This window comes from Schistocerca gregaria, chromosome 1 (genome assembly GCF_023897955.1).
Source record: "Schistocerca gregaria isolate iqSchGreg1 chromosome 1, iqSchGreg1.2, whole genome shotgun sequence".
In the NCBI taxonomy this organism is placed as follows: domain Eukaryota; kingdom Metazoa; phylum Arthropoda; class Insecta; order Orthoptera; family Acrididae; genus Schistocerca; species Schistocerca gregaria.
In genome coordinates, this window is record NC_064920.1 from 79,611,019 (window position 1) to 79,899,376 (window position 288,358).

Genomic DNA, 288,358 nt, shown 5'->3' on the forward strand with positions numbered 1-288,358 from the left:
GGATTAAGAAATCTCGAAAACCCCTAGGAGGAGAAACGATGACTCTTTTATGATACAAAACTAGTGAATTATAGTTTCTGGCAGACAAAAACTACACAAAAAAGTAGTAAACTGTGTGAGCAACTGGGAGGAAGAAGTATTGCACTATTAAGATAGCCACTTTTTCGTCACGAGAGGCATTGAATCAGAGAATACCAGTAACCTATGGAAAGAGTAACGATGAATCTCTTAAGATACACAACGAGTGACATATCGCTTCTGGCAGACTGGCCGCAGTAAGGAAAAGTGGCAGACTGGGTGAGCAATTGGGACGAGTAACTATGACTCTCTTAAGGTAGCCAATGCCTCGTTACTTGCGGTTTGCATTAAGAGGTCTCGAATAACCCCTAGGAGGAGAAACGATGACTCTTTTATGATACAAAACTAGTGAAATATAGTTTCTGGCAGACAAAAACTACACAAAAAAGTAGTAAACTGTGTGAGCAAATGGGAGGAAGAAGTATTGCACTATTAAGATAGCCACTTTTTCGTCACGAGAGGCATTGAATCAGAGAATACCAGTAACCTATGGAAAGAGTAACGATGAATCTCTTAAGATACACAACGAGTGACATATCGCTTCTGGCAGACTGGCCGCAGTAAGGAAAAGTGGCAGACTGGGTGAGCAATTGGGACGAGTAACTATGACTCTCTTAAGGTAGCCAATGCCTCGTTACTTGCGGTTTGGATTAAGAAATCTCGAAAACCCCTAGGAGGAGAAACGATGACTCTTTTATGATACAAAACTAGTGAATTATAGTTTCTGGCAGACAAAAACTACACAAAAAAGTAGTAAACTGTGTGAGCAACTGGGAGGAAGAAGTATTGCACTATTAAGATAGCCACTTTTTCGTCACGAGAGGCATTGAATCAGAGAATACCAGTAACCTATGGAAAGAGTAACGATGAATCTCTTAAGATACACAACGAGTGACATATCGCTTCTGGCAGACTGGCCGCAGTAAGGAAAAGTGGCAGACTGGGTGAGCAATTGGGACGAGTAACTATGACTCTCTTAAGGTAGCCAATGCCTCGTTACTTGCGGTTTGCATTAAGAGGTCTCGAATAACCCCTAGGAGGAGAAACGATGACTCTTTTATGATACAAAACTAGTGAATTATAGTTTCTGGCAGACAAAAACTACACAAAAAAGTAGTAAACTGTGTGAGCAAATGGGAGGAAGAAGTATTGCACTATTAAGATAGCCACTTTTTCGTCACGAGAGGCATTGAATCAGAGAATATCAGTAACCTATGGAAAGAGTAACGATGAATCTCTTAAGATACACAACGAGTGACATATCGCTTCTGGCAGACTGGCCGCAGTAAGGAAAAGTGGCAGACTGGGTGAGCAATTGGGACAAGTAACTATGACTCTCTTAAGGTAGCCAATGCCTCGTTACTTGCGGTTTGGATTAAGAAATCTCGAATAACCCCTAGGAGGAGAAGCGATGACCCTTTTATGATACACAACTAGTGACATATCGCTTCTGGCAGACTGGCAAGTACACAAAAAGTAGTAAACTGTGTGAGCAACTCGGAGGAAGAAGTATTGCACTATTAAGATAGCCACTTTTTCGTCAAGAGAGGTATTGACTCAGAGAATACCAGTAACCTATGGAAGGAGTAACGATGAATCTCTTAAGATACACAACGAGTGACATATCGCTTCTGGCAGACTGGCCACAGTTTATAAAAAGTGGCAGACTGGGTGAGCAATGGGGACGAGTAACTATGACTCTCTTAAGGTAGCCAATGCCTCGTTACTTGCGGTTTGGATTAAGAAATCTCGAAAACCCCTAGGAGGAGAAACGATGACTCTTTTATGATACACAGCTAGTGAATTATAGTTTCTGGCAGACAAAAACTACACAAAAAAGTAGTAAACTGTGTGAGCAACTGGGAGGAAGAAGTATTGCACTATTAAGATAGCCACTTTTTCGTCACGAGAGGCATTGAATCAGAGAATACCAGTAACCTATGGAAAGAGTAACGATGAATCTCTTAAGATACACAACGAGTGACATATCGCTTCTGGCAGACTGGCCGCAGTAAGGAAAAGTGGCAGACTGGGTGAGCAATTGGGACGAGTAACTATGACTCTCTTAAGGTAGCCAATGCCTCGTTACTTGCGGTTTGCATTAAGAGGTCTCGAATAACCCCTAGGAGGAGAAACGATGACTCTTTTATGATACAAAACTAGTGAATTATAGTTTCTGGCAGACAAAAACTACACAAAAAAGTAGTAAACTGTGTGAGCAACTGGGAGGAAGAAGTATTGCACTATTAAGATAGCCACTTTTTCGTCACGAGAGGCATTGAATCAGAGAATTTCAGTAACCTATGGAAAGAGTAACGATGAATCTCTTAAGATACACAACGAGTGACATATCGCTTCTGGCAGACTGGCCGCAGTAAGAAAAAGTGGCAGACTGGGTGAGCAATTGGGACGAGTAACTATGACTCTCTTAAGGTAGCCAATGCCTCGTTACTTGCGGTTTGGATTCAGAGGTCTCGAATAACCCCTAGGAGGAGAAACGATGACTCTTTTATGATACAAAACTAGTGAATTATAGTTTCTGGCAGACAAAAACTACACAAAAAAGTAGTAAACTGTGTGAGCAACTGGGAGGAAGAAGTATTGCACTATTAAGATAGCCACTTTTTCGTCACGAGAGGCATTGAATCAGAGAATACCAGTAACCTATGGAAAGAGTAACGATGAATCTCTTAAGATACACAACGAGTGACATATCGCTTCTGGCAGACTGGCCGCAGTAAGGAAAAGTGGCCGACTGGGTGAGCAATTGGGACGAGTAACTATGACTCTCTTAAGGTAGCCAATGCCTCGTTACTTGCGGTTTGCATTAAGAGGTCTCGAATAACCCCTAGGAGGAGAAACGATGACTCTTTTATGATACAAAACTAGTGAATTATAGTTTCTGGCAGACAAAAACTACACAAAAAAGTAGTAAACTGTGTGAGCAAATGGGAGGAAGAAGTATTGCACTATTAAGATAGCCACTTTTTCGTCACGAGAGGCATTGAATCAGAGAATATCAGTAACCTATGGAAAGAGTAACGATGAATCTCTTAAGATACACAACGAGTGACATATCGCTTCTGGCAGACTGGCCGCAGTAAGGAAAAGTGGCAGACTGGGTGAGCAATTGGGACGAGTAACTATGACTCTCTTAAGGTAGCCAATGCCTCGTTACTTGCGGTTTGGATTAAGAAATCTCGGAAACCCCTAGGAGGAGAAACGATGACTCTTTTATGTTACACAGCTAGTGAATTATAGTTTCTGGCAGACAAAAACTACACAAAAAAGTAGTAAACTGTGTGAGCAACTGGGAGGAAGAAGTATTGCACTATTAAGATAGCCACTTTTTCGTCACGAGAGGTATTGACTCAGAGAATACCAGTAACCTATGGAAGGAGTAACGATGAATCTCTTAAGATACACAACGAGTGACATATCGCTTCTGGCAGACTGGCCGCAGTAAGAAAAAGTGGCAGACTGGGTGAGCAATTGGGACGAGTAACTATGACTCTCTTAAGGTAGCCAATGCCTCGTTACTTGCGGTTTGGATTAAGAGGTCTCGAATAACCCCTAGGAGGAGAAACGATGACTCTTTTATGATACAAAACTAGTGAATTATAGTTTCTGGCAGACAAAAACTACACAAAAAAGTAGTAAACTGTGTGAGCAACTGGGAGGAAGAAGTATTGCACTATTAAGATAGCCACTTTTTCGTCACGAGAGGCATTGAATCAGAGAATACCAGTAACCTATGGAAAGAGTAACGATGAATCTCTTAAGATACACAACGAGTGACATATCGCTTCTGGCAGACTGGCCGCAGTAAGGAAAAGTGGCTTACTGGGTGAGCAATTGGGACGAGTAACTATGACTCTCTTAAGGTAGCCAATGCCTCGTTACTTGCGGTTTGCATTAAGAGGTCTCGAATAACCCCTAGGAGGAGAAACGATGACTCTTTTATGATACAAAACTAGTGAATTATAGTTTCTGGCAGACAAAAACTACACAAAAAAGTAGTAAACTGTGTGAGCAAATGGGAGGAAGAAGTATTGCACTATTAAGATAGCCACTTTTTCGTCACGAGAGGCATTGAATCAGAGAATATCAGTAACCTATGGAAAGAGTAACGATGAATCTCTTAAGATACACAACGAGTGACATATCGCTTCTGGCAGACTGGCCGCAGTAAGGAAAAGTGGCAGACTGGGTGAGCAATTGGGACGAGTAACTATGACTCTCTTAAGGTAGCCAATGCCTCGTTACTTGCGGTTTGGATTAAGAAATCTCGAATAACCCCTAGGAGGAGAAGCGATGACCCTTTTATGATACACAACTAGTGACATATCGCTTCTGGCAGACTGGCAAGTACACAAAAAGTAGTAAACTGTGTGAGCAACTCGGAGGAAGAAGTATTGCACTATTAAGATAGCCACTTTTTCGTCAAGAGAGGTATTGACTCAGAGAATACCAGTAACCTATGGAAGGAGTAACGATGAATCTCTTAAGATACACAACGAGTGACATATCGCTTCTGGCAGACTGGCCACAGTTTATAAAAAGTGGCAGACTTGGTGAGCAATTGGGACGAGTAACTATGACTCTCTTAAGGTAGCCAATGCCTCGTTACTTGCGGTTTGGATTAAGAAATCTCGAATAACCCCTAGGAGGAGAAGCGATGACCCTTTTATGATACACAACTAGTGACATATCGCTTCTGGCAGACTGGCAAGTACACAAAAAGTAGTAAACTGTGTGAGCAACTCGGAGGAAGAAGTATTGCACTATTAAGATAGCCACTTTTTCGTCAAGAGAGGTATTGACTCAGAGAATACCAGTAACCTATGGAAGGAGTAACGATGAATCTCTTAAGATACACAACGAGTGACATATCGCTTCTGGCAGACTGGCCGCAGTAAGGAAAAGTGGCCGACTGGGTGAGCAATTGGGACGAGTAACTATGACTCTCTTAAGGTAGCCAATGCCTCGTTACTTGCGGTTTGCATTAAGAGGTCTCGAATAACCCCTAGGAGGAGAAACGATGACTCTTTTATGATACAAAACTAGTGAATTATAGTTTCTGGCAGACAAAAACTACACAAAAAAGTAGTAAACTGTGTGAGCAACTGGGAGGAAGAAGTATTGCACTATTAAGATAGCCACTTTTTCGTCACGAGAGGCATTGAATCAGAGAATACCAGTAACCTACGGAAAGAGTAACGATGAATCTCTTAAGATACACCACGAGTGACATATCGCTTCTGGCAGACTGGCCGCAGTAAGAAAAAGTGGCAGACTGGGTGAGCAATTGGGACGAGTAACTATGACTCTCTTAAGGTAGCCAATGCCTCGTTACTTGCGGTTTGGATTCAGAGGTCTCGAATAACCCCTAGGAGGAGAAACGATGACTCTTTTATGATACAAAACTAGTGAATTATAGTTTCTGGCAGACAAAAACTACACAAAAAAGTAGTAAACTGTGTGAGCAACTGGGAGGAAGAAGTATTGCACTATTAAGATAGCCACTTTTTCGTCACGAGAGGCATTGAATCAGAGAATACCAGTAACCTATGGAAAGAGTAACGATGAATCTCTTAAGATACACAACGAGTGACATATCGCTTCTGGCAGACTGGCCGCAGTAAGGAAAAGTGGCTTACTGGGTGAGCAATTGGGACGAGTAACTATGACTCTCTTAAGGTAGCCAATGCCTCGTTACTTGCGGTTTGCATTAAGAGGTCTCGAATAACCCCTAGGAGGAGAAACGATGACTCTTTTATGATACAAAACTAGTGAATTATAGTTTCTGGCAGACAAAAACTACACAAAAAAGTAGTAAACTGTGTGAGCAAATGGGAGGAAGAAGTATTGCACTATTAAGATAGCCACTTTTTCGTCACGAGAGGCATTGAATCAGAGAATATCAGTAACCTATGGAAAGAGTAACGATGAATCTCTTAAGATACACAACGAGTGACATATCGCTTCTGGCAGACTGGCCGCAGTAAGGAAAAGTGGCAGACTGGGTGAGCAATTGGGACGAGTAACTATGACTCTCTTAAGGTAGCCAATGCCTCGTTACTTGCGGTTTGGATTAAGAAATCTCGAATAACCCCTAGGAGGAGAAGCGATGACCCTTTTATGATACACAACTAGTGACATATCGCTTCTGGCAGACTGGCAAGTACACAAAAAGTAGTAAACTGTGTGAGCAACTCGGAGGAAGAAGTATTGCACTATTAAGATAGCCAGTGTTTCGTCAAGAGAGGTATTGACTCAGAGAATACCAGTAACCTATGGAAGGAGTAACGATGAATCTCTTAAGATACACAACGAGTGACATATCGCTTCTGGCAGACTGGCCACAGTTTATAAAAAGTGGCAGACTGGGTGAGCAATGGGGACGAGTAACTATGACTCTCTTAAGGTAGCCAATGCCTCGTTACTTGCGGTTTGGATTAAGAAATCTCGAAAACCCCTAGGAGGAGAAACGATGACTCTTTTATGATACACAGCTAGTGAATTATAGTTTCTGGCAGACAAAAACTACACAAAAAAGTAGTAAACTGTGTGAGCAACTGGGAGGAAGAAGTATTGCACTATTAAGATAGCCACTTTTTCGTCACGAGAGGCATTGAATCAGAGAATACCAGTAACCTATGGAAAGAGTAACGATGAATCTCTTAAGATACACAACGAGTGACATATCGCTTCTGGCAGACTGGCCGCAGTAAGGAAAAGTGGCAGACTGGGTGAGCAATTGGGACGAGTAACTATGACTCTCTTAAGGTAGCCAATGCCTCGTTACTTGCGGTTTGGATTAAGAAATCTCGAAAACCCCTAGGAGGAGAAACGATGACTCTTTTATGATACAAAACTAGTGAATTATAGTTTCTGGCAGACAAAAACTACACAAAAAAGTAGTAAACTGTGTGAGCAACTGGGAGGAAGAAGTATTGCACTATTAAGATAGCCACTTTTTCGTCACGAGAGGCATTGAATCAGAGAATACCAGTAACCTATGGAAAGAGTAACGATGAATCTCTTAAGATACACAACGAGTGACATATCGCTTCTGGCAGACTGGCCGCAGTAAGGAAAAGTGGCAGACTGGGTGAGCAATTGGGACGAGTAACTATGACTCTCTTAAGGTAGCCAATGCCTCGTTACTTGCGGTTTGCATTAAGAGGTCTCGAATAACCCCTAGGAGGAGAAACGATGACTCTTTTATGATACAAAACTAGTGAATTATAGTTTCTGGCAGACAAAAACTACACAAAAAAGTAGTAAACTGTGTGAGCAAATGGGAGGAAGAAGTATTGCACTATTAAGATAGCCACTTTTTCGTCACGAGAGGCATTGAATCAGAGAATATCAGTAACCTATGGAAAGAGTAACGATGAATCTCTTAAGATACACAACGAGTGACATATCGCTTCTGGCAGACTGGCCGCAGTAAGGAAAAGTGGCAGACTGGGTGAGCAATTGGGACAAGTAACTATGACTCTCTTAAGGTAGCCAATGCCTCGTTACTTGCGGTTTGGATTAAGAAATCTCGAATAACCCCTAGGAGGAGAAGCGATGACCCTTTTATGATACACAACTAGTGACATATCGCTTCTGGCAGACTGGCAAGTACACAAAAAGTAGTAAACTGTGTGAGCAACTCGGAGGAAGAAGTATTGCACTATTAAGATAGCCACTTTTTCGTCAAGAGAGGTATTGACTCAGAGAATACCAGTAACCTATGGAAGGAGTAACGATGAATCTCTTAAGATACACAACGAGTGACATATCGCTTCTGGCAGACTGGCCACAGTTTATAAAAAGTGGCAGACTGGGTGAGCAATGGGGACGAGTAACTATGACTCTCTTAAGGTAGCCAATGCCTCGTTACTTGCGGTTTGGATTAAGAAATCTCGAAAACCCCTAGGAGGAGAAACGATGACTCTTTTATGATACACAGCTAGTGAATTATAGTTTCTGGCAGACAAAAACTACACAAAAAAGTAGTAAACTGTGTGAGCAACTGGGAGGAAGAAGTATTGCACTATTAAGATAGCCACTTTTTCGTCACGAGAGGCATTGAATCAGAGAATACCAGTAACCTATGGAAAGAGTAACGATGAATCTCTTAAGATACACAACGAGTGACATATCGCTTCTGGCAGACTGGCCGCAGTAAGGAAAAGTGGCAGACTGGGTGAGCAATTGGGACGAGTAACTATGACTCTCTTAAGGTAGCCAATGCCTCGTTACTTGCGGTTTGCATTAAGAGGTCTCGAATAACCCCTAGGAGGAGAAACGATGACTCTTTTATGATACAAAACTAGTGAATTATAGTTTCTTGCAGACAAAAACTACACAAAAAATAGTAAACTGTGTGAGCAACTGGGAGGAAGAAGTATTGCACTATTAAGATAGCCACTTTTTCGTCACGAGAGGCATTGAATCAGAGAATTTCAGTAACCTATGGAAAGAGTAACGATGAATCTCTTAAGATACACAACGAGTGACATATCGCTTCTGGCAGACTGGCCGCAGTAAGAAAAAGTGGCAGACTGGGTGAGCAATTGGGACGAGTAACTATGACTCTCTTAAGGTAGCCAATGCCTCGTTACTTGCGGTTTGGATTCAGAGGTCTCGAATAACCCCTAGGAGGAGAAACGATGACTCTTTTATGATACAAAACTAGTGAATTATAGTTTCTGGCAGACAAAAACTACACAAAAAAGTAGTAAACTGTGTGAGCAACTGGGAGGAAGAAGTATTGCACTATTAAGATAGCCACTTTTTCGTCACGAGAGGCATTGAATCAGAGAATACCAGTAACCTATGGAAAGAGTAACGATGAATCTCTTAAGATACACAACGAGTGACATATCGCTTCTGGCAGACTGGCCGCAGTAAGGAAAAGTGGCCGACTGGGTGAGCAATTGGGACGAGTAACTATGACTCTCTTAAGGTAGCCAATGCCTCGTTACTTGCGGTTTGCATTAAGAGGTCTCGAATAACCCCTAGGAGGAGAAACGATGACTCTTTTATGATACAAAACTAGTGAATTATAGTTTCTGGCAGACAAAAACTACACAAAAAAGTAGTAAACTGTGTGAGCAAATGGGAGGAAGAAGTATTGCACTATTAAGATAGCCACTTTTTCGTCACGAGAGGCATTGAATCAGAGAATATCAGTAACCTATGGAAAGAGTAACGATGAATCTCTTAAGATACACAACGAGTGACATATCGCTTCTGGCAGACTGGCCGCAGTAAGGAAAAGTGGCAGACTGGGTGAGCAATTGGGACGAGTAACTATGACTCTCTTAAGGTAGCCAATGCCTCGTTACTTGCGGTTTGGATTAAGAAATCTCGGAAACCCCTAGGAGGAGAAACGATGACTCTTTTATGTTACACAGCTAGTGAATTATAGTTTCTGGCAGACAAAAACTACACAAAAAAGTAGTAAACTGTGTGAGCAACTGGGAGGAAGAAGTATTGCACTATTAAGATAGCCACTTTTTCGTCACGAGAGGTATTGACTCAGACAATACCAGTAACCTATGGAAGGAGTAACGATGAATCTCTTAAGATACACAACGAGTGACATATCGCTTCTGGCAGACTGGCCGCAGTAAGAAAAAGTGGCAGACTGGGTGAGCAATTGGGACGAGTAACTATGACTCTCTTAAGGTAGCCAATGCCTCGTTACTTGCGGTTTGGATTAAGAGGTCTCGAATAACCCCTAGGAGGAGAAACGATGACTCTTTTATGATACAAAACTAGTGAATTATAGTTTCTGGCAGACAAAAACTACACAAAAAAGTAGTAAACTGTGTGAGCAACTGGGAGGAAGAAGTATTGCACTATTAAGATAGCCACTTTTTCGTCACGAGAGGCATTGAATCAGAGAATACCAGTAACCTACGGAAAGAGTAACGATGAATCTCTTAAGATACACCACGAGTGACATATCGCTTCTGGCAGACTGGCCGCAGTAAGAAAAAGTGGCAGACTGGGTGAGCAATTGGGACGAGTAACTATGACTCTCTTAAGGTAGCCAATGCCTCGTTACTTGCGGTTTGGATTCAGAGGTCTCGAATAACCCCTAGGAGGAGAAACGATGACTCTTTTATGATACAAAACTAGTGAATTATAGTTTCTGGCAGACAAAAACTACACAAAAAAGTAGTAAACTGTGTGAGCAACTGGGAGGAAGAAGTATTGCACTATTAAGATAGCCACTTTTTCGTCACGAGAGGCATTGAATCAGAGAATACCAGTAACCTATGGAAAGAGTAACGATGAATCTCTTAAGATACACAACGAGTGACATATCGCTTCTGGCAGACTGGCCGCAGTAAGGAAAAGTGGCTTACTGGGTGAGCAATTGGGACGAGTAACTATGACTCTCTTAAGGTAGCCAATGCCTCGTTACTTGCGGTTTGCATTAAGAGGTCTCGAATAACCCCTAGGAGGAGAAACGATGACTCTTTTATGATACAAAACTAGTGAATTATAGTTTCTGGCAGACAAAAACTACACAAAAAAGTAGTAAACTGTGTGAGCAAATGGGAGGAAGAAGTATTGCACTATTAAGATAGCCACTTTTTCGTCACGAGAGGCATTGAATCAGAGAATATCAGTAACCTATGGAAAGAGTAACGATGAATCTCTTAAGATACACAACGAGTGACATATCGCTTCTGGCAGACTGGCCGCAGTAAGGAAAAGTGGCAGACTGGGTGAGCAATTGGGACGAGTAACTATGACTCTCTTAAGGTAGCCAATGCCTCGTTACTTGCGGTTTGGATTAAGAAATCTCGAATAACCCCTAGGAGGAGAAGCGATGACCCTTTTATGATACACAACTAGTGACATATCGCTTCTGGCAGACTGGCAAGTACACAAAAAGTAGTAAACTGTGTGAGCAACTCGGAGGAAGAAGTATTGCACTATTAAGATAGCCAGTGTTTCGTCAAGAGAGGTATTGACTCAGAGAATACCAGTAACCTATGGAAGGAGTAACGATGAATCTCTTAAGATACACAACGAGTGACATATCGCTTCTGGCAGACTGGCCACAGTTTATAAAAAGTGGCAGACTGGGTGAGCAATGGGGACGAGTAACTATGACTCTCTTAAGGTAGCCAATGCCTCGTTACTTGCGGTTTGGATTAAGAAATCTCGAAAACCCCTAGGAGGAGAAACGATGACTCTTTTATGATACACAGCTAGTGAATTATAGTTTCTGGCAGACAAAAACTACACAAAAAAGTAGTAAACTGTGTGAGCAACTGGGAGGAAGAAGTATTGCACTATTAAGATAGCCACTTTTTCGTCACGAGAGGCATTGAATCAGAGAATACCAGTAACCTATGGAAAGAGTAACGATGAATCTCTTAAGATACACAACGAGTGACATATCGCTTCTGGCAGACTGGCCGCAGTAAGGAAAAGTGGCAGACTGGGTGAGCAATTGGGACGAGTAACTATGACTCTCTTAAGGTAGCCAATGCCTCGTTACTTGCGGTTTGCATTAAGAGCTCTCGAATAACCCCTAGGAGGAGAAACGATGACTCTTTTATGATACAAAACTAGTGAATTATAGTTTCTGGCAGACAAAAACTACACAAAAAAGTAGTAAACTGTGTGAGCAACTGGGAGGAAGAAGTATTGCACTATTAAGATAGCCACTTTTTCGTCACGAGAGGCATTGAATCAGAGAATTTCAGTAACCTATGGAAAGAGTAACGATGAATCTCTTAAGATACACAACGAGTGACATATCGCTTCTGGCAGACTGGCCGCAGTAAGGAAAAGTGGCAGACTGGGTGAGCAATTGGGAAGAGTAACTATGACTCTCTTAAGGTAGCCAATGCCTCGTTACTTGCGGTTTGGATTAAGAAATCTCGAAAACCCCTAGGAGGAGAAACGATGACTCTTTTATGATACACAGCTAGTGAATTATAGTTTCTGGCAGACAAAAACTACAAAAAAAAGTAGTAAACTGTGTGAGCAACTGGGAGGAAGAAGTATTGCACTATTAAGATAGCCACTTTTTCGTCACGAGAGGCATTGAATCAGAGAATTTCAGTAACCTATGGAAAGAGTAACGATGAATCTCTTAAGATACACAACGAGTGACATATCGCTTCTGGCAGACTGGCCGCAGTAAGGAAAAGTGGCAGACTGGGTGAGCAATTGGGACGAGTAACTATGACTCTCTTAAGGTAGCCAATGCCTCGTTACTTGCGGTTTGCATTAAGAGGTCTCGAATAACCCCTAGGAGGAGAAACGATGACTCTTTTATGATACAAAACTAGTGAATTATAGTTTCTGGCAGACAAAAACTACACAAAAAAGTAGTAAACTGTGTGAGCAACTGGGAGGAAGAAGTATTGCACTATTAAGATAGCCACTTTTTCGTCACGAGAGGCATTGAATCAGAGAATTTCAGTAACCTATGGAAAGAGTAACGATGAATCTCTTAAGATACACAACGAGTGACATATCGCTTCTGGCAGACTGGCCGCAGTAAGGAAAAGTGGCAGACTGGGTGAGCAATTGGGAAGAGTAACTATGACTCTCTTAAGGTAGCCAATGCCTCGTTACTTGCGGTTTGGATTAAGAAATCTCGAAAACCCCTAGGAGGAGAAACGATGACTCTTTTATGATACACAGCTAGTGAATTATAGTTTCTGGCAGACAAAAACTACACAAAAAGTTTTAAACTGTGTGAGCAACTGGGAGGAAGAAGTATTGCACTATTAAGATAGCCACTTTTTCGTCACGAGAGGTATTGACTCAGAGAATACCAGTAACCTATGGAAGGAGTAACGATGAATCTCTTAAGATACACAACGAGTGACATATCGCTTCTGGCAGACTGGCCGCAGTAAGAAAAAGTGGCAGACTGGGTGAGCTATTGGGACGAGTAACTATGACTCTCTTAAGGTAGCCAATGCCTCGTTACTTGCGGTTTGGATTAAGAGGTCTCGAATAACCCCTAGGAGGAGAAACGATGACTCTTTTATGATACAAAACTAGTGAATTATAGTTTCTGGCAGACAAAAACTACACAAAAAAGTAGTAAACTGTGTGAGCAACTGGGAGGAAGAAGTATTGCACTATTAAGATAGCCACTTTTTCGTCACGAGAGGCATTGAATCAGAGAATACCAGTAACCTATGGAAAGAGTAACGATGAATCTCTTAAGATACACAACGAGTGACATATCGCTTCTGGCAGACTGGCCGCAGTAAGGAAAAGTGGCCGACTGGGTGAGCAATTGGGACGAGTAACTATGACTCTCTTAAGGTAGCCAATGCCTCGTTACTTGCGGTTTGCATTAAGAGGTCTCGAATAACCCCTAGGAGGAGAAACGATGACTCTTTTATGATACAAAACTAGTGAATTATAGTTTCTGGCAGACAAAAACTACACAAAAAAGTAGTAAACTGTGTGAGCAACTGGGAGGAAGAAGTATTGCACTATTAAGATAGCCACTTTTTCGTCACGAGAGGCATTGAATCAGAGAATACCAGTAACCTATGGAAAGAGTAACGATGAATCTCTTAAGATACACAACGAGTGACATATCGCTTCTGGCAGACTGGCCGCAGTAAGGAAAAGTGGCCGACTGGGTGAGCAATTGGGACGAGTAACTATGACTCTCTTAAGGTAGCCAATGCCTCGTTACTTGCGGTTTGGATTAAGAAATCTCGAATAACCCCTAGGAGGAGAAGCGATGACCCTTTTATGATACACAACTAGTGACATATCGCTTCTGGCAGACTGGCAAGTACACAAAAAGTAGTAAACTGTGTGAGCAACTGGGAGGAAGAAGTATTGCACTATTAAGATAGCCAGTTTTTCGTCAAGAGAGGTATTGACTCAGAGAATACCAGTAACCTATGGAAGGAGTAACGATGAATCTCTTAAGATACACAACGAGTGACATATCGCTTCTGGCAGACTGGCCACAGTTTATAAAAAGTGGCAGACTGGGTGAGCAATGGGGACGAGTAACTATGACTCTCTTAAGGTAGCCAATGCCTCGGTACTTGCGGTTTGGATTAAGAAATCTCGAAAACCCCTAGGAGGAGAAACGATGACTCTTTTATGATACACAGCTAGTGAATTATAGTTTCTGGCAGACAAAAACTACACAAAAAAGTAGTAAACTGTGTGAGCAACTGGGAGGAAGAAGTATTGCACTATTAAGATAGCCACTTTTTCGTCACGAGAGGCATTGAATCAGAGAATACCAGTAACCTATGGAAAGAGTAACGATGAATCTCTTAAGATACACAACGAGTGACATATCGCTTCTGGCAGACTGGCCGCAGTAAGGAAAAGTGGCAGACTGGGTGAGCAATTGGGACGAGTAACTATGACTCTCTTAAGGTAGCCAATGCCTCGTTACTTACGGTTTGCATTAAGAGGTCTCGAATAACCCCTAGGAGGAGAAACGATGACTCTTTTATGATACAAAACTAGTGAATTATAGTTTCTGGCAGACAAAAACTACACAAAAAAGTAGTAAACTGTGTGAGCAACTGGGAGGAAGAAGTATTGCACTATTAAGATAGCCACTTTTTCGTCACGAGAGGCATTGAATCAGAGAATTTCAGTAACCTATGGAAAGAGTAACGATGAATCTCTTAAGATACACAACGAGTGACATATCGCTTCTGGCAGACTGGCCGCAGTAAGGAAAAGTGGCAGACTGGGTGAGCAATTGGGAAGAGTAACTATGACTCTCTTAAGGTAGCCAATGCCTCGTTACTTGCGGTTTGGATTAAGAAATCTCGAAAACCCCTAGGAGGAGAAACGATGACTCTTTTATGATACACAGCTAGTGAATTATAGTTTCTGGCAGACAAAAACTACACAAAAAGTTTTAAACTGTGTGAGCAACTGGGAGGAAGAAGTATTGCACTATTAAGATAGCCACTTTTTCGTCACGAGAGGTATTGACTCAGAGAATACCAGTAACCTATGGAAGGAGTAACGATGAATCTCTTAAGATACACAACGAGTGACATATCGCTTCTGGCAGACTGGCCGCAGTAAGAAAAAGTGGCAGACTGGGTGAGCAATTGGGACGAGTAACTATGACTCTCTTAAGGTAGCCAATGCCTCGTTACTTGCGGTTTGGATTAAGAGGTCTCGAATAACCCCTAGGAGGAGAAACGATGACTCTTTTATGATACAAAACTAGTGAATTATAGTTTCTGGCAGACAAAAACTACACAAAAAAGTAGTAAACTGTGTGAGCAACTGGGAGGAAGAAGTATTGCACTATTAAGATAGCCACTTTTTCGTCACGAGAGGCATTGAATCAGAGAATACCAGTAACCTATGGAAAGAGTAACGATGAATCTCTTAAGATACACAACGAGTGACATATCGCTTCTGGCAGACTGGCCGCAGTAAGGAAAAGTGGCCGACTGGGTGAGCAATTGGGACGAGTAACTATTACTCTCTTAAGGTAGCCAATGCCTCGTTACTTGCGGTTTGCATTAAGAGGTCTCGAATAACCCCTAGGAGGAGAAACGATGACTCTTTTATGATACAAAACTAGTGAATTATAGTTTCTGGCAGACAAAAACTACACAAAAAAGTAGTAAACTGTGTGAGCAAATGGGAGGAAGAAGTATTGCACTATTAAGATAGCCACTTTTTCGTCACGAGAGGCATTGAATCAGAGAATATCAGTAACCTATGGAAAGAGTAACGATGAATCTCTTAAGATACACAACGAGTGACATATCGCTTCTGGCAGACTGGCCGCAGTAAGGAAAAGTGGCAGACTGGGTGAGCAATTGGGACGAGTAACTATGACTCTCTTAAGGTAGCCAATGCCTCGTTACTTGCGGTTTGGATTAAGAAATCTCGAATAACCCCTAGGAGGAGAAGCGATGACCCTTTTATGATACACAACTAGTGACATATCGCTTCTGGCAGACTGGCAAGTACACAAAAAGTAGTAAACTGTGTGAGCAACTCGGAGGAAGAAGCATTGCACTATTAAGATAGCCACTTTTTCGTCAAGAGAGGTATTGACTCAGAGAATACCAGTAACCTATGGAAGGAGTAACGATGAATCTCTTAAGATACACAACGAGTGACATATCGCTTCTGGCAGACTGGCCACAGTTTATAAAAAGTGGCAGACTGGGTGAGCAATGGGGACGAGTAACTATGACTCTCTTAAGGTAGCCAATGCCTCGTTACTTGCGGTTTGGATTAAGAAATCTCGAAAACCCCTAGGAGGAGAAACGATGACTCTTTTATGATACACAGCTAGTGAATTATAGTTTCTGGCAGACAAAAACTACACAAAAAGTAGTAAACTGTGTGAGCAACTGGGAGGAAGAAGTATTGCACTATTAAGATAGCCACTTTTTCGTCACGAGAGGTATTGACTCAGAGAATACAAGTAACCTATGGAAGGAGTAACGATGAATCTCTTAAGATACACAACGAGTGACATATCGCTTCTGGCAGACTGGCCGCAGTAAGAAAAAGTGGCAGACTGGGTGAGCAATTGGGACGAGTAACTATGACTCTCTTAAGGTAGCCAATGCCTCGTTACTTGCGGTTTGGATTAAGAGGTCTCGAATAACCCCTAGGAGGAGAAACGATGACTCTTTTATGATACAAAACTAGTGAATTATAGCTTCTGGCAGACAAAAACTACACAAAAAAGTAGTAAACTGTGTGAGCAACTGGGAGGAAGAAGTATTGCACTATTAAGATAGCCACTTTTTCGTCACGAGAGGCATTGAATCAGAGAATACCAGTAACCTATGGAAAGAGTAACGATGAATCTCTTAAGATACACAACGAGTGACATATCGCTTCTGGCAGACTGGCCGCAGTAAGGAAAAGTGGCAGACTGGGTGAGCAATTGGGACGAGTAACTATGACTCTCTTAAGGTAGCCAATGCCTCGTTACTTGCGGTTTGCATTAAGAGGTCTCTAATAACCCCTAGGAGGAGAAACGATGACTCTTTTATGATACAAAAACTAGTGAATTATAGTTTCTGGCAGACAAAAACTACACAAAAAAGTAGTAAACTGTGTGAGCAACTGGGAGGAAGAAGTATTGCACTATTAAGATAGCCACTTTTTCGTCACGAGAGGCATTGAATCAGAGAATTTCAGTAACCTATGGAAAGAGTAACGATGAATCTCTTAAGATACACAACGAGTGACATATCGCTTCTGGCAGACTGGCCGCAGTAAGGAAAAGTGGCAGACTGGGTGAGCAATTGGGACGAGTAACTATGACTCTCTTAAGGTAGCCAATGCCTCGTTACTTGCGGTTTGGATTAAGAAATCTCGAAAACCCCTAGGAGGAGAAACGATGACTCTTTTATGATACACAGCTAGTGAATTATAGTTTCTGGCAGACAAAAACTACACAAAAAGTAGTAAACTGTGTGAGCAACTGGGAGGAAGAAGTATTGCACTATTAAGATAGCCACTTTTTCGTCACGAGAGGTATTGACTCAGAGAATACCAGTAACCTATGGAAGGAGTAACGATGAATCTCTTAAGATACACAACGAGTGACATATCGCTTCTGGCAGACTGGCCGCAGTAAGAAAAAGTGGCAGACTGCGTGAGCTATTGGGACGAGTAACTATGACTCTCTTAAGGTAGCCAATGCCTCGTTACTTGTGGTTTGGATTAAGAGGTCTCGAATAACCCCTAGGAGGAGAAACGATGACTCTTTTATGATACAAAACTAGTGAATTATAGCTTCTGGCAGACAAAAACTACACAAAAAAGTAGTAAACTGTGTGAGCAACTGGGAGGAAGAAGTATTGCACTATTAAGATAGCCACTTTTTCGTCACGAGAGGCATTGAATCAGAGAATACCAGTAACCTATGGAAAGAGTAACGATGAATCTCTTAAGATACACAACGAGTGACATATCGCTTCTGGCAGACTGGCCGCAGTAAGGAAAAGTGGCAGACTGGGTGAGCAATTGGGACGAGTAACTATGACTCTCTTAAGGTAGCCAATGCCTCGTTACTTGCGGTTTGCATTAAGAGGTCTCGAATAACCCCTAGGAGGAGAAACGATGACTCTTTTATGATACAAAACTAGTGAATTATAGTTTCTGGCAGACAAAAACTGCACAAAAAAGTAGTAAACTGTGTGAGCAACTGGGAGGAAGAAGTATTGCACTATTAAGATAGCCACTTTTTCGTCACGAGAGGCATTGAATCAGAGAATACCAGTAACCTACGGAAAGAGTAACGATGAATCTCTTAAGATACACAACGAGTGACATATCGCTTCTGGCAGACTGGCCGCAGTAAGGAAAAGTGGCAGACTGGGTGAGCAATTGGGACGAGTAACTATGACTCTCTTAAGGTAGCCAATGCCTCGTTACTTGCGGTTTGCATTAAGAGGTCTCGAATAACCCCTAGGAGGAGAAACGATGACTCTTTTATGATACAAAACTAGTGAATTATAGTTTCTGGCAGACAAAAACTACACAAAAAAGTAGTAAACTGTGTGAGCAACTGGGAGGAAGAAGTATTGCACTATTAAGATAGCCACTTTTTCGTCACGAGAGGCATTGAATCAGAGAATACCAGTAACCTATGGAAAGAGTAACGATGAATCTCTTAAGATACACAACGAGTGACATATCGCTTCTGGCAGACTGGCCGCAGTAAGGAAAAGTGGCCGACTGGGTGAGCAATTGGGACGAGTAACTATGACTCTCTTAAGGTAGCCAATGCCTCGATACTTGCGGTTTGCATTAAGAGGTCTCGAATAACCCCTAGGAGGAGAAACGATGACTCTTTTATGATACAAAACTAGTGAATTATAGTTTCTGGCAGACAAAAACTACACAAAAAAGTAGTAAACTGTGTGAGCAAATGGGAGGAAGAAGTATTGCACTATTAAGATAGCCACTTTTTCGTCACGAGAGGCATTTAATCAGAGAATACCAGTAACCTATGGAAAGAGTAACGATGAATCTCTTAAGATACACAACGAGTGACATATCGCTTCTGGCAGACTGGCCGCAGTAAGGAAAAGTGGCAGACTGGGTGAGCAATTGGGACGAGTAACTATGACTCTCTTAAGGTAGCCAATGCCTCGTTACTTGCGGTTTGCATTAAGAGGTCTCGAATAACCCCTAGGAGGAGAAACGATGACTCTTTTATGATACAAAACTAATGAATTATAGTTTCTGGCAGACAAAAACTGCACAAAAAAGTAGTAAACTGTGTGAGCAACTGGGAGGAAGAAGTATTGCACTATTAAGATAGCCACTTTTTCGTCACGAGAGGCATTGAATCAGAGAATACCAGTAACCTACGGAAAGAGTAACGATGAATCTCTTAAGATACACAACGAGTGACATATCGCTTCTGGCAGACTGGCCGCAGTAAGGAAAAGTGGCAGACTGGGTGAGCAATTGGGACGAGTAACTATGACTCTCTTAAGGTAGCCAATGCCTCGTTACTTGCGGTTTGCATTAAGAGGTCTCTAATAACCCCTAGGAGGAGAAACGATGACTCTTTTATGATACAAAAACTAGTGAATTATAGTTTCTGGCAGACAAAAACTACACAAAAAAGTAGTTAACTGTGTGAGCAACTGGGAGGAAGAAGTATTGCACTATTAAGATAGCCACTTTTTCGTCACGAGAGGCATTGAATCAGAGAATTTCAGTAACCTATGGAAAGAGTAACGATGAATCTCTTAAGATACACAACGAGTGACATATCGCTTCTGGCAGACTGGCCGCAGTAAGGAAAAGTGGCAGACTGGGTGAGCAATTGGGACGAGTAACTATGACTCTCTTAAGGTAGCCAATGCCTCGTTACTTGCGGTTTGGATTAAGAAATCTCGAAAACCCCTAGGAGGAGAAACGATGACTCTTTTATGATACACAGCTAGTGAATTATAGTTTCTGGCAGACAAAAACTACACAAAAAGTAGTAAACTGTGTGAGCAACTGGGAGGAAGAAGTATTGCACTATTAAGATAGCCACTTTTTCGTCACGAGAGGTATTGACTCAGTGAATACCAGTAACCTATGGAAAGAGTAACGATGAATCTCTTAAGATACACAACGAGTGACATATCGCTTCTGGCAGACTGGCCGCAGTAAGGAAAAGTGGCAGACTGGGTGAGCAATTGGGACGAGTAACTATGACTCTCTTAAGGTAGCCAATGCCTCGTTACTTGCGGTTTGCATTAAGAGGTCTCGAATAACCCCTAGGAGGAGAAACGATGACTCTTTTATGATACAAAACTAGTGAATTATAGTTTCTGGCAGACAAAAACTGCACAAAAAAGTAGTAAACTGTGTGAGCAACTGGGAGGAAGAAGTATTGCACTATTAAGATAGCCACTTTTTCGTCACGAGAGGAACTGAATCAGAGAATACCAGTAACCTATGGAAAGAGTAACGATGAATCTCTTAAGATACACAACGAGTGACATATCGCTTCTGGCAGACTGGCCGCAGTAAGGAAAAGTGGCAGACTGGGTGAGCAATTGGGACGAGTAACTATGACTCTCTTAAGGTAGCCAATGCCTCGTTACTTGCGGTTTGCATTAAGAGGTCTCGAATAACCCCTAGGAGGAGAAACGATGACTCTTTTATGATACAAAACTAGTGAATTATAGTTTCTGGCAGACAAAAACTACACAAAAAAGTAGTAAACTGTGTGAGCAACTGGGAGGAAGAAGTATTGCACTATTAAGATAGCCACTTTTTCGTCACGAGAGGCATTGAATCAGAGAATACCAGTAACCTATGGAAAGAGTAACGATGAATCTCTTAAGATACACAACGAGTGACATATCGCTTCTGGCAGACTGGCCGCAGTAAGGAAAAGTGGCCGACTGGGTGAGCAATTGGGACGAGTAACTATGACTCTCTTAAGGTAGCCAATGCCTCGTTACTTGCGGTTTGCATTAAGAGGTCTCGAATAACCCCTAGGAGGAGAAACGATGACTCTTTTATGATACAAAACTAGTGAATTATAGTTTCTGGCAGACAAAAACTACACAAAAAAGTAGTAAACTGTGTGAGCAAATGGGAGGAAGAAGTATTGCACTATTAAGATAGCCACTTTTTCGTCACGAGAGGCATTGAATCAGAGAATACCAGTAACCTATGGAAAGAGTAACGATGAATCTCTTAAGATACACAACGAGTGACATATCGCTTCTGGCAGACTGGCCGCAGTAAGGAAAAGTGGCAGACTGGGTGAGCAATTGGGACGAGTAACTATGACTCTCTTAAGGTAGCCAATGCCTCGTTACTTGCGGTTTGCATTAAGAGGTCTCGAATAACCCCTAGGAGGAGAAACGATGAATCTTTTATGATACACAGCTAGTTAATTATAGTTTCTGGCAGACAAAAACTACACAAAAAGTAGTAAACTGTGTGAGCAACTCGGAGGAAGAAGTATTGCACTATTAAGATAGCCACTTTTTCGTCACGAGAGGTATTGACTCAGAGAATACCAGTAACCTATGGAAGGAGTAACGATGAATCTCTTAAGATACACAACGAGTGACATATCGCTTCTGGCAGCCTGGCCGCAGTAAGAAAAAGTGGCAGACTGGGTGAGCAATTGGTGCGAGTAACTATGACTCTCTTAAGGTAGCCAATGCCTCGTTACTTGCGGTTTGCATTAAGAGGTCTCGAATAACCCCTAGCAGGAGAAACGATGACTCTTTTATGATACAAAACTAGTGAATTATCGTTTCTGGCAGACAAAAACTACACAAAAAAGTAGTAAACTGTGTGAGCAACTGGGAGGAAGAAGTATTGCACTATTAAGATAGCCACTTTTTCGTCACGAGAGGCATTGAATCAGAGAATACCAGTAACCTATGGAAAGAGTAACGATGAATCTCTTAAGATACACAACGAGTGACATATCGCTTCTGGCAGACTGGCCGCAGTAAGGAAAAGTGGCCGACTGGGTGAGCAATTGGGACGAGTAACTATGACTCTCTTAAGGTAGCCAATGCCTCGTTACTTGCGGTTTGCATTAAGAGGTCTCGAATAACCCCTAGGAGGAGAAACGATGACTCTTTTATGATACAAAACTAGTGAATTATAGTTTCTGGCAGACAAAAACTACACAAAAAATAGTAAACTGTGTGAGCAAATGGGAGGAAGAAGTATTGCACTATTAAGATAGCCACTTTTTCGTCACGAGAGGCATTGAATCAGAGAATATCAGTAACCTATGGAAAGAGTAACGATGAATCTCTTAAGATACACAACGAGTGACATATCGCTTCTGGCAGACTGGCCGCAGTAAGGAAAAGTGGCAGACTGGGTGAGCAATTGGGACGAGTAACTATGACTCTCCTAAGGTAGCCAATGCCTCGTTACTTGCGGTTCGGATTAAGAAATCTCGAATAACCCCTAGGAGGAGAAACGATGACCCTTTTATGATACACAACTAGTGACATATCGCTTCTGGCAGACTGGCAAGTACACAAAAAGTTGTAAACTGTGTGAGCAACTCGGAGGAAGAAGTATTGCACTATTAAGATAGCCACTTTTTCGTCAAGAGAGGTATTGACTCAGAGAATACCAGTAACCTATGGAAGGAGTAACGATGAATCTCTTAAGATACACAACGAGTGACATATCGCTTCTGGCAGACTGGCCACAGTAAGGAAAAGTGGCAGACTGGGTGAGCAATGGGGACGAGTAACTATGACTCTCTTAAGGTAGCCAATGCCTCGTTACTTGCGGTTTGGATTAAGAAATCTCGAAAACCCCTAGGAGGAGAAACGATGACTCTTTTATGATACACAGCTAGTGAATTATAGTTTCTGGCAGACAAAAACTACACAAAAAAGTAGTAAACTGTGTGAGCAACTGGGAGGAAGAAGTATTGCACTATTAAGATAGCCACTTTTTCGTCACGAGAGGTATTGACTCAGAGAATACCAGTAACCTATGGAAGGAGTAACGATGAATCTCTTATGATACACAACGAGTGACCTATCGCTTCTGGCAGACTGGCCGCAGTAAGAAAAAGTGGCAGACTGGGTGAGCAATTGGGACGAGTAACTATGACTCTCTTAAGGTAGCCAATGCCTCGTTACTTGCGGTTTGGATTAAGGGGTCTCGAATAACCCCTAGGAGGAGAAACGATGACTCTTTTATGATACAAAACTAGTGAATTATAGTTTCTGGCAGACAAAAACTACACAAAAAAGTAGTAAACTGTGTGAGCAACTGGGAGGAAGAAGTATTGCACTATTAAGATAGCCACTTTTTCGTCACGAGAGGCATTGAATCAGAGAATTTCAGTAACCTATGGAAAGAGTAACGATGAATCTCTTAAGATACACAACGAGTGACATATCGCTTCTGGCAGACTGGCCGCAGTAAGGAAAAGTGGCAGACTGGGTGAGCAATTGGGACGAGTAACTATGACTCTCTTAAGGTAGCCAATGCCTCGTTACTTGCGGTTTGGATTAAGAAATCTCGAAAACCCCTAGGAGGAGAAACGATGACTCTTTTATGATACACAGCTAGTGAATTATAGTTTCTGGCAGACAAAAACTACACAAAAAGTAGTAAACTGTGTGAACAACTGGGAGGAAGAAGTATTGCACTATTAAGATAGCCACTTTTTCGTCACGAGAGGTATTGACTCAGAGAATACCAGTAACCTATGGAAGGAGTAACGATGAATCTCTTAAGATACACAACGAGTGACATATCGCTTCTGGCAGACTGGCCGCAGTAAGAAAAATAGGCAGACTGGGTGAGCAATTGGGACGAGTAACTATGACTCTCTTAAGGTAGCCAATGCCTCGTTACTTGCGGTTTGGATTAAGAGGTCTCGAATAACCCCTAGGAGGAGAAACGATGACTCTTTTATGATACAAAACTAGTGAATTATAGTTTCTGGCAGACAAAAACTACACAAAAAAGTAGTAAACTGTGTGAGCAACTGGGAGGAAGAAGTATTGCACTATTAAGATAGCCACTTTTTCGTCACGAGAGGCATTGAATCAGAGAATACCAGTAACCTACGGAAAGAGTAACGATGAATCTCTTAAGATACACAACGAGTGACATATCGCTTCTGGCAGACTGGCCGCAGTAAGGAAAAGTGGCAGACTGGGTGAGCAATTGGGACGAGTAACTATGACTCTCTTAAGGTAGCCAATGCCTCGTTACTTGCGGTTTGCATTAAGAGGTCTCGAATAACCCCTAGGAGGAGAAACGATGACTCTTTTATGATACAAAACTAGTGAATTATAGTTTCTGGCAGACAAAAACTGCACAAAAAAGTAGTAAACTGTGTGAGCAACTGGGAGGAAGAAGTATTGCACTATTAAGATAGCCACTTTTTCGTCACGAGAGGAACTGAATCAGAGAATACCAGTAACCTATGGAAAGAGTAACGATGAATCTCTTAAGATACACAACGAGTGACATATCGCTTCTGGCCGACTGGCCGCAGTAAGGAAAAGTGGCAGACTGGGTGAGCAATTGGGACGAGTAACTATGACTCTCTTAAGGTAGCCAATGCCTCGTTACTTGCGGTTTGCATTAAGAGGTCTCGAATAACCCCTAGGAGGAGAAACGATGACTCTTTTATGATACAAAACTAGTGAATTATAGTTTCTGGCAGACAAAAACTACACAAAAAAGTAGTAAACTGTGTGAGCAAATGGGAGGAAGAAGTATTGCACTATTAAGATAGCCACTTTTTCGTCACGAGAGGCATTGAATCAGAGAATACCAGTAACCTATGGAAAGAGTAACGATGAATCTCTTAAGATACACAACGAGTGACATATCGCTTCTGGCAGACTGGCCGCAGTAAGGAAAAGTGGCAGACTGGGTGAGCAATTGGGACGAGTAACTATGACTCTCTTAAGGTAGCCAATGCCTCGTTACTTGCGGTTTGCATTAAGAGGTCTCGAATAACCCCTAGGAGGAGAAACGATGAATCTTTTATGATACACAGCTAGTTAATTATAGTTTCTGGCAGACAAAAACTACACAAAAAGTAGTAAACTGTGTGAGCAACTCGGAGGAAGAAGTATTGCACTATTAAGATAGCCACTTTTTCGTCACGAGAGGTATTGACTCAGAGAATACCAGTAACCTATGGAAGGAGTAACGATGAATCTCTTAAGATACACAACGAGTGACATATCGCTTCTGGCAGCCTGGCCGCAGTAAGAAAAAGTGGCAGACTGGGTGAGCAATTGGTGCGAGTAACTATGACTCTCTTAAGGTAGCCAATGCCTCGTTACTTGCGGTTTGCATTAAGAGGTCTCGAATAACCCCTAGCAGGAGAAACGATGACTCTTTTATGATACAAAACTAGTGAATTATAGTTTCTGGCAGACAAAAACTACACAAAAAAGTAGTAAACTGTGTGAGCAACTGGGAGGAAGAAGTATTGCACTATTAAGATAGCCACTTTTTCGTCACGAGAGGCATTGAATCAGAGAATACCAGTAACTTATGGAAAGAGTAACGATGAATCTCTTAAGATACACAACGAGTGACATATCGCTTCTGGCAGACTGGCCGCAGTAAGGAAAAGTGGCCGACTGGGTGAGCAATTGGGACGAGTAACTATGACTCTCTTAAGGTAGCCAATGCCTCGTTACTTGCGGTTTGCATTAAGAGGTCTCGAATAACCCCTAGGAGGAGAAACGATGACTCTTTTATGATACAAAACTAGTGAATTATAATTTCTGGCAGACAAAAACTACACAAAAAATAGTAAACTGTGTGAGCAAATGGGAGGAAGAAGTATTGCACTATTAAGATAGCCACTTTTTCGTCACGAGAGGCATTGAATCAGAGAATATCAGTAACCTATGGAAAGAGTAACGATGAATCTCTTAAGATACACAACGAGTGACATATCGCTTCTGGCAGACTGGCCGCAGTAAGGAAAAGTGGCAGACTGGGTGAGCAATTGGGACGAGTAACTATGACTCTCCTAAGGTAGCCAATGCCTCGTTACTTGCGGTTCGGATTAAGAAATCTCGAATAACCCCTAGGAGGAGAAACGATGACCCTTTTATGATACACAACTAGTGACATATCGCTTCTGGCAGACTGGCAAGTACACAAAAAGTTGTAAACTGTGTGAGCAACTCGGAGGAAGAAGTATTGCACTATTAAGATAGCCACTTTTTCGTCAAGAGAGGTATTGACTCAGAGAATACCAGTAACCTATGGAAGGAGTAACGATGAATCTCTTAAGATACACAACGAGTGACATATCGCTTCTGGCAGACTGGCCACAGTTTATAAAAAGTGGCAGACTGGGTGAGCAATGGGGACGAGTAACTATGACTCTCTTAAGGTAGCCAATGCCTCGTTACTTGCGGTTTGGATTAAGAAATCTCGAAAACCCCTAGGAGGAGAAACGATGACTCTTTTATGATACACAGCTAGTGAATTATAGTTTCTGGCAGACAAAAACTACACAAAAAAGTAGTAAACTGTGTGAGCAACTGGGAGGAAGAAGTATTGCACTATTAAGATAGCCACTTTTTCGTCACGAGAGGTATTGACTCAGAGAATACCAGTAACCTATGGAAGGAGTAACGATGAATCTCTTAAGATACACAACGAGTGACATATCGCTTCTGGCAGACTGGCCGCAGTAAGAAAAAGTGGCAGACTGGGTGAGCAATTGGGACGAGTAACTATGACTCTCTTAAGGTAGCCAATGCCTCGTTACTTGCGGTTTGGATTAAGGGGTCTCGAATAACCCCTAGGAGGAGAAACGATGACTCTTTTATGATACAAAACTAGTGAATTATAGCTTCTGGCAGACAAAAACTACACAAAAAAGTAGTAAACTGTGTGAGCAACTGGGAGGAAGAAGTATTGCACTATTAAGATAGCCACTTTTTCGTCACGAGAGGCATTGAATCAGAGAATACCAGTAACCTATGGAAAGAGTAACGATGAATCTCTTAAGATACACAACGAGTGACATATCGCTTCTGGCAGACTGGCCGCAGTAAGGAAAAGTGGCAGACTGGGTGAGCAATTGGGACGAGTAACTATGACTCTCTTAAGGTAGCCAATGCCTTGTTACTTGCGGTTTGCATTAAGAGGTCTCGAATAACCCCTAGGAGGAGAAACGATGACTCTTTTATGATACAAAACTAGTGAATTATAGTTTCTGGCAGACAAAAACTACACAAAAAAGTAGTAAACTGTGTGAGCAACTGGGAGGAAGAAGTACTGCACTATTAAGATAGCCACTTTTTCGTCACGAGAGGCATTGAATCAGAGAATTTCAGTAACCTATGGAAAGAGTAACGATGAATCTCTTAAGATACACAACGAGTGACATATCGCTTCTGGCAGACTGGCCGCAGTAAGGAAAAGTGGCAGACTGGGTGAGCAATTGGGACGAGTAACTATGACTCTCTTAAGGTAGCCAATGCCTCGTTACTTGCGGTTTGGATTAAGAAATCTCGAAAACCCCTAGGAGGAGAAACGATGACTCTTTTATGATACACAGCTAGTGAATTATAGTTTCTGGCAGACAAAAACTACACAAAAAGTAGTAAACTGTGTGAACAACTGGGAGGAAGAAGTATTGCACTATTAAGATAGCCACTTTTTCGTCACGAGAGGTATTGACTCAGAGAATACCAGTAACCTATGGAAGGAGTAACGATGAATCTCTTAAGATACACAACGAGTGACATATCGCTTCTGGCAGACTGGCCGCAGTAAGAAAAAGTGGCAGACTGGGTGAGCAATTGGGACGAGTAACTATGACTCTCTTAAGGTAGCCAATGCCTCGTTACTTGCGGTTTGGATTAAGAGGTCTCGAATAACCCCTAGGAGGAGAAACGATGACTCTTTTATGATACAAAACTAGTGAATTATAGTTTCTGGCAGACAAAAACTACACAAAAAAGTAGTAAACTGTGTGAGCAACTGGGAGGAAGAAGTATTGCACTATTAAGATAGCCACTTTTTCGTCACGAGAGGCATTGAATCAGAGAATACCAGTAACCTACGGAAAGAGTAACGATGAATCTCTTAAGATACACAACGAGTGACATATCGCTTCTGGCAGACTGGCCGCAGTAAGGAAAAGTGGCAGACTGGGTGAGCAATTGGGACGAGTAACTATGACTCTCTTAAGGTAGCCAATGCCTCGTTACTTGCGGTTTGCATTAAGAGGTCTCGAATAACCCCTAGGAGGAGAAACGATGACTCTTTTATGATACAAAACTAGTGAATTATAGTTTCTGGCAGACAAAAACTACACAAAAAAGTAGTAAACTGTGTGAGCAACTGGGAGGAAGAAGTATTGCACTATTAAGATAGCCACTTTTTCGTCAGGAGAGGCATTGAATCAGAGAATACCAGTAACCTATGGAAAGAGTAACGATGAATCTCTTAAGATACACAACGAGTGACATATCGCTTCTGGCAGACTGGCCGCAGTAAGGAAAAGTGGCAGACTGGGTGAGCAATTGGGACGAGTAACTATGACTCTCTTAAGGTAGCCAATGCCTCGTTACTTGCGGTTTGGATTAAGAAATCTCGAAAACCCCTAGGAGGAGAAACGATGACTCTTTTATGATACACAGCTAGTGAATTATAGTTTCTGGCAGACAAAAACTACACAAAAAGTAGTAAACTGTGTGAACAACTGGGAGGAAGAAGTATTGCACTATTAAGATAGCCACTTTTTCGTCACGAGAGGTATTGACTCAGAGAATACCAGTAACCTATGGAAGGAGTAACGATGAATCTCTTAAGATACACAACGAGTGACATATCGCTTCTGGCAGACTGGCCGCAGTAAGAAAAAGTGGCAGACTGGGTGAGCAATTGGGACGAGTAACTATGACTCTCTTAAGGTAGCCAATGCCTCGTTACTTGCGGTTTGGATTAAGAGGTCTCGAATAACCCCTAGGAGGAGAAACGATGACTCTTTTATGATACAAAACTAGTGAATTATAGTTTCTGGCAGACAAAAACTACACAAAAAAGTAGTAAACTGTGTGAGCAACTGGGAGGAAGAAGTATTGCACTATTAAGATAGCCACTTTTTCGTCACGAGAGGCTTTGAATCAGAGAATACCAGTAACCTACGGAAAGAGTAACGATGAATCTCTTAAGATACACAACGAGTGACATATCGCTTCTGGCAGACTGGCCGCAGTAAGGAAAAGTGGCAGACTGGGTGAGCAATTGGGACGACTAACTATGACTCTCTTAAGGTAGCCAATGCCTCGTTACTTGCGGTTTGCATTAAGAGGTCTCGAATAACCCCTAGGAGGAGAAACGATGACTCTTTTATGATACAAAACTAGTGAATTATAGTTTCTGGCAGACAAAAACTACACAAAAAAGTAGTAAACTGTGTGAGCAACTGGGAGGAAGAAGTATTGCACTATTAAGATAGCCACTTTTTCGTCAGGAGAGGCATTGAATCAGAGAATACCAGTAACCTATGGAAAGAGTAACGATGAATCTCTTAAGATACACAACGAGTGACATATCGCTTCTGGCAGACTGGCCGCAGTAAGGAAAAGTGGCAGACTGGGTGAGCAATTGGGACGAGTAACTATGACTCTCTTAAGGTAGCCAATGCCTCGTTACTTGCGGTTTGGATTAAGAAATCTCGAAAACCCCTAGGAGGAGAAACGATGACTCTTTTATGATACACAGCTAGTGAATTATAGTTTCTGGCAGACAAAAACTACACAAAAAGTAGTAAAGTGTGTGAGCAACTCGGAGGAAGAAGTATTGCACTATTAAGATAGCCAGTTTTTCGTCACGAGAGGTATTGACTCAGAGAATACCAGTAACCTATGGAAGGAGTAACGATGAATCTCTTAAGATACACAACGAGTGACATATCGCTTCTGGCAGACTGGCCGCAGTAAGGAAAAGTGGCAGACTGGGTGAGCAATTGGGACGAGTAACTATGACTCTCTTAAGGTAGCCAATGCCTCGTTACTTGCGGTTTGCATTAAGAGGTCTCGAATAACCCCTAGGAGGAGAAACGATGACTCTTTTATGATACAAAACTAGTGAATTATAGTTTCTGGCAGACAAAAACTACACAAAAAAGTAGTAAACTGTGTGAGCAACTGGGAGGAAGAAGTATTGCACTATTAAGATAGCCACTTTTTCGTCACGAGAGGCATTGAATCAGAGAATATCAGTAACCTATGGAAAGAGTAACGATGAATCTCTTAAGATACACAACGAGTGACATATCGCTTCTGGCAGACTGGCCGCAGTAAGGAAAAGTGGCAGACTGGGTGAGCAATTGGGACGAGTAACTATGACTCTCTTAAGGTAGCCAATGCCTCGTTACTTGCGGTTTGGATTAAGAAATCTCGAATAACCCCTAGGAGGAGAAACGATGACCCTTTTATGATACACAACTAGTGACATATCGCTTCTGGCAGACTGGCAAGTACACAAAAAGTAGTAAACTATGTGAGCAACTCGGAGGAAGAAGTATTGCACTATTAAGATAGCCACTTTTTCGTCAAGAGAGGTATTGACTCAGAGAATACCAGTAACCTATGGAAGGAGTAACGATGAATCTCTTAAGATACACAACGAGTGACATATCGCTTCTGGCAGACTGGCCACAGTAAGAAAAAGTGGCAGACTGGGTGAGCAATGGGGACGAGTAACTATGACTCTCTTAAGGTAGCCAATGCCTCGTTACTTGCGGTTTGGATTAAGAAATCTCGAAAACCCCTAGGAGGAGAAACGATGACTCTTTTATGATACACAGCTAGTGAATTATAGTTTCTGGCAGACAAAAACTACACAAAAAAGTAGTAAACTGTGTGAGCAACTGGGAGGAAGAAGTATTGCACTATTAAGATAGCCACTTTTTCGTCACGAGAGGTATTGACTCAGAGAATACCAGTAACCTATGGAAGGAGTAACGATGAATCTCTTAAGATACACAACGAGTGACATATCGCTTCTGGCAGACTGGCCACAGTAAGAAAAAGTGGCAGACTGGGTGAGCAATTGGGACGAGTAACTATGACTCTATTAAGGTAGCCAATGCCTCGTTACTTGTGGTTTGGATTAAGATATCTCGAATAACCCCTAGGAGGAGAAACGATGACTCTTTTATGATACACAACTAGTGAATTATAGTTTCTGGCAGACAAAAACTACACAAAAAAGTAGTAAACTGTGTGAGCAACTGGGAGGAAGAAGTATTGCACTATTAAGATAGCCACTTTTTCGTCACGAGAGGCATTGAATCAGAGAATACCAGTAACCTATGGAAAGAGTAACGATGAATCTCTTAAGATACACAACGAGTGACATATCGCTTCTGGCAGACTGGCCGCAGTAAGGAAAAGTGGCAGACTGGGTGAGCAATTGGGACGAGTAACTATGACTCTCTTAAGGTAGCCAATGCCTCGTTACTTGCGGTTTGCATTAAGAGGTCTCGAATAACCCCTAGGAGGAGAAACGATGACTCTTTTATGATACAAAACTCGTGAATTATAGTTTCTGGCAGACAAAAACTACACAAAAAAGTAGTAAACTGTGTGAGCAACTGGGAGGAAGAAGTATTGCACTATTAAGATAGCCACTTTTTCGTCACGAGAGGCATTGAATCAGAGAATTTCAGTAACCTATGGAAAGAGTAACGATGAATCTCTTAAGATACACAACGAGTGACATATCGCTTCTGGCAGACTGGCCGCAGTAAGGAAAAGTGGCAGACTGGGTGAGCAATTGGGACGAGTAACTATGACTCTCTTAAGGTAGCCAATGCCTCGTTACTTGCGGTTTGGATTAAGAAATCTCGAAAACCCCTAGGAGGAGAAACGATGACTCTTTTATGATACACAGCTAGTGAATTATAGTTTCTGGCAGACAAAAACTACACAAAAAGTAGTAAACTGTGTGAGCAACTGGGAGGAAGAAGTATTGCACTATTAAGATAGCCACTTTTTCGTCACGAGAGGTATTGACTCAGAGAATACCAGTAACCTATGGAAGGAGTAACGATGAATCTCTTAAGATACACAACGAGTGACATATCGCTTCTGGCAGACTGGCCGCAGTAAGAAAAAGTGGCAGACTGGGTGAGCAATTGGGACGAGTAACTATGACTCTCTTAAGGTAGCCAATGCCTCGTTACTTGCGGTTTGGATTAAGAGGTCTCGAATAACCCCTAGGAGGAGAAACGATGACTCTTTTATGATACAAAACTAGTGAATTATAGTTTCTGGCAGACAAAAACAACACAAAAAAGTAGTAAACTGTGTGAGCAACTGGGAGGAAGAAGTATTGCACTATTAAGATAGCCAGTTTTTCGTCACGAGAGGCATTGAATCAGAGAATACCAGTAACCTATGGAAAGAGTAACGATGAATCTCTTAAGATACACAACGAGTGACATATCGCTTCTGGCAGACTGGCCGCAGTAAGGAAAAGTGGCAGACTGGGTGAGCAATTGGGACGACTAACTATGACTCTCTTAAGGTAGCCAATGCCTCGTTACTTGCGGTTTGCATTAAGAGGTCTCGAATAACCCCTAGGAGGAGAAACGATGACTCTTTTATGATACAAAACTAGTGAATTATAGTTTCTGGCAGACAAAAACTACACAAAAAAGTAGTAAACTGTGTGAGCAACTGGGAGGAAGAAGTATTGCACTATTAAGATAGCCACTTTTTCGTCACGAGAGGCATTGAATCAGAGAATACCAGTAACCTATGGAAAGAGTAACGATGAATCTCTTAAGATACACAACGAGTGACATATCGCTTCTGGCAGACTGGCCGCAGTAAGGAAAAGTGGCAGACTGGGTGAGCAATTGGGACGAGTAACTATGACTCTCTTAAGGTAGCCAATGCCTCGTTACTTGCGGTTTGGATTAAGAAATCTCGAAAACCCCTAGGAGGAGAAACGATGACTCTTTTATGATACACAGCTAGTGAATTATAGTTTCTGGCAGACAAAAACTACACATAAAAGTAGTAAACTGTGTGAGCAACTGGGAGAAAGAAGTATTGCACTATTAAGATAGCCACTTTTTCGTCACGAGAGGCATTGAATCAGAGAATTTCAGTAACCTATGGAAAGAGTAACGATGAATCTCTTAAGATACACAACGAGTGACATATCGCTTCTGGCAGACTGGCCGCAGTAAGGAAAAGTGGCAGACTGGGTGAGCAATTGGGACGAGTAACTATGACTCTCTTAAGGTAGCCAATGCCTCGTTACTTGCGGTTTGGATTAAGAAATCTCGAAAATCCCTAGGAGGAGAAACGATGACTCTTTTATGATACACAGCTAGTGAATTATAGTTTCTGGCAGACAAAAACTACACAAAAAAGTAGTAAACTGTGTGAGCAACTGGGAGGAAGAAGTATTGCACTATTAAGATAGCCACTTTTTCGTCACGAGAGGTATTGACTCAGAGAATACCAGTAACCTATGGAAGGAGTAACGATGAATCTCTTAAGATACACAACGAGTGACATATCGCTTCTGGCAGACTGGCCGCAGTAAGAAAAAGTGGCAGACTGGGTGAGCAATTGGGACGAGTAACTATGACTCTCTTAAGGTAGCCAATGCCTCGTTACTTGCGGTTTGGATTAAGAGGTCTCGAATAACCCCTAGGAGGAGAAACGATGACACTTTTATGATACAAAACTAGTGAATTATAGTTTCTGGCAGACAAAAACAACACAAAAAAGTAGTAAACTGTGTGAGCAACTGGGAGGAAGAAGTATTGCACTATTAAGATAGCCACTTTTTCGTCACGAGAGGCATTGAATCAGAGAATACCAGTAACCTATGGAAAGAGTAACGATGAATCTCTTAAGATACACAACGAGTGACATATCGCTTCTGGCAGACTGGCCGCAGTAAGGAAAAGTGGCAGACTGGGTGAGCAATTGGAACGAGTAACTATGACTCTCTTAAGGTAGCCAATGCCTCGTTACTTGCGGTTTGCATTAAGAGGTCTCGAGTAACCCGTAGGAGGAGAAACGATGACTCTTTTATGATACAAAACTAGTGAATTATAGTTTCTGGCAGACAAAAACTGCACAAAAAAGTAGTAAACTGTGTGAGCAACTGGGAGGAAGAAGTATTGCACTATTAAGATAGCCACTTTTTCGTCACGAGAGGCATTGAATCAGAGAATACCAGTAACCTACGGAAAGAGTAACGATGAATCTCTTAAGATACACAACGAGTGACATATCGCTTCTGGCAGACTGGCCGCAGTAAGGAAAAGTGGCAGACTGGGTGAGCAATTGGGACGACTAACTATGACTCTCTTAAGGTAGCCAATGCCTCGTTACTTGCGGTTTGCATTAAGAGGTCTCGAATAACCCCTAGGAGGAGAAACGATGACCCTTTTATGATACAAAACTAGTGAATTATAGTTTCTGGCAGACAAAAACTACACAAAAAAGTAGTAAACTGTGTGAGCAACTGGGAGGAAGAAGTATTGCACTATTAAGATAGCCACTTTTTCGTCACGAGAGGTATTGACTCAGAGAATACCAGTAACCTATGGAAGGAGTAACGATGAATCTCTTAAGATACACAACGAGTGACATATCGCTTCTGGCAGACTGGCCGCAGTAAGAAAAAGTGGCAGACTGGGTGAGCAATTGGGACGAGTAACTATGACTCTCTTAAGGAAGCCAATGCCTCGTTACTTGCGGTTTGGATTAAGAGGTCTCGAATAACCCCTAGGAGGAGAAACGATGACTCTTTTATGATACAAAACTAGTGAATTATAGTTTCTGGCAGACAAAAACTACACAAAAAAGTAGTAAACTGTGTGAGCAACTGGGAGGAAGAAGTATTGCACTATTAAGATAGCCACTTTTTCGTCACGAGAGACATTGAGTCAGAGAATACCAGTAACCTATGGAAAGAGTAACGATGAATCTCTTAAGATACACAACGAGTGACATATCGCTTCTGGCAGACTGGCCGCAGTAAGGAAAAGTGGCAGACTGGGTGAGCAATTGGGACGAGTAACTATGACTCTCTTAAGGTAGCCAATGCCTCGTTACTTGCGGTTTGGATTAAGAAATCTCGAAAACCCCTAGGAGGAGAAACGATGACTCTTTTATGATACAAAACTAGTGAATTATAGTTTCTGGCAGACAAAAACTACACAAAAAAGTAGTAAACTGTGTTAGCAACTGGGAGGAAGAGGTATTGCACTATTAAGATAGCCACTTTTTCGTCACGAGAGGCATTGAATCAGAGAATACCAGTAACCTATGGAAAGAGTAACGATGAATCTCTTAAGATACACAACGAGTGACATATCGCTTCTGGCAGACTGGCCGCAGTAAGGAAAAGTGGCCGACTGGGTGAGCAATTGGGACGAGTAACTATGACTCTCTTAAGGTAGCCAATGCCTCGTTACTTGCGGTTTGCATTAAGAGGTCTCGAATAACCCCTAGGAGGAGAAACGATGACTCTTTTATGATACAAAACTAGTGAATTATAGTTTCTGGCAGACAAAAACTACACAAAAAAGTAGTAAACTGTGTGAGCAACTGGGATGAAGAAGTATTGCACTATTAAGATAGCCACTTTTTCGTCACGAGAGGCATTGAATCAGAGAATACCAGTAACCTATGGAAAGAGTAACGATGAATCTCTTAAGATACACAACGAGTGACATATCGCTTCTGGCAGACTGGCCGCAGTAAGGAAAAGTGGCAGACTGGGTGAGCAATTGGGACGAGTAACTATGACTCTCTTAAGGTAGCCAATGCCTCGTTACTTGCGGTTTGCATTAAGAGGTCTCGAATAACCCCTAGGAGGAGAAACGATGACTCTTTTATGATACAAAACTAGTGAATTATAGTTTCTGGCAGACAAAAACTACACAAAAAAGTAGTAAACTGTGTGAGCAACTGGGAGGAAGAAGTATTGCACTATTAAGATAGCCACTTTTTCGTCACGAGAGGCATTGAATCAGAGAATACCAGTAACCTATGGAAAGAGTAACGATGAATCTCTTAAGATACACAACGAGTGACATATCGCTTCTGGCAGACTGGCCGCAGTAAGGAAAAGTGGCAGACTGGGTGAGCAATTGGGACGAGTAACTATGACTCTCTTAAGGTAGCCAATGCCTCGTTACTTGCGGTTTGGATTAAGAAATCTCGAAAACCCCTAGGAGGAGAAACGATGACTCTTTTATGATACACAGCTAGTGAATTATAGTTTCTGGCAGACAAAAACTACACAAAAAGTAGTAAACTGTGTGAGCAACTCGGAGGAAGAAGTATTGCACTATTAAGATAGCCACTTTTTCGTCACGAGAGGTATTGACTCAGAGAATACCAGTAACCTATGGAAGGAGTAACGATGAATCTCTTAAGATACACAACGAGTGACATATCGCTTCTGACAGACTGGCCGCAGTAAGAAAAAGTGGCAGACTGGGTGAGCAATTGGGACGAGTAACTATGACTCTCTTAAGGTAGCCAATGCCTCGTTACTTGCGGTTTGGCTTAAGAGGTCTCGAATAACCCCTAGGAGGAGAAACGATGACTCTTTTATGATACAAAACTAGTGAATTATAGTTTCTGGCAGACAAAAACTACACAAAAAAGTAGTAAACTGTGTGAGCAACTGGGAGGAAGAAGTATTGCACTATTAAGATAGCCACTTTTTCGTCACGAGAGGCATTGAATCAGAGAATACCAGTAACCTATGGAAAGAGTAACGATGAATCTCTTCAGATACACAACGAGTGACATATCGCTTCTGGCAGACTGGCCGCAGTAAGGAAAAGTGGCAGACTGGGTGAGCAATTGGGACGAGTAACTATGACTCTCTTAAGGTAGCCAATGCCTCGTTACTTGCGGTTTGCATTAAGAGGTCTCGAATAACCCCTAGGAGGAGAAACGATGACACTTTTATGATACACAGCTAGTGAATTATAGTTTCTGGCAGACAAAAACTACACAAAAAAGTAGTAAACTGTGTGAGCAACTGGGAGGAAGAAGTATTGCACTATTAAGATAGCCACTTTTTCGTCACGAGAGGCATTGAATCAGAGAATACCAGTAACCTATGGAAAGAGTAACGATGAATCTCTTAAGATACACAACGAGTGACATATCGCTTCTGGCAGACTTACCGCAGTAAGGAAAAGTGGCAGACTGGGTGAGCAATTGGGACGAGTAACTATGACTCTCTTAAGGTAGCCAATGCCTCGTTACTTGCGGTTTGCATTAAGAGGTCTCGAATAACCCCTAGGAGGAGAAACGATGACTCTTTTATGATACAAAACTAGTGAATTATAGTTTCTGGCAGACAAAAACTACACAAAAAGTAGTAAACTGTGTGAGCAACTCGGAGGAAGAAGTATTGCTCTATTAAGATAGCCACTTTTTCGTCACGAGAGGTATTGACTCATAGAATACCAGTATCCTATGGAAGGAGTAACGATGAATCTCTTAAGATACACAACGAGTGACATATCGCTTCTGGCAGACTGGCCGCAGTAAGAAAAAGTTGCAGACTGGGTGAGCAATTGGGACGAGTAACTATGACTCTCTTAAGGTAGCCAATGCCTCGTTACTTGCGGTTTGCATTAAGAGGTCTCGAATAACCCCTAGGAGGAGAAACGATGACTCTTTTATGATACAAAACTAGTGAATTATAGTTTCTGGCAGACAAAAACTACACAAAAAGTAGTAAACTGTGTGAGCAACTGGGAGGAAGAAGTATTGCACTATTAAGATAGCCACTTTTTCGTCACGAGAGGCATTGAATCAGAGAGTACCAGTAACCTATGGAAAGAGTAACGATGAATCTCTTAAGATACACAACGAGTGACATATCGCTTCTGGCAGACTGGCCGCAGTAAGGAAAAGTGGCAGACTGGGTGAGCAATTGGGACGAGTAACTATGACTCTCTTAAGGTAGCCAATGCCCTTTACTTGCGGTTTGGATTAAGAAATCTCGAAAACCCCTAGGAGGAGAAACGATGACTCTTTTATGATACACAGCTAGTGAATTATAGTTTCTGGCAGACAAAAACTACACAAAAAAGTAGTAAACTGTGTGAGCAACTGGGAGGAAGAAGTATTGCACTATTAAGATAGCCACTTTTTCGTCACGAGAGGCATTGAATCAGAGAATACCAGTAACCTATGGAAAGAGTAACGATGAATCTCTTAAGATACACAACGAGTGACATATCGCTTCTGGCAGACTGGCCGCAGTAAGGAAAAGTGGCAGACTGGGTGAGCAATTGGGACGAGTAACTATGACTCTCTTAAGGTAGCCAATGCCTCGTTACTTGCGGTTTGGATTAAGAAATCTCGAAAACCCCTAGGAGGAGAAACGATGACTCTTTTATGATACACAGCTAGTGAATTATAGTTTCTGGCAGACAAAAACTACACAAAAAGTAGTAAACTGTGTGAGCAACTCGGAGGAAGAAGTATTGCACTATTAAGATAGCCACTTTTTCGTCACGAGAGGTATTGACTCAGAGAATACCAGTAACCTATGGAAGGAGTAACGATGAATCTCTTAAGATACACAACGAGTGACATATCGCTTCTGACAGACTGGCCGCAGTAAGAAAAAGTGGCAGACTGGGTGAGCAATTGGGACGAGTAACTATGACTCTCTTAAGGTAGCCAATGCCTCGTTACTTGCGGTTTGGATTAAGAGGTCTCGAATAACCCCTAGGAGGAGAAACGATGACTCTTTTATGATACAAAACTAGTGAATTATAGTTTCTGGCAGACAAAAACTACACAAAAAAGTAGTAAACTGTGTGAGCAACTGGGAGGAAGAAGTATTGCACTATTAAGATAGCCACTTTTTCGTCACGAGAGGCATTGAATCAGAGAATACCAGTAACCTATGGAAAGAGTAACGATGAATCTCTTCAGATACACAACGAGTGACATATCGCTTCTGGCAGACTGGCCGCAGTAAGGAAAAGTGGCAGACTGGGTGAGCAATTGGGACGAGTAACTATGACTCTCTTAAGGTAGCCAATGCCTCGTTACTTGCGGTTTGCATTAAGAGGTCTCGAATAACCCCTAGGAGGAGAAACGATGACACTTTTATGATACACAGCTAGTGAATTATAGTTTCTGGCAGACAAAAACTACACAAAAAAGTAGTAAACTGTGTGAGCAACTGGGAGGAAGAAGTATTGCACTATTAAGATAGCCACTTTTTCGTCACGAGAGGCATTGAATCAGAGAATACCAGTAACCTATGGAAAGAGTAACGATGAATCTCTTAAGATACACAACGAGTGACATATCGCTTCTGGCAGACTGGCCGCAGTAAGGAAAAGTGGCAGACTGGGTGAGCAATTGGGACGAGTAACTATGACTCTCTTAAGGTAGCCAATGCCTCGTTACTTGCGGTTTGGATTAAGAAATCTCGAAAACCCCTAGGAGGAGAAACGATGACTCTTTTATGATACACAGCTAGTGAATTATAGTTTCTGGCAGACAAAAACTACACAAAAAGTAGTAAACTGTGTGAGCAACTCGGAGGAAGAAGTATTGCACTATTAAGATAGCCACTTTTTCGTCACGAGAGGTATTGACTCAGAGAATACCAGTAACCTATGGAAGGAGTAACGATGAATCTCTTAAGATACACAACGAGTGACATATCGCTTCTGACAGACTGGCCGCAGTAAGAAAAAGTGGCAGACTGGGTGAGCAATTGGGACGAGTAACTATGACTCTCTTAAGGTAGCCAATGCCTCGTTACTTGCGGTTTGGATTAAGAGGTCTCGAATAACCCCTAGGAGGAGAAACGATGACTCTTTTATGATACAAAACTAGTGAATTATAGTTTCTGGCAGACAAAAACTACACAAAAAAGTAGTAAACTGTGTGAGCAACTGGGAGGAAGAAGTATTGCACTATTAAGATAGCCACTTTTTCGTCACGAGAGGCATTGAATCAGAGAATACCAGTAACCTATGGAAAGAGTAACGATGAATCTCTTCAGATACACAACGAGTGACATATCGCTTCTGGCAGACTGGCCGCAGTAAGGAAAAGTGGCAGACTGGGTGAGCAATTGGGACGAGTAACTATGACTCTCTTAAGGTAGCCAATGCCTCGTTACTTGCGGTTTGCATTAAGAGGTCTCGAATAACCCCTAGGAGGAGAAACGATGACACTTTTATGATACACAGCTAGTGAATTATAGTTTCTGGCAGACAAAAACTACACAAAAAAGTAGTAAACTGTGTGAGCAACTGGGAGGAAGAAGTATTGCACTATTAAGATAGCCACTTTTTCGTCACGAGAGGCATTGAATCAGAGAATACCAGTAACCTATGGAAAGAGTAACGATGAATCTCTTAAGATACACAACGAGTGACATATCGCTTCTGGCAGACTTACCGCAGTAAGGAAAAGTGGCAGACTGGGTGAGCAATTGGGACGAGTAACTATGACTCTCTTAAGGTAGCCAATGCCTCGATACTTGCGGTTTGCATTAAGAGGTCTCGAATAACCCCTAGGAGGAGAAACGATGACTCTTTTATGATACAAAACTAGTGAATTATAGTTTCTGGCAGACAAAAACTACACAAAAAGTAGTAAACTGTGTGAGCAACTCGGAGGAAGAAGTATTGCTCTATTAAGATAGCCACTTTTTCGTCACGAGAGGTATTGACTCATAGAATACCAGTATCCTATGGAAGGAGTAACGATGAATCTCTTAAGATACACAACGAGTGACATATCGCTTCTGGCAGACTGGCCGCAGTAAGAAAAAGTTGCAGACTGGGTGAGCAATTGGGACGAGTAACTATGACTCTCTTAAGGTAGCCAATGCCTCGTTACTTGCGGTTTGCATTAAGAGGTCTCGAATAACCCCTAGGAGGAGAAACGATGACTCTTTTATGATACAAAACTAGTGAATTATAGTTTCTGGCAGACAAAAACTACACAAAAAGTAGTAAACTGTGTGAGCAACTGGGAGGAAGAAGTATTGCACTATTAAGATAGCCACTTTTTCGTCACGAGAGGCATTGAATCAGAGAATACCAGTAACCTATGGAAAGAGTAACGATGAATCTCTTAAGATACACAACGAGTGACATATCGCTTCTGGCAGACTGGCCGCAGTAAGGAAAAGTGGCAGACTGGGTGAGCAATTGGGACGAGTAACTATGACTCTCTTAAGGTAGCCAATGCCCTTTACTTGCGGTTTGGATTAAGAAATCTCGAAAACCCCTAGGAGGAGAAACGATGACTCTTTTATGATACACAGCTAGTGAATTATAGTTTCTGGCAGACAAAAACTACACAAAAAGTAGTAAACTGTGTGTTCAACTCGGAGGAAGAAGTATTGCACTATTAAGATAGCCACTTTTTCGTCACGAGAGGTATTGACTCATAGAATACCAGTAACCTATGGAAGGAGTAACGATGAATCTCTTAAGATACACAACGAGTGACATATCGCTTCTGGCAGACTGGCCGCAGTAAGAAAAAGTGGCAGACTGGGTGAGCAATTGGGACGAGTAACTATGACTCTCTTAAGGTAGCCAATGCCTCGTTACTTGCGGTTTGGATTAAGAGGTCTCGAATAACCGCTAGGAGGAGAAACGATGACTCTTTTATGATACAAAACTAGTGAATTATAGTTTCTGGCAGACAAAAACTACACAAAAAAGTAGTAAACTGTGTGAGCAACTGGGAGGAAGAAGTATTGCACTATTAAGATAGCCACTTTTTCGTCACGAGAGGCATTGAATCAGAGAATACCAGTAACCTATGGAAAGAGTAACGATGAATCTCTTAAGATACACAACGAGTGACATATCGCTTCTGGCAGACTGGCCGCAGTAAGGAAAAGTGGCAGACTAGGTGAGCAATTGGGACGAGTAACTATGACTCTCTTAAGGTAGCCAATGCCTCGTTACTTGCGGTTTGCATTAAGAGGTCTCGAATAACCCCTAGGAGGAGAAACGATGACTCTTTTATGATACAAAACTAGTGAATTATAGTTTCTGGCAGACAAAAACTACACAAAAAAGTAGTAAACTGTGTGAGCAACTGGGATGAAGAAGTATTGCACTATTAAGATAGCCACTTTTTCGTCACGAGAGGCATTGAATCAGAGAATACCAGTAACCTATGGAAAGAGTAACGATGAATCTCTTAAGATACACAACGAGTGACATATCGCTTCTGGCAGACTGGCCGCAGTAAGGAAAAGTGGCAGACTGGGTGAGCAATTGGGACGAGTAACTATGACTCTCTTAAGGTAGCCAATGCCTCGTTACTTGCGGTTTGCATTAAGAGGTGTCGAATAACCCCTAGGAGGAGAAACGATGACTCTTTTATGATACAAAACTAGTGAATTATAGTTTCTGGCAGACAAAAACTACACAAAAAAGTAGTAAACTGTGTGAGCAACTGGGAGGAAGAAGTATTGCACTATTAAGATAGCCACTTTTTCGTCACGAGAGGCATTGAATCAGAGAATACCAGTAACCTATGGAAAGAGTAACGATGAATCTCTTAAGATACACAACGAGTGACATATCGCTTCTGGCAGACTGGCCGCAGTAAGGAAAAGTGGCAGACTGGGTGAGCAATTGGGACGAGTAACTATGACTCTCTTAAGGTAGCCAATGCCTCGTTACTTGCGGTTTGGATTAAGAAATCTCGAAAACCCCTAGGAGGAGAAACGATGACTCTTTTATGATACACAGCTAGTGAATTATAGTTTCTGGCAGACAAAAACTACACAAAAAGTAGTAAACTGTGTGAGCAACTCGGAGGAAGAACTATTGCACTATTAAGATAGCCACTTTTTCGTCACGAGAGGTATTGACTCAGAGAATACCAGTAACCTATGGAAGGAGTAACGATGAATCTCTTAAGATACACAACGAGTGACATATCGCTTCTGACAGACTGGCCGCAGTAAGAAAAAGTGGCAGACTGGGTGAGCAATTGGGACGAGTAACTATGACTCTCTTAAGGTAGCCAATGCCTCGTTACTTGCGGTTTGGATTAAGAGGTCTCGAATAACCCCTAGGAGGAGAAACGATGACTCTTTTATGATACAAAACTAGTGAATTATAGTTTCTGGCAGACAAAAACTACACAAAAAAGTAGTAAACTGTGTGAGCAACTCGGAGGAAGAAGTATTGCACTATTAAGATAGCCACTTTTTCGTCACGAGAGGTATTGACTCATAGAATACCAGTATCCTATGGAAGGAGTAACGATGAATCTCTTAAGATACACAACGAGTGACATATCGCTTCTGGCAGACTGGCCGCAGTAAGAAAAAGTGGCAGACTGGGTGAGCAATTGGGACGAGTAACTATGACCCTCTTAAGGTAGCCAATGCCTCGTTACTTGTGGTTTGCATTAAGAGGTCTCGAATAACCCCTAGGAGGAGAAACGATGACTCTTTTATGATACAAAACTAGTGAATTATAGTTTCTGGCAGACAAAAACTACACAAAAAAGTAGTAAACTGTGTGAGCAACTGGGATGAAGAAGTATTGCACTATTAAGATAGCCACTTTTTCGTCACGAGAGGCATTGAATCAGAGAATACCAGTAACCTATGGAAAGAGTAACGATGAATCTCTTCAGATACACAACGAGTGACATATCGCTTCTGGCAGACTGGCCGCAGTAAGGAAAAGTGGCAGACTGGGTGAGCAATTGGGACGAGTAACTATGACTCTCTTAAGGTAGCCAGTGCCTCGTTACTTGCGGTTTGCATTAAGAGGTCTCGAATAACACCTAGGAGGAGAAACGATGACACTTTTATGATACACAGCTAGTGAATTATAGTTTCTGGCAGACAAAAACTACACAAAAAAGTAGTAAACTGTGTGAGCAACTGGGAGGAAGAAGTATTGCACTATTAAGATAGCCACTTTTTCGTCACGAGAGGCATTGAATCAGAGAATACCAGTAACCTATGGAAAGAGTAACGATGAATCTCTTAAGATACACAACGAGTGACATATAGCTTCTGGCAGACTTACCGCAGTAAGGAAAAGTGGCAGACTGGGTGAGCAATTGGGACGAGTAACTATGACTCTCTTAAGGTAGCCAATGCCTCGTTACTTGCGGTTTGCATTAAGAGGTCTCGAATAACCCCTAGGAGGAGAAACGATGACTGTTTTATGATACAAAACTAGTGAATTATAGTTTCTGGCAGACAAAAACTACACAAAAAAGTAGTAAACTGTGTGAGCAACTGGGAGGAAGAAGTATTGCACTATCAAGATAGCCACTTTTTCGTCACGAGAGGCATTGAATCAGAGAATACCAGTAACCTATGGAAAGAGTAACGATGAATCTCTTAAGATACACAACGAGTGACATATCGCTTCTGGCAGACTGGCCGCAGTAAGGAAAAGTGGCAGACTGGGTGAGCAATTGGGACGAGTAACTATGACTCTCTTAAGGTAGCCAATGCCCTTTACTTGCGGTTTGGATTAAGAAATCTCGAAAACCCCTAGGAGGAGAAACGATGACTCTTTTATGATACACAGCTAGTGAATTATAGTTTCTGGCAGACAAAAACTACACAAAAAGTAGTAAACTGTGTGTTCAACTCGGAGGAAGAAGTATTGCACTATTAAGATAGCCACTTTTTCGTCACGAGAGGTATTGACTCATAGAATACCAGTAACCTATGGAAGGAGTAACGATGAAACTCTTAAGATACACAACGAGTGACATATCGCTTCTGGCAGACTGGCCGCAGTAAGAAAAAGTGGCAGACTGGGTGAGCAATTGGGACGAGTAACTATGACTCTCTTAAGGTAGCCAATGCCTCGTTACTTGCGGTTTGGATTAAGAGGTCTCGAATAACCGCTAGGAGGAGAAACGATGACTCTTTTATGATACAAAACTAGTGAATTATAGTTTCTGGCAGACAAAAACTACACAAAAAAGTAGTAAACTGTGTGAGCAACTGGGATGAAGAAGTATTGCACTATTAAGATAGCCACTTTTTCGTCACGAGAGGCATTGAATCAGAGAATACCAGTAACCTATGGAAAGAGTAACGATGAATCTCTTAAGATACACAACGAGTGACATATCGCTTCTGGCAGACTGGCCGCAGTAAGGAAAAGTGGCAGACTGGGTGAGCAATTGGGACGAGTAACTATGACTCTCTTAAGGTAGCCAATGCCTCGTTACTTGCGGTTTGCATTAAGAGGTCTCGAATAACCCCTAGGAGGAGAAACGATGACTCTTTTATGATACAAAACTAGTGAATTATAGTTTCTGGCAGACAAAAACTACACAAAAAAGTAGTAAACTGTGTGAGCAACTGGGAGGAAGAAGTATTGCACTATTAAGATAGCCACTTTTTCGTCACGAGAGGCATTGAATCAGAGAATACCAGTAACCTATGGAAAGAGTAACGATGAATCTCTTAAGATACACAACGAGTGACATATCGCTTCTGGCAGACTGGCCGCAGTAAGGAAAAGTGGCAGATTGGGTGAGCAATTGGGACGAGTAACTATGACTCTCTTAAGGTAGCCAATGCCTCGTTACTTGCGGTTTGCATTAAGAGGTGTCGAATAACCCCTAGGAGGAGAAACGATGACTCTTTTATGATACAAAACTAGTGAATTATAGTTTCTGGCAGACAAAAACTACACAAAAAAGTAGTAAACTGTGTGAGCAACTGGGAGGAAGAAGTATTGCACTATTAAGATAGCCACTTTTTCGTCACGAGAGGCATTGAATCAGAGAATACCAGTAACCTATGGAAAGAGTAACGATGAATCTCTTAAGATACACAACGAGTGACATATCGCTTCTGGCAGACTGGCCGCAGTAAGGAAAAGTGGCAGACTGGGTGAGCAATTGGGACGAGTAACTATGACTCTCTTAAGGTAGCCAATGCCTCGTTACTTGCGGTTTGGATTAAGAAATCTCGAAAACCCCTAGGAGGAGAAACGATGACTCTTTTATGATACACAGCTAGTGAATTATAGTTTCTGGCAGACAAAAACTACACAAAAAGTAGTAAACTGTGTGAGCAACTCGGAGGAAGAAGTATTGCACTATTAAGATAGCCACTTTTTCGTCACGAGAGGTATTGACTCAGAGAATACCAGTAACCTATGGAAGGAGTAACGATGAATCTCTTAAGATACACAACGAGTGACATATCGCTTCTGACAGACTGGGCGCAGTAAGAAAAAGTGGCAGACTGGGTGAGCAATTGGGACGAGTAACTATGACTCTCTTAAGGTAGCCAATGCCTCGTTACTTGCGGTTTGGATTAAGAGGTCTCGAATAACCCCTAGGAGGAGAAACGATGACTCTTTTATGATACAAAACTAGTGAATTATAGTTTCTGGCAGACAAAAACTACACAAAAAAGTAGTAAACTGTGTGAGCAACTCGGAGGAAGAAGTATTGCACTATTAAGATAGCCACTTTTTCGTCACGAGAGGTATTGACTCATAGAATACCAGTATCCTATGGAAGGAGTAACGATGAATCTCTTAAGATACACAACGAGTGACATATCGCTTCTGGCAGACTGGCCGCAGTAAGAAAAAGTTGCAGACTGGGTGAGCAATTGGGACGAGTAACTATGACTCTCTTAAGGTAGCCAATGCCTCGTTACTTGTGGTTTGCATTAAGAGGTCTCGAATAACCCCTAGGAGGAGAAACGATGACTCTTTTATGATACAAAACTAGTGAATTATAGTTTCTGGCAGACAAAAACTACACAAAAAAGTAGTAAACTGTGTGAGCAACTGGGATGAAGAAGTATTGCACTATTAAGATAGCCACTTTTTCGTCACGAGAGGCATTGAATCAGAGAATACCAGTAACCTATGGAAAGAGTAACGATGAATCTCTTCAGATACACAACGAGTGACATATCGCTTCTGGCAGACTGGCCGCAGTAAGGAAAAGTGGCAGACTGGGTGAGCAATTGGGACGAGTAACTATGACTCTCTTAAGGTAGCCAGTGCCTCGTTACTTGCGGTTTGCATTAAGAGGTCTCGAATAACCCCTAGGAGGAGAAACGATGACACTTTTATGATACACAGCTAGTGAATTATAGTTTCTGGCAGACAAAAACTACACAAAAAAGTAGTAAACTGTGTGAGCAACTGGGAGGAAGAAGTATTGCACTATTAAGATAGCCACTTTTTCGTCACGAGAGGCATTGAATCAGAGAATACCAGTAACCTATGGAAAGAGTAACGATGAATCTCTTAAGATACACAACGAGTGACATATAGCTTCTGGCAGACTTACCGCAGTAAGGAAAAGTGGCAGACTGGGTGAGCAATTGGGACGAGTAACTATGACTCTCTTAAGGTAGCCAATGCCTCGTTACTTGCGGTTTGCATTAAGAGGTCTCGAATAACCCCTAGGAGGAGAAACGATGACTCTTTTATGATACAAAACTAGTGAATTATAGTTTCTGGCAGACAAAAACTACACAAAAAAGTAGTAAACTGTGTGAGCAACTGGGAGGAAGAAGTATTGCACTATTAAGATAGCCACTTTTTCGTCACGAGAGGCATTGAATCAGAGAATACCAGTAACCTATGGAAAGAGTAACGATGAATCTCTTAAGATACACAACGAGTGACATATCGCTTCTGGCAGACTGGCCGCAGTAAGGAAAAGTGGCAGACTGGGTGAGCAATTGGGACGAGTAACTATGACTCTCTTAAGGTAGCCAATGCCTCGTTACTTGCGGTTTGGATTAAGAAATCTCGAAAACCCCTAGGAGGAAAAACGATGACACTTTTATGATACACAGCTAGTGAATTATAGTTTCTGGCAGACAAAAACTACACAAAAAGTAGTAAACTGTGTGAGCAACTCGGAGGAAGAAGTATTGCACTATTAAGATAGCCACTTTTTCGTCACGAGAGGTATTGACTCAGAGAATACCAGTAACCTATGGAAGGAGTAACGATGAATCTCTTAAGATACACAACGAGTGACATATCGCTTCTGGCAGACTGGCCGCAGTAAGAAAAAGTGGCAGACTGGGTGAGCAATTGGGACGAGTAACTATGACTCTCTTAAGGTAGCCAATGCCTCGTTACTTGCGGTTTGGATTAAGAAATCTCGAAAACCCCTAGGAGGAGAAAAGATGACTCTTTTATGATACACAGCTAGTGAATTATAGTTTCTGGCAGACAAAAACTACACAAAAAGTAGTAAACTGTGTGAGCAACTCGGAGGAAGAAGTATTGCACTATTAAGATAGCCACTTTTTCGTCACGAGAGGTATTGACTCAGAGAATACCAGTAACCTATGGAAGGAGTAACGATGAATCTCTTAAGATACACAACGAGTGACATATCGCTTCTGACAGACTGGCCGCAGTAAGAAAAAGTGGCAGACTGGGTGAGCAATTGGGACGAGTAACTATGACTCTCTTAAGGTAGCCAATGCCTCGTTACTTGCGGTTTGGATTAAGAGGTCTCGAATAACCCCTAGGAGGAGAAACGATGACTCTTTTATGATACAAAACTAGTGAATTATAGTTTCTGGCAGACAAAAACTACACAAAAAAGTAGTAAACTGTGTGAGCAACTCGGAGGAAGAAGTATTGCACTATTAAGATAGCCACTTTTTCGTCACGAGAGGTATTGACTCATAGAATACCAGTATCCTATGGAAGGAGTAACGATGAATCTCTTAAGATACACTACGAGTGACATATCGCTTCTGGCAGACTGGCCGCAGTAAGAAAAAGTGGCAGACTGGGTGAGCAATTGGGACGAGTAACTATGACTCTCTTAAGGTAGCCAATGCCTCGTTACTTGCGGTTTGCATTAAGAGGTCTCGAATAACCCCTAGGAGGAGAAACGATGACTCTTTTATGATACAAAACTAGTGAATTATAGTTTCTGGCAGACAAAAACTACACAAAAAAGTAGTAAACTGTGTGAGCAACTGGGATGAAGAAGTATTGCACTATTAAGATAGCCACTTTTTCGTCACGAGAGGCATTGAATCAGAGAATACCAGTAACCTATGGAAAGAGTAACGATGAATCTCTTCAGATACACAACGAGTGACATATCGCTTCTGGCAGACTGGCCGCAGTAAGGAAAAGTGGCAGACTGGGTGAGCAATTGGGACGAGTAACTATGACTCTCTTAAGGTAGCCAGTGCCTCGTTACTTGCGGTTTGCATTAAGAGGTCTCGAATAACCCCTAGGAGGAGAAACGATGACACTTTTATGATACACAGCTAGTGAATTATAGTTTCTGGCAGACAAAAACTACACAAAAAAGTAGTAAACTGTGTGAGCAACTGGGAGGAAGAAGTATTGCACTATTAAGATAGCCACTTTTTCGTCACGAGAGGCATTGAATCAGAGAATACCAGTAACCTATGGAAAGAGTAACGATGAATCTCTTAAGATACACAACGAGTGACATATCGCTTCTGGCAGACTTACCGCAGTAAGGAAAAGTGGCAGACTGGGTGAGCAATTGGGACGAGTAACTATGACTCTCTTAAGGTAGCCAATGCCTCGTTACTTGTGGTTTGCATTAAGAGGTCTCGAATAACCCCTAGGAGGAGAAACGATGACTCTTTTATGATACAAAACTAGTGAATTATAGTTTCTGGCAGACAAAAACTACACAAAAAAGTAGTAAACTGTGTGAGCAACTGGGAGGAAGAAGTATTGCACTATTAAGATAGCCACTTTTTCGTCACGAGAGGCATTGAATCAGAGAATACCAGTAACCTATGGAAAGAGTAACGATGAATCTCTTAAGATACACAACGAGTGACATATCGCTTCTGGCAGACTGGCCGCAGTAAGGAAAAGTGGCAGACTGGGTGAGCAATTGGGACGAGTAACTATGACTCTCTTAAGGTAGCCAATGCCTCGTTACTTGCGGTTTGGATTAAGAAATCTCGAAAACCCCTAGGAGGAGAAACGATGACACTTTTATGATACACAGCTAGTGAATTATAGTTTCTGGCAGACAAAAACTACACAAAAAGTAGTAAACTGTGTGAGCAACTCGGAGGAAGAAGTATTGCACTATTAAGATAGCCACTTTTTCGTCACGAGAGGTATTGACTCAGAGAATACCAGTAACCTATGGAAGGAGTAACGATGAATCTCTTAAGATACACAACGAGTGACATATCGCTTCTGGCAGACTGGCCGCAGTAAGAAAAAGTGGCAGACTGGGTGAGCAATTGGGACGAGTAACTATGACTCTCTTAAGGTAGCCAATGCCTCGTTACTTGCGGTTTGGATTAAGAAATCTCGAAAACCCCTAGGAGGAGAAAAGATGACTCTTTTATGATACAAAACTAGTGAATTATAGTTTCTGGCAGACAAAAACTACACAAAAAAGTAGTAAACTGTGTGAGCAACTGGGAGGAAGAGGTATTGCACTATTAAGATAGCCACTTTTTCGTCACGAGAGGCATTGAATCAGAGAATACCAGTAACCTATGGAAAGAGTAACGATGAATCTCTTAAGATACACAACGAGTGAAATATCGCTTCTGGCAGACTGGCCGCAGTAAGGAAAAGTTGCAGACTGGGTGAGCAATTGGGACGAGTAACTATGACTCTCTTAAGGTAGCCAATGCCTCGTTACTTGCGGTTTGCATTAAGAGGTCTCGAATAACCCCTAGGAGGAGAAACGATGACTCTTTTATGATACACAGCTAGTGAATTATAGTTTCTGGCAGACAAAAACTACACAAAAAAGTAGTAAACTGTGTGAGCAACTGGGAGGAAGAAGTATTGCACTATTAAGATAGCCACTTTTTCGTCACGAGAGGCATTGAATCAGAGAATACCAGTAACCTATGGAAAGAGTAACGATGAATCTCTTAAGATACACAACGAGTGACATATCGCTTCTGGCAGACTGGCCGCAGTAAGAAAAAGTTGCAGACTGGGTGAGCAATTGGGACGAGTAACTATGACTCTCTTAAGGTAGCCAATGCCTCGTTACTTGCGGATTGCATTAAGAGGTCTCGAATTACCCCTAGGAGGAGAAACGATGACTCTTTTATGATACAAAACTAGTGAATTATAGTTTCTGGCAGACAAAAACTACACAAAAAGTAGTAAACTGTGTGGGCAACTGGGAGGAAGAAGTATTGCACTATTAAGATAGCCACTTTTTCGTCACGAGAGGCATTGAATCAGAGAATACCAGTAACCTATGGAAAGAGTAACGATGAATCTCTTAAGATACACAACGAGTGACATATCGCTTCTGGCAGACTGGCCGCAGTAAGGAAAAGTGGCAGACTGGGTGAGCAATTGGGACGAGTAACTATGACTCTCTTAAGGTAGCCAATGCCTTGTTACTTGCGGTTTGCATTAAGAGGTCTCGAATAACCCCTAGGAGGAGAAACGATGACTCTTTTATGATACACAGCTAGTGAATTATAGTTTGCATTAAGAGGTCTCGAATAACCCCTAGGAGGAGAAACGATGACTCTTTTATGATACAAAACTAGTGAATTATAGTTTCTGGCAGACAAAAACTACACAAAAAGTAGTAAACTGTGTGAGCAACTCGGAGGAAGAAGTATTGCACTATTAAGATAGCCACTTTTTCGTCACGAGAGGTATTGACTCAGAGAATACCAGTAACCTATGGAAGGAGTAACGATGAATCTCTTAAGATACACAACGAGTGACATATCGCTTCTGACAGACTGGCCGCAGTAAGAAAAAGTGGCAGACTGGGTGAGCAATTGGGACGAGTAACTATGACTCTCTTAAGGTAGCCAATGCCTCGTTACTTGCGGTTTGGATTAAGAGGTCTCGAATAACCCCTAGGAGGAGAAACGATGACTCTTTTATGATACAAAACTAGTGAATTATAGTTTCTGGCAGACAAAAACTACACAAAAAAGTAGTAAACTGTGTGAGCAACTCGGAGGAAGAAGTATTGCACTATTAAGATAGCCACTTTTTCGTCACGAGAGGTATTGACTCATAGAATACCAGTAACCTATGGAAAGAGTAACGATGAATCTCTTAAGATACACAACGAGTGACATATCTCTTCTGGCAGACTGGCCGCAGTAAGGAAAAGTGGCAGACTGGGTGAGCAATTGGGACGAGTAACTATGACTCTCTTAAGATAGCCAATGCCTCGTTACTTGCGGTTTGGATTAAGAGGTCTCGAAAACCCGTAGGAGGAGAAACGATGACTCTTTTATGATACACAACTAGTGAATTATAGTTTCTGGCAGACAAAAACTACACAAAAAGTAGTAAACTGTGTGAGCAACTGGGAGGAAGAGGTATTGCACTATTAAGATAGCCACTTTTTCGTCACGAGAGGCATTGAATCAGAGAATACCAGTAACCTATGGAAAGAGTAACGATGAATCTCTTAAGATACACAACGAGTGACATATCGCTTCTGGCAGACTGGCCGCAGTAAGGAAAAGTGGCAGACTGGGTGAGCAATTGGGACGAGTAACTATGACTCTCTTAAGGTAGCCAATGCCTCGTTACTTGCGGTTTGCATTAAGAGGTCTCGAATAACCCCTAGGAGGAGAAACGATGACTCTTTTATGATACAAAACTAGTGAATTATAGTTTCATGCAGACAAAAACTACACAAAAAAGTAGTAAACTGTGTGAGCAACTGGGAGGAAGAAGTATTGCACTATTAAGATAGCCACTTTTTCGTCACGAGAGGCATTGAATCAGAGAATACCAGTAACCTATGGAAAGAGTAACGATGAATCTCTTAAGATACACAACGAGTGACATATCGCTTCTGGCAGACTGGCCGCAGTAAGGAAAAGTGGCAGACTGGGTGAGCAATTGGGACGAGTAACTATGACTCTCTTAAGGTAGCCAATGCCTCGTTACTTGCGGTTTGCATTAAGAGGTCTCGAATAACCCCTAGGAGGAGAAACGATGACTCTTTTATGATACAAAACTAGTGAATTGTAGTTTCTGGCAGACAAAAACTACACAAAAAAGTAGTAAACTGTGTGAGCAACTGGGAGGAAGAAGTATTGCACTATTAAGATAGCCACTTTTTCGTCACGAGAGGCATTGAATCAGAGAATACCAGTAACCTATGGAAAGAGTAACGATGAATCTCTTAAGATACACAACGAGTGACATATCGCTTCTGGCAGACTGGCCGCAGTAAGGAAAAGTGGCAGACTGGGTGAGCAATTGGGACGAGTAACTATGACTCTCTTAAGGTAGCCAATGCCTCGTTACTTGCGGTTTGGATTAAGAAATCTCGAAAACGCCTAGGAGGAGAAACGATGACTCTTTTATGATACAAAACTAGTGAATTATAGTTTCTGGCAGACAAAAACTACACAAAAAAGTAGTAAACTGTGTGAGCAACTGGGAGGAAGAAGTATTGCACTATTAAGATAGCCACTTTTTCGTCACGAGAGGCATTGAATCAGAGAATACCAGTAACCTATGGAAAGAGTAACGATGAATCTCTTAAGATACACAACGAGTGACATATCGCTTCTGGCAGACTGGCCGCAGTAAGGAAAAGTGGCAGACTGGGTGAGCAATTGGGACGAGTAACTATGACTCTCTTAAGGTAGCCAATGCCTTGTTACTTGCGGTTTGCATTAAGAGGTCTCGAATAACCCCTAGGAGGAGAAACGATGACTCTTTTATGATACACAGCTAGTGAATTATAGTTTCTGGCTGACAAAAACTACACATAAAAGTAGTAAACTGTGTGAGCAACTGGGAGGAAGAAGTATTGCACTATTAAAATAGCCACTTTTTCGTCACGAGAGGCATTGAATCAGAGAATACCAGTAACCTATGGAAAGAGTAACGATGAATCTCTTAAGATACACAACGAGTGACATATCGCTTCTGGCAGACTGGCCGCAGTAAGGAAAAGTGGCAGACTGGGTGAGCAATTGGGACGAGTAACTATGACTCTCTTAAGGTAGCCAATGCCTCGTTACTTGCGGTTTGCATTAAGAGGTCTCGAATAACCCCTAGGAGGAGAAACGATGACTCTTTTATGATACAAAACTAGTGAATTATAGTTTCTGGCAGACAAAAACTACACAAAAAAGTAGTAAACTGTGTGAGCAACTGGGAGGAAGAAGTATTGCACTATTAAGATAGCCACTTTTTCGTCACGAGAGGCATTGAATCAGAGAATACCAGTAACCTATGGAAAGAGTAACGATGAATCTCTTAAGATACACAACGAGTGACATATCGCTTCTGGCAGACTGGCCGCAGTAAGGAAAAGTGGCAGACTGGGTGAGCAATTGGGACGAGTAACTATGACTCTCTTAAGGTAGCCAATGCCTCGTTACTTGCGGTTTGGATTAAGAGGTCTCGAATAACCCCTAGGAGGAGAAACGATGACTCTTTTATGATACAAAACTAGTGAATTATAGTTTCTGGCAGACAAAAACTACACAAAAATTAGTAAACTGTGTGAGCAACTGGGAGGAAGAGGTATTGCACTATTAAGATAGCCACTTTTTCGTCACGAGAGGCATTGAATCAGAGAATACCAGTAACCTATGGAAAGAGTAACGATGAATCTCTTAAGATACACAACGAGTGACATATCGCTTCTGGCAGACTGGCCGCAGTAAGGAAAAGTGGCAGACTGGGTGAGCAATTGGGACGAGTAACTATGACTCTCTTAAGGTAGCCAATGCCTCGTTACTTGCGGTTTGCATTAAGAGGTCTCGAATAACCCCTAGGAGGAGAAACGATGACTCTTTTATGATACAAAACTAGTGAATTATAGTTTCTGGCAGACAAAAACTACACAAAAAAGTAGTAAACTGTGTGAGCAACTGGGAGGAAGAAGTATTGCACTATTAAGATAGCCACTTTTTCGTCACGAGAGGCATTGAATCAGAGAATACCAGTAACCTATGGAAAGAGTAACGATGAATCTCTTAAGATACACAACGAGTGACATATCGCTTCTGGCAGACTGGCCGCAGTAAGGAAAAGTGGCAGACTGGGTGAGCAATTGGGACGAGTAACTATGACTCTCTTAAGGTAGCCAATGCCTCGTTACTTGCGGTTTGCATTAAGAGGTCTCGAATAACCCCTAGGAGGAGAAACGATGACTCTTTTATGATACAAAACTAGTGAATTGTAGTTTCTGGCAGACAAAAACTACACAAAAAAGTAGTAAACTGTGTGAGCAACTGGGAGGAAGAAGTATTGCACTATTAAGATAGCCACTTTTTCGTCACGAGAGGCATTGAATCAGAGAATACCAGTAACCTATGGAAAGAGTAACGATGAATCTCTTAAGATACACAACGAGTGACATATCTCTTCTGGCAGACTGGCCGCAGTAAGGAAAAGTGGCAGACTGGGTGAGCAATTGGGACGAGTAACTATGACTCTCTTAAGGTAGCCAATGCCTCGTTACTTGCGGTTTGGATTAAGAGGTCTCGAAAACCCGTAGGAGGAGAAACGATGACTCTTTTATGATACACAACTAGTGAATTATAGTTTCTGGCAGACAAAAACTACACAAAAAGTAGTAAACTGTGTGAGCAACTGGGAGGAAGAGGTATTGCACTATTAAGATAGCCACTTTTTCGTCACGAGAGGCATTGAATCAGAGAATACCAGTAACCTATGGAAAGAGTAACGATGAATCTCTTAAGATACACAACGAGTGACATATCGCTTCTGGCAGACTGGCCGCAGTAAGGAAAAGTGGCAGACTGGGTGAGCAATTGGGACGAGTAACTATGACTCTCTTAAGGTAGCCAATGCCTCGTTACTTGCGGTTTGCATTAAGAGGTCTCGAATAACCCCTAGGAGGAGAAACGATGACTCTTTTATGATACAAAACTAGTGAATTATAGTTTCTGGCAGACAAAAACTACACAAAAAAGTAGTAAACTGTGTGAGCAACTGGGAGGAAGAAGTATTGCACTATTAAGATAGCCACTTTTTCGTCACGAGAGGCATTGAATCAGAGAATACCAGTAACCTATGGAAAGAGTAACGATGAATCTCTTAAGATACACAACGAGTGACATATCGCTTCTGGCAGACTGGCCGCAGTAAGGAAAAGTGGCAGACTGGGTGAGCAATTGGGACGAGTAACTATGACTCTCTTAAGGTAGCCAATGCCTTGTTACTTGCGGTTTGCATTAAGAGGTCTCGAATAACCCCTAGGAGGAGAAACGATGACTCTTTTATGATACACAGCTAGTGAATTATAGTTTCTGGCTGACAAAAACTACACAAAAAAGTAGTAAACTGTGTGAGCAACTGGGAGGAAGAAGTATTGCACTATTAAAATAGCCACTTTTTCGTCACGAGAGGCATTGAATCAGAGAATACCAGTAACCTATGGAAAGAGTAACGATGAATCTCTTAAGATACACAACGAGTGACATATCGCTTCTGGCAGACTGGCCGCAGTAAGGAAAAGTGGGAGACTGGGTGAGCAATTGGGACGAGTAACTATGACTCTCTTAAGGTAGCCAATGCCTCGTTACTTGCGGTTTGCATTAAGAGGTCTCGAATAACCCCTAGGAGGAGAAACGATGACTCTTTTATGATACAAAACTAGTGAATTATAGTTTCTGGCAGACAAAAACTACACAAAAAAGTAGTAAACTGTGTGAGCAACTGGGAGGAAGAAGTATTGCACTATTTAGATAGCCACTTTTTCGTCACGAGAGGCATTGAATCAGAGAATACCAGTAACCTATGGAAAGAGTAACGATGAATCTCTTAAGATACACAACGAGTGACATATCGCTTCTGGCAGACTGGCCGCAGTAAGGAAAAGTGGCAGACTGGGTGAGCAATTGGGACGAGTAACTATGACTCTCTTAAGGTAGCCAATGCCTCGTTACTTGCGGTTTGGATTAAGAGGTCTCGAATAACCCCTAGGAGGAGAAACGATGACTCTTTTATGATACAAAACTAGTGAATTATAGTTTCTGGCAGACAAAAACTACACAAAAATTAGTAAACTGTGTGAGCAACTGGGAGGAAGAGGTATTGCACTATTAAGATAGCCACTTTTTCGTCACGAGAGGCATTGAATCAGAGAATACCAGTAACCTATGGAAAGAGTAACGATCAATCTCTTAAGATACACAACGAGTGACATATCGCTTCTGGCAGACTGGCCGCAGTAAGGAAAAGTGGCAGAATGGGTGAGCAATTGGGACGAGTAACTATGACTCTCTTAAGGTAGCCAATGCCTCGTTACTTGCGGTTTGCATTAAGAGGTCTCGAATAACCCCTAGGAGGAGAAACGATGACTCTTTTATGATACAAAACTAGTGAATTATAGTTTCTGGCAGACAAAAACTACACAAAAAAGTAGTAAACTGTGTGAGCAACTGGGAGGAAGAAGTATTGCACTATTAAGATAGCCACTTTTTCGTCACGAGAGGCATTGAATCAGAGAATACCAGTAACCTATGGAAAGAGTAACGATGAATCTCTTAAGATACACAACGAGTGACATATCGCTTCTGGCAGACTGGCCGCAGTAAGGAAAAGTGGCAGACTGGGTGAGCAATTGGGACGAGTAACTATGACTCTCTTAAGGTAGCCAATGCCTCGTTACTTGCGGTTTGCATTAAGAGGTCTCGAATAACCCCTAGGAGGAGAAACGATGACTCTTTTATGATACAAAACTAGTGAATTGTAGTTTCTGGCAGACAAAAACTACACAAAAAAGTAGTAAACTGTGTGAGCAACTGGGAGGAAGAAGTATTGCACTATTAAGATAGCCACTTTTTCGTCACGAGAGGCATTGAATCAGAGAATACCAGTAACCTATGGAAAGAGTAACGATGAATCTCTTAAGATACACAACGAGTGACATATCGCTTCTGGCAGACTGGCCGCAGTAAGGAAAAGTGGCAGACTGGGTGAGCAATTGGGACGAGTAACTATGACTCTCTTAAGGTAGCCAATGCCTCGTTACTTGCGGTTTGGATTAAGAAATCTCGAAAACGCCTAGGAGGAGAAACGATGACTCTTTTATGATACACAGCTAGTGAATTATAGTTTCTGGCACACAAAAACTACACAAAAAGTAGTAAACTTAGTGAGCAACTCGGAGGAAGAAGTATTGCACTATTAAGATAGCCACTTTTTCGTCACGAGAGGTATTGACTCAGAGAATACCAGTTACCTATGGAAGGAGTAACGATGAATCTCTTAAGATACACAACGAGTGACATATCGCTTCTGGCAGACTGGTCGCAGTAAGAAAAAGTGGCAGACTGGGTGAGCAATTGGGACGAGTAACTATGACTCTCTTAAGGTAGCCAATGCCTCGTTACTTGCGGTTTGGATTAAGAGGTCTCGAATAACCCCTAGGAGGAGAAACGATGACTCTTTTATGATACAAAACTAGTGAATTATAGTTTCTGGCAGACAAAAACTACACAAAAAAGTAGTAAACTGTGTGAGCAACTGGGAGGAAGAAGTATTGCACTATTAAGATAGCCACTTTTTCGTCACGAGAGGCATTGAATCAGAGAATACCAGTAACCTATGGAAAGAGTAACGATGAATCTCTTAAGATACACAACGAGTGACATATCGCTTCTGGCAGACTGGCCGCAGTAAGGAAAAGTGGCAGACTGGGTGAGCAATTGGGACGAGTAACTATGACTCTCTTAAGGTAGCCAATGCCTCGTTACTTGCGGTTTGCATTAAGAGGTCTCGAATAACCCCTAGGAGGAGAAACGATGACTCTTCTATGATACAAAACTAGTGAATTATAGTTTCTGGCAGACAAAAACTACACAAAAAAGTAGTAAACTGTGTGAGCAACTGGGAGGAAGAAGTATTGCACTATTAAGATAGCCACTTTTTCGTCACGAGAGGCATTGAGTCAGAGAATACCAGTAACCTATGGAAAGAGTAACGATGAATCTCTTACGATACACAACGAGTGACATATCGCTTCTGGCAGACTGGCCGCAGTAAGGAAAAGTGGCAGACTTGGTGAGCAATTGGGACGAGTAACTATGACTCTCTTAAGGTAGCCAATGCCTCGTTACTTGCGGTTTGCATTAAGAGGTCTCGAATAACCCCTAGGAGGAGAAACGATGACTCTTTTATGATACAAAACTAGTGAATTATAGTTTCTGGCAGACAAAAACTACACAAAAAAGTAGTAAACTGTGTGAGCAACTGGGAGGAAGAAGTATTGCACTATTAAGATAGCCACTTTTTCGTCACGAGAGGCATTGAATCAGAGAATACCAGTAACCTATGGAAAGAGTAACGATGAATCTCTTAAGATACACAACGAGTAACATATCGCTTCTGGCAGACTGGCCGCAGTAAGGAAAAGTGGCAGACTGGGTGAGCAATTGGGACGAGTAACTATGACTCTCTTAAGGTAGCCAATGCCTTGTTACTTGCGGTTTGCATTAAGAGGTCTCGAATAACCCCTAGGAGGAGAAACGATGACTCTTTTATGATACACAGCTAGTGAATTATAGTTTCTGGCAGACAAAAACTACACAAAAAAGTAGTAAACTGTGTGAGCAACTGGGAGGAAGAAGTATTGCACTATTAAGATAGCCACTTTTTCGTCACGAGAGGCATTGAATCAGAGAATACCAGTAACCTATGGAAAGAGTAACGATGAATCTCTTAAGATACACAACGAGTGACATATCGCTTCTGGCAGACTGGCCGCAGTAAGGAAAAGTGGCAGACTGGGTGAGCAATTGGGACGAGTAACTATGACTCTCTTAAGGTAGCCAATGCCTCGTTACTTGCGGTTTGCATTAAGAGGTCTCGAATAACCCCTAGGAGGAGAAACGATGACTCTTTTATGATACAAAACTAGTGAATTATAGTTTCTGGCAGACAAAAACTACACAAAAAAGTAATAAACTGTGTGAGCAACTGGGAGGAAGAAGTATTGCACTATTAAGATAGCCACTTTTTCGTCACGAGAGGCATTGAATCAGAGAATACCAGTAACCTAAGGAAAGAGTAACGATGAATCTCTTAAGATACACAACGAGTGACATATCGCTTCTGGCAGACTGGCCGCAGTAAGGAAAAGTGGCAGACTGGGTGAGCAATTGGGACGAGTAACTATGACTCTCTTAAGGTAGCCAATGCCTCGTAACTTGCGGTTTGGATTAAGAGGTCTCGAATAACCCCTAGGAGGAGAAACGATGACTCTTTTATGATACAAAACTAGTGAATTATAGTTTCTGGCAGACAAAAACTACACAAAAAGTAGTAAACTGTGTGAGCAACTGGGAGGAAGAGGTATTGCACTATTAAGATAGCCACTTTTTCGTCACGAGAGGCATTGAATCAGAGAATACCAGTAACCAATGGAAAGAGTAACGATGAATCTCTTAAGATACACAACGAGTGACATATCGCTTCTGGCAGACTGGCCGCAGTAAGGAAAAGTGGCAGACTGGGTGAGCAATTGGGACGAGTAACTATGACTCTCTTAAGGTAGTTAATGCCTCGTTACTTGCGGTTTGCATTAAGAGGTCTCGAATAACCCCTAGGAGGAGAAACGATGACTCTTTTATGATACAAAACTATTGAATTATAGTTTCTGGCAGACAAAAACTACACAAAAAAGTAGTAAACTGTGTGAGCAACTGGGAGGAAGAAGTATTGCACTATTAAGATAGCCACTTTTTCGTCACGAGAGGCATTGAATCAGAGAATACCAGTAACCTATGGAAAGAGTAACGATGAATCTCATAAGATACACAACGAGTGACATATCGCTTCTGGCAGACTGGCCGCAGTAAGGAAAAGTGGCAGACTGGGTGAGCAATTGGGACGAGTAACTATGACTCTCTTAAGGTAGCCAATGCCTCGTTACTTGCGGTTTGCATTAAGAGGTCTCGAATAACCCCTAGGAGGAGAAACGATGACTCTTTTATGATACAAAACTAGTGAATTGTAGTTTCTGGCAGACAAAAACTACACAAAAAAGTAGTAAACTGTGTGAGCAACTGGGAGGAAGAAGTATTGCGCTATTAAGATAGCCACTTTTTCGTCACGAGAGGCATTGAATCAGAGAATACCAGTAACCTATGGAAAGAGTAACGATGAATCTCTTAAGATACACAACGAGTGACATATCGCTTCTGGCAGACTGGTCGCAGTAAGAAAAAGTGGCAGACTGGGTGAGCAATTGGGACGAGTAACTATGACTCTCTTAAGGTAGCCAATGCCTCGTTACTTGCGGTTTGGATTAAGAGGTCTCGAATAACCCCTAGGAGGAGAAACGATGACTCTTTTATGATACAAATCTAGTGAATTATAGTTTCTGGCAGACAAAAACTAGACAAAAAAGTAGTAAACTGTGTGAGCAACTGGGAGGAAGAAGTATTGCACTATTAAGATAGCCACTTTTTCGTCACGAGAGGCATTGAATCAGAGAATACCAGTAACCTATGGAAAGAGTAACGATGAATCTCTTAAGATACACAACGAGTGACATATCGCTTCTGGCAGACTGGCCGCAGTAAGGAAAAGTGGCAGACTGGGTGAGCAATTGGGACGAGTAACTATGACTCTCTTAAGGTAGCCAATGCCTCGTTACTTGCGGTTTGCATTAAGAGGTCTCGAATAACCCCTAGGAGGAGAAACGATGACTCTTTTATGATACAAAACTAGTGAATTATAGTTTCTGGCAGACAAAAACTACACAAAAAAGTAGTAAACTGTGTGAGCAACTGGGAGGAAGAAGTATTGCACTATTAAGATAGCCACTTTTTCGTCACGAGAGGCATTGAATCAGAGAATACCAGTAACCTATGGAAAGAGTAACGATGAATCTCTTAAGATACACAACGAGTGACATATCGCTTCTGGCAGACTGGCCGCAGTAAGGAAAAGTGGCAGACTTGGTGAGCAATTGGGACGAGTAACTATGACTCTCTTAAGGTAGCCAATGCCTCGTTACTTGCGGTTTGCATTAAGAGGTCTCGAATAACCCCTAGGAGGAGAAACGATGACTCTTTTATGATACAAAACTAGTGAATTATAGTTTCTGGCAGACAAAAACTACACAAAAAAGTAGGAAACTGTGTGAGCAACTGGGAGGAAGAAGTATTGCACTATTAAGATAGCCACTTTTTCGTCACGAGAGGCATTGAATCAGAGAATACCAGTAACCTATGGAAAGAGTAACGATGAATCTCTTAAGATACACAACGAGTAACATATCGCTTCTGGCAGACTGGCCGCAGTAAGGAAAAGTGGCAGACTGGGTGAGCAATTGGGACGAGTAACTATGACTCTCTTAAGGTAGCCAATGCCTTGTTACTTGCGGTTTGCATTAAGAGGTCTCGAATAACCCCTAGGAGGAGAAACGATGACTCTTTTATGATACACAGCTAGTGAATTATAGTTTCTGGCAGACAAAAACTACACAAAAAAGTAGTAAACTGTGTGAGCAACTGGGAGGAAGAAGTATTGCACTATTAAGATAGCCACTTTTTCGTCACGAGAGGCATTGAATCAGAGAATACCAGTAACCTATGGAAAGAGTAACGATGAATCTCTTAAGATACACAACGAGTGACATATCGCTTCTGGCAGACTGGCCGCAGTAAGGAAAAGTGGCAGACTGGGTGAGCAATTGGGACGAGTAACTATGACTCTCTTAAGGTAGCTAATGCCTCGTTACTTGCGGTTTGGATTAAGAGGTCTCGAATAACCCCTAGGAGGAGAAACGATGACTCTTTTATGATACAAAACTAGTGAATTATAGTTTCTGGCAGACAAATCCTACACAAAAAAGTAGTAAACTGTGTGAGCAACTGGGAGGAAGAAGTATTGCACTATTAAGATAGCCACTTTTTCGTCACGAGAGGCATTGAATCAGAGATTACCAGTAACCTATGGAAAGAGTAACGATGAATCTCTTAAGATACACAACGAGTGACATATCGCTTCTGGCAGACTGGCCGCAGTAAGGAAAAGTGGCAGACTGGGTGAGCAATTGGGACGAGTAACTATGACTCTCTTAAGGTAGCCAATGCCTCGTTACTTGCGGTTTGCATTAAGAGGTCTCGAATAACCCCTAGGAGGAGAAACGATGACTCTTTTACGATACAAAACTAGTGAATTATAGTTTCTGGCAGACAAAAACTACACAAAAAAGTAGTAAACTGTGTGAGCAACTGGGAGGAAGAAGTATTGCACTATTAAGATAGCCACTTTTTCGTCACGAGAGGCATTGAATCAGAGAATACCAGTAACCTATGGAAAGAGTAACGATGAATCTCTTAAGAAACACAACGAGTGACATATCGCTTCTGGCAGACTGGCCGCAGTGAGGAAAAGTGGCAGACTGGGTGAGCAATTGGGACGAGTAACTATGACTCTCTTAAGGTAGCCAATGCCTCGTTACTTGCGGTTTGCATTAAGAGGTCTCGAATAACCCCTAGGAGGAGAAACGATGACTCTTTTATGATACAAAACTAGTGAATTATAGTTTCTGGCAGACAAAAACTAAACAAAAAAGTAGTAAACTGTGTGAGCAACTGGGAGGAAGAAGTATTGCACTATTAAGATAGCCACTTTTTCGTCACGAGAGGCATTGAATCAGAGAATACCAGTAACCTATGGAAAGAGTAACGATGAATCTCTTAAGATACACAACGAGTGACATATCGCTTCTGGCAGACTGGCCGCAGTAAGGAAAAGTGGCAGACTGGGTGAGCAATTGGGACGAGTAACTATGACTCTCTTAAGGTAGCCAATGCCTTGTTACTTGCGGTTTGCATTAAGAGGTCTCGAATAACCCCTAGGAGGAGAAACGATGACTCTTTTATGATACACAGCTAGTGAATTATAGTTTCTGGCAGACAAAAACTACACAAAAAAGTAGTAAACTGTGTGAGCAACTGGGAGGAAGAAGTATTGCACTATTAAGATAGCCACTTTTTCGTCACGAGAGGCATTGAATCAGAGAATACCAGTAACCTATGGAAAGAGTAACGATGAATCTCTTAAGATACACAACGAGTGACATATCGCTTCTGGCAGACTGGCCGCAGTAAGGAAAAGTGGCAGACTGGGTGAGCAATTGGGACGAGTAACTATGACTCTCTTAAGGTAGCCAATGCCTCGTTACTTGCGGTTTGCATTAAGAGGTCTCGAATAACCCCTAGGAGGAGAAACGATGACTCTTTTACGATACAAAACTAGTGAATTATAGTTTCTGGCAGACAAAAACTACACAAAAAAGTAGTAAACTGTGTGAGCAACTGGGAGGAAGAAGTATTGCACTATTAAGATAGCCACTTTTTCGTCACGAGAGGCATTGAATCAGAGAATACCAGTAACCTATGGAAAGAGTAACGATGAATCTCTTAAGAAACACAACGAGTGACATATCGCTTCTGGCAGACTGGCCGCAGTGAGGAAAAGTGGCAGACTGGGTGAGCAATTGGGACGAGTAACTATGACTCTCTTAAGGTAGCCAATGCCTCGTTACTTGCGGTTTGCATTAAGAGGTCTCGAATAACCCCTAGGAGGAGAAACGATGACTCTTTTATGATACAAAACTAGTGAATTATAGTTTCTGGCAGACAAAAACTAAACAAAAAAGTAGTAAACTGTGTGAGCAACTGGGAGGAAGAAGTATTGCACTATTAAGATAGCCACTTTTTCGTCACGAGAGGCATTGAATCAGAGAATACCAGTAACCTATGGAAAGAGTAACGATGAATCTCTTAAGATACACAACGAGTGACATATCGCTTCTGGCAGACTGGCCGCAGTAAGGAAAAGTGGCAGACTGGGTGAGCAATTGGGACGAGTAACTATGACTCTCTTAAGGTAGCCAATGCCTTGTTACTTGCGGTTTGCATTAAGAGGTCTCGAATAACCCCTAGGAGGAGAAACGATGACTCTTTTATGATACACAGCTAGTGAATTATAGTTTCTGGCAGACAAAAACTACACAAAAAAGTAGTAAACTGTGTGAGCAACTGGGAGGAAGAAGTATTGCACTATTAAGATAGCCACTTTTTCGTCACGAGAGGCATTGAATCAGAGAATACCAGTAACCTATGGAAAGAGTAACGATGAATCTCTTAAGATACACAACGAGTGACATATCGCTTCTGGCAGACTGGCCGCAGTAAGGAAAAGTGGCAGACTGGGTGAGCAATTGGGACGAGTAACTATGACTCTCTTAAGGTAGCCAATGCCTCGTTACTTGCGGTTTGCATTAAGAGGTCTCGAATAACCCCTAGGAGGAGAAACGATGACTCTTTTATGATACAAAACTAGTGAATTATAGTTTCTGGCAGACAAAAACTACACAAAAAAGTAGTAAACTGTGTGAGCAACTGGGAGGAAGAAGTATTGCACTATTAAGATAGCCACTTTTTCGTCACGAGAGGCATTGAATCAGAGAATACCAGTAACCTATGGAAAGAGTAACGATGAATCTCTTAAGATACACAACGAGTGACATATCGCTTCTGGCAGACTGGCCGCAGTAAGGAAAAGTGGCAGACTGGGTGAGCAATTGGGACGAGTAACTATGACTCTCTTAAGGTAGCCAATGCCTCGTTACTTGCGGTTTGGATTAAGAGGTCTCGAATAACCCCTAGGAGGAGAAACGATGACTCTTTTATGATACAAAACTAGTGAATTATAGTTTCTGGCAGACAAATCCTACACAAAAAAGTAGTAAACTGTGTGAGCAACTGGGAGGAAGAAGTATTGCACTATTAAGATAGCCACTTTTTCGTCACGAGAGGCATTGAATCAGAGATTACCAGTAACCTATGGAAAGAGTAACGATGAATCTCTTAAGATACACAACGAGTGACATATCGCTTCTGGCAGACTGGCCGCAGTAAGGAAAAGTGGCAGACTGGGTGAGCAATTGGGACGAGTAACTATGACTCTCTTAAGGTAGCCAATGCCTCGTTACTTGCGGTTTGCATTAAGAGGTCTCGAATAACCCCTAGGAGGAGAAACGATGACTCTTTTACGATACAAAACTAGTGAATTATAGTTTCTGGCAGACAAAAACTACACAAAAAAGTAGTAAACTGTGTGAGCAACTGGGAGGAAGAAGTATTGCACTATTAAGATAGCCACTTTTTCGTCACGAGAGGCATTGAATCAGAGAATACCAGTAACCTATGGAAAGAGTAACGATGAATCTCTTAAGATACACAACGAGTGACATATCGCTTCTGGCAGACTGGCCGCAGTAAGGAAAAGTGGCAGACTGGGTGAGCAATTGGGACGAGTAACTATGACTCTCTTAAGGTAGCCAATGCCTCGTTACTTGCGGTTTGCATTAAGAGGTCTCGAATAACCCCTAGGAGGAGAAACGATGACTCTTTTATGATACAAAACTAGTGAATTATAGTTTCTGGCAGACAAAAACTAAACAAAAAAGTAGTAAACTGTGTGAGCAACTGGGAGGAAGAAGTATTGCACTATTAAGATAGCCACTTTTTCGTCACGAGAGGCATTGAATCAGAGAATACCAGTAACCTATGGAAAGAGTAACGATGAATCTCTTAAGATACACAACGAGTGACATATCGCTTCTGGCAGACTGGCCGCAGTAAGGAAAAGTGGCAGACTGGGTGAGCAATTGGGACGAGTAACTATGACTCTCTTAAGGTAGCCAATGCCTTGTTACTTGCGGTTTGCATTAAGAGGTCTCGAATAACCCCTAGGAGGAGAAACGATGACTCTTTTATGATACACAGCTAGTGAATTATAGTTTCTGGCAGACAAAAACTACACAAAAAAGTAGTAAACTGTGTGAGCAACTGGGAGGAAGAAGTATTGCACTATTAAGATAGCCACTTTTTCGTCACGAGAGGCATTGAATCAGAGAATACCAGTAACCTATGGAAAGAGTAACGATGAATCTCTTAAGATACACAACGAGTGACATATCGCTTCTGGCAGACTGGCCGCAGTAAGGAAAAGTGGCAGACTGGGTGAGCAATTGGGACGAGTAACTATGACTCTCTTAAGGTAGCCAATGCCTCGTTACTTGCGGTTTGCATTAAGAGGTCTCGAATAACCCCTAGGAGGAGAAACGATGACTCTTTTATGATACAAAACTAGTGAATTATAGTTTCTGGCAGACAAAAACTACACAAAAAAGTAGTAAACTGTGTGAGCAACTGGGAGGAAGAAGTATTGCACTATTAAGATAGCCACTTTTTCGTCACGAGAGGCATTGAATCAGAGAATACCAGTAACCTATGGAAAGAGTAACGATGAATCTCTTAAGATACACAACGAGTGACATATCGCTTCTGGCACACTGGCCGCAGTAAGGAAAAGTGGCAGACTGGGTGAGCAATTGGGACGAGTAACTATGACTCTCTTAAGGTAGCCAATGCCTTGTTACTTGCGGTTTGGATTAAGAGGTCTCGAATAACCCCTAGGAGGAGAAACGATGACTCTTTTATGATACAAAACTAGTGAATTATAGTTTCTGGCAGACAAAAACTACACAAAAAAGTAGTAAACTGTGTGAGCAACTGGGAGGAAGAAGTATTGCACTATTAAGATAGCCACTTTTTCGTCACGAGAGGCATTGAATCAGAGAATACCAGTAACCTATGGAAAGAGTAACGATGAATCTCTTAAGTTACACAACGAGTGACATATCGCTTCTGGCAGACTGGCCGCAGTAAGGAAAAGTGGCAGACTGGGTGAGCAATTGGGACGAGTAACTATGACTCTCTTAAGGTAGCCAATGCCTCGTTACTTGCGGTTTGCATTAAGAGGTCTCGAATAACCCCTAGGAGGAGAAACGATGACTCTTTTATGATACAAAACTAGTGAATTATAGTTTCTGGCAGACAAAAACTACACAAAAAAGTAGTAAACTGTGTGAGCAACTGGGAGGAAGAAGTATTGCACTATTAAGATAGCCACTTTTTCGTCACGAGAGGCATTGAATCAGAGAATACCAGTAACCTATGGAAAGAGTAACGATGAATCTCTTAAGATACACAACGAGTGACATATCGCTTCTGGCAGACTGGCCGCAGTAAGGAAAAGTGGCAGACTGGGTGAGCAATTGGGACGAGTAACTATGACTCTCTTAAGGTAGCCAATGCCTCGTTACTTGCGGTTTGCATTAAGAGGTCTCGAATAACCCCTAGGAGGAGAAACGATGACTCTTTTATGATACAAAACTAGTGAATTATAGTTTCTGGCAGACAAAAACTAGACAAAAAAGTAGTAAACTGTGTGAGCAACTGGGAGGAAGAAGTATTGCACTATTAAGATAGCCACTTTTTCGTCACGAGAGGCATTGAATCAGAGAATACCAGTAACCTATGGAAAGAGTAACGATGAATCTCTTAAGATACACAACGAGTGACATATCGCTTCTGGCAGACTGGCCGCAGTAAGGAAAAGTGGCAGACTGGGTGAGCAATTGGGACGAGTAACTATGACTCTCTTAAGGTAGCCAATGCCTCGTTACTTGCGGTTTGGATTAAGAAATCTCGAAAACGCCTAGGAGGAGAAACGATGACTCTTTTATGATACACAGCTAGTGAATTATAGTTTCTGGCACACAAAAACTACACAAAAAGTAGTAAACTTTGTGAGCAACTCGGAGGAAGAAGTATTGCACTATTAAGATAGCCACTTTTTCGTCACGAGAGGTATTGACTCAGAGAATACCAGTAACCTATGGAAGGAGTAACGATGAATCTCTTAAGATACACAACGAGTGACATATCGCTTCTGGCAGACTGGTCGCAGTAAGAAAAAGTGGCAGACTGGGTGAGCAATTGGGACGAGTAACTATGACTCTCTTAAGGTAGCCAATGCCTCGTTACTTGCGGTTTGGATTAAGAGGTCTCGAATAACCCCTAGGAGGAGAAACGATGACTCTTTTATGATACAAAACTAGTGAATTATAGTTTCTGGCAGACAAAAACTACACAAAAAAGTAGTAAACTGTGTGAGCAACTGGGAGGAAGAAGTATTGCACTATTAAGATAGCCACTTTTTCGTCACGAGAGGCATTGAATCAGAGAATACCAGTAACCTATGGAAAGAGTAACGATGAATCTCTTAAGATACACAACGAGTGACATATCGCTTCTGGCAGACTAGCCGCAGTAAGGAAAAGTGGCAGACTGGGTGAGCAATTGGGACGAGTAACTATGACTCTCTTAAGGTAGCCAATGCCTCGTTACTTGCGGTTTGCATTAAGAGGTCTCGAATAACCCCTAGGAGGGGAAACGATGACTCTTTTATGATACAAAACTAGTGAATTATAGTTTCTGGCAGACAAAAACTACACAAAAAAGTAGTAAACTGTGTGAGCAACTGGGAGGAAGAAGTATTGCACTATTAAGATAGCCACTTTTTCGTCACGAGAGGCATTGAATCAGAGAATACCAGTAACCTATGGAAAGAGTAACGATGAATCTCTTACGATACACAACGAGTGACATATCGCTTCTGGCAGACTGGTCGCAGTAAGGAAAAGTGGCAGACTGGGTGAGCAATTGGGACGAGTAACTATGACTCTCTTAAGGTAGCCAATGCCTCGTTACTTGCGGTTTGCATTAAGAGGTCTCGAATAATCCCTAGGAGGAGAAACGATGACTCTTTTATGATACACAACTAGTGAATTATAGTTTCTGGCAGACAAAAACTACACAAAAAAGTAGTAAACTGTGTGAGCAACTGGGAGGAAGAAGTATTGCACTATTAAGATAGCCACTTTTTCGTCACGAGAGGCATTGAATCAGAGAATACCAGTAACCTATGGAAAGAGTAACGATGAATCTCTTAAGATACACAACGAGTGACATATCGCTTCTGGCAGACTGGCCGCAGTAAGGAAAAGTGGCAGACTGGGTGAGCAATTGGGACGAGTAACTATGACTCTCTTAAGGTAGCCAATGCCTCGTTACTTGCGGTTTGCATTAAGAGGTCTCGAATAACCCCTAGGAGGAGAAACGATGACTCTTTTATGATACAAAACTAGTGAATTATAGTTTCTGGCAGACAAAAACTACACAAAAAAGTAGTAAACTGTGTGAGCAACTGGGAGGAAGAAGCATTGCACTATTAAGATAGCCACTTTTTCGTCACGAGAGGCATTGAATCAGAGAATACCAGTAACCTATGGAAAGAGTAACGATGAATCTCTTAAGATACACAACGAGTGACATATCGCTTCTGGCAGACTGGCCGCAGTAAGGAAAAGTGGCAGACTGGGTGAGCAATTGGGACGAGTAACTATGACTCTCTTAAGGTAGCCAATGCCTCGTTACTTGCGGTTTGGATTAAGAAATCTCGAAAACCCCTAGGACGAGAAACGATGACTCTTTTATGATACACAGCTAGTGAATTATAGTTTCTGGCAGACAAAAACTACACAAAAAGTAGTAAACTGTGTGAGCAACTCGGAGGAAGAAGTATTGCACTATTAAGATAGCCACTTTTTCGTCGCGAGAGGTATTGACTCAGAGAATACCAGTAACCTATGGAAGGAGTAACGATGAATCTCTTAAGATACACAACGAGTGACATATCGCTTCTGGCAGACTGGTCGCAGTAAGGAAAAGTGGCAGACTGGGTGAGCAATTGGGACGAGTAACTATGACTCTCTTAAGGTAGCCAATGCCTCGTTACTTGCGGTTTGCATTAAGAGGTCTCGAGTAACCCCTAGGAGGAGAAACGATGACTCTTTTATGATACAAAACTAGTGAATTATAGTTTCTGGCAGACAAAAACTACACAAAAAAGTAGTAAACTGTGTGAGCAACTGGGAGGAAGAAGTATTGCACTATTAAGATAGCCACTTTTTCGTCACGAGAGGCATTGAATCAGAGAATACCAGTAACCTATGGAAAGAATAACGATGAATCTCTTAAGATACACAACGAGTGACATATCGCTTCTGGCAGACTGGCCGCAGTAAGGAAAAGTGGCAGACTGGGTGAGCAATTGGGACGAGTAACTATGACTCTCTTAAGGTAGCCAATGCCTCGTTACTTGCGGTTTGCATTAAGAGGTCTCGAATAACCCCTAGGAGGGGAAACGATGACTCTTTTATGATACAAAACTAGTGAATTATAGTTTCTGGCAGACAAAAACTACACAAAAAAGTAGTAAACTGTGTGAGCAACTGGGAGGAAGAAGTATTGCACTATTAAGATAGCCACTTTTTCGTCACGAGAGGCATTGAATCAGAGAATACCAGTAACCTATGGAAAGAGTAACGATGAATCTCTTACGATACACAACGAGTGACATATCGCTTCTGGCAGACTGGCCGCAGTAAGGAAAAGTGGCAGACTGGGTGAGCAATTGGGACGAGTAACTATGACTCTCTTAAGGTAGCCAATGCCTCGTTACTTGCGGTTTGCATTAAGAGGTCTCGAATAACCCCTAGGAGGAGAAACGATGACTCTTTTATGATACAAAACTAGTGAATTATAGTTTCTGGCAGACAAAAACTACACAAAAAAGTAGTAAACTGTGTGAGCAACTGGGAGGAAGAAGTATTGCACTATTAAGATAGCCACTTTTTCGTCACGAGAGGCATTGAATCAGAGAATACCAGTAACCTATGGAAAGAGTAACGATGAATCTCTTAAGATACACAACGAGTGACATATCGCTTCTGGCAGACTGGCCGCAGTAAGGAAAAGTGGCAGACTGGGTGAGCAATTGGGACGAGTAACTATGACTCTCTTAAGGTAGCCAATGCCTCGTTACTTGCGGTTTGCATTAAGAGGTCTCGAATAACCCCTAGGAGGAGAAACGATGACTCTTTTATGATACAAAACTAGTGAATTATAGTTTCTGGCAGACAAAAACTACACAAAAAAGTAGTAAACTGTGTGAGCAACTGGGAGGAAGAAGTATTGCACTATTAAGATAGCCACTTTTTCGTCACGAGAGGCATTGAATCAGAGAATACCAGTAACCTATGGAAAGAGTAACGATGAATCTCTTAAGATACACAACGAGTGACATATCGCTTCTGGCAGACTGGCCGCAGTAAGGAAAAGTGGCAGACTGGGTGAGCAATTGGGACGAGTAACTATGACTCTCTTAAGGTAGCCAATGCCTCGTTACTTGCGGTTTGGATTAAGAAATCTCGAAAACCCCTAGGAGGAGAAACGATGACTCTTTTATGATACACAGCAAGTGAATTATAGTTTCTGGCAGACAAAAACTACACAAAAAGTAGTAAACTGTGTGAGCAACTCGGAGGAAGAAGTATTGCACTATTAAGATAGCCACTTTTTCGTCGCGAGAGGTATTGACTCAGAGAATACCAGTAACCTATGGAAGGAGTAACGATGAATCTCTTAAGATACACAACGAGTGACATATCGATTCTGGCAGACTGGCCGCAGTAAGAAAAAGTGGCAGACTGGGTGAGCAATTGGGACGAGTAACTATGACTCTCTTAAGGTAGCCAATGCCTCGTTACTTGCGGTTTGGATTAAGAGGTCTCGAATAACCCCTAGGAGGAGAAACGATGACTCTTTTATGATACAAAACTAGTGAATTATAGTTTCTGGCAGACAAAAACTACACAAAAAAGTAGTAAACTGTGTGAGCAACTGGGAGGAAGAAGTATTGCACTATTAAGATAGCCACTTTTTCGTCACGAGAGGCATTGAATCAGAGAATACCAGTAACCTATGGAAAGAGTAACGATGAATCTCTTAAGATACACAACGAGTGACATATCGCTTCTGGCAGACTGGCGCAGTAAGGAAAAGTGGCAGACTGGGTGAGCAATTGGGACGAGTAACTATGACTCTCTTAAGGTAGCCAATGCCTCGTTACTTGCGGTTTGCATTAAGAGGTCTCGAATAACCCCTAGGAGGAGAAACGATGACTCTTTTATGATACAAAACTAGTGAATTATAGTTTCTGGCAGACAAAAACTACACAAAAAAGTAGTAAACTGTGTGAGCAACTCGGAGGAAGAAGTATTGCACTATTAAGATAGCCACTTTTTCGTCACGAGAGGCATTGAATCAGAGAATACCAGTAACCTATGGAAAGAGTAACGATGAATCTCTTAAGATACACAACGAGTGACATATCGCTTCTGGCAGACTGGCCGCAGTAAGGAAAAGTGGCAGACTGGATGAGCAATTGGGACGAGTAACTATGACTCTCTTAAGGTAGCCAATGCCTCGTTACTTGCGGTTTGCATTAAGAGGTCTCGAATAACCCCTAGGAGGAGAAACGATGACTCTTTTACGATACAAAACTAGTGAATTATAGTTTCTGGCAGACAAAAACTACACAAAAAAGTAGTAAACTGTGTGAGCAACTGGGAGGAAGAAGTATTGCACTATTAAGATAGCCACTTTTTCGTCACGAGAGGCATTGAATCAGAGAATACCAGTAACCTATGGAAAGAGTAACGATGAATCTCTTACGATACACAACGAGTGACATATCGCTTCTGGCAGACTGGCCGCAGTAAGGAAAAGTGGCAGACTGGGTGAGCAATTGGGACGAGTAACTATGACTCTCTTAAGGTAGCCAATGCCTCGTTACTTGCGGTTTGCATTAAGAGGTCTCGAATAACCCCTAGGAGGAGAAACGATGACTCTTTTATGATACAAAACTAGTGAATTATAGTTTCTGGCAGACAAAAACTACACAAAAAAGTAGTAAACTGTGTGAGCAACTGGGAGGAAGAAGTATTGCACTATTAAGATAGCCACTTTTTCGTCACGAGAGGCATTGAATCAGAGAATACCAGTAACCTATGGAAAGAGTAACGATGAATCTCTTAAGATACACAACGAGTAACATATCGCTTCTGGCAGACTGGCCGCAGTAAGGAAAAGTGGCAGACTGGGTGAGCAATTGGGACGAGTAACTATGACTCTCTTAAGGTAGCCAATGCCTTGTTACTTGCGGTTTGCATTAAGAGGTCTCGAATAACCCCTAGGAGGAGAAACGATGACTCTTTTATGATACACAGCTAGTGAATTATAGTTTCTGGCAGACAAAAACTACACAAAAAAGTAGTAAACTGTGTGAGCAACTGGGAGGAAGAAGTATTGCACTATTAAGATAGCCACTTTTTCGTCACGAGAGGCATTGAATCAGAGAATACCAGTAACCTATGGAAAGAGTAACGATGAATCTCTTAAGATACACAACGAGTGACATATCGCTTCTGGCAGACTGGCCGCAGTAAGGAAAAGTGGCAGACTGGGTGAGCAATTGGGACGAGTAACTATGACTCTCTTAAGGTAGCCAATGCCTCGTTACTTGCGGTTTGCATTAAGAGGTCTCGAATAACCCCTAGGAGGAGAAACGATGACTCTTTTATGATACAAAACTAGTGAATTATAGTTTCTGGCAGACAAAAACTACACAAAAAAGTAGTAAACTGTGTGAGCAACTGGGAGGAAGAAGTATTGCACTATTAAGATAGCCACTTTTTCGTCACGAGAGGCATTGAATCAGAGAATACCAGTAACCTATGGAAAGAGTAACGATGAATCTCTTAAGATACACAACGAGTGACATATCGCTTCTGGCAGACTGGCCGCAGTAAGGAAAAGTGGCAGACTGGGTGAGCAATTGGGACGAGTAACTATGACTCTCTTAAGGTAGCCAATGCCTCGTTACTTGCGGTTTGCATTAAGAGGTCTCGAATAACCCCTAGGAGGGGAAACGATGACTCTTTTATGATACAAAACTAGTGAATTATAGTTTCTGGCAGACAAAAACTACACAAAAAAGTAGTAAACTGTGTGAGCAACTGGGAGGAAGAAGTATTGCACTATTAAGATAGCCACTTTTTCGTCACGAGAGGCATTGAATCAGAGAATACCAGTAACCTATGGAAAGAGTAACGATGAATCTCTTACGATACACAACGAGTGACATATCGCTTCTGGCAGACTGGCCGCAGTAAGGAAAAGTGGCAGACTGGGTGAGCAATTGGGACGAGTAACTATGACTCTCTTAAGGTAGCCAATGCCTCGTTACTTGCGGTTTGCATTAAGAGGTCTCGAATAACCCCTAGGAGGAGAAACGATGACTCTTTTATGATACAAAACTAGTGAATTATAGTTTCTGGCAGACAAAAACTACACAAAAAAGTAGTAAACTGTGTGAGCAACTGGGAGGAAGAAGTATTGCACTATTAAGATAGCCACTTTTTCGTCACGAGAGGCATTGAATCAGAGAATACCAGTAACCTATGGAAAGAGTAACGATGAATCTCTTAAGATACACAACGAGTGACATATCGCTTCTGGCAGACTGGCCGCAGTAAGGAAAAGTGGCAGACTGGGTGAGCAATTGGGACGAGTAACTATGACTCTCTTAAGGTAGCCAATGCCTCGTTACTTGCGGTTTGCATTAAGAGGTCTCGAATAACCCCTAGGAGGAGAAACGATGACTCTTTTATGATACAAAACTAGTGAATTATAGTTTCTGGCAGACAAAAACTACACAAAAAAGTAGTAAACTGTGTGAGCAACTGGGAGGAAGAAGTATTGCACTATTAAGATAGCCACTTTTTCGTCACGAGAGGCATTGAATAAGAGAATACCAGTAACCTATGGAAAGAGTAACGATGAATCTCTTAAGATACACAACGAGTGACATATCGCTTCTGGCAGACTGGCCGCAGTAAGGAAAAGTGGCAGACTGGGTGAGCAATTGGGACGAGTAACTATGACTCTCTTAAGGTAGCCAATGCCTCGTTACTTGCGGTTTGGATTAAGAAATCTCGAAAACCCCTAGGAGGAGAAACGATGACTCTTTTATGATACACAGCAAGTGAATTATAGTTTCTGGCAGACAAAAACTACACAAAAAGTAGTAAACTGTGTGAGCAACTCGGAGGAAGAAGTATTGCACTATTAAGATAGCCACTTTTTCGTCGCGAGAGGTATTGACTCAGAGAATACCAGTAACCTATGGAAGGAGTAACGATGAATCTCTTAAGATACACAACGAGTGACATATCGATTCTGGCAGACTGGCCGCAGTAAGAAAAAGTGGCAGACTGGGTGAGCAATTGGGACGAGTAACTATGACTCTCTTAAGGTAGCCAATGCCTCGTTACTTGCGGTTTGGATTAAGAGGTCTCGAATAACCCCTAGGAGGAGAAACGATGACTCTTTTATGATACAAAACTAGTGAATTATAGTTTCTGGCAGACAAAAACTACACAAAAAAGTAGTAAACTGTGTGAGCAACTGGGAGGAAGAAGTATTGCACTATTAAGATAGCCACTTTTTCGTCACGAGAGGCATTGAATCAGAGAATACCAGTAACCTATGGAAAGAGTAACGATGAATCTCTTAAGATACACAACGAGTGACATATCGCTTCTGGCAGACTGGCGCAGTAAGGAAAAGTGGCAGACTGGGTGAGCAATTGGGACGAGTAACTATGACTCTCTTAAGGTAGCCAATGCCTCGTTACTTGCGGTTTGCATTAAGAGGTCTCGAATAACCCCTAGGAGGAGAAACGATGACTCTTTTATGATACAAAACTAGTGAATTATAGTTTCTGGCAGACAAAAACTACACAAAAAAGTAGTAAACTGTGTGAGCAACTCGGAGGAAGAAGTATTGCACTATTAAGATAGCCACTTTTTCGTCACGAGAGGCATTGAATCAGAGAATACCAGTAACCTATGGAAAGAGTAACGATGAATCTCTTAAGATACACAACGAGTGACATATCGCTTCTGGCAGACTGGCCGCAGTAAGGAAAAGTGGCAGACTGGGTGAGCAATTGGGACGAGTAACTATGACTCTCTTAAGGTAGCCAATGCCTCGTTACTTGCGGTTTGCATTAAGAGGTCTCGAATAACCCCTAGGAGGAGAAACGATGACTCTTTTATGATACAAAACTAGTGAATTATAGTTTCTGGCAGACAAAAACTACACAAAAAAGTAGTAAACTGTGTGAGCAACTGGGAGGAAGAAGTATTGCACTATTAAGATAGCCACTTTTTCGTCACGAGAGGCATTGAATCAGAGAATACCAGTAACCTATGGAAAGAGTAACGATGAATCTCTTACGATACACAACGAGTGACATATCGCTTCTGGCAGACTGGCCGCAGTAAGGAAAAGTGGCAGACTGGGTGAGCAATTGGGACGAGTAACTATGACTCTCTTAAGGTAGCCAATGCCTCGTTACTTGCGGTTTGCATTAAGAGGTCTCGAATAACCCCTAGGAGGAGAAACGATGACTCTTTTATGATACAAAACTAGTGAATTATAGTTTCTGGCAGACAAAAACTACACAAAAAAGTAGTAAACTGTGTGAGCAACTGGGAGGAAGAAGTATTGCACTATTAAGATAGCCACTTTTTCGTCACGAGAGGCATTGAATCAGAGAATACCAGTAACCTATGGAAAGAGTAACGATGAATCTCTTAAGATACACAACGAGTAACATATCGCTTCTGGCAGACTGGCCGCAGTAAGGAAAAGTGGCAGACTGGGTGAGCAATTGGGACGAGTAACTATGACTCTCTTAAGGTAGCCAATGCCTTGTTACTTGCGGTTTGCATTAAGAGGTCTCGAATAACCCCTAGGAGGAGAAACGATGACTCTTTTATGATACACAGCTAGTGAATTATAGTTTCTGGCAGACAAAAACTACACAAAAAAGTAGTAAACTGTGTGAGCAACTGGGAGGAAGAAGTATTGCACTATTAAGATAGCCACTTTTTCGTCACGAGAGGCATTGAATCAGAGAATACCAGTAACCTATGGAAAGAGTAACGATGAATCTCTTAAGATACACAACGAGTGACATATCGCTTCTGGCAGACTGGCCGCAGTAAGGAAAAGTGGCAGACTGGGTGAGCAATTGGGACGAGTAACTATGACTCTCTTAAGGTAGCCAATGCCTCGTTACTTGCGGTTTGCATTAAGAGGTCTCGAATAACCCCTAGGAGGAGAAACGATGACTCTTTTATGATACAAAACTAGTGAATTATAGTTTCTGGCAGACAAAAACTACACAAAAAAGTAGTAAACTGTGTGAGCAACTGGGAGGAAGAAGTATTGCACTATTAAGATAGCCACTTTTTCGTCACGAGAGGCATTGAATCAGAGAATACCAGTAACCTATGGAAAGAGTAACGATGAATCTCTTAAGATACACAACGAGTGACATATCGCTTCTGGCAGACTGGCCGCAGTAAGGAAAAGTGGCAGACTGGGTGAGCAATTGGGACGAGTAACTATGACTCTCTTAAGGTAGCCAATGCCTCGTTACTTGCGGTTTGGATTAAGAGGTCTCGAATAACCCCTAGGAGGAGAAACGATGACTCTTTTATGATACAAAACTAGTGAATTATAGTTTCTGGCAGACAAATCCTACACAAAAAAGTAGTAAACTGTGTGAGCAACTGGGAGGAAGAAGTATTGCACTATTAAGATAGCCACTTTTTCGTCACGAGAGGCATTGAATCAGAGATTACCAGTAACCTATGGAAAGAGTAACGATGAATCTCTTAAGATACACAACGAGTGACATATCGCTTCTGGCAGACTGGCCGCAGTAAGGAAAAGTGGCAGACTGGGTGAGCAATTGGGACGAGTAACTATGACTCTCTTAAGGTAGCCAATGCCTCGTTACTTGCGGTTTGCATTAAGAGGTCTCGAATAACCCCTAGGAGGAGAAACGATGACTCTTTTACGATACAAAACTAGTGAATTATAGTTTCTGGCAGACAAAAACTACACAAAAAAGTAGTAAACTGTGTGAGCAACTGGGAGGAAGAAGTATTGCACTATTAAGATAGCCACTTTTTCGTCACGAGAGGCATTGAATCAGAGAATACCAGTAACCTATGGAAAGAGTAACGATGAATCTCTTAAGATACACAACGAGTGACATATCGCTTCTGGCAGACTGGCCGCAGTAAGGAAAAGTGGCAGACTGGGTGAGCAATTGGGACGAGTAACTATGACTCTCTTAAGGTAGCCAATGCCTCGTTACTTGCGGTTTGCATTAAGAGGTCTCGAATAACCCCTAGGAGGAGAAACGATGACTCTTTTATGATACAAAACTAGTGAATTATAGTTTCTGGCAGACAAAAACTAAACAAAAAAGTAGTAAACTGTGTGAGCAACTGGGAGGAAGAAGTATTGCACTATTAAGATAGCCACTTTTTCGTCACGAGAGGCATTGAATCAGAGAATACCAGTAACCTATGGAAAGAGTAACGATGAATCTCTTAAGATACACAACGAGTGACATATCGCTTCTGGCAGACTGGCCGCAGTAAGGAAAAGTGGCAGACTGGGTGAGCAATTGGGACGAGTAACTATGACTCTCTTAAGGTAGCCAATGCCTTGTTACTTGCGGTTTGCATTAAGAGGTCTCGAATAACCCCTAGGAGGAGAAACGATGACTCTTTTATGATACACAGCTAGTGAATTATAGTTTCTGGCAGACAAAAACTACACAAAAAAGTAGTAAACTGTGTGAGCAACTGGGAGGAAGAAGTATTGCACTATTAAGATAGCCACTTTTTCGTCACGAGAGGCATTGAATCAGAGAATACCAGTAACCTATGGAAAGAGTAACGATGAATCTCTTAAGATACACAACGAGTGACATATCGCTTCTGGCAGACTGGCCGCAGTAAGGAAAAGTGGCAGACTGGGTGAGCAATTGGGACGAGTAACTATGACTCTCTTAAGGTAGCCAATGCCTCGTTACTTGCGGTTTGCATTAAGAGGTCTCGAATAACCCCTAGGAGGAGAAACGATGACTCTTTTATGATACAAAACTAGTGAATTATAGTTTCTGGCAGACAAAAACTACACAAAAAAGTAGTAAACTGTGTGAGCAACTGGGAGGAAGAAGTATTGCACTATTAAGATAGCCACTTTTTCGTCACGAGAGGCATTGAATCAGAGAATACCAGTAACCTATGGAAAGAGTAACGATGAATCTCTTAAGATACACAACGAGTGACATATCGCTTCTGGCACACTGGCCGCAGTAAGGAAAAGTGGCAGACTGGGTGAGCAATTGGGACGAGTAACTATGACTCTCTTAAGGTAGCCAATGCCTTGTTACTTGCGGTTTGGATTAAGAGGTCTCGAATAACCCCTAGGAGGAGAAACGATGACTCTTTTATGATACAAAACTAGTGAATTATAGTTTCTGGCAGACAAAAACTACACAAAAAAGTAGTAAACTGTGTGAGCAACTGGGAGGAAGAAGTATTGCACTATTAAGATAGCCACTTTTTCGTCACGAGAGGCATTGAATCAGAGAATACCAGTAACCTATGGAAAGAGTAACGATGAATCTCTTAAGTTACACAACGAGTGACATATCGCTTCTGGCAGACTGGCCGCAGTAAGGAAAAGTGGCAGACTGGGTGAGCAATTGGGACGAGTAACTATGACTCTCTTAAGGTAGCCAATGCCTCGTTACTTGCGGTTTGCATTAAGAGGTCTCGAATAACCCCTAGGAGGAGAAACGATGACTCTTTTATGATACAAAACTAGTGAATTATAGTTTCTGGCAGACAAAACCTACACAAAAAAGTAGTAAACTGTGTGAGCAACTGGGAGGAAGAAGTATTGCACTATTAAGATAGCCACTTTTTCGTCACGAGAGGCATTGAATCAGAGAATACCAGTAACCTATGGAAAGAGTAACGATGAATCTCTTAAGATACACAACGAGTGACATATCGCTTCTGGCAGACTGGCCGCAGTAAGGAAAAGTGGCAGACTGGGTGAGCAATTGGGACGAGTAACTATGACTCTCTTAAGGTAGCCAATGCCTCGTTACTTGCGGTTTGCATTAAGAGGTCTCGAATAACCCCTAGGAGGAGAAACGATGACTCTTTTATGATACAAAACTAGTGAATTATAGTTTCTGGCAGACAAAAACTACACAAAAAAGTAGTAAACTGTGTGAGCAACTGGGAGGAAGAAGTATTGCACTATTAAGATAGCCACTTTTTCGTCACGAGAGGCATTGAATCAGAGAATACCAGTAACCTATGGAAAGAGTAACGATGAATCTCTTAAGATACACAACGAGTGACATATCGCTTCTGGCAGACTGGCCGCAGTAAGGAAAAGTGGCAGACTGGGTGAGCAATTGGGACGAGTAACTATGACTCTCTTAAGGTAGCCAATGCCTCGTTACTTGCGGTTTGCATTAAGAGGTCTCGAATAACCCCTAGGAGGAGAAACGATGACTCTTTTATGATACAAAACTAGTGAATTATAGTTTCTGGCAGACAAAAACTACACAAAAAAGTAGTAAACTGTGTGAGCAACTGGGAGGAAGAAGCATTGCACTATTAAGATAGCCACTTTTTCGTCACGAGAGGCATTGAATCAGAGAATACCAGTAACCTATGGAAAGAGTAACGATGAATCTCTTAAGATACACAACGAGTGACATATCGCTTCTGGCAGACTGGCCGCAGTAAGGAAAAGTGGCAGACTGGGTGAGCAATTGGGACGAGTAACTATGACTCTCTTAAGGTAGCCAATGCCTCGTTACTTGCGGTTTGGATTAAGAAATCTCGAAAACCCCTAGGACGAGAAACGATGACTCTTTTATGATACACAGCTAGTGAATTATAGTTTCTGGCAGACAAAAACTACACAAAAAGTAGTAAACTGTGTGAGCAACTCGGAGGAAGAAGTATTGCACTATTAAGATAGCCACTTTTTCGTCGCGAGAGGTATTGACTCAGAGAATACCAGTAACCTATGGAAGGAGTAACGATGAATCTCTTAAGATACACAACGAGTGACATATCGCTTCTGGCAGACTGGTCGCAGTAAGGAAAAGTGGCAGACTGGGTGAGCAATTGGGACGAGTAACTATGACTCTCTTAAGGTAGCCAATGCCTCGTTACTTGCGGTTTGCATTAAGAGGTCTCGAGTAACCCCTAGGAGGAGAAACGATGACTCTTTTATGATACAAAACTAGTGAATTATAGTTTCTGGCAGACAAAAACTACACAAAAAAGTAGTAAACTGTGTGAGCAACTGGGAGGAAGAAGTATTGCACTATTAAGATAGCCACTTTTTCGTCACGAGAGGCATTGAATCAGAGAATACCAGTAACCTATGGAAAGAATAACGATGAATCTCTTAAGATACACAACGAGTGACATATCGCTTCTGGCAGACTGGCCGCAGTAAGGAAAAGTGGCAGACTGGGTGAGCAATTGGGACGAGTAACTATGACTCTCTTAAGGTAGCCAATGCCTCGTTACTTGCGGTTTGCATTAAGAGGTCTCGAATAACCCCTAGGAGGGGAAACGATGACTCTTTTATGATACAAAACTAGTGAATTATAGTTTCTGGCAGACAAAAACTACACAAAAAAGTAGTAAACTGTGTGAGCAACTGGGAGGAAGAAGTATTGCACTATTAAGATAGCCACTTTTTCGTCACGAGAGGCATTGAATCAGAGAATACCAGTAACCTATGGAAAGAGTAACGATGAATCTCTTACGATACACAACGAGTGACATATCGCTTCTGGCAGACTGGCCGCAGTAAGGAAAAGTGGCAGACTGGGTGAGCAATTGGGACGAGTAACTATGACTCTCTTAAGGTAGCCAATGCCTCGTTACTTGCGGTTTGCATTAAGAGGTCTCGAATAACCCCTAGGAGGAGAAACGATGACTCTTTTATGATACAAAACTAGTGAATTATAGTTTCTGGCAGACAAAAACTACACAAAAAAGTAGTAAACTGTGTGAGCAACTGGGAGGAAGAAGTATTGCACTATTAAGATAGCCACTTTTTCGTCACGAGAGGCATTGAATCAGAGAATACCAGTAACCTATGGAAAGAGTAACGATGAATCTCTTAAGATACACAACGAGTGACATATCGCTTCTGGCAGACTGGCCGCAGTAAGGAAAAGTGGCAGACTGGGTGAGCAATTGGGACGAGTAACTATGACTCTCTTAAGGTAGCCAATGCCTCGTTACTTGCGGTTTGCATTAAGAGGTCTCGAATAACCCCTAGGAGGAGAAACGATGACTCTTTTATGATACAAAACTAGTGAATTATAGTTTCTGGCAGACAAAAACTACACAAAAAAGTAGTAAACTGTGTGAGCAACTGGGAGGAAGAAGTATTGCACTATTAAGATAGCCACTTTTTCGTCACGAGAGGCATTGAATCAGAGAATACCAGTAACCTATGGAAAGAGTAACGATGAATCTCTTAAGATACACAACGAGTGACATATCGCTTCTGGCAGACTGGCCGCAGTAAGGAAAAGTGGCAGACTGGGTGAGCAATTGGGACGAGTAACTATGACTCTCTTAAGGTAGCCAATGCCTCGTTACTTGCGGTTTGGATTAAGAAATCTCGAAAACCCCTAGGAGGAGAAACGATGACTCTTTTATGATACACAGCAAGTGAATTATAGTTTCTGGCAGACAAAAACTACACAAAAAGTAGTAAACTGTGTGAGCAACTCGGAGGAAGAAGTATTGCACTATTAAGATAGCCACTTTTTCGTCGCGAGAGGTATTGACTCAGAGAATACCAGTAACCTATGGAAGGAGTAACGATGAATCTCTTAAGATACACAACGAGTGACATATCGATTCTGGCAGACTGGCCGCAGTAAGAAAAAGTGGCAGACTGGGTGAGCAATTGGGACGAGTAACTATGACTCTCTTAAGGTAGCCAATGCCTCGTTACTTGCGGTTTGGATTAAGAGGTCTCGAATAACCCCTAGGAGGAGAAACGATGACTCTTTTATGATACAAAACTAGTGAATTATAGTTTCTGGCAGACAAAAACTACACAAAAAAGTAGTAAACTGTGTGAGCAACTGGGAGGAAGAAGTATTGCACTATTAAGATAGCCACTTTTTCGTCACGAGAGGCATTGAATCAGAGAATACCAGTAACCTATGGAAAGAGTAACGATGAATCTCTTAAGATACACAACGAGTGACATATCGCTTCTGGCAGACTGGCGCAGTAAGGAAAAGTGGCAGACTGGGTGAGCAATTGGGACGAGTAACTATGACTCTCTTAAGGTAGCCAATGCCTCGTTACTTGCGGTTTGCATTAAGAGGTCTCGAATAACCCCTAGGAGGAGAAACGATGACTCTTTTATGATACAAAACTAGTGAATTATAGTTTCTGGCAGACAAAAACTACACAAAAAAGTAGTAAACTGTGTGAGCAACTCGGAGGAAGAAGTATTGCACTATTAAGATAGCCACTTTTTCGTCACGAGAGGCATTGAATCAGAGAATACCAGTAACCTATGGAAAGAGTAACGATGAATCTCTTAAGATACACAACGAGTGACATATCGCTTCTGGCAGACTGGCCGCAGTAAGGAAAAGTGGCAGACTGGGTGAGCAATTGGGACGAGTAACTATGACTCTCTTAAGGTAGCCAATGCCTCGTTACTTGCGGTTTGCATTAAGAGGTCTCGAATAACCCCTAGGAGGAGAAACGATGACTCTTTTATGATACAAAACTAGTGAATTATAGTTTCTGGCAGACAAAAACTACACAAAAAAGTAGTAAACTGTGTGAGCAACTGGGAGGAAGAAGTATTGCACTATTAAGATAGCCACTTTTTCGTCACGAGAGGCATTGAATCAGAGAATACCAGTAACCTATGGAAAGAGTAACGATGAATCTCTTAAGATACACAACGAGTGACATATCGCTTCTGGCAGACTGGCCGCAGTAAGGAAAAGTGGCAGACTGGGTGAGCAATTGGGACGAGTAACTATGACTCTCTTAAGGTAGCCAATGCCTCGTTACTTGCGGTTTGCATTAAGAGGTCTCGAATAACCCCTAGGAGGGGAAACGATGACTCTTTTATGATACAAAACTAGTGAATTATAGTTTCTGGCAGACAAAAACTACACAAAAAAGTAGTAAACTGTGTGAGCAACTGGGAGGAAGAAGTATTGCACTATTAAGATAGCCACTTTTTCGTCACGAGAGGCATTGAATCAGAGAATACCAGTAACCTATGGAAAGAGTAACGATGAATCTCTTACGATACACAACGAGTGACATATCGCTTCTGGCAGACTGGCCGCAGTAAGGAAAAGTGGCAGACTGGGTGAGCAATTGGGACGAGTAACTATGACTCTCTTAAGGTAGCCAATGCCTCGTTACTTGCGGTTTGCATTAAGAGGTCTCGAATAACCCCTAGGAGGAGAAACGATGACTCTTTTATGATACAAAACTAGTGAATTATAGTTTCTGGCAGACAAAAACTACACAAAAAAGTAGTAAACTGTGTGAGCAACTGGGAGGAAGAAGTATTGCACTATTAAGATAGCCACTTTTTCGTCACGAGAGGCATTGAATCAGAGAATACCAGTAACCTATGGAAAGAGTAACGATGAATCTCTTAAGATACACAACGAGTGACATATCGCTTCTGGCAGACTGGCCGCAGTAAGGAAAAGTGGCAGACTGGGTGAGCAATTGGGACGAGTAACTATGACTCTCTTAAGGTAGCCAATGCCTCGTTACTTGCGGTTTGCATTAAGAGGTCTCGAATAACCCCTAGGAGGAGAAACGATGACTCTTTTATGATACAAAACTAGTGAATTATAGTTTCTGGCAGACAAAAACTACACAAAAAAGTAGTAAACTGTGTGAGCAACTCGGAGGAAGAAGTATTGCACTATTAAGATAGCCACTTTTTCGTCACGAGAGGCATTGAATCAGAGAATACCAGTAACCTATGGAAAGAGTAACGATGAATCTCTTAAGATACACAACGAGTGACATATCGCTTCTGGCAGACTGGCCGCAGTAAGGAAAAGTGGCAGACTGGGTGAGCAATTGGGACGAGTAACTATGACTCTCTTAAGGTAGCCAATGCCTCGTTACTTGCGGTTTGCATTAAGAGGTCTCGAATAACCCCTAGGAGGAGAAACGATGACTCTTTTATGATACAAAACTAGTGAATTATAGTTTCTGGCAGACAAAAACTACATAAAAAAGTAGTAAACTGTGTGAGCAACTGGGAGGAAGAAGTATTGCACTATTAAGATAGCCACTTTTTCGTCTCGAGAGGCATTGAATCAGAGAATACCAGTAACCTATGGAAAGAGTAACGATGAATCTCTTAAGATACAAAACGAGTGACATATCGCTTCTGGCAGACTGGCCGCAGTAAGGAAAAGTGGCAGACTGGGTGAGCAATTGGGACGAGTAACTATGACTCTCTTAAGGTAGCCAATGCCTCGTTACTTGCGGTTTGCATTAAGAGGTCTCGAATAACCCCTAGGAGGAGAAACGATGACTCTTTTATGATACAAAACTGGTGAATTATAGTTTCTGGCAGACAAAAACTACACAAAAAAGTAGTAAACTGTGTGAGCAACTGGGAGGAAGAAGTATTGCACTATTAAGATAGCCACTTTTTCGTCACGAGAGGCATTGAATCAGAGAATACCAGTAACCTATGGAAAGAGTAACGATGAATCTCTTAAGATACACAACGAGTGACATATCGGTTCTGGCAGACTGGCCGCAGTAAGGAAAAGTGGCAGACTGGGTGAGCAATTGGGACGAGTAACTATGACTCTCTTAAGGTAGCCACTGCCTCGTTACTTGCGGTTTGGATTAAGAAATCTCGAAAACCCCTAGGAGCAGAAACGATGACTCTTTATGATACACAGCTAGTGAATTATAGTTTCTGGCAGACAAAAACTACACAAAAAGTAGTAAACTGTGTGAGCAACTCGGAGGAAGAAGTATTGCACTATTAAGATAGCCACTTTTTCGTCACGAGAGGTATTGACTCATAGAATACCACTAACCTATGGAAGGAGTAACGATGAATCTCTTAAGATACACAACGAGTGACATATCGCTTCTGGCAGACTGGCCGCAGTAAGAAAAAGTGGCAGACTGGGTGAGCAATTGGGACGAGTAACTATGACTCTCTTAAGGTAGCCAATGCCTCGTTACTTGCGGTTTGGAGTAAGAGGTCTCGAATAACCCCTAGGAGGAGAAACGATGACTCTTTTATGATACAAAACTAGTGAATTATAGTTTCTGGCAGACAAAAACTACACAAAAAAGTAGTAAACTGTGTGAGCAACTAGGAGGAAGAAGTATTGCACTATTAAGATAGCCACTTTTTTGTCACGAGAGGCATTGAATCAGAGAATACCAGTAACCTATGGAAAGAGTAACGATGAATCTCTTAAGATACACAACGGGTGACATATCGCTTCTGGCAGACTGGCCGCAGTAAGGAAAAGTAGCAGACTGGGTGAGCAATTGGGACGAGTAACTATGACTCTCTTAAGGTAGCCAATGCCTCGTTACTTGCGGTTTGCATTAAGAGGTCTCGAATAACCCCTAGGAGGAGAAACGATGACTCTTTTATGATACACAGCTAGTGAATTATAGTTTCTGGCAGACAAAAACTACACAAAAAAAAAGTAGTAAACTGTGTGAGCATCTGGGAGGAAGAAGTATTGCACTATTAAGATAGCCACTTTTTCGTCACGAGAGGCATTGAATCAGAGAATACCAGTAACCTATGGAAAGAGTAACGATGAATCTCTTAAGATACACAACGAGTGACATATCGCTTCTCTCAGACTGGCCGCAGTAAGGAAAAGTGGCAGACTGGGTGAGCAATTGGGACGAGTAACTATGACTCTCTTAAGGTAGCCAATGCCTCGTTACTTGCGGTTTGGATTAAGAGGTCTCGAAAACCCCTAGGAGGAGAAACGATGACTCTTTTATGATACACTGCTAGTGAATTATAGTTTCTGGCAGACAAAAACTACACAAAAAGTAGTAAACTGTGTGAGCAACTCGGAGGAAGAAGTATTGCACTATTAAGATAGCCACTTTTTCGTCACGAGAGGTATTGACTCAGAGAATACCAGTAACCTATGGAAGGAGTAACGATGAATCTCTTAAGATACACAACGAGTGACATATCGCTTCTGGCAGACTGGCCGCAGTAAGGAAAAGTGGCAGACTGGGTGAGCAATTGGGACGAGTAACTATGACTCTCTTAAGGTAGCCAATGCCTCGTTACTTGCGGTTTGGATTAAGAGGTCTCGAATAACACCTAGGAGGAGAAACGATGACTCTTTTATGATACAAAACTAGTGAATTATAGTTTCTGGCAGACAAATCCTACACAAAAAAGTAGTAAACTGTGTGAGCAACTGGGAGGAAGAAGTATTGCACTATTAAGATAGCCACTTTTTCGTCACGAGAGGCATTGAATCAGAGATTACCAGTAACCTATGGAAAGAGTAACGATGAATCTCTTAAGATACACAACGAGTGACATATCGCTTCTGGCAGACTGGCCGCAGTAAGGAAAAGTGGCAGACTGGGTGAGCAATTGGGACGAGTAACTATGACTCTCTTAAGGTAGCCAATGCCTCGTTACTTGCGGTTTGCATTAAGAGGTCTCGAATAACCCCTAGGAGGAGAAACGATGACTCTTTTACGATACAAAACTAGTGAATTATAGTTTCTGGCAGACAAAAACTACACAAAAAAGTAGTAAACTGTGTGAGCAACTGGGAGGAAGAAGTATTGCACTATTAAGATAGCCACTTTTTCGTCACGAGAGGCATTGAATCAGAGAATACCAGTAACCTATGGAAAGAGTAACGATGAATCTCTTAAGATACACAACGAGTGACATATCGCTTCTGGCAGACTGGCCGCAGTAAGGAAAAGTGGCAGACTGGGTGAGCAATTGGGACGAGTAACTATGACTCTCTTAAGGTAGCCAATGCCTCGTTACTTGCGGTTTGCATTAAGAGGTCTCGAATAACCCCTAGGAGGAGAAACGATGACTCTTTTATGATACAAAACTAGTGAATTATAGTTTCTGGCAGACAAAAACTAAACAAAAAAGTAGTAAACTGTGTGAGCAACTGGGAGGAAGAAGTATTGCACTATTAAGATAGCCACTTTTTCGTCACGAGAGGCATTGAATCAGAGAATACCAGTAACCTATGGAAAGAGTAACGATGAATCTCTTAAGATACACAACGAGTGACATATCGCTTCTGGCAGACTGGCCGCAGTAAGGAAAAGTGGCAGACTGGGTGAGCAATTGGGACGAGTAACTATGACTCTCTTAAGGTAGCCAATGCCTTGTTACTTGCGGTTTGCATTAAGAGGTCTCGAATAACCCCTAGGAGGAGAAACGATGACTCTTTTATGATACACAGCTAGTGAATTATAGTTTCTGGCAGACAAAAACTACACAAAAAAGTAGTAAACTGTGTGAGCAACTGGGAGGAAGAAGTATTGCACTATTAAGATAGCCACTTTTTCGTCACGAGAGGCATTGAATCAGAGAATACCAGTAACCTATGGAAAGAGTAACGATGAATCTCTTAAGATACACAACGAGTGACATATCGCTTCTGGCAGACTGGCCGCAGTAAGGAAAAGTGGCAGACTGGGTGAGCAATTGGGACGAGTAACTATGACTCTCTTAAGGTAGCCAATGCCTCGTTACTTGCGGTTTGCATTAAGAGGTCTCGAATAACCCCTAGGAGGAGAAACGATGACTCTTTTATGATACAAAACTAGTGAATTATAGTTTCTGGCAGACAAAAACTACACAAAAAAGTAGTAAACTGTGTGAGCAACTGGGAGGAAGAAGTATTGCACTATTAAGATAGCCACTTTTTCGTCACGAGAGGCATTGAATCAGAGAATACCAGTAACCTATGGAAAGAGTAACGATGAATCTCTTAAGATACACAACGAGTGACATATCGCTTCTGGCACACTGGCCGCAGTAAGGAAAAGTGGCAGACTGGGTGAGCAATTGGGACGAGTAACTATGACTCTCTTAAGGTAGCCAATGCCTTGTTACTTGCGGTTTGGATTAAGAGGTCTCGAATAACCCCTAGGAGGAGAAACGATGACTCTTTTATGATACAAAACTAGTGAATTATAGTTTCTGGCAGACAAAAACTACACAAAAAAGTAGTAAACTGTGTGAGCAACTGGGAGGAAGAAGTATTGCACTATTAAGATAGCCACTTTTTCGTCACGAGAGGCATTGAATCAGAGAATACCAGTAACCTATGGAAAGAGTAACGATGAATCTCTTAAGTTACACAACGAGTGACATATCGCTTCTGGCAGACTGGCCGCAGTAAGGAAAAGTGGCAGACTGGGTGAGCAATTGGGACGAGTAACTATGACTCTCTTAAGGTAGCCAATGCCTCGTTACTTGCGGTTTGCATTAAGAGGTCTCGAATAACCCCTAGGAGGAGAAACGATGACTCTTTTATGATACAAAACTAGTGAATTATAGTTTCTGGCAGACAAAACCTACACAAAAAAGTAGTAAACTGTGTGAGCAACTGGGAGGAAGAAGTATTGCACTATTAAGATAGCCACTTTTTCGTCACGAGAGGCATTGAATCAGAGAATACCAGTAACCTATGGAAAGAGTAACGATGAATCTCTTAAGATACACAACGAGTGACATATCGCTTCTGGCAGACTGGCCGCAGTAAGGAAAAGTGGCAGACTGGGTGAGCAATTGGGACGAGTAACTATGACTCTCTTAAGGTAGCCAATGCCTCGTTACTTGCGGTTTGCATTAAGAGGTCTCGAATAACCCCTAGGAGGAGAAACGATGACTCTTTTATGATACAAAACTAGTGAATTATAGTTTCTGGCAGACAAAAACTAGACAAAAAAGTAGTAAACTGTGTGAGCAACTGGGAGGAAGAAGTATTGCACTATTAAGATAGCCACTTTTTCGTCACGAGAGGCATTGAATCAGAGAATACCAGTAACCTATGGAAAGAGTAACGATGAATCTCTTAAGATACACAACGAGTGACATATCGCTTCTGGCAGACTGGCCGCAGTAAGGAAAAGTGGCAGACTGGGTGAGCAATTGGGACGAGTAACTATGACTCTCTTAAGGTAGCCAATGCCTCGTTACTTGCGGTTTGCATTAAGAGGTCTCGAATAACCCCTAGGAGGAGAAACGATGACTCTTTTATGATACAAAACTAGTGAATTATAGTTTCTGGCAGACAAAAACTACACAAAAAAGTAGTAAACTGTGTGAGCAACTGGGAGGAAGAAGCATTGCACTATTAAGATAGCCACTTTTTCGTCACGAGAGGCATTGAATCAGAGAATACCAGTAACCTATGGAAAGAGTAACGATGAATCTCTTAAGATACACAACGAGTGACATATCGCTTCTGGCAGACTGGCCGCAGTAAGGAAAAGTGGCAGACTGGGTGAGCAATTGGGACGAGTAACTATGACTCTCTTAAGGTAGCCAATGCCTCGTTACTTGCGGTTTGGATTAAGAAATCTCGAAAACCCCTAGGACGAGAAACGATGACTCTTTTATGATACACAGCTAGTGAATTATAGTTTCTGGCAGACAAAAACTACACAAAAAGTAGTAAACTGTGTGAGCAACTCGGAGGAAGAAGTATTGCACTATTAAGATAGCCACTTTTTCGTCGCGAGAGGTATTGACTCAGAGAATACCAGTAACCTATGGAAGGAGTAACGATGAATCTCTTAAGATACACAACGAGTGACATATCGCTTCTGGCAGACTGGTCGCAGTAAGGAAAAGTGGCAGACTGGGTGAGCAATTGGGACGAGTAACTATGACTCTCTTAAGGTAGCCAATGCCTCGTTACTTGCGGTTTGCATTAAGAGGTCTCGAGTAACCCCTAGGAGGAGAAACGATGACTCTTTTATGATACAAAACTAGTGAATTATAGTTTCTGGCAGACAAAAACTACACAAAAAAGTAGTAAACTGTGTGAGCAACTGGGAGGAAGAAGTATTGCACTATTAAGATAGCCACTTTTTCGTCACGAGAGGCATTGAATCAGAGAATACCAGTAACCTATGGAAAGAATAACGATGAATCTCTTAAGATACACAACGAGTGACATATCGCTTCTGGCAGACTGGCCGCAGTAAGGAAAAGTGGCAGACTATGTGAGCAATTGGGACGAGTAACTATGACTCTCTTAAGGTAGCCAATGCCTCGTTACTTGCGGTTTGCATTAAGAGGTCTCGAATAACCCCTAGGAGGGGAAACGATGACTCTTTTATGATACAAAACTAGTGAATTATAGTTTCTGGCAGACAAAAACTACACAAAAAAGTAGTAAACTGTGTGAGCAACTGGGAGGAAGAAGTATTGCACTATTAAGATAGCCACTTTTTCGTCACGAGAGGCATTGAATCAGAGAATACCAGTAACCTATGGAAAGAGTAACGATGAATCTCTTACGATACACAACGAGTGACATATCGCTTCTGGCAGACTGGCCGCAGTAAGGAAAAGTGGCAGACTGGGTGAGCAATTGGGACGAGTAACTATGACTCTCTTAAGGTAGCCAATGCCTCGTTACTTGCGGTTTGCATTAAGAGGTCTCGAATAACCCCTAGGAGGAGAAACGATGACTCTTTTATGATACAAAACTAGTGAATTATAGTTTCTGGCAGACAAAAACTACACAAAAAAGTAGTAAACTGTGTGAGCAACTGGGAGGAAGAAGTATTGCACTATTAAGATAGCCACTTTTTCGTCACGAGAGGCATTGAATCAGAGAATACCAGTAACCTATGGAAAGAGTAACGATGAATCTCTTAAGATACACAACGAGTGACATATCGCTTCTGGCAGACTGGCCGCAGTAAGGAAAAGTGGCAGACTGGGTGAGCAATTGGGACGAGTAACTATGACTCTCTTAAGGTAGCCAATGCCTCGTTACTTGCGGTTTGCATTAAGAGGTCTCGAATAACCCCTAGGAGGAGAAACGATGACTCTTTTATGATACAAAACTAGTGAATTATAGTTTCTGGCAGACAAAAACTACACAAAAAAGTAGTAAACTGTGTGAGCAACTGGGAGGAAGAAGTATTGCACTATTAAGATAGCCACTTTTTCGTCACGAGAGGCATTGAATCAGAGAATACCAGTAACCTATGGAAAGAGTAACGATGAATCTCTTAAGATACACAACGAGTGACATATCGCTTCTGGCAGACTGGCCGCAGTAAGGAAAAGTGGCAGACTGGGTGAGCAATTGGGACGAGTAACTATGACTCTCTTAAGGTAGCCAATGCCTCGTTACTTGCGGTTTGGATTAAGAAATCTCGAAAACCCCTAGGAGGAGAAACGATGACTCTTTTATGATACACAGCAAGTGAATTATAGTTTCTGGCAGACAAAAACTACACAAAAAGTAGTAAACTGTGTGAGCAACTCGGAGGAAGAAGTATTGCACTATTAAGATAGCCACTTTTTCGTCGCGAGAGGTATTGACTCAGAGAATACCAGTAACCTATGGAAGGAGTAACGATGAATCTCTTAAGATACACAACGAGTGACATATCGATTCTGGCAGACTGGCCGCAGTAAGAAAAAGTGGCAGACTGGGTGAGCAATTGGGACGAGTAACTATGACTCTCTTAAGGTAGCCAATGCCTCGTTACTTGCGGTTTGGATTAAGAGGTCTCGAATAACCCCTAGGAGGAGAAACGATGACTCTTTTATGATACAAAACTAGTGAATTATAGTTTCTGGCAGACAAAAACTACACAAAAAAGTAGTAAACTGTGTGAGCAACTGGGAGGAAGAAGTATTGCACTATTAAGATAGCCACTTTTTCGTCACGAGAGGCATTGAATCAGAGAATACCAGTAACCTATGGAAAGAGTAACGATGAATCTCTTAAGATACACAACGAGTGACATATCGCTTCTGGCAGACTGGCGCAGTAAGGAAAAGTGGCAGACTGGGTGAGCAATTGGGACGAGTAACTATGACTCTCTTAAGGTAGCCAATGCCTCGTTACTTGCGGTTTGCATTAAGAGGTCTCGAATAACCCCTAGGAGGAGAAACGATGACTCTTTTATGATACAAAACTAGTGAATTATAGTTTCTGGCAGACAAAAACTACACAAAAAAGTAGTAAACTGTGTGAGCAACTCGGAGGAAGAAGTATTGCACTATTAAGATAGCCACTTTTTCGTCACGAGAGGCATTGAATCAGAGAATACCAGTAACCTATGGAAAGAGTAACGATGAATCTCTTAAGATACACAACGAGTGACATATCGCTTCTGGCACACTGGCCGCAGTAAGGAAAAGTGGCAGACTGGGTGAGCAATTGGGACGAGTAACTATGACTCTCTTAAGGTAGCCAATGCCTCGTTACTTGCGGTTTGCATTAAGAGGTCTCGAATAACCCCTAGGAGGAGAAACGATGACTCTTTTATGATACAAAACTAGTGAATTATAGTTTCTGGCAGACAAAAACTACACAAAAAAGTAGTAAACTGTGTGAGCAACTGGGAGGAAGAAGTATTGCACTATTAAGATAGCCACTTTTTCGTCACGAGAGGCATTGAATCAGAGAATACCAGTAACCTATGGAAAGAGTAACGATGAATCTCTTAAGATACACAACGAGTGACATATCGCTTCTGGCAGACTGGCCGCAGTAAGGAAAAGTGGCAGACTGGGTGAGCAATTGGGACGAGTAACTATGACTCTCTTAAGGTAGCCAATGCCTCGTTACTTGCGGTTTGCATTAAGAGGTCTCGAATAACCCCTAGGAGGGGAAACGATGACTCTTTTATGATACAAAACTAGTGAATTATAGTTTCTGGCAGACAAAAACTACACAAAAAAGTAGTAAACTGTGTGAGCAACTGGGAGGAAGAAGTATTGCACTATTAAGATAGCCACTTTTTCGTCACGAGAGGCATTGAATCAGAGAATACCAGTAACCTATGGAAAGAGTAACGATGAATCTCTTACGATACACAACGAGTGACATATCGCTTCTGGCAGACTGGCCGCAGTAAGGAAAAGTGGCAGACTGGGTGAGCAATTGGGACGAGTAACTATGACTCTCTTAAGGTAGCCAATGCCTCGTTACTTGCGGTTTGCATTAAGAGGTCTCGAATAACCCCTAGGAGGAGAAACGATGACTCTTTTATGATACAAAACTAGTGAATTATAGTTTCTGGCAGACAAAAACTACACAAAAAAGTAGTAAACTGTGTGAGCAACTGGGAGGAAGAAGTATTGCACTATTAAGATAGCCACTTTTTCGTCACGAGAGGCATTGAATCAGAGAATACCAGTAACCTATGGAAAGAGTAACGATGAATCTCTTAAGATACACAACGAGTGACATATCGCTTCTGGCAGACTGGCCGCAGTAAGGAAAAGTGGCAGACTGGGTGAGCAATTGGGACGAGTAACTATGACTCTCTTAAGGTAGCCAATGCCTCGTTACTTGCGGTTTGCATTAAGAGGTCTCGAATAACCCCTAGGAGGAGAAACGATGACTCTTTTATGATACAAAACTAGTGAATTATAGTTTCTGGCAGACAAAAACTACACAAAAAAGTAGTAAACTGTGTGAGCAACTCGGAGGAAGAAGTATTGCACTATTAAGATAGCCACTTTTTCGTCACGAGAGGCATTGAATCAGAGAATACCAGTAACCTATGGAAAGAGTAACGATGAATCTCTTAAGATACACAACGAGTGACATATCGCTTCTGGCAGACTGGCCGCAGTAAGGAAAAGTGGCAGACTGGGTGAGCAATTGGGACGAGTAACTATGACTCTCTTAAGGTAGCCAATGCCTCGTTACTTGCGGTTTGCATTAAGAGGTCTCGAATAACCCCTAGGAGGAGAAACGATGACTCTTTTATGATACAAAACTAGTGAATTATAGTTTCTGGCAGACAAAAACTACATAAAAAAGTAGTAAACTGTGTGAGCAACTGGGAGGAAGAAGTATTGCACTATTAAGATAGCCACTTTTTCGTCTCGAGAGGCATTGAATCAGAGAATACCAGTAACCTATGGAAAGAGTAACGATGAATCTCTTAAGATACAAAACGAGTGACATATCGCTTCTGGCAGACTGGCCGCAGTAAGGAAAAGTGGCAGACTGGGTGAGCAATTGGGACGAGTAACTATGACTCTCTTAAGGTAGCCAATGCCTCGTTACTTGCGGTTTGCATTAAGAGGTCTCGAATAACCCCTAGGAGGAGAAACGATGACTCTTTTATGATACAAAACTGGTGAATTATAGTTTCTGGCAGACAAAAACTACACAAAAAAGTAGTAAACTGTGTGAGCAACTGGGAGGAAGAAGTATTGCACTATTAAGATAGCCACTTTTTCGTCACGAGAGGCATTGAATCAGAGAATACCAGTAACCTATGGAAAGAGTAACGATGAATCTCTTAAGATACACAACGAGTGACATATCGGTTCTGGCAGACTGGCCGCAGTAAGGAAAAGTGGCAGACTGGGTGAGCAATTGGGACGAGTAACTATGACTCTCTTAAGGTAGCCACTGCCTCGTTACTTGCGGTTTGGATTAAGAAATCTCGAAAACCCCTAGGAGCAGAAACGATGACTCTTTATGATACACAGCTAGTGAATTATAGTTTCTGGCAGACAAAAACTACACAAAAAGTAGTAAACTGTGTGAGCAACTCGGAGGAAGAAGTATTGCACTATTAAGATAGCCACTTTTTCGTCACGAGAGGTATTGACTCATAGAATACCACTAACCTATGGAAGGAGTAACGATGAATCTCTTAAGATACACAACGAGTGACATATCGCTTCTGGCAGACTGGCCGCAGTAAGAAAAAGTGGCAGACTGGGTGAGCAATTGGGACGAGTAACTATGACTCTCTTAAGGTAGCCAATGCCTCGTTACTTGCGGTTTGGAGTAAGAGGTCTCGAATAACCCCTAGAAGGAGAAACGATGACTCTTTTATGATACAAAACTAGTGAATTATAGTTTCTGGCAGACAAAAACTACACAAAAAAGTAGTAAACTGTGTGAGCAACTAGGAGGAAGAAGTATTGCACTATTAAGATAGCCACTTTTTTGTCACGAGAGGCATTGAATCAGAGAATACCAGTAACCTATGGAAAGAGTAACGATGAATCTCTTAAGATACACAACGGGTGACATATCGCTTCTGGCAGACTGGCCGCAGTAAGGAAAAGTAGCAGACTGGGTGAGCAATTGGGACGAGTAACTATGACTCTCTTAAGGTAGCCAATGCCTCGTTACTTGCGGTTTGCATTAAGAGGTCTCGAATAACCCCTAGGAGGAGAAACGATGACTCTTTTATGATACACAGCTAGTGAATTATAGTTTCTGGCAGACAAAAACTACACAAAAAAAAAGTAGTAAACTGTGTGAGCATCTGGGAGGAAGAAGTATTGCACTATTAAGATAGCCACTTTTTCGTCACGAGAGGCATTGAATCAGAGAATACCAGTAACCTATGGAAAGAGTAACGATGAATCTCTTAAGATACACAACGAGTGACATATCGCTTCTCTCAGACTGGCCGCAGTAAGGAAAAGTGGCAGACTGGGTGAGCAATTGGGACGAGTAACTATGACTCTCTTAAGGTAGCCAATGCCTCGTTACTTGCGGTTTGGATTAAGAGGTCTCGAAAACCCCTAGGAGGAGAAACGATGACTCTTTTATGATACACTGCTAGTGAATTATAGTTTCTGGCAGACAAAAACTACACAAAAAGTAGTAAACTGTGTGAGCAACTCGGAGGAAGAAGTATTGCACTATTAAGATAGCCACTTTTTCGTCACGAGAGGTATTGACTCAGAGAATACCAGTAACCTATGGAAGGAGTAACGATGAATCTCTTAAGATACACAACGAGTGACATATCGCTTCTGGCAGACTGGCCGCAGTAAGAAAAAGTGGCAGGCTGGGTGAGCAATTGGGACGAGTAACTATGACTCTCTTAAGGTAGCCAATGCCTCGTTACTTGCGGTTTGCATTATGAGGTCTCGAATAACCCCTAGGAGGAGAAACGATGACTCTTTTATGATACAAAACTAGTGAATTATAGTTTCTGGGACACAAAAACTACACAAAAAAATAGTAAACTGTGTGAGCAACTGGGAGGAAGAAGTATTGCACTATTAAGATAGCCACTTTTTCGTCAAGAGAGGTATTGACTCATAGAATACCAGTAACCTATGGAAGGAGTAACGATGAATCTCTTAAGATACACAACGAGTGACATATCGCTTCTGGCAGACTGGCCGCAGTAAGAAAAATTGGCAGACTGGGTGAGCAATTGGGACGAGTAACTATGACTCTCTTAAGGTAACCAATGCCTCGTTACTTGCGGTTTGGATTAAGAGGTCTCGAATAACCCCTAGGAGGAGAAACGATGACTCTTTTATGATACAAAACTAGTGAATTATAGTTTCTGGCAGACAAAAACTACACAAAAAAGTAGTAAACTGTGTGAGCAACTGGGAGGAAGAAGTATTGCACTATTAAGATAGCCACTTTTTCGTCACGAGAGGCATTGAATCAGAGAATACCAGTAACCTATGGAAAGAGTAACGATGAATCTCTTAAGATACACAACGAGTGACATATCGCTTCTGGCAGACTGGCCGCAGTAAGGAAATGTGGCAGACTGGGTGAGCAATTGGGACGAGTAACTATGACTCTCTTAAGGTAGCCAATGCCTCGTTACTTGCGGTTTGCATTAAGAGGTCTCGAATAACCCCTAGGAGGAGAAACGATGACTCTTTTATGATACACAGCTAGTGAATTATAGTTTCTGGCAGACAAAAACTACACAAAAAAGTAGTAAACTGTGTGAGCAACTCGGAGGAAGAAGTATTGCACTATTAAGATAGCCACTTTTTCGTCACGAGAGGCATTGAATCAGAGAATACCAGTAACCTATGGAAAGAGTAACGATGAATCTCTTAAGATACACAACGAGTGACATATCGCTTCTGGCAGACTGGCCGCAGTAAGGAAAAGTGGCAGACTGGGTGAGCAATTGGGACGAGTAACTATGACTCTCTTAAGGTAGCCAATGCCTCGTTACTTGCGGTTTGCATTAAGAGGTCTCGAATAACCCCTAGGAGGAGAAACGATGACTCTTTTATGATACAAAACTAGTGAATTATAGTTTCTGGCAGACAAAAACTACACAAAAAAGTAGTAAACTGTGTGAGCAACTGGGAGGAAGAAGTATTGCACTATTAAGATAGCCACTTTTTCGTCACGAGAGGCATTGAATCAGAGAATACCAGTAACCTATGGAAAGAGTAACGATGAATCTCTTAAGATACACAACGAGTGACATATCGCTCCTGGCAGACTGGCCGCAGTAAGGAAAAGTGGCAGACTGGGTGAGCAATTGGGACGAGTAACTATGACTCTCTTAAGGTAGCCAATGCCTCGTTACTTGCGGTTTGGATTAAGAAATCTCGAAAACCCCTAGGAGGAGAAACGATGACTCTTTTATGATACACAGCTAGTGAATTATAGTTTCTGGCAGACAAAAACTACACAAAATGTAGTAAACTGTGTGAGCAACTCGGAGGAAGAAGTATTGCACTATTAAGATAGCCACTTTTTCGTCACGAGAGGTATTGACTCAGAGAATACCAGTAACCTATGGAAGGAGTAACGATGAATCTCTTAAGATACACAACGAGTGACATATCGCTTCTGGCAGACTGGCCGCAGTAAGAAAAAGTGGCAGACTGGGTGAGCAATTGGGACGAGTAACTATGACTCTCTTAAGGTAGCCAATGCCTCGTTACTTGCGGTTTGCATTAAGAGGTCTCGAATAACCCCTAGGAGGAGAAACGATGACTCTTTTATGATACAAAACTAGTGAATTATAGTTTCTGGCAGACAAAAACTACACAAAAAAGTAGTAAACTGTGTGAGCAACTGGGAGGAAGAAGTATTGCACTATTAAGATAGCCACTTTTTCGTCACGAGAGGCATTGAATCAGAGAATACCAGTAACCTATGGAAAGAGTAACGATGAATCTCTTAAGATACACAACGAGTGACATATCGCTTCTGGCAGACTGGCCGCAGTAAGGAAAAGTGGCAGACTGGGTGAGCAATTGGGACGAGTAACTATGACTCTCTTAAGGTAGCCAATGCCTCGTTACTTGCGGTTTGCATTAAGAGGTCTCGAATAACCCCTAGGAGGAGAAACGATGACTCTTTTATGATACAAAACTAGTGAATTATAGTTTCTGGCAGACAAAAACTACACAAAAAAGTAGTAAACTGTGTGAGCAAATGGGAGGAAGAAGTATTGCACTATTAAGATAGCCACTTTTTCGTCACGAGAGGCATTGAATCAGAGAATACCAGTAACCTATGGAAAGAGTAACGATGAATCTCTTAAGATACACAACGAGTGACATATCGCTTCTGGCAGACTGGCCGCAGTAAGGAAAAGTGGCAGACTGGGTGAGCAATTGGGACGAGTAACTATGACTCTCTTAAGGTAGCCAATGCCTCGTTACTTGCGGTTTGCATTAAGAGGTCTCGAATAACCCCTAGGAGGAGAAACGATGACTCTTTTATGATACACAGCTAGTGAATTATAGTTTCTGGCAGACAAAAACTACACAAAATGTAGTAAACTGTGTGAGCAACTGGGAGGAAGAAGTATTGCACAATTAAGATAGCCACTTTTTCGTCACGAGAGGTATTGACTCAGAGAATACCAGTAACCTATGGAAGGAGTAACGATGAATCTCTTAAGATACACAACGAGTGACATATCGCTTCTGGCAGACTGGCCGCAGTAAGGAAAAGTGGCAGACTGGGTGAGCAATTGGGACGAGTAACTATGACTCTCTTAAGGTAGCCAATGCCTCGTTACTTGCGGTTTGGATTAAGAAATCTCGAAAACCCCTAGGAGGAGAAACGATGACTCTTTTATGATACACAGCTAGTGAATTATAGTTTCTGGCAGACAAAAACTACACAAAATGTAGTAAACTGTGTGAGCAACTCGGAGGAAGAAGTATTGCACTATTAAGATAGCCACTTTTTCGTCACGAGAGGTATTGACTCAGAGAATACCAGTAACCTATGGAAGGAGTAACGATGAATCTCTTAAGATACACAACGAGTGACATATCGCTTCTGGCAGACTGGCCGCAGTAAGAAAAAGTGGCAGGCTGGGTGAGCAATTGGGACGAGTAACTATGACTCTCTTAAGGTAGCCAATGCCTCGTTACTTGCGGTTTGCATTAAGAGGTCTCGAATAACCCCTAGGAGGAGAAACGATGACTCTTTTATGATACAAAACTAGTGAATTATAGTTTCTGGCAGACAAACACTACACAAAAAAGTAGTAAACTGTGTGAGCAACTGGGAGGAAGAAGTATTGCACTATTAAGATAGCCACTTTTTCGTCACGAGAGGCATTGAATCAGAGAATACCAGTAACCTATGGAAAGAGTAACGATGAATCTCTTAAGATACACAACGAGTGACATATCGCTTCTGGCAGACTGGCCGCAGTAAGGAAAAGTGGCAGACTGGGTGAGCAATTGGGACGAGTAACTATGACTCTCTTAAGGTAGCCAATGCCTCGTTACTTGCGGTTTGCATTAAGAGGTCTCGAATAACCCCTAGGAGGAGAAACGATGACTCTTTTATGATACAAAACTAGTGAATTATAGTTTCTGGCAGACAAAAACTACTCAAAAAAGTAGTAAACTGTGTGAGCAAATGGGAGGAAGAAGTATTGCACTATTAAGATAGCCACTTTTTCGTCACGAGAGGCATTGAATCAGAGAATACCAGTAACCTATGGAAAGAGTAACGATGAATCTCTTAAGATACACAACGAGTGACATATCGCTTCTGGCAGACTGGCCGCAGAAAGGAAAAGTGGCAGACTGGTTGAGCAATTGGGACGAGTAACTATGACTCTCTTAAGGTAGCCAATGCCTCGTTACTTGCGGTTTGGATTAAGAAATCTCAAATAACCCCTAGGAGGAGAAACGATGACACTTTTATGATACACAACTAGTGACATATCGCTTCTGGCAGACTGGCAAGTACACAAAAAGTAGTAAACTGTGTGAGCAACTCGGAGGAAGAAGTATTGCACTATTAAGATAGCCACTTTTTCGTCAAGAGAGGTATTGACTCAGAGAATACCAGTAACCTATGGAAGGAGTAACGATGAATCTCTTAAGATACACAACGAGTGACATATCGCTTCTGGCAGACTGGCCGCAGTAAGGAAAAGTGGCAGACTGGGTGAGCAATTGGGACGAGTAACTATGACTCTCTTAAGGTAGCCAATGCCTCGTTACTTGCGGTTTGCATTAAGAGGTCTCGAATAACCCCTAGGAGGAGAAACGATGACTCTTTTATGATACACAGCTAGTGAATTATAGTTTCTGGCAGACAAAAACTACACAAAAAGTAGTAAACTGTGTGAGCAACTGGGAGGAAGAAGTATTGCACTATTAAGATAGCCACTTTTTCGTCACGAGAGGTATTGACTCAGAGAATACCAGTAACCTATGGAAGGAGTAACGATGAATCTCTTAAGATACACAACGAGTGACATATCGCTTCTGGCAGACTGGCCGCAGTAAGGAAAAGTGGCAGACTGGGTGAGCAATTGGGACGAGTAACTATGACTCTCTTAAGGTAGCCAATGCCTCGTTACTTGCGGTTTGGATTAAGAAATCTCGAAAACCCCTAGGAGGAGAAACGATGACTCTTTTATGATACACAGCTAGTGAATTATAGTTTCTGGCAGACAAAAACTACACAAAATGTAGTAAACTGTGTGAGCAACTCGGAGGAAGAAGTATTGCAGTATTAAGATAGCCACTTTTTCGTCACGAGAGGTATTGACTCAGAGAATACCAGTAACCTATGGAAGGAGTAACGATGAATCTCTTAAGATACACAACGAGTGACATATCGCTTCTGGCAGACTGGCCGCAGTAAGAAAAAGTGGCAGACTGGGTGAGCAATTGGGACGAGTAACTATGACTCTCTTAAGGTAGCCAATGCCTCGTTACTTGCGGTTTGCATTAAGAGGTCTCGAATAACCCCTAGGAGGAGAAACGATGACTCTTTTATGATACAAAACTAGTGAATTATAGTTTCTGGCAGACAAAAACTACACAAAAAAGTAGTAAACTGTGTGAGCAACTGGGAGGAAGAAGTATTGCACTATTAAGATAGCCACTTTTTCGTCACGAGAGGCATTGAATCAGAGAATACCAGTAACCTATGGAAAGAGTAACGATGAATCTCTTAAGATACACAACGAGTGACATATCGCTTCTGGCAGACTGGCCGCAGTAAGGAAAAGTGGCAGACTGGGTGAGCAATTGGGACGAGTAACTATGACTCTCTTAAGGTAGCCAATGCCTCGCTACTTGCGGTTTGCATTAAGAGGTCTCGAATAACCCCTAGGAGGAGAAACGATGACTCTTTTATGATACAAAACTAGTGAATTATAGTTTCTGGCAGACAAAAACTACTCAAAAAAGTAGTAAACTGTGTGAGCAAATGGGAGGAAGAAGTATTGCACTATTAAGATAGCCACTTTTTCGTCACGAGAGGCATTGAATCAGAGAATACCAGTAACCTATGGAAAGAGTAACGATGAATCTCTTAAGATACACAACGAGTGACATATCGCTTCTGGCAGACTGGCCGCAGTAAGAAAAAGTGGCAGACTGGGTGAGCAATTGGGACGAGTAACTATGACTCTCTTAAGGTAGCCAATGCCTCGTTACTTGCGGTTTGGATTAAGAAATCTCGAATAACCCCTAGGAGGAGAAACGATGATACTTTTATGATACACAACTAGTGACATATCGCTTCTGGCAGACTGGCAAGTACACAAAAAGTAGTAAACTGTGTGAGCAACTCGGAGGAAGAAGTATTGCACTATTAAGATAGCCACTTTTTCGTCAAGAGAGGTATTGACTCAGAGAATACCAGTAACCTATGGAAGGAGTAACGATGAATCTCTTAAGATACACAACGAGTGACATATCGCTTCTGGCAGACTGGCCACAGTAAGAAAAAGTGGCAGACTGGGTGAGCAATGGGGACGAGTAACTATGACTCTCTTAAGGTAGCCAATGCCTCGTTACTTGCGGTTTGGATTAAGAAATCTCGAAAACCCCTAGGAGGAGAAACGATGACTCTTTTATGATACACAGCTAGTGAATTATAGTTTCTGGCAGACAAAAACTACACAAAAAGTAGTAAACTGTGTGAGCAACTGGGAGGAAGAAGTATTGCACTATTAAGATAGCCACTTTTTCGTCACGAGAGGTATTGACTCAGAGAATACCAGTAACCTATGGAAGGAGTAACGATGAATCTCTTAAGATACACAACGAGTGACATATCGCTTCTGGCAGACTGGCCGTAGTAAGAAAAAGTGGCAGACTGGGTGAGCAATTGGGACGAGTAACTATGACTCTCTTAAGGTAGCCAATGCCTCGTTACTTGCTTTTTGCATTAAGAGGTCTCGAATAACCCCTAGGAGGAGAAACGATGAATCTTTTATGATACAAAACTAGTGAATTATAGTTTCTGGCAGACAAAAACTACACAAAAAAGTAGTAAACTGTGTGAGCAACTGGGAGGAAGAAGTATTGCACTATTAAGATAGCCACTTTTTCGTCACGAGAGGCATTGAATCAGAGAATACCAGTAACCTATGGAAAGAGTAACGATGTATCTCTTAAGATACACAACGAGTGACATATCGCTTCTGGCAGACTGGCCGCAGTAAGGAAAAGTGGCAGACTGGGTGAGCAATTGGGACGAGTAACTATGACTCTCTTAAGGTAGCCAATGCCTCGTTACTTGCGGTTTGGATTAAGAAATCTCGAAAACCCCTAGGAGGAGAAACGATGACTCTTTTATGATACACAGCTAGTGAATTATAGTTTCTGGCAGACAAAAACTACACAAAAAGAAGTAAACTGTGTGAGCAACTCGGAGGAAGAAGTATTGCACTATTAAGATAGCCACTTTTTCGTCACGAGAGGTATTGACTCAGAGAATACCAGTAACCTATGGAAGGAGTAACGATGAATCTCTTAAGATACACAACGAGTGACATATCGCTTCTGGCAGACTGGCCGCAGTAAGAAAAAGTGGCAGATTGGGTGAGCAATTGGGACGAGTAACTATGACTCTCTTAAGGTAGCCAATGCCTCGTTACTTGCGGTTTGGATTAAGAGGTCTCGAATAACCCCTAGGAGGAGAAACGATGACTCTTTTATGATACAAAACTAGTGAATTATAGTTTCTGGCAGACAAAAACTACACAAAAAAGTAGTAAACTGTGTGAGCAACTCGGAGGAAGAAGTATTGCACTATAAAGATAGCCACTTTTTCGTCACGAGAGGCATTGAATCAGAGAATACCAGTAACCTATGGAAAGAGTAACGATGAATCTCTTAAGATACACAACGAGTGACATATCGCTTCTGGCAGACTGGCTGCAGTAAGGAAAAGTGGCAGACTGGGTGAGCAATTGGGACGAGTAACTATGACTCTCTTAAGGTAGCCAATGCCTCGTTACTTGCGGTTTGCATTAAGAGGCCTCGAATAACCCCTAGGAGGAGAAACGATGACTCTTTTATGATACACAGCTAGTGAATTATAGTTTCTGGCAGACAAAAACTACACAAAAAAGTAGTAAACTGTGTGAGCATCTGGGAGGAAGAAGTATTGCACTATTAAGATAGCCACTTTTTCGTCACGAGAGGCATTGAATCAGAGAATACCAGTAACCTATGGAAAGAGTAACGATGAATCTCTTAAGATACACAACGAGTGACATATCGCTTCTGGCAGACTGGCCGCAGTAAGGAAAAGTGGCAGACTGGGTGAGCAATTGGGACGAGTAACTATGACTCTCTTAAGGTAGCCAATGCCTCGTTACTTGCGGTTTGCATTAAGAGGTCTCGAATAACCCCTAGGAGGAGAAACGATGACTCTTTTATGATACAAAACTAGTGAATTATAGTTTCTGGCAGACAAAAACGACACGAAAAAGTAGTAAACTGTGTGAGCAACTCGGAGGAAGAAGTATTGCACTATTAAGATAGCCACTTTTTCGTCACGAGAGGCATTGAATCAGAGAATACCAGTAACCTATGGAAAGAGTAACGATGAATCTCTTAAGATACACAACGAGTGACTTATCGCTTCTGGCAGACTGGCCGCAGTAAGGAAAAGTGGCAGACTGGGTGAGCAATTGGGACGAGTAACTATGACTCTCTTAAGGTAGCCAATGCCTCGTTACTTGCGGTTTGGATTAAGAGGTCTCGAAAACCCCTAGGAGGAGAAACGATGACTCTTTTATGATACACTGCTAGTGAATTATAGTTTCTGGCAGACAAAAACTACACAAAAAGTAGTAAACTGTGTGAGCAACTCGGAGGAAGAAGTATTGCACTATTAAGATAGCCACTTTTTCGTCACGAGACGTATTGACTCAGAGAATACCAGTAACCTATGGAAGGAGTAACGATGAATCTCTTAAGATACACAACGAGTGACATATCGCTTCTGGCAGACTGGCCGCAGTAAGAAAAAGTGGCAGGCTGGGTGAGCCATTGGGACGAGTAACTATGACTGTCTTAAGGTAGCCAATGCCTCGTTACTTGCGGTTTGCATTAAGAGGTCTCGAATAACCCCTAGGAGGAGAAACGATGACTCTTTTATGATACACAGCTAGTGAATTATAGTTTCTGGCAGACAAAAACTACACAAAAAAGTAGTAAACTGTGTGAGCAACTGGGAGGAAGAAGTATTGCACTATTAAGATAGCCACTTTTTCGTCACGAGAGGCATTGAATCAGAGAATACCAGTAACCTATGGAAAGAGTAACGATGAATCTCTTAATATACACAACGAGTGACATATCGCTTCTGGCAGACTGGCCGCAGTAAGGAAAAGTGGCAGACTGGGTGAGCAATTGGGACGAGTAACTATGACTCTCTTAAGGTAGCCACTGCCTCGTTACTTGCGGTTTGCATTAAGAGGACTCGAATAACCCCTAGGAGGAGAAACGATGACTCTTTTATGATACAAAACTAGTGAATTATAGTTTCTGGCAGACAAAAACTACACAAAAAAGTAGTAAACTGTGTGAGCAACTGGGAGGAAGAAGTATTGCACTATTAAGATAGCCACTTTTTCGTCACGAGAGGCATTGAATCAGAGAATACCAGTAACCTATGGAAAGAGTAACGATGAATCTCTTAAGATACACAACGAGTGACATATCGCTTCTGGCAGACTGGCCGCAGTAAGGAAAAGTGGCAGACTGGGTGAGCAATTGGGACGAGTAACTATGACTCTCTTAAGGTAGCCAATGCCTCGTTACTTGCGGTTTGGATTAAGAAATCTCGAAAACCCCTAGGAGGAGAAACGATGACTCTTTTATGATACACAGCTAGTGAATTATAGTTTCTGGCAGACAAAAACTACACAAAATGTAGTAAACTGTGTGAGCAACTCGGAGGAAGAAGTATTGCACTATTAAGATAGCCACTTTTTCGTCACGAGAGGTATTGACTCAGAGAATACCAGTAACCTATGGAAGGAGTAACGATGAATCTCTTAAGATACACAACGAGTGACATATCGCTTCTGGCAGACTGGCCGCAGTAAGGAAAAGTGGCAGACTGGGTGAGCAATTGGGACGAGTAACTATGACTCTCTTAAGGTAGCCAATGCCTCGTTACTTGCGGTTTGCATTAAGAGGTCTCGAATAACCCCTAGGAGGAGAAACGATGACTCTTTTATGATACAAAACTAGTGAATTATAGTTTCTGGCACACAAAAACTACACAAAAAATAGTAAACTGTGTGAGCAACTGGGAGGAAGAAGTATTGCACTATTAAGATAGCCACTTTTTCGTCACGAGAGGTATTGACTCATAGAATACCAGTAACCTATGGAAGGAGTAACGATGAATCTCTTAAGATACACAACGAGTGACATATCGCTTCTGGCAGACTGGCCGCAGTAAGAAAAATTGGCAGACTGGGTGAGCAATTGGGACGAGTAACTATGACTCTCTTAAGGTAACCAATGCCTCGTTACTTGCGGTTGGGATTAAGAGGTCTCGAATAACCCCTAGGAGGAGAAACGATGACTCTTTTATGATACAAAACTAGTGAATTATAGTTTCTGGCAGACAAAAACTACACAAAAAAGTAATAAACTGTGTGAGCAACTGGGAGGAAGAAGTATTGCACTATTAAGATAGCCACTTTTTCGTCACGAGAGGCATTGAATCAGAGAATACCAGTAACCTATGGAAAGAGTAACGATGAATCTCTTAAGATACACAACGAGTGACATATCGGTTCTGGCAGACTGGCCGCAGTAAGGAAAAGTGGCAGACTGGGTGAGCAATTGGGACGAGTAACTATGACTCTCTTAAGGTAGCCAATGCCTCGTTACTTGCGGTTTGGATTAAGAAATCTCGAATAACCCCTAGGAGGAGAAACGATGACCCTTTTATGATACACAACTAATGACATATCGCTTCTGGCAGACTGGCAAGTACACAAAAAGTAGTAAACTGTGTGAGCAACTCGGAGGAAGAAGTATTGCACTATTAAGATAGCCACTTTTTCGTCACGAGAGGTATTGACTCAGAGAATACCAGTAACCTATGGAAGGGGTAACGATGAATCTCTTAAGATACACAACGAGTGACATATCGCTTCTGGCAGACTGGCCGCAGTAAGAAAAAGTGGCAGACTGGTGAGCAATTGGGACGAGTAACTATGACTCTCTTAAGGTAGCCAATGCCTCGTTACTTGCGGTTTGGATTAAGAGGTCTCGAATAACCCCTAGGAGGAGAAACGATGACTCTTTTATGATACAAAACTAGTGAATTATAGTTTCTGGCAGACAAAAACTACACAAAAAAGTAGTAAACTGTGTGAGCAACTGGGAGGAAGAAGTATTGCACTATTAAGATAGCCACTTTTTCGTCACGAGAGGCATTGAATCAGAGAATACCAGTAACCTATGGAAAGAGTAACGATGAATCTCTTAAGATACACAACGAGTGACATATCGCTTCTGGCAGACTGGCCGCAGTAAGGAAAAGTGGCAGACTGGGTGAGCAATTGGGACGAGTAACTATGACTCTCTTAAGGTAGCCAATGCCTCGTTACTTGCGGTTTGCATTAAGAAATCTCGAAAACCCCTAGGAGGAGAAACGATGACTCTTTTATGATACACAGCTAGTGAATTATAGTTTCTGGCAGACAAAAACTACACAAAATGTAGTAAACTGTGTGAGCAACTCGGAGGAAGAAGTATTGCACTATTAAGATAGCCACTTTTTCGTCACGAGAGGATTTGACTCAGAGAATACCAGTAACCTATGGAAGGAGTAACGATGAATCTCTTAAGATACACAACGAGTGACATATCGCTTCTGGCAGACTGGCCGCAGTAAGAAAAAGTGGCAGGCTGGGTGAGCAATTGGGACGAGTAACTATGACTCTCTTAAGGTAGCCAATGCCTCGTTACTTGCGGTTTGCATTAAGAGGTCTCGAATAACCCCTAGGAGGAGAAACGATGACTCTTTTATGATACAAAACTAGTGAATTATAGTTTCTGGCAGACAAAAACTACACAAAAAAGTAGTAAACTGTGTGAGCAACTGGGAGGAAGAAGTATTGCACTATTAAGATAGCCACTTTTTCGTCACGAGAGGCATTGAATCAGAGAATACCAGTAACCTATGGAAAGAGTAATGATGAATCTCTTAAGATACACAACGAGTGACATATCGCTTCTGGCAGACTGGCCGCAGTAAGGAAAAGTGGCAGACTGGGTGAGCAATTGGGACGAGTAACTATGACTCTCTTAAGGTAGCCAATGCCTCGTTACTTGCGGTTTGCATTAAGAGGTCTCGAATAACCCCTAGGAGGAGAAACGATGACTCTTTTATGATACAAAACTAGTGAATTATAGTTTCTGGCAGACAAAAACTACACAAAAAAGTAGTAAACTGTGTGAGCAAATGGGAGGAAGAAGTATTGCACTATTAAGATAGCCACTTTTTCGTCACGAGAGGCATTGAATCAGAGAATACCAGTAACCTATGGAAAGAGTAACGATGAATCTCTTAAGATACACAACGAGTGACATATCGCTTCTGGCAGACTGGCCGCAGTAAGGAAAAGTGGCAGACTGGGTGAGCAATTGGGACGAGTAACTATGACTCTCTTAAGGTAGCCAATGCCTCGTTACTTGCGGTTTGCATTAAGAGGTCTCGAATAACCCCTAGGAGGAGAATCGATGACTCTTTTATGATACACAGCTAGTGAATTATAGTTTCTAGCAGACAAAAACTACACAAAAAGTAGTAAACTGTGTGAGCAACTAAGAGGAAGAAGTATTGCACTATTAAGATAGCCACTTTTTCGTCACGAGAGGTATTGACTCAGAGAATACCAGTAACCTATGGAAGGAGTAACGATGAATCTCTTAAGATACACAACGAGTGACATATCGCTTCTGGCAGACTGGCCGCAGTAAGGAAAAGTGGCAGACTGGGTGAGCAATTGGGACGAGTAACTATGACTCTCTTAAGGTAGCCAATGCCTCGTTACTTGCGGTTTGGATTAAGAAATCTCGAAAACCCCTAGGAGGAGAAACGATGACTCTTTTATGATACACAGCTAGTGAATTATAGTTTCTGGCAGACAAAAACTACACAAAAAGTAGTAAACTGTGTGAGCAACTCGGAGGAAGAAGTATTGCACTATTAAGATAGCCACTTTTTCGTCACGAGAGGCATTGAATCAGAGAATACCAGTAACCTATGGAAAGAGTAACGATGAATCTCTTAAGATACACAACGAGTGACATATCGCTTCTGGCAGACTGGCCGCAGTAAGGAAAAGTGGCAGACTGGGTGAGCAATTGGGATGAGTAACTATGACTCTCTTAAGGTAGCCAATGCCTCGTTACTTGCGGTTTGCATTAAGAGGTCTCGAATAACCCCTAGGAGGAGAAACGATGACTCTTTTATGATACACAGCTAGTGAATTATAGTTTCTGGCAGACAAAAACTACACAAAATGTAGTAAACCGTGTGAGCAACTCGGAGGAAGAAGTATTGCACTATTAAGATAGCCACTTTTTCGTCACGAGAGGTATTGACTCAGAGAATACCAGTAACCTATGGAAGGAGTAACGATGAATCTCTTAAGATACACAACGAGTGACATATCGCTTCTGGCAGACTGGCCGCAGTAAGGAAAAGTGGCAGACTGGGTGAGCAATTGGGACGAGTAACTATGACTCTCTTAAGGTAGCCAATGCCTCGTTACTTGCGGTTTCGATTAAGAAATCTCGAATAACCCCTAGGAGGAGAAACGATGACACTTTTATGATACACAACTAGTGACATATCGCTTCTGGCAGACTGGCAAGTACACAAAAAGTAGTAAACTGTGTGAGCAACTCGGAGGAAGAAGTATTGCACTATTAAGATAGCCACTTTTTCGTCAAGAGAGGTATTGACTCAGAGAATACCAGTAACCTATGGAAGGAGTAACGATGAATCTCTTAAGATACACAACGAGTGACATATCGCTTCTGGCAGACTGGCCACAGTAAGAAAAAGTGGCAGACTGGGTGAGCAATGGGGACGCGTAACTATGACTCTCTTAAGGTAGCCAATGCCTCGTTACTTGCGGTTTGGATTAAGAAATCTCGAAAACCCCTAGGAGGAGAAACGATGACTCTTTTATGATACACAGCTAGTGAATTATAGTTTCTGGCAGACAAAAACTACACAAAAAGTAGTAAACTGTGTGAGCAACTGGGAGGAAGAAGTATTGCACTATTAAGATAGCCACTTTTTCGTCACGAGAGGTATTGACTCAGAGAATACCAGTAACCTATGGAAGGAGTAACGATGAATCTCTTAAGATACACAACGAGTGACATATCGCTTCTGGCAGACTGGCCGCAGTAAGAAAAAGTGGCAGACTGGGTGAGCAATTGGGACGAGTAACTATGACTCTCTTAAGGTAGCCAATGCCTCGTTACTTGCTTTTTGCATTAAGAGGTCTCGAATAACCCCTAGGAGGAGAAACGATGAATCTTTTATGATACAAAACTAGTGAATTATAGTTTCTGGCAGACAAAAACTACACAAAAAAGTAGTAAACTGTGTGAGCAACTGGGAGGAAGAAGTATTGCACTATTAAGATAGCCACTTTTTCGTCACGAGAGGCATTGAATCAGAGAATACCAGTAACCTATGGAAAGAGTAACGATGAATCTCTTAAGATACACAACGAGTGACATATCGCTTCTGGCAGACTGGCCGCAGTAAGGAAAAGTGGCAGACTGGGTGAGCAATTGGGACGAGTAACTATGACTCTCTTAAGGTAGCCAATGCCTCGTTACTTGCGGTTTGGATTAAGAAATCTCGAAAACCCCTAGGAGGAGAAACGATGACTCTTTTATGATACACAGCTAGTGAATTATAGTTTCTGGCAGACAAAAACTACACAAAAAGAAGTAAACTGTGTGAGCAACTCGGAGGAAGAAGTATTGCACTATTAAGATAGCCACTTTTTCGTCACGAGAGGTATTGACTCAGAGAATACCAGTAACCTATGGAAGGAGTAACGATGAATCTCTTAAGATACACAACGAGTGACATATCGCTTCTGGCAGACTGGCCGCAGTAAGAAAAAGTGGCAGACTGGGTGAGCAATTGGGACGAGTAACTATGACTCTCTTAAGGTAGCCAATGCCTCGTTACTTGCGGTTTGGATTAAGAGGTCTCGAATAACCCCTAGGAGGAGAAACGATGACTCTTTTATGATACAAAACTAGTGAATTATAGTTTCTGGCAGACAAAAACTACACAAAAAAGTAGTAAACTGTGTGAGCAACTCGGAGGAAGAAGTATTGCACTATTAAGATAGCCACTTTTTCGTCACGAGAGGCATTGAATCAGAGAATACCAGTAACCTATGGAAAGAGTAACGATGAATCTCTTAAGATACACAACGAGTGACATATCGCTTCTGGCAGACTGGCTGCAGTAAGGAAAAGTGGCAGACTGGGTGAGCAATTGGGACGAGTAACTATGACTCTCTTAAGGTAGCCAATGCCTCGTTACTTGCGGTTTGCATTAAGAGGTCTCGAATAACCCCTAGGAGGAGAAACGATGACTCTTTTATGATACACAGCTAGTGAATTATAGTTTCTGGCAGACAAAAACTACACAAAAAAGTAGTAAACTGTGTGAGCAACTGGGAGGAAGAAGTATTGCACTATTAAGATAGGAACTTTTTCGTCACGAGAGGCATTGAATCAGAGAATACCAGTAACCTATGGAAAGAGTAACGATGAATCTCTTAAGATACACAACGAGTGACATATCGCTTCTGGCAGACTGGCCGCAGTAAGGAAAAGTGGCAGACTGGGTGAGCAATTGGGACGAGTAACTATGACTCTCTTAAGGTAGCCAATGCCTCGTTAATTGCGGTTTGCATTAAGAGGTCTCGAATAACCCCTAGGAGGAGAAACGATGACTCTTTTATGATACAAAACTAGTGAATTATAGTTTCTGGCAGACAAAAACTACACAAAAAAGTAGTAAACTGTGTGAGCAAATGGGAGGAAAAAGTATTGCACTATTAAGATAGCCACTTTTTCGTCACAAGAGGTATTGACTCAGAGAATACCAGTAACCTATTGAAGGAGTAACGATGAATCTCTTAAGATACACAACGAGTGACATATCGCTTCTGGCAGACTGGCCGCAGTAAGAAAAAGTGGCAGACTGGGTGACCAATTGGGACGAGTAACTATGACTCTCTTAAGGTAGCCAATGCCTCGTTACTTGCTGTTTGGATTAAGAAATCTCGAAAACCCCTAGGAGGAGAAACGATGACCCTTTTATGATACACAACTAGTGAATTATACTTTCTGGCAGACAAAAACTACACAAAAAGTAGTAAGCTGTGTGAGCAACTCGGAGGATGAAGTATTGCACTATTAAGATAGATACTTTTTCGTCACGAGAGGTATTGACTCAGAGAATACCAGTAACCTATGGAAGGAGTAACGATGAATCTCTTAAGATACACAACGAGTGACATATCGCTTCTGGCAGACTGGGCGCAGTAAGAAAAAGTGGCAGACTGGGTGAGCAATTGGGACGAGTAACTATGACTCTCTTAAGGTAGCCAATGCCTCGTTACTTGCGGTTTGGATTAAGAAGTCTCGAATAACCCCTAGGAGGAGAAACGATGACCCTTTTATGATACACAACTAGTGACATATCGCTTCTGGCAGACTGGCAAGTACACAAAAAGTAGTAAACTGTGTGAGCAACTCGGAGGAAGAAGTATTGCACTATTAAGATAGCCACTTTTTCGTCAAGAGAGGTATTGACTCAGAGAATACCAGTAACCTATGGAAGGAGTAACGATGAATCTCTTAAGATACACAACGAGTGACATATCGCTTCTGGCAGACTGGCCACAGTAAGGAAAAGTGGCAGACTGGGTGAGCAATTGGGACGAGTAACTATGACTCTCTTAAGGTAGCCAATGCCTCGTTACTTGCGGTTTGGATTAAGAAATCTCGAAAACCCCTAGGAGGAGAAACGATGACTCTTTTATGATACACAGCTAGTGAATTATAGTTTCTGGCAGACAAAAACTACACAAAAAGTAGTAAACTGTGTGAGCAACTCGGAGGAAGAAGTATTCCACTATTAAGATAGCCACTTTTTCGTCACGAGAGGTATTGACTCAGAGAATACCAGTAACCTATGGAAGGAGTAACGATGAATCTCTTAAGATACACAACGAGTGACATATCGCTTATGGCAGACTGGCCGCAGTAAGAAAAAGTGGCAGACTGGGTGAGCAATTGGGACGAGTAACTATGACTCTCTTAAGGTAGCCAATGCCTCGTTACTTGCGGTTTGGATTAAGAGGTCTCGAATAACCCCTAGGAGGAGAAACGATGACCCTTTTATGATACACAACTAGTGACATATCGCTTCTGGCAGACTGGCAAGTACACAAAAAGTAGTAAACTGTGTGAGCAACTCGGAGGAAGAAGTATTGCACTATTAAGATAGCCACTTTTTCGTCACGAGAGGTATTGACTCAGAGAATACCAGTAACCTATGGAAGGAGTAACGATGAATCTCTTAAGATACACAACGAGTGACATATCGCTTCTGGCAGACTGGCCACAGTAAGAAAAAGTGGCAGACTGGGTGAGCAATGGGGACGAGTAACTATGACTCTCTTAAGGTAGCCAATGCCTCGTTACTTGCGGTTTGGATTAAGAAATCTCGAAAACCCCTAGGAGGAGAAACGATGACTCTTTTATGATACACAGCTAGTGAATTATAGTTTCTGGCAGACAAAAACTACACAAAAAGTAGTAAACTGTGTGAGCAACTCGGAGGAAGAAGTATTGCACTATTAAGATAGCCACTTTTTCGTCACGAGAGGTATTGACTCAGAGAATACCAGTAACCTATGGAAGGAGTAACGATGAATCTCTTAAGATACACAACGAGTGACATATCGCTTCTGGCAGACTGGCCGCAGTAAGAAAAAGTGGCAGACTGGGTGAGCAATTGGGACGAGTAACTATGACTCTCTTAAGGTAGCCAATGCCTCGTTACTTGCGGTTTGGATTAAGAGGTCTCGAATAACCCCTAGGAGGAGAAACGATGACTCTTTTATGATACAAAACTAGTGAATTATAGTTTCTGGCAGACAAAAACTACACAAAAAAGTAGTAAACTGTGTGAGCAACTGGGAGGAAGAAGTATTGCACTATTAAGATAGCCACTTTTTCGTCACGAGAGGCATTGAATCAGAGAATACCAGTAACCTATGGAAAGAGTAACGATGAATCTCTTAAGATACACAACGAGTGACATATCGCTTCTGGCAGACTGGCCGCAGTAAGGAAAAGTGGCAGACTGGGTGAGCAATTGGGACGAGTAACTATGACTCTCTTAAGGTAGCCAATGCCTCGTTACTTGCGGTTTGCATTAAGAGGTCTCGAATAACCCCTAGGAGGAGAAACGATGAATCTTTTATGATACAAAACTAGTGAATTATAGTTTCTGGCAGACAAAAACTACACAAAAAAGTAGTAAACTGTGTGAGCAACTGGGAGGAAGAAGTATAGCACTATTAAGATAGCCACTTTTTCGTCACGAGAGGTATTGACTCAGAGAATACCAGTAACCTATGGAAGGGGTAACGATGAATCTCTTAAGATACACAACGAGTGACATATCGCTTCTGGCAGACTGGCCGCAGTAAGAAAAAGTGGCAGACTGGGTGAGCAATTGGGACGAGTAACTATGACTCTCTTAAGGTAGCCTATGCCTCGTTACTTGCGGTTTGGATTAAGAGGTCTCGAATAACCCCTAGGAGGAGAAACGATGACTCTTTTATGATACAAAACTAGTGAATTATAGTTTCTGGCAGACAAAAACTACACAAAAAAGTAGTAAACTGTGTGAGCAACTGGGAGGAAGAAGTATTGCACTATTAAGATAGCCACTTTTTCGTCACGAGAGGCATTGAATCAGAGAATACCAGTAACCTATTGAAAGAGTAACGATGAATCTCTTAAGATACACAACGAGTGACATATCGCTTCTGGCAGACTGGCCGCAGTAAGGAAAAGTGGCAGACTGGGTGAGCAATTGTTACGAGTAACTATGACTCTCTTAAGGTAGCCAATGCCTCGTTACTTGCGGTTTGGATTAAGAAATCTCGAAAACCCCTGGGAGGAGAAACGATGACTCTTTTATGATACACAGCTAGTGAATTATAGTTTCTGGCAGACAAAAACTACACAAAAAGTAGTAAACTGTGTGAACAACTGGGAGGAAGAAGTATTGCACTATTAAGATAGCCACTTTTTCGTCACGAGAGGTATTGACTCAGAGAATACCAGTAACCTATGGAAGGAGTAACGATGAATCTCTTAAGATACACAACGAGTGACATATCGCTTCTGGCAGACTGGCCGCAGTAAGAAAAAGTGGCAGACTGGGTGAGCAATTGGGACGAGTAACTATGACTCTCTTAAGGTAGCCAATGCCTCGTTACTTGCTTTTTGCATTAAGAGGTCTCGAATAACCCCTAGGAGGAGAAACGATGAATCTTTTATGATACAAAACTAGTGAATTATAGTTTCTGGCAGACAAAAACTACACAAAAAAGTAGTAAACTGTGTGAGCAACTGGGAGGAAGAAGTATTGCACTATTAAGATAGCCACTTTTTCGTCACGAGAGGCATTGAATCAGAGAATACCAGTAACCTATGGAAAGAGTAACGATGAATCTCTTAAGATACACAACGAGTGACATATCGCTTCTGGCAGACTGGCCGCAGTAAGGAAAAGTGGCAGACTGGGTGAGCAATTGGGACGAGTAACTATGACTCTCTTAAGGTAGCCAATGCCTCGTTACTTGCGGTTTGGATTAAGAAATCTCGAAAACCCCTAGGAGGAGAAACGATGACTCTTTTATGATACACAGCTAGTGAATTATAGTTTCTGGCAGACAAAAACTACACAAAAAGAAGTAAACTGTGTGAGCAACTCGGAGGAAGAAGTATTGCACTATTAAGATAGCCACTTTTTCGTCACGAGAGGTATTGACTCAGAGAATACCAGTAACCTATGGAAGGAGTAACGATGAATCTCTTAAGATACACAACGAGTGACATATCGCTTCTGGCAGACTGGCCGCAGTAAGAAAAAGTGGCAGACTGGGTGAGCAATTGGGACGAGTAACTATGACTCTCTTAAGGTAGCCAATGCCTCGTTACTTGCGGTTTGGATTAAGAGGTCTCGAATAACCCCTAGGAGGAGAAACGATGACTCTTTTATGATACAAAACTAGTGAATTATAGTTTCTGGCAGACAAAAACTACACAAAAAAGTAGTAAACTGTGTGAGCAACTCGGAGGAAGAAGTATTGCACTATTAAGATAGCCACTTTTTCGTCACGAGAGGCATTGAATCAGAGAATACCAGTAACCTATGGAAAGAGTAACGATGAATCTCTTAAGATACACAACGAGTGACATATCGCTTCTGGCAGACTGGCTGCAGTAAGGAAAAGTGGCAGACTGGGTGAGCAATTGGGACGAGTAACTATGACTCTCTTAAGGTAGCCAATGCCTCGTTACTTGCGGTTTGCATTAAGAGGTCTCGAATAACCCCTAGGAGGAGAAACGATGACTCTTTTATGATACACAGCTAGTGAATTATAGTTTCTGGCAGACAAAAACTACACAAAAAAGTAGTAAACTGTGTGAGCAACTGGGAGGAAGAAGTATTGCACTATTAAGATAGGAACTTTTTCGTCACGAGAGGCATTGAATCAGAGAATACCAGTAACCTATGGAAAGAGTAACGATGAATCTCTTAAGATACACAACGAGTGACATATCGCTTCTGGCAGACTGGCCGCAGTAAGGAAAAGTGGCAGACTGGGTGAGCAATTGGGACGAGTAACTATGACTCTCTTAAGGTAGCCAATGCCTCGTTACTTGCGGTTTGCATTAAGAGGTCTCGAATAACCCCTAGGAGGAGAAACGATGACTCTTTTATGATACAAAACTAGTGAATTATAGTTTCTGGCAGACAAAAACTACACAAAAAAGTAGTAAACTGTGTGAGCAAATGGGAGGAAAAAGTATTGCACTATTAAGATAGCCACTTTTTCGTCACAAGAGGTATTGACTCAGAGAATACCAGTAACCTATTGAAGGAGTAACGATGAATCTCTTAAGATACACAACGAGTGACATATCGCTTCTGGCAGACTGGCCGCAGTAAGAAAAAGTGGCAGACTGGGTGACCAATTGGGACGAGTAACTATGACTCTCTTAAGGTAGCCAATGCCTCGTTACTTGCTGTTTGGATTAAGAAATCTCGAAAACCCCTAGGAGGAGAAACGATGACCCTTTTATGATACACAACTAGTGAATTATACTTTCTGGCAGACAAAAACTACACAAAAAGTAGTAAGCTGTGTGAGCAACTCGGAGGATGAAGTATTGCACTATTAAGATAGATACTTTTTCGTCACGAGAGGTATTGACTCAGAGAATACCAGTAACCTATGGAAGGAGTAACGATGAATCTCTTAAGATACACAACGAGTGACATATCGCTTCTGGCAGACTGGGCGCAGTAAGAAAAAGTGGCAGACTGGGTGAGCAATTGGGACGAGTAACTATGACTCTCTTAAGGTAGCCAATGCCTCGTTACTTGCGGTTTGGATTAAGAAGTCTCGAATAACCCCTAGGAGGAGAAACGATGACCCTTTTATGATACACAACTAGTGACATATCGCTTCTGGCAGACTGGCAAGTACACAAAAAGTAGTAAACTGTGTGAGCAACTCGGAGGAAGAAGTATTGCACTATTAAGATAGCCACTTTTTCGTCAAGAGAGGTATTGACTCAGAGAATACCAGTAACCTATGGAAGGAGTAACGATGAATCTCTTAAGATACACAACGAGTGACATATCGCTTCTGGCAGACTGGCCACAGTAAGGAAAAGTGGCAGACTGGGTGAGCAATTGGGACGAGTAACTATGACTCTCTTAAGGTAGCCAATGCCTCGTTACTTGCGGTTTGGATTAAGAAATCTCGAAAACCCCTAGGAGGAGAAACGATGACTCTTTTATGATACACAGCTAGTGAATTATAGTTTCTGGCAGACAAAAACTACACAAAAAGTAGTAAACTGTGTGAGCAACTCGGAGGAAGAAGTATTCCACTATTAAGATAGCCACTTTTTCGTCACGAGAGGTATTGACTCAGAGAATACCAGTAACCTATGGAAGGAGTAACGATGAATCTCTTAAGATACACAACGAGTGACATATCGCTTATGGCAGACTGGCCGCAGTAAGAAAGAGTGGCAGACTGGGTGAGCAATTGGGACGAGTAACTATGACTCTCTTAAGGTAGCCAATGCCTCGTTACTTGCGGTTTGGATTAAGAGGTCTCGAATAACCCCTAGGAGGAGAAACGATGACCCTTTTATGATACACAACTAGTGACATATCGCTTCTGGCAGACTGGCAAGTACACAAAAAGTAGTAAACTGTGTGAGCAACTCGGAGGAAGAAGTATTGCACTATTAAGATAGCCACTTTTTCGTCACGAGAGGTATTGACTCAGAGAATACCAGTAACCTATGGAAGGAGTAACGATGAATCTCTTAAGATACACAACGAGTGACATATCGCTTCTGGCAGACTGGCCACAGTAAGAAAAAGTGGCAGACTGGGTGAGCAATGGGGACGAGTAACTATGACTCTCTTAAGGTAGCCAATGCCTCGTTACTTGCGGTTTGGATTAAGAAATCTCGAAAACCCCTAGGAGGAGAAACGATGACTCTTTTATGATACACAGCTAGTGAATTATAGTTTCTGGCAGACAAAAACTACACAAAAAGTAGTAAACTGTGTGAGCAACTCGGAGGAAGAAGTATTGCACTATTAAGATAGCCACTTTTTCGTCACGAGAGGTATTGACTCAGAGAATACCAGTAACCTATGGAAGGAGTAACGATGAATCTCTTAAGATACACAACGAGTGACATATCGCTTCTGGCAGACTGGCCGCAGTAAGAAAAAGTGGCAGACTGGGTGAGCAATTGGGACGAGTAACTATGACTCTCTTAAGGTAGCCAATGCCTCGTTACTTGCGGTTTGGATTAAGAGGTCTCGAATAACCCCTAGGAGGAGAAACGATGACTCTTTTATGATACAAAACTAGTGAATTATAGTTTCTGGCAGACAAAAACTACACAAAAAAGTAGTAAACTGTGTGAGCAACTGGGAGGAAGAAGTATTGCACTATTAAGATAGCCACTTTTTCGTCACGAGAGGCATTGAATCAGAGAATACCAGTAACCTATGGAAAGAGTAACGATGAATCTCTTAAGATACACAACGAGTGACATATCGCTTCTGGCAGACTGGCCGCAGTAAGGAAAAGTGGCAGACTGGGTGAGCAATTGGGACGAGTAACTATGACTCTCTTAAGGTAGCCAATGCCTCGTTACTTGCGGTTTGCATTAAGAGGTCTCGAATAACCCCTAGGAGGAGAAACGATGAATCTTTTATGATACAAAACTAGTGAATTATAGTTTCTGGCAGACAAAAACTACACAAAAAAGTAGTAAACTGTGTGAGCAACTGGGAGGAAGAAGTATAGCACTATTAAGATAGCCACTTTTTCGTCACGAGAGGTATTGACTCAGAGAATACCAGTAACCTATGGAAGGGGTAACGATGAATCTCTTAAGATACACAACGAGTGACATATCGCTTCTGGCAGACTGGCCGCAGTAAGAAAAAGTGGCAGACTGGGTGAGCAATTGGGACGAGTAACTATGACTCTCTTAAGGTAGCCTATGCCTCGTTACTTGCGGTTTGGATTAAGAGGTCTCGAATAACCCCTAGGAGGAGAAACGATGACTCTTTTATGATACAAAACTAGTGAATTATAGTTTCTGGCAGACAAAAACTACACAAAAAAGTAGTAAACTGTGTGAGCAACTGGGAGGAAGAAGTATTGCACTATTAAGATAGCCACTTTTTCGTCACGAGAGGCATTGAATCAGAGAATACCAGTAACCTATTGAAAGAGTAACGATGAATCTCTTAAGATACACAACGAGTGACATATCGCTTCTGGCAGACTGGCCGCAGTAAGGAAAAGTGGCAGACTGGGTGAGCAATTGTTACGAGTAACTATGACTCTCTTAAGGTAGCCAATGCCTCGTTACTTGCGGTTTGGATTAAGAAATCTCGAAAACCCCTGGGAGGAGAAACGATGACTCTTTTATGATACACAGCTAGTGAATTATAGTTTCTGGCAGACAAAAACTACACAAAAAGTAGTAAACTGTGTGAACAACTGGGAGGAAGAAGTATTGCACTATTAAGATAGCCACTTTTTCGTCACGAGAGGTATTGACTCAGAGAATACCAGTAACCTATGGAAGGAGTAACGATGAATCTCTTAAGATACACAACGAGTGACATATCGCTTCTGGCAGACTGGCCGCAGTAAGAAAAAGTGGCAGACTGGGTGAGCAATTGGGACGAGTAACTATGACTCTCTTAAGGTAGCCAATGCCTCGTTACTTGCGGTTTGGATTAAGAGGTCTCGAATAACCCCTAGGAGGAGAAACGATGACTCTTTTATAATACAAAACTAGTGAATTATAGTTTCTGGCAGACAAAAACTACACAAAAAAGTAGTAAACTGTGTGAGCAAATCGGAGGAAGAAGTATTGCACTATTAAGATAGCCACTTTTTCGTCACGAGAGGCATTGAATCAGAGAATACCAGTAACCTATGGAAAGAGTAACGATGAATCTCTTAAGATACACAACGAGTGACATATCGCTTCTGGCAGACTGGCCGCAGTAAGGAAAAGTGGCAGACTGGGTGAGCAATTGGGACGAGTAACTATGACTCTCTTAAGGTAGCCAATGCCTCGTTACTTGCGGTTTGCATTAAGAGGTCTCGAATAACCCCTAGGAGGAGAAACGATGACTCTTTTATGATACACAGCTAGTGAATTATAGTTTCTGGCAGACAAAAGCTACACAAAAAAGTAGTAAACTGTGTGAGCAAATGGGAGGAAGAAGTATTGCACTATTAAGATAGCCACTTTTTCGTCACGAGAGGCATTGAATCAGAGAATACCAGTAACCTATGGAAAGAGTAACGATGAATCTCTTAAGATACACAACGAGTGACATATCGCTTCTGGCAGACAGGCCGCAGTAAGGAAAAGTGGCAGACTGGGTGAGCAATTGTTACGAGTAACTATGACTCTCTTAAGGTAGCCAATGCCTCGTTACTTGCGGTTTGGATTAAGAAATCTCAAAAACCCCTAGGAGGAGAAACGATGACTCTTTTATGATACACAGCTAGTGAATTATAGTTTCTGGCAGACAAAAACTACACAAAAAGTAGTAAACTGTGTGAGCAACTTTGAGGAAGAAGTATTGCACTATTAAGATAGCCACTTTTTCGTCACGAGAGGTATTGACTCAGAGAATACCAGTAACCTATGGAAGGAGTAACGATGAATCTCTTAAGATACACAACGAGTGACATATCGCTTCTGGCAGACTGGCCGCAGTAAGAAAAAGTGGCAGACTGGGTGAGCAATTGGGACGAGTAACTATGACTCTCTTAAGGTAGCCAATGCCTCGTTACTTGCGGTTTGGATTAAGAGGTCTCGAATAACCCCTAGGAGGAGAAACGATGACTCTTTTATGATACAAAACTAGTGAATTATAGTTTCTGGCAGACAAAAACTACACAAAAAAGTAGTAAACTGTGTGAGCAACTGGGAGGAAGAAGTATTGCACTATTAAGATAGCCACTTTTTCGTCACGAGAGGCATTGAATCAGAGAATACCAGTAACCTATGGAAAGAGTAACGATGAATCTCTTAAGATACACAACGAGTGACATATCGCTTCTGGCAGACTGGCCGCAGTAAGGAAAAGTGGCAGACTGGGTGAGCAATTGGGACGAGTAACTATGACTCTCTTAAGGTAGCCAATGCCTCGTTACTTGCGGTTTGCATTAAGAGGTCTCGAATAACCCCTAGGAGGAGAAACGATGACCCTTTTATGATACACAACTAATGACATATCGCTTCTGGCAGACTGGCAAGTACACAAAAAGTAGTAAACTGTGTGAGCAACTCGGAGGAATAAGTATTGCACTATTAAGATAGCCTCTTTTTCGTCAAGAGAGGTATTGACTCAGAGAATACCAGTAACCTATGGAAAGAGTAACGATGAATCTCTTAAGATACACAACTAGTGACATATCGCTTCTGGCAGACTGGCCACAGTAAGAAAAAGTGGCAGACTGGGTGAGCAATTGGGACGAGTAACTATGACTCTCTTAAGGTAGCCAATGCCTCGTTACTTGCGGTTTGGATTAAGAAATCTCGAAAACCCCTAGGAGGAGAAACGATGACTCTTTTATGATACACAACTAGTGAATTATAGTTTCTGGCAGACAAAAACTACACAAAAAGTAGTAAACTGTGTGAGCAACTCGGAGGAAGAAGTATTGCACTATTAAGATAGCCACATTTTCGTCACGAGAGGTATTGACTCAGAGAATACCAGTAACCTATGGAAGGGGTAACGATGAATCTCTTAAGATACACAACGAGTGACATATCGCTTCTGGCAGACTGACCGCAGTAAGAAAAAGTGGCAGACTGGGTGAGCCATTGGGACGAGTAACTATGACTCTCTTAAGGTAGCCAATGCCTCGTTACTTGCGGTTTGGTTTAAGAGGTCTCGAATAACCCCTAGGAGGAGAAACGATGACTCTTTTATGATACAAAACTAGTGAATTATAGTTTCTGGCAGACAAAAACTACACAAAAAAGTAGTAAACTGTGTGAGCAACTGGGAGGAAGAAGTATTGCACTATTAAGATAGCCACTTTTTCGTCACGAGAGGCATTGAATCAGAGAATACCAGTAACCTATGGAAAGAGTAACGATGAATCTCTTAAGATACACAACGAGTGACATATCGCTTCTGGCAGACTGGCCGCAGTAAGGAAAAGTGGCAGACTGGGTGAGCAATTGGGACGAGTAACTATGACTCTCTTAAGGTAGCCAATGCCTCGTTACTTGCGGTTTGCATTAAGAGGTCTCGAATAACCCCTAGGAGGAGAAACGATGACTCTTTTATGATACACAGCTAGTGAATTATAGTTTCTGGCAGACAAAAGCTACACAAAAAAGTAGTAAACTGTGTGAGCAAATGGGAGGAAGAAGTATTGCACTATTAAGATAGCCACTTTTTCGTCACGAGAGGCATTGAATCAGAGAATACCAGTAACCTATGGAAAGAGTAACGATGAATCTCTTAAGATACACAACGAGTGACATATCGCTTCTGGCAGACTGGCCGCAGTAAGGAAAAGTGGCAGACTGGGTGAGCAATTGGGACGAGTAACTATGACTCTCTTAAGGTAGCCAATGCCTCGTTACTTGCGGTTTGGATTAAGAAATCTCGAATAACCCCTAGGAGGAGAAACGATGACCCTTTTATGATACACAACTAGTGACATATCGCTTCTGGCAGACTGGCAAGTACACAAAAAGTAGTAAACTGTGTGAGCAACTCGGAGGAAGAAGTATTGCACTATTAATATAGCCACTTTTTCGTGAAGAGAGGTATTGACTCAGAGAATACCAGTAACCTATGGAAGGAGTAACGATGAATCTCTTAAGATACACAACGAGTGACATATCGCTTCTGGCAGACTGGCCACAGTAAGAAAAAGTGGCAGACTGGGTGAGCAATGGGGACGAGTAACTTTGACTCTCTTAAGGTAGCCAATGCCTCGTTACTTGCGGTTTGGATTAAGAAATCTCAAAAACCCCTAGGAGGAGAAACGATGACTCTTTTATGATACACAGCTAGTGAATTATAGTTTCTGGCAGACAAAAACTACACAAAAAGTAGTAAACTGTGTGAGCAACTTTGAGGAAGAAGTATTGCACTATTAAGATAGCCACTTTTTCGTCACGAGAGGTATTGACTCAGAGAATACCAGTAACCTATGGAAGGAGTAACGATGAATCTCTTAAGATACACAACGAGTGACATATCGCTTCTGGCAGACTGGCCGCAGTAAGAAAAAGTGGCAGACTGGGTGAGCAATTGGGACGAGTAACTATGACTCTCTTAAGGTAGCCAATGCCTCGTTACTTGCGGTTTGGATTAAGAGGTCTCGAATAACCCCTAGGAGGAGAAACGATGACTCTTTTATGATACAAAACTAGTGAATTATAGTTTCTGGCAGACAAAAACTACACAAAAAAGTAGTAAACTGTGTGAGCAACTGGGAGGAAGAAGTATTGCACTATTAAGATAGCCACTTTTTCGTCACGAGAGGCATTGAATCAGAGAATACCAGTAACCTATGGAAAGAGTAACGATGAATCTCCTAAGATACACAACGAGTGACATATCGCTTCTGGCAGACTGGCCGCAGTAAGGAAAAGTGGCAGACTGGGTGAGCAATTGGGACGAGTAACTATGACTCTCTTAAGGTAGCCAATGCCTCGTTACTTGCGGTTTGCATTAAGAGGTCTCGAATGACCCCTAGGAGGAGAAACGATGAATCTTTTATGATACAAAACTAGTGAATTATAGTTTCTGGCAGACAAAAACTACACAAAAAAGTAGTAAACTGTGTGAGCAACTGGGAGGAAGAAGTATTGCATAATTAAGATAGCCACTTTTTCGTCACGAGAGGCATTGAATCAGAGAATACCAGTAACCTATGGAAAGAGTAACGATGAATCTCTTAAGATACACAACGAGTGACATATCGCTTCTGGCAGACTGGCCGCAGTAAGGAAAAGTGGCAGACTGGGTGAGCAATTGGGACGAGTAACTATGACTCTCTTAAGGTAGCCAATGCCTCGTTACTTGCGGTTTGGATTAAGAAATCTCGAAAACCCCTAGGAGGAGAAACGATGACTCTTTTATGATACACAGCTAGTGAATTATAGTTTCTGGCAGACAAAAACTACACAAAAAGTAGTAAACTGTGTGAGCAACTGGGAGGAAGAAGTATTGCACTATTAAGATAGCCACTTTTTCGTCACGAGAGGTATTGACTCAGAGAATACCAGTAACCTATGGAAGGAGTAACGATGAATCTCTTAAGATACACAACGAGTGACATATCGCTTCTGGCAGACTGGCCGCAGTAAGAAAAAGTGGCAGACTGGGTGAGCAATTGGGACGAGTAACTATGACTCTCTTAAGGTAGCCAATGCCTCGTTACTTGCGGTTTGGATTAAGAGGTCTCGAATAACCCCTAGGAGGAGAAACGATGACTATTTTATGATACAAAACTAGTGAATTATAGTTTCTGGCAGACAAAAACTACACAAAAAAGTAGTAAACTGTGTGAGCAACTGGGAGGAAGAAGTATTGCACTATTAAGATAGCCACTTTTTCGTCACGAGAGGCATTGAATCAGAGAATACCAGTAACCTATGGAAAGAGTAACGATGAATCTCTTAAGATACACAACGAGTGACATATCGCTTCTGGCAGACTGGCCGCAGTAAGGAAAAGTGGCAGACTGGGTGAGCAATTGGGACGAGTAACTATGACTCTCTTAAGGTAGCCAATGCCTCGTTACTTGCGGTTTGCATTAAGAGGTCTCGAATAACCCCTAGGAGGAGAAACGATGAATCTTTTATGATACAAAACTAGTGAATTATAGTTTCTGGCAGACAAAAACTACACAAAAAAGTAGTAAACTGTGTGAGCAACTGGGAGGAAGAAGTATTGCACTATGAAGATAGCCACTTTTTCGTCACGAGAGGCATTGAATCAGAGAATACCAGTAACCTATGGAAAGAGTAACGATGAATCTCTTAAGATACACAACGAGTGACATATCGCTTCTGGCAGACTGGCCGCAGTAAGGAAAAGTGGCAGACTGGGTGAGCAATTGGGACGAGTAACTATGACTCTCTTAAGGTAGCCAATGCCTCGTTACTTGCGGTTTGGATTAAGAAATCTCGAAAACCCCTAGGAGGAGAAACGATGACTCTTTTATGATACACAGCTAGTGAATTATAGTTTCTGGCAGACAAAAACTACACAAAAAGTAGTAAACTGTGTGAGCAACTCGGAGGAAGAAGTATTGCACTATTAAGATAGCCACTTTTTCGTCACGAGAGGTATTGCCTCAGAGAATACCAGTAACCTATGGAAGGAGTAACGATGAATCTCTTAAGATACACAACGAGTGACATATCGCTTCTGGCAGACTGGCCGCAGTAAGGAAAAGTGCAGACTGGGTGAGCAATTGGGACGAGTAACTATGACTCTCTTAAGGTAGCCAATGCCTCGTTACTTGCGGTTTGGATTAAGAAATCTCGAATAACCCCTAGGAGGAGAAACGATGACCCTTTTATGATACACAACTAATGACATATCGCTTCTGGCAGACTGGCAAGTACACAAAAAGTAGTAAACTGTGTGAGCAACTCGGAGGAATAAGTATTGCACTATTAAGATAGCCTCTTTTTCGTCAAGAGAGGTATTGACTCAGAGAATACCAGTAACCTATGGAAGGAGTAACGATGAATCTCTTAAGATACACAACTAGTGACATATCGCTTCTGGCAGACTGGCCACAGTAAGAAAAAGTGGCAGACTGGGTGAGCAATTGGGACGAGTAACTATGACTCTCTTAAGGTAGCCAATGCCTCGTTACTTGCGGTTTGGATTAAGAAATCTCGAAAACCCCTAGGAGGAGAAACGATGACTCTTTTATGATACACAACTAGTGAATTATAGTTTCTGGCAGACAAAAACTACACAAAAAGTAGTAAACTGTGTGAGCAACTCGGAGGAAGAAGTATTGCACTATTAAGATAGCCACATTTTCGTCACGAGAGGTATTGACTCAGAGAATACCAGTAACCTATGGAAGGGGTAACGATGAATCTCTTAAGATACACAACGAGTGACATATCGCTTCTGGCAGACTGACCGCAGTAAGAAAAAGTGGCAGACTGGGTGAGCCATTGGGACGAGTAACTATGACTCTCTTAAGGTAGCCAATGCCTCGTTACTTGCGGTTTGGTTTAAGAGGTCTCGAATAACCCCTAGGAGGAGAAACGATGACTCTTTTATGATACAAAACTAGTGAATTATAGTTTCTGGCAGACAAAAACTACACAAAAAAGTAGTAAACTGTGTGAGCAACTGGGAGGAAGAAGTATTGCACTATTAAGATAGCCACTTTTTCGTCACGAGAGGCATTGAATCAGAGAATACCAGTAACCTATGGAAAGAGTAACGATGAATTTCTTAAGATACGCAACGAGTGACATATCGCTTCTGGCAGACTGGCCGCAGTAAGGAAAAGTGGCAGACTGGGTGAGCAATTGGGACGAGTAACTATGACTCCCTTAAGGTAGCCAATGCCTCGTTACTTGCGGTTTGCATTAAGAGGTCTCGAATAACCCCTAGGAGGAGAAACGATGACTCTTTTATGACACAAAACTAGTGAATTATAGTTTCTGGCAGACAAAAACTACACAAAAAAGTAGTAAACTGTGTGAGCAACTGGGAGGAAGAAGTATTGCACTATTAAGATAGCCACTTTTTCGTCACGAGAGGCATTGAATCAGAGAATACCAGTAACCTATGGAAAGAGTAACGATGAATCTCTTAAGATACACAACGAGTGACATATCGCTTCTGGCAGACTGGCCGCAGTAAGGAAAAGTGGCAGACTGGGTGAGCAATTGGGACGAGTAACTATGACTTTCTTAAGGTAGCCAATGCCTCGTTACTTGCGGTTTGGATTAAGAAATCTAGAATAACCCCTAGGAGGAGAAACGATGACCCTTTTATGATACAGAACTAGTGACATATCGCTTCTGGCAGACTGGCAAGTACACAAAAAGTAGTAAACTGTGTGAGCAACTCGGAGGAAGAAGTATTGCACTATTAAGATAGCCACTTTTTCGTCAAGAGAGGTATTGACTCAGAGAATACCAGTAACCTATGGAAGGAGTAACGATGAATCTCTAAAGATACACAACGAGTGACATATCGCTTCTGGCAGACTGGCCGCAGTAAGGAAAAGTGGCAGACTGGGTGAGCAATTGGGACGAGTAACTATGACTCTCTTAAGGTAGCCAATGCCTCGTTACTTGCGGTTTGCATTAAGAAATCTCGAATAACCCCTAGGAGGAGAAACGATGACCCTTTTATGATACACATCTAATGACATATCGCTTCTGGCAGACTGGCAAGTACACAAAAAGTAGTAAACTGTGTGAGCAACTCGGAGGAAGAAGTATTGCACTATTAAGATAGCCACTTTTTCGTCAAGAGAGGTATTGACTCAGAGAATACCAGTAACCTATGGAAGGAGTAACGATGAATCTCTTAAGATACACAACGAGTGACATATCGCTTCTGGCAGACTGGCCACAGTAAGAAAAAGTGGCAGACTGGGTGAGCAATGGGGAGGAGTAACTATGACTCTCTTAAGGTAGCCAATGCCTCGTTACTTGCGGTTTGGATTAAGAAATCTCGAAAACCCCTAGGAGGAGAAACGATGACTCTTTTATGATACACAGCTAGTGAATTATAGTTTCTGGCAGACAAAAACTACACAAAAAGTAGTAAACTGTGTGAGCAACTGGGAGGAAGAAGTATTGCACTATTAAGATAGCCACTTTTTCGTCACGAGAGGCATTGAATCAGAGAATACCAGTAACCTATGGAAAGAGTAGCGATGAATCTCTTAAGATACACAACGAGTGACATATCGCTTCAGGCAGACTGGCCGCAGTAAGGAAAAGTGGCAGACTGGGTGAGCAATTGGGACGAGTAACTATGACTCTCTTAAGGTAGCCAATGCCTCGTTACTTGCGGTTTGCATTAAGAGGTCTCGAATAACCCCTAGGAGGAGAAACGATGACTCTTTTATGACACAAAACTAGTGAATTATAGTTTCTGGCAGACAAAAACTACACAAAAAAGTAGTAAACTGTGTGAGCAACTGGGAGGAAGAAGTATTGCACTATTAAGATAGCCACTTTTTCGTCACGAGAGGCATTGAATCAGAGAATACCAGTAACCTATGGAAAGAGTAACGATGAATCTCTTAAGATACACAACGAGTGACATATCGCTTCTGGCAGACTGGCCGCAGTAAGGAAAAGTGGCAGACTGGGTGAGCAATTGGGACGAGTAACTATGACTCTCTTAAGGTAGCCAATGCCTCGTTACTTGCGGTTTGGATTAAGAAATCTCGAATAACCCCTAGGAGGGGAAACGATGACCCTTTTATGATACACAACTAGTGACATATCGCTTCTGGCAGACTGGCAAGTACACAAAAAGTAGTAAACTGTGTGAGCAACTCGGAGGAAGAAGTATTGCACTATTAAGATAGCCACTTTTTCGTCAAGAGAGGTATTGACTCAGAGAATACCAGTAACCTATGGAAGGAGTAACGATGAATATCTTAAGATACACAACGAGTGACATATCGCTTCTGGCAGACTGGCCGCAGTAAGGAAAAGTGGCAGACTGGGTGAGCAATTGGGACGAGTAACTATGACTCTCTTAAGGTAGCCAATGCCTCGTTAATTGCGGTTTGGATTAAGAAATCTCGAATAACCAGTAGGAGGAGAAACGATGACCCTTTTATGATACACAACTAATGACACATCGCTTCTGGCAGACTGGCAAGTACACAAAAAGTAGTAAACTGAGTGAGCAACTCGGAGGAAGAAGTATTGCACTATTAAGATAGCCACTTTTTCGTCACGAGAGGCATTGAATCAGAGAATACCAGTAACCTATGGAAAGAGTAACGATGAATCTCTTAAGATACACAACGAGTGACATATCGCTTCTGGCAGACTGGCCGCAGTAAGGAAAAGTGGCAGACTGGGTGAGCAATTGGGACGAGTAACTATGACTCTCTTAAGGTAGCCAATGCCTCGTTACTTGCGGTTTGGATTAAGAAATCTCGAAAAACCCTAGGAGGAGAAACGATGACTCTTTTATGATACACAGCTAGTGAATTATAGTTTCTGGCAGACAAAAACTACACAAAAAAGTAGTAAACTGTGTGAGCAAATGGGAGGAAGAAGTATTGCACTATTAAGATAGCCACTTTTTCGTCACGAGAGGCATTGAATCAGAGAATACCAGTAACCTATGGAAAGAGTAACGATGAATCTCTTAAGATACACAACGAGTGAAATATCGCTTCTGGCAGACTGGCCGCAGTAAGGAAAAGTGGCAGACTGGGTGAGCAATTGGGACGAGTAACTATGACTCTCTTAAGGTAGCCAATGCCTCGTTACTTGCGATTTGGATTAAGAAATCTCGAAAAACCCTAGGAGGAGAAACGATGACTCTTTTATGATACACAGCTAGTGAATTATAGTTTCTGGCAGACAAAAACTACACAAAAAAGTAGTAAACTGTGTGAGCAAATGGGAGGAAGAAGTATTGCACTATTAAGATAGCCACTTTTTCGTCACGAGAGGCATTGAATCAGAGAATACCAGTAACCTATGGAAAGAGTAACGATGAATCTCTTAAGATACACAACGAGTGAAATATCGCTTCTGGCAGACTGGCCGCAGTAAGGAAAAGTGGCAGACTGGGTGAGCAATTGGGACGAGTAACTATGACTCTCTTAAGGTAGCCAATGCCTCGTTACTTGCGGTTTGGATTAAGAAATCTCGAATAACCCCTAGGAGGAGAAACGATGACCCTCTTATGATACACAACTAATGACATATCGCTTCTGGCAGACTGGCAAGTACACAAAAAGTAGTAAACTGTGCGAGCAACTCGGAGGAAGAAGTATTGCACTATTAAGATAGCCACTTTTTCGTCAAGAGAGGTATTGACTCAGAGAATACCAGTAACCTATGGAAGGAGTAACGATGAATCTCTTAAGATACACAACGAGTGACATATCGCTTCTGGCAGACTGGCCACAGTAAGAAAAAGTGGCAGACTGGGTGAGCAATGGGGAGGAGTAACTATGACTCTCTTAAGGTAGCCAATGCCTCGTTACTTGCGGTTTGGATTAAGAAATCTCGAATAACCCCTAGGAGGAGAAACGATGACCCTTTTATGATACAGAACTAGTGACATATCGCTTCTGGCAGACTGGCAAGTACACAAAAAGTAGTAAACTGTGTGAGCAACTCGGAGGAAGAAGTATTGCACTATTAAGATAGCCAGTTTTTCGTCAAGAGAGGTATTGACTCAGAGAATACCAGTAACCTATGGAAGGAGTAACGATGAATCTCTTAAGATACACAACGAGTGACATATCGCTTCTGGCAGACTGGCCACAGTAAGAAAAAGTGGCAGACTGGGTGAGCAATGGGGAGGAGTAACTATGACTCTCTTAAGGTAGCCAATGCCTCGTTACTTGCGGTTTGGATTAAGAAATCTCGAAAACCCCTAGGAGGAGAAACGATGACTCTTTTATGATACACAGCTAGTGACAAAAACTACACAAAAAGTAGTAAACTGTGTGAGCAACTGGGAGGAAGAAGTATTGCACTATTAAGATAGCCACTTTTTCGTCACGAGAGGCATTGAATCAGAGAATACCAGTAACCTATGGAAAGAGTAACGATGAATCTCTTAAGATACACAACGAGTGACATATCGCTTCAGGCAGACTGGCCGCAGTAAGGAAAAGTGGCAGACTGGGTGAGCAATTGGGACGAGTAACTATGACTCTCTTAAGGTAGCCAATGCCTCGTTACTTGCGGTTTGCATTAAGAGGTCTCGAATAACCCCTAGGAGGAGAAACGATGACTCTTTTATGACACAAAACTAGTGAATTATAGTTTCTGGCAGACAAAAACTACACAAAAAAGTAGTAAACTGTGTGAGCAACTGGGAGGAAGAAGTATTGCACTATTAAGATAGCCACTTTTTCGTCACGAGAGGCATTGAATCAGAGAATACCAGTAACCTATGGAAAGAGTAACGATGAATCTCTTAAGATACACAACGAGTGACATATCGCTTCTGGCAGACTGGCCGCAGTAAGGAAAAGTGGCAGACTGGGTGAGCAATTGGGACGAGTAACTATGACTCTCTTAAGGTAGCCAATGCCTCGTTACTTGCGGTTTGGATTAAGAAATCTCGAATAACCCCTAGGAGGGGAAACGATGACCCTTTTATGATACACAACTAGTGACATATCGCTTCTGGCAGACTGGCAAGTACACAAAAAGTAGTAAACTGTGTGAGCAACTCGGAGGAAGAAGTATTGCACTATTAAGATAGCCACTTTTTCGTCAAGAGAGGTATTGACTCAGAGAATACCAGTAACCTATGGAAGGAGTAACGATGAATATCTTAAGATACACAACGAGTGACATATCGCTTCTGGCAGACTGGCCGCAGTAAGGAAAAGTGGCAGACTGGGTGAGCAATTGGGACGAGTAACTATGACTCTCTTAAGGTAGCCAATGCCTCGTTACTTGCGGTTTGGATTAAGAAATCTCGAATAACCAGTAGGAGGAGAAACGATGACCCTTTTATGATACACAACTAATGACACATCGCTTCTGGCAGACTGGCAAGTACACAAAAAGTAGTAAACTGAGTGAGCAACTCGGAGGAAGAAGTATTGCACTATTAAGATAGCCACTTTTTCGTCACGAGAGGCATTGAATCAGAGAATACCAGTAACCTATGGAAAGAGTAACGATGAATCTCTTAAGATACACAACGAGTGACATATCGCTTCTGGCAGACTGGCCGCAGTAAGGAAAAGTGGCAGACTGGGTGAGCAATTGGGACGAGTAACTATGACTCTCTTAAGGTAGCCAATGCCTCGTTACTTGCGGTTTGGATTAAGAAATCTCGAAAAACCCTAGGAGGAGAAACGATGACTCTTTTATGATACACAGCTAGTGAATTATAGTTTCTGGCAGACAAAAACTACACAAAAAAGTAGTAAACTGTGTGAGCAAATGGGAGGAAGAAGTATTGCACTATTAAGATAGCCACTTTTTCGTCACGAGAGGCATTGAATCAGAGAATACCAGTAACCTATGGAAAGAGTAACGATGAATCTCTTAAGATACACAACGAGTGAAATATCGCTTCTGGCAGACTGGCCGCAGTAAGGAAAAGTGGCAGACTGGGTGAGCAATTGGGACGAGTAACTATGACTCTCTTAAGGTAGCCAATGCCTCGTTACTTGCGATTTGGATTAAGAAATCTCGAAAAACCCTAGGAGGAGAAACGATGACTCTTTTATGATACACAGCTAGTGAATTATAGTTTCTGGCAGACAAAAACTACACAAAAAAGTAGTAAACTGTGTGAGCAAATGGGAGGAAGAAGTATTGCACTATTAAGATAGCCACTTTTTCGTCACGAGAGGCATTGAATCAGAGAATACCAGTAACCTATGGAAAGAGTAACGATGAATCTCTTAAGATACACAACGAGTGAAATATCGCTTCTGGCAGACTGGCCGCAGTAAGGAAAAGTGGCAGACTGGGTGAGCAATTGGGACGAGTAACTATGACTCTCTTAAGGTAGCCAATGCCTCGTTACTTGCGGTTTGGATTAAGAAATCTCGAATAACCCCTAGGAGGAGAAACGATGACCCTCTTATGATACACAACTAATGACATATCGCTTCTGGCAGACTGGCAAGTACACAAAAAGTAGTAAACTGTGCGAGCAACTCGGAGGAAGAAGTATTGCACTATTAAGATAGCCACTTTTTCGTCAAGAGAGGTATTGACTCAGAGAATACCAGTAACCTATGGAAGGAGTAACGATGAATCTCTTAAGATACACAACGAGTGACATATCGCTTCTGGCAGACTGGCCACAGTAAGAAAAAGTGGCAGACTGGGTGAGCAATGGGGAGGAGTAACTATGACTCTCTTAAGGTAGCCAATGCCTCGTTACTTGCGGTTTGGATTAAGAAATCTCGAATAACCCCTAGGAGGAGAAACGATGACCCTTTTATGATACAGAACTAGTGACATATCGCTTCTGGCAGACTGGCAAGTACACAAAAAGTAGTAAACTGTGTGAGCAACTCGGAGGAAGAAGTATTGCACTATTAAGATAGCCACTTTTTCGTCAAGAGAGGTATTGACTCAGAGAATACCAGTAACCTATGGAAGGAGTAACGATGAATCTCTTAAGATACACAACGAGTGACATATCGCTTCTGGCAGACTGGCCGCAGTAGAAAAAAGTGGCAGACTGGGTGAGCAATTGGGACGAGTAACTATGACTCTCTTAAGGTAGCCAATGCCTCGTTACTTGCGGTTTGCATTAAGAAATCTCGAATAACCCCTAGGAGGAGAAACGATGACCCTTTTATGATACACATCTAATGACATATCGCTTCTGGCAGACTGGCAAGTACACAAAAAGTAGTAAACTGTGTGAGCAACTCGGAGGAAGAAGTATTGCACTATTAAGATAGCCACTTTTTCGTCAAGAGAGGTATTGACTCAGAGAATACCAGTAACCTATGGAAGGAGTAACGATGAATCTCTTAAGATACACAACGAGTGACATATCGCTTCTGGCAGACTGGCCACAGTAAGAAAAAGTGGCAGACTGGGTGAGCAATGGGGAGGAGTAACTATGACTCTCTTAAGGTAGCCAATGCCTCGTTACTTGCGGTTTGGATTAAGAAATCTCGAAAACCCCTAGGAGGAGAAACGATGACTCTTTTATGATACACAGCTAGTGAATTATAGTTTCTGGCAGACAAAAACTACACAAAAAGTAGTAAACTGTGTGAGCAACTGGGAGGAAGAAGTATTGCACTATTAAGATAGCCACTTTTTCGTCACGAGAGGCATTGAATCAGAGAATACCAGTAACCTATGGAAAGAGTAACGATGAATCTCTTAAGATACACAACGAGTGACATATCTCTTCTGGCAGACTGGCCGCAGTAAGGAAAAGTGGCAGACTGGGTGAGCAATTGGGACGAGTAACTATGACTCTCTTAAGGTAGCCAATGCCTCGTTACTTGCGGTTTGGATTAAGAGGTCTCGAAAACCCGTAGGAGGAGAAACGATGACTCTTTTATGATACACAACTAGTGAATTATAGTTTCTGGCAGACAAAAACTACACAAAAAGTAGTAAACTGTGTGAGCAACTGGGAGGAAGAGGTATTGCACTATTAAGATAGCCACTTTTTCGTCACGAGAGGCATTGAATCAGAGAATACCAGTAACCTATGGAAAGAGTAACGATGAATCTCTTAAGATACACAACGAGTGACATATCGCTTCTGGCAGACTGGCCGCAGTAAGGAAAAGTGGCAGACTGGGTGAGCAATTGGGACGAGTAACTATGACTCTCTTAAGGTAGCCAATGCCTCGTTACTTGCGGTTTGCATTAAGAGGTCTCGAATAACCCCTAGGAGGAGAAACGATGACTCTTTTATGATACAAAACTAGTGAATTATAGTTTCATGCAGACAAAAACTACACAAAAAAGTAGTAAACTGTGTGAGCAACTGGGAGGAAGAAGTATTGCACTATTAAGATAGCCACTTTTTCGTCACGAGAGGCATTGAATCAGAGAATACCAGTAACCTATGGAAGGAGTAACGATGAATATCTTAAGATACACAACGAGTGACATATCGCTTCTGGCAGACTGGCCGCAGTAAGGAAAAGTGGCAGACTGGGTGAGCAATTGGGACGAGTAACTATGACTCTCTTAAGGTAGCCAATGCCTCGTTACTTGCGGTTTGGATTAAGAAATCTCGAATAACCCCTAGGAGGAGAAACGATGACCCTTTTATGATACACAACTAATGACACATCGCTTCTGGCAGACTGGCAAGTACACAAAAAGTAGTAAACTGTGTGAGCAACTCGGAGGAAGAAGTATTGCACTATTAAGATAGCCACTTTTTCGTCACGAGAGGCATTGAATCAGAGAATACCAGTAACCTATGGAAAGAGTAACGATGAATCTCTTAAGATACACAACGAGTGACATATCGCTTCTGGCAGACTGGCCGCAGTAAGGAAAAGTGGCAGACTGGGTGAGCAATTGGGACGAGTAACTATGACTCTCTTAAGGTAGCCAATGCCTCGTTACTTGCGGTTTGGATTAAGAAATCTCGAAAAACCCTAGGAGGAGAAACGATGACTCTTTTATGATACACAGCTAGTGAATTATAGTTTCTGGCAGACAAAAACTACACAAAAAAGAAGTAAACTGTGTGAGCAAATGGGAGGAAGAAGTATTGCACTATTAAGATAGCCACTTTTTCGTCACGAGAGGCATTGAATCAGAGAATACCAGTAACCTATGGAAAGAGTAACGATGAATCTCTTAAGATACACAACGAGTGAAATATCGCTTCTGGCAGACTGGCCGCAGTAAGGAAAAGTGGCAGACTGGGTGAGCAATTGGGACGAGTAACTATGACTCTCTTAAGGTAGCCAATGCCTCGTTACTTGCGGTTTGGATTAAGAAATCTCGAATAACACCTAGGAGGAGAAACGATGACCCTTTTATGATACACAACTAATGACATATCGCTTCTGGCAGACTGGCAAGTACACAAAAAGTAGTAAACTGTGCGAGCAACTCGGAGGAAGAAGTATTGCACTATTAAGATAGCCACTTTTTCGTCAAGAGAGGTATTGACTCAGAGAATACCAGTAACCTATGGAAGGAGTAACGATGAATCTCTTAAGATACACAACGAGTGACATATCGCTTCTGGCAGACTGGCCACAGTAAGAAAAAGTGGCAGACTGGGTGAGCAATGGGGAGGAGTAACTATGACTCTCTTAAGGTAGCCAATGCCTCGTTACTTGCGGTTTGGATTAAGAAATCTCGAAAACCCCTAGGAGGAGAAACGATGACTCTTTTATGATACACAGCTTGTGAATTATAGTTTCTGGCAGACAAAAACTACACAAAAAGTAGTAAACTGTGTGAGAAACTCGGAGGAAGAAGTATTGCACTATTAAGATAGCCACTTTTTCGTCACGAGAGGCATTGAATCAGAGAATACCAGTAACCTATGGAAAGAGTAACGATGAATCTCTTAAGATACACATCGAGTGACATATCGCTTCTGGCAGACTGGCCGCAGTAAGGAAAAGTGGCAGACTGGGTGAGCAATTGGGACGAGTAACTATGACTCTCTTAAGGTAGCCAATGCCTCGTTACTTGCGGTTTGGATTAAGAAATCTCGAATAACCCCTAGGAGGGGAAACGATGACCCTTTTATGATACACAACTAATGACATATCGCTTCTGGCAGACTGGCAAGTACACAAAAAGTAGTAAACTGTGTGAGCAACTCGGAGGAAGAAGTATTGCACTATTAAGATAGCCACTTTTTCGTCAAGAGAGGTATTGACTCAGAGAATACCAGTAACCTATGGAAGGAGTAACGATGAATCTCTTAAGATACACAACGAGTGACATATCGCTTCTGGCAGACTGGCCACAGTAAGAAAAAGTGGCAGACTGGGTGAGCAATGGGGAGGAGTAACTATGACTCTCTTAAGGTAGCCAATGCCTCGTTACTTGCGGTTTGGATTAAGAAATCTCGAAAACCCCTAGGAGGAGAAACGATGACTCTTTTATGATACACAGCTAGTGAATTATAGTTTCTGGCAGACAAAAACTACACAAAAAGTAGTAAACTGTGTGAGCAACTGGGAGGAAGAAGTATTGCACTATTAAGATAGCCACTTTTTCGTCACGAGAGGCATTGAATCAGAGAATACCAGTAACCTATGGAAAGAGTAACGATGAATCTCTTAAGATACACAACGAGTGACATATCGCTTCTGGCAGACTGGCCGCAGTAAGGAAAAGTGGCAGACTGGGTGAGCAATTGGGACGAGTAACTATGACTCTCTTAAGGTAGCCAATGCCTCGTTACTTGCGGTTTGCATTAAGAGGTCTCGAATAACCCCTAGGAGGAGAAACGATGACTATTTTATGATACAAAACTAGTGAATTATAGTTTCTGGCAGACAAAAACTACACAAAAAAGTAGTAAACTGTGTGAGCAAATGGGAGGAAGAAGTATTGCACTATTAAGATAGCCACTTTTTCGTCACGAGAGGCATTGAATCAGAGAATACCAGTAACCTATGGAAAGAGTAACGATGAATCTCTTAAGATACACAACGAGTGACATATCGCTTCTGGCAGACTGGCCGCAGTAAGGAAAAGTGGCAGACTGGGTGAGCAATTGGGACGAGTAACTATGACTCTCTTAAGGTAGCCAATGCCTCGTTACTTGCGGTTTGCATTAAGAGGTCTCGAATAACCCCTAGGAGGAGAAACGATGACTCTTTTATGATACAAAACTAGTGAATTATAGTTTCATGCAGACAAAAACTACACAAAAAAGTAGTAAACTGTGTGAGCAACTGGGAGGAAGAAGTATTGCACTATTAAGATAGCCACTTTTTCGTCACGAGAGGCATTGAATCAGAGAATACCAGTAACCTATGGAAGGAGTAACGATGAATATCTTAAGATACACAACGAGTGACATATCGCTTCTGGCAGACTGGCCGCAGTAAGGAAAAGTGGCAGACTGGGTGAGCAATTGGGACGAGTAACTATGACTCTCTTAAGGTAGCCAATGCCTCGTTACTTGCGGTTTGGATTAAGAAATCTCGAATAACCCCTAGGAGGAGAAACGATGACCCTTTTATGATACACAACTAATGACACATCGCTTCTGGCAGACTGGCAAGTACACAAAAAGTAGTAAACTGTGTGAGCAACTCGGAGGAAGAAGTATTGCACTATTAAGATAGCCACTTTTTCGTCACGAGAGGCATTGAATCAGAGAATACCAGTAACCTATGGAAAGAGTAACGATGAATCTCTTAAGATACACAACGAGTGAAATATCGCTTCTGGCAGACTGGCCGCAGTAAGGAAAAGTGGCAGACTGGGTGAGCAATTGGGACGAGTAACTATGACTCTCTTAAGGTAGCCAATGCCTCGTTACTTGCGGTTTGGATTAAGAAATCTCGAATAACACCTAGGAGGAGAAACGATGACCCTTTTATGATACACCAATAATGACATATCGCTTCTGGCAGACTGGCAAGTACACAAAAAGTAGTAAACTGTGCGAGCAACTCGGAGGAAGAAGTATTGCACTATTAAGATAGCCACTTTTTCGTCAAGAGAGGTATTGACTCAGAGAATACCAGTAACCTATGGAAGGAGTAACGATGAATCTCTTAAGATACACAACGAGTGACATATCGCTTCTGGCAGACTGGCCACAGTAAGAAAAAGTGGCAGACTGGGTGAGCAATGGGGAGGAGTAACTATGACTCTCTTAAGGTAGCCAATGCCTCGTTACTTGCGGTTTGGATTAAGAAATCTCGAAAACCCCTAGGAGGAGAAACGATGACTCTTTTATGATACACAGCTAGTGAATTATAGTTTCTGGCAGACAAAAACTACACAAAAAGTAGTAAACTGTGTGAGAAACTCGGAGGAAGAAGTATTGCACTATTAAGATAGCCACTTTTTCGTCACGAGAGGCATTGAATCAGAGAATACCAGTAACCTATGGAAAGAGTAACGATGAATCTCTTAAGATACACATCGAGTGACATATCGCTTCTGGCAGACTGGCCGCAGTAAGGAAAAGTGGCAGACTGGGTGAGCAATTGGGACGAGTAACTATGACTCTCTTAAGGTAGCCAATGCCTCGTTACTTGCGGTTTGGATTAAGAAATCTCGAATAACCCCTAGGAGGGGAAACGATGACCCTTTTATGATACACAACTAATGACATATCGCTTCTGGCAGACTGGCAAGTACACAAAAAGTAGTAAACTGTGTGAGCAACTCGGAGGAAGAAGTATTGCACTATTAAGATAGCCACTTTTTCGTCAAGAGAGGTATTGACTCAGAGAATACCAGTAACCTATGGAAGGAGTAACGATGAATCTCTTAAGATACACAACGAGTGACATATCGCTTCTGGCAGACTGGCCACAGTAAGAAAAAGTGGCAGACTGGGTGAGCAATGGGGAGGAGTAACTATGACTCTCTTAAGGTAGCCAATGCCTCGTTACTTGCGGTTTGGATTAAGAAATCTCGAAAACCCCTAGGAGGAGAAACGATGACTCTTTTATGATACACAGCTAGTGAATTATAGTTTCTGGCAGACAAAAACTACACAAAAAGTAGTAAACTGTGTGAGCAACTGGGAGGAAGAAGTATTGCACTATTAAGATAGCCACTTTTTCGTCACGAGAGGCATTGAATCAGAGAATACCAGTAACCTATGGAAAGAGTAACGATGAATCTCTTAAGATACACAACGAGTGACATATCGCTTCTGGCAGACTGGCCGCAGTAAGGAAAAGTGGCAGACTGGGTGAGCAATTGGGACGAGTAACTATGACTCTCTTAAGGTAGCCAATGCCTCGTTACTTGCGGTTTGCATTAAGAGGTCTCGAATAACCCCTAGGAGGAGAAACGATGACTATTTTATGATACAAAACTAGTGAATTATAGTTTCTGGCAGACAAAAACTACACAAAAAAGTAGTAAACTGTGTGAGCAAATGGGAGGAAGAAGTATTGCACTATTAAGATAGCCACTTTTTCGTCACGAGAGGCACTGAATCAGAGAATACCAGTAACCTATGGAAAGAGTAACGATGAATCTCTTAAGATACACAACGAGTGACATATCGCTTCTGGCAGACTGGCCGCAGTAAGGAAAAGTGGCAGACTGGGTGAGCAATTGGGACGAGTAACTATGACTCTCTTAAGGTAGCCAATGCCTCGTTACTTGCGGTTTGGATTAAGAAATCTCGAATAACCCCTAGGAGGAGAAACGATGACCCTTTTATGATACACAACTAATGACATATCGCTTCTGGCAGACTGGCAAGTACACAAAAAGTAGTAAACTGTGTGAGCAACTCGGAGGAAGAAGTATTGCACTATTAAGATAGCCACTTTTTCGTCACGAGAGGCATTGAATCAGAGAATACCAGTAACCTATGGAAAGAGTAACGATGAATCTCTTAAGATACACAACGAGTGACATATCGCTTCTGGCAGACTGGCCGCAGTAAGGAAAAGTGGCAGACTGGATGAGCAATTGGGACGAGTAACTATGACTCTCTTAAGGTAGCCAATGCCTCGTTACTTGCGGTTTGGATTAAGAAATCTCGAAAAACCCTAGGAGGAGAAACGATGACTCTTTTATGATACACAGCTAGTGAATTATAGTTTCTGGCAGACAAAAACTACACAAAAAAGTAGTGAACTGTGTGAGCAAATGGGAGGAAGAAGTATTGCACTATTAAGATAGCCACTTTTTCGTCACGAGAGGCATTGAATCAGAGAATACCAGTAACCTATGGAAAGAGTAACGATGAATCTCTTAAGATACACAACGAGTGAAATATCGCTTCTGGCAGACTGGCCGCAGTAAGGAAAAGTGGCAGACTGGGTGAGCAATTGGGACGAGTAACTATGACTCTCTTAAGGTAGCCAATGCCTCGTTACTTGCGGTTTGGATTAAGAAATCTCGAATAACCCCTAGGAGGAGAAACGATGACCCTTTTATGATACACAACTAATGACATATCGCTTCTGGCAGACTGGCAAGTACACAAAAAGTAGTAAACTGTGCGAGCAACTCGGAGGAAGAAGTATTGCACTATTAAGATAGCCACTTTTTCGTCAAGAGAGGTATTGACTCAGAGAATACCAGTAACCTATGGAAGGAGTAACGATGAATCTCTTAAGATACACAACGAGTGACATATCGCTTCTGGCAGACTGGCCACAGTAAGAAAAAGTGGCAGACTGGGTGAGCAATGGGGAGGAGTAACTATGACTCTCTTAAGGTAGCCAATGCCTCGTTACTTGCGGTTTGGATTAAGAAATCTCGAAAACCCCTAGGAGGAGAAACGATGACTCTTTTATGATACACAGCTAGTGAATTATAGTTTCTGGCAGACAAAAACTACACAAAAAGTAGTAAACTGTGTGAGAAACTCGGAGGAAGAAGTATTGCACTATTAATATAGCCACTTTTTCGTCACGAGAGGCATTGAATCAGAGAATACCAGTAACCTATGGAAAGAGTAACGATGAATCTCTTAAGATACACAACGAGTGACATATCGCTTCTGGCAGACTGGCCGCAGTAAGGAAAAGTGGCAGACTGGGTGAGCAATTGGGACGAGTAACTATGACTCTCTTAAGGTAGCCAATGCCTCGTTACTTGCGGTTTGGATTAAGAAATCTCGAATAACCCCTAGGAGGAGAAACGATGACCCTTTTATGATACACAACTAATGACATATCGCTTCTGGCAGACTGGCAAGTACACAAAAAGTAGTAAACTGTGTGAGCAACTCGGAGGAAGAAGTATTGCACTATTAAGATAGTCACTTTTTCGTCAAGAGAGGTATTGACTCAGAGAATACCAGTAACCTATGGAAGGAGTAACGATGAATCTCTTAAGATACACAACGAGTGACATATCGCTTCTGGCAGACTGGCCACAGTAAGAAAAAGTGGCAGACTGGGTGAGCAATGGGGAGGAGTAACTATGACTCTCTTAAGGTAGCCAATGCCTCGTTACTTGCGGTTTGGATTAAGAAATCTCGAAAACCCCTAGGAGGAGAAACGATGACTCTTTTATGATACACAGCTAGTGAATTATAGTTTCTGGCAGACAAAAAGTACACAAAAAGTAGTAAACTGTGTGAGCAACTGGGAGGAAGAAGTATTGCACTATTAAGATAGCCACTTTTTCGTCACGAGAGGCATTGAATCAGAGAATACCAGTAACCTATGGAAAGAGTAACAATGAATCTCTTAAGATACACAACGAGTGACATATCGCTTCTGGCAGACTGGCCGCAGTAAGGAAAAGTGGCAGACTGGGTGAGCAATTGGGACGAGTAACTATGACTCTCTTAAGGTAGTCAATGCCTCGTTACTTGCGGTTTGCATTAAGAAGTCTCGAATAACCCCTAGGAGGAGAAACGATGACTCTTTTATGATACAAAACTAGTGAATTATAGTTTCTGGCAGACAAAAACTACACAAAAAAGAAGTAAACTGTGTGAGCAAATGGGAGGAAGAAGTATTGCACTATTAAGATAGCCACTTTTTCGTCACGAGAGGCATTGAGTCAGAGAATACCAGTAACCTATGGAAAGAGTAACGATGAATCTCTTAAGATACACAACGAGTGAAATATCGCTTCTGGCAGACTGGCCGCAGTAAGGAAAAGTGGCAGACTGGGTGAGCAATTGGGACGAGTAACTATGACTCTCTTAAGGTAGCCAATGCCTCGTTACTTGCGGTTTGGATTAAGAAATCTCGAATAACACCTAGGAGGAGAAACGATGACCCTTTTATGATACACAACTAATGACATATCGCTTCTGGCAGACTGGCAAGTACACAAAAAGTAGTAAACTGTGCGAGCAACTCGGAGGAAGAAGTATTGCACTATTAAGATAGCCACTTTTTCGTCAAGAGAGGTATTGACTCAGAGAATACCAGTAACCTATGGAAGGAGTAACGATGAATCTCTTAAGATACACAATGAGTGACATATCGCTTCTGGCAGACTGGCCACAGTAAGAAAAAGTGGCAGACTGGGTGAGCAATGGGGAGGAGTAACTATGACTCTCTTAAGGTAGCCAATGCCTCGTTACTTGCGGTTTGGATTAAGAAATCTCGAAAACCCCTAGGAGGAGAAACGATGACTCTTTTATGATACACAGCTAGTGAATTATAGTTTCTGGCAGACAAAAACTACACAAAAAGTAGTAAACTGTGTGAGAAACTCGGAGGAAGAAGTATTGCACTATTAAGATAGCCACTTTTTCGTCACGAGAGGCATTGAATCAGAGAATACCAGTAACCTATGGAAAGAGTAACGATGAATCTCTTAAGATACACATCGAGTGACATATCGCTTCTGGCAGACTGGCCGCAGTAAGGAAAAGTGGCAGACTGGGTGAGCAATTGGGACGAGTAACTATGACTCTCTTAAGGTAGCCAATGCCTCGTTACTTGCGGTTTGGATTAAGAAATCTCGAATAACCCCTAGGAGGGGAAACGATGACCCTTTTATGATACACAACTAATGACATATCGCTTCTGGCAGACTGGCAAGTACACAAAAAGTAGTAAACTGTGTGAGCAACTCGGAGGAAGAAGTATTGCACTATTAAGATAGCCACTTTTTCGTCAAGAGAGGTATTGACTCAGAGAATACCAGTAACCTATGGAAGGAGTAACGATGAATCTCTTAAGATACACAACGAGTGACATATCGCTTCTGGCAGACTGGCCACAGTAAGAAAAAGTGGCAGACTGGGTGAGCAATGGGGAGGAGTAACTATGACTCTCTTAAGGTAGCCAATGCCTCGTTACTTGCGGTTTGGATTAAGAAATCTCGAAAACCCCTAGGAGGAGAAACGATGACTCTTTTATGATACACAGCTAGTGAATTATAGTTTCTGGCAGACAAAAACTACACAAAAAGTAGTAAACTGTGTGAGCAACTGGGAGGAAGAAGTATTGCACTATTAAGATAGCCACTTTTTCGTCACGAGAGGCATTGAATCAGAGAATACCAGTAACCTATGGAAAGAGTAACAATGAATCTCTTAAGATACACAACGAGTGACATATCGCTTCTGGCAGACTGGCCGCAGTAAGGAAAAGTGGCAGACTGGGTGAGCAATTGGGACGAGTAACTATGACTCTCTTAAGGTAGTCAATGCCTCGTTACTTGCGGTTTGCATTAAGAAGTCTCGAATAACCCCTAGGAGGAGAAACGATGACTCTTTTATGATACAAAACTAGTGAATTATAGTTTCTGGCAGACAAAAACTACACAAAAAAGAAGTAAACTGTGTGAGCAAATGGGAGGAAGAAGTATTGCACTATTAAGATAGCCACTTTTTCGTCACGAGAGGCATTGAGTCAGAGAATACCAGTAACCTATGGAAAGAGTAACGATGAATCTCTTAAGATACACAACGAGTGAAATATCGCTTCTGGCAGACTGGCCGCAGTAAGGAAAAGTGGCAGACTGGGTGAGCAATTGGGACGAGTAACTATGACTCTCTTAAGGTAGCCAATGCCTCGTTACTTGCGGTTTGGATTAAGAAATCTCGAATAACACCTAGGAGGAGAAACGATGACCCTTTTATGATACACAACTAATGACATATCGCTTCTGGCAGACTGGCAAGTACACAAAAAGTAGTAAACTGTGCGAGCAACTCGGAGGAAGAAGTATTGCACTATTAAGATAGCCACTTTTTCGTCAAGAGAGGTATTGACTCAGAGAATACCAGTAACCTATGGAAGGAGTAACGATGAATCTCTTAAGATACACAATGAGTGACATATCGCTTCTGGCAGACTGGCCACAGTAAGAAAAAGTGGCAGACTGGGTGAGCAATGGGGAGGAGTAACTATGACTCTCTTAAGGTAGCCAATGCCTCGTTACTTGCGGTTTGGATTAAGAAATCTCGAAAACCCCTAGGAGGAGAAACGATGACTCTTTTATGATACACAGCTAGTGAATTATAGTTTCTGGCAGACAAAAACTACACAAAAAGTAGTAAACTGTGTGAGAAACTCGGAGGAAGAAGTATTGCACTATTAAGATAGCCACTTTTTCGTCACGAGAGGCATTGAATCAGAGAATACCAGTAACCTATGGAAAGAGTAACGATGAATCTCTTAAGATACACATCGAGTGACATATCGCTTCTGGCAGACTGGCCGCAGTAAGGAAAAGTGGCAGACTGGGTGAGCAATTGGGACGAGTAACTATGACTCTCTTAAGGTAGCCAATGCCTCGTTACTTGCGGTTTGGATTAAGAAATCTCGAATAACCCCTAGGAGGGGAAACGATGACCCTTTTATGATACACAACTAATGACATATCGCTTCTGGCAGACTGGCAAGTACACAAAAAGTAGTAAACTGTGTGAGCAACTCGGAGGAAGAAGTATTGCACTATTAAGATAGCCACTTTTTCGTCAAGAGAGGTATTGACTCAGAGAATACCAGTAACCTATGGAAGGAGTAACGATGAATCTCTTAAGATACACAACGAGTGACATATCGCTTCTGGCAGACTGGCCACAGTAAGAAAAAGTGGCAGACTGGGTGAGCAATGGGGAGGAGTAACTATGACTCTCTTAAGGTAGCCAATGCCTCGTTACTTGCGGTTTGGATTAAGAAATCTCGAAAACCCCTAGGAGGAGAAACGATGACTCTTTTATGATACACAGCTAGTGAATTATAGTTTCTGGCAGACAAAAACTACACAAAAAGTAGTAAACTGTGTGAGCAACTGGGAGGAAGAAGTATTGCACTATTAAGATAGCCACTTTTTCGTCACGAGAGGCATTGAATCAGAGAATACCAGTAACCTATGGAAAGAGTAACGATGAATCTCTTAAGATACACAACGAGTGACATATCGCTTCTGGCAGACTGGCCGCAGTAAGGAAAAGTGGCAGACTGGGTGAGCAATTGGGACGAGTAACTATGACTCTCTTAAGGTAGCCAATGCCTCGTTACTTGCGGTTTGCATTAAGAGGTCTCGAATAACCCCTAGGAGGAGAAACGATGACTATTTTATGATACAAAACTAGTGAATTATAGTTTCTGGCAGACAAAAACTACACAAAAAAATTGTAAACTGTGTGAGCAAATGGGAGGAAGAAGTATTGCACTATTAAGATAGCCACTTTTTCGTCACGAGAGGCACTGAATCAGAGAATACCAGTAACCTATGGAAAGAGTAACGATGAATCTCTTAAGATACACAACGAGTGACATATCGCTTCTGGCAGACTGGCCGCAGTAAGGAAAAGTGGCAGACTGGGTGAGCAATTGGGACGAGTAACTATGACTCTCTTAAGGTAGCCAATGCCTCGTTACTTGCGGTTTGGATTAAGAAATCTCGAATAACCCCTAGGAGGAGAAACGATGACCCTTTTATGATACACAACTAATGACATATCGCTTCTGGCAGACTGGCAAGTACACAAAAAGTAGTAAACTGTGTGAGCAACTCGGAGGAAGAAGTATTGCACTATTAAGATAGCCACTTTTTCGTCACGAGAGGCATTGAATCAGAGAATACCAGTAACCTATGGAAAGAGTAACGATGAATCTCTTAAGATACACAACGAGTGACATATCGCTTCTGGCAGACTGGCCGCAGTAAGGAAAAGTGGCAGACTGGGTGAGCAATTGGGACGAGTAACTATGACTCTCTTAAGGTAGCCAATGCCTCGTTACTTGCGGTTTGGATTAAGAAATCTCGAAAAACCCTAGGAGGAGAAACGATGACTCTTTTATGATACACAGCTAGTGAATTATAGTTTCTGGCAGACAAAAACTACACAAAAAAGTAGTGAACTGTGTGAGCAAATGGGAGGAAGAAGTATTGCACTATTAAGATAGCCACTTTTTCGTCACGAGAGGCATTGAATCAGAGAATACCAGTAACCTATGGAAAGAGTAACGATGAATCTCTTAAGATACACAACGAGTGAAATATCGCTTCTGGCAGACTGGCCGCAGTAAGGAAAAGTGGCAGACTGGGTGAGCAATTGGGACGAGTAACTATGACTCTCTTAAGGTAGCCAATGCCTCGTTACTTGCGGTTTGGATTAAGAAATCTCGAATAACCCCTAGGAGGAGAAACGATGACCCTTTTATGATACACAACTAATGACATATCGCTTCTGGCAGACTGGCAAGTACACAAAAAGTAGTAAACTGTGCGAGCAACTCGGAGGAAGAAGTATTGCACTATTAAGATAGCCACTTTTTCGTCAAGAGAGGTATTGACTCAGAGAATACCAGTAACCTATGGAAGGAGTAACGATGAATCTCTTAAGATACACAACGAGTGACATATCGCTTCTGGCAGACTGGCCACAGTAAGAAAAAGTGGCAGACTGGGTGAGCAATGGGGAGGAGTAACTATGACTCTCTTAAGGTAGCCAATGCCTCGTTACTTGCGGTTTGGATTAAGAAATCTCGAAAACCCCTAGGAGGAGAAACGATGACTCTTTTATGATACACAGCTAGTGAATTATAGTTTCTGGCAGACAAAAACTACACAAAAAGTAGTAAACTGTGTGAGAAACTCGGAGGAAGAAGTATTGCACTATTAATATAGCCACTTTTTCGTCACGAGAGGCATTGAATCAGAGAATACCAGTAACCTATGGAAAGAGTAACGATGAATCTCTTAAGATACACAACGAGTGACATATCGCTTCTGGCAGACTGGCCGCAGTAAGGAAAAGTGGCAGACTGGGTGAGCAATTGGGACGAGTAACTATGACTCTCTTAAGGTAGCCAATGCCTCGTTACTTGCGGTTTGGATTAAGAAATCTCGAATAACCCCTAGGAGGAGAAACGATGACCCTTTTATGATACACAACTAATGACATATCGCTTCTGGCAGACTGGCAAGTACACAAAAAGTAGTAAACTGTGTGAGCAACTCGGAGGAAGAAGTATTGCACTATTAAGATAGTCACTTTTTCGTCAAGAGAGGTATTGACTCAGAGAATACCAGTAACCTATGGAAGGAGTAACGATGAATCTCTTAAGATACACATCGAGTGACATATCGCTTCTGGCAGACTGGCCACAGTAAGAAAAAGTGGCAGACTGGGTGAGCAATGGGGAGGAGTAACTATGACTCTCTTAAGGTAGCCAATGCCTCGTTACTTGCGGTTTGGATTAAGAAATCTCGAAAACCCCTAGGAGGAGAAACGATGACTCTTTTATGATACACAGCTAGTGAATTATAGTTTCTGGCAGACAAAAAGTACACAAAAAGTAGTAAACTGTGTGAGCAACTGGGAGGAAGAAGTATTGCACTATTAAGATAGCCACTTTTTCGTCACGAGAGGCATTGAATCAGAGAATACCAGTAACCTATGGAAAGAGTAACGATGAATCTCTTAAGATACACAACGAGTGACATATCGCTTCTGGCAGACTGGCCGCAGTAAGGAAAAGTGGCAGACTGGGTGAGCAATTGGGACGAGTAACTATGACTCTCTTAAGGTAGTCAATGCCTCGTTTCTTGCGGTTTGCATTAAGAAGTCTCGAATAACCCCTAGGAGGAGAAACGATGACTCTTTTATGATACAAAACTAGTGAATTATAGTTTCTGGCAGACAAAAACTACACAAAAAAGTAGTAAACTGTGTGAGCAAATGGGAGGAAGAAGTATTGCACTATTAAGATAGCCACTTTTTCGTCACGAGAGGCACTGAATCAGAGAATACCAGTAACCTATGGAAAGAGTAACGATGAATCTCTTAAGATACACAACGAGTGACATATCGCTTCTGGCAGACTGGCCGCAGTAAGGAAAAGTGGCAGACTGGGTGAGCAATTGGGACGAGTAACTATGACTCTCTTAAGGTAGCCAATGCCTCGTTACTTGCGGTTTGGATTAAGAAATCTCGAATAACCCCTAGGAGGGGAAACGATGACCCTTTTATGATACACAACTAGTGACATATCGCTTCTGGCAGACTGGCAAGTACACAAAAAGTAGTAAACTGTGTGAGCAACTCGGAGGAAGAAGTATTGCACTATTAAGATAGCCACTTTTTCGTGAAGAGAGGTATTGACTCAGAGAATACCAGTAACCTATGGAAGGAGTAACGATGAATCTCTTAAGATACACAACGAGTGACATATCGCTTCTGGCAGACTGGCCGCAGTAAGGAAAAGTGGCAGACTGGGTGAGCAATTGGGACGAGTAACTATGACTCTCTTAAGGTAGCCAATGCCTCGTTACTTGCGGTTTGGATTAAGAAATCTCGAATAACCCCTAGGAGGAGAAACGATGACCCTTTTATGATACACAACTAATGACATATCGCTTCTGGCAGACTGGCAAGTACACAAAAAGTAGTAAACTGTGTGAGCAACTCGGAGGAAGAAGTATTGCACTATTAAGATAGCCACTTTTTCGTCACGAGAGGCATTGAATCAGAGAATACCAGTAACCTATGGAAAGAGTAACGATGAATCTCTTAAGATACACAACGAGTGAAATATCGCTTCTGGCAGACTGGCCGCAGTAAGGAAAAGTGGCAGACTGGGTGAGCAATTAGGACGAGTAACTATGACTCTCTTAAGGTAGCCAATGCCTCGTTACTTGCGGTTTGGATTAAGAAATCTCGAATAACCCCTAGGAGGAGAAACGATGACCCTTTTATGATACACAACTAATGACATATCGCTTCTGGCAGACTGGCAAGTACACAAAAAGTAGTAAACTGTGCGAGCAACTCGGAGGAAGAAGTATTGCACTATTAAGATAGCCACTTTTTCGTCAAGAGAGGTATTGACTCAGAGAATACCAGTAACCTATGGAAGGAGTAACGATGAATCTCTTAAGATACACAACGAGTGACATATCGCTTCTGGCAGACTGGCCACAGTAAGAAAAAGTGGCAGACTGGGTGAGCAATGGGGAGGAGTAACTATGACTCTCTTAAGGTAGCCAATGCCTCGTTACTTGCGGTTTGGATTAAGAAATCTCGAAAACCCCTAGGAGGAGAAACGATGACTCTTTTATGATACACAGCTAGTGAATTATAGTTTCTGGCAGACAAAAACTACACAAAAAGTAGTAAACTGTGTGAGAAACTCGGAGGAAGAAGTATTGCACTATTAATATAGCCACTTTTTCGTCACGAGAGGCATTGAATCAGAGAATACCAGTAACCTATGGAAAGAGTAACGATGAATCTCTTAAGATACACAACGAGTGACATATCGCTTCTGGCAGACTGGCCGCAGTAAGGAAAAGTGGCAGACTGGGTGAGCAATTGGGACGAGTAACTATGACTCTCTTAAGGTAGTCAATGCCTCGTTACTTGCGGTTTGCATTAAGAGGTCTCGAATAACCCCTAGGAGGAGAAACGATGACTCTTTTATGATACAAAACTAGTGAATTATAGTTTCTGGCAGACAAAAACTACACAAAAAAGTAGTAAACTGTGTGAGCAAATGGGAGGAAGAAGTATTGCACTATTAAGATAGCCACTTTTTCGTCACGAGAGGCACTGAATCAGAGAATACCAGTAACCTATGGAAAGAGTAACGATGAATCTCTTAAGATACACAACGAGTGACATATCGCTTCTGGCAGACTGGCCGCAGTAAGGAAAAGTGGCAGACTGGGTGAGCAATTGGGACGAGTAACTATGACTCTCTTAAGGTAGCCAATGCCTCGTTACTTGCGGTTTGGATTAAGAAATCTCGAATAACCCCTAGGAGGGGAAACGATGACCCTTTTATGATACACAACTAGTGACATATCGCTTCTGGCAGACTGGCAAGTACACAAAAAGTAGTAAACTGTGTGAGCAACTCGGAGGAAGAAGTATTGCACTATTAAGATAGCCACTTTTTCGTGAAGAGAGGTATTGACTCAGAGAATACCAGTAACCTATGGAAGGAGTAACGATGAATCTCTTAAGATACACAACGAGTGACATATCGCTTCTGGCAGACTGGCCGCAGTAAGGAAAAGTGGCAGACTGGGTGAGCAATTGGGACGAGTAACTATGACTCTCTTAAGGTAGCCAATGCCTCGTTACTTGCGGTTTGGATTAAGAAATCTCGAATAACCCCTAGGAGGAGAAACGATGACCCTTTTATGATACACAACTAATGACATATCGCTTCTGGCAGACTGGCAAGTACACAAAAAGTAGTAAACTGTGTGAGCAACTCGGAGGAAGAAGTATTGCACTATTAAGATAGCCACTTTTTCGTCACGAGAGGCATTGAATCAGAGAATACCAGTAACCTATGGAAAGAGTAACGATGAATCTCTTAAGATACACAACGAGTGAAATATCGCTTCTGGCAGACTGGCCGCAGTAAGGAAAAGTGGCAGACTGGGTGAGCAATTGGGACGAGTAACTATGACTCTCTTAAGGTAGCCAATGCCTCGTTACTTGCGGTTTGGATTAAGAAATCTCGAATAACCCCTAGGAGGAGAAACGATGACCCTTTTATGATACACAACTAATGACATATCGCTTCTGGCAGACTGGCAAGTACACAAAAAGTAGTAAACTGTGCGAGCAACTCGGAGGAAGAAGTATTGCACTATTAAGATAGCCACTTTTTCGTCAAGAGAGGTATTGACTCAGAGAATACCAGTAACCTATGGAAGGAGTAACGATGAATCTCTTAAGATACACAACGAGTGACATATCGCTTCTGGCAGACTGGCCACAGTAAGAAAAAGTGGCAGACTGGGTGAGCAATGGGGAGGAGTAACTATGACTCTCTTAAGGTAGCCAATGCCTCGTTACTTGCGGTTTGGATTAAGAAATCTCGAAAACCCCTAGGAGGAGAAACGATGACTCTTTTATGATACACAGCTAGTGAATTATAGTTTCTGGCAGACAAAAACTACACAAAAAGTAGTAAACTGTGTGAGAAACTCGGAGGAAGAAGTATTGCACTATTAATATAGCCACTTTTTCGTCACGAGAGGCATTGAATCAGAGAATACCAGTAACCTATGGAAAGAGTAACGATGAATCTCTTAAGATACACAACGAGTGACATATCGCTTCTGGCAGACTGGCCGCAGTAAGGAAAAGTGGCAGACTGGGTGAGCAATTGGGACGAGTAACTATGACTCTCTTAAGGTAGCCAATGCCTCGTTACTTGCGGTTTGGATTAAGAAATCTCGAATAACCCCTAGGAGGAGAAACGATGACCCTTTTATGATACACAACTAATGACATATCGCTTCTGGCAGACTGGCAAGTACACAAAAAGTAGTAAACTGTGTGAGCAACTCGGAGGAAGAAGTATTGCACTATTAAGATAGCCACTTTTTCGTCACGAGAGGCATTGAATCAGAGAATACCAGTAACCTATGGAAAGAGTAACGATGAATCTCTTAAGATACACAACGAGTGACATATCGCTTCTGGCAGACTGGCCGCAGTAAGGAAAAGTGGCAGACTGGGTGAGCAATTGGGACGAGTAACTATGACTCTCTTAAGGTAGCCAATGCCTCGTTACTTGCGGTTTGGATTAAGAAATCTCGAAAACCCCTAGGAGGAGAAACGATGACTCTTTTATGATACACAGCTAGTGAATTATAGTTTCTGGCAGACAAAAACTACACAAAAAAGTAGTAAACTGTGTGAGCAAATGGGAGGAAGATGTATTGCACTATTAAGATAGCCACTTTTTCGTCACGAGAGGCATTGAATCAGAGAATACCAGTAACCTATGGAAAGAGTAACGATGAATCTCTTAAGATACACAACGAGTGACATATCGCTTCTGGCAGACTGGCCGCAGTAAGGAAAAGTGGCAGACTGGGTGAGCAATTGGGACGAGTAACTATGACTCTCTTAAGGTAGCCAATGCCTCGTTACTTGCGGTTTGGATTAACAAATCTCGAATAACCCCTAGGAGGAGAAACGATGACCCTTTTATGATACACAACTAATGACATATCGCTTCTGGCAGACTGGCAAGTACACAAAAAGTAGCAAACTGTGTGAGCAACTCGGAGGAAGAAGTATTGCACTATTAAGATAGCCACTTTTTCGTCAAGAGAGGTATTGACTCAGAGAATACCAGTAACCTATGGAAGGAGTAACGATGAATCTCTTAAGATACACAACGAGTGACATATCGCTTCTGGCAGACTGGCCACAGTAAGAAAAAGTGGCAGACTGGGTGAGCAATGGGGAGGACTAACTATGACTCTCTTAAGGTAGCCAATGCCTCGTTACTTGCGGTTTGGATTAAGAAATCTCGAAAACCCCTAGGAGGAGAAACGATGACTCTTTTATGATACACAGCTAGTGAATTATAGTTTCTGGCAGACAAAAACTACACAAAAAGTAGTAAACTGTGTGAGAAACTCGGAGGAAGAAGTATTGCACTATTAAGATAGCCACTTTTTCGTCACGAGAGGCATTGAATCAGAGAATACCAGTAACCTATGGAAAGAGTAACGATGAATCTCTTAAGATACACAACGAGTGACATATCGCTTCTGGCAGACTGGCCGCAGTAAGAAAAAGTGGCAGACAGGGTGAGCAATTGGGACGAGTAACTATGACTCTCTTAAGGTAGCCAATGCCTCGTTACTTGCGGTTTGGATTAAGAAATCTCGAAAACCCCTAGGATGAGAAACGATGACTCTTTTATGATACACAACTAGTGAATTATAGTTTCTGGCAGACAAAAACTACACAAAAAGTAGTAATCTGTTTGAGCAACTCGGAGGAAGAAGTATTGCACTATTAAGATAGCCACTTTTTCGTCACGAGAGGTATTGACTCAGAGAATACCAGTAACCTATGGAAGGGGTAACGATGAATCTCTTAAGATACACAACGAGTGACATATCGCTTCTGGCAGACTGGCCGCAGTAAGGAAAAGTGGCAGACTGGGTGAGCAATTGGGACGAGTAACTATGACTCTCTTAAGGTAGCCAATGCCTCGTTACTTGCGGTTTGGATTAAGAAATCTCGAATAACCCCTAGGAGGAGAAACGATGACCCTTTTATGATACACAACTAATGACATATCGCTTCTGGCAGACTGGCAAGTACACAAAAAGTAGTAAACTGTGTGAGCAACTCGGAGGAAGAAGTATTGCACTATTAAGATAGCCACTTTTTCGTCACGAGAGGCATTGAATCAGAGAATACCAGTAACCTATGGAAAGAGTAACGATGAATCTCTTAAGATACACAACGAGTGAAATATCGCTTCTGGCAGACTGGCCGCAGTAAGGAAAAGTGGCAGACTGGGTGAGCAATTAGGACGAGTAACTATGACTCTCTTAAGGTAGCCAATGCCTCGTTACTTGCGGTTTGGATTAAGAAATCTCGAATAACCCCTAGGAGGAGAAACGATGACCCTTTTATGATACACAACTAATGACATATCGCTTCTGGCAGACTGGCAAGTACACAAAAAGTAGTAAACTGTGCGAGCAACTCGGAGGAAGAAGTATTGCACTATTAAGATAGCCACTTTTTCGTCAAGAGAGGTATTGACTCAGAGAATACCAGTAACCTATGGAAGGAGTAACGATGAATCTCTTAAGATACACAACGAGTGACATATCGCTTCTGGCAGACTGGCCACAGTAAGAAAAAGTGGCAGACTGGGTGAGCAATGGGGAGGAGTAACTATGACTCTCTTAAGGTAGCCAATGCCTCGTTACTTGCGGTTTGGATTAAGAAATCTCGAAAACCCCTAGGAGGAGAAACGATGACTCTTTTATGATACACAGCTAGTGAATTATAGTTTCTGGCAGACAAAAACTACACAAAAAGTAGTAAACTGTGTGAGAAACTCGGAGGAAGAAGTATTGCACTATTAATATAGCCACTTTTTCGTCACGAGAGGCATTGAATCAGAGAATACCAGTAACCTATGGAAAGAGTAACGATGAATCTCTTAAGATACACAACGAGTGACATATCGCTTCTGGCAGACTGGCCGCAGTAAGGAAAAGTGGCAGACTGGGTGAGCAATTGGGACGAGTAACTATGACTCTCTTAAGGTAGTCAATGCCTCGTTACTTGCGGTTTGCATTAAGAGGTCTCGAATAACCCCTAGGAGGAGAAACGATGACTCTTTTATGATACAAAACTAGTGAATTATAGTTTCTGGCAGACAAAAACTACACAAAAAAGTAGTAAACTGTGTGAGCAAATGGGAGGAAGAAGTATTGCACTATTAAGATAGCCACTTTTTCGTCACGAGAGGCACTGAATCAGAGAATACCAGTAACCTATGGAAAGAGTAACGATGAATCTCTTAAGATACACAACGAGTGACATATCGCTTCTGGCAGACTGGCCGCAGTAAGGAAAAGTGGCAGACTGGGTGAGCAATTGGGACGAGTAACTATGACTCTCTTAAGGTAGCCAATGCCTCGTTACTTGCGGTTTGGATTAAGAAATCTCGAATAACCCCTAGGAGGGGAAACGATGACCCTTTTATGATACACAACTAGTGACATATCGCTTCTGGCAGACTGGCAAGTACACAAAAAGTAGTAAACTGTGTGAGCAACTCGGAGGAAGAAGTATTGCACTATTAAGATAGCCACTTTTTCGTGAAGAGAGGTATTGACTCAGAGAATACCAGTAACCTATGGAAGGAGTAACGATGAATCTCTTAAGATACACAACGAGTGACATATCGCTTCTGGCAGACTGGCCGCAGTAAGGAAAAGTGGCAGACTGGGTGAGCAATTGGGACGAGTAACTATGACTCTCTTAAGGTAGCCAATGCCTCGTTACTTGCGGTTTGGATTAAGAAATCTCGAATAACCCCTAGGAGGAGAAACGATGACCCTTTTATGATACACAACTAATGACATATCGCTTCTGGCAGACTGGCAAGTACACAAAAAGTAGTAAACTGTGTGAGCAACTCGGAGGAAGAAGTATTGCACTATTAAGATAGCCATTTTTTCGTCACGAGAGGCATTGAATCAGAGAATACCAGTAACCTATGGAAAGAGTAACGATGAATCTCTTAAGATACACAACGAGTGAAATATCGCTTCTGGCAGACTGGCCGCAGTAAGGAAAAGTGGCAGACTGGGTGAGCAATTGGGACGAGTAACTATGACTCTCTTAAGGTAGCCAATGCCTCGTTACTTGCGGTTTGGATTAAGAAATCTCGAATAACCCCTAGGAGGAGAAACGATGACCCTTTTATGATACACAACTAATGACATATCGCTTCTGGCAGACTGGTAAGTACACAAAAAGTAGTAAACTGTGCGAGCAACTCGGAGGAAGAAGTATTGCACTATTAAGATAGCCACTTTTTCGTCAAGAGAGGTATTGACTCAGAGAATACCAGTAACCTATGGAAGGAGTAACGATGAATCTCTTAAGATACACAACGAGTGACATATCGCTTCTGGCAGACTGGCCACAGTAAGAAAAAGTGGCAGACTGGGTGAGCAATGGGGAGGAGTAACTATGACTCTCTTAAGGTAGCCAATGCCTCGTTACTTGCGGTTTGGATTAAGAAATCTCGAAAACCCCTAGGAGGAGAAACGATGACTCTTTTATGATACACAGCTAGTGAATTATAGTTTCTGGCAGACAAAAACTACACAAAAAGTAGTAAACTGTGTGAGAAACTCGGAGGAAGAAGTATTGCACTATTAATATAGCCACTTTTTCGTCACGAGAGGCATTGAATCAGAGAATACCAGTAACCTATGGAAAGAGTAACGATGAATCTCTTAAGATACACAACGAGTGACATATCGCTTCTGGCAGACTGGCCGCAGTAAGGAAAAGTGGCAGACTGGGTGAGCAATTGGGACGAGTAACTATGACTCTCTTAAGGTAGCCAATGCCTCGTTACTTGCGGTTTGGATTAAGAAATCTCGAATAACCCCTAGGAGGAGAAACGATGACCCTTTTATGATACACAACTAATGACATATCGCTTCTGGCAGACTGGCAAGTACACAAAAAGTAGTAAACTGTGTGAGCAACTCGGAGGAAGAAGTATTGCACTATTAAGATAGCCACTTTTTCGTCACGAGAGGCATTGAATCAGAGAATACCAGTAACCTATGGAAAGAGTAACGATGAATCTCTTAAGATACACAACGAGTGACATATCGCTTCTGGCAGACTGGCCGCAGTAAGGAAAAGTGGCAGACTGGGTGAGCAATTGGGACGAGTAACTATGACTCTCTTAAGGTAGCCAATGCCTCGTTACTTGCGGTTTGGATTAAGAAATCTCGAAAACCCCTAGGAGGAGAAACGATGACTCTTTTATGATACACAGCTAGTGAATTATAGTTTCTGGCAGACAAAAACTACACAAAAAAGTAGTAAACTGTGTGAGCAAATGGGAGGAAGATGTATTGCACTATTAAGATAGCCACTTTTTCGTCACGAGAGGCATTGAATCAGAGAATACCAGTAACCTATGGAAAGAGTAACGATGAATCTCTTAAGATACACAACGAGTGACATATCGCTTCTGGCAGACTGGCCGCAGTAAGGAAAAGTGGCAGACTGGGTGAGCAATTGGGACGAGTAACTATGACTCTCTTAAGGTAGCCAATGCCTCGTTACTTGCGGTTTGGATTAACAAATCTCGAATAACCCCTAGGAGGAGAAACGATGACCCTTTTATGATACACAACTAATGACATATCGCTTCTGGCAGACTGGCAAGTACACAAAAAGTAGCAAACTGTGTGAGCAACTCGGAGGAAGAAGTATTGCACTATTAAGATAGCCACTTTTTCGTCAAGAGAGGTATTGACTCAGAGAATACCAGTAACCTATGGAAGGAGTAACGATGAATCTCTTAAGATACACAACGAGTGACATATCGCTTCTGGCAGACTGGCCACAGTAAGAAAAAGTGGCAGACTGGGTGAGCAATGGGGAGGACTAACTATGACTCTCTTAAGGTAGCCAATGCCTCGTTACTTGCGGTTTGGATTAAGAAATCTCGAAAACCCCTAGGAGGAGAAACGATGACTCTTTTATGATACACAGCTAGTGAATTATAGTTTCTGGCAGACAAAAACTACACAAAAAGTAGTAAACTGTGTGAGAAACTCGGAGGAAGAAGTATTGCACTATTAAGATAGCCACTTTTTCGTCACGAGAGGCATTGAATCAGAGAATACCAGTAACCTATGGAAAGAGTAACGATGAATCTCTTAAGATACACAACGAGTGACATATCGCTTCTGGCAGACTGGCCGCAGTAAGAAAAAGTGGCAGACAGGGTGAGCAATTGGGACGAGTAACTATGACTCTCTTAAGGTAGCCAATGCCTCGTTACTTGCGGTTTGGATTAAGAAATCTCGAAAACCCCTAGGATGAGAAACGATGACTCTTTTATGATACACAACTAGTGAATTATAGTTTCTGGCAGACAAAAACTACACAAAAAGTAGTAATCTGTGTGAGCAACTCGGAGGAAGAAGTATTGCACTATTAAGATAGCCACTTTTTCGTCACGAGAGGTATTGACTCAGAGAATACCAGTAACCTATGGAAGGGGTAACGATGAATCTCTTAAGATACACAACGAGTGACATATCGCTTCTGGCAGACTGGCCGCAGTAAGAAAAAGTGGCAGACTGGTGAGCAATTGGGACGAGTAACTATGACTCTCTTAAGGTAGCCAATGCCTCGTTACTTGCGGTTTGGATTAAGAGGTCTCGAATAACCCCTAGGAGGAGAAACGATGACTCTTTTATGATACAAAACTAGTGAATTATAGTTTCTGGCAGACAAAAACTACACAAAAAAGTAGTAAACTGTGTGAGCAACTGGGAGGAAGAAGTATTGCACTATTAAGATAGCCACTTTTTCGTCACGAGAGGCATTGAATCAGAGAATACCAGTAACCTATGGAAAGAGTAACGATGAATCTCTTAAGATACACAACGAGTGACATATCGCTTCTGGCAGACTGGCCGCAGTAAGGAAAAGTGGCAGACTGGGTGAGCAATTGGGACGAGTAACTATGACTCTCTTAAGGTAGCCAATGCCTCGTTACTTGCGGTTTGCATTAAGAGGTCTCGAATAACCCCTAGGAGGAGAAACGATGACTCTTTTATGTCACAAAACTAGTGAATTATAGTTTCTGGCAGACAAAAACTACACAAAAAAGTAGTAAACTGTGTGAGCAACTGGGAGGAAGAAGTATTGCACTATTAAGATAGCCACTTTTTCGTCACGAGAGGCATTGAATCAGAGAATACCAGTAACCTATGGAAAGAGTAACGATGAATCTCTTAAGATACACAACGAGTGACATATCGCTTCTGGCAGACTGGCCGCAGTAAGGAAAAGTGGCAGACTGGGTGAGCAATGGGGAGGACTAACTATGACTCTCTTAAGGTAGCCAATGCCTCGTTACTTGCGGTTTGGATTAAGAAATCTCGAAAACCCCTAGGAGGAGAAACGATGACTCTTTTATGATACACAGCTAGTGAATTATAGTTTCTGGCAGACAAAAACTACACAAAAAGTAGTAAACTGTGTGAGAAACTCGGAGGAAGAAGTATTGCACTATTAAGATAGCCACTTTTTCGTCACGAGAGGCATTGAATCAGAGAATACCAGTAACCTATGGAAAGAGTAACGATGAATCTCTTAAGATACACAACGAGTGACATATCGCTTCTGGCAGACTGGCCGCAGTAAGAAAAAGTGGCAGACAGGGTGAGCAATTGGGACGAGTAACTATGACTCTCTTAAGGTAGCCAATGCCTCGTTACTTGCGGTTTGGATTAAGAAATCTCGAAAACCCCTAGGATGAGAAACGATGACTCTTTTATGATACACAACTAGTGAATTATAGTTTCTGGCAGACAAAAACTACACAAAAAGTAGTAATCTGTGTGAGCAACTCGGAGGAAGAAGTATTGCACTATTAAGATAGCCACTTTTTCGTCACGAGAGGTATTGACTCAGAGAATACCAGTAACCTATGGAAGGGGTAACGATGAATCTCTTAAGATACACAACGAGTGACATATCGCTTCTGGCAGACTGGCCGCAGTAAGAAAAAGTGGCAGACTGGTGAGCAATTGGGACGAGTAACTATGACTCTCTTAAGGTAGCCAATGCCTCGTTACTTGCGGTTTGGATTAAGAGGTCTCGAATAACCCCTAGGAGGAGAAACGATGACTCTTTTATGATACAAAACTAGTGAATTACAGTTTCTGGCAGACAAAAACTACACAAAAAAGTAGTAAACTGTGTGAGCAACTGGGAGGAAGAAGTATTGCACTATTAAGATAGCCACTTTTTCGTCACGAGAGGCATTGAATCAGAGAATACCAGTAACCTATGGAAAGAGTAACGATGAATCTCTTAAGATACACAACGAGTGACATATCGCTTCTGGCAGACTGGCCGCAGTAAGGAAAAGTGGCAGACTGGGTGAGCAATTGGGACGAGTAACTATGACTCTCTTAAGGTAGCCAATGCCTCGTTACTTGCGGTTTGCATTAAGAGGTCTCGAATAACCCCTAGGAGGAGAAACGATGACTCTTTTATGTCACAAAACTAGTGAATTATAGTTTCTGGCAGACAAAAACTACACAAAAAAGTAGTAAACTGTGTGAGCAACTGGGAGGAAGAAGTATTGCACTATTAAGATAGCCACTTTTTCGTCACGAGAGGCATTGAATCAGAGAATACCAGTAACCTATGGAAAGAGTAACGATGAATCTCTTAAGATACACAACGAGTGACATATCGCTTCTGGCAGACTGGCCGCAGTAAGGAAAAGTGGCAGACTGGGTGAGCAATTGGGACGAGTAACTATGACTCTCTTAAGGTAGCCAATGCCTCGTTACTTGCTGTTTGGATTAAGAAATCTCGAATAACCCCTAGGAGGAGAAACGATGACCCTTTTATGATACACAACTAATGACATATCGCTTCTGGCAGACTGGCAAGTACACAAAAAGTAGTAAACTGTGTGAGCAACTCGGAGGAAGAAGTATTGCACTATTAAGATAGCCACTTTTTCGTCAAGAGTGGTATTGACTCAGAGAATACCAGTAACCTATGGAAGGAGTAACGATGAATCTCTTAAGATACACAACGAGTGACATATCGCTTCTGGCAGACTGGCCACAGTAAGAAAAAGTGGCAGACTGGGTGAGCAATGGGGAGGAGTAACTATGACTCTCTTAAGGTAGCCAATGCCTCGTTACTTGCGGTTTGGATTAAGAAATCTCGAAAACCCCTAGGAGGAGAAACGATGATTCTTTTATGATACACAGCTAGTGAATTATAGTTTCTGGCAGACAAAAACTACACAAAAAGTAGTAAACTGTGTGAGCAACTGGGAGGAAGAAGTATTGCACTATTAAGATAGCAACTTTTTCGTCACGAGAGGCATTGAATCAGAGAATACCAGTAACCTATGGAAAGAGTAACGATGAATCTCTTAAGATACACAACGAGTGACATATCGCTTCTGGCAGACTGGCCGCAGTAAGAAAAAGTGGCAGACTGGGTGAGCAATTGGGACGAGTAACTATGACTCTCTTAAGGTAGCCAATGCCTCGTTACTTGCGGTTTGGATTAAGAAATCTCGAAAACCCCTAGGAGGAGAAACGATGACTCTTTTATGATACACAACTAGTGAATTATAGTTTCTGGCAGACAAAAACTACTCAAAAAGTAGTAAACTGTGTGAGCAACTAGGAGGAAGAAGTATTGCACTATTAAGATAGCCACTTTTTCGTCACGAGAGGTATTGACTCAGAGAATACCAGTAACCTATGGAAGGAGTAACGATGAAACTCTTAAGATACACAACGAGTGACATATCGCTTCTGGCAGACTGGCCGCAGTAAGAAAAAGTGGCAGACTGGGTGAGCAATTGGGACGAGTAACTATGACTCTCTTAAGGTAGCCAATGCCTCGTTACTTGCGGTTTGGATTAAGAGGTCTCGAATAACCCCTAGGAGGAGAAACGATGACTCTTTTATGATACAAAACTAGTGAATTATAGTTTCTGGCAGACAAAAACTACACAAAAAAGTAGTAAACTGTGTGAGCAACTGGGAGGAAGAAGTATTGCACTATTAAGATAGCCACTTTTTCGTCACGAGAGGCATTGAATCAGAGAATACCAGTAACCTATGGAAAGAGTAACGATGAATCTCTTAAGATACACAACGAGTGACATATCGCTTCTGGCAGACTGGCCGCAGTAAGGAAAAGTGGCAGACTGGGTGAGCAATTGGGACGAGTAACTATGACTCTCTTAAGGTAGCCAATGCCTCGTTACTTGCGGTTTGCATTAAGAGGTCTCGAATAACCCCTAGGAGGAGAAACGATGACTCTTTTATGACACAAAACTAGTGAATTATAGTTTCTGGCAGACAAAAACTACACAAAAAAGTAGTAAACTGTGTGAGCAACTGGGAGGAAGAAGTATTGCACTATTAAGATAGCCACTTTTTCGTCACGAGAGGCATTGAATCAGAGAATACCAGTAACCTATGGAAAGAGTAACGATGAATCTCTTAAGATACACAACGAGTGACATATCGCTTCTGGCAGACTGGCCGCAGTAAGGAAAAGTGGCAGACTGGGTGAGCAATTGGGACGAGTAACTATGACTCTCTTAAGGTAGCCAATGCCTCGTTACTTGCGGTTTGCATTAAGAGGTCTCGAATAACCCCTAGGAGGAGAAACGATGACTCTTTTATGTCACAAAACTAGTGAATTATAGCTTCTGGCAGACAAAAACTACACAAAAAAGTAGTAAACTGTGTGAGCAACTGGGAGGAAGAAGTATTGCACTATTAAGATAGCCACTTTTTCGTCACGAGAGGCATTGAATCAGAGAATACCAGTAACCTATGGAAAGAGTAACGATGAATCTCTTAAGATACACAACGAGTGACATATCGCTTCTGGCAGACTGGCCGCAGTAAGGAAAAGTGGCAGACTGGGTGAGCAATTGGGACGAGTAACTATGACTCTCTTAAGGTAGCCAATGCCTCGTTACTTGCTGTTTGGATTAAGAAATCTCGAATAACCCCTAGGAGGAGAAACGATGACCCTTTTATGATACACAACTAATGACATATCGCTTCTGGCAGACTGGCAAGTACACAAAAAGTAGTAAACTGTGTGAGCAACTCGGAGGAAGAAGTATTGCACTATTAAGATAGCCACTTTTTCGTCAAGAGTGGTATTGACTCAGAGAATACCAGTAACCTATGGAAGGAGTAACGATGAATCTCTTAAGATACACAACGAGTGACATATCGCTTCTGGCAGACTGGCCACAGTAAGAAAAAGTGGCAGACTGGGTGAGCAATGGGGAGGAGTAACTATGACTCTCTTAAGGTAGCCAATGCCTCGTTACTTGCGGTTTGGATTAAGAAATCTCGAAAACCCCTAGGAGGAGAAACGATGACTCTTTTATGATACACAGCTAGTGAATTATAGTTTCTGGCAGACAAAAACTACACAAAAAGTAGTAAACTGTGTGAGCAACTGGGAGGAAGAAGTATTGCACTATTAAGATAGCAACTTTTTCGTCACGAGAAGCATTGAATCAGAGAATACCAGTAACCTATGGAAAGAGTAACGATGAATCTCTTAAGATACACAACGAGTGACATATCGCTTCTGGCAGACTGGCCGCAGTAAGAAAAAGTGGCAGACTGGGTGAGCAATTGGGACGAGTAACTATGACTCTCTTAAGGTAGCCAATGCCTCGTTACTTGCGGTTTGGTTTAAGAAATCTCGAAAACCCCTAGGAGGAGAAACGATGACACTTTTATGATACACAACTAGTGAATTATAGTTTCTGGCAGACAAAAACTACACAAAAAGTAGTAAACTGTGTGAGCAACTAGGAGGAAGAAGTATTGCACTATTAAGATAGCCACTTTTTCGTCACGAGAGGTATTGACTCAGAGAATACCAGTAACCTATGGAAGGAGTAACGATGAATCTCTTAAGATACACAACGAGTGACATATCGCTTCTGGCAGACTGGCCGCAGTAAGAAAAAGTGGCAGACTGGGTGAGCAATTGGGACGAGTAACTATGACTCTCTTAAGGTAGCCAATGCCTCGTTACTTGCGGTTTGGATTAAGAGGTCTCGAATAACCCCTAGGAGGAGAAACGATGACTCTTTTATGATACAAAACTAGTGAATTATAGTTTCTGGCAGACAAAACCTACACAAAAAAGTAGTAAACTGTGTGAGCAACTGGGAGGAAGAAGTATTGCACTATTAAGATAGCCACTTTTTCGTCACGAGAGGCATTGAATCAGAGAATACCAGTAACCTATGGAAAGAGTAACGATGAATCTCTTAAGATACACAACGAGTGACATATCGCTTCTGGCAGACTGGCCGCAGTAAGGAAAAGTGGCAGACTGGGTGAGCAATTGGGACGAGTAACTATGACTCTCTTAAGGTAGCCAATGCCTCGTTACTTGCGGTTTGCATTAAGAGGTCTCGAATAACCCCTAGGAGGAGAAACGATGACTCTTTTATGACACAAAACTAGTGAATTATAGTTTCTGGCAGACAAAAACTACACAAAAAAGTAGTAAACTGTGTGAGCAACTGGGAGGAAGAAGTATTGCACTATTAAGATAGCCACTTTTTCGTCACGAGAGGCATTGAATCAGAGAATACCAGTAACCTATGGAAAGAGTAACGATGAATCTCTTAAGATACACAACGAGTGACATATCGCTTCTGGCAGACTGGCCGCAGTAAGGAAAAGTGGCAGACTGGGTGAGCAATTGGGACGAGTAACTATGACTCTCTTAAGGTAGCCAATGCCTCGTTACTTGCGGTTTGCATTAAGAGGTCTCGAATAACCCCTAGGAGGAGAAACGATGACTCTTTTATGATACAAAACTAGTGAATTATAGTTTCTGGCAGACAAAAACTACACAAAAAAGTAGTAAACTGTGTGAGCAAATGGGAGGAAGAAGTATTGCACTATTAAGATAGCCACTTTTTCGTCACGAGAGGCATTGAATCAGAGAATACCAGTAACCTATGGAAAGAGTAACGATGAATCTCTTAAGATACACAACGAGAGACATATCGCTTCTGGCAGACTGGCCGCAGTAAGGAAAAGTGGCAGACTGGGTGAGCAGTTGGGACGAATAACTATGACTCTCTTAAGGTAGCCAATGCCTCGTTGCTTGCGGTTTGGATTAAGAAATCTCGAATAACCCCTAGGAGGAGAAACGATGACCCTTTTATGATACACAACTAGTGACATATCGCTTCTGGCAGACTGGCAAGTACACAAAAAGTAGTAAACTGTGTGAGCAACTCGAAGGAAGAAGTATTGCACTATTAATATAGCCACTTTTTCGTCAAGAGAGGTATTGACTCAGAGAATACCAGTAACCTATGGAAGGAGTAACGATGAATCTCTTAAGATACACAACGAGTGACATATCGCTTCTGGCAGACGCCACAGTAAGAAAAAGTGGCAGACTGGGTGAGCAATGGGGAGGAGTAACTATGACTCTCTTAAGGTAGCCAATGCCTCGTTACTTGCGGTTTGGATTAAGAAATCTCGAAAACCCCTAGGAGGAGAAACGATGACTCTTTTATGATACACAGCTAGTGAATTATAGTTTCTGGCAGACAAAAACTACACAAAAAGTAGTAAACTGTGTGAGAAACTCGGAGGAAGAAGTATTGCACTATTAAGATAGCCACTTTTTCGTCAAGAGAGGTATTGACTCAGAGAATACCAGTAACCTATGGAAAGAGTAACGATGAATCTCTTAAGATACACAACGAGTGACATATCGCTTCTGACAGACTGGCCGCAGTAAGGAAAAGTGGCATACTGGGTGAGCAATTGGGACGAGTAACTATGACTCTCTTAAGGTAGCCAATGCCTCGTTACTTGCGGTTTGGATTAAGAAATCTCGAATAACCCCTAGGAGGGGAAACGATGACCCTTTTATGATACACAACTAGTGACATATCGCTTCTGGCAGACTGGCAAGTACACAAAAAGTAGTAAACTGTGTGAGCAACTCGGAGGAAGAAGTATTGCACTATTAAGATAGCCACTTTTTCGTCAAGAGAGGTATTGACTCAGAGAATACCAGTAACCTATGGAAGGAGTAACGATGAATATCTTAAGATACACAACGAGTGACATATCGCTTCTGGCAGACTGGCCGCAGTAAGGAAAAGTGGCAGACTGGGTGAGCAATTGGGACGAGTAACTATGACTCTCTTAAGGTAGCCAATACCTCGTTACTTGCGGTTTGGATTAAGAAATCTCGAATAACCCCTAGGAGGAGAAACGATGACCCTTTTATGATACACAACTAATGACATATCGCTTCTGGCAGACTGGCAAGTACACAAAAAGTAGTAAACTGTGTGAGCAACTCGGAGGAAGAAGTATTGCACTATTAAGATAGCCACTTTTTCGTCACGAGAGGCATTGAATCAGAGAATACCAGTAACCTATGGAAAGAGTAACGATGAATCTCTTAAGATACACAACGAGTGACATATCGCTTCTGGCAGACTGGCCGCAGTAAGGAAAAGTGGCAGACTGGGTGAGCAATTGGGACGAGTAACTATGACTCTCTTAAGGTAGCCAATGCCTCGTTACTTACGGTTTGGATTAAGAAATCTCGAATAACCCCTAGGAGGAGAAACGATGACCATTTTATGATACACAACTAGTGACATATCGCTTCTGGCAGACTGGCAAGTACACAAAAAGTAGTAAACTGTGTGAGCAACTCGGATGAAGAAGTATTGCACTATTAAGATAGCCACTTTTTCGTCAAGAGAGGTATTGACTCAGAGAATACCAGTAACCTATGGAAGGAGTAACGATGAATCTCTTAAGATACACAACGAGTGACATATCGCTTCTGGCAGACTGGCCGCAGTAAGGAAAAGTGGCAGACTGGGTGAGCAATTGGGACGAGTAACTATGACTCTCTTAAGGTAGCCAATGCCTCGTTACTTGCGGTTTGGATTAAGAAATCTCGAATAACCCCTAGGAGGAGAAACGATGACCCTTTTATGATACACAACTAATGACACATCGCTTCTGGCAGACTGGCAAGTACACAAAAAGTAGTAAACTGTGTGAGCAACTCGGAGGAAGAAGTATTGCACTATTAAGATAGCCACTTTTTCGTCACGAGAGGCATTGAATCAGAGAATACCAGTAACCTATGGAAAGAGTAACGATGAATCTCTTAAGATACACAACGAGTGACATATCGCTTCTGGCAGACTGGCCGCAGTAAGGAAAAGTGGCAGACTGGGTGAGCAATTGGGACGAGTAACTATGACTCTCTTAAGGTAGCCAATGCCTCGTTACTTGCGGTTTGGATTAAGAAATCTCGAAAAACCCTAGGAGGAGAAACGATGACTCTTTTATGATACACAGCTAGTGAATTATAGTTTCTGGCAGACAAAAACTACACAAAAAAGTAGTAAACTGTGTGAGCAAATGGGAGGAAGAAGTATTGCACTATTAAGATAGCCACTTTTTCGTCACGAGAGGCATTGAATCAGAGAATACCAGTAACCTATGGAAAGAGTAACGATGAATCTCTTAAGATACACAACGAGTGAAACATCGCTTCTGGCAGACTGGCCGCAGTAAGGAAAAGTGGCAGACTGGGTGAGCAATTGGGACGAGTAACTATGACTCTCTTAAGGTAGCCAATGCCTCGTTACTTGCGGTTTGGATTAAGAAATCTCGAATAACCCCTAGGAGGAGAAACGATGACCCTTTTATGATACACAACTAATGACATATCGCTTCTGGCAGACTGGCAAGTACACAAAAAGTAGTAAACTGTGCGAGCAACTCGGAGGAAGAAGTATTGCACTATTAAGATAGCCACTTTTTCGTCAAGAGAGGTATTGACTCAGAGAATACCAGTAACCTATGGAAGGAGTAACGATGAATCTCTTAAGATACACAACGAGTGACATATCGCTTCTGGCAGACTGGCCACAGTAAGAAAAAGTGGCAGACTGGGTGAGCAATGGGGAGGAGTAACTATGACTCTCTTAAGGTAGCCAATGCCTCGTTACTTGCGGTTTGGATTAAGAAATCTCGAAAACCCCTAGGAGGAGAAACGATGACTCTTTTATGATACACAGCTAGTGAATTATAGTTTCTGGCAGACAAAAACTACACAAAAAGTAGTAAACTGTGTGAGAAACTCGGAGGAAGAAGTATTGCACTATTAAGATAGCCACTTTTTCGTCACGAGAGGCATTGAATCAGAGAATACCAGTAACCTTTTGAAAGAGTAACGATGAATCTCTTAAGATACACAACGAGTGACATATCGCTTCTGGCAGACTGGCCGCAGTAAGGAAAAGTGGCAGACTGGGTGAGCAATTGGGAAGAGTAACTATGACTCTCTTAAGGTAGCCAATGCCTCGTTACTTGCGGTTTGGATTAAGAAATCTCGAAAACCCCTAGGAGGAGAAACGATGACCCTTTTATGATACACAACTAATGACATATCGCTTCTGGCAGACTGGCAAGTACACAAAAAGTAGTAAACTGTGTGAGCAACTCGGAGGAAGAAGTATTGCACTATTAAGATAGCCACTTTTTCGTCAAGAGAGGTATTGACTCAGAGAATACCAGTAACCTATGGAAGGAGTAACGATGAATCTCTTAAGATACACAACGAGTGACATATCGCTTCTGGCAGACTGGCCACAGTAAGAAAAAGTGGCAGACTGGGTGAGCAATGGGGAGGAGTAACTATGACTCTCTTAAGGTAGCCAATGCCTCGTTACTTGCGGTTTGGATTAAGAAATCTCGAAAACCCCTAGGAGGAGAAACGATGACTCTTTTATGATACACAGCTAGTGAATTATAGTTTCTGGCAGACAAAAACTACACAAAAAGTAGTAAACTGTGTGAGCAACTGGGAGGAAGAAGTATTGCACTATTAAGATAGCCACTTTTTCGTCACGAGAGGCATTGAATCAGAGAATACCAGTAACCTATGGAAAGAGTAACGATGAATCTCTTAAGATACATTACGAGTGACATATCGCTTCTGGCAGACTGGCCGCAGTAAGGAAAAGTGGCAGAATGGGTGAGCAATTGGGACGAGTAACTATGACTCTCTTAAGGTAGCCAATGCCTCGTTACTTGGGGTTTGCATTAAGAGGTCTCGAATAACCCCTAGGAGGAGAAACGATGACTCTTTTATGATATAAAACTAGTGAATTATATTTTCTGGCAGACAAGAACTACACAAAAAAGTAGTAAACTGTGTGAGCAAATGGGAGGAAGAAGTATTGCACTATTAAGATAGCCACTTTTTCGTCACGAGAGGCACTGAATCAGAGAATACCAGTAACCTATGGAAAGAGTAACGATGAATCTCTTAAGATACACAACGAGTGAGATATCGCTTCTGGCAGACTGGCCGCAGTAAGGAAAAGTGGCAGACTGGGTGAGCAATTGGGACGAGTAACTATGACTCTCTTAAGGTAGCCAATGCCTCGTTACTTGCGGTTTGGATTAAGAAATCTCGAATAACCCCTAGGAGGGAAACGATGACCCTTTTATGATACACAACTAGTGACATATCGCTTCTGGCAGACTGGCAAGTACACAAAAAGTAGTAAACTGTGTGAGCAACTCGGAGGAAGAAGTATTGCACTATTAAGATAGCCACTTTTTCGTCAAGAGAGGTATTGACTCAGAGAATACCAGTAACCTATGGAAGGAGTAACGATGAATCTCTTAAGATACACAACGAGTGACATATCGCTTCTGGCAGACTGGCCGCAGTAAGGAAAAGTGGCAGACTGGGTGAGCAATTGGGAAGAGTAACTATGACTCTCTTAAGGTAGCCAATGCCTCGTTGCTTGCGGTTTGGATTAAGAAATCTCGAATAACCCCTAGGAGGAGAAACGATGACCCTTTTATGATACACAACTAATGACATATCGCTTCTGGCAGACTGGCAAGTACACAAAAAGTAGTAAACTGTGTGAGCAACTGGGAGGAAGAAGTATTGCACTATTAAGATAGCCACTCTTTCGTCACGAGAGGCATTGAATCAGAGAATACCAGTAACCTATGGAAAGAGTAACGATGAATCTCTTAAGATACACAACGAGTGACATATCGCTTCTGGCAGACTGGCCGCAGTAAGGAAAAGTGGCAGACTGGGTGGGCAATTGGGACGAGTAACTATGACTCTCTTAAGGTAGCCAATGCCTCGTTACTTGCGGTTTGGATTAAGAAATCTCGAATAACCCCTAGGAGGAGAAACGATGACCCTTTTATGATACACAACTAGTGACATATCGCTTCTGGCAGACTGGCAAGTACACAAAAAGTAGTAAACTGTGTGAGCAACTCGGAGGAAGAAGTATTGCACTATTAAGATAGCCACTTTTTCGTCACGAGAGGCATTGAATCAGAGAATACCAGTAACCTATGGAAAGAGTAACGATGAATCTCTTAAGATACACAACGAGTGACATATCGCTTCTGGCAGACTGGACGCAGTAAGGAAAAGTGGCAGACTGGGTGAGCAATTGGGACGAGTAACTATGACTCTCTTAAGGTAGCCAATGCCTCGTTACTTGCGGTTTGGATTAAGAAATCTCGAAAACCCCTAGGAGGAGAAACGATGACTCTTTTATGATACACAGCTAGTGAATTATAGTTTCTGGCAGACAAAAACTACACAAAAAAGTAGTAAACTGTGTGAGCAAATAGGAGGAAGAAGTATTGCACTATTAAGATAGCCACTTTTTCGTCACGAGAGGCATTGAATCAGAGAATACCAGTAACCTATGGAAAGAGTAACGATGAATCTCTTAAGATACACAACGAGTGACATATCGCTTCTGGCAGACTGGCCGCAGTAAGGAAAAGTGGCAGACTGGGTGAGCAATTGGGACGAGTAACTATGACTCTCTTAAGGTAGCCAATGCCTCGTTACTTGCGGTTTGGATTAAGAAATCTCGAATAACCCCTAGGAGGAGAAACGATTACCCTTTTATGATACACAACTAATGACATATCGCTTCTGGCAGACTGGCAAGTACACAAAAAGTAGTAAACTGTGCGAGCAACTCGGAGGAAGAAGTATTGCACTATTAAGATAGCCACTTTTTCGTCAAGAGAGGTATTGACTCAGAGAATACCAGTAACCTATGGAAGGAGTAACGATGAATCTCTTAAGATACACAACGAGTGACATATCGCTTCTGGCAGACTGGCCACAGTAAGAAAAAGTGGCAGACTGGGTGAGCAATGGGGACGAGTAACTATGACTCTCTTAAGGTAGCCAATGCCTCGTTACTTGCGGTTTGGATTAAGAAATCTCGAAAACCCCTAGGAGGAGAAACGATGACTCTTTTATGATACACAGCTAGTGAATTATAGTTTCTGGCAGACAAAAACTACACAAAAAGTAGTAAACTGTGTGAGAAACTCGGAGGAAGAAGTATTGCACTATTAAGATAGCCACTTTTTCGTCACGAGAGGCATTGAATCAGAGAATACCAGTAACCTATGGAAACAGTAACGATGAATCTCTTAAGATACACAACGAGTGACATATTGCTTCTGGCAGACTGGCCGCAGTAAGGAAAAGTGGCAGACTGGGTGAGCAATTGGGAAGAGTAACTATGACTCTCTTAAGGTAGCCAATGCCTCGTTACTTGCGGTTTGGATTAAGAAATCTCGAAAACCCCTAGGAGGAGAAACGATGACCCTTTTATGATACACAACTAATGACATATCGCTTCTGGCAGACTGGCAAGTACACAAAAAGTAGTAAACTGTGTGAGCAACTCGGAGGAAGAAGTATTGCACTATTAAGATAGCCACTTTTTCGTCACGAGAGGTATTGACTCAGAGAATACCAGTAACCTATGGAAGGAGTAACGATGAATCTCTTAAGATACACAACGAGTGACATATCGCTTCTGGCAGACTGGCCACAGTAAGAAAAAGTGGCAGACTGGGTGAGCAATGGGGAGGAGTAACTATGACTCTCTTAAGGTAGCCAATGCCTCGTTACTTGCGGTTTGGATTAAGAAATCTCGAAAACCCCTAGGAGGAGAAACGATGACTCTTTTATGATACACAGCTAGTGAATTATAGTTTCTGGCAGACAAAAACTACACAAAAAGTAGTAAACTGTGTGAGCAACTGGGAGGAAGAAGTATTGCACTATTAAGATAGCCACTTTTTCGTCACGAGAGGCATTGAATCAGAGAATACCAGTAACCTATGGAAAGAGTAACGATGAATCTCTTAAGATACACAACGAGTGACATATCGCTTCTGGCAGACTGGCCGCAGTAAGGAAAAGTGGCAGAATGGGTGAGCAATTGGGACGAGTAACTATGACTCTCTTAAGGTAGCCAATGCCTCGTTACTTGCGGTTTGGATTAAGAAATCTCGAATAACCCCTAGGAGGAGAAACGATGACCCTTTTATGATACACAACTAATGACACATCGCTTCTGGCAGACTGGCAAGTACACAAAAAGTAGTAAACTGTGTGAGCAACTGGGAGGAAGAAGTATTGCACTATTAAGATAGCCACTTTTTCGTCACGAGAGGCATTGAATCAGAGAATACCAGTAACCTATGGAAAGAGTAACGATGAATCTCTTAAGATACACAATGAGTGACATATCGCTTCTGGCAGACTGGCCGCAGTAAGGAAAAGTGGCAGACTGGGTGAGCAATTGGGACGAGTAACTATGACTCTCTTAAGGTAGCCAATGCCTCGTTACTTGCGGTTTGGATTAAGAAATCTCGAATAACCCCTAGGAGGAGAAACGATGACCCTTTTATGATACACAACTAATGACATATCGCTTCTGGCAGACTGGCAAGTACACAAAAAGTAGTAAACTGTGCGAGCAACTCGGAGGAAGAAGTATTGCACTATTAAGATAGCCACTTTTTCGTCAAGAGAGGTATTGACTCAGAGAATACCAGTAACCTATGGAAGGAGTAACGATGAATCTCTTAAGATACACAACGAGTGACATATCGCTTCTGGCAGACTGGCCACAGTAAGAAAAAGTGGCAGACTGGGTGAGCAATGGGGAGGAGTAACTATGACTCTCTTAAGGTAGCCAATGCCTCTTTACTTGCGGTTTGGATTAAGAAATCTCGAAAACCCCTAGGAGGAGAAACGATGACTCTTTTATGATACACAGCTAGTGAATTATAGTTTCTGGCAGACAAAAACTACACAAAAAGTAGTAAACTGTGTGAGAAACTCGGAGGAAGAAGTATTGCACTATTAAGATAGCCACTTTTTCGTCACGAGAGGCATTGAATCAGAGAATACCAGTAACCTATGGAAAGAGTAACGATGAATCTCTTAAGATACACAACGAGTGACATATCGCTTCTGGCAGACTGGCCGCAGTAAGGAAAAGTGGCAGACTGGGTGAGCAATTGGGAAGAGTAACTATGCCTCTCTTAAGGTAGCCAATGCCTCGTTACTTGCGGTTTGGATTAAGAAATCTCGAAAACCCCTAGGAGGAGAAACGATGACCCTTTTATGATACACAACTAATGACATATCGCTTCTGGCAGACTGGCAAGTACACAAAAAGTAGTAAACTGTGTGAGCAACTCGGAGGAAGAAGTATTGCACTATTAAGATAGCCACTTTTTCGTCAAGAGAGGTATTGACTCAGAGAATACCAGTAACCTATGGAAGGAGTAACGATGAATCTCTTAAGATACACAACGAGTGACATATCGCTTCTGGCAGACTGGCCACAGTAAGAAAAAGTGGCAGACTGGGTGAGCAATGGGGAGGAGTAACTATGACTCTCTTAAGGTAGCCAAATGCCTCGTTACTTGCGGTTTGGATTAAGAAATCTCGAAAACCCCTAGGAGGAGAAACGATGACTCTTTTATGATACACAGCTAGTGAATTATAGTTTCTGGCAGACAAAAACTACACAAAAAGTAGTAAACTGTGTGAGCAACTGGGAGGAAGAAGTATTGCACTATTAAGATAGCCACTTTTTCGTCACGAGAGGCATTGAATCAGAGAATACCAGTAACCTATGGAAAGAGTAACGATGAATCTCTTAAGATACACAACGAGTGACATATCGCTTCTGGCAGACTGGCCGCAGTAAGGAAAAGTGGCAGAATGGGTGAGCAATTGGGACGAGTAACTATGACTCTCTTAAGGTAGCCAATGCCTCGTTACTTGCGGTTTGCATTAAGAGGTCTCGAATAACCCCTAGGAGGAGAAACGATGACTCTTTTATGATACAAAACTAGTGAATTATATTTTCTGGCAGACAAGAACTACACAAAAAAGTAGTAAACTGTGTGAGCAAATGGGAGGAAGAAGTATTGCACTATTAAGATAGCCACTTTTTCGTCACGAGAGGCACTGAATCAGAGAATACCAGTAACCTATGGAAAGAGTAACGATGAATCTCTTAAGATACACAACGAGTGAGATATCGCTTCTGGCAGACTGGCCGCAGTAAGGAAAAGTGGCAGACTGGGTGAGCAATTGGGACGAGTAACTATGACTCTCTTAAGGTAGCCAATGCCTCGTTACTTGCGGTTTGGATTAAGAAATCTCGAATAACCCCTAGGAGGGAAACGATGACCCTTTTATGATACACAACTAGTGACATATCGCTTCTGGCAGACTGGCAAGTACACAAAAAGTAGTAAACTGTGTGAGCAACTCGGAGGAAGAAGTATTGCACTATTAAGATAGCCACTTTTTCGTCAAGAGAAGTATTGACTCAGAGAATACCAGTAACCTATGGAAGGAGTAACGATGAATCTCTTAAGATACACAACGAGTGACATATCGCTTCTGGCAGACTGGCCGCAGTAAGGAAAAGTGGCAGACTGGGTGAGCAATTGGGACGAGTAACTATGACTCTCTTAAGGTAGCCAATGCCTCGTTGCTTGCGGTTTGGATTAAGAAATCTCGAATGACCCCTAGGAGGAGAAACGATGACCCTTTTATGATACACAACTAATGACATATCGCTTCTGGCAGACTGGCAAGTACACAAAAAGTAGTAAACTGTGTGAGCAACTCGGAGGAAGAAGTATTGCACTATTAAGATAGCCACTTTTTCGTCACGAGAGGCATTGAATCAGAGAATACCAGTAACCTATGGAAAGAGTAACGATGAATCTCTTAAGATACACAACGAGTGACATATCGCTTCTGGCAGACTGGCCGCAGTAAGGAAAAGTGGCAGACTGGGTGAGCAATTGGGACGAGTAACTATGACTCTCTTAAGGTAGCCAATGCCTCGTTACTTGCGGTTTGGATTAAGAAATCTCGAATAACCCCTAGGAGGAGAAACGATGACCCTTTTATGATACACAACTAGTGACATATCGCTTCTGGCAGACTGGCAAGTACACAAAAAGTAGTAAACTGTGTGAGCAACTCGGAGGAAGAAGTATTGCACTATTAAGATAGCCACTTTTTCGTCAAGAGAGGTATTGACTCAGAGAATACCAGTAACCTATGGAAGGAGTAACGATGAATCTCTTAAGATACACAACGAGTGACATATCGCTTCTGGCAGACTGGCCGCAGTAAGGAAAAGTGGCAGACTGGGTGAGCAATTGGGACGAGTAACTATGACTCTCTTAAGGTAGCCAATGCCTCGTTACTTGCGGTTTGGATTAAGAAATCTCGAATAACCCCTAGGAGGAGAAACGATGACCCTTTTATGATACACAACTAATGACATATCGCTTCTGGCAGACTGGCAAGTACACAAAAAGTAGTAAACTGTGTGAGCAACTCGGAGGAAGAAGTATTGCACTATTAAGATAGCCACTTTTTCGTCACGAGAGGCATTGAATCAGAGAATACCAGTAACCTATGGAAAGAGTAACGATGAATCTCTTAAGATACACAACGAGTGACATATCGCTTCTGGCAGACTGGCCGCAGTAAGGAAAAGTGGCAGACTGGGTGAGCAATTGGGACGAGTAACTATGACTCTCTTAAGGTAGCCAATGCCTCGTTACTTGCGGTTTGGATTAAGAAATCTCGAAAACCCCTAGGAGGAGAAACGATGACTCTTTTATGATACACAGCTAGTGAATTATAGTTTCTGGCAGACAAAAACTACACAAAAAAGTAGTAAACTGTGTGAGCAAATAGGAGGAAGAAGTATTGCACTATTAAGATAGCCACTTTTTCGTCACGAGAGGCATTGAATCAGAGAATACCAGTAACCTATGGAAAGAGTAACGATGAATCTCTTAAGATACACAACGAGTGACATATCGCTTCTGGCAGACTGGCCGCAGTAAGGAAAAGTGGCAGACTGGGTGAGCAATTGGGAAGAGTAACTATGACTCTCTTAAGGTAGCCAATGCCTCGTTACTTGCGGTTTGGATTAAGAAATCTCGAAAACCCCTAGGAGGAGAAACGATGACCCTTTTATGATACACAACTAATGACATATCGCTTCTGGCAGACTGGCAAGTACACAAAAAGTAGTAAACTGTGTGAGCAACTCGGAGGAAGAAGTATTGCACTATTAAGATAGCCACTTTTTCGTCAAGAGAGGTATTGACTCAGAGAATACCAGTAACCTATGGAAGGAGTAACGATGAATCTCTTAAGATACACAACGAGTGACATATCGCTTCTGGCAGACTGGCCACAGTAAGAAAAAGTGGCAGACTGGGTGAGCAATGGGGAGGAGTAACTATGACTCTCTTAAGGTAGCCAATGCCTCGTTACTTGCGGTTTGGATTAAGAAATCTCGAAAACCCCTAGGAGGAGAAACGATGACTCTTTTATGATACACAGCTAGTGAATTATAGTTTCTGGCAGACAAAAACTACACAAAAAGTAGTAAACTGTGTGAGCAACTGGGAGGAAGAAGTATTGCACTATTAAGATAGCCACTTTTTCGTCACGAGAGGCATTGAATCAGAGAATACCAGTAACCTATGGAAAGAGTAACGATGAATCTCTTAAGATACACAACGAGTGACATATCGCTTCTGGCAGACTGGCCGCAGTAAGGAAAAGTGGCAGAATGGGTGAGCAATTGGGACGAGTAACTATGACTCTCTTAAGGTAGCCAATGCCTCGTTACTTGCGGTTTGCATTAAGAGGTCTCGAATAACCCCTAGGAGGAGAAACGATGACTCTTTTATGATACAAAACTAGTGAATTATAGTTTCTGGCAGACAAGAACTACACAAAAAAGTAGTAAACTGTGTGAGCAAATGGGAGGAAGAAGTATTGCACTATTAAGATAGCCACTTTTTCGTCACGAGAGGCACTGAATCAGAGAATACCAGTAACCTATGGAAAGAGTAACGATGAATCTCTTAAGATACACAACGAGTGAGATATCGCTTCTGGCAGACTGGCCGCAGTAAGGAAAAGTGGCAGACTGGGTGAGCAATTGGGACGAGTAACTATGACTCTCTTAAGGTAGCCAATGCCTCGTTACTTGCGGTTTGGATTAAGAAATCTCGAATAACCCCTAGGAGGGAAACGATGACCCTTTTATGATACACAACTAGTGACATATCGCTTCTGGCAGACTGGCAAGTACACAAAAAGTAGTAAACTGTGTGAGCAACTCGGAGGAAGAAGTATTGCACTATTAAGATAGCCACTTTTTCGTCACGAGAGGTATTGACTCAGAGAATACCAGTAACTTATGGAAGGAGTAACGATGAATCTCTTAAGATACACAACGAGTGACATATCGCTTCTGGCAGACTGGCCGCAGTAAGGAAAAGTGGCAGACTGGGTGAGCAATTGGGACGAGTAACTATGACTCTCTTAAGGTAGCCAATGCCTCGTTGCTTGCGGTTTGGATTAAGAAATCTCGAATAACCCCTAGGAGGAGAAACGATGACCCTTTTATGATACACTACTAATGACATATCGCTTCTGGCAGACTGGCAAGTACACAAAAAGTAGTAAACTGTGTGAGCAACTCGGAGGAAGAAGTATTGCACTATTAAGATAGCCACTTTTTCGTCACGAGAGGCATTGAATCAGAGAATACCAGTAACCTATGGAAAGAGTAACGATGAATCTCTTAAGATACACAACGAGTGACATATCGCTTCTGGCAGACTGGCCGCAGTAAGGAAAAGTGGCAGACTGGGTGAGCAATTGGGACGAGTAACTATGACTCTCTTAAGGTAGCCAATGCCTCGTTACTTGCGGTTTGGATTAAGAAATCTCGAATAACCCCTAGGAGGAGAAACGATGACCCTTTTATGATACACAACTAATGACATATCGCTTCTGGCAGACTGGCAAGTACACAAAAAGTAGTAAACTGTGTGAGCAACTCGGAGGAAGAAGTATTGCACTATTAAGATAGCCACTTTTTCGTCAAGAGAGGTATTGACTCAGAGAATACCAGTAACCTATGGAAGGAGTAACGATGAATCTCTTAAGATACACAACGAGTGACATATCGCTTCTGGCAGACTGGACGCAGTAAGGAAAAGTGGCAGACTGGGTGAGCAATTGGGACGAGTAACTATGACTCTCTTAAGGTAGCCAATGCCTCGTTACTTGCGGTTTGGATTAAGAAATCTCGAATAACCCCTAGGAGGAGAAACGATGACCCTTTTATGATACACAACTAGTGACATATCGCTTCTGGCAGACTGGCAAGTACACAAAAAGTAGTAAACTGTGTGAGCAACTCGGAGGAAGAAGTATTGCACTATTAAGATAGCCACTTTTTCGTCAAGAGAGGTATTGACACAGAGAATACCAGTAACCTATGGAAGGAGTAACGATGAATCTCTTAAGATACACAACGAGTGACATATCGCTTCTGGCAGACTGGCCGCAGTAAGGAAAAGTGGCAGACTGGGTGAGCAATTGGGACGAGTAACTATGACTCTCTTAAGGTAGCCAATGCCTCGTTACTTGCGGTTTGGATTAAGAAATCTCGAATAACCCCTAGGAGGAGAAACGATTACCCTTTTATGATACACAACTAATGACATATCGCTTCTGGCAGACTGGCAAGTACACAAAAAGTAGTAAACTGTGTGAGCAACTCGGAGGAAGAAGTATTGCACTATTAAGATAGCCACTTTTTCGTCACGAGAGGCATTGAATCAGAGAATACCAGTAACCTATGGAAAGAGTAACGATGAATCTCTTAAGATACACAACGAGTGACATATCGCTTCTGGCAGACTGGCCGCAGTAAGGAAAAGTGGCAGACTGGGTGAGCAATTGGGACGAGTAACTATGACTCTCTTAAGGTAGCCAATGCCTCGTTACTTGCGGTTTGGATTAAGAAATCTCGAAAACCCCTAGGAGGAGAAACGATGACTCTTTTATGATACACAGCTAGTGAATTATAGTTTCTGGCAGACAAAAACTACACAAAAAAGTAGTAAACTGTGTGAGCAAATAGGAGGAAGAAGTATTGCACTATTAAGATAGCCACTTTTTCGTCACGAGAGGCATTGAATCAGAGAATACCAGTAACCTATGGAAAGAGTAACGATGAATCTCTTAAGATACACAACGAGTGACATATCGCTTCTGGCAGACTGGCCGCAGTAAGGAAAAGTGGCAGACTGGGTGAGCAATTGGGACGAGTAACTATGACTCTCTTAAGGTAGCCAATGCCTCGTTACTTGCGGTTTGGATTAAGAAATCTCGAATAACCCCTAGGAGGAGAAACGATTACCCTTTTATGATACACAACTAATGACATATCGCTTCTGGCAGACTGGCAAGTACACAAAAAGTAGTAAACTGTGCGAGCAACTCGGAGGAAGAAGTATTGCACTATTAAGATAGCCACTTTTTCGTCAAGAGAGGTATTGACTCAGAGAATACCAGTAACCTATGGAAGGAGTAACGATGAATCTCTTAAGATACACAACGAGTGACATATCGCTTCTGGCAGACTGGCCACAGTAAGAAAAAGTGGCAGACTGGGTGAGCAATGGGGAGGAGTAACTATGACTCTCTTAAGGTAGCCAATGCCTCGTTACTTGCGGTTTGGATTAAGAAATCTCGAAAACCCCTAGGAGGAGAAACGATGACTCTTTTATGATACACAGCTAGTGAATTATAGTTTCTGGCAGACAAAAACTACACAAAAAGTAGTAAACTGTGTGAGCAACTCGGAGGAAGAAGTATTGCACTATTAAGATAGCCACTTTTTCGTCACGAGAGGCATTGAATCAGAGAATACCAGTAACCTATGGAAAGAGTAACGATGAATCTCTTAAGATACACAACGAGTGACATATCGCTTGTGGCAGACTGGCCGCAGTAAGAAAAAGTGGCAGACTGGGTGAGCAATTGGGACGAGTAACTATGACTCTCTTAAGGTAGCCAATGCCTCGTTACTTGCGGTTTGGATTAAGAAATCTCGAAAACCCCTAGGAGGAGAAACGATGACTCTTTTATGATACACAACTAGTGAATTATAGTTTCTGGCAGACAAAAACTACACAAAAAGTAGTAAACTGTGTGAGCAACTCGGAGGAAGAAGTATTGCACTATTAAGATAGCCACTTTTTCGTCACGAGAGGTATTGACTCAGAGAATACTAGTAACCTATGGAAGGGGTAACGATGAATCTCTTAAGATACACAACGAGTGACATATCGCCTCTGGCAGACTGGCCGCAGTAAGAAAAAGTGGCAGACTGGTGAGCAATTGGGACGAGTAACTATGACTCTCTTAAGGTAGCCAATGCCTCGTTACTTGCGGTTTGGATTAAGAGGTCTCGAATAACCCCTAGGAGGAGAAACGATGACTCTTTTATGATACAAAACTAGTGAATTATAGTTTCTGGCAGACAAAAACTACACAAAAAAGTAGTAAACTGTGTGAGCAACTGGGAGGAAGAAGTATTGCACTATTAAGATAGCCACTTTTTCGTCACGAGAGGCATTGAATCAGAGAATACCTGTAACCTATGGAAAGAGTAACGATGAATCTCTTAAGATACACAACGAGTGACATATCGCTTCAGGCAGACTGGCCGCAGTAAGGAAAAGTGGCAGACTGGGTGAGCAATTGGGACGAGTAACTATGACTCTCTTATGGTAGCCAATGCCTCGTTACTTGCGGTTTGCATTAAGAGGTCTCGAATAACCCCTAGGAGGAGAAACGATGACTCTTTTATGACACAAAACTAGTGAATTATAGTTTCTGGCAGACAAAAACTACACAAAAAAGTAGTAAACTGTGTGAGCAACTGGGAGGAAGAAGTATTGCACTATTAAGATAGCCACTTTTTCGTCACGAGAGGCATTGAATCAGAGAATACCAGTAACCTATGGAAAGAGTAACGATGAATCTCTTAAGATACACAACGAGTGACATATCGCTTCTGGCAGACTGGCCGCAGTAAGGAAAAGTGGCAGACTGGGTGAGCAATTGGGACGAGTAACTATGACTCTCTTAAGGTAGCCAATGCCTCGTTACTTGCGGTTTGGATTAAGAAATCTCGAATAACCCCTAGGAGGAGAAACGATGACCCTTTTATGATACACAACTAATGACATATCGCTTCTGGCAGACTGGCAAGTACACAAAAAGTAGTAAACTGTGTGAGCAACTCGGAGGAAGAAGTATTGCACTATTAAGATAGCCACTTTTTCGTCACGAGAGGTATTGACTCAGAGAATACCAGTAACCTATGGAAGGGGTAACGATGAATCTCTTAAGATACACAACGAGTGACATATCGCTTCTGGCAGACTGGCCGCAGTAAGAAAAAGTGGCAGACTGGTGAGCAATTGGGACGAGTAACTATGACTCTCTTAAGGTAGCCAATGCCTCGTTACTTGCGGTTTGGATTAAGAGGTCTCGAATAACCCCTAGGAGGAGAAACGATGACTCTTTTATGATACAAAACTAGTGAATTATAGTTTCTGGCAGACAAAAACTACACAAAAAAGTAGTAAACTGTGTGAGCAACTGGGAGGAAGAAGTATTGCACTATTAAGATAGCCACTTTTTCGTCACGAGAGGCATTGAATCAGAGAATACCTGTAACCTATGGAAAGAGTAACGATGAATCTCTTAAGATACACAACGAGTGACATATCGCTTCAGGCAGACTGGCCGCAGTAAGGAAAAGTGGCAGACTGGGTGAGCAATTGGGACGAGTAACTATGACTCTCTTAAGGTAGCCAATGCCTCGTTACTTGCGGTTTGCATTAAGAGGTCTCGAATAACCCCTAGGAGGAGAAACGATGACTCTTTTATGACACAAAACTAGTGAATTATAGTTTCTGGCAGACAAAAACTACACAAAAAAGTAGTAAACTGTGTGAGCAACTGGGAGGAAGAAGTATTGCACTATTAAGATAGCCACTTTTTCGTCACGAGAGGCATTGAATCAGAGAATACCAGTAACCTATGGAAAGAGTAACGATGAATCTCTTAAGATACACAACGAGTGACATATCGCTTCTGGCAGACTGGCCGCAGTAAGGAAAAGTGGCAGACTGGGTGAGCAATTGGGACGAGTAACTATGACTCTCTTAAGGTAGCCAATGCCTCGTTACTTGCGGTTTGGATTAAGAAATCTCGAATAACCCCTAGGAGGAGAAACGATGACCCTTTTATGATACACAACTAATGACATATCGCTTCTGGCAGACTGGCAAGTACACAAAAAGTAGTAAACTGTGTGAGCAACTCGGAGGAAGAAGTATTGCACTATTAAGATAGCCACTTTTTCGTCACGAGAGGTATTGACTCAGAGAATACCAGTAACCTATGGAAGGAGTAACGATGAATCTCTTAAGATACACAACGAGTGACATATCGCTTCTGGCAGACTGGCCGCAGTAAGAAAAAGTGGCAGACTGGGTGAGCAATTGGGACGAGTAACTATGACTCTCTTAAGGTAGCCAATGCCTCGTTACTTGCGGTTTGGATTAAGAGGTCTCGAATAACCCCTAGGAGGAGAAACGATGACTCTTTTATGATACAAAACTAGTGAATTATAGTTTCTGGCAGACAAAAACTACACAAAAAAGTAGTAAACTGTGTGAGCAACTGGGAGGAAGAAGTATTGCACTATTAAGATAGCCACTTTTTCGTCACGAGAGGCATTGAATCAGAGAATACCAGTAACCTATGGAAAGAGTAACGATGAATCTCTTAAGATACACAACGAGTGACATATCGCTTCTGGCAGACTGGCCGCAGTAAGGAAAAGTGGCAGACTGGGTGAGCAATTGGGACGAGTAACTATGACTCTCTTAAGGTAGCCAATGCCTCGTTACTTGCGGTTTGCATTAAGAGGTCTCGAATAACCCCTAGGAGGAGAAACGATGACTCTTTCATGACACAAAACTAGTGAATTATAGTTTCTGGCAGACAAAAACTACACAAAAAAGTAGTAAACTGTGTGAGCAACTGGGAGGAAGAAGTATTGCACTATTAAGATAGCCACTTTTTCGTCACGAGAGGCATTGAATCAGAGAATACCAGTAACCTATGGAAAGAGTAACGATGAATCTCTTAAGATACACAACGAGTGACATATCGCTTCTGGCAGACTGGCCGCAGTAAGGAAAAGTGGCAGACTGGGTGAGCAATTGGGACGAGTAACTATGACTCTCTTAAGGTAGCCAATGCCTCGTTACTTGCGGTTTGCATTAAGAGGTCTCGAATAACCCCTAGGAGGAGAAACGATGACTCTTTTATGATACAAAACTAGTGAATTATAGTTTCTGGCAGACAAAAACTACACAAAAAAGTAGTAAACTGTGTGAGCAAATGGGAGGAAGAAGTATTGCACTATTAAGATAGCCACTTTTTCGTCACGAGAGGCATTGAATCAGAGAATACCAGTAACCTATGGAAAGAGTAACGATGAACCTCTTAAGATACACAACGAGTGACATATCGCTTCTGGCAGACTGGCCGCAGTAAGGAAAAGTGGCAGACCGGGTGAGCAATTGGGACGAGTAACTATGACTCTCTTAAGGTAGCCAATGCCTCGTTGCTTGCGGTTTGGATTAAGAAATCTCGAATAACCCCTAGGAGGAGAAACGATGACCCTTTTATGATACACAACTAATGACATATCGCTTCTGGCAGACTGGCAAGTACACAAAAAGTAGTAAACTGTGTGAGCAACTCGGAGGAAGAAGTATTGCACTATTAAGATAGCCACTTTTTCGTCAAGAGAGGTATTGACTCAGAGAATACCAGTAACCTATGGAAGGAGTAACGATGAATCTCTTAAGATACACAACGAGTGACATATCGCTTCTGGCAGACGCCACAGTAAGAAAAAGTGGCAGACTGGGTGAGCAATGGGGAGGAGTAACTATGACTCTCTTAAGGTAGCCAATGCCTCGTTACTTGCGGTTTGGATTAAGAAATCTCGAAAACCCCTAGGAGGAGAAACGATGACTCTTTTATGATACACAGCTAGTGAATTATAGTTTCTGGCAGACAAAAACTACACAAAAAGTAGTAAACTGTGTGAGAAACTCGGAGGAAGAAGTATTGCACTATTAAGATAGCCACTTTTTCGTCACGAGAGGCATTGAATCAGAGAATACCAGTAACCTATGGAAAGAGTAACGATGAATCTCTTAAGATACACAACGAGTGACATATCGCTTCTGGCAGACTGGCCGCAGTAAGAAAAAGTGGCAGACTGGGTGAGCAATTGGGACGAGTAACTATGACCCTCTTAAGGTAGCCAATGCCTCGTTACTTGCGGTATGGATTAAGAAATCTCGAAAACCCCTAGGAGGAGAAACGATGACTCTTTTATGATACACAACTAGTGAATTATAGTTTCTGGCAGACAAAAACTACACAAAAAGTAGTAAACTGTGTGAGCAACTCGGAGGAAGAAGTATTGCACTATTAAGATAGCCACTTTTTCGTCACGAGAGGCATTGAATCAGAGAATACCAGTAACCTATGGAAAGAGTAACGATGAATCTCTTAAGATACACAACGAGTGACATATCGCTTCTGGCAGACTGGCCGCAGTAAGGAAAAGTGGCAGACTGAGTGAGCAATTGGGACGAGTAACTATGACTCTCTTAAGGTAGCCAATGCCTCGTTACTTGCGGTTTGCATTAAGAGGTCTCGAATAACCCCTAGGAGGAGAAACGATGACTCTTTTATGACACAAAACTAGTGAATTATAGTTTCTGGCAGACAAAAACTACACAAAAAAGTAGTAAACTGTGTGAGCAACTGGGAGGAAGAAGTATTGCACTATTAAGATAGCCACTTTTTCGTCACGAGAGGCATTGAATCAGAGAATACCAGTAACCTATGGAAAGAGTAACGATGAATCTCTTAAGATACACAACGAGTGACATATCGCTTCTGGCAGACTGGCCGCAGTAAGGAAAAGTGGCAGACTGGGTGAGCAATTGGGACGAGTAACTATGACTCTCTTAAGGTAGCCAATGCCTCGTTACTTGCGGTTTGCATTAAGAGGTCTCGAATAACCCCTAGGAGGAGAAACGATGACTCTTTTATGACACAAAACTAGTGAATTATAGTTTCTGGCAGACAAAAACTACACAAAAAAGTAGTAAACAGTGTGAGCAACTGGGAGGAAGAAGTATTGCACTATTAAGATAGCCACTTTTTCGTCACGAGAGGCATTGAATCAGAGAATACCAGTAACCTATGGAAAGAGTAACGATGAATCTCTTAAGATACACAACGAGTGACATATCGCTTCTGGCAGACTGGCCGCAGTAAGGAAAAGTGGCAGACTGGGTGAGCAATTGGGACGAGTAACTATGACTCTCTTAAGGTAGCCAATGCCTCGTTACTTGCGGTTTGCATTAAGAGGTCTCGAATAACCCCTAGGAGGAGAAACGATGACTCTTTTATGATACAAAACTAGTGAATTATAGTTTCTGGCAGACAAAAACTACACAAAAAAGTAGTAAACTGTGTGAGCAAATGGGAGGAAGAAGTATTGCACTATTAAGATAGCCACTTTTTCGTCACGAGAGGCATTGAATCAGAGAATATCAGTAACCTATGGAAAGAGTAACGATGAATCTCTTAAGATACACAACGAGTGACATATCGCTTCTGGCAGACTGGCCGCAGTAAGGAAAAGTGGCAGACTGGGTGAGCAATTGGGACGAGTAACTATGACTCTCTTAAGGTAGCCAATGCCTCGTTGCTTGCGGTTTGGATTAAGAAATCTCGAATAACCCCTAGGAGGAGAAACGATGACCCTTTTATGATACACAACTAATGACATATCGCTTCTGGCAGACTGGCAAGTACACAAAAAGTAGTAAACTGTGTGAGCAACTCGGAGGAAGAAGTATTGCACTATTAAGATAGCCACTTTTTCGTCAAGAGAGGTATTGACTCAGAGAATACCAGTAACCTATGGAAGGAGTAACGATGAATCTCTTAAGATACACAACGAGTGACATATCGCTTCTGGAAGACGCCACAGTAAGAAAAAGTGGCAGACTGGGTGAGCAATGGGGAGGAGTAACTATGACTCTCTTAAGGTAGCCAATGCCTCGTTACTTGCGGTTTGGATTAAGAAATCTCGAAAACCCCTAGGAGGAGAAACGATGACTCTTTTATGATACACAACTAGTGAATTATAGTTTCTGGCAGACAAAAACCACACAAAAAGTAGTAAACTGTGTGAGCAACTCGGAGGAAGAAGTATTGCACTATTAAGATAGCCACTTTTTCGTCACGAGAGGTATTGACTCAGAGAATACCAGTAACCCTTGGAAGGGGTAACGATGAATCTCTTAAGATACACAACGAGTGACATATCGCTTCTGGCAGACTGGCCGCAGTAAGAAAAAGTGGCAGACTGGGTGAGCAATTGGGACGAGTAACTATGACTCTCTTAAGGTAGCCAATGCCTCGTTACTTGCGGTTTGGATTAAGAGGTCTCGAATAACCCCTAGGAGGAGAAACGATGACTCTTTATGATACAAAACTAGTGAATTATAGTTTCTGGCAGACAAAAACTACACAAAAAAGTAGTAAACTGTGTGAGCAACTGGGAGGAAGAAGTATTGCACTATTAAGATAGCCACTTTTTCGTCACGAGAGGCATTAAATCAGAGAATACCAGTAACCTATGGAAAGAGTAACGATGAATCTCTTAAGATACACAACGAGTGACATATCGCTTCTGGCAGACTGGCCGCAGTAAGGAAAAGTGGCAGACTGAGTGAGCAATTGGGACGAGTAACTATGACTCTCTTAAGGTAGCCAATGCCTCGTTACTTGCGGTTTGCATTAAGAGGTCTCGAATAACCCCTAGGAGGAGAAACGATGACTCTTTTATGACACAAAACTAGTGAATTATAGTTTCTGGCAGACAAAAACTACACAAAAAAGTAGTAAACTGTGTGAGCAACTGGGAGGAAGAAGTATTGCACTATTAAGATAGCCACTTTTTCGTCACGAGAGGCATTGAATCAGAGAATACCAGTAACCTATGGAAAGAGTAACGATGAATCTCTTAAGATACACAACGAGTGACATATCGCTTCTGGCAGACTGGCCGCAGTAAGGAAAAGTGGCAGACTGGGTGAGCAATTGGGACGAGTAACTATGACTCTCTTAAGGTAGCCAATGCCTCGTTACTTGCGGTTTGCATTAAGAGGTCTCGAATAACACCTAGGAGGAGAAACGATGTTCTTTTATGACACAAAACTAGTGAATTATAGTTTCTGGCAGACAAAAACTACACAAAAAAGTAGTAAACTGTGTGAGCAACTGGGAGGAAGAAGTATTGCACTATTAAGATAGCCACTTTTTCGTCACGAGAGGCATTGAATCAGAGAATACCAGTAACCGATGGAAAGAGTAACGATGAATCTCTTAAGATACACAACGAGTGACATATCGCTTCTGGCAGACTGGCCGCAGTAAGGAAAAGTGGCAGACTGGGTGAGCAATTGGGACGAGTAACTATGACTCTCTTAAGGTAGCCAATGCCTCGTTACTTGCGGTTTGGATTAAGAAATCTCGAATAACCCCTAGGAGGAGAAACGATGACCCTTTTATGATACACAACTAGTGACATATCGCTTCTGGCAGACTGGCAAGTACACAAAAGGTAGTAAACTGTGTGAGCAACTCGGAGGAAGAAGTATTGCACTATTAAGATAGCCACTTTTTCGTCAAGAGAGGTATTGACTCAAAGAATACCAGTAACCTATGGAAGGAGTAACGATGAATCTCTTAAGATACACAACGAGTGACATATCGCTTCTGGCAGACTGGCCGCAGTAAGGAAAAGTGGCAGACTGGGTGAGCAATTGGGACAAGTAACTATGACTCTCTTAAGGTAGCCAATGCCTCGTTACTTGCGGTTTGGATTAAGAAATCTCGAAAACCCCTAGGAGGAGAAACGATGATTCTTTTATGATACACAGCAAGTGAATTATAGTTTCTGGCAGACAAAAACTACACAAAAAGTAGTAAACTGTGTGAGCAACTGGGAGGAAGAAGTATTGCACTATTAAGATAGCCACTTTTTCGTCACGAGAGGCATTGAATCAGAGAATACCAGTAACCTATGGAAAGAGTAACGATGAATCTCTTAAGATACACAACGAGTGACATATCGCTTCTGGCAGACTGGCCACAGTAAGAAAAAGTGGCAGACTGGGTGAGCAATTGGGACGAGTAACTATGACTCTCTTAAGGTAGCCAATGCCTCATTACTTGCGGTTTGGATTAAGAAATCTCGAAAACCCCTAGGAGGAGAAACGATGACTCTTTTATGATACACAACTAGTTAATTATAGTTTCTGGCAGACAAAAACTACACAAAAAGTAGTAAACTGTGTGAGCAACTCGGAGGAAGAAGTATTGCACTATTAAGATAGCCACTTTTTCGTCACGAGAGGTATTGACTCAGAGAATACCAGTAACCTATGGAAGGAGTAACGATGAGTCTCTTAAGATACACAACGAGTGACATATCGCTTCTGGCAGACTGGCCGCAGTAAGAAATAGTGGCAGACAGGGTGAGCAATTGGGACGAGTAACTATGACTCTCTTAAGGTAGCCAATGCCTCGTTACTTGCGGTTTGGATTAAGAGGTCTCGAATAACCCCTAGGAGGAGAAACGATGACTCTTTTATGATACAAAACTAGTGAATTATAGTTTCTGGCAGACAAAAACTACACAAAAAAGTAGTAAACTGTGTGAGCAACTGGGAGGAAGAAGTATTGCACTATTAAGATAGCCACTTTTTCGTCACGAGAGGCATTGAATCAGAGAATACCAGTAACCTATGGAAAGAGTAACGATGAATCTCTTAAGATACACAACGAGTGACATATCGCTTCTGGCAGACTGGCCGCAGTAAGGAAAAGTGGCAGACTGGGTGAGCAATTGGGACGAGTAACTATGACTCTCTTAAGGTAGCCAATGCCTCGTTACTTGCGGTTTGCATTAAGAGGTCTCGAATAACCCCTAGGAGGAGAAACGATGACTCTTTTATGACACAAAACTAGTGAATTATAGTTTCTGGCAGACAAAAACTACACAAAAAAGTAGTAAACTGTGTGAGCAACTGGGAGGAAGAAGTATTGCACTATTAAGATAGCCACTTTTTCGTCACGAGAGGTATTGACTCAGAGAATTCCAGTAACCTATGGAAGGAGTAACGATGAATCTCTTAAGATACACAACGAGGGACATATCGCTTCTGGCAGACTGGCCACAGTAAGAAAAAGTGGCAGACTGGGTGAGCAATGGGGAGGAGTAACTATGACTCTCTTAAGGTAGCCAATGCCTCGTTACTTGCGGTTTGGATTAAGAAATCTCGAAAACCCCTAGGAGGAGAAACGATGACTCTTTTATGATACACAGCTAGTGAATTATAGTTTGTGGCAGGCAAAAACTACACAAAAAGTAGTAAACTGTGTGAGCAACTCGGAGGAAGAAGTATTGCACTATTAAGATAGCCACTTTTTCGTCACGAGTGGCATTGAATCAGAGAATACCAGTAACCTATGGAAAGAGTAACGATGAATCTCTTAAGATACACAACGAGTGACATATCGCTTCTGGCAGACTGGCCGCAGTAAGGAAAAGTGGCAGACTGGGTGAGCAATTGGGACGAGTAACTATGACTCTCTTAAGGTAGCCAATGCCTCGTTACTTGCGGTTTGGATTAAGAAATCTCGAATAACCCCTAGGAGGAGAAACGATGACCCTTTTATGATACACAACTAGTGACATATAGCTTCTGGCAGACTGGCAAGTACACAAAAAGTAGTAAACTGTGTGAGCAACTCGGAGGAAGAATTATTGCACTATTAAGATAGCCACTTTTTCGTCAAGAGAGGTATTGACACAGAGAATACCAGTAACCTATGGAAGGAGTAACGATGAATCTCTTAAGATACACAACGAGTGACATATCGCTTCTGGCAGACTGGCCGCAGTAAGGAAAAGTGGCAGACTGGGTGAGCAATTGGGACGAGTAACTATGACTCTCTTAAGGTAGCCAATGCCTCGTTACTTGCGGTTTGGATTAAGAGGTCTCGAATAACCCCTAGGAGGAGAAACGATGACTCTTTTATGACACAAAAATAGTGAATTATAGTTTCTGGCAGACAAAAACTACACAAAAAAAGTAGTAAACTGTGTGAGCAACTGGGAGGAAGAAGTATTGCACTATTAAGATAGCCACTTTTTCGTCACGAGAGGTATTGACTCAGAGAATACCAGTAACCTATGGAAGGAGTAACGATGAATCTCTTAAGATACACAACGAGTGACATATCGCTTCTGGCAGACTGGCCGCAGTAAGGAAAAGTGGCAGACTGGGTGAGCAATTGGGACGAGTAACTATGACTCTCTTAAGGTAGCCAATGCCTCGTTACTTGCGGTTTGGATTAAGAAATCTCGAATAACCCCTAGGAGGAGAAACGATGACTCTTTTATGATACACAGCTAGTGAATTATAGTTTCTGGCAGACAAAAACTACACAAAAAAGTAGTAAACTGTGTGAGCAACTGGGAGGAAGAAGTATTGCACTATTAAGATAGCCACTTTTTCGTCATGAGAGGTATTGACTCCGAGAATACCAGTAACCTATGGAAGGAGTAACGATGAATCTCTTAAGATACACAACGAGTGACATATCGCTTCTGGCAGACTGGCCGCAGTAAGAAAAAGTGGCAGACTGGGTGAGCAATTGGGACGAGTAACTATGACTCTCTTAAGGTAGCCAATGCCTCGTTACTTGCGGTTTGGATTAAGAGGTCTCGAATAACCCCTAGGAGGAGAAACGATGACTCTTTTATGATACAAAACTAGTGAATTATAGTTTCTGGCAGACAAAAACTACACAAAAAAGTAGTAAACTGTGTGAGCAACTGGGAGGAAGAAGTATTGCACTATTAAGATAGCCACTTTTTCGTCACGAGAGGCATTGAATCAGAGAATACCAGTAACCTATGGAAAGAGTAACGATGAATCTCTTAAGATACACAACGAGTGACATATCGCTTCTGGCAGACTGGCCGCAGTAAGAAAAAGTGGCAGACTGGGTGAGCAATTGGGACGAGTAACTATGACTCTCTTAAGGTAGCCAATGCCTCGTTACTTGCGGTTTGGATTAAGAGGTCTCGAATAACCCCTAGGAGGAGAAATGATGACTCTTTTATGATACAAAACTAGTGAATTATAGTTTCTGGCAGACAAAAACTACACAAAAAAGTAGTAAACTGTGTGAGCAACTGGGAGGAAGAAGTATTGCACTATTAATATAGCCACTTTTTCGTCACGAGAGGCATTGAATCAGAGAATACCAGTAACCTATGGAAAGAGTAACGATGAATCTCTTAAGATACACAACGAGTGACATATCGCTTCTGGCAGACTGGCCGCAGTAAGGAAAAGTGGCAGACTGGGTGAGCAATTGGGACGAGTAACTATGACTCTCTTAAGGTAGCCAATGCCTCGTTACTTGCGGTTTGCATTAAGAGGTCTCGAATAACCCCTAGGAGGAGAAACGATGACTCTTTTATGACACAAAACTAGTGAATTATAGTTTCTGGCAGACAAAAACTACACAAAAAAGTAGTAAACTGTGTGAGCAAATGGGAGGAAGAAGTATTGCACTATTAAGATAGCCACTTTTTCGTCACGAGAGGCATTGAATCAGAGAATACCAGTAACCTATGGAAAGAGTAACGATGAATCTCTTAAGATACACAACGAGTGACATATCGCTTCTGGCAGACTGGCCGCAGTAAGGAAAAGTGGCAGACTGGGTGAGCAATTGGGACGAGTAACTATGACTCTCTTAAGGTAGCCAATGCCTCGTTACTTGCGGTTTGGATTAAGAAATCTCGAATAACCCCTAGGAGGAGAAACGATTACCCTTTTATGATACACAACTAATGACATATCGCTTCTGGCAGACTGGCAAGTACACAAAAAGTAGTAAACTGTGTGAGCAACTCGGAGGAAGAAGTATTGCACTATTAAGATAGCCACTTTTTCGTCAACAGAGGTATTGACTCAGAGAATACCAGTAACCTATGGAAGGAGTAACGATGAATCTCTTAAGATACACGACGAGTGACATATCGCTTCTGGCAGACGCCACAGTAAGAAAAAGTGGCAGACTGGGTGAGCAATGGGGAGGAGTAACTATGACTCTCTTAAGGTAGCCAATGCCTCGTTACTTGCGGTTTGGATTAAGAAATCTCGAAAACCCCTAGGAGGAGAAACGATGACTCTTTTATGATACACGGCTAGTGAATTATAGTTTCTGGCAGACAAAAACTACACAAAAAGTAGTAAACTGTGTGAGAAACTCGGAGGAAGAAGTATTGCACTATTAAGATAGCCACTTTTTCGTCACGAGAGGCATTGAATCAGAGAATACCAGTAACCTATGGAAAGAGTAACGATGAATCTCTTAAGATACACAACGAGTGACATATCGCTTCTGGCAGACTGGCCGCAGTAAGAAAAAGTGGCAGACTGGGTGAGCAATTGGGACGAGTAACTATGACTCTCTTAAGGTAGCCAATGCCTCGTTACTTGCGGTTTGCATTAAGAGGTCTCGAATAACCCCTAGGAGGAGAAACGATGACTCTTTTATGACACAAAACTAGTGAATTATAGTTTCTGGCAGACAAAAACTACACAAAAAAGTAGTAAACTGTGTGAGCAAATGGGAGGAAGAAGTATTGCACTATTAAGATAGCCACTTTTTCGTCACGAGAGGCATTGAATCAGAGAATACCAGTAACCTATGGAAAGAGTAACGATGAATCTCTTAAGATACACAACGAGTGACATATCGCTTCTGGCAGACTGGCCGCAGTAAGGAAAAGTGGCAGACTGGGTGAGCAATTGGGACGAGTAACTATGACTCTCTTAAGGTAGCCAATGCCTCGTTACTTGCGGTTTGGATTAAGAAATCTCGAATAACCCCTAGGAGGAGAAACGATTACCCTTTTATGATACACAACTAATGACATATCGCTTCTGGCAGACTGGCAAGTACACAAAAAGTAGTAAACTGTGTGAGCAACTCGGAGGAAGAAGTATTGCACTATTAAGATAGCCACTTTTTCGTCAACAGAGGTATTGACTCAGAGAATACCAGTAACCTATGGAAGGAGTAACGATGAATCTCTTAAGATACACGACGAGTGACATATCGCTTCTGGCAGACGCCACAGTAAGAAAAAGTGGCAGACTGGGTGAGCAATGGGGAGGAGTAACTATGACTCTCTTAAGGTAGCCAATGCCTCGTTACTTGCGGTTTGGATTAAGAAATCTCGAAAACCCCTAGGAGGAGAAACGATGACTCTTTTATGATACACGGCTAGTGAATTATAGTTTCCGGCAGACAAAAACTACACAAAAAGTAGTAAACTGTGTGAGAAACTCGGAGGAAGAAGTATTGCACTATTAAGATAGCCACTTTTTCGTCACGAGAGGCATTGAATCAGAGAATACCAGTAACCTATGGAAAGAGTAACGATGAATCTCTTAAGATACACAACGAGTGACATATCGCTTCTGGCAGACTGGCCGCAGTAAGAAAAAGTGGCAGACTGGGTGAGCAATTGGGACGAGTAACTATGACTCTCTTAAGGTAACCAATGCCTCGTTACTTGCGGTTTGGATTAAGAAATCTCGAAAACCCCTAGGAGGAGAAACGATGACTCTTTTATGATACACAACTAGTGAATTATAGTTTCTGGCAGACAAAAACTACACAAAAAGTAGTAAACTGTGTGAGCCACTCGGAGGAAGAAGTATTGCACTATTAAGATAGCCACTTTTTCGTCACGAGAGGTATTGACTCAGAGAATACCAGTAACCTATGGAAGGGGTAACGATGAATCTCTTAAGATACACAACGAGTGACATATCGCTTCTGGCAGACTGGCCGCAGTAAGAAAAAGTGGCAGACTGGGTGAGCAATTGGGACGAGTAACTATGACTCTCTTAAGGTAGCCAATGCCTCGTTACTTGCGGTTTGCATTAAGAGGTCTCGAATAACCCCTAGGAGGAGAAACGATGACTCTTTTATGATACAAAGCTAGTGAATTATAGTTTCTGGCAGACAAAAACTACACAAAAAAGTAGTAAACTGTGTGAGCAAATGGGAGGAAGAAGTATTGCACTATTAAGATAGCCACTTTTTCGTCACGAGAGGCATTGAATCAGAGAATACCAGTAACCTATGGAAAGAGTAACGATGAATCTCTTAAGATACACAACGAGTGACATATCGCTTCTGGCAGACTGGCCGCAGTAAGGAAAAGTGGCAGACTGGGTGAGCAATTGGGACGAGTAACTATGACTCTCTTAAGGTAGCCAATGCCTCGTTACTTGCGGTTTGGATTAAGAAATCTCGAATAACCCCTAGGAGGAGGAACGATTACCCTTTTATGATACACAACTAATGACATATCGCTTCTGGCAGACTGGCAAGTACACAAAAAGTAGTAAACTGTGTGAGCAACTCGGAGGAAGAAGTATTGCACTATTAAGATAGCCACTTTTTCGTCAACAGAGGTATTGACTCAGAGAATACCAGTAACCTATGGAAGGAGTAACGATGAATCTCTTAAGATACACAACGAGTGACATATCGCTTCTGGCAGACGCCACAGTAAGAAAAAGTGGCAGACTGGGTGAGCAATGGGGAGGAGTAACTATGACTCTCTTAAGGTAGCCAATGCCTCGTTACTTGCGGTTTGGATTAAGAAATCTCGAAAACCCCTAGGAGGAGAAACGATGACTCTTTTATGATACACGGCTAGTGAATTATAGTTTCTGGCAGACAAAAACTACACAAAAAGTAGTAAACTGTGTGAGAAACTCGGAGGAAGAAGTATTGCACTATTAAGATAGCCACTTTTTCGTCACGAGAGGCATTGAATCAGAGAATACCAGTAACCTATGGAAAGAGTAACGATGAATCTCTTAAGATACACAACGAGTGACATATCGCTTCTGGCAGACTGGCCGCAGTAAGAAAAAGTGGCAGACTGGGTGAGCAATTGGGACGAGTAACTATGACTCTCTTAAGGTAACCAATGCCTCGTTACTTGCGGTTTGGATTAAGAAATCTCGAAAACCCCTAGGAGGAGAAACGATGACTCTTTTATGATACACAACTAGTGAATTATAGTTTCTGGCAGACAAAAACTACACAAAAAGTAGTAAACTGTGTGAGCCACTCGGAGGAAGAAGTATTGCACTATTAAGATAGCCACTTTTTCGTCACGAGAGGTATTGACTCAGAGAATACCAGTAACCTATGGAAGGGGTAACGATGAATCTCTTAAGATACACAACGAGTGACATATCGTTTCTCGCAGACTGGCCGCAGTAAGAAAAAGTGGCAGACTGGGTGAGCAATTGGGACGAGTAACTATGACTCTCTTAAGGTAGCCAATGCCTCGTTACTTGCGGTTTGGATTAAGAGGTCTCGAATAACCCCTGGGAGGAGAAACGATGACTCTTTATTATACAAAACTAGTGAATTATAGTTTCTGGCAGACAAAAACTACACAAAAAAGTAGTAAACTGTGTGAGCAACTGGGAGGAAGAAGTATTGCACTATTAAGATAGCCACTTTTTCGTCACGAGAGGCATTGAATCAGAGAATACCAGTAACCTATGGAAAGAGTAACGATGAATCTCTTAAGATACACAACGAGTGACATATCGCTTCTGGCAGACTGGCCGCAGTAAGGAAAAGTGGCAGACTGGGTGAGCAATTGGGACGAGTAACTATGACTCTCTTAAGGTAGCCAATGCCTCGTTACTTGCGGTTTGCATTAAGAGGTCTCGAATAACCCCTAGGAGGAGAAACGATGTTCTTTTATGACACAAAACTAGTGAATTATAGTTTCTGGCAGACAAAAACTACACAAAAAAGTAGTAAACTGTGTGAGCAAATGGGAGGAAGAAGTATTGCACTATTAAGATAGCCACTTTTTCGTCACGAGAGGCATTGAATCAGAGAATACCAGTAACCAATGGAAAGAGTAACGATGAATCTCTTAAGATACACAACGAGTGACATATCGCTTCTGGCAGACTGGCCGCAGTAAGGAAAAGTGGCAGACTGGGTGAGCAATTGGGACGAGTAACTATGACTCTCTTAAGGTAGCCAATGCCTCGTTACTTGCGGTTTGGATTAAGAAATCTCGAATAAACCCTAGGAGGAGAAACGATGACCCTTTTATGATACACAACTAGTGACATATCGCTTCTGGCAGACTGGCAAGTACACAAAAAGTAGTAAACTGTGTGAGCAACTCGTAGGAAGAAGTATTGCACTATTAAGATAGCCACTTTTTCGTCACGAGAGGCATTGAATCAGAGAATACCAGTAACCTATGGAAAGAGTAACGATGAATCTCTTAAGATACACAACGAGTGACATATCGCTTCTGGCAGACTGGCCGCAGTAAGAAAAAGTGGTAGACTGGGTGAGCAATTGGGACGAGTAACTATGACTCTCTTAAGGTAGCCAATGCCTCGTTACTTGCGGTTTGGATTAAGAAATCTCGAAAACCCCTAGGAGGAGAAACGATGACTCTTTTATGATACACAACTAGTGAATTATAGTTTCTGGCAGACAAAAACTACACAAAAAGTAGTAAACTGTGTGAGCAACTAGGAGGAAGAAGTATTGCACTATTAAGATAGCCACTTTTTCGTCACGAGAGGTATTGACTCGGAGAATACCAGTAACCTATGGAAGGAGTAACGATGAATCTCTTAAGATACACAACGAGTGACATATCGCTTCTGGCAGACTGGCCGCAGTAAGAAAAAGTGGCAGACTGGGTGAGCAATTGGGACGAGTAACTATGACTCTCTTAAGGTAGCCAATGCCTCGTTACTTGCGGTTTGGATTAAGAGGTCTCGAATAACCCCTAGGAGGAGAAACGATGACTCTTTTATGATACAAAACTAGTGAATTATAGTTTCTGGCAGACAAAAACTACACAAAAAAGTAGTAAACTGTGTGAGCAACTGGGAGGAAGAAGTATTGCACTATTAAGATAGCCACTTTTTCGTCACGAGAGGCATTGAATCAGAGAATACCAGTAACCTATGGAAGGAGTAACGATGAATCCCTTAAGATACACAACGAGTGACATATCGCTTCTGGCAGACTGGCCGCAGTAAGGAAAAGTGGCAGACTGGGTGAGCAATTGGGACGAGTAACTATGACTCTCTTAAGGTAGCCAATGCCTCGTTACTTGCGGTTTGCATTAAGAGGTCTCGAATAACCCCTAGGAGGAGAAACGATGACTATTTTATGACACAAAACTAGTGAATTATAGTTTCTGGCAGACAAAAACTACACAAAAAAAGTAGTAAACAGTGTGAGCAACTGGGAGGAAGAAGTATTGCACTATTAAGATAGCCACTTTTTCGTCACGAGAGGCATTGAATCAGAGAATACCAGTAACCTATGGAAAGAGTAACGATGAATCTCTTAAGATACACAACGAGTGACATATCGCTTCTGGCAGACTGGCCGCAGTAAGGAAAAGTGGCAGACTGGGTGAGCAATTGGGACGAGTAACTATGACTCTCTTAAGGTAGCCAATGCCTCGTTACTTGCGGTTTGGATTAAGAAATCTCGAATAACCCCTAGGAGGAGAAACGATGACCCTTTTATGATACACAACTAGTGACATATCGCTTCTGGCAGACTGGCAAGTACACAAAAAGTAGTAAACTGTGTGAGCAACTCGGAGGAAGATGTATTGCACCATTAAGATAGCCACTTTTTCGTCAAGAGAGGTATTGACTCAGAGAATACCAGTAACCTATGGAAGGAGTAACGATGAATCTCTTAAGATACACAACGAGTGACATATCGCTTCTGGCAGACTGGCCGCAGTAAGGAAAAGTGGCAGACTGGGTGAGCAATTGGGACGAGTAACTATTACTCTCTTAAGGTAGCCAATGCCTCGTTACTTGCGGTTTGGATTAAGAAATCTCGAATAACCCCTAGGAGGAGAAACGATGACCCTTTTATGATACACAACTAATGACATATCGCTTCTGGCAGACTGGCAAGTACACAAAAAGTAGTAAACTGTGTGAGCAACTTGGAGGAAGAAGTATTGCACTATTAAGATAGCCACTTTTTCGTCAAGAGAGGTATTGACTCAGAGAATACCAGTAACCTATGGAAGGAGTAACGATGAATCTCTTAAGATACACAACGAGTGACATATCGCTTCTGGCAGACTGGCCACAGTAAGAAAAAGTGGCAGACTGGGTGAGCATTGGGGAGGAGTAACTATGACTCTCTTAAGGTAGCCAATGCCTCGTTACTTGCGGTTTGGATTAAGAAATCTCGAAAACCCCTAGGAGGAGAAACGATGACTCTTTTATGATACACAGCTAGTGAATTATAGTTTCTGGCAGACAAAAACTACACAAAAAGTAGTAAACTGTGTGAGCAACTCGGAGGAAGAAGTATGCACTATTAAGATAGCCACTTTTTCGTCACGAGAGGCATTGAATCACAGAATACCAGTAACCTATAGAAAGAGTAACGATGAATCTCTTAAGATACACAACGAGTGACATATCGCTTCTGGCAGACTGGCCGCAGTAAGGAAAAGTGGCAGACTGGGTGAGCAATTGGGACGAGTAACTATGACTCTCTTAAGGTAGCCAATGCCTCGTTACTTGCGGTTTGCATTAAGAAATCTCGAATAACCCCTAGGAGGAGGAACGATTACCCTTTTATGATACACAACTAATGACATATCGCTTCTGGCAGACTGGCAAGTACACAAAAAGTAGTAAACTGTGTGAGCAACTCGGAGGAAGAAGTATTGCACTATTAAGATAGCCACTTTTTCGTCAACAGAGGTATTGACTCAGAGAATACCAGTAACCTATGGAAGGAGTAACGATGAATCTCTTAAGATACACAACGAGTGACATATCGCTTCTGGCAGACGCCACAGTAAGAAAAAGTGGCAGACTGGGTGAGCAATGGGGAGGAGTAACTATGACTCTCTTAAGGTAGCCAATGCCTCGTTACTTGCGGTTTGGATTAAGAAATCTCGAAAACCCCTAGGAGGAGAAACGATGACTCTTTTATGATACACGGCTAGTGAATTATAGTTTCTGGCAGACAAAAACTACACAAAAAGTAGTAAACTGTGTGAGAAAATCGGAGGAAGAAGTATTGCACTATTAAGATAGCCACTTTTTCGTCACGAGAGGCATTGAATCAGAGAATACCAGTAACCTATGGAAAGAGTAACGATGAATCTCTTAAGATACACAACGAGTGACATATCGCTTCTGGCAGACTGGCCGCAGTAAGAAAAAGTGGCAGACTGGGTGAGCAATTGGGACGAGTAACTATGACTCTCTTAAGGTAACCAATGCCTCGTTACTTGCGGTTTGGATTAAGAAATCTCGAAAACCCCTAGGAGGAGAAACGATGACTCTTTTATGATACACAACTAGTGAATTATAGTTTCTGGCAGACAAAAACTACACAAAAAGTAGTAAACTGTGTGAGCCACTCGGAGGAAGAAGTATTGCACTATTAAGATAGCCACTTTTTCGTCACGAGAGGTATTGACTCAGAGAATACCAGTAACCTATGGAAGGGGTAACGATGAATCTCTTAAGATACACAACGAGTGACATATCGTTTCTCGCAGACTGGCCGCAGTAAGAAAAAGTGGCAGACTGGGTGAGCAATTGGGACGAGTAACTATGACTCTCTTAAGGTAGCCAATGCCTCGTTACTTGCGGTTTGGATTAAGAGGTCTCGAATAACCCCTGGGAGGAGAAACGATGACTCTTTATTATACAAAACTAGTGAATTATAGTTTCTGGCAGACAAAAACTACACAAAAAAGTAGTAAACTGTGTGAGCAACTGGGAGGAAGAAGTATTGCACTATTAAGATAGCCACTTTTTCGTCACGAGAGGCATTGAATCAGAGAATACCAGTAACCTATGGAAAGAGTAACGATGAATCTCTTAAGATACACAACGAGTGACATATCGCTTCTGGCAGACTGGCCGCAGTAAGGAAAAGTGGCAGACTGGGTGAGCAATTGGGACGAGTAACTATGACTCTCTTAAGGTAGCCAATGCCTCGTTACTTGCGGTTTGCATTAAGAGGTCTCGAATAACCCCTAGGAGGAGAAACGATGTTCTTTTATGACACAAAACTAGTGAATTATAGTTTCTGGCAGACAAAAACTACACAAAAAAGTAGTAAACTGTGTGAGCAACTGGGAGGAAGAAGTATTGCACTATTAAGATAGCCACTTTTTCGTCACGAGAGGCATTGAATCAGAGAATACCAGTAACCAATGGAAAGAGTAACGATGAATCTCTTAAGATACACAACGAGTGACATATCGCTTCTGGCAGACTGGCCGCAGTAAGGAAAAGTGGCAGACTGGGTGAGCAATTGGGACGAGTAACTATGACTCTCTTAAGGTAGCCAATGCCTCGTTACTTGCGGTTTGGATTAAGAAATCTCGAATAAACCCTAGGAGGAGAAACGATGACCCTTTTATGATACACAACTAGTGACATATCGCTTCTGGCAGACTGGCAAGTACACAAAAAGTAGTAAACTGTGTGAGCAACTCGTAGGAAGAAGTATTGCACTATTAAGATAGCCACTTTTTCGTCACGAGAGGCATTGAATCAGAGAATACCAGTAACCTATGGAAAGAGTAACGATGAATCTCTTAAGATACACAACGAGTGACATATCGCTTCTGGCAGACTGGCCGCAGTAAGAAAAAGTGGTAGACTGGGTGAGCAATTGGGACGAGTAACTATGACTCTCTTAAGGTAGCCAATGCCTCGTTACTTGCGGTTTGGATTAAGAAATCTCGAAAACCCCTAGGAGGAGAAACGATGACTCTTTTATGATACACAACTAGTGAATTATAGTTTCTGGCAGACAAAAACTACACAAAAAGTAGTAAACTGTGTGAGCAACTAGGAGGAAGAAGTATTGCACTATTAAGATAGCCACTTTTTCGTCACGAGAGGTATTGACTCGGAGAATACCAGTAACCTATGGAAGGAGTAACGATGAATCTCTTAAGATACACAACGAGTGACATATCGCTTCTGGCAGACTGGCCGCAGTAAGAAAAAGTGGCAGACTGGGTGAGCAATTGGGACGAGTAACTATGACTCTCTTAAGGTAGCCAATGCCTCGTTACTTGCGGTTTGGATTAAGAGGTCTCGAATAACCCCTAGGAGGAGAAACGATGACTCTTTTATGATACAAAACTAGTGAATTATAGTTTCTGGCAGACAAAAACTACACAAAAAAGTAGTAAACTGTGTGAGCAACTGGGAGGAAGAAGTATTGCACTATTAAGATAGCCACTTTTTCGTCACGAGAGGCATTGAATCAGAGAATACCAGTAACCTATGGAAGGAGTAACGATGAATCCCTTAAGATACACAACGAGTGACATATCGCTTCTGGCAGACTGGCCGCAGTAAGGAAAAGTGGCAGACTGGGTGAGCAATTGGGACGAGTAACTATGACTCTCTTAAGGTAGCCAATGCCTCGTTACTTGCGGTTTGCATTAAGAGGTCTCGAATAACCCCTAGGAGGAGAAACGATGACTATTTTATGACACAAAACTAGTGAATTATAGTTTCTGGCAGACAAAAACTACACAAAAAAAGTAGTAAACAGTGTGAGCAACTGGGAGGAAGAAGTATTGCACTATTAAGATAGCCACTTTTTCGTCACGAGAGGCATTGAATCAGAGAATACCAGTAACCTATGGAAAGAGTAACGATGAATCTCTTAAGATACACAACGAGTGACATATCGCTTCTGGCAGACTGGCCGCAGTAAGGAAAAGTGGCAGACTGGGTGAGCAATTGGGACGAGTAACTATGACTCTCTTAAGGTAGCCAATGCCTCGTTACTTGCGGTTTGGATTAAGAAATCTCGAATAACCCCTAGGAGGAGAAACGATGACCCTTTTATGATACACAACTAGTGACATATCGCTTCTGGCAGACTGGCAAGTACACAAAAAGTAGTAAACTGTGTGAGCAACTCGGAGGAAGATGTATTGCACCATTAAGATAGCCACTTTTTCGTCAAGAGAGGTATTGACTCAGAGAATACCAGTAACCTATGGAAGGAGTAACGATGAATCTCTTAAGATACACAACGAGTGACATATCGCTTCTGGCAGACTGGCCGCAGTAAGGAAAAGTGGCAGACTGGGTGAGCAATTGGGACGAGTAACTATTACTCTCTTAAGGTAGCCAATGCCTCGTTACTTGCGGTTTGGATTAAGAAATCTCGAATAACCCCTAGGAGGAGAAACGATGACCCTTTTATGATACACAACTAATGACATATCGCTTCTGGCAGACTGGCAAGTACACAAAAAGTAGTAAACTGTGTGAGCAACTTGGAGGAAGAAGTATTGCACTATTAAGATAGCCACTTTTTCGTCAAGAGAGGTATTGACTCAGAGAATACCAGTAACCTATGGAAGGAGTAACGATGAATCTCTTAAGATACACAACGAGTGACATATCGCTTCTGGCAGACTGGCCACAGTAAGAAAAAGTGGCAGACTGGGTGAGCATTGGGGAGGAGTAACTATGACTCTCTTAAGGTAGCCAATGCCTCGTTACTTGCGGTTTGGATTAAGAAATCTCGAAAACCCCTAGGAGGAGAAACGATGACTCTTTTATGATACACAGCTAGTGAATTATAGTTTCTGGCAGACAAAAACTACACAAAAAGTAGTAAACTGTGTGAGCAACTCGGAGGAAGAAGTATGCACTATTAAGATAGCCACTTTTTCGTCACGAGAGGCATTGAATCACAGAATACCAGTAACCTATGGAAAGAGTAACGATGAATCTCTTAAGATACACAACGAGTGACATATCGCTTCTGGCAGACTGGCCGCAGTAAGGAAAAGTGGCAGACTGGGTGAGCAATTGGGACGAGTAACTATGACTCTCTTAAGGTAGCCAATGCCTCGTTACTTGCGGTTTGCATTAAGAAATCTCGAAAACCCCTAGGAGGAGAAACGATGACTCTTTTATGATACACAACTAGTGAATTATAGTTTCTGGCAGACAAAAACTACACAAAAAGTAGTAAACTGTGTGAGCAACTAGGAGGAAGAAGTATTGCACTATTAAGATAGCCACTTTTTCGTCACGAGAGGTATTGACTCAGACAATACCAGTAACCTACGGAAGGAGTAACGATGAATCTCTTAAGATACACAACGAGTGACATATCGCTTCTGGCAGACTGGCCGCAGTAAGGAAAAGTGGCAGACTGGGTGAGCAATTGGGACGAGTAACTATGACTCTCTTAAGGTAGCCAATGCCTCGTTACTTGCGGTTTGCATTAAGAGGTCTCGAATAACCCCTAGGAGGAGAAACGATGACTCTTTTATGACACAAAACTAATGAATTATAGTTTCTGGCAGACAAAAACTACACAAAAAAGTAGTAAACTGTGTGAGCAACTGGGAGGAAGAAGTATTGCACTATTAAGATAGCCACTTTTTCGTCACGAGAGGCATTGAATCAGAGAATACCAGTAACCTATGGAAAGAGTAACGATGAATCTCTTAAGATACACAACGAGTGACATATCGCTTCTGGCAGACTGGCCGCAGTAAGGAAAAGTGGCAGACTGGGTGAGCAATTGGGACGAGTAACTATGACTCTCTTAAGGTAGCCAATGCCTCGTTACTTGCGGTTTGCATTAAGAGGTCTCGAATAACCCCTAGGAGGAGAAACGATGACTCTTTTATGACACAAAACTAGTGAATTATAGTTTCTGGCAGACAAAAACTACACAAAAAAGTAGTAAACTGTGTGAGCAACTGGGAGGAAGAAGTATTGCACTATTAAGATAGCCACTTTTTCGTCAAGAGAGGTATTGACTCAGAGAATACCAGTAACCTATGGAAGGAGTAACGATGAATCTCTTAAGATACACAACGAGTGACATATCGCTTCTGGCAGACTGGCCGCAGTAAGGAAAAGTGGCAGACTGGGTGAGCAATTGGGACGAGTAACTATGACTCTCTTAAGGTAGCCAATGCCTCGTTACTTGCGGTTTGCATTAAGAGGTCTCGAATAACCCCTAGGAGGAGAAACGATGACCCTTTTATGATACACAACTAGTGACATATCGCTTCTGGCAGACTGGCAAGTACACAAAAAGTAGTAAACTGTGTGAGCAACTCGGAGGAAGAAGTATTGCACTATTAAGATAGCCACTTTTTCGTCAAGAGAGGTATTGACTCAGAGAATACCAGTAACCTATGGAAGGAGTAACGATGAATCTCTTAAGATACACAACGAGTGACATATCGCTTCTGGCAGACTGGCCGCAGTAAGGAAAAGTGGCAGACTGGGTGAGCAATTGGGACGAGTAACTATGACTCTCTTAAGGTAGCCAATGCCTCGTTACTTGCGGTTTGGATTAAGAAATCTCGAATAAACCCTAGGAGGAGAAACGATGACCCTTTTATGATACACAACTAGTGACATATCGCTTCTGGCAGACTGGCAAGTACACAAAAAGTAGTAAACTGTGTGAGCAACTCGTAGGAAGAAGTATTGCACTATTAAGATAGCCACTTTTTCGTCACGAGAGGCATTGAATCAGAGAATACCAGTAACCTATGGAAAGAGTAACGATGAATCTCTTAAGATACACAACGAGTGACATATCGCTTCTGGCAGACTGGCCGCAGTAAGAAAAAGTGGTAGACTGGGTGAGCAATTGGGACGAGTAACTATGACTCTCTTAAGGTAGCCAATGCCTCGTTACTTGCGGTTTGGATTAAGAAATCTCGAAAACCCCTAGGAGGAGAAACGATGACTCTTTTATGATACACAACTAGTGAATTATAGTTTCTGGCAGACAAAAACTACACAAAAAGTAGTAAACTGTGTGAGCAACTAGGAGGAAGAAGTATTGCACTATTAAGATAGCCACTTTTTCGTCACGAGAGGTATTGACTCGGAGAATACCAGTAACCTATGGAAGGAGTAACGATGAATCTCTTAAGATACACAACGAGTGACATATCGCTTCTGGCAGACTGGCCGCAGTAAGAAAAAGTGGCAGACTGGGTGAGCAATTGGGACGAGTAACTATGACTCTCTTAAGGTAGCCAATGCCTCGTTACTTGCGGTTTGGATTAAGAGGTCTCGAATAACCCCTAGGAGGAGAAACGATGACTCTTTTATGATACAAAACTAGTGAATTATAGTTTCTGGCAGACAAAAACTACACAAAAAAGTAGTAAACTGTGTGAGCAACTGGGAGGAAGAAGTATTGCACTATTAAGATAGCCACTTTTTCGTCACGAGAGGCATTGAATCAGAGAATACCAGTAACCTATGGAAGGAGTAACGATGAATCCCTTAAGATACACAACGAGTGACATATCGCTTCTGGCAGACTGGCCGCAGTAAGGAAAAGTGGCAGACTGGGTGAGCAATTGGGACGAGTAACTATGACTCTCTTAAGGTAGCCAATGCCTCGTTACTTGCGGTTTGCATTAAGAGGTCTCGAATAACCCCTAGGAGGAGAAACGATGACTATTTTATGACACAAAACTAGTGAATTATAGTTTCTGGCAGACAAAAACTACACAAAAAAAGTAGTAAACAGTGTGAGCAACTGGGAGGAAGAAGTATTGCACTATTAAGATAGCCACTTTTTCGTCACGAGAGGCATTGAATCAGAGAATACCAGTAACCTATGGAAAGAGTAACGATGAATCTCTTAAGATACACAACGAGTGACATATCGCTTCTGGCAGACTGGCCGCAGTAAGGAAAAGTGGCAGACTGGGTGAGCAATTGGGACGAGTAACTATGACTCTCTTAAGGTAGCCAATGCCTCGTTACTTGCGGTTTGGATTAAGAAATCTCGAATAACCCCTAGGAGGAGAAACGATGACCCTTTTATGATACACAACTAGTGACATATCGCTTCTGGCAGACTGGCAAGTACACAAAAAGTAGTAAACTGTGTGAGCAACTCGGAGGAAGATGTATTGCACCATTAAGATAGCCACTTTTTCGTCAAGAGAGGTATTGACTCAGAGAATACCAGTAACCTATGGAAGGAGTAACGATGAATCTCTTAAGATACACAACGAGTGACATATCGCTTCTGGCAGACTGGCCGCAGTAAGGAAAAGTGGCAGACTGGGTGAGCAATTGGGACGAGTAACTATTACTCTCTTAAGGTAGCCAATGCCTCGTTACTTGCGGTTTGGATTAAGAAATCTCGAATAACCCCTAGGAGGAGAAACGATGACCCTTTTATGATACACAACTAATGACATATCGCTTCTGGCAGACTGGCAAGTACACAAAAAGTAGTAAACTGTGTGAGCAACTTGGAGGAAGAAGTATTGCACTATTAAGATAGCCACTTTTTCGTCAAGAGAGGTATTGACTCAGAGAATACCAGTAACCTATGGAAGGAGTAACGATGAATCTCTTAAGATACACAACGAGTGACATATCGCTTCTGGCAGACTGGCCACAGTAAGAAAAAGTGGCAGACTGGGTGAGCATTGGGGAGGAGTAACTATGACTCTCTTAAGGTAGCCAATGCCTCGTTACTTGCGGTTTGGATTAAGAAATCTCGAAAACCCCTAGGAGGAGAAACGATGACTCTTTTATGATACACAGCTAGTGAATTATAGTTTCTGGCAGACAAAAACTACACAAAAAGTAGTAAACTGTGTGAGCAACTCGGAGGAAGAAGTATGCACTATTAAGATAGCCACTTTTTCGTCACGAGAGGCATTGAATCACAGAATACCAGTAACCTATGGAAAGAGTAACGATGAATCTCTTAAGATACACAACGAGTGACATATCGCTTCTGGCAGACTGGCCGCAGTAAGGAAAAGTGGCAGACTGGGTGAGCAATTGGGACGAGTAACTATGACTCTCTTAAGGTAGCCAATGCCTCGTTACTTGCGGTTTGCATTAAGAAATCTCGAAAACCCCTAGGAGGAGAAACGATGACTCTTTTATGATACACAACTAGTGAATTATAGTTTCTGGCAGACAAAAACTACACAAAAAGTAGTAAACTGTGTGAGCAACTAGGAGGAAGAAGTATTGCACTATTAAGATAGCCACTTTTTCGTCACGAGAGGTATTGACTCAGACAATACCAGTAACCTACGGAAGGAGTAACGATGAATCTCTTAAGATACACAACGAGTGACATATCGCTTCTGGCAGACTGGCCGCAGTAAGGAAAAGTGGCAGACTGGGTGAGCAATTGGGACGAGTAACTATGACTCTCTTAAGGTAGCCAATGCCTCGTTACTTGCGGTTTGCATTAAGAGGTCTCGAATAACCCCTAGGAGGAGAAACGATGACTCTTTTATGACACAAAACTAATGAATTATAGTTTCTGGCAGACAAAAACTACACAAAAAAGTAGTAAACTGTGTGAGCAACTGGGAGGAAGAAGTATTGCACTATTAAGATAGCCACTTTTTCGTCACGAGAGGCATTGAATCAGAGAATACCAGTAACCTATGGAAAGAGTAACGATGAATCTCTTAAGATACACAACGAGTGACATATCGCTTCTGGCAGACTGGCCGCAGTAAGGAAAAGTGGCAGACTGGGTGAGCAATTGGGACGAGTAACTATGACTCTCTTAAGGTAGCCAATGCCTCGTTACTTGCGGTTTGCATTAAGAGGTCTCGAATAACCCCTAGGAGGAGAAACGATGACTCTTTTATGACACAAAACTAGTGAATTATAGTTTCTGGCAGACAAAAACTACACAAAAAAGTAGTAAACTGTGTGAGCAACTGGGAGGAAGAAGTATTGCACTATTAAGATAGCCACTTTTTCGTCAAGAGAGGTATTGACTCAGAGAATACCAGTAACCTATGGAAGGAGTAACGATGAATCTCTTAAGATACACAACGAGTGACATATCGCTTCTGGCAGACTGGCCGCAGTAAGGAAAAGTGGCAGACTGGGTGAGCAATTGGGACGAGTAACTATGACTCTCTTAAGGTAGCCAATGCCTCGTTACTTGCGGTTTGCATTAAGAGGTCTCGAATAACCCCTAGGAGGAGAAACGATGACCCTTTTATGATACACAACTAGTGACATATCGCTTCTGGCAGACTGGCAAGTACACAAAAAGTAGTAAACTGTGTGAGCAACTCGGAGGAAGAAGTATTGCACTATTAAGATAGCCACTTTTTCGTCAAGAGAGGTATTGACTCAGAGAATACCAGTAACCTATGGAAGGAGTAACGATGAATCTCTTAAGATACACAACGAGTGACATATCGCTTCTGGCAGACTGGCCGCAGTAAGGAAAAGTGGCAGACTGGGTGAGCAATTGGGACGAGTAACTATGACTCTCTTAAGGTAGCCAATGCCTCGTTACTTGCGGTTTGGATTAAGAAATCTCGAATAACCCCTAGGAGGAGAAACGATGACCCTTTTATGATACACAACTAATGACATATCGCTTCTGGCAGACTGGCAAGTACACAAAAAGTAGTAAACAGTGTGAGCAACTCGGAGGAAGAAGTATTGCACTATTAAGATAGCCACTTTTTCGTCAAGAGAGGTATTGACTCAGAGAATACCAGTAACCTATGGAAGGAGTAACGATGAATCTCTTAAGATACACAACGAGTGACATATCGCTTCTGGCAGACTGGCCACAGTAAGAAAAAGTGGCAGACTGGGTGAGCATTGGGGAGGAGTAACTATGACTCTCTTAAGGTAGCCAATGCCTCGTTACTTGCGGTTTGGATTAAGAAATCTCGAAAACCCCTAGGAGGAGAAACGATGACTCTTTTATGATACACAGCTAGTGAATTATAGTTTCTGGCAGACAAAAGCTACACAAAAAGTAGTAAACTGTGTGAGCAACTCGGAGGAAGAAGTATTGCACTATTAAGATAGCCACTTTTTCGTCACGAGAGGCATTGAATCAGAGAATACCAGTAACCTATGGAAAGAGTAACGATGAATCTCTTAAGATACACAACGAGTGACATATCGCTTCTGGCAGACTGGCCGCAGTAAGAAAAAGTGGCAGACTGGGTGAGCAATTGGGACGAGTAACTATGACTCTCTTAAGGTAGCCAATGCCTCGTTACTTGCGGTTTGGATTAAGAAATCTCGAAAACCCCTAGGAGGAGAAACGATGACTCTTTTATGATACACAACTAGTGAATTATAGTTTCTGGCAGACAAAAACTACACAAAAAGTAGTAAACTGTGTGAGCAACTAGGAGGAAGAAGTATTGCACTATTAAGATAGCCACTTTTTCGTCACGAGAGGTATTGACTCAGAGAATACCAGTAACCTATGGAAAGAGTAACGATGAATCTCTTAAGATACACAACGAGTGACATATCGCTTCTGGCAGACTGGCCGCAGTAAGAAAAAGTGGCAGACTGGGTGAGCAATTGGGACGAGTAACTATGACTCTCTTAAGGTAGCCAATGCCTCGTTACTTGCGGTTTGCATTAAGAGGTCTCGAATAACCCCTAGGAGGAGAAACGATGACTCTTTTATGATACAAAACTAGTGAATTATAGTTTCTGGCAGACAAAAACTGCACAAAAAAGTAGTAATCTGTGTGAGCAACTGGGAGGAAGAAGTATTGCACTATTAAGATAGCCACTTTTTCGTCACGAGAGGCATTGAATCAGAGAATACCAGTAACCTATGGAAAGAGTAACGATGAATCTCTTAAGATACACAACGAGTGACATATCGCTTCTGGCAGACTGGCCGCAGTAAGGAAAAGTGGCAGACTGGGTGAGCAATTGGGACGAGTAACTATGACTCTCTTAAGGTAGCCAATGCCTCGTTACTTGCGGTTTGCATTAAGAGGTCTCGAATAACCCCTAGGAGGAGAAACGATGACTCTTTTATGACACAAAACTAATGAATTATAGTTTCTGGCAGACAAAAACTACACAAAAAAGTAGTAAACTGTGTGAGCAACTGGGAGGAAGAAGTATTGAACTATTAAGATAGCCACTTTTTCGTCACGAGAGGCATTGAATCAGAGAATACCAGTAACCTATGGAAAGAGTAACGATGAATCTCTTAAGATACACAACGAGTGACATATCGCTTCTGGCAGACTGGCCGCAGTAAGGAAAAGTGGCAGACTGGGTGAGCAATTGGGACGAGTAACTATGACTCTCTTAAGGTAGCCAATGCCTCGTTACTTGCGGTTTGCATTAAGAGGTCTCGAATAACCCCTAGGAGGAGAAACGATGACTCTTTTATGATACAAAACTAGTGAATTATAGTTTCTGGCAGACAAAAACTACACAAAAAAGTAGTAAACTGTGTGAGCAACTGGGAGGAAGAAGTATTGCACTATTAAGATAGCCACTTTTTCGTCACGAGAGGCATTGAATCAGAGAATACCAGTAACCTATGGAAAGAGTAACGATGAATCTCTTAAGCCACACAACGCGTGACATATCGCTTCTGGCAGACTGGCCGCAGTAAGGAAAAGTGGCAGACTGGGTGAGCAATTGGGACGAGTAACTATGACTCTCTTAAGGTAGCCAATGCCTCGTTACTTGCGGTTTGCATTAAGAGGTCTCGAATAACCCCTAGGAGGAGAAACGATGACTCTTTTATGACACAAAACTAGTGAATTATAGTTTCTGGCAGACAAAAACTACACAAAAAAGTAGTAAACTGTGTGAGCAACTGGGAGGAAGAAGTATTGCACTATTAAGATAGCCACTTTTTCGTCAAGAGAGGTATTGACTCAGAGAATACCAGTAACCTATGGAAGGAGTAACGATGAATCTCTTAAGATACACAACGAGTGACATATCGCTTCTGGCAGACTGGCCGCAGTAAGGAAAAGTGGCAGACTGGGTGAGCAATTGGGACGAGTAACTATGACTCTCTTAAGGTAGCCAATGCCTCGTTACTTGCGGTTTGGATTAAGAAATCTCGAATAACCCCTAGGAGGAGAAACGATGACCCTTTTATGATACACAACTAATGACATATCGCTTCTGGCAGACTGGCAAGTACACAAAAAGTAGTAAACTATGTGAGCAACTCGGAGGAAGAAGTATTGCACTATTAAGATAGCCACTATTTCGTCAAGAGAGGTATTGACTCAGAGAATACCAGTAACCTATGGAAGGAGTAACGATGAATCTCTTAAGATACACAACGAGTGACATATCGCTTCTGGCAGACTGGCCACAGTAAGAAAAAGTGGCAGACTGGGTGAGCATTGGGGAGGAGTAACTATGACTCTCTTAAGGTAGCCAATGCCTCGTTACTTGCGGTTTGGATTAAGAAATCTCGAAAACCCCTAGGAGGAGAAACGATGACTCTTTTATGATACACAGCTAGTGAATTATAGTTTCTGGCAGACAAAAACTACACAAAAAGTAGTAAACTGTGTGAGCAACTCGGAGGAAGAAGTATTGCACTATTAAGATAGCCACTTTTTCGTCACGAGAGGCATTGAATCAGAGAATACCAGTAACCTATGGAAAGAGTAACGATGAATCTCTTAAGATACACAACGAGTGACATATCGCTTCTGGCAGACTGGCCGCAGTAAGAAAAAGTGGCAGACTGGGTGAGCAATTGGGACGAGTAACTATGACTCTCTTAAGGTAGCCAATGCCTCGTTACTTGCGGTTTGGATTAAGAAATCTCGAAAACCCCTAGGAGGAGAAACGATGACTCTTTTATGATACACAACTAGTGAATTATAGTTTCTGGCAGACAAAAACTACACAAAAAAGTAGTAAACTGTGTGAGCAACTAGGAGGAAGAAGTATTGCACTATTAAGATAGCCACTTTTTCGTCACGAGAGGTATTGACTCAGAGAATACCAGTAACCTATGGAAAGAGTAACGATGAATCTCTTAAGATACACAACGAGTGACATATCGCTTCTGGCAGACTGGCCGCAGTAAGAAAAAGTGGCAGACTGGGTGAGCAATTGGGACGAGTAACTATGACTCTCTTAAGGTAGCCAATGCCTCGTTACTTGCGGTTTGCATTAAGAGGTCTCGAATAACCCCTAGGAGGAGAAACGATGACTCTTTTATGATACAAAACTAGTGAATTATAGTTTCTGGCAGACAAAAACTGCACAAAAAAGTAGTAATCTGTGTGAGCAACTGGGAGGAAGAAGTATTGCACTATTAAGATAGCCACTTTTTCGTCACGAGAGGCATTGAATCAGAGAATACCAGTAACCTATGGAAAGAGTAACGATGAATCTCTTAAGATACACAACGAGTGACATATCGCTTCTGGCAGACTGGCCGCAGTAAGGAAAAGTGGCAGACTGGGTGAGCAATTGGGACGAGTAACTATGACTCTCTTAAGGTAGCCAATGCCTCGTTACTTGCGGTTTGCATTAAGAGGTCTCGAATAACCCCTAGGAGGAGAAACGATGACTCTTTTATGACACAAAACTAATGAATTATAGTTTCTGGCAGACAAAAACTACACAAAAAAGTAGTAAACTGTGTGAGCAACTGGGAGGAAGAAGTATTGAACTATTAAGATAGCCACTTTTTCGTCACGAGAGGCATTGAATCAGAGAATACCAGTAACCTATGGAAGGAGTAACGATGAATCTCTTAAGATACACAACGAGTGACATATCGCTTCTGGCAGACTGGCCGCAGTAAGGAAAAGTGGCAGACTGGGTGAGCAATTGGGACGAGTAACTATGACTCTCTTAAGGTAGCCAATGCCTCGTTACTTGCGGTTTGCATTAAGAGGTCTCGAATAACCCCTAGGAGGAGAAACGATGACTCTTTTATGATACAAAACTAGTGAATTATAGTTTCTGGCAGACAAAAACTACACAAAAAAGTAGTAAACTGTGTGAGCAAATGGGAGGAAGAAGTATTGCACTATTAAGATAGCCACTTTTTCGTCACGAGAGGCATTGAATCAGAGAATACCAGTAACCTATGGAAAGAGTAACGATGAATCTCTTAAGATACACAACGAGTGACATATCGCTTCTGGCAGACTGGCCGCAGTAAGAAAAAGTGGCAGACTGGGTGAGCAATTGGGACGAGTAACTATGACTCTCTTAAGGTAGCCAATGCCTCGTTACTTGCGGTTTGGATTAAGAAATCTCGAAAACCCCTAGGAGGAGAAACGATGACTCTTTTATGATACACAACTAGTGAATTATAGTTTCTGGCAGACAAAAACTACACAAAAAAGTAGTAAACTGTGTGAGCAACTAGGAGGAAGAAGTATTGCACTATTAAGATAGCCACTTTTTCGTCACGAGAGGTATTGACTCAGAGAATACCAGTAACCTATGGAAAGAGTAACGATGAATCTCTTAAGATACACAACGAGTGACATATCGCTTCTGGCAGACTGGCCGCAGTAAGAAAAAGTGGCAGACTGGGTGAGCAATTGGGACGAGTAACTATGACTCTCTTAAGGTAGCCAATGCCTCGTTACTTGCGGTTTGCATTAAGAGGTCTCGAATAACCCCTAGGAGGAGAAACGATGACTCTTTTATGATACAAAACTAGTGAATTATAGTTTCTGGCAGACAAAAACTGCACAAAAAAGTAGTAATCTGTGTGAGCAACTGGGAGGAAGAAGTATTGCACTATTAAGATAGCCACTTTTTCGTCACGAGAGGCATTGAATCAGAGAATACCAGTAACCTATGGAAAGAGTAACGATGAATCTCTTAAGATACACAACGAGTGACATATCGCTTCTGGCAGACTGGCCGCAGTAAGGAAAAGTGGCAGACTGGGTGAGCAATTGGGACGAGTAACTATGACTCTCTTAAGGTAGCCAATGCCTCGTTACTTGCGGTTTGCATTAAGAGGTCTCGAATAACCCCTAGGAGGAGAAACGATGACTCTTTTATGACACAAAACTAATGAATTATAGTTTCTGGCAGACAAAAACTACACAAAAAAGTAGTAAACTGTGTGAGCAACTGGGAGGAAGAAGTATTGAACTATTAAGATAGCCACTTTTTCGTCACGAGAGGCATTGAATCAGAGAATACCAGTAACCTATGGAAAGAGTAACGATGAATCTCTTAAGATACACAACGAGTGACATATCGCTTCTGGCAGACTGGCCGCAGTAAGGAAAAGTGGCAGACTGGGTGAGCAATTGGGACGAGTAACTATGACTCTCTTAAGGTAGCCAATGCCTCGTTACTTGCGGTTTGCATTAAGAGGTCTCGAATAACCCCTAGGAGGAGAAACGATGACTCTTTTATGATACAAAACTAGTGAATTATAGTTTCTGGCAGACAAAAACTACACAAAAAAGTAGTAAACTGTGTGAGCAAATGGGAGGAAGAAGTATTGCACTATTAAGATAGCCACTTTTTCGTCACGAGAGGCATTGACTCAGAGAATACCAGTAACCTATGGAAAGAGTAACGATGAATCTCTTAAGATACACAACGAGTGACATATCGCTTCTGGCAGACTGGCCGCAGTAAGGAAAAGTGGCAGACTGGGTGAGCAATTGGGACGAGTAACTATGACTCTCTTAAGGTAGCCAATGCCTCGTTACTTGCGGTTTGGATTAAGAAATCTCGAAAACCCCTAGGAGGAGAAACGATGACTCTTTTATGATACACAACTAGTGAATTATAGTTTCTGGCAGACAAAAACTACACAAAAAGTAGTAAACTGTGTGAGCAACTAGGAGGAAGAAGTATTGCACTATTAAGATAGCCACTTTTTCGTCACGAGAGGTATTGACTCAGACAATACCAGTAACCTACGGAAGGAGTAACGATGAATCTCTTAAGATACACAACGAGTGACATATCGCTTCTGGCAGACTGGCCGCAGTAAGGAAAAGTGGCAGACTGGGTGAGCAATTGGGACGAGTAACTATGACTCTCTTAAGGTATTCAATGCCTCGTTACTTGCGGTTTGCATTAAGAGGTCTCGAATAACCCCTAGGAGGAGAAACGATGACTCTTTTATGACACAAAACTAATGAATTATAGTTTCTGGCAGACAAAAACTACACAAAAAAGTAGTAAACTGTGTGAGCAACTGGGAGGAAGAAGTATTGCACTATTAAGATAGCCACTTTTTCGTCACGAGAGGCATTGAATCAGAGAATACCAGTAACCTATGGAAAGAGTAACGATGAATCTCTTAAGATACACAACGAGTGACATATCGCTTCTGGCAGACTGGCCGCAGTAAGGAAAAGTGGCAGACTGGGTGAGCAATTGGGACGAGTAACTATGACTCTCTTAAGGTAGCCAATGCCTCGTTACTTGCGGTTTGCATTAAGAGGTCTCGAATAACCCCTAGGAGGAGAAACGATGACTCTTTTATGACACAAAACTAGTGAATTATAGTTTCTGGCAGACAAAAACTACACAAAAAAGTAGTAAACTGTGTGAGCAACTGGGAGGAAGAAGTATTGCACTATTAAGATAGCCACTTTTTCGTCAAGAGAGGTATTGACTCAGAGAATACCAGTAACCTATGGAAGGAGTAACGATGAATCTCTTAAGATACACAACGAGTGACATATCGCTTCTGGCAGACTGGCCGCAGTAAGGAAAAGTGGCAGACTGGGTGAGCAATTGGGACGAGTAACTATGACTCTCTTAAGGTAGCCAATGCCTCGTTACTTGCGGTTTGCATTAAGAGGTCTCGAATAACCCCTAGGAGGAGAAACGATGACCCTTTTATGATACACAACTAGTGACATATCGCTTCTGGCAGACTGGCAAGTACACAAAAAGTAGTAAACTGTGTGAGCAACTCGGAGGAAGAAGTATTGCACTATTAAGATAGCCACTTTTTCGTCAAGAGAGGTATTGACTCAGAGAATACCAGTAACCTATGGAAGGAGTAACGATGAATCTCTTAAGATACACAACGAGTGACATATCGCTTCTGGCAGACAGGCCGCAGTAAGGAAAAGTGGCAGACTGGGTGAGCAATTGGGACGAGTAACTATGACTCTCTTAAGGTAGCCAATGCCTCGTTACTTGCGGTTTGGATTAAGAAATCTCGAATAACCCCTAGGAGGAGAAACGATGACCCTTTTATGATACACAACTAATGACATATCGCTTCTGGCAGACTGGCAAGTACACAAAAAGTAGTAAACTGTGTGAGCAACTCGGAGGAAGAAGTATTGCACTATTAAGATAGCCACTTTTTCGTCAAGAGAGGTATTGACTCAGAGAATACCAGTAACCTATGGAAGGAGTAACGATGAATCTCTTAAGATACACAACGAGTGACATATCGCTTCTGGCAGACTGGCCACAGTAAGAAAAAGTGGCAGACTGGGTGAGCATTGGGGAGGAGTAACTATGACTCTCTTAAGGTAGCCAATGCCTCGTTACTTGCGGTTTGGATTAAGAAATCTCGAAAACCCCTAGGAGGAGAAACGATGACTCTTTTATGATACACAGCTAGTGAATTATAGTTTCTGGCAGACAAAAACTACACAAAAAGTAGTAAACTGTGTGAGCAACTCGGAGGAAGAAGTATTGCACTATTAAGATAGCCACTTTTTCGTCACGAGAGGCATTGAATCAGAGAATACCAGTAACCTATGGAAAGAGTAACGATGAATCTCTTAAGATACACAACGAGTGACATATCGCTTCTGGCAGACTGGCCGCAGTAAGAAAAAGTGGCAGACTGGGTGAGCAATTGGGACGAGTAACTATGACTCTCTTAAGGTAGCCAATGCCTCGTTACTTGCGGTTTGGATTAAGAAATCTCGAAAACCCCTAGGAGGAGAAACGATGACTCTTTTATGATACACAACTAGTGAATTATAGTTTCTGGGAGACAAAAACTACACAAAAAGTAGTAAACTGTGTGAGCAACTAGGAGGAAGAAGTATTGCACTATTAAGATAGCCACTTTTTCGTCACGAGAGGTATTGACTCAGAGAATACCAGTAACCTATGGAAAGAGTAACGATGAATCTCTTAAGATACACAACGAGTGACATATCGCTTCTGGCAGACTGGCCGCAGTAAGAAAAAGTGGCAGACTGGGTGAGCAATTGGGACGAGTAACTATGACTCTCTTAAGGTAGCCAATGCCTCGTTACTTGCGGTTTGCATTAAGAGGTCTCGAATAACCCCTAGGAGGAGAAACGATGACTCTTTTATGATACAAAACTAGTGAATTATAGTTTCTGGCAGACAAAAACTGCACAAAAAAGTAGTAATCTGTGTGAGCAACTGGGAGGAAGAAGTATTGCACTATTATGATAGCCACTTTTTCGTCACGAGAGGCATTGAATCAGAGAATACCAGTAACCTATGGAAAGAGTAACGATGAATCTCATAAGATACACAACGAGTGACATATCGCTTCTGGCAGACTGGCCGCAGTAAGGAAAAGTGGCAGACTGGGTGAGCAATTGGGACGAGTAACTATGACTCTCTTAAGGTAGCCAATGCCTCGTTACTTGCGGTTTGCATTAAGAGGTCTCGAATAACCCCTAGGAGGAGAAACGATGACTCTTTTATGACACAAAACTAATGAATTATAGTTTCTGGCAGACAAAAACTACACAAAAAAGTAGTAAACTGTGTGAGCAACTGGGAGGAAGAAGTATTGAACTATTAAGATAGCCACTTTTTCGTCACGAGAGGCATTGAATCAGAGAATACCAGTAACCTATGGAAAGAGTAACGATGAATCTCTTAAGATACACAACGAGTGACATATCGCTTCTGGCAGACTGGCCGCAGTAAGGAAAAGTGGCAGACTGGGTGAGCAATTGGGACGAGTAACTATGACTCTCTTAAGGTAGCCAATGCCTCGTTACTTGCGGTTTGCATTAAGAGGTCTCGAATAACCCCTAGGAGGAGAAACGATGACTCTTTTATGATACAAAACTAGTGAATTATAGTTTCTGGCAGACAAAAACTACACAAAAAAGTAGTAAACTGTGTGAGCAAATGGGAGGAAGAAGTATTGCACTATTAAGATAGCCACTTTTTCGTCACGAGAGGCATTGAATCAGAGAATACCAGTAACCTATGGAAAGAGTAACGATGAATCTCTTAAGATACACAACGAGTGACATATCGCTTCTGGCAGACTGGCCGCAGTAAGAAAAAGTGGCAGACTGGGTGAGCAATTGGGACGAGTAACTATGACTCTCTTAAGGTAGCCAATGCCTCGTTACTTGCGGTTTGCATTAAGAGGTCTCGAATAACCCCTAGGAGGAGAAACGATGACTCTTTTATGATACAAAACTAATGAATTATAGTTTCTGGCAGACAAAAACTACACAAAAAAGTAGTAAACTGTGTGAGCAACTCGGAGGAAGAAGTATTGCACTATTAAGATAGCCACTTTTTCGTCACGAGAGGCATTGAATCAGAGAATACCAGTAACCTATGGAAAGAGTAACGATGAATCTCTTAAGATACACAACGAGTGACATATCGCTTCTGGCAGACTGGCCGCAGTAAGGAAAAGTGGCAGACTGGGTGAGCAATTGGGACGAGTAACTATGACACTCTTAAGGTAGCCAATGCCTCGTTACTTGCGGTTTGGATTAAGAAATCTCGAATAACCCCTAGGAGGAGAAACGATGACCCTTTTATGATACACAACTAATGACATATCGCTTCTGGCAGACTGGCAAAAACACAAAAAGTAGTAAACTGTGTGAGCAACTCGGAGGAAGAAGTATTGCACTATTAAGATAGCCACTTTTTCGTCAAGAGAGGTATTGACTCAGAGAATACCAGTAACCTATGGAAGAAGTAACGATGAATCTCTTAAGATACACAACGAGTGACATATCGCTTCTGGCAGACTGGCCGCAGTAAGGAAAAGTGGCAGACTGGGTGAGCAATTGGGACGAGTAACTATGACTCTCTTAAGGTAGCCAATGCCTCGTTACTTGCGGTTTGCATTAAGAGGTCTCGAATAACCCCTAGGAGGAGAAACGATGACTCTTTTATGACACAAAACTAGTGAATTATAGTTTCTGGCAGACAAAAACTACACAAAAAAGTAGTAAACTGTGTGAGCAACTGGGAGGAAGAAGTATTGCACTATTAAGATAGCCACTTTTTCGTCAAGAGAGGTATTGACTCAGAGAATACCAGTAACCTATGAAAGGAGTAACGATGAATCTCTTAAGATACACAACGAGTGACATATCGCTTCTGGCAGACTGGCCGCAGTAAGGAAAAGTGGCAGACTGGGTGAGCAATTGGGACGAGTAACTATGACTCTCTTAAGGTAGCCAATGCCTCGTTACTTGCGGTTTGCATTAAGAGGTCTCGAATAACCCCTAGGAGGAGAAACGATGACCCTTTTATGATACACAACTAGTGACATATCGCTTCTGGCAGACTGGCAAGTACACAAAAAGTAGTAAACTGTGTGAGCAACTCGGAGGAAGAAGTATTGCACTATTAAGATAGCCACTTTTTCGTCAAGAGAGGTATTGACTCAGAGAATACCAGTAACCTATGGAAGGAGTAACGATGAATCTCTTAAGATACACAACGAGTGACATATCGCTTCTGGCAGACAGGCCGCAGTAAGGAAAAGTGGCAGACTGGGTGAGCAATTGGGACGAGTAACTATGACTCTCTTAAGGTAGCCAATGCCTCGTTACTTGCGGTTTGGATTAAGAAATCTCGAATAACCCCTAGGAGGAGAAACGATGACCCTTTTATGATACACAACTAATGACATATCGCTTCTGGCAGACTGGCAAGTACACAAAAAGTAGTAAACTGTGTGAGCAACTCGGAGGAAGAAGTATTGCACTATTAAGATAGCCACTTTTTCGTCAAGAGAGGTATTGACTCAGAGAATACCAGTAACCTATGGAAGGAGTAACGATGAATCTCTTAAGATACACAACGAGTGACATATCGCTTCTGGCAGACTGGCCACAGTAAGAAAAAGTGGCAGACTGGGTGAGCATTGGGGAGGAGTAACTATGACTCTCTTAAGGTAGCCAATGCCTCGTTACTTGCGGTTTGGATTAAGAAATCTCGAAAACCCCTAGGAGGAGAAACGATGACTCTTTTATGATACACAGCTAGTGAATTATAGTTTCTGGCAGACAAAAACTACACAAAAAGTAGTAAACTGTGTGAGCAACTCGGAGGAAGAAGTATTGCACTATTAAGATAGCCACTTTTTCGTCACGAGAGGCATTGAATCAGAGAATACCAGTAACCTATGGAAAGAGTAACGATGAATCTCTTAAGATACACAACGAGTGACATATCGCTTCTGGCAGACTGGCCGCAGTAAGAAAAAGTGGCAGACTGGGTGAGCAATTGGGACGAGTAACTATGACTCTCTTAAGGTAGCCAATGCCTCGTTACTTGCGGTTTGGATTAAGAAATCTCGAAAACCCCTAGGAGGAGAAACGATGACTCTTTTATGATACACAACTAGTGAATTATAGTTTCTGGCAGACAAAAACTACACAAAAAGTAGTAAACTGTGTGAGCAACTAGGAGGAAGAAGTATTGCACTATTAAGATAGCCACTTTTTCGTCACGAGAGGTATTGACTCAGAGAATACCAGTAACCTATGGAAAGAGTAACGATGAATCTCTTAAGATACACAACGAGTGACATATCGCTTCTGGCAGACTGGCCGCAGTAAGAAAAAGTGGCAGACTGGGTGAGCAATTGGGACGAGTAACTATGACTCTCTTAAGGTAGCCAATGCCTCGTTACTTGCGGTTTGCATTAAGAGGTCTCGAATAACCCCTAGGAGGAGAAACGATGACTCTTTTATGATACAAAACTAGTGAATTATAGTTTCTGGCAGACAAAAACTGCACAAAAAAGTAGTAATCTGTGTGAGCAACTGGGAGGAAGAAGTATTGCACTATTATGATAGCCACTTTTTCGTCACGAGAGGCATTGAATCAGAGAATACCAGTAACCTATGGAAAGAGTAACGATGAATCTCTTAAGATACACAACGAGTGACATATCGCTTCTGGCAGACTGGCCGCAGTAAGGAAAAGTGGCAGACTGGGTGAGCAATTGGGACGAGTAACTATGACTCTCTTAAGGTAGCCAATGCCTCGTTACTTGCGGTTTGCATTAAGAGGTCTCGAATAACCCCTAGGAGGAGAAACGATGACTCTTTTATGACACAAAACTAATGAATTATAGTTTCTGGCAGACAAAAACTACACAAAAAAGTAGTAAACTGTGTGAGCAACTGGGAGGAAGAAGTATTGAACTATTAAGATAGCCACTTTTTCGTCACGAGAGGCATTGAATCAGAGAATACCAGTAACCTATGGAAAGAGTAACGATGAATCTCTTAAGATACACAACGAGTGACATATCGCTTCTGGCAGACTGGCCGCAGTAAGGAAAAGTGGCAGACTGGGTGAGCAATTGGGACGAGTAACTATGACTCTCTTAAGGTAGCCAATGCCTCGTTACTTGCGGTTTGCATTAAGAGGTCTCGAATAACCCCTAGGAGGAGAAACGATGACTCTTTTATGATACAAAACTAGTGAATTATAGTTTCTGGCAGACAAAAACTACACAAAAAAGTAGTAAACTGTGTGAGCAAATGGGAGGAAGAAGTATTGCACTATTAAGATAGCCACTTTTTCGTCACGAGAGGCATTGAATCAGAGAATACCAGTAACCTATGGAAAGAGTAACGATGAATCTCTTAAGATACACAACGAGTGACATATCGCTTCTGGCAGACTGGCCGCAGTAAGAAAAAGTGGCAGACTGGGTGAGCAATTGGGACGAGTAACTATGACTCTCTTAAGGTAGCCAATGCCTCGTTACTTGCGGTTTGCATTAAGAGGTCTCGAATAACCCCTAGGAGGAGAAACGATGACTCTTTTATGATACAAAACTAATGAATTATAGTTTCTGGCAGACAAAAACTACACAAAAAAGTAGTAAACTGTGTGAGCAACTGGGAGGAAGAAGTATTGCACTATTAAGATAGCCACTTTTTCGTCACGAGAGGCATTGAATCAGAGAATACCAGTAACCTATGGAAAGAGTAACGATGAATCTCTTAAGATACACAACGAGTGACATATCGCTTCTGGCAGACTGGCCGCAGTAAGGAAAAGTGGCAGACTGGGTGAGCAATTGGGACGAGTAACTATGACACTCTTAAGGTAGCCAATGCCTCGTTACTTGCGGTTTGGATTAAGAAATCTCGAATAACCCCTAGGAGGAGAAACGATGACCCTTTTATGATACACAACTAATGACATATCGCTTCTGGCAGACTGGCAAAAACACAAAAAGTAGTAAACTGTGTGAGCAACTCGGAGGAAGAAGTATTGCACTATTAAGATAGCCACTTTTTCGTCAAGAGAGGTATTGACTCAGAGAATACCAGTAACCTATGGAAGAAGTAACGATGAATCTCTTAAGATACACAACGAGTGACATATCGCTTCTGGCAGACTGGCCTCAGTAAGAAAAAGTGGCAGACTGGGTGAGCAATGGGGAGGAGTAACTGTGACTCTCTTAAGGTAGCTAATGCCTCGTTACTTGCGGTTTGGATTAAGAGGTCTCGAATAACCCCTAGGAGGAGAAACGATGACTCTTTTATGATACAAAACTAGTGAATTATAGTTTCTGGCAGACAAAAACTACACAAAAAAGTAGTAAACTGTGTGAGCAACTGGGAGGAAGAAGTATTGCACTATTAAGATAGCCACTTTTTCGTCACGAGAGGCATTGAATCAGAGAATACCAGTAACCTATGGAAAGAGTAACGATGAATCTCTTAAGATACACAACGAGTGACATATCGCTTCTGGCAGACTGGCCGCAGTAAGGAAAAGTGGCAGACTGGGTGAGCAATTGGGACGAGTAACTATGACTCTCTTAAGGTAGCCAATGCCTCGTTACTTGCGGTTTGCATTAAGAGGTCTCGAATAACCCCTAGGAGGAGAAACGATGACTCTTTTATGACACAAAACTAATGAATTATAGTTTCTGGCAGACAAAAACTACACAAAAAAGTAGTAAACTGTGTGAGCAACTGGGAGGAAGAAGTATTGCACTATTAAGATAGCCACTTTTTCGTCACGAGAGGCATTGAATCAGAGAATACCAGTAACCAATGGAAAGAGTAACGATGAATCTCTTAAGATACACAACGAGTGACATATCGCTTCTGGCAGACTGGCCGCAGTAAGGAAAAGTGGCAGACTGGGTGAGCAATTGGGACGAGTAACTATGACTCTCTTAAGGTAGCCAATGCCTCGTTACTTGCGGTTTGCATTAAGAGGTCTCGAATAACCCCTAGGAGGAGAAACGATGACTCTTTTATGATACAAAACTAGTGAATTATAGTTTCTGGCAGACAAAAACTACACAAAAAAGTAGTAAACTGTGTGAGCAAATGGGAGGAAGAAGTATTGCACTATTAAGATAGCCACTTTTTCGTCACGAGAGGCATTGAATCAGAGAATACCAGTAACCTATGGAAAGAGTAACGATGAATCTCTTAAGATACACAACGAGTGACATATCGCTTCTGGCAGACTGGCCGCAGTAAGAAAAAGTGGCAGACTGGGTGAGCAATTGGGACGAGTAACTATGACTCTCTTAAGGTAGCCAATGCCTCGTTACTTGCGGTTTGGATTAAGAGGTCTCGAATAACCCCTAGGAGGAGAAACGATGACTCTTTTATGCTACAAAACTAGTGAATTATAGTTTCTGGCAGACAAAAACTACACAAAAAAGTAGTAAACTGTGTGAGCAACTGGGAGGAAGAAGTATTGCACTATTAAGATAGCCACTTTTTCGTCACGAGAGGCATTGAATCAGAGAATACCAGTAACCTATGGAAAGAGTAACGATGAATCTCTTAAGATACACAACGAGTGACATATCGCTTCTGGCAGACTGGCCGCAGTAAGGAAAAGTGGCAGACTGGGTGAGCAATTGGGACGAGTAACTATGACTCTCTTAAGGTAGCCAATGCCTCGTTACTTGCGGTTTGGATTAAGAAATCTCGAAAACCCCTAGGAGGAGAAACGATGACTCTTTTATGATACACAACTAGTGAATTATAGTTTCTGGCAGACAAAAACTACACAAAAAGTAGTAAACTGTGTGAGCAACTCGGAGGAAGAAGTATTGCACTATTAAGATAGCCACTTTTTCGTCACGAGAGGTATTGACTCAGAGAATACCAGTAACCTATGGAAGGGGTAACGATGAATCTCTTAAGATACACAACGAGTGACATATCGCTTCTGGCAGACTGGCCGCAGTAAGAAAAAGTGGCAGACTGGGTGAGCAATTGGGACGAGTAACTATGACTCTCTTAAGGTAGCCAATGCCTCGTTACTTGCGGTTTGGATTAAGAGGTCTCGAATAACCCCTAGGAGGGGAAACGATGACTCTTTTATGATACAAAACTAGTGAATTATAGTTTCTGGAAGACAAAAACTACACAAAAAGTTGTAAACTGTGTGAGCAACTGGGAGGAAGAAGTATTGCACTATTAAGATAGCCACTTTTTCGTCACGAGAGGCATTGAATCAGAGAATACCAGTAACCTATGGAAAGAGTAACGATGAATCTCTTAAGATACACAACGAGTGACATATCGCTTCTGGCAGACTGGCCGCAGTAAGGAAAAGTGGCAGACTGGGTGAGCAATTGGGACGAGTAACTATGACTCTCTTAAGGTAGCCAATGCCTCGTTACTTGCGGTTTGCATTAAGAGGTCTCGAATAACCCCTAGGAGGAGAAACGATGACTCTTTTATGACACAAAACTAGTGAATTATAGTTTCTGGCAGACAAAAACTACACAAAAAAGTAGTAAACTGTGTGAGCAACTGGGAGGAAGAAGTATTGCACTATTAAGATAGCCACTTTTTCGTCAAGAGAGGTATTGACTCAGAGAATACCAGTAACCTATGGAAGGAGTAACGATGAATCTCTTAAGATACACAACGAGTGACATATCGCTTCTGGCAGACTGGCCGCAGTAAGGAAAAGTGGCAGACTGGGTGAGCAATTGGGACGAGTAACTATGACTCTCTTAAGGTAGCCAATGCCTCGTTACTTGCGGTTTGCATTAAGAGGTCTCGAATAACCCCTAGGAGGAGAAACGATGACTCTTTTATGACACAAAACTAATGAATTATAGTTTCTGGCAGACAAAAACTACACAAAAAAGTAGTAAACTGTGTGAGCAACTGGGAGGAAGAAGTATTGCACTATTAAGATAGCCACTTTTTCGTCACGAGAGGCATTGAATCAGAGAATACCAGTAACCAATGGAAAGAGTAACGATGAATCTCTTAAGATACACAACGAGTGACATATCGCTTCTGGCAGACTGGCCGCAGTAAGGAAAAGTGGCAGACTGGGTGAGCAATTGGGACGAGTAACTATGACTCTCTTAAGGTAGCCAATGCCTCGTTACTTGCGGTTTGCATTAAGAGGTCTCGAATAACCCCTAGGAGGAGAAACGATGACTCTTTTATGATACAAAACTAGTGAATTATAGTTTCTGGCAGACAAAAACTACACAAAAAAGTAGTAAACTGTGTGAGCAAATGGGAGGAAGAAGTATTGCACTATTAAGATAGCCACTTTTTCGTCACGAGAGGCATTGAATCAGAGAATACCAGTAACCTATGGAAAGAGTAACGATGAATCTCTTAAGATACACAACGAGTGACATATCGCTTCTGGCAGACTGGCCGCAGTAAGAAAAAGTGGCAGACTGGGTGAGCAATTGGGACGAGTAACTATGACTCTCTTAAGGTAGCCAATGCCTCGTTACTTGCGGTTTGGATTAAGAGGTCTCGAATAACCCCTAGGAGGAGAAACGATGACTCTTTTATGCTACAAAACTAGTGAATTATAGTTTCTGGCAGACAAAAACTACACAAAAAAGTAGTAAACTGTGTGAGCAACTGGGAGGAAGAAGTATTGCACTATTAAGATAGCCACTTTTTCGTCACGAGAGGCATTGAATCAGAGAATACCAGTAACCTATGGAAAGAGTAACGATGAATCTCTTAAGATACACAACGAGTGACATATCGCTTCTGGCAGACTGGCCGCAGTAAGGAAAAGTGGCAGACTGGGTGAGCAATTGGGACGAGTAACTATGACTCTCTTAAGGTAGCCAATGCCTCGTTACTTGCGGTTTGCATTAAGAGGTCTCGAATAACCCCTAGGAGGAGAAACGATGACTCTTTTATGACACAAAACTAATGAATTATAGTTTCTGGCAGACAAAAACTACACAAAAAAGTAGTAAACTGTGTGAGCAACTGGGAGGAAGAAGTATTGCACTATTAAGATAGCCACTTTTTCGTCACGAGAGGCATTGAATCAGAGAATACCAGTAACCTATGGAAAGAGTAACGATGAATCTCTTAAGATACACAACGAGTGACATATCGCTTCTGGCAGACTGGCCGCAGTAAGGAAAAGTGGCAGACTGGATGAGCAATTGGGACGAGTAACTATGACTCTCTTAAGGTAGCCAATGCCTCGTTACTTGCGGTTTGGATTAAGAAATCTCGAATAACCCCTAGGAGGAGAAACGATGACCCTTTTATGATACACAACTAATGACATATCGCTTCTGGCAGACTGGCAAAAACACAAAAAGTAGTAAACTGTGTGAGCAACTCGGAGGAAGAAGTATTGCACTATTAAGATAGCCACTTTTTCGTCAAGAGAGGTATTGACTCAGAGAATACCAGTAACCTATGGAAGGAGTAACGATGAATCTCTTAAGATACACAACGAGTGACAATTAGCTTCTGGCAGACTGGCCACAGTAAGAAAAAGTGGCAGACTGGGTGAGCAATGGGGAGGAGTAACTGTGACTCTCTTAAGGTAGCTAATGCCTCGTTACTTGCGGTTTGGATTAAGAAATCTCGACAACCCCTAGGAGGAGAAACGATGACTCTTTTATGACACAAAACTAATGAATTATAGTTTCTGGCAGACAAAAACTACACAAAAAGTAGTAAACTGTGTGAGAAACTCGGAGGAAGAAGTATTGCACTATTAAGATAGCCACTTTTTCGTCACGAGAGGCATTGAATCAGAGAATACCAGTAACCTATGGAAAGAGTAACGATGAATCTCTTAAGATACACAACGAGTGACATATCGCTTCTGGCAGACTGGCCGCAGTAAGAAAAAGTGGCAGACTGGGTGAGCAATTGGGACGAGTAACTATGACTCTCTTAAGGTAGCCAATGCCTCGTTACTTGCGGTTTGGATTAAGAAATCTCGAAAACCCCTAGGAGGAGAAACGATGACTCTTTTATGATACACAACTAGTGAATTATAGTTTCTGGCAGACAAAAACTACACAAAAAGTAGTAAACTGTGTGAGCAACTCGGAGGAAGAAGTATTGCACTATTAAGATAGCCACTTTTTCGTCACGAGAGGTATTGACTCAGAGAATACCAGTAACCTATGGAAGGGGTAACGATGAATCTCTTAAGATACACAACGAGTGACATATCGCTTCTGGCAGACTGGCCGCAGTAAGAAAAAGTGGCAGACTGGGTGAGCAATTGGGACGAGTAACTATGACTCTCTTAAGGTAGCCAATGCCTCGTTACTTGCGGTTTGGATTAAGAGGTCTCGAATAACCCCTAGGAGGGGAAACGATGACTCTTTTATGATACAAAACTAGTGAATTATAGTTTCTGGAAGACAAAAACTACACAAAAAGTTGTAAACTGTGTGAGCAACTGGGAGGAAGAAGTATTGCACTATTAAGATAGCCACTTTTTCGTCACGAGAGGCATTGAATCAGAGAATACCAGTAACCTATGGAAAGAGTAACGATGAATCTCTTAAGATACACAACGAGTGACATATCGCTTCTGGCAGACTGGCCGCAGTAAGGAAAAGTGGCAGACTGGGTGAGCAATTGGGACGAGTAACTATGACTCTCTTAAGGTAGCCAATGCCTCGTTACTTGCGGTTTGCATTAAGAGGTCTCGAATAACCCCTAGGAGGAGAAACGATGACTCTTTTATGACACAAAACTAGTGAATTATAGTTTCTGGCAGACAAAAACTACACAAAAAAGTAGTAAACTGTGTGAGCAACTGGGAGGAAGAAGTATTGCACTATTAAGATAGCCACTTTTTCGTCAAGAGAGGTATTGACTCAGAGAATACCAGTAACCTATGGAAGGAGTAACGATGAATCTCTTAAGATACACAACGAGTGACATATCGCTTCTGGCAGACTGGCCGCAGTAAGGAAAAGTGGCAGACTGGGTGAGCAATTGGGACGAGTAACTATGACTCTCTTAAGGTAGCCAATGCCTCGTTACTTGCGGTTTGCATTAAGAGGTCTCGAATAACCCCTAGGAGGAGAAACGATGACCCTTTTATGATACACAACTAGTGACATATCGCTTCTGGCAGACTGGCAAGTACACAAAAAGTAGTAAACTGTGTGAGCAACTCGGAGGAAGAAGTATTGCACTATTAAGATAGCCACTTTTTCGTCAAGAGAGGTATTGACTCAGAGAATACCAGTAACCTATGGAAGGAGTAACGATGAATCTCTTAAGATACACAACGAGTGACATATCGCTTCTGGCAGACTGGCCGCAGTAAGGAAAAGTGGCAGACTGGGTGAGCAATTGGGACGAGTAACTATGACTCTCTTAAGGTAGCCAATGCCTCGTTACTTGCGGTTTGGATTAAGAAATCTCGAATAACCCCTAGGAGGAGAAACGATGACCCTTTTATGATACACAACTAATGACATATCGCTTCTGGCAGACTGGCAAGTACACAAAAAGTAGTAAACTGTGTGAGCAACTCGGAGGAAGAAGTATTGCACTATTAAGATAGCCACATTTTCGTCAAGAGAGGTATTGACTCAGAGAATACCAGTAACCTATGGAAGGAGTAACGATGAATCTCTTAAGATACACAACGAGTGACATATCGCTTCTGGCAGACTGGCCACAGTAAGAAAAAGTGGCAGACTGGGTGAGCATTGGGGAGGAGTAACTATGACTCTCTTAAGGTAGCCAATGCCTCGTTACTTGCGGTTTGGATTAAGAAATCTCGAAAACCCCTAGGAGGAGAAACGATGACTCTTTTATGATACACATCTAGTGAATTATAGTTTCTGGCAGACAAAAACTACACAAAAAGTAGTAAACTGTGTGAGCAACTCGGAGGAAGAAGTATTGCACTATTAAGATAGCCACTTTTTCGTCACGAGAGGCATTGAATCAGAGAATACCAGTAACCTATGGAAAGAGTAACGATGAATCTCTTAAGATACACAACGAGTGACATATCGCTTCTGGCAGACTGGCCGCAGTAAGAAAAAGTGGCAGACTGGGTGAGCAATTGGGACGAGTAACTATGACTCTCTTAAGGTAGCCAATGCCTCGTTACTTGCGGTTTGGATTAAGAAATCTCGAAAACCCCTAGGAGGAGAAACGATGACTCTTTTATGATACACAACTAGTGAATTATAGTTTCTGGCAGACAAAAACTACACAAAAAAGTAGTAAACTGTGTGAGCAACTGGGAGGAAGAAGTATTGAACTATTAAGATAGCCACTTTTTCGTCACGAGAGGCATTGAATCAGAGAATACCAGTAACCTATGGAAAGAGTAACGATGAATCTCTTAAGATACACAACGAGTGACATATCGCTTCTGGCAGACTGGCCGCAGTAAGGAAAAGTGGCAGACTGGGTGAGCAATTGGGACGAGTAACTATGACTCTCTTAAGGTAGCCAATGCCTCGTTACTTGCGGTTTGCATTAAGAGGTCTCGAATAACCCCTAGGAGGAGAAACGATGACTCTTTTATGATACAAAACTAGTGAATTATAGTTTCTGGCAGACAAAAACTACACAAAAAAGTAGTAAACTGTGTGAGCAAATGGGAGGAAGAAGTATTGCACTATTAAGATAGCCACTTTTTCGTCACGAGAGGCATTGAATCAGAGAATACCAGTAACCTATGGAAAGAGTAACGATGAATCTCTTAAGATACACAACGAGTGACATATCGCTTCTGGCAGACTGGCCGCAGTAAGAAAAAGTGGCAGACTGGGTGAGCAATTGGGACGAGTAACTATGACTCTCTTAAGGTAGCCAATGCCTCGTTACTTGCGGTTTGCATTAAGAGGTCTCGAATAACCCCTAGGAGGAGAAACGATGACTCTTTTATGATACAAAGCTAATGAATTATAGTTTCTGGCAGACAAAAACTACACAAAAAAGTAGTAAACTGTGTGAGCAACTGGGAGGAAGAAGTATTGCACTATTAAGATAGCCACTTTTTCGTCACGAGAGGCATTGAATCAGAGAATACCAGTAACCTATGGAAAGAGTAACGATGAATCTCTTAAGATACACAACGAGTGACATATCGCTTCTGGCAGACTGGCCGCAGTAAGGAAAAGTGGCAGACTGGGTGAGCAATTGGGACGAGTAACTATGACACTCTTAAGGTAGCCAATGCCTCGTTACTTGCGGTTTGGATTAAGAAATCTCGAATAACCCCTAGGAGGAGAAACGATGACCCTTTTATGATACACAACTAATGACATATCGATTCTGGCAGACTGGCAAAAACACAAAAAGTAGTAAACTGTGTGAGCAACTCGGAGGAAGAAGTATTGCACTATTAAGATAGCCACTTTTTCGTCAAGAGAGGTATTGACTCAGAGAATACCAGTAACCTATGGAAGGAGTAACGATGAATCTCTTAAGATACACAACGAGTGACATATCGCTTCTGGCAGACTGGCCACAGTAAGAAAAAGTGGCAGACTGGGTGAGCAATGGGGAGGAGTAACTGTGACTCTCTTAAGGTAGCTAATGCCTCGTTACTTGCGGTTTGGATTAAGAGGTCTCGAATAACCCCTAGGAGGAGAAACGATGACTCTTTTATGATACAAAACTAGTGAATTATAGCTTCTGGCAGACAAAAACTACACAAAAAAGTAGTAAACTGTGTGAGCAACTGGGAGGAAGAAGTATTGCACTATTAACATAGCCACTTTTTCGTCACGAGAGGCATTGAATCAGAGAATACCAGTAACCTATGGAAAGAGTAACGATGAATCTCTTAAGATACACAACGAGTGACATATCGCTTCTGGCAGACTGGCCGCAGTAAGAAAAAGTGGCAGACTGGGTGAGCAATTGGGACGAGTAACTATGACTCTCTTAAGGTAGCCAATGCCTCGTTACTTGCGGTTTGGATTAAGAAATCTCGAAAACCCCTAGGAGGAGAAACGATGACTCTTTTATGATACACAACTAGTGAATTATAGTTTCTGGCAGACAAAAACTACACAAAAAGTAGTAAACTGTGTGAGCAACTCGGAGGAAGAAGTATTGCACTATTAAGATAGCCACTTTTTCGTCACGAGAGGTATTGACTCAGAGAATACCAGTAACCTATGGAAGGGGTAACGATGAATCTCTTAAGATACACAACGAGTGACATATCGCTTCTGGCAGACTGGCCGCAGTAAGAAAAAGTGGCAGACTGGGTGAGCAATTGGGACGAGTAACTATGACTCTCTTAAGGTAGCCAATGCCTCGTTACTTGCGGTTTGGATTAAGAGGTCTCGAATAACCCCTAGGAGGGGAAACGATGACTCTTTTATGATACAAAACTAGTGAATTATAGTTTCTGGAAGACAAAAACTACACAAAAATTTGTAAACTGTGTGAGCAACTGGGAGGAAGAAGTATTGCACTATTAAGATAGCCACTTTTTCGTCACGAGAGGCATTGAATCAGAGAATACCAGTAACCTATGGAAAGAGTAACGATGAATCTCTTAAGATACACAACGAGTGACATATCGCTTCTGGCAGACTGGCCGCAGTAAGGAAAAGTGGCAGACTGGGTGAGCAATTGGGACGAGTAACTATGACTCTCTTAAGGTAGCCAATGCCTCGTTACTTGCGGTTTGCATTAAGAGGTCTCGAATAACCCCTAGGAGGAGAAACGATGACTCTTTTATGACACAAAACTAGTGAATTATAGTTTCTGGCAGACAAAAACTACACAAAAAAGTAGTAAACTGTGTGAGCAACTGGGAGGAAGAAGTATTGCACTATTAAGATAGCCACTTTTTCGTCAAGAGAGGTATTGACTCAGAGAATACCAGTAACCTATGGAAGGAGTAACGATGAATCTCTTAAGATACACAACGAGTGACATATCGCTTCTGGCAGACTGGCCGCAGTAAGGAAAAGTGGCAGACTGGGTGAGCAATTGGGACGAGTAACTATGACTCTCTTAAGGTAGCCAATGCCTCGTTACTTGCGGTTTGCATTAAGAGGTCTCGAATAACCCCTAGGAGGAGAAACGATGACCCTTTTATGATACACAACTAGTGACATATCGCTTCTGGCAGACTGGCAAGTACACAAAAAGTAGTAAACTGTGTGAGCAACTCGGAGGAAGAAGTATTGCACTATTAAGATAGCCACTTTTTCGTCAAGAGAGGTATTGACTCAGAGAATACCAGTAACCTATGGAAGGAGTAACGATGAATCTCTTAAGATACACAACGAGTGACATATCGCTTCTGGCAGACTGGCCGCAGTAAGGAAAAGTGGCAGACTGGGTGAGCAATTGGGACGAGTAACTATGACTCTCTTAAGGTAGCCAATGCCTCGTTACTTGCGGTTTGGATTAAGAAATCTCGAATAACCCCTAGGAGGAGAAACGATGACCCTTTTATGATACACAACTAATGACATATCGCTTCTGGCAGACTGGCAAGTACACAAAAAGTAGTAAACTGTGTGAGCAACTCGGAGGAAGAAGTATTGCACTATTAAGATAGCCACTTTTTCGTCAAGAGAGGTATTGACTCAGAGAATACCAGTAACGTATGGAAGGAGTAACGATGAATCTCTTAAGATACACAACGAGTGACATATCGCTTCTGGCAGACTGGCCACAGTAAGAAAAAGTGGCAGACTGGGTGAGCATTGGGGAGGAGTAACTATGACTCTCTTAAGGTAGCCAATGCCTCGTTACTTGCGGTTTGGATTAAGAAATCTCGAAAACCCCTAGGAGGAGAAACGATGACTCTTTTATGATACACAGCTAGTGAATTATAGTTTCTGGCAGACAAAAACTACACAAAAAGTAGTAAACTGTGTGAGCAACTCGGAGGAAGAAGTATTGCACTATTAAGATAGCCACTTTTTCGTCACGAGAGGCATTGAATCAGAGAATACCAGTAACCTATGGAAAGAGTAACGATGAATCTCTTAAGATACACAACGAGTGACATATCGCTTCTGGCAGACTGGCCGCAGTAAGAAAAAGTGGCAGACTGGGTGAGCAATTGGGACGAGTAACTATGACTCTCTTAAGGTAGCCAATGCCTCGTTACTTGCGGTTTGGATTAAGAAATCTCGAAAACCCCTAGGAGGAGAAACGATGACTCTTTTATGATACACAACTAGTGAATTATAGTTTCTGGCAGACAAAAACTACACAAAAAAGTAGTAAACTGTGTGAGCAACTGGGAGGAAGAAGTATTGAACTATTAAGATAGCCACTTTTTCGTCACGAGAGGCATTGAATCAGAGAATACCAGTAACCTATGGAAAGAGTAACGATGAATCTCTTAAGATACACAACGAGTGACATATCGCTTCTGGCAGACTGGCCGCAGTAAGGAAAAGTGGCAGACTGGGTGAGCAATTGGGACGAGTAACTATGACTCTCTTAAGGTAGCCAATGCCTCGTTACTTGCGGTTTGCATTAAGAGGTCTCGAATAACCCCTAGGAGGAGAAACGATGACTCTTTTATGATACAAAACTAGTGAATTATAGTTTCTGGCAGACAAAAACTACACAAAAAAGTAGTAAACTGTGTGAGCAAATGGGAGGAAGAAGTATTGCACTATTAAGATAGCCACTTTTTCGTCACGAGAGGCATTGAATCAGAGAATACCAGTAACCTATGGAAAGAGTAACGATGAATCTCTTAAGATACACAACGAGTGACATATCGCTTCTGGCAGACTGGCCGCAGTAAGAAAAAGTGGCAGACTGGGTGAGCAATTGGGACGAGTAACTATGACTCTCTTAAGGTAGCCAATGCCTCGTTACTTGCGGTTTGCATTAAGAGGTCTCGAATAACCCCTAGGAGGAGAAACGATGACTCTTTTATGATACAAAACTAATGAATTATAGTTTCTGGCAGACAAAAACTACACAAAAAAGTAGTAAACTGTGTGAGCAACTGGGAGGAAGAAGTATTGCACTATTAAGATAGCCACTTTTTCGTCACGAGAGGCATTGAATCAGAGAATACCAGTAACCTATGGAAAGAGTAACGATGAATCTCTTAAGATACACAACGAGTGACATATCGCTTCTGGCAGACTGGCCGCAGTAAGGAAAAGTGGCAGACTGGGTGAGCAATTGGGACGAGTAACTATGACACTCTTAAGGTAGCCAATGCCTCGTTACTTGCGGTTTGGATTAAGAAATCTCGAATAACCCCTAGGAGGAGAAACGATGACCCTTTTATGATACACAACTAATGACATATCGCTTCTGGCAGACTGGCAAAAACACAAAAAGTAGTAAACTGTGTGAGCAACTCGGAGGAAGAAGTATTGCACTATTAAGATAGCCACTTTTTCGTCAAGAGAGGTATTGACTCAGAGAATACCAGTAACCTATGGAAGGAGTAACGATGAATCTCTTAAGATACACAACGAGTGACATATCGCTTCTGGCAGACTGGCCACAGTAAGAAAAAGTGGCAGACTGGGTGAGCAATGGGGAGGAGTAACTGTGACTCTCTTAAGGTAGCTAATGCCTCGTTACTTGCGGTTTGGATTAAGAGGTCTCGAATAACCCCTAGGAGGAGAAACGATGACTCTTTTATGATACAAAACTAGTGAATTATAGTTTCTGGCAGACAAAAACTACACAAAAAAGTAGTAAACTGTGTGAGCAACTGGGAGAAAGAAGTATTGCACTATTAACATAGCCACTTTTTCGTCACGAGAGGCATTGAATCAGAGAATACCAGTAACCTATGGAAAGAGTAACGATGAATCTCTTAAGATACACAACGAGTGACATATCGCTTCTGGCAGACTGGCCGCAGTAAGAAAAAGTGGCAGACTGGGTGAGCAATTGGGACGAGTAACTATGACTCTCTTAAGGTAGCCAATGCCTCGTTACTTGCGGTTTGCATTAAGAGGTCTCGAATAACCCCTAGGAGGAGAAACGATGACTCTTTTATGACACAAAACTAATGAATTATAGTTTCTGGCAGACAAAAACTACACAAAAAAGTAGTAAACTGTGTGAGCAACTGGGAGGAAGAAGTATTGCACTATTAAGATAGCCACTTTTTCGTCACGAGAGGCATTGAATCAGAGAATACCAGTAACCTATGGAAAGAGTAACGATGAATCTCTTAAGATACACAACGAGTGACATATCGCTTCTGGCAGACTGGCCGCAGTAAAGAAAAGTGGCAGACTGGGTGAGCAATTGGGACGAGTAACTATGACTCTCTTAAGGTAGCCAATGCCTCGTTACTTGCGGTTTGCATTAAGAGGTCTCGAATAACCCCTAGGAGGAGAAACGATGACTCTTTTATGATACAAAACTAGTGAATTATAGTTTCTGGCAGACAAAAACTACACAAAAAAGTAGTAAACTGTGTGAGCAAATGGGAGGAAGAAGTATTGCACTATTAAGATAGCCACTTTTTCGTCACGAGAGGCATTGAATCAGAGAATACCAGTAACCTATGGAAAGAGTAACGATGAATCTCTTAAGATACACAACGAGTGACATATCGCTTCTGGCAGACTGGCCGCAGTAAGAAAAAGTGGCAGACTGGGTGAGCAATTGGGATGAGTAACTATGACTCTCTTAAGGTAGCCAATGCCTCGTTACTTGCGGTTTGGATTAAGAGGTCTCGAATAACCCCTAGGAGGAGAAACGATGACTCTTTTATGCTACAAAACTAGTGAATTATAGTTTCTGGCAGACAAAAACTACACAAAAAAGTAGTAAACTGTGTGAGCAACTGGGAGGAAGAAGTATTGCACTATTAAGATAGCCACTTTTTCGTCACGAGAGGCATTGAATCAGAGAATACCAGTAACCTATGGAAAGAGTAACGATGAATCTCTTAAGATACACAACGAGTGACATATCGCTTCTGGCAGACTGGCCGCAGTAAGGAAAAGTGGCAGACTGGGTGAGCAATTGGGACGAGTAACTATGACTCTCTTAAGGTAGCCAATGCCTCGTTACTTGCGGTTTGCATTAAGAGGTCTCGAATAACCCCTAGGAGGAGAAACGATGACTCTTTTATGACACAAAACTAATGAATTATAGTTTCTGGCAGACAAAAACTACACAAAAAAGTAGTAAACTGTGTGAGCAACTGGGAGGAAGAAGTATTGCACTATTAAGATAGCCACTTTTTCGTCACGAGAGGCATTGAATCAGAGAATACCAGTAACCTATGGAAAGAGTAACGATGAATCTCTTAAGATACACAACGAGTGACATATCGCTTCTGGCAGACTGGCCGCAGTAAGGAAAAGTGGCAGACTGGATGAGCAATTGGGACGAGTAACTATGACTCTCTTAAGGTAGCCAATGCCTCGTTACTTGCGGTTTGGATTAAGAAATCTCGAATAACCCCTAGGAGGAGAAACGATGACCCTTTTATGATACACAACTAATGACATATCGCTTCTGGCAGACTGGCAAAAACACAAAAAGTAGTAAACTGTGTGAGCAACTCGGAGGAAGAAGTATTGCACTATTAAGATAGCCACTTTTTCGTCAAGAGAGGTATTGACTCAGAGAATACCAGTAACCTATGGAAGGAGTAACGATGAATCTCTTAAGATACACAACGAGTGACATATCGCTTCTGGCAGACTGGCCACAGTAAGAAAAAGTGGCAGACTGGGTGAGCAATGGGGAGGAGTAACTGTGACTCTCTTAAGGTAGCTAATGCCTCGTTACTTGCGGTTTGGATTAAGAAATCTCGACAACCCCTAGGAGGAGAAACGATGACTCTTTTATGATACACAACTAGTGAATTATAGTTTCTGGCAGACAAAAACTACACAAAAAGTAGTAAACTGTGTGAGACACTCGGAGGAAGAAGTATTGCACTATTAAGATAGCCACTTTTTCGTCACGAGAGGCATTGAATCAGAGAATACCAGTAACCTATGGAAAGAGTAACGATGAATCTCTTAAGATACACAACGAGTGACATATCGCTTCTGGCAGACTGGCCGCAGTAAGAAAAAGTGGCAGACTGGGTGAGCAATTGGGACGAGTAACTATGACTCTCTTAAGGTAGCCAATGCCTCGTTACTTGCGGTTTGGATTAAGAAATCTCGAAAACCCCTAGGAGGAGAAACGATGACTCTTTTATGATACACAACTAGTGAATTATAGTTTCTGGCAGACAAAAACTACACAAAAAGTAGTAAACTGTGTGAGCAACTCGGAGGAAGAAGTATTGCACTATTAAGATAGCCACTTTTTCGTCACGAGAGGTATTGACTCAGAGAATACCAGTAACCTATGGAAGGGGTAACGATGAATCTCTTAAGATACACAACGAGTGACATATCGCTTCTGGCAGACTGGCCGCAGTAAGAAAAAGTGGCAGACTGGGTGAGCAATTGGGACGAGTAACTATGACTCTCTTAAGGTAGCCAATGCCTCGTTACTTGCGGTTTGGATTAAGAGGTCTCGAATAACCCCTAGGAGGGGAAACGATGACTCTTTTATGATACAAAACTAGTGAATTATAGTTTCTGGAAGACAAAAACTACACAAAAAGTTGTAAACTGTGTGAGCAACTGGGAGGAAGAAGTATTGCACTATTAAGATAGCCACTTTTTCGTCACGAGAGGCATTGAATCAGAGAATACCAGTAACCTATGGAAAGAGTAACGATGAATCTCTTAAGATACACAACGAGTGACATATCGCTTCTGGCAGACTGGCCGCAGTAAGGAAAAGTGGCAGACTGGGTGAGCAATTGGGACGAGTAACTATGACTCTCTTAAGGTAGCCAATGCCTCGTTACTTGCGGTTTGCATTAAGAGGTCTCGAATAACCCCTAGGAGGAGAAACGATGACTCTCTTATGACACAAAACTAGTGAATTATAGTTTCTGGCAGACAAAAACTACACAAAAAGTAGTAAACTGTGTGAGCAACTAGGAGGAAGAAGTATTGCACTATTAAGATAGCCACTTTTTCGTCACGAGAGGCATTGAATCAGAGAATACCAGTAACCTATGGAAAGAGTAACGATGAATCTCTTAAGATACACAACGAGTGACATATCGCTTCTGGCAGACTGGCCGCAGTAAGGAAAAGTGGCAGACTGGGTGAGCAATTGGGACGAGTAACTATGACTCTCTTAAGGTAGCCAATGCCTCGTTACTTGCGGTTTGCATTAAGAGGTCTCGAATAACCCCTAGGAGGAGAAACGATGTTCTTTTATGACACAAAACTAGTGAAATATAGTTTCTGGCAGACAAATACTACACAAAAAGTAGTACACTGTGTGAACAACTGGGAGGAAGAAGTATTGCACTATTAAGATAGCCACTTTTTCGTCACGAGAGGCATTGAATCAGAGAATACCAGTAACCTATGGAAGGAGTAACGATGAATCTCTTAAGATACACAACGAGTGACATATCGCTTCTGGCAGACTGGCCGCAGTAAGGAAAAGTGGCAGACTGGGTGAGCAATTGGGACGAGTAACTATGACTCTCTTAAGGTAGCCAATGCCTCGTTACTTGCGGTTTGGATTAAGAAATCTCGAATAACCCCTAGGAGGAGAAACGATGACCCTTTTATGATACACAACTAATGACATATCGCTTCTGGCAGACTGGCAAAAACACAAAAAGTAGTAAACTGTGTGAGCAACTCGGAGGAAGAAGTATTGCACTATTAAGATAGCCACTTTTTCGTCAAGAGAGGTATTGACTCAGAGAATACCAGTAACCTATGGAAGGAGTAACGATGAATCTCTTAAGATACACAACGAGTGACATATCGCTTCTGGCAGACTGGCCACAGTAAGAAAAAGTGGCAGACTGGGTGAGCAATGGGGAGGAGTAACTGTGACTCTCTTAAGGTAGCTAATGCCTCGTTACTTGCGGTTTGGATTAAGAAATCTCGACAACCCCTAGGAGGAGAAACGATGACTCTTTTATGATACACAACTAGTGAATTATAGTTTCTGGCAGACAAAAACTACACAAAAAGTAGTAAACTGTGTGAGAAACTCGGAGGAAGAAGTATTGCACTATTAAGATAGCCACTTTTTCGTCACGAGAGGCATTGAATCAGAGAATACCAGTAACCTATGGAAAGAGTAACGATGAATCTCTTAAGATACACAACGAGTGACATATCGCTTCTGGCAGACTGGCCGCAGTAAGAAAAAGTGGCAGACTGGGTGAGCAATTGGGACGAGTAACTATGACTCTCTTAAGGTAGCCAATGCCTCGTTACTTGCGGTTTGGATTAAGAAATCTCGAAAACCCCTAGGAGGAGAAACGATGACTCTTTTATGATACACAACTAGTGAATTATAGTTTCTGGCAGACAAAAACTACACAAAAAGTAGTAAACTGTGTGAGCAACTCGGAGGAAGAAGTATTGCACTATTAAGATAGCCACTTTTTCGTCACGAGAGGTATTGACTCAGAGAATACCAGTAACCTATGGAAGGGGTAACGATGAATCTCTTAAGATACACAACGAGTGACATATCGCTTCTGGCAGACTGGCCGCAGTAAGAAAAAGTGGCAGACTGGGTGAGCAATTGGGACGAGTAACTATGACTCTCTTAAGGTAGCCAATGCCTCGTTACTTGCGGTTTGGATTAAGAGGTCTCGAATAACCCCTAGGAATGGAAACGATGACTCTTTTATGATACAAAACTAGTGAATTATAGTTTCTGGAAGACAAAAACTACACAAAAAGTTGTAAACTGTGTGAGCAACTGGGAGGAAGAAGTATTGCACTATTAAGATAGCCACTTTTTCGTCACGAGAGGCATTGAATCAGAGAATACCAGTAACCTATGGAAAGAGTAACGATGAATCTCTTACGATACACAACGAGTGACATATCGCTTCTGGCAGACTGGCCGCAGTAAGGAAAAGTGGCAGACTGGGTGAGCAATTGGGACGAGTAACTATGACTCTCTTAAGGTAGCCAATGCCTCGTTACTTGCGGTTTGCATTAAGAGGTCTCGAATAACCCCTAGGAGGAGAAACGATGACTCTCTTATGACACAAAACTAGTGAATTATAGTTTCTGGCAGACAAAAACTACACAAAAAGTAGTAAACTGTGTGAGCAACTAGGAGGAAGAAGTATTGCACTATTAAGATAGCCACTTTTTCGTCACGAGAGGCATTGAATCAGAGAATACCAGTAACCTATGGAAAGAGTAACGATGAATCTCTTAAGATACACAACGAGTGACATATCGCTTCTGGCAGACTGGCCGCAGTAAGGAAAAGTGGCAGACTGGGTGAGCAATTGGGACGAGTAACTATGACTCTCTTAAGGTAGCCAATGCCTCGTTACTTGCGGTTTGCATTAAGAGGTCTCGAATAACCCCTAGGAGGAGAAACGATGTTCTTTTATGACACAAAACTAGTGAAATATAGTTTCTGGCAGACAAATACTACACAAAAAAGTAGTAAACTGTGTGAACAACTGGGAGGAAGAAGTATTGCACTATTAAGATAGCCACTTTTTCGTCACGAGAGGCATTGAATCAGAGAATACCAGTAACCTATGGAAGGAGTAACGATGAATCTCTTAAGATACACAACGAGTGACATATCGCTTCTGGCAGACTGGCCGCAGTAAGGAAAAGTGGCAGACTGGGTGAGCAATTGGGACGAGTAACTATGACTCTCTTAAGGTAGCCAATGCCTCGTTACTTGCGGTTTGGATTAAGAAATCTCGAATAACCCCTAGGAGGAGAAACGATGACCCTTTTATGATACACAACTAATGACATATCGCTTCTGGCAGACTGGCAAAAACACAAAAAGTAGTAAACTGTGTGAGCAACTCGGAGGAAGAAGTATTGCACTATTAAGATAGCCACTTTTTCGTCAAGAGAGGTATTGACTCAGAGAATACCAGTAACCTATGGAAGGAGTAACGATGAATCTCTTAAGATACACAACGAGTGACATATCGCTTCTGGCAGACTGGCCACAGTAAGAAAAAGTGGCAGACTGGGTGAGCAATGGGGAGGAGTAACTGTGACTCTCTTAAGGTAGCTAATGCCTCGTTACTTGCGGTTTGGATTAAGAAATCTCGACAACCCCTAGGAGGAGAAACGATGACTCTTTTATGATACACAACTAGTGAATTATAGTTTCTGGCAGACAAAAACTACACAAAAAGTAGTAAACTGTGTGAGAAACTCGGAGGAAGAAGTATTGCACTATTAAGATAGCCACTTTTTCGTCACGAGAGGCATTGAATCAGAGAATACCAGTAACCTATGGAAAGAGTAACGATGAATCTCTTAAGATACACAACGAGTGACATATCGCTTCTGGCAGACTGGCCGCAGTAAGAAAAAGTGGCAGACTGGGTGAGCAATTGGGACGAGTAACTATGACTCTCTTAAGGTAGCCAATGCCTCGTTACTTGCGGTTTGGATTAAGAAATCTCGAAAACCCCTAGGAGGAGAAACGATGACTCTTTTATGATACACAACTAGTGAATTATAGTTTCTGGCAGACAAAAACTACACAAAAAGTAGTAAACTGTGTGAGCAACTCGGAGGAAGAAGTATTGCACTATTAAGATAGCCACTTTTTCGTCACGAGAGGTATTGACTCAGAGAATACCAGTAACCTATGGAAGGGGTAACGATGAATCTCTTAAGATACACAACGAGTGACATATCGCTTCTGGCAGACTGGCCGCAGTAAGAAAAAGTGGCAGACTGGGTGAGCAATTGGGACGAGTAACTATGACTCTCTTAAGGTAGCCAATGCCTCGTTACTTGCGGTTTGGATTAAGAGGTCTCGAATAACCCCTAGGAGGGGAAACGATGACTCTTTTATGATACAAAACTAGTGAATTATAGTTTCTGGAAGACAAAAACTACACAAAAAGTTGTAAACTGTGTGAGCAACTGGGAGGAAGAAGTATTGCACTATTAAGATAGCCACTTTTTCGTCACGAGAGGCATTGAATCAGAGAATACCAGTAACCTATGGAAAGAGTAACGATGAATCTCTTAAGATACACAACGAGTGACATATCGCTTCTGGCAGACTGGCCGCAGTAAGGAAAAGTGGCAGACTGGGTGAGCAATTGGGACGAGTAACTATGACTCTCTTAAGGTAGCCAATGCCTCGTTATTGCGGTTTGCATTAAGAGGTCTCGAATAACCCCTAGGAGGAGAAACGATGACTCTCTTATGACACAAAACTAGTGAATTATAGTTTCTGGCAGACAAAAACTACACAAAAAGTAGTAAACTGTGTGAGCAACTAGGAGGAAGAAGTATTGCACTATTAAGATAGCCACTTTTTCGTCACGAGAGGCATTGAATCAGAGAATACCAGTAACCTATGGAAAGAGTAACGATGAATCTCTTAAGATACACAACGAGTGACATATCGCTTCTGGCAGACTGGCCGCAGTAAGGAAAAGTGGCAGACTGGGTGAGCAATTGGGACGAGTAACTATGACTCTCTTAAGGTAGCCAATGCCTCGTTACTTGCGGTTTGCATTAAGAGGTCTCGAATAACCCCTAGGAGGAGAAACGATGTTCTTTTATGACACAAAACTAGTGAATTATAGTTTCTGGCAGACAAAAACTACACAAAAAAGTAGTAAACTGTGTGAACAACTGGGAGGAAGAAGTATTGCACTATTAAGATAGCCACTTTTTCGTCACGAGAGGCATTGAATCAGAGAATACCAGTAACCTATGGAAGGAGTAACGATGAATCTCTTAAGATACACAACGAGTGACATATCGCTTCTGGCAGACTGGCCGCAGTAAGGAAAAGTGGCAGACTGGGTGAGCAATTGGGACGAGTAACTATGACTCTCTTAAGGTTGCCAATGCCTCGTTACTTGCGGTTTGGATTAAGAAATCTCGAAAACCCCTAGGACGAGAAACGATGACTCTTTTATGATACACAACTAGTGAATTATAGTTTCTGGCAGACAAAAACTACACAAAAAGTAGTAAACTGTGTGAGCAACTCGGAGGAAGAAGTATTGCACTATTAAGATAGCCACTTTTTCGTAACGAGAGGTATTGACTCAGAGAATACCAGTAACCTATGGAAGGAGTAACGATGAATCTCTTAAGATACACAACGAGTGACATATCGCTTCTGGCAGACTGGCCGCAGTAAGAAAAAGTGGCAGACTGGGTGAGCAACTGGGACGAGTAACTATGACTCTCTTAAGGTAGCCAATGCCTCGTTACTTGCGGTTTGGATTAAGAGGTCTCGAATAACCCCTAGGAGGAGAAACGATGACTCTTTTATAATACAAAACTAGTGAATTATAGTTTCTGGCAGACAAAAACTACACAAAAAAGTAGTAAACTGTGTGAGCAACTGGGAGGAAGAAGTATTGCACTATTAAGATTGCCACTTTTTCGTCACGAGAGGCATTGAATCAGAGAATACCAGTAACCTATGGAAAGAGTAACGATGAATCTCTTAAGATACACAACGAGTGACATATCGCTTCTGGCAGACTGGCCGCAGTAAGGAAAAGTGGCAGACTGGGTGAGCAATTGGGACGAGTAACTATGACTCTCTTAAGGTAGCCAATGCCTCGTTACTTGCGGTTTGCATTAAGAGGTCTCGAATAACCCCTAGGAGGAGAAACGATGACTCTTTTATGATACAAAACTAGTGAATTATAGTTTCTGGCAGACAAAAACTACACAAAAAAGTAGTAAACTGTGTGAGCAACTGTGAGGAAGAAGTATTGCACTATTAAGATAGCCACTTTTTCGTCACGAGAGGCATTGAGTCAGAGAATACCAGTAACCTATGGAAAGAGTAACGATGAATCTCTTAAGATACACAACGAGTGACATATCGTTTCTGGCAGACTGGCCGCAATAAAGGAAAAGTGGCAGACTGGGTGAGCAATTGGGACGAGTAACTATGACTCTCTTAAGGTAGCCAATGCCTCGTTACTTGCGGTTTGCGTTAAGAGGTCTCGAATAACCCCTAGGAGGAGAAACGATGACTCTTTTATGATACACAGCTAGTGAATTATAGTTTCTGGCAGACAAAAACTACACAAAAAAGTAGTAAACTGTGTGAGCAACTGGGAGGAAGAAGTATTGCACTATTAAGATAGCCACTTTTTCGTCACCAGAGGCATTGAATCAGAGAATACCAGTAACCTATGGAAAGAGTAACGATGAATCTCTTAAGATACACAACGAGTGACATATCGCTTCTGGCAGACTGGCCGCAGTAAGGAAAATTGGCAGACTGGGTGAGCAATTGGGACGAGTAACTATGACTCTCTTAAGGTAGCCAATGCCTCGTTACTTGCGGTTTGCATTAAGAGGTCTCGAATAACCCCTAGGAGGAGAAACGATGACTCTTTTATGATACAAAACTAGTGAATTATAGTTTCTGGCAGACAAAAACTACACAAAAAAGTAGTAAACTGTGTGAGCAAATGGGAGGAAGAAGTATTGCACTATTAAGATAGCCACTTTTTCGTCACGAGAGGCATTGAATCAGAGAATACCAGTAACCTATGGAAAGAGTAACGATGAATCTCTTAAGATACACAACGAGTGACATATCGTTTCTGGCAGACTGGCCGCAATAAAGGAAAAGTGGCAGACTGGGTGAGCAATTGGGACGAGTAACTATGACTCTCTTAAGGTAGCCAATGCCTCGTTACTTGCGGTTTGGATTAAGAAATCTCGAATAACCCCTAGGAGGAGAAACGATGACCCTTTTATGATACACAACTAGTGACATATCGCTTCTGGCAGTCTGGCAAGTACACAAAAAGTAGTAAACTGTGTGAGCAACTCGGAGGAAGAGGTATTGCACTATTAAGATAGCCAATTTTTCGTCAAGAGAGGTATTGACTCAGAGAATACCAGTAACCTATGGAAGGAGTAACGATGAATCTCTTAAGATACACAACGAGTTACATATCGCTTCTGGCAGACTGGCCACAGTAAGAAAAAGTGGCAGACTGGGTGAGCAATGGGGAGGAGTAACTATGACTCTCTTAAGGTAGCCAATGCCTCGTTACTTGCGGTTTGGATTAAGAAATCTCGAAAACCCCTAGGAGGAGAAACGATGACTCTTTTATGATACACAGCTAGTGAATTATAGTTTCTGGCAGACAAAAACTACACAAAAAGTAGTAAACTGTGTGAGCAACTCGGAGGAAGAAGTATTGCACTATTAAGATAGCCACTTTTTCGTCACGAGAGGCATTGAATCAGAGAATACCAGTAACCTATGGAAAGAGTAACGATGAATCTCTTAAGATACACAACGAGTGACATATCGCTTCTGGCAGACTGGCCGCAGTAAGAAAAAGTGGCAGACTGGGTGAGCAATTGGGACGAGTAACTATGACTCTCTTAAGGTAGCCAATGCCTCGTTACTTGCGGTTTGGATTAAGAAATCTCGAAAACCCCTAGGAGGAGAAAAGATGACTCTTTTATGATACACAACTAGTGAATTATAGTTTCTGGCAGACAAAAACTACACAAAAAGTAGTAAACTGTGTGAGCAACTCGGAGGAAGAAGTATTGCACTATTAAGATAGCCACTTTTTCGTCACGAGAGGCATTGAATCAGAGAATACCAGTAACCTATGGAAAGAGTAACGATGAATCTCTTAAGATACACAACGAGTGACATATCGCTTCTGGCAGACTGGCCGCAGTAAGAAAAAGTGGCAGACTGGGTGAGCAATTGGGACGAAAAACTATGACTCTCTTAAGGTAGCCAATGCCTCGTTACTTGCGGTTTGGATTAAGATATCTCGAAAACCCCTAGGCGGAGAAACGATGACTCTTTTATGATACACAACTAGAGAATTATAGTTTCTGGCAGACAAAAACTACACAAAAAGTAGTAAACTGTGTGAGCAACTCGGAGGAAGAAGTATTGCACTATTAAGATAGCCACTTTTTCGTCACGAGAGGTATTGACTCAGAGAATACCAGTAACCTATGGAAGGAGTAACGATGAATCTCTTAAGATACACAACGAGTGACATATCGCTTCTGGCAGAGTGGCCACAGTAAGAAAAAGTGGCAGACTGGGTGAGCAATGGGGAGGAGTAACTATGACTCTCTTAAGGTAGCCAATGCCTCGTTACTTGCGGTTTGGATTAAGAAATCTCGAAAACCCCTAGGAGGAGAAACGATGACTCTTTTATGATACACAGCTAGTGAATTATAGTTTCTGGCAGACAAAAAGTACACAAAAAGTAGTACACTGTTTGAGCAACTCGGAGGAAGAAGTATTGCACTATTAAGATAGCCACTTTTTCGTCACGAGAGGCATTGAATCAGAGAATACCAGTAACCTATGGAAAGAGTAACGATGAATCTCTTAAGATACACAACGAGTGACATATCGCTTCTGGCAGACTGGCCGCAGTAAGAAAAAGTGGCAGACTGGGTGAGCAATTGGGACGAGTAACTATGACTCTCTTAACGTAGCCAATGCCTCGTTACTTGCGGTTTGGATTAAGAAATCTCGAAAACCCCTAGGACGAGAAACGATGACTCTTTTATGATACACAACTAGTGAATTATAGTTTCTGGCAGACAAAAACTACACAAAAAGTAGTAAACTGTGTGAGCAACTCGGAGGAAGAAGTATTGCACTATTAAGATAGCCACTTTTTCGTCACGAGAGGTATTGACTCAGAGAATACTAGTAACCTATGGAAGGAGTAACGATGAACCTCTTAAGATACACAACGAGTGACATATCGCTTCTGGCAGACTGGCCGCAGTAAGAAAAAGTGGCAGACTGGGTGAGCAATTGGGACGAGTAACTATGACTCTCTTAAGGTAGCCAATGCCTCGTTACTTGCGGTTTGCATTAAGAGGTCTCGAATAACCCCTAGGAGGAGAAACGATGACTCTTTTATGATACAAAACTAGTGAATTATAGTTTCTGGCAGACAAAAACCACACAAAAAAGTAGTAAACTGTGTGAGCAAATGGGAGGAAGAAGTATTGCACTATTAAGATAGCCACTTTTTCGTCACGAGAGGCATTGAATCAGAGAATACCAGTAACCTATGGAAAGAGTAACGATGAATCTCTTAAGATACACAACGAGTGACATATCGCTTCTGGCAGACTGGCCGCAGTAAGAAAAAGTGGCAGACTGGGTGAGCAATTGGGACGAGTAACTATGACTCTCTTAACGTAGCCAATGCCTCGTTAGTTGCGGTTTGGATTAAGAAATCTCGAAAACCCCTAGGACGAGAAACGATGACTCTTTTATGATACACAACTAGTGAATTATAGTTTCTGGCAGACAAAAACTACACAAAAAGTAGTAAACTGTGTGAGCAACTCGGAGGAAGAAGTATTGCACTATTAAGATAGCCACTTTTTCGTAACGAGAGGTATTGACTCAGAGAATACCAGTAACCTATGGAAGGAGTAACGATGAATCTCTTAAGATACACAACGAGTGACATATCGCTTCTGGCAGACTGGCCGCAGTAAGAAAAAGTGGCAGACTGGGTGAGCAATTGGGACGAGTAACTATGACTCTCTTAAGGTAGCCAATGCCTCGTTACTTGCGGTTTTTATTAAGAGGTCTCGAATAACCCCTAGGAGGAGAAACGATGACTCTTTTATAATACAAAACTAGTGAATTATAGTTTCTGGCAGACAAAAACTACACAAAAAAGTAGTAAACTGTGTGAGCAACTGGGAGGAAGAAGTATTGCACTATTAAGATTGCCACTTTTTCGTCACGAGAGGCATTGAATCAGAGAATACCAGTAACCTATGGAAAGAGTAACGATGAATCTCTTAAGATACACAACGAGTGACATATCGCTTCTGGCAGACTGGCCGCAGTAAGGAAAAGTGGCAGACTGGGTGAGCAATTGGGACGAGTAACTATGACTCTCTTAAGGTAGCCAATGCCTCGTTACTTGCGGTTTGCATTAAGAGGTCTCGAATAACCCCTAGGAGGAGAAACGATGACTCTTTTATGATACAAAACTAGTGAATTATAGTTTCTGGCAGACAAAAACTACACAAAAAAGTAGTAAACTGTGTGAGCAAATGGGAGGAAGAAGTATTGCACTATTAAGATAGCCACTTTTTCGTCACGAGAGGCATTGAATCAGAGAATACCAGTAACCTATGGAAAGAGTAACGATGAATCTCTTAAGATACACAACGAGTGACATATCGCTTCTGGCAGACTGGCCGCAGTAAGGAAAAGTGGCAGACTGGGTGAGCAATTGGGACGAGTAACTATGACTCTCTTAAGGTAGCCAATGCCTCGTTACTTGCGGTTTGGATTAAGAAATCTCGAATAACCCCTAGGAGGAGAAACGATGACCCTTTTATGATACACAACTAATGACATATCGCTTCTGGCAGACTGGCAAGTACACAAAAAGTAGTAAACTGTGTGAGCAACTCGGAGAAAGAAGTATTGCACTATTAAGATAGCCACTTTTTCGTCACGAGAGGTATTGACTCAGAGAATACCAGTAACCTATGGAAGGAGTAACGATGAATCTCTTAAGATACACAACGAGTGACATATCGCTTCTGGCAGACTGGCCACAGTAAGAAAAAGTGGCAGACTGGGTGAGCAATTGGGACGAGTAACTATGACTCTCTTAAGGTAGCCAATGCCTCGTTACTTGCGGTTTGGATTAAGAAATCTCGAAAACCCCTAGGAGGAGAAACGATGACTCTTTTATGATACACAACTAGTGAATTATAGTTTCTGGGACACAAAAACTACACAAAAAGTAGTAAACTGTGTGAGCAACTCGGAGGAAGAAGTATTGCACTATTAAGATAGCCACTTTTTCGTCACGAGAGGTATTGACTCAGAGAATACCAGTAACCTATGGAAGGAGTAACGATGAATCTCTTAAGATACACAACGAGTGACATATCGCTTCTGGCAGACTGGCCGCAGTAAGAAAAAGTGGCAGACTGGGTGAGCAATTGGGACGAGTAACTATGACTCTCTTAAGGTAGCCAATGCCTCGTTACTTGCGGTTTGGATTAAGAGGTCTCGAATAACCCCTAGGAGGAGAAACGATGACTCTTTTATGATACAAAACTAGTGAATTATAGTTTCTGGCAGACAAAAACTACACAAAAAAGTAGTAAACTGTGTGAGCAACTGGGAGGAAGAAGTATTGCACTATTAAGATAGCCACTTTTTCGTCACGAGAGGCATTGAATCAGAGAATACCAGTAACCTATGGAAAGAGTAACTATGAATCTCTTAAGATACACAACGAGTGACATATCGCTTCTGGCAGACTGGCCGCAGTAAGGAAAAGTGGCAGACTGGGTGAGCAATTGGGACGAGTAACTATGACTCTCTTAAGGTAGCCAATGCCTCGTTACTTGCGGTTTGCATTAAGAGGTCTCGAATAACCCCTAGGAGGAGAAACGATGACTCTTTTATGATACAAAACTAGTGAATTATAGTTTCTGGCAGACAAAAACTACACAAAAAAGTAGTAAACTGTGTGAGCAAATGGGAGGAAGAAGTATTGCACTATTAAGATAGCCACTTTTTCGTCACGAGAGGCATTGAATCAGAGAATACCAGTAACCTATGGAAAGAGTAACGATGAATCTCTTAAGATACACAACGAGTGACATATCGCTTCTGGCAGACTGGCCGCAGTAAGGAAAAGTGGCAGACTGGGTGAGCAATTGGGACGAGTAACTATGACTCTCTTAAGGTAGCCAATGCCTCGTTACTTGTGGTTTGTATTAAGAAATCTCGAATAACCCCTAGGAGGAGAAACGATGACCCTTTTATGATACACAACTAATGACATATCGCTTCTGGCAGACTGGCAAGTACACAAAAAGTAGTAAACTGTGTGAGCAACTCGGAGGAAGAAGTATTGCACTATTAAGATAGCCACTTTTTCGTCAAGAGAGGTTTTGACTCCGAGAATACCAGTAACCTATGGAAGGAGTAACGATGAATCTCTTAAGATACACAACGAGTGACATATCGCTTCTGGCAGACTGGCCACAGTAAGAAAAAGTGGCAGACTGGGTGAGCAATGGGGAGGAGTAACTATGACTCTCTTAAGGTAGCCAATGCCTCGTTACTTGCGGTTTGGATTAAGAAATCTCGAAAACCCCTAGGAGGAGAAACGATGACTCTTTTATGATACACAGCTAGTGAATTATAGTTTCTGGCAGACAAAAACTACACAAAAAGTAGTAAACTGTGTGAGCAACTCGGAGGAAGAAGTATTGCACTATTAAGATAGCCACTTTTTCGTCACGAGAGGCATTGAATCAGAGAATACCAGTAACCTATGGAAAGAGTAACGATGAATCTCTTAAGATACACAACGAGTGACATATCGCTTCTGGCAGACTGGCCGCAGTAAGGAAAAGTGGCACACTGGGTGAGCAATTGGGACGAGTTACTATGACTCTGTTAAGGTAGCCCCAATGCCTCGTTACTTGCGGTTTGGATTAAGAAATCTCGAAAACCCCTGTGAGGAGAAACGATGACTCTTTTATGATACACAACTAGTGAATTATAGTTTCTGGCAGACAAAAACTACACAAAAAGTAGTAAACTGTGTGAGCAACTCGGAGGAAGAAGTATTGCACTATTAAGATAGCCACTTTTTCGTCACGAGAGGTATTGACTCAGAGAATACCAGTAACCTATGGAAGGAGTAACGATGAATCTCTTAAGATACACAACGAGTGACATATCGCTTCTGGCAGACTGGCCGCAGTAAGAAAAAGTGGCAGACTGGGTGAGCAATTGGGACGAGTAACTATGACTCTCTTAAGGTAGCCAATGCCTCATTACTTGCGGTTTGGATTAAGAGGTCTCGAATAACCCCTAGGAGGAGAAACGATGACTCTTTTATGATGCAAAACTTGTGAATTATACTTTCTGGCAGACCAAAACTACACAAAAAAGTAGTAAACTGTGTGTGCAACTGGGAGGAAGAAGTATTGCACTATTAAGATAGCCACTTTTTCGTCACGAGAGGCATTGAATCAGAGAATACCAGTAACCTATGGAAAGAGTAACGATGAATCTCTTAATATACACAACGAGTGACATATCGCTTCTGGCAGACTGGCCGCAGTAAGGAAAAGTGGCAGACTGGGTGAGCAATTGGGACGAGTAACTATGACTCTCTTAAGGTAGCCAATGCCTCGTTACTTGCGGTTTGCATTAAGAGGTCTCGAATAACCCCTAGGAGGAGAAACGATGACTCTTTTATGATACAAAACTAGTGAATTATAGTTTCTGGCAGACAAAAACTACACAAAAAAGTAGTAAACTGTGTGAGCAAATGGGAGGAAGAAGTATTGCACTATTAAGATAGCCACTTTTTCGTCACGAGAGGCATTGAATCAGAGAATACCAGTAACCTATGGAAAGAGTAACGATGAATCTCTTAAGAACACAACGAGTGACATATCGCTTCTGGCAGACTGGCCGCAGTAAGGAAAAGTGGCAGACTGGGTGAGCAATTGGGACGAGTAACTATGACTCTTTTAAGGTAGCCAATGCCTCGTTACTTGCGGTTTGGATTAAGAAATCTCGAATAACCCCTAGGAGGAGAAACGATGACCCTTTTATGATACACAACTAATGACATATCGCTTCTGGCAGACTGGCAAGTACACAAAAAGTAGTAAACTGTGTGAGCAACTCGGAGGAAGAAGTATTGCACTATTAAGATAGCCACTTTTTCGTCAAGAGAGGTATTGACTCAGAGAATACCAGTAACCTATGGAAGGAGTAACGATGAATCTCTTAAGATACACAACGAGTGACATATCGCTTCTGGCAGACTGTCCACAGTAAGAAAAAGTGGCAGACTGGGTGAGCAATGGGGAGGAGTAACTATGACCCTCTTAAGGTAGCCAATACCTCGTTACTTGCGGTTTGGATTAAGAAATCTCGAAAACCCCTAGGAGGAGAAACGATGACTCTTTTATGATACACAGCTAGTGAATTATAGTTTCTGGCAGACAAAAACTACACAAAAAGTAGTAAACTGTGTGAGCAACTTGGAGGAAGAAGTATTGCACTATTAAGATAGTCACTTTTTCGTCACGAGAGGCATTGAATCAGAGAATACCAGTAACCAATGGAAAGAGTAACGATGAATCTCTTAAGATACACAACGAGTGACATATCGCTTCTGGCAGACTGGCCGCAGTAAGGAAAAGTGGCAGACTGGGTGAGCAATTGGGACGAGTAACTATGACTCTGTTAAGGTAGCCAATGCCTCGTTACTTGCGGTTTGCATTAAGAGGTCTCGAATAACCCCTAGGAGGAGAAACGATGACTCTTTTATGATACAAAACTAGTGAATTATAGTTTCTGGCAGACAAAAACTACACAAAAAGTAGTAAACTGTGTGAGCAAATGGGAGGAAGAAGTATTGCACTATTAAGATAGCCACTTTTTCGTCACGAGAGGCATTGAATCAGAGAATACCAGTAACCTATGGAAAGAGTAACGATGAATCTCTTAAGATACACAACGAGTAACATATCGCTTCTGGCAGACTGGCCGCAGTAAGGAGAAGTGGCAGACTGGGTGAGCAATTGGGACGAGTAACTATGACTCTCTTAAGGTAGCCAATGCCTCGTTACTTGCGGTTTGGATTAAGAAATCTCGAAAACCCCTAGGAGGAGAAACGATGACTCTTTTATGATACACAACTAGTGAATTATAGTTTCTGGCACCCAAAAACTACACAAAAAGTAGTAAACTGTGTGAGCAACTCGGAGGAAGAAGTATTGCACTATTAAGATAGCCACTTTTTCGTCACGAGAGGTATTGACTCAGAGAATACCAGTAACCTATGGAAGGAGTAACGATGAATCTCTTAAGATACACAACGAGTGACATATCGCTTCTGGCAGACTGGCCGCAGTAAGGAAAAGTGGCAGACTGGGTGAGCAATTGGGACGAGTAACTATGACTCTCTTAAGGTAGCCAATGCCTCGTTACTTGCGGTTTGGATTAAGAGGTCTCGAATAACCCCTAGGAGGAGAAACGATGACTCTTTTATGATACAAAACTAGTGAATTATAGTTTCTGGCAGACAAAAACTACACAAAAAAGTAGTAAACTGTGTGAGCAAATGGGAGGAAGAAGTATTGCACTATTAAGATAGCCACTTTTTCGTCACGAGAGGCATTGAATCAGAGAATACCAGTAACCTATGGAAGGAGTAACGATGAATCTCTTAAGATACACAACGAGTGACATATCGCTTCTGGCAGACTGGCCGCAGTAAGGAAAAGTGGCAGACTGGGTGAGCAATTGGGACGAGTAACTATGACTCTCTTAAGGTAGCCAATGCCTCGTTACTTGCGGTTTGGATTAAGAGGTCTCGAATAACCCCTAGGAGGAGAAACGATGACTCTTTTATGATACAAAACTAGTGAATTATAGTTTCTGGCAGACAAAAACTACACAAAAAGTAGTAAACTGTGTGAGCAACTGGGAGGAAGAAGTATTGCACTATTAAGATAGCCACTTTTTCGTCACGAGAGGCATTGAATCAGAGAATACCAGTAACCTATGGAAAGAGTAACGATGAATCTCTTAAGATACACAACGAGTGACATATCGCTTCTGGCAGACTGGCCGCAGTAAGGAAAAGTGGCAGACTGGGTGAGCAATTGGGACGAGTAACTATGACTCTCTTAAGGTAGCCAATGCCTCGTTACTTGCGGTTTGCATTAAGAGGTCTCGAATAACCCCTAGGAGGAGAAACGATGACTCTTTTATGATACAAAACTAGTGAATTATAGTTTCTGGCAGACAAAAACTACACAAAAAAGTAGTAAACTGTGTGAGCAAAAGGGAGGAAGAAGTATTGCACTATTAAGATAGCCACTTTTTCGTCACGAGAGGCATTGAATCAGAGAATACCAGTAACCTATGGAAGGAGTAACGATGAATCTCTTAAGATACACAACGAGTGACATATCGCTTCTGGCAGACTGGCCGCAGTAAGAAAAAGTGGCAGACTGGGTGAGCAATTGGGACGAGTAACTATGACTCTCTTAAGGTAGCCAATGCCTCGTTACTTGCGGTTTGGATTAAGAAATCTCGAAAACCCGTAGGAGGAGAAACGATGACTCTTTTATGATACACAACTAGTGAATTATAGTTTCTGGCAGACAAAAACTACACAAAAAGTTGTAAACTGTGTGAGCAACTCGGAGGAAGAAGTATTGCACTATTAAGATAGCCACTTTTTCGTCACGAGAGGTATTGACTCAGAGAATACCAGTAACCTATGGAAGGAGTAACGATGAATCTCTTAAGATACACAACGAGTGACATATCGCTTCTGGCAGACTGGCCGCAGTAAGAAAAAGTGGCAGACTGGGTGAGCAATTGGGACGAGTAACTATGACTCTGTTAAGGTAGCCAATGCCTCGTTACTTGCGGTTTGCATTAAGAGGTCTCGAATAACCCCTAGGAGGAGAAACGATGACTCTTTTATGATACAAAACTAGTGAATTATAGTTTCTGGCAGACAAAAACTACACAAAATAGTAGTAAACTGTGTGAGCAACTGGGAGGAAGAAGTATTGCACTATTAAGATAGCCACTTTTTCGTCACGAGAGGCATTGAATCAGAGAATACCAGTAATCTATGGAAAGAGTAACGATGAATCTCTTAAGATACACAACGAGTGACATATCGCTTCTGGCAGACTGGCCGCAGTAAGGAAAAGTGGCACACTGGGTGAGCAATTGGGACGAGTAACTATGACTCTCTTAAGGTAGAAAATGCCTCGTTACTTGCGGTTTGCATTAGGAGGTCTCGAATAACCCCTAGGAGGAGAAACGATGACTCTTTTATGATACAAAACTAGTGAATTATAGTTTCTGGCAGACAAAAACTACACAAAAAAGTAGTAAACTGTGTGAGCAAATGGGAGGAAGAAGTATTGCACTATTAAGATAGCCACTTTTTCGTCACGAGAGGCATTGAATCAGAGAATACCAGTAACCTATGGAAAGAGTAACGATGAATCTCTTAAGATACACAACGAGTGACATATCGCTTCTGGCAGACTGGCCGCAGTAACGAAAAGTGGCAGACTGGGTGAGCAATTGGGACGAGTAACTATGACTCTCTTAAGGTAGCCAATGCCTCGTTACTTGCGGTTTGCATTAAGAGGTCTCGAATAACCCCTAGGAGGAGAAACGATGACTCTTTTATGATACAAAACTAGTGAATTATAGTTTCTGGCAGACAAAAACTACACAAAAAAGTAGTAAACTGTGTGAGCAAATGGGAGGAAGAAGTATTGCACTATTAAGATAGCCACTTTTTCGTCACGAGAGGCATTGAATCAGAGAATACCAGTAACCTATGGAAAGAGTAACGATGAATCTCTTAAGATACACAACGAGTAACATATCGCTTCTGGCAGACTGGCCGCAGTAAGGAGAAGTGGCAGACTGGGTGAGCAATTGGGACGAGTAACTATGACTCTCTTAAGGTAGCCAATGCCTCGTTACTTGCGGTTTGGATTAAGAAATCTCGAAAACCCCTAGGAGGAGAAACGATGACTCTTTTATGATACACAACTAGTGAATTATAGTTTCTTGCAGACAAAAACTACACAAAAAGTAGTAAACTGTGTGAGCAACTCGGAGGAAGAAGTATTGCACTATTAAGATAGCCACTTTTTCGTCACGAGAGGTATTGACTCAGAGAATACCAGTAACCTATGGAAGGAGTAACGATGAATCTCTTAAGATACACAACGAGTGACATATCGCTTCTGGCAGACTGGCCGCAGTAAGGAAAAGTGGCAGACTGGGTGAGCAATTGGGACGAGTAACTATGACTCTCTTAAGGTAGCCAATGCCTCGTTACTTGCGGTTTGGATTAAGAGGTCTCGAATAACCCCTAGGAGGAGAAACGATGACTCTTTTATGATACAAAACTAGTGAATTATAGTTTCTGGCAGACAAAAACTACACAAAAAAGTAGTAAACTGTGTGAGCAAATGGGAGGAAGAAGTATTGCACTATTAAGATAGCCACTTTTTCGTCACGAGAGGCATTGAATCAGAGAATACCAGTAACCTATGGAAGGAGTAACGATGAATCTCTTAAGATACACAACGAGTGACATATCGCTTCTGGCAGACTGGCCGCAGTAAGGAAAAGTGGCAGACTGGGTGAGCAATTGGGACGAGTAACTATGACTCTCTTAAGGTAGCCAATGCCTCGTTACTTGCGGTTTGGATTAAGAAATCTCGAATAACCCCTTGGAGGAGAAACGATGACCCTTTTATGATACACAACTAATGACATATCGCTTCTGGCAGACTGGCAAGTACACAAAAAGTAGTAAACTGTGTGAGCAACTCGGAGGAAGAAGTATTGCACTATTAAGATAGCCACTTTTTCGTCACGAGAGGTATTGACTCAGAGAATACCAGTAACCTATGGAAGGAGTAACGATGAATCTCTAAAGATACACAACGAGTGACATATCGCTTCTGGCAGACTGGCCGCAGTAAGAAAAAGTGGCAGACTGGGTGAGCAATTGGGACGAGTAACTATGACTCTCTTAAGGTAGCCAATGCCTCGTTACTTGCGGTTTGGATTAAGAAATCTCGAAAACCCCTAGGAGGAGAAACGATGACTCTTTTATGACACACAACTAGTGAATTATAGTTTCTGGCAGACAAAAACTACACAAAAAGTAGTAAACTGTGTGAGCAACTCGGAGGAAGAAGTATTGCACTATTAAGATAGCCACTTTTTCGTCACGAGAGGTATTGACTCAGAGAATACCAGTAACCTATGGAAGGAGTAACGATGAATCTCTTAAGATACACAACGAGTGACATATCGCTTCTGGCAGACTGGCCGCAGTAAGAAAAAGTGGCAGACTGGGTGAGCAATTGGGACGAGTAACTATGACTCTCTTAAGGTAGCCAATGCCTCGTTACTTGCGGTTTGGATTAAGAGGTCTCGAATAACCCCTAGGAGGAGAAACGATTACTCTTTTATGATACAAAACTAGTGAATTATAGTTTCTGGCAGACAAAAACTACACAAAAAGTAGTAAACTGTGTGAGCAACTGGGAGGAAGAAGTATTGCACTATTAAGATAGCCACTTTTTCGTCACGAGAGGCATTGAATCAGAGAATACCAGTAACCTATGGAAAGAGTAACGATGAATCTCTTAAGATACACAACGAGTGACATATCGCTTCTGGCAGACTGGCCGCAGTAAGGAAAAGTGGCAGACTGGGTGAGCAATTGGGACGAGTAACTATGACTCTCTTAAGGTAGCCAATGCCTCGTTACTTGCGGTTTGGATTAAGAGGTCTCGAATAACCCCTAGGAGGAGAAACGATGACTCTTTTATGATACAAAACTAGTGAATTATAGTTTCTGGCAGACAAAAACTACACAAAAAGTTGTAAACTGTGTGAGCAAATGGGAGGAAGAAGTATTGCACTATTAAGATAGCCACTTTTTCGTCACGAGAGGCATTGAATCAGAGAATACCAGTAACCTATGGAAGGAGTAACGATGAATCTCTTAAGATACACAACGAGTGACATATCGCTTCTGGCAGACTGGCTGCAGTAAGAAAAAGTGGCAGACTGGGTGAGCAATTGGGACGAGTAACTATGACTCTCTTAAGGTAGCCAATGCCTCGTTACTTGCGGTTTGGATTAAGAGGTCTCGAATAACCCCTAGGAGGAGAAACGATGACTCTTTTATGATACAAAACTAGTGAATTATAGTTTCTGGCAGACAAAAACTACACAAAAAGTAGTAAACTGTGTGAGCAACTGGGAGGAAGAAGTATTGCACTATTAAGATAGCCACTTTTTCGTCACGAGAGGCATTGAATCAGAGAATACCAGTAACCTATGGAAAGAGTAACGATGAATCTCTTAAGATACACAACGAGTGACATATCGCTTCTGGCAGACTGGCCGCAGTCAGGAAAAGTGGCAGACTGGGTGAGCAATTGGGACGAGTAACTATGACTCTCTTAAGGTAGCCAATGCCTCGTTACTTGCGGTTTGGATTAAGAGGTCTCGAATAACCCCTAGGAGGAGAAACGATGACTCTTTTATGATACAAAACTAGTGAATTATAGTTTCTGGCAGACAAAAACTACACAAAAAAGTAGTAAACTGTGTGAGCAAATGGGAGGAAGAAGTATTGCACTATTAAGATAGCCACTTTTTCGTCACGAGAGGCATTGAATCAGAGAATACCAGTAACCTATGGAAGGAGTAACGATGAATCTCTTAAGATACACAACGAGTGACATATAGCTTCTGGCAGACTGGCCGCAGTAAGGAAAAGTGGCAGACTGGGTGAGCAATTGGGACGAGTAACTATGACTCTCTTAAGGTAGCCAATGCCTCGTTACTTGCGGTTTGGATTAAGAAATCTCGAATAACCCCTAGGAGGAGAAACGATGACCCTTTTATGATACACAACTAATGACATATCGCTTCTGGCAGACTGGCAAGTACACAAAAAGTAGTAAACTGTGTGAGCAACTCGGAGGAAGAAGTATTGCACTATTAAGATAGCCACTTTTTCGTCACGAGAGGTATTGACTCAGAGAATACCAGTAACCTATGGAAGGAGTAACGATGAATCTCTTAAGATACACAACGAGTGACATATCGCTTCTGGCAGACTGGCCGCAGTAAGAAAAAGTGGCAGACTGGGTGAGCAATTGGGACGAGTAACTATGACTCTCTTAAGGTAGCCAATGCCTCGTTACTTGCGGTTTGGATTAAGAGGTCTCGAATAACCCCTAGGAGGAGAAACGATGACTCTTTTATGATACAAAACTAGTGAATTATAGTTTCTGGCAGACAAAAACTACACAAAATAGTAGTAAACTGTGTGAGCAACTGGGAGGAAGAAGTATTGCACTATTAAGATAGCCACTTTTTCGTCACGAGAGGCATTGAATCAGAGAATACCAGTAATCTATGGAAAGAGTAACGATGAATCTCTTAAGATACACAACGAGTGACATATCGCTTCTGGCAGACTGGCCGCAGTAAGGAAAAGTGGCAGACTGGGTGAGCAATTGGGACGAGTAACTATGACTCTCTTAAGGTAGAAAATGCCTCGTTACTTGCGGTTTGCATTAGGAGGTCTCGAATAACCCCTAGGAGGATAAACGATGACTCTTTTATGATACAAAACTAGTGAATTATAGTTTCTGGCAGACAAAAACTACACAAAAAAGTAGTAAACTGTGTGAGCAAATGGGAGGAAGAAGTATTGCACTATTAAGATAGCCACTTTTTCGTCACGAGAGGCATTGAATCAGAGAATACCAGTAACCTATGGAAAGAGTAACGATGAATCTCTTAAGATACACAACGAGTGACATATCGCTTCTGGCAGACTGGCCGCAGTAAGGAAAAGTGGCAGACTGGGTGAGCAATTGGGACGAGTAACTATGACTCTCTTAAGGTAGCCAATGCCTCGTTACTTGCGGTTTGCATTAAGAGGTCTCGAATAACCCCTAGGAGGAGAAACGATGACTCTTTTATGATACACAACTAATGACATATCGCTTCTGGCAGACTGGCAAGTACACAAAAAGTAGTAAACTGTGTGAGCAACTCGGAGGAAGAAGTATTGCACTATTAAGATAGCCACTTTTTCGTCACGAGAGGTATTGACTCAGAGAATACCAGTAACCTATGGAAGGAGTAACGATGAATCTCTTAAGATACACAACGAGTGACATATCGCTTCTGGCAGACTGGCCGCAGTAAGAAAAAGTGGCAGACTGGGTGAGCAATTGGGACGAGTAACTATGACTCTCTTAAGGTAGCCAATGCCTCGTTACTTGCGGTTTGGATTAAGAGGTCTCGAATAACCCCTAGGAGGAGAAACGATGACTCTTTTATGATACAAAACTAGTGAATTATAGTTTCTGGCAGACAAAAACTACACAAAATAGTAGTAAACTGTGTGAGCAACTGGGAGGAAGAAGTATTGCACTATTAAGATAGCCACTTTTTCGTCACGAGAGGCATTGAATCAGAGAATACCAGTAATCTATGGAAAGAGTAACGATGAATCTCTTAAGATACACAACGAGTGACATATCGCTTCTGGCAGACTGGCCGCAGTAAGGAAAAGTGGCAGACTGGGTGAGCAATTGGGACGAGTAACTATGACTCTCTTAAGGTAGCCAATGCCTCGTTACTTGCGGTTTGCATTAAGAGGTCTCGAATAACCCCTAGGAGGAGAAACGATGACTCTTTTATGATACAAAACTAGTGAATTATAGTTTCTGGCAGACAAAAACTATACAAAAAAGTAGTAAACTGTGTGAGCAAATGGGAGGAAGAAGTATTGCACTATTAAGATAGCCACTTTTTCGTCACGAGAGGCATTGAATCAGAGAATACCAGTAACCTATGGAAAGAGTAACGATGAATCTCTTAAGATACACAACGAGTGACATATCGCTTCTGGCAGACTGGCCGCAGTAAGGAAAAGTGGCAGACTGGGTGAGCAATTGGGACGAGTAACTATGACTCTCTTAAGGTAGCCAATGCCTCGTTACTTGCGGTTTGGATTAAGAAATCTCGAAAACCCGTAGGAGGAGAAACGATGACTCTTTTATGATACACAACTAGTGAATTATAGTTTCTGGCAGACAAAAACTACACAAAAAGTTGTAAACTGTGTGCGCAACTCGGAGGAAGAAGTATTGCACTATTAAGATAGCCACTTTTTCGTCACGAGAGGTATTGACTCAGAGAATACCAGTAACCTATGGAAGGAGTAACGATGAATCTCTTAAGATACACAACGAGTGACATATCGCTTCTGGCAGACTGGCCGCAGTAAGGAAAAGTGGCAGACTGGGTGAGCAATTGGGACGAGTAACTATGACTCTCTTAAGGTAGCCAATGCCTCGTTACTTGCGGTTTGGATTAAGAGGTCTCGAATAACCCCTAGGAGGAGAAACGATGACTCTTTTATGATACAAAACTAGTGAATTATAGTTTCTGGCAGACAAAAACTACACAAAATAGTAGTAAACTGTGTGAGCAACTGGGAGGAAGAAGTATTGCACTATTAAGATAGCCACTTTTTCGTCACGAGAGGCATTGAATCAGAGAATACCAGTAATCTATGGAAAGAGTAACGATGAATCTCTTAAGATACACAACGAGTGACATATCGCTTCTGGCAGACTGGCCGCAGTAAGGAAAAGTGGCAGACTGGGTGAGCAATTGGGACGAGTAACTATGAGTCTCTTAAGGTAGAAAATGCCTCGTTACTTGCGGTTTGCATTAGGAGGTCTCGAATAACCCCTAGGAGGAGAAACGATGACTCTTTTATGATACAAAACTAGTGAATTATAGTTTCTGGCAGACAAAAACTACACAAAAAGTAGTAAACTGTGTGAGCAACTCGGAGGAAGAAGTATAGCACTATTAAGATAGCCACTTTTTCGTCACGAGAGGCATTGAATCAGAGAATACCAGTAACCTATGGAAAGAGTAACGATGAATCTCTTAAGATACACAACGAGTGACATATCGCTTCTGGCAGACTGGCCGCAGTAAGGAAAAGTGGCAGACTGGGTGAGCAATTGGGACGAGTAACTATGACTCTCTTAAGGTAGCCAATGCCTCGTTACTTGCGGTTTGCATTAAGAGGTCTCGAATAACCCCTAGGAGGAGAAACGATGACTCTTTTATGATACAAAACTAGTTAATTATAGTTTCTGGCAGACAAAAACTACACAAAAAAGTAGTAAACTGTGTGAGCAAATGGGAGGAAGAAGTATTGCACTATTAAGATAGCCACTTTTTCGTCACGAGAGGCATTGAATCAGAGAATACCAGTAACCTATGGAAAGAGTAACGATGAATCTCTTAAGATACACAACGAGTGACATATCGCTTCTGGCAGACTGGCCGCAGTAAGGAAAAGTGGCAGACTGGGTGAGCAATTGGGACGAGTAACTATGACTCTCTTAAGGTAGCCAATGCCTCGTTACTTGTGGTTTGGATTAAGAAATCTCGAAAACCCCTAGGAGGAGAAACGATGACCCTTTTATGATACACAACTAGTGACATATCGCTTCTGGCAGACTGGCAAGTACACAAAAAGTAGTAAACTGTGTGAGCAACTCGGAGGAAGAAGTATTGCACTATTAAGATAGCCACTTTTTCGTCAAGAGAGGTATTGACTGAGAGAATACCAGTAACCTATGGAAGGAGTAACGATGAATCTCTTAAGATACACAACGAGTGACATATCGCTTCTGGCAGACTGGCCACAGTAAGAAAAAGTGGCAGACTGGGTGAGCAATGGGGAGGAGTAACTATGACTCTCTTAAGGTAGCCAATGCCTCGTTACTTGCGGTTTGGATTAAGAAATCTCGAAAACCCCTAGGAGGAGAAACGATGACTCTTTTATGATACACAGCTAGTGAATTATAGTTTCTGGCAGACAAAAACTACACAAAAAGTAGTAAACTGTGTGAGCAACTCGGAGGAAGAAGTATTGCACTATTAAGATAGCCACTTTTTCGTCACAAGAGGCATTGAATCAGAGAATACCAGTAACCTATGGAAGGAGTTACGATGAATCTCTTAAGATACACAACGAGGGACATATCGCTTCTGGCAGACTGGCCGCAGTAAGGAAAAGTGGCAGACTGGGTGAGCAATTGGGACGAGTAACTATGACTCTCTTAAGGTAGCCAATGCCTCGTTACTTGCGGTTTGGATTAAGAGGTCTCGAATAACCCCTAGGAGGAGAAACGATGACTCTTTTATGATACAAAACTAGTGAATTATAGTTTCTGGCAGACAAAAACTACACAAAATAGTAGTAAACTGTGTGAGCAACTGGGAGGAAGAAGTATTGCACTATTAAGATAGCCACTTTTTCGTCACGAGAGGCATTGAATCAGAGAATACCAGTAATCTATGGAAAGAGTAACGATGAATCTCTTAAGATACACAACGAGTGACATATCGCTTCTGGCAGACTGGCCGCAGTAAGGAAAAGTGGCAGACTGGGTGAGCAATTGGGACGAGTAACTATGACTCTCTTAAGGTAGCCAATGCCTCGTTACTTGCGGTTTGGATTAAGAAATCTCGAATAACCCCTAGGAGGAGAAACGATGACCCTTTTATGATACACAACTAGTGACATATCGCTTCTGGCAGACTGGCAAGTACACAAAAAGTAGTAAACTGTGTGAGCAACTCGGAGGAAGAAGTATTGCACTATTAAGATAGCCACTTTTTCGTCAAGAGAGGTATTGACTCAGAGAATACCAGTAACCTATGGAAGGAGTAACGATGAATCTCTTAAGATACACAACGAGTGACATATCGCTTCTGGCAGACTGGCCACAGTAAGAAAAAGTGGCAGACTGGGTGAGCAATGGGGAGGAGTAACTATGACTCTCTTAAGGTAGCCAATGCCTCGTTACTTGCGGTTTGGATTAAGAAATCTCGAAAACCCCTAGGAGGAGAAACGATGACTCTTTTATGATACACAGCTAGTGAATTATAGTTTCTGGCAGACAAAAACTACACAAAAAGTAGTAAACTGTGTGAGCAACTCGGAGGAAGAAGTATTGCACTATTAAGATAGCCACTTTTTCGTCACAAGAGGCATTGAATCAGAGAATACCAGTAACCTATGGAAAGAGTAACGATGAATCTCTTAAGATACACAACGAGTGACATATCGCTTCTGGCAGACTGGCCGCAGTAAGGAAAAGTGGCAGACTGGGTGAGCAATTGGGACGAGTAACTATGACTCTCTTAAGGTAGCCAATGCCTCGTTACTTGCGGTTTGGATTAAGAAATCTCGAAAACCCGTAGGAGGAGAAACGATGACTCTTTTATGATACACAACTAGTGAATTATAGTTTCTGGCAGACAAAAACTACACAAAAAGTTGTAAACTGTGTGAGCAACTCGGAGGAAGAAGTATTGCACTATTAAGATAGCCACTTTTTCGTCACGAGAGGTATTGACTCAGAGAATACCAGTAACCTATGGAAGGAGTAACGATGAATCTCTTAAGATACACAACGAGTGACATATCGCTTCTGGCAGACTGGCCGCAGTAAGAAAAAGTGGCAGACTGGGTGAGCAATTGGGACGAGTAACTATGACTCTCTTAAGGTAGCCAATGCCTCGTTACTTGCGGTTTGGATTAAGAGGTCTCGAATAACCCCTAGGAGGAGAAACGATGACTCTTTTATGATACAAAACTAGTGAATTATAGTTTCTGGCAGACAAAAACTACACAAAATAGTAGTAAACTGTGTGAGCAACTGGGAGGAAGAAGTATTGCACTATTAAGATAGCCACTTTTTCGTCACGAGAGGCATTGGATCAGAGAATACCAGTAATCTATGGAAAGAGTAACGATGAATCTCTTAAGATACACAACGAGTGACATATCGCTTCTGGCAGACTGGACGCAGTAAGAAAAGTGGCAGACTGGGTGAGCAATTGGGACGAGTACCTATGACTCTCTTAAGGTAGAAAATGCCTCGTTACTTACGGTTTGCATTAGGAGGTCTCGAATAACCCCTAGGAGGAGAAACGATGACTCTTTTATGATACAAAACTAGTGAATTATAGTTTCTGGCAGACAAAAACTACACAAAAAAGTAGTAAACTGTGTGAGCAAATGGGAGGAAGAAGTATTGCACTATTAAGATAGCCACTTTTTCGTCACGAGAGGCATTGAATCAGAGAATACCAGTAACCTATGGAAAGAGTAACGATGAATCTCTTAAGATACACAACGAGTGACATATCGCTTCTGGCAGACTGGCCGCAGTAAGGAAAAGTGGCAGACTGGGTGAGCAATTGGGACGAGTAACTATGACTCTCTTAAGGTAGCCAATGCCTCGTTACTTGCGGTTTGGATTAAGAAATCTCGAATAACCCCTAGGAGGAGAAACGATGACCCTTTTATGATACACAACTAATGACATATCGCTTCTGGCAGACTGGCAAGTACACAAAAAGTAGTAAACTGTGTGAGCAACTCGGAGGAAGAAGTATTGCACTATTAAGATAGCCACTTTTTCGTCAAGAGAGGTATTGACTCAGAGAATACCAGTAACCTATGGAAGGAGTAACGATGAATCTCTTAAGATACACAACGAGTGACATATCGCTTCTGGCAGACTGGCCACAGTAAGAAAAAGTGGCAGACTGGGTGAGCAATGGGGAGGAGTAACTATGACTCTCTTAAGGTAGCCAATGCCTCGTTACTTGAGTTTGGATTAAGAAATCTCGAAAACCCCTAGGAGGAGAAACGATGACTCTTTTATGATACACAGCTAGTGAATTATAGTTTCTGGCAGACAAAAACTACACAAAAAGTAGTAAACTGTGTGAGCAACTCGGAGGAAGAAGTATTGCACTATTAAGATAGCCACTTTTTCGTCACGAGAGGCATTGAATCAGAGAATACCAGTAACCTATGGAAAGAGTAACGATGAATCTCTTAAGATACACAATGAGTGACATATCGCTTCTGGCAGACTGGCCGCAGTAAGGAAAAGTGGCAGACTGGGTGAGCAATTGGGACGAGTAACTATGACTCTCTTAAGGTAGCCAATGCCTCGTTACTTGCGGTTTGCATTAAGAGGTCTCGAATAAGCCCTAGGAGGAGAAACGATGACACTTTTATGATACAAAACTAGTGAATTATAGTTTCTGGCAGACAAAAACTACACAAAAAAGTAGTAAACTGTGTGAGCAAATGGGAGGAAGAAGTATTGCACTATTAAGATAGCCACTTTTTCGTCACGAGAGGCATTGAATCAGAGAATACCAGTAACCTATGGAAAGAGTAACGATGAATCTCTTAAGATACACAACGAGTGACATATCGCTTCTGGCAGACTGGCCGCAGTAAGGAAAAGTGGCAGACTGGGTGAGCAATTGGGACGAGTAACTATGACTCTCTTAAGGTAGCCAATGCCTCGTTACTTGCGGTTTGGATTAAGAAATCTCGAAAACCCGTAGGAGGAGAAACGATGACTCTTTTATGATACACAACTAGTGAATTATAGTTTCTGGCAGACAAAAACTACACAAAAAGTTGTAAACTGTGTGAGCAACTCGGAGGAAGAAGTATTGCACTATTAAGATAGCCACTTTTTCGTCACGAGAGGTATTGACTCAGAGAATACCAGTAACCTATGGAAGGAGTAACGATGAATCTCTTAAGATACACAACGAGTGACATATCGCTTCTGGCAGACTGGCCGCAGTAAGAAAAAGTGGCAGACTGGGTGAGCAATTGGGACGAGTAACTATGACTCTCTTAAGGTAGCCAATGCCTCGTTACTTGCGGTTTGGATTAAGAGGTCTCGAATAACCCCTAGGAGGAGAAACGATGACTCTTTTATGATACAAAACTAGTGAATTATAGTTTCTGGCAGACAAAAACTACACAAAATAGTAGTAAACTGTGTGAGCAACTGGGAGGAAGAAGTATTGCACTATTAAGATAGCCACTTTTTCGTCACGAGAGGCATTGGATCAGAGAATACCAGTAATCTATGGAAAGAGTAACGATGAATCTCTTAAGATACACAACGAGTGACATATCGCTTCTGGCAGACTGGACGCAGTAAGAAAAGTGGCAGACTGGGTGAGCAATTGGGACGAGTAACTATGACTCTCTTAAGGTAGAAAATGCCTCGTTACTTGCGGTTTGCATTAGGAGGTCTCGAATAACCCCTAGGAGGAGAAACGATGACTCTTTTATGATACAAAACTAGTGAATTATAGTTTCTGGCAGACAAAAACTACACAAAAAAGTAGTAAACTGTGTGAGCAAATGGGAGGAAGAAGTATTGCACTATTAAGATAGCCACTTTTTCGTCACGAGAGGCATTGAATCAGAGAATACCAGTAACCTATGGAAAGAGTAACGATGAAACTCTTAAGATACACAACGAGTGACATATCGCTTCTGGCAGACTGGCCGCAGTAAGGAAAAGTGGCAGACTGGGTGAGCAATTGGGACGAGTAACTATGACTCTCTTAAGGTAGCCAATGCCTCGTTACTTGCGGTTTGGATTAAGAAATCTCGAATAACCCCTAGGAGGAGAAACGATGACCCTTTTATGATACACAACTAATGACATATCGCTTCTGGCAGACTGGCAAGTACACAAAAAGTAGTAAACTGTGTGAGCAACTCGGAGGAAGAAGTATTGCACTATTAAGATAGCCACTTTTTCGTCAAGAGAGGTATTGACTCAGAGAATACCAGTAACCTATGGAAGGAGTAACGATGAATCTCTTAAGATACACAACGAGTGACATATCGCTTCTGGCAGACTGGCCACAGTAAGAAAAAGTGGCAGACTGGGTGAGCAATGGGGAGGAGTAACTATGACTCTCTTAAGGTAGCCAATGCCTCGTTACTTGAGTTTGGATTAAGAAATCTCGAAAACCCCTAGGAGGAGAAACGATAACTCTTTTATGATACACAGCTAGTGAATTATAGTTTCTGGCAGACAAAAACTACACAAAAAGTAGTAAACTGTGTGAGCAACTCGGAGGAAGAAGTATTGCACTATTAAGATAGCCACTTTTTCGTCACGAGAGGCATTGAATCAGAGAATACCAGTAACCTATGGAAAGAGTAACGATGAATCTCTTAAGATACACAACGAGTGACATATCGCTTCTGGCAGACTGGCCGCAGTAAGGAAAAGTGGCAGACTGGGTGAGCAATTGGGACGAGTAACTATGACTCTCTTAAGGTAGCCAATGCCTCGTTACTTGCGGTTTGCATTAAGAGGTCTCGAATAAGCCCTAGGAGGAGAAACGATGACACTTTTATGATACAAAACTAGTGAATTATAGTTTCTGGCAGACAAAAACTACACAAAAAAGTAGTAAACTGTGTGAGCAAATGGGAGGAAGAAGTATTGCACTATTAAGATAGCCACTTTTTCGTCACGAGAGGCATTGAATCAGAGAATACCAGTAACCTATGGAAAGAGTAACGATGAATCTCTTAAGATACACAACGAGTGACATATCGCTTCTGGCAGACTGGCCGCAGTAAGGAAAAGTGGCAGACTGGGTGAGCAATTGGGACGAGTAACTATGACTCTCTTAAGGTAGCCAATGCCTCGTTACTTGCGGTTTGGATTAAGAAATCTCGAAAACCCGTAGGAGGAGAAACGATGACTCTTTTATGATACACAACTAGTGAATTATAGTTTCTGGCAGACAAAAACTACACAAAAAGTTGTAAACTGTGTGAGCAACTCGGAGGAAGAAGTATTGCACTATGAAGATAGCCACTTTTTCGTCACGAGAGGTATTGACTCAGAGAATACCAGTAACCTATGGAAGGAGTAACGATGAATCTCTTAAGATACACAACGAGTGACATATCGCTTCTGGCAGACTGGCCGCAGTAAGAAAAAGTGGCAGACTGGGTGAGCAATTGGGACGAGTAACTATGACTCTCTTAAGGTAGCCAATGCCTCGTTACTTGCGGTTTGGATTAAGAGGTCTCGAATAACCCCTAGGAGGAGAAACGATGACTCTTTTATGATACAAAACTAGTGAATTATAGTTTCTGGCAGACAAAAACTACACAAAATAGTAGTAAACTGTGTGAGCAACTGGGAGGAAGAAGTATTGCACTATTAAGATAGCCACTTTTTCGTCACGAGAGGCATTGAATCAGAGAATACCAGTAATCTATGGAAAGAGTAACGATGAATCTCTTAAGATACACAACGAGTGACATATCGCTTCTGGCAGACTGGCCGCAGTAAGGAAAAGTGGCAGACTGGGTGAGCAATTGGGACGAGTAACTATGACTCTCTTAAGGTAGCCAATGCCTCGTTACTTGCGGTTTGGATTAAAAATCTCGAATAACCCCTAGGAGGAGAAACGATGACCCTTTTATGATACACAACTAGTGACATATCGCTTCTGGCAGACTGGCAAGTACACAAAAAGTAGTAAACTGTGTGAGCAACTCGGATGAAGAAGTATTGCACTATTAAGATAGCCACTTTTTCGTCAAGAGAGGTATTGACTCAGAGAATACCAGTAACCTATGGAAGGAGTAACGATGAATCTCTTAAGATACACAACGAGTGACATATCGCTTCTGGCAGACTGGCCACAGTAAGAAAAAGTGGCAGACTGGGTGAGCAATGGGGAGGAGTAACTATGACTCTCTTAAGGTAGCCAATGCCTCGTTACTTGCGGTTTGGATTAAGAAATCTCGAAAACCCCTAGGAGGAGAAACGATGACTCTTTTATGATACACAGCTAGTGAATTATAGTTTCTGGCAGACAAAAACTACACAAAAAGTAGTAAACTGTGTGAGCAACTCGGAGGAAGAAGTATTGCACTATTAAGATAGCCACTTTTTCGTCACAAGAGGCATTGAATCAGAGATTACCAGTAACCTATGGAAAGAGTAACGATGAATCTCTTAAGATACACAACGAGTGACATATCGCTTCTGGCAGACTGGCCGCCGTAAGGAAAAGTGGCAGACTGGGTGAGCAATTGGGACGAGTAACTATGACTCTCTTAAGGTAGCCAATGCCTCGTTACTTGCGGTTTGGATTAAGAAATCTCGAAAACCCCTATGAGGAGAAACGATGACTCTTTTATGATACACAACTAGTGAATTATAGTTTCTGGCAGACAAAAACTACACAAAAAGTATTAAACTGTGTGAGCAACTCGGAGGAAGAAGTATTGCACTATTAAGATAGCCACTTTTTCGTCACGAGAGGTATTGACTCAGAGAATACCAGTAACCTATGGAAGGAGTAACGATGAATCTCTTAAGATACACAACGAGTGACATATCGCTTCTGGCAGACTGGCCGCAGTAAGAAAAAGTGGCAGACTGGGTGAGCAATTGGGACGAGTAACTATGACTCTCTTAAGGTAGCCAATGCCTCATTACTTGCGGTTTGGATTAAGAGGTCTCGAATAACCCCTAGGAGGAGAAACGATGACTCTTTTATGATGCAAAACTAGTGAATTTTAGTTTCTGGCAGACAAAAACTACACAAAAAAGTAGTAAACTGTGTGTGCAACTGGGAGGAAGAAGTATTGCACTATTAAGATAGCCACTTTTTCGTCACGAGAGGCATTGAATCAGAGAATACCAGTAACCTATGGAAAGAGTAACGATGAATCTCTTAAGATACACAACGAGTGACATATCGCTTCTGGCAGACTGGCCGCAGTAAGAAAAAGTGGCAGACTGGGTAAGCAATGGGGACGAGTAACTATGACTCTCTTAAGGTAGCCAATGCCTCATTACTTGCGGTTTGGATTAAGAGGTCTCGAATAACCCCTAGGAGGAGAAACGATGACCCTTTTATGATGCAAAACTAGTGAATTATAGTTTCTGGCAGACAAAAACTACACAAAAAGTAGTAAACTGTGTGAGCAACTCGGAGGAAGAAGTATTGCACTATTAAGATAGCCACTTTTTCGTCACGAGAGGTATTGACTCAGAGAATACCAGTAACCTATGGAAGGAGTAACGATGAATCTCTTAAGATACACAACGAGTGACATATCGCTTCTGGCAGACTGGCCGCAGTAAGAAAAAGTGGCAGACTGGGTGAGCAATTGGGACGAGTAACTATGACTCTCTTAAGGTAGCCAATGCCTCATTACTTGCGGTTTGGATTAAGAGGTCTCGAATAACCCCTAGGAGGAGAAACGATGACTCTTTTATGATGCAAAACTAGTGAATTATAGTTTCTGGCAGACAAAAACTACACAAAAAAGTAGTAAACTGTGTGTGCAACTGGGAGGAAAAAGTATTGCACTATTAAGATAGCCACTTTTTCGTCACGAGAGGCATTGAATCAGAGAATACCAGTAACCTATGGAAAGAGTAACGATGAATCTCTTAAGATACACAACGAGTGACATATCGCTTCTGGCAGACTGGCCGCAGTAAGGAAAAGTGGCAGACTGGGTGAGCAATTGGGACGAGTAACTATGACTGTCTTAAGGTAGCCAATGCCTCGTTACTTGCGGTTTGCATTAAGAGGTCTCGAATAACCCCTAGGAGGAGAAACGATGACTCTTTTATGATACAAAACTAGTTAATTATAGTTTCTGGCAGACAAAAACTACACAAAAAAGTAGTAAACTGTGTGAGAAAATGGGAGGAAGAAGTATTGCACTATTAAGATAGCCACTTTTTCGTCACGAGAGGCATTGAATCAGAGAATACCAGTAACCTACGGAAAGAGTAACGAAAAATCTCTTAAGATACACAACGAGTGACATATCGCTTCTGGCAGACTGGCCGCAGTAAGGAAAAGTGGCAGACTGGGTGAGCAATTGGGACGAGTAACTATGACTCTCTTAAGGTAGCCAATGCCTCGTTACTTGCGGTTTGGATTAAGAAATCTCGAAAACCCCTAGGAGGAGAAACGATGACTCTTTTATGACAGAAAACTAGTGAATTATAGTTTCTGGCAGACAAAAACTACACAAAAAGTAGGAAACTGTGTGAGCAACTCGGAGGAAGAAGTATTGCACTATTAAGATAGCCACTTTTTCGTCACGAGAGGTATTGACTCAGAGAATACCAGTAACCTATGGAAGGAGTAACGATGAATCTCTTAAGATACACAACGAGTGACATATCGCTTCTGGCAGACTGGCCGCAGTAAGAAAAAGTGGCAGACTGGGTGAGCAATTGGGACGAGTAACTATGACTCTCTTAAGGTAGCCAATGCCTCGTTACTTGCGGTTTGGATTAAGAGGACTCGAATAACCCCTAGGAGGAGAAACGATGACTCTTTTATGATACAAAACTAGTGAATTATAGTTTCTGGCAGACAAAAACTACACAAAAAAGTAGTAAACTGTGTGAGCAACTGGGAGGAAGAAGTATTGCACTATTAAGATAGCCACTTTTTCGTCACGAGAGGCATTGAATCAGAGAATACCAGTAACCTATGGAAAGAGTAACGATGAATCTCTTAAGATACACAACGAGTGACATATCGCTTCTGGCAGACTGGCCGCAGTAAGGAAAAGTGGCAGACTGGGTGAGCAATTGGGACGAGTAACTATGACTCTCTTAAGGTAGCCAATGCCTCGTTACTTACTGTTTGCATTAAGAGGTCTCGAATAACCCCTAGGAGAAGAAACGATGACTCTTTTATGATACAAAACTAGTGAATTATAGTTTCTGGCAGACAAAAACTACACAAAAAAGTAGTAAACTGTGTGAGCAAATGGGAGGAAGAAGTATTGCACTATTAAGATAGCCACTTTTTCGTCACGAGAGGCATTGAATCAGAGAATACCAGTAACCTATGGAAAGAGTAACGATGAATCTCTTAAGATACACAACGAGTGACATATCGCTTCTGGCAGACTGGCCGCAGTAAGGAGAAGTGGCAGACTGGGTGAGCAATTGGGACGAGTAACTATGACTCTCTTAAGGTAGCCAATGCCTCGTTACTTGCGGTTTGGATTAAGAAATCTCGAATAACCCCTAGGAGGAGAAACGATGACCCTTTTATGATACACAACTAATGACATATCGCTTCTGGCAGACTGGCAAGTACACAAAAAGTAGTAAACTGTGTGAGCAACTCGGAGGAAGAAGTATTGCACTATTAAGATAGCCACTTTTTCGTCAAGAGAGGTATTGACTCAGAGAATACCAGTAACCTATGGAAGGAGTAACGATGAATCTCTTAAGATACACAACGAGTGACATATCGCTTCTGGCAGACTGGCCACAGTAAGAAAAAGTGGCAGACTGGGTGAGCAATGGGGAGGAGTAACTATGACTCTCTTAAGGTAGCCAATGCCTCGTTACTTGCGGTTTGGATTAAGAAATCTCGAAAACCCCTAGGAGGAGAAACGATGACTCTTTTATGATACACAGCTAGTGAATTATAGTTTCTGGCAGACAAAAACTACACAAAAAGTAGTAAACTGTGTGAGCAACTCGGAGGAAGAAGTATTGCACTATTAAGATAGCCACTTTTTCGTCACAAGAGGCATTGAATCAGAGATTACCAGTAACCTATGGAAAGAGTAACGATGAATCTCTTAAGATACACAACGAGTGACATATCGCTTCTGGCAGACTGGCCGCCGTAAGGAAAAGTGGCAGACTGGGTGAGCAATTGGGACGAGTAACTATGACTCTCTTAAGGTAGCCAATGCCTCGTTACTTGCGGTTTGGATTAAGAAATCTCGAAAACCCCTATGAGGAGAAACGATGACTCTTTTATGATACACAACTAGTGAATTATAGTTTCTGGCAGACAAAAACTACACAAAAAGTATTAAACTGTGTGAGCAACTCGGAGGAAGAAGTATTGCACTATTAAGATAGCCACTTTTTCGTCACGAGAGGTATTGACTCAGAGAATACCAGTAACCTATGGAAGGAGTAACGATGAATCTCTTAAGATACACAACGAGTGACATATCGCTTCTGGCAGACTGGCCGCAGTAAGAAAAAGTGGCAGACTGGGTGAGCAAATGGGACGAGTAACTATGACTCTCTTAAGGTAGCCAATGCCTCATTACTTGCGGTTTGGATTAAGAGGTCTCGAATAACCCCTAGGAGGAGAAACGATGACTCTTTTATGATGCAAAACTAGTGAATTTTAGTTTCTGGCAGACAAAAACTACACAAAAAAGTAGTAAACTGTGTGTGCAACTGGGAGGAAGAAGTATTGCACTATTAAGATAGCCACTTTTTCGTCACGAGAGGCATTGAATCAGAGAATACCAGTAACCTATGGAAAGAGTAACGATGAATCTCTTAAGATACACAACGAGTGACATATCGCTTCTGGCAGACTGGCCGCAGTAAGAAAAAGTGGCAGACTGGGTGAGCAATGGGGACGAGTAACTATGACTCTCTTAAGGTAGCCAATGCCTCATTACTTGCGGTTTGGATTAAGAGGTCTCGAATAACCCCTAGGAGGAGAAACGATGACCCTTTTATGATGCAAAACTAGTGAATTATAGTTTCTGGCAGACAAAAACTACACAAAAAGTAGTAAACTGTGTGAGCAACTCGGAGGAAGAAGTATTGCACTATTAAGATAGCCACTTTTTCGTCACGAGAGGTATTGACTCAGAGAATACCAGTAACCTATGGAAGGAGTAACGATGAATCTCTTAAGATACACAACGAGTGACATATCGCTTCTGGCAGACTGGCCGCAGTAAGAAAAAGTGGCAGACTGGGTGAGCAATTGGGACGAGTAACTATGACTCTCTTAAGGTAGCCAATGCCTCATTACTTGCGGTTTGGATTAAGAGGTCTCGAATAACCCCTAGGAGGAGAAACGATGACTCTTTTATGATGCAAAACTAGTGAATTATAGTTTCTGGCAGACAAAAACTACACAAAAAAGTAGTAAACTGTGTGTGCAACTGGGAGGAAAAAGTATTGCACTATTAAGATAGCCACTTTTTCGTCACGAGAGGCATTGAATCAGAGAATACCAGTAACCTATGGAAAGAGTAACGATGAATCTCTTAAGATACACAACGAGTGACATATCGCTTCTGGCAGACTGGCCGCAGTAAGGAAAAGTGGCAGACTGGGTGAGCAATTGGGACGAGTAACTATGACTGTCTTAAGGTAGCCAATGCCTCGTTACTTGCGGTTTGCATTAAGAGGTCTCGAATAACCCCTAGGAGGAGAAACGATGACTCTTTTATGATACAAAACTAGTTAATTATAGTTTCTGGCAGACAAAAACTACACAAAAAAGTAGTAAACTGTGTGAGAAAATGGGAGGAAGAAGTATTGCACTATTAAGATAGCCACTTTTTCGTCACGAGAGGCATTGAATCAGAGAATACCAGTAACCTACGGAAAGAGTAACGAAAAATCTCTTAAGATACACAACGAGTGACATATCGCTTCTGGCAGACTGGCCGCAGTAAGGAAAAGTGGCAGACTGGGTGAGCAATTGGGACGAGTAACTATGACTCTCTTAAGGTAGCCAATGCCTCGTTACTTGCGGTTTGGATTAAGAAATCTCGAAAACCCCTAGGAGGAGAAACGATGACTCTTTTATGACAGAAAACTAGTGAATTATAGTTTCTGGCAGACAAAAACTACACAAAAAGTAGGAAACTGTGTGAGCAACTCGGAGGAAGAAGTATTGCACTATTAAGATAGCCACTTTTTCGTCACGAGAGGTATTGACTCAGAGAATACCAGTAACCTATGGAAGGAGTAACGATGAATCTCTTAAGATACACAACGAGTGACATATCGCTTCTGGCAGACTGGCCGCAGTAAGAAAAAGTGGCAGACTGGGTGAGCAATTGGGACGAGTAACTATGACTCTCTTAAGGTAGCCAATGCCTCGTTACTTGCGGTTTGGATTAAGAGGACTCGAATAACCCCTAGGAGGAGAAACGATGACTCTTTTATGATACAAAACTAGTGAATTATAGTTTCTGGCAGACAAAAACTACACAAAAAAGTAGTAAACTGTGTGAGCAACTGGGAGGAAGAAGTATTGCACTATTAAGATAGCCACTTTTTCGTCACGAGAGGCATTGAATCAGAGAATACCAGTAACCTATGGAAAGAGTAACGATGAATCTCTTAAGATACACAACGAGTGACATATCGCTTCTGGCAGACTGGCCGCAGTAAGGAAAAGTGGCAGACTGGGTGAGCAATTGGGACGAGTAACTATGACTCTCTTAAGGTAGCCAATGCCTCGTTACTTACTGTTTGCATTAAGAGGTCTCGAATAACCCCTAGGAGAAGAAACGATGACTCTTTTATGATACAAAACTAGTGAATTATAGTTTCTGGCAGACAAAAACTACACAAAAAAGTAGTAAACTGTGTGAGCAAATGGGAGGAAGAAGTATTGCACTATTAAGATAGCCACTTTTTCGTCACGAGAGGCATTGAATCAGAGAATACCAGTAACCTATGGAAAGAGTAACGATGAATCTCTTAAGATACACAACGAGTGACATATCGCTTCTGGCAGACTGGCCGCAGTAAGGAGAAGTGGCAGACTGGGTGAGCAATTGGGACGAGTAACTATGACTCTCTTAAGGTAGCCAATGCCTCGTTACTTGCGGTTTGGATTAAGAAATCTCGAATAACCCCTAGGAGGAGAAACGATGACCCTTTTATGATACACAACTAATGACATATCGCTTCTGGCAGACTGGCAAGTACACAAAAAGTAGTAAACTGTGTGAGCAACTCGGAGGAAGAAGTATTGCACTATTAAGATAGCCACTTTTTCGTCAAGAGAGGTATTGACTCAGAGAATACCAGTAACCTATGGAAGGAGTAACGATGAATCTCTTAAGATACACAACGAGTGACATATCGCTTCTGGCAGACTGGCCGCAGTAAGGAAAAGTGGCAGACTGGGTGAGCAATTGGGACGAGTAACTATGACTCTCTTAAGGTAGCCAATGCCTCGTTACTTGCGGTTTGCATTAAGAGGTCTCGAATAACCCCTAGGAGGAGAAACGATGACTCTTTTATGATACAAAACTAGTGAATTATAGTTTCTGGCAGACAAAAACTACACAAAAAGTAGTAAACTGTGTGAGCAAATTGGAGGAAGAAGTATTGCACTATTAAGATAGCCACTTTTTCGTCACGAGAGGCATTGAATCAGAGAATACCAGTAACCTATGGAAAGAGTAACGATGAATCTCTTAAGATACACAACGATTGACATATCGCTTCTGGCAGACTGGCCGCAGTAAGGAGAAGTGGCAGACTGGGTGAGCAATTGGGACGAGTAACTATGACTCTCTTAAGGTAGCCAATGCCTCGTTACTTGCGGTTTGGATTAAGAAATCTCGAATAACCCCTAGGAGGAGAAACGATGACCCTTTTATGATACAAAACTAGTGAATTATAGTTTCTGGCAGACAAAAACTACACAAAAAGTAGTAAACTGTGTGAGCAAATGGGAGGAAGAAGTATTGCACTATTAAGATAGCCACTTTTTCGTCACGAGAGGTATTGACTCAGAGAATACCAGTAACCTATGGAAGGAGTAGAGATGAATCTCTTAAGATACACAACGAGTGACATATCGCTTCTGGCAGATTGGCCGCAGTAAGGAAAAGTGGCAGACTGGGTGAGCAATTGGGACGAGTAACTATGACTCTCTTAAGGTAGCCAATGCCTCGTTACTTGTGGTTTGGATTAAGAAATCTCGAAAACCCCTAGGAGGAGAAACGATGACTCTTTTATGATACAAAACTAGTTAATTATAGTTTCTGGCAGACAAAAACTACACAAAAAAGTAGTAAACTGTGTGAGAAAATGGGAGGAAGAAGTATTGCACTATTAAGATAGCCACTTTTTCGTCACGAGAGGCATTGAATCAGAGAATACCAGTAACCTACGGAAAGAGTAACGAAGAATCTCTTAAGATACACAACGAGTGACATATCGCTTCTGGCAGACTGGCCGCAGTAAGGAAAAGTGGCAGACTGGGTGAGCAATTGGGACGAGTAACTATGACTCTCTTAAGGTAGCCAATGCCTCGTTACTTGCGGTTTGGATTAAGAAATCTCGAAAACCCCTAGGAGGAGAAACGATGACTCTTTTATGACAGAAAACTAGTGAATTATAGTTTCTGGCAGACAAAAACTACACAAAAAGTAGGAAACTGTGTGAGCAACTCGGAGGAAGAAGTATTGCACTATTAAGATAGCCACTTTTTCGTCACGAGAGGTATTGACTCAGAGAATACCAGTAACCTATGGAAGGAGTAACGATGAATCTCTTAAGATACACAACGAGTGACATATCGCTTCTGGCAGACTGGCCGCAGTAAGAAAAAGTGGCAGACTGGGTGAGCAATTGGGACGAGTAACTATGACTCTCTTAAGGTAGCCAATGCCTCGTTACTTGCGGTTTGGATTAAGAGGACTCGAATAACCCCTAGGAGGAGAAACGATGACTCTTTTATGATACAAAACTAGTGAATTATAGTTTCTGGCAGACAAAAACTACACAAAAAAGTAGTAAACTGTGTGAGCAACTGGGAGGAAGAAGTATTGCACTATTAAGATAGCCACTTTTTCGTCACGAGAGGCATTGAATCAGAGAATACCAGTAACCTATGGAAAGAGTAACGATGAATCTCTTAAGATACGCAACGAGTGACATATCGCTTCTGGCAGACTGGCCGCAGTAAGGAAAAGTGGCAGACTGGGTGAGCAATTGGGACGAGTAACTATGACTCTCTTAAGGTAGCCAATGCCTCGTTACTTACTGTTTGCATTAAGAGGTCTCGAATAACCCCTAGGAGGAGAAACGATGACTCTTTTATGATACAAAACTAGTGAATTATAGTTTCTGGCAGACAAAAACTACACAAAAAAGTAGTAAACTGTGTGAGCAAATGGGAGGAATAAGTATTGCACTATTAAGATAGCCACTTTTTCGTCACGAGAGGCATTGAATCAGAGAATACCAGTAACCTATGGAAAGAGTAACGATGAATCTCTTAAGATACACAACGAGTGACATATCGCTTCTGGCAGACTGGCCGCAGTAAGGAAAAGTGGCAGACTGGGTGAGCAATTGGGACGAGTAACTATGACTCTCTTAAGGTAGCCAATACCTCGTTACTTGCGGTTTGGATTAAGAAATCTCGAATAACCCCTAGGAGGAGAAACGATGACCCTTTTATGATACACAACTAATGACATATCGCTTCTGGCAGACTGGCAAGTACACAAAAAGTAGTAAACTGTGTGAGCAACTCGGAGGAAGAAGTATTGCACTATTAAGATAGCCACTTTTTCGTCAAGAGAGGTATTGACTCAGAGAATACCAGTAACCTATGGAAGGAGTAACGATGAATCTCTTAAGATACACAACGAGTGACATATCGCTTCTGGCAGACTGGCCGCAGTAAGGAAAAGTGGCAGACTGGGTGAGCAATTGGGACGAGTAACTATGACTCTCTTAAGGTAGCCAATGCCTCGTTACTTGCGGTTTGCATTAAGAGGTCTCGAATAACCCCTAGGAGGAGAAACGATGACTCTTTTATGATACAAAACTAGTGAATTATAGTTTCTGGCAGACAAAAACTACACAAAAAGTAGTAAACTGTGTGAGCAAATGGGAGGAAGAAGTATTGCACTATTAAGATAGCCACTTTTTCGTCACGAGAGGCATTGAATCAGAGAATACCAGTAACCTATGGAAAGAGTAACGATGAATCTCTTAAGATACACAACGAGTGACATATCGCTTCTGGCAGACTGGCCGCAGTAAGGAGAAGTGGCAGACTGGGTGAGCAATTGGGACGAGTAACTATGACTCTCTTAAGGTAGCCAATGCCTCGTTACTTGCGGTTTGGATTAAGAAATCTCGAATAACCCCTAGGAGGAGAAACGATGACCCTTTTATGATACAAAACTAGTGAATTATAGTTTCTGGCAGACAAAAACTACACAAAAAGTAGTAAACTGTGTGAGCAAATGGGAGGAAGAAGTATTGCACTATTAAGATAGCCACTTTTTCGTCACGAGAGGTATTGACTCAGAGAATACCAGTAACCTATGGAAGGAGTAGAGATGAATCTCTTAAGATACACAACGAGTGACATATCGCTTCTGGCAGACTGGCCGCAGTAAGGAAAAGTGGCAGACTGGGTGAGCAATTGGGACGAGTAACTATGACTCTCTTAAGGTAGCCAATGCCTCGTTACTTGTGGTTTGGATTAAGAAATCTCGAAAACCCCTAGGAGGAGAAACGATGACTCTTTAATGATACACAACTAGTGAATTATAGTTTCTGGCAGACAAAAACTACACAAAAAAGTAGTAAACTGTGTGAGCAACTGGGAGGAAGAAGTATTGCACTATTAAGATAGCCACTTTTTCGTCACGAGAGGCATTGAATCAGAGAATACCAGTAACCTATGGAAAGAGTAACGATGAATCTCTTAAGATACACAACGAGTGACATATCGCTTCTGGCAGACTGGCCGCAGTAAGGAAAAGTGGCAGACTGGGTGAGCAATTGGGACGAGTAACTATGACTCTCTTAAGGTAGCCAATGCCTCGTTACTTACTGTTTGCATTAAGAGGTCTCGAATAACCCCTAGGAGGAGAAACGATGACTCTTTTATGATACAAAACTAGTGAATTATAGTTTCTGGCAGACAAAAACTACACAAAAAAGTAGTAAACTGTGTGAGCAAATGGGAGGAAGAAGTATTGCACTATTAAGATAGCCACTTTTTCGTCACGAGAGGCATTGAATCAGAGAATACCAGTAACCTATGGAAAGAGTAACGATGAATCTCTTAAGAACACAACGAGTGACATATCGCTTCTGGCAGACTGGCCTTAGTAAGGAAAAGTGGCAGACTGGGTGAGCAATTGGGACGAGTAACTATGACTCTCTTAAGGTAGCCAATGCCTCGTTACTTGCGGTTTGGATTAAGAAATCTCGAATAACCCCTAGGAGGAGAAACGATGACCCTGTTATGATACACAACTAATGACATATCGCTTCTGGCAGACTGGCAAGTACACAAAAAGTAGTAAACTGTGTGAGCAACTCGGAGGAAGAAGTATTGCACTATTAAGATAGCCACTTTTTCGTCAAGAGAGGTATTGACTCAGAGAATACCAGTAACCTATGGAAGGAGTAACGATGAATCTCTTAAGATACACAACGAGTGACATATCGCTTCTGGCAGACTGGCCACAGTAAGAAAAAGTGGCAGACTGGGTGAGCAATGGGGAGGAGTAACTATGACTCTCTTAAGGTAGCCAATGCCTCGTTACTTGCGGTTTGGATTAAGAAATCTCGAAAACCCCTAGGAGGAGAAACGATGACTCTTTTATGATACACAGCTAGTGAATTATAGTTTCTGGCAGACAAAAACTACACAAAAAGTAGTAAACTGTGTGAGCAACTTGGAGGAAGAAGTATTGCACTATTAAGATAGCCACTTTTTCGTCACGAGAGGCATTGAATCAGAGAATACCAGTAACCAATGGAAAGAGTAACGATGAATCTCTTAAGATACACAACGAGTGACATATCGCTTCTGGCAGACTGGCCGCAGTAAGGAAAAGTGGCAGACTGGGTGAGCAATTGGGACGAGTAACTATGACTCTCTTAAGGTAGCCAATGCCTCGTTACTTGTGGTTTGCATTAAGAGGTCTCGAATAACCCGTAGGAGGAGAAACGATGACTCTTTTATGATACAAAACTAGTGAATTATAGTTTCTGGCAGACAAAAACTACACAAAAAGTAGTAAACTGTGTGAGCAAATGGGAGGAAGAAGTATTGCACTATTAAGATAGCCACTTTTTCGTCACGAGAGGCATTGAATCAGAGAATACCAGTAACCTATGGAAAGAGTAACGATGAATCTCTTAAGATACACAACGAGTGACATATCGCTTCTGGCAGACTGGCCGCAGTAAGGAGAAGTGGCAGACTGGGTGAGCAATTGGGACGAGTAACTATGACTCTCTTAAGGTAGCCAATGCCTCGTTACTTGCGGTTTGGATTAAGAAATCTCGAATAACCCCTAGGAGGAGAAACGATGACCCTTTTATGATACAAAACTAGTGAATTATAGTTTCTGGCAGACAAAAACTACACAAAAAGTAGTAAACTGTGTGAGCAAATGGGAGGAAGAAGTATTGCACTATTAAGATAGCCACTTTTTCGTCACGAGAGGTATTGACTCAGAGAATACCAGTAACCTATGGAAGGAGTAGAGATGAATCTCTTAAGATACACAACGAGTGACATATCGCTTCTGGCAGACTGGCCGCAGTAAGGAAAAGTGGCAGACTGGGTGAGCAATTGGGACGAGTAACTATGACTCTCTTAAGGTAGCCAATGCCTCGTTACTTGTGGTTTGGATTAAGAAATCTCGAAAACCCCTAGGAGGAGAAACGATGACTCTTTTATGATACAAAACTAGTTAATTATAGTTTCTGGCAGACAAAAACTACACAAAAAAGTAGTAAACTGTGTGAGAAAATGGGAGGAAGAAGTATTGCACTATTAAGATAGCCACTTTTTCGTCACGAGAGGCATTGAATCAGAGAATACCAGTAACCTACGGAAAGAGTAACGAAGAATCTCTTAAGATACACAACGAGTGACATATCGCTTCTGGCAGACTGGCCGCAGTAAGGAAAAGTGGCAGACTGGGTGAGCAATTGGGACGAGTAACTATGACTCTCTTAAGGTAGCCAATGCCTCGTTACTTGCGGTTTGGATTAAGAAATCTCGAAAACCCCTAGGAGGAGAAACGATGACTCTTTTATGACAGAAAACTAGTGAATTATAGTTTCTGGCAGACAAAAACTACACAAAAAGTAGGAAACTGTGTGAGCAACTCGGAGGAAGAAGTATTGCACTATTAAGATAGCCACTTTTTCGTCACGAGAGGTATTGACTCAGAGAATACCAGTAACCTATGGAAGGAGTAACGATGAATCTCTTAAGATACACAACGAGTGACATATCGCTTCTGGCAGACTGGCCGCAGTAAGAAAAAGTGGCAGACTGGGTGAGCAATTGGGACGAGTAACTATGACTCTCTTAAGGTAGCCAATGCCTCGTTACTTGCGGTTTGGATTAAGAGGACTCGAATAACCCCTAGGAGGAGAAACGATGACTCTTTTATGATACAAAACTAGTGAATTATAGTTTCTGGCAGACAAAAACTACACAAAAAAGTAGTAAACTGTGTGAGCAACTGGGAGGAAGAAGTATTGCACTATTAAGATAGCCACTTTTTCGTCACGAGAGGCATTGAATCAGAGAATACCAGTAACCTATGGAAAGAGTAACGATGAATCTCTTAAGATACACAACGAGTGACATATCGCTTCTGGCAGACTGGCCGCAGTAAGGAAAAGTGGCAGACTGGGTGAGCAATTGGGACGAGTAACTATGACTCTCTTAAGGTAGCCAATGCCTCGTTACTTACTGTTTGCATTAAGAGGTCTCGAATAACCCCTAGGAGGAGAAACGATGACTCTTTTATGATACAAAACTAGTGAATTATAGTTTCTGGCAGACAAAAACTACACAAAAAAGTAGTAAACTGTGTGAGCAAATGGGAGGAATAAGTATTGCACTATTAAGATAGCCACTTTTTCGTCACGAGAGGCATTGAATCAGAGAATACCAGTAACCTATGGAAAGAGTAACGATGAATCTCTTAAGATACACAACGAGTGACATATCGCTTCTGGCAGACTGGCCGCAGTAAGGAAAAGTGGCAGACTGGGTGAGCAATTGGGACGAGTAACTATGACTCTCTTAAGGTAGCCAATACCTCGTTACTTGCGGTTTGGATTAAGAAATCTCGAATAACCCCTAGGAGGAGAAACGATGACCCTTTTATGATACAAAACTAGTGAATTATAGTTTCTGGCAGACAAAAACTACACAAAAAGTAGTAAACTGTGTGAGCAAATGGGAGGAAGAAGTATTGCACTATTAAGATAGCCACTTTTTCGTCACGAGAGGTATTGACTCAGAGAATACCAGTAACCTATGGAAGGAGTAGAGATGAATCTCTTAAGATACACAACGAGTGACATATCGCTTCTGGCAGACTGGCCGCAGCAAGGAAAAGTGGCAGACTGGGTGAGCAATTGGGACGAGTAACTATGACTCTCTTAAGGTAGCCAATGCCTCGTTACTTGTGGTTTGGATTAAGAAATCTCGAAAACCCCTAGGAGGAGAAACGATGACTCTTTAATGATACAAAACTAGTGAATTATAGTTTCTGGCAGACAAAAACTACACAAAAAAGTAGTAAACTGTGTGAGCAAATGGGAGGAAGAAGTATTGCACTATTAAGATAGCCACTTTTTCGTCACGAGAGGCATTGAATCAGAGAATACCAGTAACCTATGGAAAGAGTAACGATGAATCTCTTAAGAACACAACGAGTGACATATCGCTTCTGGCAGACTGGCCTTAGTAAGGAAAAGTGGCAGACTGGGTGAGCAATTGGGACGAGTAACTATGACTCTCTTAAGGTAGCCAATGCCTCGTTACTTGCGGTTTGGATTAAGAAATCTCGAATAACCCCTAGGAGGAGAAACGATGACCCTGTTATGATACACAACTAATGACATATCGCTTCTGGCAGACTGGCAAGTACACAAAAAGTAGTAAACTGTGTGAGCAACTCGGAGGAAGAAGTATTGCACTATTAAGATAGCCACTTTTTCGTCAAGAGAGGTATTGACTCAGAGAATACCAGTAACCTATGGAAGGAGTAACGATGAATCTCTTAAGATACACAACGAGTGACATATCGCTTCTGGCAGACTGGCCACAGTAAGAAAAAGTGGCAGACTGGGTGAGCAATGGGGAGGAGTAACTATGACTCTCTTAAGGTAGCCAATGCCTCGTTACTTGCGGTTTGGATTAAGAAATCTCGAAAACCCCTAGGAGGAGAAACGATGACTCTTTTATGATACACAGCTAGTGAATTATAGTTTCTGGCAGACAAAAACTACACAAAAAGTAGTAAACTGTGTGAGCAACTTGGAGGAAGAAGTATTGCACTATTAAGATAGCCACTTTTTCGTCACGAGAGGCATTGAATCAGAGAATACCAGTAACCAATGGAAAGAGTAACGATGAATCTCTTAAGATACACAACGAGTGACATATCGCTTCTGGCAGACTGGCCGCAGTAAGGAAAAGTGGCAGACTGGGTGAGCAATTGGGACGAGTAACTATGACTCTCTTAAGGTAGCCAATGCCTCGTTACTTGTGGTTTGCATTAAGAGGTCTCGAATAACCCGTAGGAGGAGAAACGATGACTCTTTTATGATACAAAACTAGTGAATTATAGTTTCTGGCAGACAAAAACTACACAAAAAGTAGTAAACTGTGTGAGCAAATGGGAGGAAGAAGTATTGCACTATTAAGATAGCCACTTTTTCGTCACGAGAGGCATT